This window comes from Macrotis lagotis, chromosome 5 (assembly GCF_037893015.1).
Source record: "Macrotis lagotis isolate mMagLag1 chromosome 5, bilby.v1.9.chrom.fasta, whole genome shotgun sequence".
In the NCBI taxonomy this organism is placed as follows: domain Eukaryota; kingdom Metazoa; phylum Chordata; class Mammalia; order Peramelemorphia; family Peramelidae; genus Macrotis; species Macrotis lagotis.
In genome coordinates, this window is record NC_133662.1 from 8,141,279 (window position 1) to 8,380,400 (window position 239,122).

The window sequence follows — 239,122 nt, forward strand, 5'->3', positions numbered from 1 at the left end:
ATGATACAATATTGGAGCTTAGGGAAGATAGTAGAGCACTATATACATATAGATAAGATGATAGAAATTACATATAAGTACATGTATTATATTGTATATAGAAACATATACTATGTGTATATGTGTGTTAGATTGTATTATCTAGGAGCTATCTTCATAAAGGTGATAATCGAACCCATGGGAACTGATGAAATCATGAGGTATGAAGGTGTAGAAAGATAAGAGAAAAGGACTTAGGAGAGAGCCTGAGGCATAATATGAATGATAAAACTGGAAGAGATTTAAGGAGTGATCAGACAGCTAAGAAGAGAATCAAGAGAACAACATCATAAAGATCCAGAAGGGAGATAGTATTCAGGAGGAGAGATCAAGAAAATTATCTCATATTTAGATATCAATTTATTATTTAAAAGGGACTTTCCTTAGAATTATCCTGAAAGATAAGTAGCATAACTATTATTCTTTTTTTTTATAGATTTGAAAACCCAGATTCTGAGATGAATAATTTGTCCAATTTATCTAGGATAAAAAAAAATGAGTGATAGAGTGAGCAATAGAACTCAGATCTCCTGGCTTTAAAATTCTTTTCCACCACACAACCCACCTCTGCCTCCTAATATTGATCTATACTCTTTTTTTTGTTTGTTTGTTTTTGCAAGGCAATGGGGTTAAGTGATTTGCCTAGGGTCACACAGCTAAATAATTATTAAATGTCTGAGGCTAGATTTCCACTTGCCACCTAGCTGCCCCTTGGTCTGTACTCTTAATCCAACTATGAATGTTAGAGGATAAAGCATTTGTCTCTATACTTGTCACTCCCTTTTATAAGCCAGTGAGTTCATATCACACAAAACATTGAGATCCTTTGTACCCTAGAACCAAATATTTCCTAACTGGTGGCTAGCTTTGATCTCTTGCCTCTAGGTCCCTACCCATAAACACAGATTCCCAAAGTGTTTGTCTTCTCAGCCATTGGATTGATGGAGGAATATTGGGACATGAAGATGGAGGTGAGAAGTCAGTTGTTTGGAGGAAGGTTGAATACCTTGGAATTTGTGGGAAACATCAAAAAAATGCAGGAGTGACATCTGTGTGCCTAAAGACATCCCTCAACCCTTTCCTTTTCTGTCCTTCTTGTTCCAAATTCAATTACTTTAGTGGATAATTGGAGACTGGGAAAGGGAAGCAATACTGAAAAGTCCTTTCTTCCTAGTTCCTTCCTCCTTCTACCCCACCTGCTTCAGTTCTAATCTGTTTCCATGGCAACCTCAGAGGATGAGAAATGGGGACCCAAATTCCTGGGTCCCCAGGGGATCAAGGGAAGAAAGAGACAGGATTAGAGGTATTGCCAAGTGTTTCTGAGTAAGGGTATTTCTGGAGGGTGTTCCCTTCCAGCTTGGTCCCTTTAAGCTCCCCCTCCTCTCTCCCCTCTTCCTCCGCCTCCCTCCCTCCCCCCTTTTCCATCTCTTCCATCTCTCCATCTCTCCTCTGCTTTCTCAGGCTGCGCCATCCGTGCTTCTGGCCTCTGTTGTTTGCTGGGATTCCCAAACTAGCAAGAGACTTCTAACCCCACCATTCCAGGTCCTTACAGTCATGTCATCAGAAAAATCAGGTAAAGAAAAAAAATATTTCTTCTCTGTTCCCCCCCCAGCACATAAATTCTTCTGCTTTCTCTGACCTCTGCGCCTAAATTCCCCTCCCCCTTCCCCATTTTCCTTGGTCTCCAAAACTTGGTTCTAGATTCATCCTTCCTTCCCCTTCCTTTTACTTCCCTGATTCCTCCATATTTCCTTCCTTTCTCCTCATTTCAGGTTCTCTGCTTTAATCCCCATCCTCTTCCCTTTCCTATTGCCCACTTTTGCTTCATCCTTTCTTTTCCCCAGGTTGATGGGGGGAGGGGCAGAGAAAGAATGGAAGAAGGCTGAGGGAAAGACAGTAAGGACCACAGGTGTCCAGATGTAGATGTAAAAGGATCTATAACATATATCAAAACATGAAATGACAGCTATACAAATACCCAATATATGAACAGTAACATTCACTCATGGAGAATCATAAATTTCCTCAGATGAGGAAAAAGAAAAATCTAGAATTCTTCTCCTCCTTTAAAGAAATTTCTGAACTCCCAGTCAGAAAGGTATCTCTCACAAAGAGATAAACATACACAGCCAGTTGAGCACATGCAAATACATTAAATGACATGTACTATCATAGCCTTACATAGACAAATTCCAGCATACCAGCATTAACCTACGAACAGAAGATGGGCAAGGTACATTAAGGTGCATGTGGTAGGACTCTTGGCAACTGATAGGGGGAATGGGGATGTTGTCATAAGGCAACTGATGGGGGAATGGGGATGTTATCATAAGGAGAGCATAGTGACCTAAAAAAAAAAGATTAAAAAAAAAGAGGTTTTGACTGGGGTGGGCTGGGATTTTGTTCAAAGATTGAGACTGGCATAAAAATAACTAACCCCCTACCCCACCCCCAAGCTGAAGGATGGAGACTTACACCTTTTATTTCTCTCTTCCTTTCTTTCCTTTCTCCCTGACCCTGTTTCTATCTGTGTTGGTCTGCTTATCTTTCTCTGTGTCTCTGACTCCTGTGTCGTCTGCATCTGGCTGTATCCCTCTATCTCTATCTCCCTCCACCGTTTTCCACCTGCCCGCATCACCTCAGGACTCCCGGACTCGGTTCCTCATACTTCTCCTCCCCCTTACAATGCCCCCCAACCCCCAGCCGACCCCCCTGCCCCACCTTCTCAGGCAATCTCCACCTCCCATCACCACCATCACCACCACTACCACCAGTCGGGCACCGCCACACTCCCTAGATTAGGGGCTGGTGGGCTGGCTTCTTCAGCGGCCCCAGCCCAGCGGGGTCCCTCGTCCTCCGCTACGTTGCCCCGCCCTCCTCACCACGCCCCTCCAGGACCTGCACCTGGGGCTCCCTCTTCTGGGTGCGCTACCCTGCCCCGCCTGCCCCCAGACCCCTACCTCCAGGAGACCCGCTTTGAAGGTCCCCTTCCTCCACCCCCTCCGGCAGCCGCTGCCCCGCCCCCACCCGCGCCTGCTCCTCCCGCTCCTGCACAGGGCTTTGTGGTGCCCACACACCCAGGTACCGTGGGTACGCTGCCCCTTGGAGGCTACGTGGCCCCTGGGTACCCCCTGCAGCTGCAGCCCTGCACCGCCTATCTGCCCGTCTACCCCGTGGGCGCCGTGAGTGCAGAAGGGTAGATAGGGGGAAAGGGCGAGGGGAAGGGGAAACGGGTTGGTATTATGGAGGGTATAGGAAGCAGAAGAAGAGGTAAGGGTACAGGAGAAGCGGGAAGAAGGGGGGTGGTGGGGAAGGCTTGGAGGTATTTGGAAGAATAAAAAAAGGGAAGGGAATCAAGAAAATTTTTTAAAATGGAAGGAAAAGGGCACTAGGGATAACGGGGATTCAGATCCTTAAGGAACAAAGGATTACATTATTTACAATAGTTTTGATTAGAAAGAGTGATTTTTAAATGATGGCCTGCTAACAGCACAGAGCTGCACACTCTTTAGGCCATGGTAGGTGTACTGGCTATGATAGGTCGGGGTTCTGACTGACTCCCCTTCTCTACCCTTTCTCTCCTCAGCCATACACAGGAGGAGCGCCAGGAGGGACTGCAGTGACCCCCACGCTTTCCCCTCCACCCTTGGGCCCAGGGTTAGCCCTATTAGAGCCCAGGCGCCCGCCCCACGACTACTTGCCAATAGCAGTGCTCACTACAATTTGTTGCTTTTGGCCGACCGGCATCATAGCTATCTTCAAGGCGGTACAGGTGAGGGAATGGAGGTAAAAGGGAGCAGGGGGAGGGGCCAGGAATGAAAGAGTGTGGAATAGGATCCGAAGGGAGCGGAAAGGTAGGTAGAGAGAGCGGGGACGGAGGTAGCGCGGAACACTACCTTGTAGAGGATTGGTACAAGATGATGGATATAGTTGAGATTGTGCAAAGTTCTGTTTCTTTCCACCCAATTCTGGCATGGCTAACAGGGAGAGACCAAATACTGAGCCCTTGGGAAATCGCGAGGATCTTGAGAGTTTCTTCTTTTCTCATCCAGGACCGAACAAAGGTGTGTTAAGAGCTATTTGTGGAATTTCCTTTATCCTGGGCCTTCTCTCCTCCTTTCCATGCAGGTGAGGACTGCTGTGGCCCGTGGAGACATGGTGTCAGCTGAGATCGCATCTCGAGAGGCTCGCAATTTCTCCTTCATCTCTCTGGCCGTGGGCATCGCAGCCATGGTGCTCTGTACCATTCTTACAGTGGTTATCATCATAGCTGCGCAGCACCACGACACCGACTGGGATCCTTAGGCACTTACTTCCTCCGCCAGCCTGGGGACTCCTTAAACCCAATTTCCCGGGAGACCCCGTCTTTTCCCCTAGTGATGATCCAGTCCCCTATTCTCTTCCCAAACTACTTATCAGATCAGTCCATGGAGCCTCTAAAGGTGGAAACATTCCTTAACCTGGTCAGGATTTTTTTCCACCAGAGGAAATTGCACATCCAGATCCCCGGGAGTTTCCTAAATGTGACCTTTGAAAAATCTCCAAAACCTAACTCCCCTGAGTCTCAGAATCTCTGCAGTCAGATAAAGAAATTGCAGCTCCCTTGGTTCAACCTAACAGGAAACCACAATCTCCCCAGGGTCCAGCACATAGATTTCCCTTGTCTCTCTGGGTTAATTTAAGCCTTAGATAGAGGTCAATCCCCTACATGGTCTGCCCCCAGCCCTAGCAAAACTTCTTTGGATTTTGATGTTAGACTCCACTTGCTTTTCAAGCCTCTCCCATCTTCTGGGGGACCTCTGTCAACTCTAGGTATGCCTGTACAGTCCCATGCTTCCATGACAGTCCCTCTTCTTCATGTTCCCACTTTGGGTTACCTTTTATGTGTGGACTGAAAAGTTGGGGTCTCTGACTCCTGAACCTCCTCCAGCCTTACCCCAAGGACTAAGCTCCCTTTATCTCACCTTTCTCAGGCAGAGAAGCTAGAAAAAGAGAGGGAAATCCACAGTCTCTTGGCTAAGAAAATCAAGCATCTAGAGCTAGACCTGGATCCACCCCTTTGTTGTCTGAGAACCACAACTTTGCAGTCTTCTCCCCCACCTGCTCAGGCTGCTCCTCACCCTTCCCTATACAGTATCTGACAAAATTGTACAGTCTCAAAGATGGTGTGATATTCCCAAAGATGAGATTAAAAAGACTTTGTGGTTTCATTGCCCCAAATTCTGAAATCTACTGCTGAACTCAAAAACCTACAACTCCCTCCTTGACAAACTTTCTGGCATATTCCCTAAATCCTCATACATCTTCACCTCCCACCCTGACAGTGCAGAGGGAGATAGAGATTAATGAAGAATAAGGGAAAGAGGCTGAGGCAGAGAGATACAGACTTCACCTGAAGTAGAGAAGACAATAGTGACAGAGGACTGAAGGAGAGTCAATACTGTCATTATGTAACCTTGGTCAAGGCACTTTCCTTCTCTATAGCCCAGTTTCTCTTTTGTAAAATGTAGGTCTTTAGGATCCCTGCTACCTCTGACCATCTATGGTTTTGTGACTCTAAAACAGGAATGAGAGAAGATTGTATTGTCCTCAGAGTTCCAGTGAACTTTTCCTCCTAACCATCAAGGATCCAGCATATAGATTTTGGAGGGTAAGGGTGCAAAGTGAGATTAATGTATAGTGCAGGTCCAGGATCTCCCAGAATGGCTAACAACAACATCTGAAATAATACTGAAGTTGAGAAGAGGATCAGAAATATGTACAGACATTTCCAAGTAGTGAATGAGGGTCAGGATACAATACAGCAAAGAGCTGGAGAAGGACAGGAAAGTGAGAGAATGAACACATACAGAGTACTCAGAGTACAATTTGAGTTTAAGGTGATGTTTGTATGGGCAACTCTTGTTCCAGGCTTGGGGGATGGGCAAAGTTAGGTGGGATTGATGGTTCTTCAATCAAGTTGGACTGTATCAGTTCCTTTCTTCATCCAGAATTCAACAAAGGGAATTTCTCTGGAAAGCCAGGTCTTGGAGACATCAAGGGCAAAAGAGAAAGTGGTACTTCAAATTTGTGTCCATGATCCCATCTCTTCCTATATCCTCTGGGAACTTTTTCCCTTACAACTTTCTCTTCAATATCCTCAATCTCCCCAAACTACTAGATTTTTTCTTGTGGCCTAGAATGCTATTTGGAACCATTTATACAGCACTTCAAAGTTTACAAAGTGTTTTATATACACATTATAAAGGGATTATATATATATATATATATATATATATATATAGGTATATATATAAACATATACTAACTTATATTTATATAATCCCTTTATAGGTGTGTATGAATATATATTTATATAGATATAGATATATTCTCTTTACAAAGAAGTCCTTTGATCAACTATGCCATACTCCTCAAGTTCAATATTTTTTCTCCCTTTAATAACAAAAAATCCAGAAAAAGACAACTCTTTCCTTACCTAATATTTCTCTATCTATTGTAGAGTAAGTTCTGATCCCACAACCCAGCTGAAATTGCTCTCTTTCCAAGGTTACAGATGATCACTTAGATAATCCATTAGCCTCTTTTCTGTCTTCAACTTGACCTCTTTGTAATTCTTCCTTTATCAACCACCACTTCCTCCTGAACACTCTTGCATTGGAATTCATAATACTATCACTCTCAGTTCTCCTGTTTGACTTTTTTTCCCCCTAGTCTCCTTTGCTGTATCATCCTCCATGACCCACACTCAACAAAATAGTGGAGATCTTCCCAGGCTCTGTTCTAGGGGGGTTCTTCTCCTCACTTTGCCCCTTAATGATTTCGTTAATTTCCATTGCTTCAATGTTCATCTCTTGTAGATGACTGTCTAATTTCTCTCCTGAGCTAAAACACCCATACAATTGTCATGTCCAAAGGGGTATTTCTCTGTTCTTGTGTTGTCACTTCCCTACTAGAAGGTTTATAAAAATTCTTTACCATAGATCCTTAGAACACATATCTGGTAATTGCTTTAATCAGAGTACTTAGAACTTTTTTCTTTATAATATTTCTATATTTGTGTAAATTGTTCTCCTGGTTTTACTCATTCAATTCATGCTGCCTAGGATTCCCTTAATTGATCTCTTTGTCATTTCTCTCACTAATGTTACATTATATTTATATGCCAGTTTATTCATACATTCCCCAGTTATCTAGGAGGCAATCTAAGGCAGATCTCTTTACAGTCCACCACCACATCTCTTATTTTTAGTTCTTTTATCCTTTTTTTGTCTATTTAATCCCCACTTGAGGATCCCTGTTGAGGGCAGGAATTGTTTCCTTTTTTGTTTTACTTTTAACTATTCATCCTCAAGTATCACTCTCCTTAACCACCCTTCTAATTTCTTCCCTATTGAATTTAAGTAGTCATTTCTTTTCAAAAACAAGCTTTATAGATATTTTCTATTGTATCACTGTAGTTATCCCAAGTAGCCCTCTGCCTTCTCTTCCCAGAGTTTTGTGTGAGGTGCTAGTCTAAACTTTATTTCTGCCAGACTGATTATCAGTTTTCTCCAGATTTTTTTAATCAAATAAAGAATGTTTTTCTTAAATAGTTTATGTTTTTCACTTTATCACACAATGGGTTGTTGAGTTCCATTGTTTCTGAATCTCTCTTTAGTTTCTTCCATTAATCTCTTTTTTTCTGAATGTTATTTTTTATTTTTTAAATTACACGCAAAGATAGTTTTTAACTTTCAGCTTTTTGTAGGCTTTTGTGTTCCACATTTTCCCACCTCCTTTCCTTCCCTCTTCCCCATGACAGAGAGTACAATCATGGTTATCATATTTTCATATTAATCATATTGTGAAAGAAGAATCAGAACCAAAGGGGGAAAACATGAGGAAAAAAGAAAAATAATTATGAAATAAATTTTATAAAGGGAAAATAGCATGGTTTGGTCTGCATTCAGACTCCTGTCTTTCTATTATTTAAATAAAACCCAATAGCTTTGACTGCCATTTTATAATATAGTTTGAAGTCTGAAAGTACTCTTTGATCCTATCTTTTATAATTTCCTTTGATATTTTAAAGTTTGTTTTTCCCTAATGAATTTTTTATTTTATCAAGATCATAAAGTATCCCTTTGATAATTTGACTGCTGTAGCATTAATCACATAAATTCATTTCAAATAGTATTGTCATTTTTAATCATAGTCTATCCATGACACAATAACTATTTAAACTGTTCTTTAAAAAAAAAAGACTTTGTAATTGATTCAGTCTTTTGTGAACTTTTATGGTAGGTCAATCCTCACATAATTTATGCATTTTGTAGTTATTTGAAAGGAGATTTTTTGCTTTCTGTTATTGTGTCTTTGTTATTATTATGTGGAGATGTTGTTGGTTTTTGAGTATTGATTTTGTAACCTACAACTTAGCTGAAATTAATTAACTCAATTTCCAAGGAAACTATTATATCAGCAGCAAACAGGAATAATTTTCTCTCTTCTTTATCTAACTTTATACCTTTAATTTTTTTCTCTTGTTCTGTCAATGTTGCAATTTCCAAAACTATATTAAATAATAGGAGAATTGGTATCTTTGCTTCACTCCCATATTTACTGGAAAACATTGCTTGCTTTTGGTTTTAGGTAGATTCTTTTTATGATATTTAAAAAAGGTTCCTCTATGTTTATACTTTGTAGCCTTTTTAGCATAAAAGAGTGCTACACTTTGTCAAGGACATTTTCTGCATCTATTGAGATGATCATGTGCTTTTGAATGTTTTAGTTTTTAATGCGATTAAGTATGTTTATTGTTTTCCTTGTGTTGAACCATGCTTACGTCTCTAGTATAAATCCCACTTGGCTATAATGAATGATTTCCTAGATATATAACTGTAATCTGTTTAGATTAGATAGAATTTTGTTTAAAATTGTTGAGTCAAGGTTCATTAATGATATTAGCCTATAATTTTTTTCTGTGTTTTAGCTTTTTTTTGTGTGTTTACATATTATGACCATATTTGTTTCATAAAAGAATTCTAAAATGAAGCTTTCTTTCTCAATTTTTGAGAATAATTTGTGAAGTATAGGTACTAACTGTTTTTTTAAAAGTTGGACTGAATTCTTTGAATCCATCAGAATGAGATGTTTGTTTTTGTTTTCTTGGTAGTTCCTTTATAGTTAGATCTAATTATTTTTTTGAGGTTGGATTATTTAAGATCTATATTTTTGTCTTCTGATAGTTTTATTTCTTTTGTGTTCTAAGTTTTGTTAATATATAACTATGCATGATATGGTCTTGATTTTTTTAATTCTAGTTTTGCTATAATTTTATATTGCTCATTTGCTACCTTATTTGATTTTCTACTTTCTTCTTTTTAATCAAGTTAATTAAGGATTTATCAATTTTATTAGTCTTTTTCAAAGGGCAGCTAGATGATACAGGACTTAGAGTGGCAGACTTGGAATTAGGAAGATTCATTTTCTTCAGTTCAAATCTGACCTTAGACATTTTTATTGTTTGAATGACCCTGAACACTTAACTGGATTTGCTTCAGTGCCTCATCTGTAAAATGAGTTGGAAAAGGAAATGGCAAACCATTCCAGTATCTTTGACAAGAAAACCCCAAATGAGATCATAAAGAATCAGACACAACTGAACAAAAAAATCTTTTCAAAGAATCAAATTTTAGCTTAATTTCCCATTTCTATGAGTTTGGGTTTTTTTTTGGTTTTTTTTGTTTTTTTTTTGGTTTCCAACTTATTTCCCCTCTAATTATTAACATCTCTTCCTTTGTGCTAGTTTGGGTTTATTTTTTTTTTAGGTTTCTAATTTTTAAATGTATGTTCAGTTCACTAATCCTCTCTTTTTTTATATTGTTAATGTATGTTTATAAGGATGTGGTTTTCTGCTTGAAGTCTACTGTAGCTGCTTCCCAATAATCTTCATATACTGTTTCATCATTATCATTTTCTTTTACATAGTTATTTCTGATTTGTCCTTTTACACACTCACTATTTAATATTTCATTGCTAATTCATCTTTTGTTTATTGTCCCTCAACCAAGTACTATTCTTATTGTGTCATTGTCTATAAAGGATATATTAACAATTTCTGACTTTTTACATTTGTTTGCAATTTCTCTGTGTGCTAGAATATGATCCATTTTTGTAAAAGTTCCATTTGCTAAAAAATATGTAAATTTATTTGCTGTCCCACTTAGAAAACATCATAAAAAATTTAATTCTAGTTTTTAGTTTGTACATTTCTATAGTTGCCTTTTGCTTATCCAAGTTAGAGAAGGATATTGAAGTATTCTGCTACTATTATGTCTTCCTGTAGCTCAGATAATGTTTGCTTTATGAATTTGGATGCTTAGGCATTTGGAGCTCATTAGATAATGGTTTTTTTGTCTATGATTCTTTTTAGCATAATATAATTTCCATGTTTATCTCTTTTTTTAAGGTTTTCATATGTCACATAGCATAATTATAACTCCTGCTTTTTTAGATTCATTTGATGTATAGTAAATTTTCCACCCTTCCCCTCAGTTCTATTTTTTTTAGGTTTTTTGCAGGGCATATGGGGTTAAGTGGCTTGCCCAAGGCCACACAGCTAAGTAATTATTAAGTGTCTGAGACCGGATTTGAACCCAAGTACTCCTGACTCCAGGGTCGGTGCTTTATCCACTGCACCACCTAGCCGCCCAGTTATATTTTTATATGTCTTTTTTTTTCAAATATGTCTTACAAGCAACATGTTTTGTTTTCTTATCTAATCTATCACTTTTTTCATTTTACTGAATGGTTTAATCTATTCACATTCAAATTTATGGTAGCAAAAGGAGAGAGAGAATAGAATAAATGGGGGTGGGGAGGAAAAAAGAAAAAGAAAATCAAGTTCTCTATTTAGTTCTGGTCTTTTCATCAGGAATGTTTTTTCCATTTGCCTCTAATTTTTCTAAGTTATGACTTTTTTTCTCCTTTTGTAAACATATTATTACTATGTTCCTTCAGTTACTTTACCTTAATCTTTTTTTTAAGGCAACCCTATTCCCCCTAGCTCTCTTCCCCACTTCTCTGATCCCCTCCTCTTATTTGCTAAGATTTGATTAAGATTTTGATTATTAGATCCTTTTTCTTTACAGCTTTATGTAGTTATAATTGGCCCTTCTCCACTGTCATTTTACTCTCTTTATCCTCTCTTTTTGTCTACTCTAAAGTCTCATTCTTTGATTCATGCCTCCTTTAACCATCTGGTTTCTCTCTTTTTTCCCCCTATACTCTTCACGCAGTCAGAACTTCTAATGTTCTATTTCTAGACTTTCCTCTCTAGGTTTTTGCTATTGCCTTGTAGAGTTTGCCCATGGATCTTTCCTTTCCATTGTTCATCACACCCAGGAAAATACCAATTATAGAAGGCGTTAGAAAGGACACTACTCTATGGTAGGACCCCCTCTTCCATCACATTTCCAATTATGTTAGCCCATCACTGATCTATAAGAGTTATAATCATATAGCTTCTATTATTATTCCTGATTATCTTTTTTTTTCTCCATTTGTCTCAAAACTCCAAAAAAGTGTTCTCCCTATAAGAACTTTCTCTTTTTGCTTACAAGACCATTCAAGAATGGAACCTCCTTCTACCTCCATTGCTTTCAATCCTTCCCTACTTGTCTTCTCATCATTCCTCTATGATTTTTTCTCTTTCTGAGACCATAGAAATCACCTTCTCCATCATTGTTAGACCTAGATTGATGCAAGCATATCACACATTCCTTTCTATCTCCCTACTCCCCTTTCCGACCTTTCATGTACCCTTCCATATTGTAATTTAACCACACACAAAAATCAACTCATCAGTAAACAGGGTATCTTTCTAGGTTCTGTCCACTGTCTGCATTTTCACTGTTACCTCTTCCACATCTGTCTATACATTTAGGAAGAAATCCCTTAGTGGTTTCTTTTTTGACTCTGTTGCTGTCCTTGGCTGTTGTATTTATTCAGTTCCATTACATATCTGAAGATTAGAATATTTAAGAAGCAAATTATCTCTTCAGTTCTGGTTTTCTTTCTTAAAAATGTTTCAAATACCTCCTTATTATTGAACCTTCACCTTTTTTTCATGTAAGGTTAAGTTCACATTTGTAGGGAAGATCATCCTGGGGTATCCTGAGTTCCACAGCTCTTTGGAACACATTATTCCATTCCCTCCCATTTTTTCTAGTAGAATTAGATCAGCCTTGTATTAATTTTATTTGTATTATTTCCTTTGTATTAGAAGATCTTTCTCCTGATTGCAGAACTTGTTTTTTCTGAACTTAATTGTTAAATGTAACCACTTTGTTTCTTGGAATTCACAGCCCTGGGATTTTTTTCTTGAGATGATCTGTAAATTCTTTCAATTAGTATTTTATTTTCTATGTTCAGAAGTTTTGGACAGTTCTCTATTTCCCTCATTATAGTGTTAAGATTTTTTTGATCTGTCATCTTTTAGCAGATCTATGATCCTTAGGTTGTCTCTATGCATCCTTTCTTTGAAATCGATATATTTTACTTGCAGAGTGAATTTATTTTCTTTGAATGTTAAATTTTTTTTTGCTGCTCTTCTAGATTAACCTTTACTCCTGAGTGTATTTAAATTCCTGTCTATTCTTTCTTTTGTTTCTTTGATGAGCCTTGCCATTGCAGATTCCAGTTTTCTATGCCATCCATTATTTTTCATGAGCAGGACATAAATTCTGTTCTTATAATTCTTATGTTTTGTTTGAACCACTCAGGAACAATGTGTTGTGGTTAAATTAATCAACAAATCAATAAATATATAATATCAGCACATCCTCTATGTGGCCACAATGGCAACTAGGTGTCACAGTAGATAGGACTAGGCCTGGAGTCAGGAAGACCTGAGTTGAATTTTGGCCTCAGACACTAACTTAGGCAAGTCATTCAACCTTATTTGCCTCAGTTTCTAAATATGTAAAATCAGCTAAAGAAGGAAATCACAACCTACTCCTGTATTTCTGCCAGGAAAACCCCAAATGGGGTCAGGATGAGTTAGATACACATGAACAACATGAGTCATGCACTAGGCTAAGACCTGAGATTGTAAAAGAAGGTAAAAAATAGCTCCTGCTCCCAAGGAACTTGGAATTTAATGAGGGAGACTACCTGAAAATGCATATAATACAAAGCAACCAATAAACAGGATCAAGAGAAAATAATTAACAGAGGGAGGGATTCGGTAAGGCATTTAGTAAAAGATGGGAATTTAATTGTCACTTGAAGGAAGTCAGGGAGGTCAGTAATCAGAATGTTCCAGGCCTGAGCACTGTCAGAAGGCATGCCTGGAGCCCAGGGATGTTTGTGGAACAGTGTCACTAAATTGAAAAGTATATGTCAGGAACTAAGATACAAGATGACGAAGAAGGTAGGAAGGGGATAGGTTATGGTGCCAAAGAGAGCATTTTGTCATGATCATTGTGCTTTAGGAAAATGGATTAGAATGGGGAGAGACTTGAGGCAGGCAGACCCACCAGCAGGACTTTCCAATAGATGTTTCAAGGCATGAGGGGACAGATAAGGGCCTGCACCATAATGGTAGCAGTATCGGGGGCAAAGGGGGCACGTTCAAGAGATGCAGCAAAAGGTGAAAGGGACAGGCCTTCGCAAGAGCTTGGATATGGGGAGAGAGGGGATGCCCAGTGAGAGAGTGAGATATTCAGGATGATCCCTAGGTTGTGAGTCTGAGGAACTTGGGAGGATGGTGTTTGCCCTTTCCAATGTAAGGAAAACTAGGAGGTAGGGAAAGTTCAGGGGAAAAGATGAGTTCTGTTTTTTACCTACAGTGTATAAAATTCTAACTGGATGTCCAGTTTAGGATGAACTAAACATAACTGAAATACTCTCCTTCTTCAACTCTGACTCCTGATTTGTCTGGCTTCCTTTAAGATTCAGCTTAAATTTTACCTTTCTGTCTCCTCCTTCCTTTCCTCTAAGATGATCTTCTATCTTTTCTATAAATTTTGTAGGTACATGGTTATTTGCATGTTTTTTCCCCCCATTAGAACTTGTTTCTTCATGACAGGGGCTGTGTTTTTGCCTTTATCTTCCAGAAATGGGCCTGGTATGTTATAAACAATAAAAGCATGCTGATTGACTGAAGACACTATTGTATCTTCACTGAACCTACATAGACCTCATCATAACTATCTCCCTTCAGCTTCACCTCTCCTGAATATATCTCTATGCACAGAAAAATGATATTGTGTTTCCATAAAATGTTATCATTTAACTTATCTTCTCCCAGGTAAGGTTCTGGATATGTCTCTGGATTATTTCCTTTCGTACTGAAGAAGCAAAAGGCATGATTTTCCTAACAAGTGCATGGGACTTTATTCCTATGGAGGAAGTTTGAGAAGACAGGCAGAAGACCCTCTCAAAAAGCTGGTGGGAGGGGAAGGTAAAGCCCAGTTTGTACAATTCTGTGAGAAGTGCCTTGAGGAAAGCTAAAATTTACCAGGGAGAAAGCGTTAATAATAGAGTTCTCAAATGTCCAGTGAAATAGAAAAAAAGAATTGGATAGGAAGGCATTCAGAAAACTTTAGACTCTAATTTATTGTGCAACCTTGATCCAGTCACTGCCCTTCTCTAGGTTTCAGTTTAGTTATTTACAGAATGAATGGGTTGAAATAGGTGACATCATGGCCTCTTCCAGACCCTTCTGACACACCCTGATTCAATTATTTCACAGGTTCTGGGTCCAGAGGACCAGCAATTGCATCCATTGTGATGGATACCAGCACAAGAGCCCCATGATGTTTACTAAACTGGAAGCAAGATCTAAGACAAAAAGAAGAGAAATTGGGAGTGGGGTGGGGAACAGGTAGAGCAAACAGAAGTAAGTCTTCATGACTTTCACTGCTATCCTTTTCATAGAATTCACCCCCAACTTCCAACAGTCAGAGCAGTTTGCACTCAGTAACCCTAACCTATTGAAACAATTCACTCTATTACACAAGCATATCAGCAGAGTGAAAAAAAAAATAGGTTAGCTCAAACTCACTGAAGCTCTTTCTTCTTTGAGGATAATTATACAATTCCATTTATTTCCTTCTGACCTTCTCCACACCCTCCCCTCTTTTCTAAATACAGTTTAAGGCTCTTCCCTTCCTCTATCAACTATAGAGATGGTCTAATCATATTTCTCAGTAAATGAAAGCCCCAGTCAATACTTCTATCTATCTTCCTCTACTACATTTTCTTATTCAGACTGTAGGAAACAAACCACAGAAAATACCAAATGTACATAAATGTGGGAAGCAAAACTCCAAGGCTACCCAAAGAGATCTGTCCCCTCTGTTTAGGCTCAGTGTAAAATATGACACATATTTACAGGATGAATACATGAGAAGCACCTAGAATAAGAGTGGTCACTGTTGATAGGGGAAATGGGAAGTGATCTGGGACTAGTAGGAAAAGTCTAGATCGGAAAACCCATGATAAGATATGGCTTATTTCTAGCTTGAGGTTGATGTTGCATGCTTTTTAGTTATATTCACATTAAGAAACAAAAGTAAAACTCAAACATCACTCCTCAAATACAATGCTCACCAGAGGAGGTTTAGGTCCTAAATTCCAAAGTCTGGAAGAATCCTACAAGTCTGGGCCATCTAGGCAGAAGGAAAGGGTGCAATTAGGAATGAAAGCACCTTCCCTACTCATAAAGTGAGACACACAATGAGGGACAAACCCTATTCTTTCTCTCAGCCAGGGTCCTGGATAGCTTATCTAGCTACCCACCTCTTCAAGCATAATATCAATACTCAAATTCCATGAACTTGGGGGGCAATTGCATCAGAAAAGCACCCATAAGCCTTACATGGAATAGAATTCTTCACTTCCCCACCATTTTGCCTTTCTTTTGGATATTCTCATGATTCCCTTTTGCCTAGAGGTCTGTCCCTCCAATGTCATCTTATTTTGAGTTGGCATCACAAATGCAGAGTGGATCTCTTATTCTGGGAATCTCCATTCAATTTCTGGGGGGGAATTAGCAGAACAGATTCTCTAAAATTTGAAGTAAAAAGGAACAAAAGGAGATGGGGATAGAGGAAGAAGAAGGATTCAGATCTCAAATTCACTAGGAAATAGATGCACTGAGAACTCCCCTGTTTAACTCTGCTTTTCTCCTTTTATGTCCCATTATACTTAAGGAAAAAGAGCTGGGGGAAAGGGAAAAAGGAAAAGGAAAAACCTAACCTTCCCCTAAGACTTTTATCTTCTGCTAGGCTAGCATGTATTCTTTCTGTACCCGCTCTTATCACTTCCTCACTCTGCCTTCCTCCTTCCTCTCTGTCTCAGTTCTAAGAAACCTTAGGAACTTTCATGTTGGTTCTGTATCTCTTTTCTCTGACTTCTTGAATTCTTAGTAATTGCCACAGGAAAAAGAAGCCTCCAATAATGGGACTCAAAGGGCAGAAGGAAAGGCAGAGTCAAAGGAAAGAAACACGGAAAAGGTAAAGATTAACTTTTAAATTAAGTTAATTATAAAAAAATTATTTAGTATCTACAGTGTACAAAGCCCTAAATTAAATATCTGGAGGATGAAGGGAATGGAATACACTGAAGGTACAACCTCTATCTTCTGGGAGTTGAAAGCACACAAAATGAAAACAATTACAAAGTGATAGGTTAAGTAGAGAACAGCACCAGGTCATGAAGGTAAAGGGGACACAGACTAAGGCAGAGATTAGGATTGAAAGGTAATGTGATAAAAATCAAGAGAATTCTGGACTTGCACTTTACATCTCAGTTCTATTACATACTTGCTGCATGACCACAGTCACCCAATCTATATGAGCAACAATTTATTCTTGGTAAAATGATACCTATGTCACCTACCTCAAAGTTACTGCTACTTTAAGATTTGGGGTGTTTTAACTAGAGAGTGTAGGGATAAATGGACTGTTCCTTAGAATAATTAGCAGTATCTATCTGAAACCATCAACAAGCATTATATTCAATGGGGAGAGGCTAGAGGCATTCCCAATAAGATCAGGGGTGAAACAAGGGTACCCATTATCACCACTACTATTCAATATCGTATTAGAAATGTTAGCATCAGCAATTAGAGAAGAAAAAGAAATTGAAGGAATTCGAATTGGGAAGGAAGAGACAAAACTCTCACTCTTTGCAGATGACATGATGGTCTACCTAGAGAATCCCAAGAAATCATCCAAAAAAATACTGGAAACAATTAGCAATTTTAGCAAAGTTGCAGGTTATAAAATAAACTCTCATAAATCCTCAACTTTTCTATATATATTTAGCAAGATATAACAGGAAGAGCTAGAAAGAGAAATCCCATTCAACGTAACCTCAGACAATATAAAATACTTGGGAGTCTATTTGCCAAGACAGACTCAGAATCCTTTTGAAAATAATTATAATCCACTTCTCACACAAAATAAATCGGATTTAAATAATTGGGAAAATATCAACTTCTCATGGATAGGTAGATCTAATATAATAAAAATGACAATTCTACCAAAACTAAACTATCTGTTTAGTTCCCTACCAATCAAAAATCCAAAAAATTACTTTAATGAGTTAGAAAAAGTTGTAAGTAAATTCATATGGAGAAATAAAAAGTCAAGAATTTCCAGGAATTTAATGAAAAGTACAAAAGAAGGGGGCTTAGCCCTACCTGATCTAAAATTATATTATAAAACAACAGTCATCAAAACTGTTTGGTATTGGCTAAGAAATAGAGTGGTGGACCAGTGGAAGAGACTAGGTGCAAAAGCAGGAAATGATCATAGTAATCTGCTGTTTGATAAAACCCAAAGAATCTAGCTATTGGGATAAAAACTCTCTCTTTGATAAAGACTGCTGGGAAAATTGGAAATTAGTATGGAAGAAACTTAGATTAGACCAACACCTCACACCCGTTACCAAGATAAGATCCAAATGGTTACAGGATTTAGACATAAAAACCAACACTATAAACAAATTAGAAGATCAAGGACTAGTTTACCTGTCAGATCTATGGAAAGGAGAACAGTTTATGACTAAGGAAGAAATGGAGAATATCACCAAAAATAAACTAGATGATTTCGATTACATTAAATTAAAAAGCTTTTGCATGGAAAAAACTACTGTAACCAAGATCAAAAGAAATGTAGTAAATTGGGAAACAATCTTTACAACTAATGATTCTGACAAAGGACTCCTTTCTAATATACAGAGAATTGTCAAATTTAAAAAAAAAAAGCCATTCCCCAATTGACAAATGGTCAAAGGATATACAAAGGCAATTTACAAATGAGGAGATCAAAGCAATCTATAGCCATATGAAAAATTGCTCTAAATCATTAATTATTAAAGAAATGCAAATTAAAGCTTCTCTGAGGTACCACCTCACACCTCTCAGACTGGTCAATATGACCAGAAAGGATAATGATCATTGTTGGAAGGGTTGTGGGAAATCTGGGACACTATTACACTGTTGGTGGAGCTGTGAACTCATCCAACCTTTCTGGAGAGAAATTTGTAACTACGCCCAAAGGGCAACAAAAATGAGCATACCCTTTGATCCAGCAATACCACTACTGGGTCTGTACCCTTGAAGAGATGATGAAAAAGGGTAAAAACATCACCTGTACAAAAAATATTTATAGCAGCCCTGTTTGTGGTGGCAAAGAATTGGAAATTAAGTGAATGTCCTTCAACTGGGGAATGGCTTAGCAAACTGTGGTATATGTATGTCATGGAACACTATTGTTCTATTGGAAACCAGGAGGGTTGGGAATTCAGGGAAGCCTGGAGAGATTTGCATGAATTGATGCTGAGCGAGATGAGCAGAACCAGAAAAACACTGTACACCCTAACAGTAACATGGGGGTGATGTTCAACCTTGATGGACTTGCTCGTTCCATCGGTGCAACAATCAGGGACAATTTTGGGCTGTCTGTAATGGACCATCTGTATCCAGATAAAGAGCTGTGGAGTTTGAACAAAGTTCAAGGACTTTTCCCTTTAATTTAGAAAAAAAAACAGATAGCTTATTATCTGATCTTGTTATCTCATATACTTTTTGTTTCTTCCTTAAGGATATGATTTCTCTCTTATCACACTCAATTTGGATCGATGTGCAACATGGAAACCAAGTGAGAACTGACAGATTGCTTTCCATAGGGGGGTGGGGAGAGGGAAGTAAGATTAGGGAAAAATTGTAAAACTCAAATAAAATCTTTAATAAAAAAATAAATAAAAAGATTTGGGGTGTTTTGAAGGGATCTTAATCAGAACTATGATTGAAATCTGGAGTTCTAGGTGGTAGAACTACACACACTTGTACCACCAATGAAGATCTGAATTTTTTCTGACTCAACTTCTCTTAGAATTGCCTAGGGGCACTGAAAGCATGCCAGGCTAGGACTAGAAGCCAAGTTTTCCTGGCTTCAAGGCCAGCTTTTCATCTGTTTCCCTAAATTGACTACTATGTAAATCTAAATTGTTCAGGTAGCAGAAGTGTGGGAAGGATTTCCTCATAAATAGGTCCCTAGCAAGCCATCTCAGGTTAGGGGAACTTTGTGAATAAGTCCCTTGTGTGCACATACACACACATACACACACACACACACACACACACACACACACACACACACACACAGTATATTCTCCCACAGATTGTAGATTGATATTTTCTGCTGCTCTTCACTCTGTTGTGCTCTTTTCCTCTGGGTATCTTCCCTTGTTTCCTGTTCTTAGAGGTAGTTAGGTGGTGCAGGGGACAGAGCACTAAGTCTGGAATGAGGATGACTCCAATCTTTAGCCATTTACTTGCAGGAGTCATTCAACCTTTACTTCAGTCTCTTCAAGTACAAAATGGAGTTGATAATAGGACCTACTTCCTCAAGTTATTATTGTGAGAATCATCTGAGATAAAATTTGTAAAGTGCCTGGAGATCTGCTACCTACCAGGGATCTGTTGCTAGTCTTATAAGGTTATGTTTTTGGATTCTCTGCTGCCATCTGATGGACTACATGTGAATAGTCGGTTTCTTTGTTGGGCAATTACTTTGTTTTTTTCACTTGTTTGTAATTGATTTCATTGATTCAATTCATTCTTTGTGAAGCATGAGATTTGTGGTGCTTTCTAGAATGATCTCCTAGGAGAATAATACTAAACTTTGTCAGAATACAAAGAAGTGGGCTTGTTAACTGGGCACTAATTTACATTTTACCTTAACTACCTAACCACTGCTGTAACCAATTGTTTGTTCATCACGTTAGACTAGAGATCTCTGGACTTTTTGAACTGAGAGACAAAAGGAACCCATATAGAAAATATTTGCTCTTAAGTTATGAGAAAGATCAATTAAGTCCTTGTCTTCATTTACTGTGTCAGTTAAAATATGGTTTCTTCTTCTTCTAGAAGAAATTATTTGCTTCATTAGCTTACTCCTTACCTTTATGGCTACAAGGGCCATCCAAGAATCCTGGTTAGCAAGAAAAGCCTTGATGAGGCATTTTAAGTCTATATACTGAATTCTTTTTTTTTCTGATACTGGAGTACCTCAGTCTATATTTTTATCTAAGACACAATCTCAAATTCCATTTAACTCCTTTCATATCCCTCTGTTGCTCACCAAACCACCCCAATCAAATAATCCTAGAAATTTGACTATAATAAAACTGGGATGGTGAAAAGTCTTATACCTCTTTCCCTCTTTTCCTAGACTCCCATAAACCTTTGATTGCTATTTCAGTTAAATTCAGAGAAGGACTGTGAAAGGGGTCAGTGGAAATTTGAGAAGCTTGTAATCCTTGCCCTACTTATTACCAGCTACCCAAATTCCCTGCAGCATTAAGATAAACTTAGGAGTTGTTTTTCACCTGAATGATCTTCCATTTCTACAGTTTTTTTTTAATGTGACTAATGTACACACAAGGGCATTCTTAATGTAGGCATTGGAAGGGAAACAAGTAGACTTTTAAAATAATACTTTTTCTCCAATTACATGTTAAAATCCTTTTAGTATTTTCTTTTAAATTTTTGAGTTACAAATTATATCCCTCTCTTCTCTCCCACCTCCTTGAGGTGGTAAGCAATCTGATAGAGGTTAAACATATACAATTTTATAAAACATTCAAGTAGACTTTCACAAACAAATTTTTACAACAGACCTTATTTTTTATAGTTACACCATTGACTGAGGTGTAGAGAATTCCAGATCTCAATGTAATTACTGTAAATTGACTTAAAAAAAAAAAGCTTGGTAGAGCAAAATGCTGCAGTAAATTTCCCTTAAAAAAATTTTTTTAAAGTTCCCTTTTGACAAAGTATCTTCCACACATGTCAAAATCATTTAACATTTCTTTATTTTTTTTTGCAAGGCAATGGAGTTAAGTGACTTGCCCAAGGCCACACATCTAGGTAATTATTAAGTGTCTGAGATCGGATTTGACCTCAGGTACTCCCAACTCCAGGGCTCTATCTAATGCACCACCTAATTGCCCCCATTTGACATTTATTGAAAAATAAAAAAATAATAACATAACTTTGAACTGCTTGTTAATATCAATCTACTTATTAATAAAAATAAAACAGGGAGACATTTGCTCCCCAGAGATGTCCATTTACCACTATCTTGGAAATAATTATCACAGAGAGTATAAATGGTGAGGTTCTCTAATTTGCAGATAAACCTGTGCTGATAGAATTAAGTCCTGGACTACTATGGGATTCCCTCAGTGAGATACATAATCACTCTAAAAAGTGATCCACAATTAGACATGCAAAGAGCTGAACAAAAATTAAACAGTAGGAAAAGATCTGACTAGAATGCCTTTGGGAAATTGGTCTGATATATTTCTATCAGAAATTTAAACACCTCTTTATGAATGAAAAACATTAAATATTAAGTACCAGGCATTTTATATCAAAGATGTTAATGTGAAGATTTCTTTCCTAAAATAGTTTTTCCAATTCTATTTACACTAATTTTGTTAGGCAAAATCATTTTTTAGTTTCATATATTCAAAGTTAACTAGTCTATCTTTCGTTATCTCTCTTATCCTTTGTTGAATTATAAATTCTTTCCCCAATCATAGGTGTCTCTTTCCATTCTTCTCTAGCAGTTTTTTTTTAATATGTTCATTTTATTAAGGTTACTTATCCACTTAGAGCTCATTTTGGTTTATGGAATATTACTGATCTAAGTGAAATTTCTGCCAATCTGCTTTTCAGTTTTGCCAGCAGTTATTATCAAATAGGGAGTTCTTTCCCCTGTGGTTTATATTTTTGGGTTTATCGTACAGCGGATTGCTCTGGTCACTTTTGGGTCTTGCATATCTTGTCTGTTCCTTTGGCACCATTTTTTTAAACAACACAAAAGAATTTTGATGATCTCTGATGTATGATATAATTTTCTCATATTGCCAAGATTCCCTTCATTCTTATTTTTTTTTCCATTGAGATTCTCAATAACTACTTCAGATAACTTTTGCAATGAGCTTTTTCAAGAATTATAAAGTAACCCCTTGGTAGGTTGATTGGCATAGCATTAAAACTGTCAATTTCCTTTAAGATATACCATCATTCATATTTTATTTGGTCAATCATATCATGTATATATCTATCCAAAAAGGGATTGATCTGTTCATATCCTTAAAATCAGCAAAACTACTATTAGACATATATTTCCAAAGAAATCAAAGAAAGAGGGAAAAGATCCATAGGGTGCCAAAAAAAATTATAGAAGCACTTTTGAGTGTAACAAAGAATTGAAAACAGTAGGTCATCAGTTAAGAAATAACTAAATAAATTATGGTATATGAATGTAACCGAATATTATTGTGCAGGGGGAAAATGACAAAAACGAACAGATTCAGAAAAACTTGGGCTAGTTCATATGAACTGTTATGGAACTGATGCAGGGGAGATGAACTTCATTCCAGTATGGAAGAAGTCTTGGATTTTTCACCTTTTCTACAGCTTCCCCCTTCCCTCAGCTTCCAGTATCCAACTACCTGACCTTGCCCATGCTGGCATGGCAGGAAATGACATGATGAATTTAGTCATGTACCTTGGGACAGGAAGGACCAGTACATAGCTAGGCCCTTGAGGGATACCTGAACCAGGTGCTGGACTAAGCCAATCCTCATGGCTGGCTGTCCTCTCTCTCTCTCTCTCTCTCTCTCTCTCTCTCTCTCTCTCTCTCTCTCCAACTAGACTATTCTCAAAGTGCTTACTGCTTTTATAGGGCTTTTAATCTGTATACTCTGCAGCAATCTATAATAAATCCTGAGCAGTTTTAAATCCCAGGGAGTACATAAATTCATTCACTATTCAAGGCCTCTCAATCTCAATTGCCATCCCTATTCTCATCCACTACAGAGTGAAGGAAATAAAACTATGGGAACATTTTAATGTAATGACCACAGCATCATAAAGGAAAACCACTTTGAAAGACTTATCCAATAACTCAGATCAATGTGTACCCAGTATAAGCTCTTAAGCAACCTGTTCCAATTCCCATTCTCATATTCAAGTCTTGGGTCTCAGAGCAAAGGTACAGTATCATCTAAGGTTGACTCTGAAGGATCAAGAATATCTTTCTCTAATTTGAGCCCCCATTGGTTGTGCTTTCTTTTTTTTTTAATAGATTTTTTTATTTATTTAAGGCAATGGGGTTAATTGACCTGCCCAAGGTCACACAGCTATTAAGTATCTGAGGTCACATTTGAACTCAGGTCCTCCTGACTCAAGGGCTGGTGTTCTATCCACTGTGCCACCTCGCTGCCCCTGGGTGTGCTTTCACAAAGCTCTAGTTGAGAATCATTTTAGTCAGCTAGCTTTAAGTAGCTTTTAGAAAAGTGGTAAAGTAAGAAAGGTTGTTATAAAACACGAAAGTCTAGGATGCAATCTACCATAAGTACATCTAAAGTCCAGGGTAAAGTGGGGTCAAGTTTAGAGAGTGGATGTGGTAAAGGGGTAAGTCACAACTCCCAAGTTACCAGAAGTACTTTTCTCTCATTCAGGAGATATTCAAACAATTCTCCTCAGGTCTAGTGTAGTTTCTTTGCTGGGATCTTTGTGAAGCTGTGAATTCATATCCAGTTTATTTAACTTTCAATACAGACACTGAGATCAGCTAATATTTGCCACTAAGCAAAGATGAAAAAAATATATGTACATACACCCATATATATATCTAAACGCTGATATATATATATTTGTAAAGTAATTTCAAAGAGCAGGATGGGGAAACATAAAGAAATGAGAATGATCAGAAAAAGCCTTTTATAGAATGCTGGTTTTTCAAAAGATACTTGAAGGCAACTAGGAAATTCATGAGGCAGAGGTGAAGAGGAAGAGACTCTTGACCCTAGGAAAAAAATAGGAATACGGTTAACCTATCTGTAATAAAACTTGTGCTGGATTCTATTAGGAATATATAGGAAGTAGATCATTTTTGTGGGCTTATTATATTTGGGTATGCAATTTTATAAGTTAGGAAAAAAAACAAAGATCCTCAATTAAATACCAAATTAAAAATTCTGAAAAATCAATAAAATTGAAAGCAAAAAAACTATTGACCTAATAATTAAACTAAGAATTGCTTTTATGAAAAAAATCAATAAAACCTTTGGATAATCTGATTTTAAAAAAGGAGAAAACCAAATTAGCAATATCAAATATGAGAGAATTTAAATAGCCAAACTTCCTAATTATTATGTTAGTCAATGCAGTCCAGTATCTTGCTTTTCTTTCTAACTACATGAAAGCACTTTCAGCAAAGATTAATTATCTCTGAACACTTCTGAAGAGAAATCACCCATATCATGCAGTGTTGCAGATCACTTGTCGAGTTCCTTCATTCTAGTTCTTCTTTTCATTTTACCCCATGATGTCAGCTTCCATTTGACTTTCTGAGTTGCTAGCAAGTAATGCCTTTGGAGATTGGTATTAGTAAAGGAAATCATTTCTTTTTTTATTGATTTTTTATTTTCCCAAATACATGTTATGAAAGTTTTTCAACATTCATCCATATGAATATATATATATATATATTTATATATTTTAAGTTACAGTCAGGTTAATATTAAACACATTTATAAATTAATCATTTTCAGTATGAAGCATTAGGATTAATGGAAAAAATGCATAAGAAATATTTTTTTAAAAGTGAATGTAGTGTTCATCAGATTCTGAAGGTTTTGTTTGTTTTTTGTTTTGTTTTCTTCCTCTGTATAGGGATAGATAGCATTGTCCATAGCTGGTCTAATAGGTTGTCCTAATTCTCTGAACTGCTGAGAGCAGCTACATCCGTTAGGGTTGATCATCTCACAATGTTGTTGTTAATGTGTACATTGTTCTCTTGGTTCTGCTACTTTTGCTCAGCATCAGATCCTGTAATTTACTCCATGCTTCTATATAGCCTGACTATTTATGATTTCTTATAAAACAATAATATTCCATAGTATGCATGTATCATAATTTGTTTAGCCATTCCCTAATTGATGGACATCCCCTCAATTTCTACTACTTTACCACTATAAAAAGAGCTGCTATGAATATTTTGGAACTTGTGAGACTTTTCCCATTTTTTTTTTATTTTCTATGGGTAAAGGTCTAAATATATTCCTTTTTGTCATCTTAGCTAATCTAATAGGTATGAGGTGATACCTCATAGTTGTTTTAATTCACATTTCTCTAATCAATAATTATTTGGACAAGAGGCACAAAAGACCCAATTCTTCATCTCATCAGACTAGGCTTAAAGTAAACTTAGACATACTTAGTCAAGTTAAGAAACTTTTCTTACCTTTCAAGCATTAAAAGGGGAAAAGGGAAGGGGGGCATGGGGAGGGGGAGAAAAAGGGGAACTAACAGAAGGAAAGGAAGAAGGAGAAAAGGGAAAGGGTAAAAAAAGGGGAGGGATGTTGATATAAGAGAGCAAACACACAGAAGGTGGCGGTATTCAGAAACAAAGCACTGGGGAATATGGATGAAGAGGAAAAAAGGGGAAAATACAAACAGAAGGAAGATAGCATGGAGGGCAATAAAGAGTAATTATAACTTTGAATGTGAATGGGATGAACTCTCCCTTAAAACATAAGGGAATAGCAGAGTGGATTAAAAACCAGAATCCTACAATATACTGCTTACAAAAAACTCATTTGAAACAGAAAGATACCTATAGAGTAAAGGTAAAAGGTTGGAGCAAAATATATTTTGCTTCAGCTGAAGTGAAAAAAGCAGGGGTAGAAATCCCTATCTCAGACAAAGCAGCTGCAAAAATAGACAGCATTAAATAAAATAAGGAAGGAAACTATATCCTCCTAAAAGGTACCATAGACAATTAAGTAATTTCAATACTAAATATGTATGCACCCAATGGGACAGCATCCAAATTCTTAGAGGAGAAGCTGAAAGAGCTACAGGAAGACATAGACAGCAAAACTATACTAGTGGGAGACCTCAACCTCCTACTCTCAGATTTAGATAAATCGAATCATAAAATAAACAAGAAGGAAGTTAAAGAGGTAAATAGATTGTTAGAAAACCTAGATATGAAAGACCTATGGAGGAAATTGAATGGGGATAGAAAAGAATATACTTTTTTTCTCAATACATGGCACTTACACAAAAATCAATCATGTACTAGGACATAAAAACCTAGTAATCAATTGCAGAAAGGCAGAAATAGTGAGTACATCTTTCTCAGATCATAATGCAATAAAAATGATATGCAATACTGGTCCAGGGAGATATCTACCCAGAACTAATTGGAAATTAAATAACCACTGGTGCAGTGGATAGAGCACCAGCCCTGGAGTCAGGAGTACTGAGTTCAAATGTGACCTCAGACACTTAATAATTTCCTAGCTGTGTGGTCTTGAGCAAGCCATTTAACCCCATTGCCTTGCAAAAAAAACCCTTAAAAAATGCCTGCAGAAACTAAATAACCTCATTTTAAAGAATGAGTGGATCAAGCAACAAATTAGAGAAAGAATTAATTATTTTATCCTAGATAATGACCATAGTGATACAACATACCAAAACAAGGCAGCTGTCAGGGAATATATTATATCCTTAAATGCTTACATGAATAAATTAGAGAAAGAAGGAATCAATGAACTAAATATGCAACTAAAAAAAATTAGAGAAAGAATAAATTAAAAACCCCCAGTTAAATAACAAATTAGAAATTCAAAAAATTAAAGGAGAAACTAATAAAATTAAAAGCAAGAAAACCTTTGAACTAATAAATAAAACCAAGAGCTGGTTTTATGAAAAAAAACACAATAAAATTCATAAACCTCTGGTCAATTTGATTAACAAAAGAAAGAAGAAGACCAAATTGCTAGTATCATAAATGATAAAGGTGAACTAACCACCAATGAGGAGGAAATTAAAGTAATAATTCAGAATTATTTTGTCCAATTATATGCCAATAAATTTGACAATCTAAGTGAAATCAATGAATATTTACAAAACTATAATTTGCTCAGATTAAATGAAGAGGAAAGGGGTGGCTAGGTTGCACAGTGGATAGAGCACTGGCCCTGGAGTCTGGAGTACCTGAGTTCAAATTTGGCCTCAGATACTAAATAATTGCCTAGCTGTGTGGCCTTGGGCAAGCCACTTAATCCCATTGCCTTGCAAAAACCTAAAAAAAATCATGTGATCATATCAATAGATCCTGAAAAAGTTTTTGACAAACTACAGCACCCATTCCTAATAAAAACATCAGAGAGTGTAGGAATAAATTGTTTGTTCCTTAGAATAATGAACAGTATCTATTTGAAACCATCAACAAGCATTATGTGCAATGGGGATAGGCTTGAGGCATTCTTAATAAGATCAGGAGTGAAACAAGAATACCCATTATTGCCACTACTGTTTAATATCATATTAGAAATGTTAGCCTCAGCAATATGAGAAGAAAAAGAAATTGAAGGAATTAGAATAGGGAAGAAGGAGACAAAACCCTCACTCTTTGTAGATGACAAGATGGTATACCTAGCGAATCCCAAAAAGTCATCTAAAAAACTACTAGACATAATTAGCAACTTTATCAAAGTAGCAGGTTATAAAATAAACCATCATAAATCCTCAATATTTCTATATATGACTAGCAAGATACAGCTAAAAAGAGAAATCCCATTCAAAGTAAGCTCAGACAAAATAAAATATCTGGGAGTCTGCCTGCCAAGGTAGGTTTTCAAAAATTTTTTGGAAACAGTAACAAACCTCTTCTCATGCAAATAAAATCACATTTTAATACCTGGGCAAACATCAACTGTTCATGGATAGCTCAAGCTAATATAATAAAAATGACAATTCTACCAAAACTAAACTTGTTTAGCACCCTACCAATCAAAATTCCAAAAAAAATTACTTTAATGAGTTAGAAAACATTGTAAGTAAATTGATATGAAGAAATAAAAAGTCAAGAATTTCCAGGGATTCAATGAAAAAAAAGTGCAAAAGAAGGTGGCTTAGCTTTACCAGATCTAAAATTATATTATAAAGCATTGGTCCTCAAAACTGTTTGGTATTGTTTAAGAAATAGAGTCATGGATGAGTGGAATCGATTAGGTGCAATAGCAGGAAATGATTATAGTAATCTGCTGTTTGATAAACCCAAAGAGTGTATTAGTTTAGTTTATTAGAATAAAAACTCTCTTTGATAAAAATTTTTGGGAAAATAGGAAGTTAGTATGGAAGAAACTTAGATTAGACCAACACCTCACACCCGTTACCAAGATAAGATCCAAATGGATGCAGGATTTAGACATAAAAAACAATATTATAAGCAAACTAGAAGATCAAGGAGTAGTTTACCTGTCAGATCTATGGAAAGGGAAACAGTTTATGACCAAGAAAGACATAGAGAACATCATTCAAAACAAACTAGATAATTTTTGACTACATTAAACTGAAAAACTTTTGCATAGACAAAACCACTGTAACCAAGATCAAAAGAAATGTAGTAAATTGGGAAACAATTTTTGCAACTAGTATTTCTGACAAAGGACTCATTTCTAAAATATGCAGAGAACTGAGTCCAATTTTCAAAAAAAAAAACAACAAGCCATTCCCCAATTGACAAATGGTCAAAGGATATGCAAAGGCAATTTACAGTTGAGGAAATCAAAGCAATCCATAATTACATGAAAAATTGCTCTAAATCATTAATTATTAGAGAAATGCAAATTAAAGCTTCTCTGAGGTACCACCTCATGTCTCTCAGATTGGCCAATATGGCCAGAAAGGATAATGATCAACGCTGAAAGTGTTGCAGGGAATCTGGGACACTATTACACTGTTGGTGGGGCTATGAACTCATCCAACCTTTCTGGAGAGAAATTTGGAAATAAGTCCAAAGGACAACAAAAATGTGCATACCCTTTGATCCAGCAATACCACTACTGGGTCTATACCCTGAAGAGATGATGAAAAAGGGTAAAAACATCACTTGGACAAAAATATTTATAGCAGCCCTGTTTGTGGTGGCAAAGAATTGGAAATCAAGTAAATGTCCTTCAATTGGGGAAATGGCTTAGCAAACTGTGGTATATGTATGTCATGGAACACTATTGTTCTATTAGAAACCAGGAGGGATGGGAATTCAGGGAAGCCTGGAAGGATTTGCATGAACTGATGCTGAGTGAGATGAGCAGAACCAGAAAAACACTGTACACCCTAACAGCAACATGGGGATGATGATCAACCTTGATGGACTTTCTTATTCCATCAGTGAAGCAATTAGGGACAATTTTGGGCTGTCTGCAATGGAGAATATCATCTGTATTCAGATAAAGAACTGTGGAGTTTGAACAAAGTTCAAGAAATAATTTAGGAAAAAAACAGATATCTTATTGTCTGATCTTGTTATCTCTTATACTTTTTTGTTTCTTCCTTAAGGTTATGATTTCTCTCTCATCACACTCATTTTGGATCAATGTACAACAAGGAAACAATGTAAAGACTGAAAAATTGGGGAGGGAAGTAAAATTGGGGGAAAACTTGTAAAACTCAAAATAAATAAAATCTTTAATAAGAAAAAAAAGAAAAGCTTTTGCACAGACAAAACCACTGTAACCAAGATCAAAAGAATGTAGTAAATTGGGAAAGAATTTTTGCAACTAGTATTTCTGACAAAGGACTCATTTCTAAAATATATAGAGAACTGAATCAAATTTTCAAAAGAAAACAAGCCATTCCCCAATTGACAAATGGTCAAAGGCAATTTACAGATGAGGAAATCAAAGCAATCCAGTCATGTGAAAAATTGCTCCAAATCATTACTTATTAGGGAAATGCAAATTAAAGCATCTCTGAGATACTACCTCATACCTCTCAGACTGGCCAATATGACCAGAAAGGACAAAGATCAATGTTGGAAGGGATGTGGGAAATCTGGGGACACTAATACCTTGTTTGTGGAGCTGTGAATTCATCCAACCTTTCTGGAGAGAAATGTGGGATTATGCCCAAAGGGCAACAAAAATGTGCATACCCTTTGACCCAGTAATACCACTACTGAGTTTATACCCTGAAGAGATGAAGAAAAGGGGTAAAAACATCACTTTATGAAAATATTTATAACAGCCCTGTCTGTGGTAGCAAAAAATTGAAAATTAAGTGAATGTCCTTCAATTGTGGAAATGGCTTAGCAAACTGTGGTATATGTATGTCATGGAACACTATTGTTCTATTAGAAACCAGGAAGGATGGGATTTCAGGGAAGCCTGGAGGGATTTGCATGAACTGATGCTGAGCAAGATGAGCAGAACCAGAAGAACACTGTAAACACTAACAGCAACATGGGAGTGATGATCAGCCTTAATGGACTTGTTCATACTAACAGGGCAACAATCAGGGACAATTTTGGGACTATAAACAATGGAGAATACCATCTGTATCCAGAGAAAGAAGTATGGACTTTGAACAAAGACCAAAGACTATTACCATCAAATTAGAAAAAAATTATATATTATTATATAATTTTAAAAATGATTTGGAGCATTTTTATATGATTATATATATAATATATACATATAAAATAGAGAGAGAGCTTTAATTTCTTCATTTGAAAACTGTCTATTCATATGCTTTGACCATTTATCAATTAAGGAATGACTTGTAACCTTATAAATTGATGCAATTCTCTATATATTATAGAAATGAGACCTTTATCAGAATTCCAGGTTGTGAAGGTTATTTCTCAACTTTCTGCTCTCCTTCTAATTTGAGCAGCATTGATTTTATTTGTGCAAAAACTTTTTAAATTTAATATAGTCAAAATCATTCATTTTACAGTTTATAATATACTCTCTTTCTTGTTTGGTCATAAATTTGTCCCTTTTTCATAAATCTGATAGAATATTTCTTCTTCTATTAATTTGTCTATGGTGTCACCCTTTATGTCTAAATCCTGTGTCCATTTTTACCTTATTTTGGTATAGGGTGTGAGATGTGAGTCAATGCCTAGTTTTTGCCATATTATTTTCCAGTTTCCCCCCAAATTTTTATCAAATAGTGAGTTCTTATCTCAGAAATTAATGTCTTTGGGTTGTCAAAACAGATTACTGTAGTCATTTCCTCCTGTTTCTTTTGAACCTGTTCCAATCCATTGACCCATTACTCTATTTCATAACCAGTACCAAGTAGTTTTGATGATGACTGTTGCTTAATAATATAGTTTATTTATTTATTTTTAATTTTCATCCATTTGTACATACATATTTCCAAGTTACAAAATTTCCCTCCACCCTTCCTTCCCACCCCCTTCCCCTCAGTGGGGAACAGTCATATTTACAAATTGGTAATTTTTGGCATGAGGCATTAAGATTAAGGGAAAGAGATACAAGATTTTTATAAAGTGTTCATCAGATTCAGTAGGGGTGTTTTTTTTCCTGTGTTTTGTTTTGTTTTTGTTCTTCTTCCTCTGGTTGGGGATTATACAGACCATTACCAGTCTAATAGAGTTGTCCTAGATTGCTGGACTGTCAAGAGAAGTTGCTTCCATCAAGGTTGTTCATCTCATAATGTTGTTGATGTGTACATTATTCTCTTACCTCTACTTCTTTCACTCAGCATCATATCCCTTAAGTCATTCCATGCTTCTCTAGAGTCTGATGATTTTTGGTTTCTTATAGAAAATAATATTCCATGGTATTCATGTACCATATCTTGTTTAGCCATTCCCCAATTGATGGGCATCCCCTCAATTTCTAATTGTGTGTCACTACAAAAACAACTGCTATGAATATTTTGGAACATTGTAGGACTTTTCCCATTTTTTCCAATTTCTTTTGGATATAGTTCTAGAATTGGAATTCCTTGGTCAAAGGGTATGAACAGTTTTATTGTTCTTTGGGCATAGTTCCTATTGCTTTCCAGAAAGGTTGGATCTGTTCACAACTCCACCAGCAATGCATCAATGTCCCAATCCTCCCACAGCCTCTCCAGCATTGATTTTCCCTTTTTCTCTGGGCTAATCTAATGGGTGTGAGATGATACCTCATTTAATTTATATTTCTCTAATCAATAGTGATTTGGAGCATTTTTTCATATGATTATATATAGTTTTAATTTCTTCATTTGAAAACTGTCTGTTCATATCCTTTGACCATTTATCATTTGGGGAATGACTTGTGACCTTATAAATTTGAAGCAATTCTCTATATATTTTAGAAATGAGACCTTTATCAGAACCCCTGCTTGTGAAGATTGTTTCCCAGCTTTCTGCTTTTCTTCTAATTTTGGCATCATTGATTTTATTAGTACAAAACTTTTTTAATTTAGCATAGTCAAAATCATTCATTTTGCAATTTATTATATGCTCTAATCCTTGTTTGGTCATAAATTTATCCTTTTTCTATAGATCAGATAGATATGGTATTTTTTGGTCTATTAATTTATTTATGATATCACTCTTTATATTTAAATCCTGTACCCTTTTAACATTATTTTAATAGAGGGTGTGAGATGTGGATCTATGCCTAGTTTTTGCCATACTATTTTCCAGTTTTCCCAACAATTTTTCTCAGATAGTGAGTTCTTATCCCAGAGGCTGATGTCTTTGGTTTTGTCAAATAGCAGATTGCTGTAGTCATTTACTGTAGTTTCTTTTGAACCTATTCTAATCCACTGATCCATTACTCTATTCCCTAACCAGTACCAGGCAGTTTTAATGACTGATGCTTTATAGTATAGTTTTAGATTTGGTAGAGCTAGGCCACCTTTACATTTTTTTCAAGTTACCTTGCTATTTTTGCCCTTTTGCTGCTCCAGATAAATTTTGTTACTATTTTTTTCTAGCTTGGTAAAGTAGTTATTTGGTAGTTTGATTGGTGTGGCACTGAATAAGTAATTTAATTTGGATGAAATTGTCATTTTGATTATATTAGCTCAACCTAACCATGGGCATTTGACATTTTTCCAATAATTTAGATCTGACTTTATTTGGATGAGGAGACCTTTATAATTGTATTCATACAATTTCTGGGTTTGACTTGGGAAGTACATTCCCAAGTATTTAATGTTTACAGTTATTTTATTTTGTTATTTTATTTTATGTTATTTTAGGTTTTTGCAAGGCAAATGGGGTTAAGTGGCTTGCCCAAGGCCACACAGCTAGGTAATTATTAAGTGTCTGAGACCGGTTTTGAACCCAGGTACTCCTGACTCCAGGGCCAGTGCTTTATCCACTACGCCACCTAGCCACCCCTGTTTACAGCTATTTTAAATGGAATTTCTCTTTCTATCTCTTGTTCTTGGACTTTGTGGTTCCTATATAGAAATGCCAATAACTTATGTGGGTTTGTTTTATATCCTGCTACTTTGCTGAATTTGTTAATTGTTGCAAGGAGTTTTTTAGATGATTTTCTCGAGTACTCTAGGTATAACATTATATCATCTGCAAAAGAGTGAAAGTTTTGATTACTCATTGCCAATTCTGATTCCTTTAATTTCTTTTTCTTCTCTTATTGTGACTGCTAGCATTTCCAATACTATATTAAATAGTAATAGTGATAATGGGCATCCTTGTTTCAGCCCTGAATTTATTGGAAATGCTCTAAGTTTATCCCCATTAAATATAATATTTGTTGATTTTTAGATAGATAATATTTATTATTTTAAGGAAAACTCCATTTATTCCTAAACTTTTTAGTGTTTTTAATAGGAATGGATGTTGTATTTTATCAAAGGCTTTTTCATCATCTAATGAGATTATCATATGTTAAGTGTTTTCCTAATGTTGAACCATTCCTACCTGCCTGGTATAAATCTAACTTGATCATGATGTATTATCCTGGTAATAACTTGCTGTAGTCTCATTACTAAAATTTTATTTATATTTTTGCATCAATATTTATCAGGGAGATGGTCTATAATTTTCTTTGTCCATTTCGATTCTTCCTGGTTTAGTATCAGCACCATGTTGGTGTCATAAAAGGAGTTTGGCATAACTCCTTCCTCTCCTATTTTTTAAAATAGTTTATGTAGGATAGAAATTAATTGTTCCTTAAATGTTTGGTAGAATTCACTTGTAAATAGATCTGACCTGGAGACTTTTTCTTAGGGAGTTTATTGATGGTTTCTTCAATTTCTTTTTTCTGAAATGGGGTTGGTTATTTAAGTAATTTATTTCCTCTTCTGTCAATCTGGGCAGGCTGATTTTTGTAAATATTCATCCATTTCACTCAATTTGTTCAATTTATTGGCATATACTTCAGCAAAGTAATTCTGAATTATCTCTTTAATTTCCTTCTCATTGGTGGTTAGTTCACCCTTTTCATTTTTGATGCTGGTAATTTGGTTATCTTCTTTCTTTTTTTAAATCTGATTAACCAAAGGTTTGTCTATCTTATTAACTTTTTCATAAAATTAACTCTTAGTTTTATTTATGAGATCAATTATTTTCTTGCTTTCTATTTTATTAATCTCTCCCTTAATTTTCAGAATTTCTAATTTGGTATTTAATTGGGATTATTTAATTAGTTTTTTTTATAGTTTTTTTAGTTGCATACCCAATTCATTGATCTCCTCTTTCTCTATTTTATTCATATAGGCATTTAGAGATACAAAGTTTCCCTCAAAACAACTTTTACTGAATAAATTTTGGTATGATGTCTCATTATCAACATTTTCTTGAATATATTTATTGATTATTTCTATTTTTGCTGTTTGATCCACCCATTAGTTAAGATAAAGTTATTCAATTTCCAATTAGTTCTTGGTTTATCATTACCTGATCCTTTATAACATGTAGCTTTTATTGCACCATGGTCTGAGAACTGTGTATTTATCATTTCTGCATTTGATTTTAAGGTTTTTATCCCTTGGTATGGTTAATTTTAGTGAAAGTGTCATGTAGTTCTGAGAAAAAAAATATTCTTTTCTATCCCCATTAAATTTTGTCCAGAGTTCTATAATACCCAGGTTTTCTAAGATTTCATTCACCTTAACTTCCTTCTTGTTTGTTTTGTTAGATTTATCTAGTTCTGACAGAGGGAGATTGAGGGTTCCCATCATTAAAGTTTTACTGTCTCTTTCTCCTTGTAATTCACTCAGCTCTTCCTCTAGGAATTTGGATGTTATACCACCAGGTGCATACATATTTAGTAATGATATAATTTCATTACCAATGGTCCCCTTTAAAAAGATGTAGTTTTGACTGGGAGGGCGGAGCCAAGATGGCTACAAGAAGGGATCGAGTCTTAGGAGCTCTCTGATAAAATTCATCAGCTAAGGACTCTAACTAAACTTTCGAGAGACAGAACCCACAAAGGGACCCAGTGAGGCAGTTCTCCTACTCAAGGTAACCTGGAAAAGAGCAGAAAGGCTCTGCTCCCCGGGATCGGAGAGGTGGCCTGCCAGAGGGGTGGCCCGCCAGAGCCAAAGAACTTCAGCCTCCTGGAGGCAGCCCCAGGGTGCTAGGAGTCTCAGCTCACAGCAGCGAGGGAGTCTCCTGAGCTGCACCCCGAGGAGCACCGGGCACAAAGTGGGGGAACAGCGGGGGACCTCTGCCAGAGCGAGCATGTGGAGCACAGCCAACAGCATGGTCTTTCCCCAGCCCTGATCCAGGAAACAGAAGCAGGTGGAGCTGGTAAGCAGGAGCCCCCAGGGCATGAGCCCATTGAGCTGAGGGAGGGGAGTGAAGAGAGACTGCAGAGCTCTTTCCTCTGCCTCTGAAACAGGACTCTGGGGCTCTGACCACATTCAGATCCTGATAGCAGTCTAGGCCCCCCCATAGAACAGCAGGGCCCCCCCCACCTCAGCCCCATGGCAGAGGGGTGCTTATGGTCATTCACAGACCAGGAGGGAGGACAGAGCCTCACACACTGAGACCCTTGTGGGAGTGTCCCAAAAGTTCAGGAAGCACCCCCAAACCAGGCCCAGGCTGGGAAAATGAGCAAGCAAAGAAACAAAAGGAAGACTATTGAGAAATATTTTGCAAATGAGCCCAAGAAGGATCAAAATACTCAGTCTGAAGATAAGGAAGCACAAGCTCCTGCATCTAAAGACTCCAAGAAAAACAGAAATTGGGCTCAGGCTATGACAGAGCTCAAAAAAGACTTTGAAAATCAAATGAGGGAGTTGGAAGAAAAACTGGGAAAAGAAAGGAGAGAGATGCAGGAAAAACATGAAAATGAAGTCAGCAGCTTAATCAAGGAAATCCAAAAAAATGCTGAAGAAAATAGCATGCTAAAAACCAGCTTAGGTCAAATGGATAAAACAGTTCAAAAAGTTATTGAGGAGAAGAATGCTTTAAAAAGCAAAATTGGCCAGATGGAAAAAGAGATAAGAAAACTCTCTGAGGAGAACAAATCCTTCAGACAAAGAATAGAATTCAGGGAGATTGATGAATTTAACAGAAATCAGGAATCAATACTTCAAAACCAAAAAAATGAAAAATTAGAAGAAAATGTGAAATATCTCATTGAAAAAACAACTGATATGGAAAACAGACTTAGGAAAGATAATTTAAAAATTATTGGAATACCTGAAAGTCATGATCAGGAAAAGAGCCTTGACATCATTTTCAAAGAATTACTACAGGAAAATTGCCCTGATATTCTAGAAGCAGAGGGCAAAATAGAAATGGAGAGGATCCACCGATCCCCCAGAGAAAGAGATCCCCAAAAAAACAATCCCTAGGAATATTATAGCCAAGTTCCAGAACTCCCAAGTCAAAGAGAAAATATTACAAGCAGCCAGAAGGACACAGTTCAAATATCATGGAGCTGCAGTCAGGATCACACAGGACTTAGCAGCAGCTACATTGGAAGCTCGTAGGGCTTGGAATACAATATACCGGAAGGCAAAAGAGCTTAGAATGCAGCCAAGAATGAACTACCCAGCAAGGCTGAATGTCCTCTTCCAGGGAAATAGATGGACTTTCAATGAACCAGGGTAATTTCAAATGTTTCTTTTGGAATGGCCAGAGCTGAACAGAAGGTTTGATCTTCAGATACAAGACTCAGGTGAAGCATAGAGAGTGGAGAAGGGTAAAATATAAAGGGCTTAATGATGATGAACTGCATGTATTCCTGCATAGAAAAATGACACTGATAATACTCATATGAACCTTCTCAGTCAATAGAGCAGGTAGAGAGAGCTTTTATAGTTGAAGCACAGGAGAAAGCTGAATTCGAAGATAAAATATGGTGTAAAAATGGAGTCAATAGAAAAAAAGGGAAATGGAATGGGAGAAAGAAAAAGGAGAGGGGGAATAGTCCAAGACATTTCACATAAGATTTTTTTTATTACAATGAGCTATTGCAATGATATGGAAGTGGGGAGGCAAGGGGGAATGAGGGAACCTTTGCTCTCATCAGAGATGGCTAGGAGAGGAAATGGGGTGGGTATAGACATCTGGAGTAAGAAGGAGCAGGGAGCAGGGGGAAGGGGTGGGGATATGAATAAAGGAGGAGAGGATGGACCATGGGGGGAGAGTGGCCAGATATAACACATTTTCTTTCTTACTTCTTGCAAGGGGCTGGGATTGGAAGGCCTGCCCAGGACCACAGGGCCAGGTGGATTCTGGGCCTAATGGGTGGTATGGGGGCTCAAGGCTTCTTGGCCCCAGTCTGCTGTGCCACTCAGTGACCCTACAGCAGAGTCAGAGTGAAAGGAGAGAGAGAATAGAGTACATGGTAGTGGAGAAATAAGAAAGGAGGGAGTTGCGATCAGCAATGGCAATGGTGGAAAAATATGGAAATAACTTTTGTGATGGACTTATCATAAAGAATGAGATCCACCCACGACAGAGTTGTTGGTGTTGGAACAAAGACTCAAGCACATTTTTTGTTATTATTTGGGGGAGGGTGCAGGGCAAGTGGAGCTGGATGGCCTGTCTGGGGCCACATAGCAGGGTGATCTTTGGGTGTCTGGGGCCGGATTTGGACCCAGGTGCTCCTGGCTCAAGGGCCAATGCTCTGTCACCCAGCCACCCCTACTATCATTACTATTTTACTTTATTTTGGGTCTTTTTTTTTCTTCTTTTTGGTTTTTGCAGGGCAGTGGGGATCGGGTGGCTTGCATGTCACACAGCTGGGTGATTGTTGGGTTTACGAGGCTGGGTATGGACTCGGGTGCTCGTGGCTCCAGGGCTGGTGCTTCATCCATTGCACCACCTGGCCATACCTACAATTATTACTATTATTTTTTTTATTTTAATTTTTTCTCTCCCCTTTACTTTTTTCGCCCAAGCAAGTCTATCTATATTCATGGGGGAGGAGGGATATTTTGTTTACTTGTAAACAATAATATTTTATTAATGTAAAAAAACATTTGTACAAAATGAGAATAAAAAATAAATGAAAAAAAAACAATGAATCTATTGGCATCAAAGAGAAGTGAGTCAAAGTTTATGCAACAATGTGAATTGAACAAGGTCAGGAAGAATGGAATCCAAACGAAGTAAATGAACAAGTTCTCTTTGCATGAAACTGGTCAGTGACAAAGCAAAACCGAGGAACTCATCCAAGAATATATGTGCCTGCCTACCTTCTTACTTTCAATACTTCAGCTTTTTCAGGTCTTCAGGGATCTAAAATAGTGATATTTTTAAAGGCAAGAATTCTGTCTTTTTAATAACTGTTACTGAAAAAAAAACATGATGTGATAGAACTATACATAGACCTGTAAGAAGATATAGAATAAAAGTCTTTTAAAGGTAAAAAACAAAAAGATGTAGTTTCCTTCCTTATCCCTTTTAATGAGATCAATTTTTGCTTTTACTTTGTCTGAGATTAGGATCACTACCCCAGATTTTTTTTTACTTGTGCTAAGGCATAATATATTTTGTCCCAACTTTTACCTTTACTCTGTGTGTATCTCTCTGCTTCATATGTGTTTCTTGTAAACAACATATTGTAGGATTTTGGTTTTTAATTCGTTTCTGCTATCCATTTCTGTTTTATGCAACAGTTCATCCCATTCACATTTATAGTTAAGATTACTAATTCTGTATGTCCTTTCATGTTATCTTTCTCCTTTTATATTTCTTTTTCCTCTTCTCTTATTCATTCTCACCAATATTTTACTACCTTCCCCTTTTGACTTTTCTTTTAGAAATTTAACTTTCAGTTTATTTTCACTTATACCTTCCCTTCCCTTTTATCAGTCCCTTCTTCCCTTATCTTTCCCATTCCCAGTCCCCCCCCATAGATTAAGTTAGATTTTTAAACCCATGTGGAAATGTATCTTATTCCCTCGCTGAGCTAAATGTTTTGAATAGAATTTATTCAGCATTCACATTCTCCCTTCTTTCCCTTTAAAATTATAAATCTTTGTGCCTCTTCCCTTGGTGCTCTAATACTATTAATTGGGTATCATCAATCACAGTTCTATTATTTAATTGCTTGATAAGCTCCTGTTGTTAACAAGATATCATCACAGATTGTTTGCTTGAGTACTTGATAAGCAGCATTGACTCAAATTGCATCAAAATATAATTATAATCATTTTTTACCTTACCCTCTTTAAAAATATCTTTCAAGTACATACAATCCTCCTCATGAGCCAGAGCATCCAAAGCCATAGCATTTCTTGAACTATTTGTGCCCCTCCCCCAGGCCTATTTTCTTTCACATTTTACCCCTCCTCCCCACCAGGGTACTTAACATCTTGTTAAGTGAAGCAAGGCCTATGGTGTCTCCCATTTTACCCTCCATCCCCTGCCCATGGTACTTAACCCCTTGTTAAGTGAAGCAGGGATGCTGGTCTAATTAACTGTAAGAATCTTGAAGATCTCTGAATACTGGGAGGCTCTGAAGGTCTCCCTTGAGAATCTTACAAATGATTGTATATAAGAGACACTGTCTCAGGTCTTTGCAGTTTATGATGTCCTCATCATTATACTATTATAATGAGGCATTTAAATTAAAGTTAATACCCCTGCTTTTTATTTCATGGCTTTTTGTCTCAAACATAGTGATGGAGATGAGTTTGGACCTCTTCAATTGAGTGACAAGATTCAATTATACTCATATCTTTTAGGTTCATTCTCTTTAATTATATTCTATCCTCTAATTTTCCTTAGAGAAGTAAAGTTCTAAAGAATTAGAATTGTTATATTTTCCCTTTTAGAGATCAACATTTGTTTAAAACAATTTGTTTTTTCAGTCCCCTTTTTCATCTACCTTTTTTATGTATCACTTCAGTCATGTACTTGGCAATTGAATTCTCTGTTCAGTTCTGGTTTTTATATACGGAAATTCTAGAAGTCCTGTATTTCATTGAACATCCATCTTTTCCCCGGTATTTCCCTGAATTTTTCAGGACAGTACCTTCTGGGTTGTAATCCCAGGTCCTTAGCTCTCCAAAATATGTTATTCCATTTATTTCACTCCTTCAATGTTGAGACTGATAGGTATTGTGTTAGTCTGATTGTGTTCCCTATGTATTTGAATTGTTTTCTTTTTACTGCTTGCAATATTCTCTCCTTTATTTTAGAGTTCTGGAATTTGGCTATTACAGCCCTTGGAGTTTTTATCCTGGGGTCTCTTTCTGGAGGGGTTCTGTGGATTTTTTCAACTGTTACAATGTTATCTTGTTCTAGTATATTAGGGGCAGTTTTCCCTTATAATTTCCTGCATGATGTTTTCCTGGTCCTTCTGTTAGTCCAGGCTTTCTAGTAGTCCAATGATTTGTAGATTGTCTCTTTTGGATCTGTTTTCCAGGTCATTTGTTTTCCTTAGAAGTTACTTTACATTTTCTTCAATTTTTTTCAGCCTTTTTATTTTGTTTGATGGAAACTTGTAATCTTGTAGATTCATTTCTTTTTAACTGTTCAATTCTAATTGTTAGGATTTTATTTTCTTCAATTATCTTTTGTTTTTCCTTTTCCAGTTGGTTATTTTTACTTTTTTTATTTGCAAGGCAATGGGGTTATGTGGCTTGCCCAAGGCCACACAGCTAGGTAATTATTAAGTGTCGGAGGCTGGATTTGAACTCAGGTACTCCTGACTCCAGGGCCGGTACTATCCACTGCACCACTTAGTTGCCCTATTTTTACTTTTAATGGAGTTGATTTCTTTGGTCAACTTTTCATAATTTTCCTGCATGACCTTCATTTCTTTTTTTCCATTTTTCTTCTTCCTCTGTTCTTTGGTTTTTAAATTATTTTTTAAGCTCTTTGATAAGTTTTTGTATTTGAGTCCTATTTAGAGAATGTTTTGATACTTCTCATGTAACTGATTTTTCACAGCTTTCTTCTTCAGACATGGCATTGCTGTCATCTTTATCTGTTAAGTATTTTTCTCTTTTAATTTTTTTGTTCATTTTTGTTGTTGTAGTTCTGTTCCTGGGGTATATGGAGTATAGATCCAATCTTTTATTTTGCTGGGGCTGGGATCTGATCCTTGGCTTGTTGTTGACCAAGATGTTGTCTGTGCAGTCCAGGCCTTGCCTTTGCAGAGGTTTGTTTCTTCCTTTATGTCCAGGTTCTGATTTAACAGAGGATTTTCCCCAACCCAGTCCTGTTTTTTACCCTGGTGCTCTCAGGGTTCAGACTTTGTTTGGGGTAAGGATCTTCCCTGCTGGTTTGCTATCTAGCTGCCAGGACCTCTGTTATTATTAAGCCAGGACCTGGATTGCACTGTGACTAAAAAAACCTTTTCTGGCTTTCCCCACTCTCTCGCCTCCTAGATTTTACCTCCCCCTTCCCCCCAAAGAGACAAACCTTCACTGAAGAGCCTTCACGATGTCTACAGTTGAAAACTTCTTTGAATCTCCTCTTTTTCTTGGTGGACTCTGTAGCATGAATGTCAGAGTAGAGGCTTCATTCATCTTTAGTAGGGAAAGGCTCTGGGAGCAGGCTAGCTTTCCGCTGCCATCTTAGTTCTGCCCTGGAGGTCCATACCAATAGTATAGTTTTAGATCTGGTAGAGCTAGGCCACTTTCCTTTACATTTTTTTCATCAGTTCCCTTGCTATTCTTGACCTTTTGTTGCTCCACATGAATTTTGTTACTTTTTTCCTAGCTCAGTAAAATATTTATTTGGTAGTTTGATTGGTATGGCACTGAATAAGTAATTCAATTGGGGGTAGAATTGTCATTTTTATTATATTAACTCTACCTAACCAAGAGCAATTGACATTTTTCCAATTATTTAGATCTGACTTTATTTGGGTGAGAAGTGCTTTATAATTGTGTTCATACAGTTTCTGGGTTTGTCTTGGGAGAAGGAAATCATTTCTGTCTAAACAATCGAAACAAGGGCTAATATTCACCATACACTTCAACTTTGTAAGTAAAAGCATTCTTTAAGCTTTTATGGAATTAAGGATGGTCTTTTTACAACACACATAATCAAAGGTTGGCAACTCTTCATGAGATGTAGCCTTTGAATAGCCTATGTAACAATAGATGTAAACATCATCTAAGTTTGAAAGGAATCTGATTGTGTCTGTACATATTCTTTTTTAAATAATGGAGTGAAAAAGCTTTCTTTTGGAGAGTTTATCATCTCAATTTGAAGAAAATCTTAGAGATAGCAGCAAACATTTTTGAATGGAAGAATTTCACAAAGCAATGACAATATTTCTTTATTTCTGCAGATCAAATATGACTTTTCTTAAGAGATTCTGAAGAGCCAAACTTGCTGAATCTGAATCATAATTAATACTTTTCTATCTATCTACATGATAGCTCTTTTAATATAGTTTGTTTCTTTATTTATAATCACATCTATGGGGAAATCTCCAGGGCACTTGTTGAATTCCTTCATCATGGTTCTTCTTTTCACTGGATCCCAATAGGTCAGTTTTCAATTGACTTTTTCAGTTGCCAGCAACTAATACCTCCAAAGATTGGTATTAGTAAAGGAAATCCTTTCTGCCTAAACAATCAAAATGAAGTCTAAAACTCATATTACACTTGAACTTTGAAAGTAAAAGAATTCTTTAATAAGCATTATTCTGCAGTAAGTTCAGATAGAGCTTGATCTAAAAACTAGAGCTCTATTTAAAACAATCAACAAATATTATATGTAACAGGGATAAACTAGGAACATTTCCAATAAGATCAGGGGTGAAACAAGGATACCCATTATCACCATTACTATTCAATATGCTATTAGAAATATTAGTTTTAGTAATAAGAGAAGAAAAAGAAATTGAAGGAATTAGAATTGGCAGTGAGGAAGCAAAACTTTCATTGTTTATAGATGATATACTTAGAGAACCCAAGAAAATCAACTAAAACTACTTGAAACAATTAACAAATTCATCAAAATAGCAGAATATAAAATAAATCCACATAAATCATCAACACTTCTATATATGAACCACAAAGCCCAAGGGCCAGAGATAAAAAGAGAAATTTCATTTAAAGTAATTGCAAGAGGCAGGTAGGTGGTGCAGTGGATAGAGCACCGGCCCTGGAGTCAGGAGTACCTGAGTTTCAAATCCAGCTTCAGACGCTTAATAATTAGCTAGCTGTGTGGCCTTGAACAAGTCACTTAAGCCCATTGCCTTGCAAAAAAAAAACCTAAATAAATAAATAAATAAAGTAATTGCAGACAACATAAAGTACTTGGGATCTACCTCCCAAAACAAACCCAGAAATTGTATGGATACAATTACAAAACACTTTTCACACAAAACCAGATTTAACAGCTAGAAAAACAGCAATTGCTCATGGTTGGGCCAAGTTAATAAAATAAAAATGACAATTCTACCCAAATTAAATCACTTATTATTTGCTTTACCAATCAAACTATCAAATAACTATTTTATAGAACTAGAAAAAACTAACAAAATTTATCTGGAGCAGCAAAAAGTCAAGAATATCAAGGGAACTAATAAAAACAAATATAAAGGAAGGTAGCCTAACTGTACCAAATCTGAAACTATATTATAAATCTGCAGTCATCAAAATTGCCTGATACTGGTTAAGAAATAGTAGATTAGGATAGGTACAAAAGAAAGAATATTAAATGACTATAATAATCTATTGTTTGACATATTACAAAGACATTAATTTCTAGTATAAGTACTCATTATTCAACAAAGACTGAAGGAAAACTGGAAAATAGTATGGCAAAAGCTAGGCATAGACCCACATCTCACATCCTGTACCAAAATACGATCAAATTGGATACAGGATTTAGACATAAAGGACAATACTACAAATGAATTAACAGATCAAGAAATTATCAGTCAGATCTATGGAAAAGGGAGAAATTTATGATCAAACAAGAGAGTACATTATAAAATACAAAATGGATGATTTTGACTATATTAAATTAAAAAGATTTTGCACTAATAAAACCATTGCAGCCAAGATTATAAGGGAAACAGAAAGCTGGGAAACAATTCTGTTAAAGGTCTTATTTCTAAAATAGAATTGAATCAGATTTATAAAGTTATAAGTCATTCCTCAATTGACAAATGGTCAAAGGATATGAACAGGCAGTTTTCAAATGAAGAAATTAAAGATAGATAGATAGATAGATAGATAGATAGATGGATAGATATAGATATATTTCTATATATATAAAATCAATTTTAAAATGCTCCAAATCATTATTGATAAGAGAAATTAAAATTAAAATAACTATGAGGTATCACCTTATATCTATTAGATTGATTAGGATGTCAAAAAGGGGAAATGATCAGTGTTGGAGAGGTTGTGGGAGAATTGGGACATTAATGCATTGTTGGTGGAGTGATGAACTGATCCAACCATTCTAAAACGCATTATGGAACTATGTTCAAAGAGCAATAAAACTGATCATACCCTTTGACCCAATACCAGGTCTAGATCCAGAAGAAATCGTAAAAAAGGGAAAAATTCCACATGTCCAAAAATATTTTTTGTAGCAGCTCTTTTTGTAGTGGCAAAGTATTGGAAATTGAGGGGATGTCCATCAATTGGGGAATGGCCGAAAAAGTTATGGTATATGAATGTTGTGGAGTGCTACTGTTCTAATAATAATGTTTGTGCTTCATTCTCAAAGAAGAACATGACATCAGGGAGATAATGCCATAACAAGCACATGAATTGGATTTGAGTGAGGTGGTGCTGTGCTAAGTCACTGGCCTCATTTTCTTTTCTGGAGCCATCTGGGTCCAGTGGTCAGATATTAATCAGGACAACTGGAGATGGCCCTAGATGCAAGGCAATCAGGGTTAAGTGATTTGCCCAAAGTCACACTGCTAGGAAGAGTCAAGTATCTGAGGCTGGATATGGTTCCATAAGAAACCATGAATGGTTGAACTCTAGACAAGCATGGAATGAATTACAGAAACTGAAGCTGAGTGAAGGGAGCAGAACCAATAGAACATTGTACACATTAACAACAACACTATGAGTTGATCAACTATGTTGGATGCATAGTTCTCAGTAGTTCTCAGTAGTTCAGAGATCTAGGATAACCCCGAGAGACCTGTGATGAACACCATCCACACCCAGATTAAAAAAAACTCAAAAAATTGCACAGAATCTGAATGAACACTATGTTTACTTTTTAAAAATTTCTCTTATATTTTTTCTTCTTATCCCATGATGTTTTCTTTTTCCTCAGTCCAAAATCCTCATACACAAATAACTAATATTTAAAACAAATTGTACTTGCACAACATTCATTAGGCTGTTTCTGAGGGGAGGAGAGAAGAAAATTATATAACTTAAAAATTTGCAAGTGGATGAATGTTGAAAAACTTTCATAATGTAATTGGAAAAATAAAATATCAAATAAAAATTTTTTAAAAATGCATGAAGGGGGCAGGTAGGTGGTACAGTGGATAGAGCACTGGCCCTGGAGTCAGGAGCACCTGAGTGCAAATTTGGCCTCAAACACTTAATAATTACCTAGCTGTGTGGCCTTGGGCAAGCCACTTAACCCCATTTGCCCTGCAAAAACCTAAAAAAATAAAAATGCATGAAGTCAGGAAACGAAGCATCTTGTACAAAGAACTGCAATATTAGTCTCATTGGAACATTGAGTACATGATGAGGAGTGAAGTATATGAAAACTGGAAATGTAAGAAGGGGCAAGGTTAAGTGATAGCTAAGTGAAGGGTTTTCTTTCTTTCCCTTAATCCTAATTCCTCATATCGAAAATGACTAGTTTGTAAACAGGTTAAATATAAATGTGTATGTACAATGTTCACCTGACTGGTTCATTGATGAGGGGAGGGGGGGTAGGTGGGAAGGGAGGGTGAAAGGAAATTATGTAACAAAACTATGCACATGCATGTGGATGAATATTGAAAAACTTTTATAACATGTAATTGAAAAAATAAAATATCAATTGGAAAAAAAATGTATCTGTAATAACCGTTGATCCAGCAATATCATTACTAGGTCTGTAACCCAAGGATATCACAAAAAAGAGTAAAAAAATCCACATATACAAAATTGTTAATAGCTCTTTTCATAAAGAATAAGAATTGGAAATTGAGGGGATACACAACAATTGGGGAATGGCTGAACAAACTGTGATATGTGAAAGTGATGGAATACTATTGTTCTATAAGAAATCATGAGGAATGGGATTTCAGAATAGCATCAACTAATGTTAAGTGAAGTGACCAGAACCAGAATATTATATATACACTCACAGCAACATTGGGTCTTGCTCAACCATGATGGACTTGTTCATTTCAGCAGCACCATAATCAAAGATAACTCTAAAAGACTTGTGATGGAAAATACCATCCAAATCCAGAGAAGAACTATGGAGTATAACTGCTGTCCAACATTTATTATCTTCAATGTTTAAAAGTTGTCTTATGTATTATGTTTTTTCTCTAATTTTTTCCCATTTTGATTTTATTCTTCTTTCACAACATGATTAATAGGGATCTATGTATGGTTATACATGTATAGCCTATATCAGATTATTTTTTGTCAGGAGGAGGGGGGAGGCAAGGAAGGGATGGAGAAAAATGTGAAACTCAAAACCTTGCAAAAATGATTATTAAAAACTACCATTGCCTGTAGTTGGAAAAATAAATATTTTTTTAAAAAGTGTTTCTGGGGGGCACCTAGGTGGCACAGTGGATAGAGCACTGGCCCTGCAGTCAGGAGGACCTGAGTTCATATCCGACCTCAGATATTTAATAATTACCTAGCTGTGTGACCTTGGGCAAGTCACTTGACCCTATTGCCTTAAATAAGAAAAAATTTTAATGAGTCTGCAATGAATGGTTATTAATTAAAAAATGTATCTACAATTAATAAACCAAAGGTTTTTCTTTTTTAAAATTTTGAGTAATGTTCCATATCATACCCTTGAGTTTAAACTGTTCAGAACTACCTTTAAGATATCGATAGATAGCTCCATATATGTGTAGGTATGGAGATATATATGTTATATGTCTAATAAAACAGACCAGGTATTTGTAGACTGAAAATACTGGTGGCCAGAGAAAATACTATAACCTACCATTTTGGCCCAGAGAAACTGAAGTGGCTAATATGATGGAAATTTGAAAGTGTTGCCTGGTAGACAACTCCGATAAGCTCACCATCAGCTTATTAATGCTGATTTGGAGAATTGCCATTGCTGCAGTACCCCAAATATTGCATGCATCTTGTGTCATAATCTCTGAAGAAATAGGTTTTTCTTAGTTTTGTTTTTTCTTCCCCTAGATGTGGACACATTGTCCATAATAGGTTTCCTAGGGTTGTCCTAGCTCTCTGAACTTCTAAGAGGAGTTGCATCCATCAAAGTTGATCAACTCACATTGTTTGGTTTTTGTTTTGTTTTGTTTTTGCAAGGCAATGGGGTTAAGTAACTTTCCCAAGGTCACACAGCTAGGTAATTATAGTATCTAAGGTCAAATTTGAATTCAAGTCCTCCAGATTCCAGGCCTGGTGCTCTATCCATTGTGCCACCTAGCTGCCCCTACACAATATTGTTGTTAATATATTCAATGTTCTCTTGGTTCTGCTCTCTTCACTCAGCATCAGTTCCTATGATTCTTTCCCTGATTCTCTAGAGTCAGACCATTAATGAATTTTTATAGAGCAACAGTACTCTGTAACATGCATATATCATAACTTGTTCAGGCATTTCCCAATTGATGGGCATACCCTCAATTTCCAATTCTTTGCAACTACAAAAAGAGTTGCTATGAATATTCTGGAATATATAAAACTTTTCCCCATTGTCTATGATTTTTTCTGGATATAGACCTAGTATTGGTGTTGTTGGGTCAAAGGGTATGACCAATTTTATTGCTATTTGGGCATAGTTCCATATTGCTCTCTAGAATGGTTGGATTAGTTCACAACTCCACCAACAATGCATTAAGTCCCAATCCTTCCACAACCCTCCAACAATGTTTACCGTTTTTGTTTTCTTAGCTAGTCTCATAGGTATGAGGTGGAACCTCGGAGTAATTTTAATTGCATTCCTCAGTAATGATTTGGAGCATTTTTTCCATATGATTATATATAACTTTAATTTCTTCATTTGAAAACTGCCTGTTCATATTCTTTGACTATTTATCAATTGAGGAATAACTTGCAATCTTGTAAATATAATTTAATTCTCTATACATTTTTGAAATGAGACCTTTATTAGAACCCCTAAGCTGTGAAAATATCTTCCTGACTTTCTGTTTTCCTGATAAATCTTTGCTGCATTAGTGCAAAAACTTTTTATTAGTGCAAAACCTTTTTAATTTAACTACTGCATACCTATCAGATTAGCTAATATAACAGAAAAGGAAAATGACAAATATTGGAGGGATTATGGGAAAATAGGGAATAATTGTTGGTGGAAGTATAACCTGATCTAACTATTCTGGAGAACAATTTGAATCCATGACCAATAGGTCGTGTGAATACCCTTTAATCCAGTTGTAACAGTGCTAGGTCTGTATCCCAAAGATATTTATCAAAAAAAAGGGTCTTGGGGAGGGGTGGAGCCAAGATGGAGAGGACCATCTCTTAGGTACTCTGGATCAAAACTTATAAAATAACGACTCTAACTACATTTTCGAGAGACAGAACCCATAGAGGGATCCAGTGAGGCAGTTCTCCAACCCAAGGTAACCAACCAGGAGAAGAGTGGAAAGACTCCTCTCCACAGGGTTGGAGGGGCAGCCCGCCAGAGCAAAGGAACTTCAACCTCCCAGAGGCAGCCCCAAGGTGCTGGGAGCCTTGGCTCATAGAAGTGAGGGCAGTTTCCTAACCTACACCCCAGAGAGCACCAGACACAACTTGGGGGGATCAGTGGGGGGACCTCTGCCAGAGCAAGCATGTGAAACCCAGCCCTCAGGGTCATGGCAGCCCAGATCCAGGAACTGGAAGCAGGTGGAGCGGGTAAGCAGGAGCCCCCAGGGCCTGAGTACTGAGCCTAGGGAGGGGCGTGGAGAGAGACTGCCAAGCTCTGTCCTCTGTCCCTGGAACAGGACTCTCAGATCTTGATTGCAGTTTAGGCCCCCCCATAGAACAGCAGCCCCCCCCCCACCTCAGCCCTGTGGCAGAGGGGTGCGCTTGCGGTCATTCACTGACCATGAAGGAAAACAGAGCCTCACACACAAAGATCCTTGTAGAGGTGTGCCACTGATACTCAAAAGCTCAGAAGCACCCCAAAACCAGACACAGGATGAAGAAATGAGTAAGCAGAGAAAAAGAGAAACACCATTGAGAAATACTTTGTCTATGATCCCAAGAAGGATCAAAATACTCAATCTGAAGATAAGGAAGTCCAAGTTCCTGCATCTAAAGACTCCAAGAAAAACAGAAATTGGGCTCAGGCTATGACAGAGCTCAAAAAAGACTTTGAAAATCAAGTGAAGGAGATAGAAGAAAAATTGGGAAAAGAAATGAGAGAGATGCAGGAAAAACATGAAAAAGAGGTCAGCAGCTTAGTCAAGGAGATCCAAAGAAATGCTGAAGAAAATAACATGTTAAAAAACAGCATAGGTCAAATGGATAAAACAGTTCAGAAAGTTATTGAAGAGAAGAATGCTTTAAAAAGCAGAATTAGCCAGATAGAAAAAGAGATAAAAAAAGCTCTCTGAGGAGAACAAATCCTTCAGACAAAGAATCGAATGAGGGAGGTTGCTGATTTTACAAGAAATCAGGACATAATACTTCAAAACCAAACGAATGAAAAATTAGAAGAAAATGTTAAACATCTCACTGAAAAAACAACAGATATGAAAAACAGATTTAGCAAAGATAATTTAAAAATTATTGGAATACCTGAAAGTCATGACCAGGAAAAGAGCCTTGACATCATTTTCAAAGAATTACTACAGGAAAATTGCCCTGATATCCTAGAAGCAGGGGGCAAAATAGAAACAGAGAGAATCCACTGATCTCCCTGAGAAAGAGATCCAAAAAACCAAACCTCAGAAATATTCTAGCCCAGTTCCAGAACTCCCAAGTCAAAGAGAAAATATTACAAGCAGCCAGAAGGACACAATTCAAATATTGTGGAGCTGCAGTCAGGATTACACAGGACTTAGCAGCAACTACATTAAAAGTTTGTAGGGCTTGGAATATAATATTCTGGAAGGCAAAAGAGCTTAGAATGCAACCGAGAATCAACTTCCCAGCAAAACTGAACATCTTCCAAGGAAAAAGATGGACTTTCAATGAACCAGGGGAATTTCAAATGTTCCTGTTGGAATGGTCAGAGATGAACAGAAGGTTTGATCTTCAAATACAAGACTCAGGTGAAGCATAGAGAGTGGAGAAGGGTAAAATATAAAGGGCTTAATGATGATGAACTGCATGTATTCCTGTATAGAAAAATGACACTGATAATACTCATATGAACCTTCTCATTTAATAGAGCAGGTAGAAGGAGCTTTTATAGATGAAGCACAGGAGAAAACTGAATTTGAAGATATATTGTGGTGTAAAAATGGAGTAAATAGAAAAAAAGGGGAAATGTAATGGGAGAAAAAAAGGAGAGGAGGAATAGGCTAAGATATTTCATATAATAAGATTTTTTCCTTATTACAATGAGCTATTTCAATGATATGGAAGGGGGGAAGGCAAGGGGGAATGAGGGAATCTTTGCTCTCATCAGAGGTGACTAGGAGAGGAAACAGCATATATACTCAATGAGGTATAGGCATCTGGAATAAGAAGGAGAGAAGAGGAACAGGGGGAAAGGGAGATGTGAATGATGGAGGAGAAGATGGACCATGGAGGGGAGAGTGGTCAGATATAACACATTTTCTTTTTTACTTGTTGCAAGGGGCTGGGATTGAATGGCCTGTCTGAGACCATAGGGCCGGGTGGATGCTGGGCCTAAAGGGTGGTATGTGGGCTTGGGGCCTCTTGGCCCCAGGGTCGGGGATCTGTCTGCTGTGCCACTCAGCTACCCTACAGCAGAGTGAAAGGAGAGAGAAAATATAGTACATGGTAATAGAGGAGTATGAATGGAGGGAGTTGCGATCAGCAATGGCAACAGTGGAAAAATATGGAAATAACTTTTGTGATGGACTTATCATAAGTGGATTGCCCAAGGCCACACAGCTAAGTAATTATTAATTGTATGAGGCTGGATTTGAACTCAGGTACTCCTGACTCCAGGGCCGGTGCTCTATCCACTGCACCACCTAGCCGCCCCTTATGTTTACTCTTAAACAAGAATATTTTAGTAATGTATAAAAAAAACATTTGTACAAAATAAGAACAAATAAATAAAGGATCTTATATGTACAAAAATATTTATAGGAGCTCTTTTTGTGACAGCAAAGAATTGAAGGGATGTCCATCAATTGAGGACTAAACAAGTTATGGTATATGATTATGATGCAATGCTATTTGCATTAATAAATGACAAGCAAGATGCTTTCAGAAAAACCTGGATCAACTTGCATGAAGTGATGTAAAAAAAAAAAAAGAGCAGAATCAGAGAACGGTTTACACAGTAATAACAAATGTGAGTGACTTAGCTATTCTCAGCAATACAATGACCCAAAACAATTCCAATGGATTTGTGATGAAAAATGCTATTTACTTCCAGAAAAAAGAATATACCAAGTCTGAATGCATATTGAAGTGTTTCATTTTCTTTTTAAAGCTTTATTATTGGGGGCAACTAGGTGGCATAGTGACTAGAGCACTGGCCCTGGAGTCAGAAGGACCTGAGTTCAAATCCAGTCTCAGACACCTAATGATTACCTAGCTGTGTGACCATGGGCAAATCACCCAACCTTGCAAAAAAAAAATACTCTATTATTTTTTGGGGGGGTTAGTTTTCATTTTCTTTTGCAATATGGATAATATGTAAATATTTTACAGGACTGCACATGTAAAATAGATATCTTTCTCAAGGAAGGGGAAGAAAGGGAGGAAGAGAATCTGAAACTGAAAATTTTCAAAAATGCATGTTTAAAAATTGTGTTTACAGTAATTAATAAAAATATAAAGTAAAAATAAAAAACATAGAAATAATAGGGAGCCAGTGGAGCTGATTAAATAGGTCAGACTTACACTTTAAGAAGATTAATTTGATAGCTAAGTAAAAGATGGACTAGAGGAGAGACTGAGGCAGGGAAATCAAGCAGGAGGTTATTTCAGTAGTCCAAATATAAGATGGGTGTAGCTGTGTCAGAGGATAAGAAGGTGTCAAATAAAAGATGTTATAAATGGCAGGTTTTGGTAAGTGAATGGATATGGGGGAGGGGAGAGGAGGAGAGAAACAGCAGTTGAGGATGACTCCTACTTTTTGAAAATGGTTAACTGGGAGGATGGTAGTGTGCTGGACAGTAAAAGGAAAATTTGGAAAGGAGAAGTTTGGGGAAAAGATAATGAGATCACTTTGTACTTAAGAAACCTATAGGTTCAAGATATTCAATAGCCAGTTTGAGATGCAAGACTGGAGATAAGAGCTGGAGAAATAGATTTTAGAATTATTAGCATAAAGATGATCTTTAAATCCTTGTTCTTCAAGTGCTATTTTTATCAATTCAGACAAATTCTTTATCCTTTCCAGGCCTGTTTCTTCATCTGTAAAATGAAGTTAAGACTTAATGATTACCTAGCTGTGTGGCCTTGGGCAAGCCACTTTAGCCCCATTGCCTTGAAAAATCTAAAAAAGGGGCGGCTAGGTGGCGTAGTGGATAAAGCACCTGGGTTCAAATCCAACCTCAGACACTTAATAATTACCTGGCTGTGTGGCCTTGGGCAAGCCACTTAACCCCGTTTGCCTTGCAAAAACCTAAAAAAAAAAAAAAAAAAAAAACCTTAGTTAGACTAAGTGGTTTATAACCAATCAATCAGCATTTATTAAATACCTACTATTTGCCAGGCACCATCTACCTCCAGAAGCCTATGATAACATGGCAGGGTGATCTGTAGATGATCGGGATCAGTAGGTTCCCACCAGGGTGAAAGCTAGACCTTGCTGTGCTGGGCAGGACTGGGAACTAGAGCCTGAAGTCTTGCACCCACGCTGCTCCTTCAGGATCCTGGGCAGACACGGAAAAGCATTAGGGGTCGGTCAGTCATCTAATTAAAATTTATTTCAGCGCCTACCATGTGCCAGGCACTGTGATAGATGCTGGGCAGAGTGTGAAGGCCACGTGGGGAAGTGGCACCTGTGAGTCTCTAATGGGGCTGTGGGCGAGGCTGGGGGGCTCAGTACCAGGAACGGAGGGCGCCCAAGGAGCCCGCGATCTCTTCCGGTCTTTTCTCCCCTCAGCCGGCAGCAGCAGCAGCATACGGGACACCTTCTAACTCTCGCGATGGAATCGTCGGCTCCTCCCCCTTCCCAGACTTCCGGGCGAGTGGGCTAGATGGCTCCCCCTAAAGTTGCTCCCGGTTGCCAAGGAAATGACGTCAGGGCACGATGACGTAACTACGCGCAGATTCGCCGGTCCCAGATTGGTTACCAGGAGGCCACTGAGGGAGCAAGCGGGGGAGGAGGAGGGGAGCTGGCGCTCTCCGCAGTTCTCTCCATCCTTGCTAAAGGTGAGACCCAGGGGAAGCCCTTGGCGGAGGCTCAGGTTGCGTGCGCCGACGCTCTCCCGGGCCGAATCGCCTTGGTTTCTTCTCCTCCGACTTTTGATGCTTCCGGCACGCCGTTGCGCGGGTGGGCTCGTGCGATCAGAGCTCATGCTGGGGTGCCGTTCCAGGCTGGCCGAGGCAGCGCCGGGAGGTGGCAGCTTGGCTGTTTCAGAGGAGCGGGAGCTAGCTCAGGTCGGAGAGCGTGAGGAAGAGATGCCCGTGGCCCAGAAGGAGGCATAACGAGAGTGCATTTTGAATTCATTCATGAATTCATTTTCTGATTCTCTTTTTAGGTGCAAATCCGAGACAACCCCTAAAGAATACCCTCAGTCTCTCAGCTTGGAATTCCCACCCGAGATGGAGAGGATGAACCAGGGCTCGCTGAAGTTGTCTTCGGGCAATCTGATAGGAGAGAAAGACACGCTTCAGCAACGGGAAGTTCATCAGGGACTTGACAGCCTCAGAGAAGATAGGCTCGTGGGGCTGGATGCTGAAGTCCTTCCTGCTGTAGCAGACTCACATCCACAGATCCCTGCTGGGATGAGAGGAGATCCTTTGGAACCTTACCGACCCACTAGTGAGATTGCAGAGCCACTGCAGGCTCCTACCCTCTGGCACTGCCCTGATGGGAGCTTTGCCAAGAGGATCATGGTCCAGGGCCAGGGCTTGGACAAACCCAAGGGGGGCTCCCAGTGCCAGGTTCTAGTCTCTGGGCTTCCCTCTGGAGTGGGTCTGCCTGAAGGCTGGACAGAACTAACTGTGGGCTCAGGGTCATGGAGAGACAGTCCCTGGGGAGAGATATTGGAGAAATGCCTGGAAACCATGTGTTCAGGTGAACAGGCAGAGCTCTTACTCCCAGGTAGAGCCGAGCCCCCTGCCTTGATCACCCTGGCCTCCTTCACCCTAGGCAAGGATTCTTGGGAGTTGTCAGTCAAGGAGAAAGAAGAGCTAGCTTCAGAGGAGCGGGCTAGGGGCACAGAACTGTTCAGAGCTGGGAACCCTGAAGCAGCTGCTAGGTGTTATAGCCGAGCTCTGCGGTTGCTGCTAACCCTTCCACCTCCTGGCCCTCCAGACCGAATCGTCCTTCATGCCAATCTAGCTGCCTGCCAGCTGCAGTTAGGACAGCCTACCTTGGCAGCTCAGAGCTGTGATCGAGTACTAGAACATGACCCAAGACATGTGAAGGCACTGTACAGAAGGGGAGTGGCCCGGGCTGCCTTTGGGGAACTGGATGGAGCTGTTGCTGATCTACGGAGGGTGCTGGAAGTGGAACCAGGAAACCGGGCTGCCAGAGAGGAGTTGGGGAGGGTAGTGATAAGGGGGAGAGAACAGGATGCAGGACTGGCCCGGGGTCTTCGAAAAATGTTTGGCTAATTAAAATTCAGAACTTAGAGAACAGAAATGATGTGTTTTGTAGTCTGTGCTGTTAGGGAGAAGGTTTTGGAGATATATAGATTTAGAAGAGAAAAGACTTGTTGGGTTTCACTTCATAGTCCATTATCCTATTTACTGGCCTAGAGAATTACTATTTGTCCCCTTCAACATCCATTCTTTCTCTTTATTTTGTGTTTTGTTCTCATTTTTTCCTCCCTTCTCGATCTTGAGTCTGTGATTGATGAGTTCTTTCTACTTGAATCTTTGTCACGCCTTATTTGCCACTCCTTTAACCCTGAGTTCTTTTCTTCTGTCTTGTCTAATCCTAGCCACATATTCAATATTGAGATTGAATTTATTGAAAATTTGATATCTGATCTCACCTGAATTCTCCCTGCTCTACTGCAATCCTTTACTTTCCCTTGATCATCATATTTTTCTCAAGTTCCCTATTCTAGAACAACACAGGTCTGACCATGCAATAGTCTTCCTTAAAGTATCTTCATTTTAATAGCAGTCCCTAGGAGAAAATACAAACTCCCAACCTCGGTATTAAAAACTGAGGATCTAGCTTGATTAACATTTCTGGACTTATTTTATATTTGTATATTACTCTCCATATTTCAACAAAAGTGATGTTAACTGGTTTGTGAACTAAAACATGTCTTCTCTTGCCTCTGTCCCTTTACACAGGATATTGGATTCTTATAACTGAAATTTGCACCCTCTTTATAACTCTTAGAATAACTAACTGTAAGGATCCATCTTAGGTGCCATCCATGTCTGACACAAAGCCTATCCAGATTCTCATTTTCTTAGACCTTCCTCCCTCAGATTACTTTTTAGGCAGAAAAGCTTCCAGAAAGTGGCTTATGTATTTTATTTTGTTGTCAGTGTATCCACAGAACCTTTTACAATTTCAAAAGAATCTTTTCTCATTGAAATTCTCTCCCTACCCCTTCCCCCAGTGATATAGATCATAGCCATCCACATCTGCCCATTCTGAACCATTTTTTTTTTCATGTTTTCCTTTGTTTACCACAAAGGTCCTACAGAATGGTTTGGGGTCTTATTTGATTTTTCTTAATGTGAGATGCCAGTAGAGTATTCAGACTTTCCATATATATATTATCCCTTGCTCTGGCCACATGATCAGTCTACATATTTTTGCTTACATATTTATCTGGTGACATCCTCTATTCCAGTTCTTTGAAGTTCTTAATTTGTTATAAGCTCTGGCCTTTTTAACACTCAATATGCATCTCTCCATTTTCTCTTTGTATTGAGTTCATTTTGAAGATTTTAGATGATAAACTTGTCCTTGCACATATTAGGCCTCTAATAAGTATTTGTAGAATTTACTGGATCATGACTAGCAATTCAAGCAGGGTCACGATCAGACTGGCTAGGGGTGAAAGAAAGCCTTAAGTGAGTAGAGGTGGGGAGAAAGTCCAGAGTCATAGAGGTGGGGTCAGTAATACATAGAGAAGAAGCAATGTGGGGATAAGAATACTTAGGGGAGATTGAGAGGATGTTAAAGCCATCTTATAGTATCTGAAGAGCAGTCATGAACAAAAATTAGTTACAGGGAGCAGAATTAAGGAGCAATTGTTATTGAGAGATAGATTTTTAGTTCAACATAAGTAAACATTTTCAAAATCGGAGCTGTCCAAAAGCAGCTTTGGGAAACATCATAAAGTTAAGAGAAGGCACCTCAGAGGCCACTGTTCAACCAAACTGAGGATTGGGAAGATTAGGTCAGTCAACAAGCATTTACCATGTGCCAGGCATTTCAATAAGCCGGAACATAAAAGCAAAGACAGTTCCTGTCCTCAAGAAGCTTACATTCTCATGCAGAGATATGCAAACAACCACGTACAAGCAGGGTGAATTAGAAATAATCTCAAAGAGAGACACTCAAGAAAGCTTCTTGCAAAAGGAGGGCTTTTGGTTTTGTCCTTCACTCTGGAAGACCATGACATCAGGGAGGTGATACTATGACAAGCACATGAATTGGATTTGAGTGAGGGGCTGCTAGGTTCAGGCTCACTTTCTCCTCTAAAGTCATCTGCATCCAGTGACCAGATGTGGATCGGGACGACTGAGATGGCCCTGGCTGCCAGAGAATCAGGGTTCGGTGACTTGCCCAGAATCACACCACTAGAATGTGCCGAGTGTCAGAAAGTCCTTGAACCCGGGTCCTCTGGACTCTAGGGCTAGTGTTCTATGTACTTGCGCCCCCCAGCTGCCCCAAGGTGGGACTTTCATCGAGATTTGAAGGATGCCAGGACTCGGAGGGTGGACTTCCCATATTGCTGACCCTAAGCTTGGGGATTCTCATTCGATTCTAAATCTGAATTTTACCGAAGAAGACGAAAAGAACAAGAACAACAAGAAAAGAGAAAGAAAACAGATGGGGGAGAACGAGGAAGAAGAACCAAAGTGCTTTACATATATGTCGGAGGAAGCAAACAGCCTCTGACTGCAGAAAACTACACCCTCAGCAGGCTCGGCTCGCCGAAGGCACGTGTCACACCCTCTAGTCAAGATAGAGCACCCCCAAATCCCTCGCGGTTTCCTCCATCTTCCACGGGATTTGGGGGAACGACGATCACAATTCCCCAGCTGTCATTCAAAATATTTGCTTCAGGGAGATTCTTAGACCTGAGGGATGCCGCACATGGCAGATGTGCCAGTTAGCTTTCCCTTCCTCATCATTTTTTAAATCTCGTATGATTCTTATTACCTCCGAGACGCAGAACCTTCCTACTATTGGTTCGTCTATTAATCATTGCAAAACCGTATTGGTCAGATCGGCTTCCGGGGCGGAAAGGCGCCCAATGGCGTTCTGATTGGTCTCTCTTGCGGAGGGGGCGGGGCTCCAACCCGGCTCCGGGTTGGGGGTGGGTGGGGGGAAGATGGCGGCGGAGCTGCTACTGCTCAGCGACATCGCCGACCCGGCTCGTTTCTTCGCCGACAACCTTCTGAGCGCCGAGGACTGGGGTCCGCGGGGAAGGGGCTTGGGAGGGGGAGGGGGTGTCTTGAGGAGGGGACGGGACTAGGGTGAGCAGCGGCGCCGAGGAACCTCCAGTCTGGGGAAACCTGGGTGGGGCGTTCGGGGCTGAATTTTCCAAGGGCGGGGACGGGAGGGTCCATTTTCCCCCCAGAGGATTGTCCTCCTTGGGGGGTCCCCGTCGGGGGCGCCCCAAAACTGTGCTCCTGTGCTCCTTCCACATGACGGCTGAGGAATCCCTTCCCTCCTCTCTCGGCGGGGAAGGGGCTGGGGACCAGGGAGTCGCGGATTGCCCTATTTTTTATGGGGGGATCCTCCTGGATTCTACCATGGCGGGAATGGGGAGGGGGTGTGACTGGGGGATACCACTGAGGCTAGATGGGGGTAACGGCTGTCACATCCACCCTTGCAGACCGAACTCTCTATAATTGCCTCGATGAAGTGACTGAAGAGCAAGCTCAGCTCTTCAGATGTTTGGAGCAAGATGTCCCGGTAAATTGGAGAACCACAAAATGTCACAAACGGGAAGGGGACCTTGGGGATCTGGTCCAGCCTCCTTCTTTTGTATAGGGGTTACTGAGGCCAAGGGAGGGGAAGTGACTTGCCCAGGATCACACAGATCCCATCACTCGTCCTGGGGCAGCTCCCACCTTGCTTGGAATTCTCCCTTTCTCATGTCTCTTTCTGTCATCTCTCACACAGTTTGATAGCAGCTCCCTGGACATGGGCATGGACATCACCTCCCCTGAGCCCCCATGGGACCCACTGCCCATCTTCCCAGGTGAAGGATACCTTGTGCCTCATCCTCCCTTATCCTTATCCTGTTAAATTAACCGTGTTCCACCCCTTCCCAAATTTCTGAGTCAGCTTTCCAGCTACTTCCATTCCCATTTCTTTCCCAGACATATCTTGCCCCAACCTATTGTCCAGAAGCCCTTATATTTTCCTCCATTTCTTCAGATAACCTCTGTTGCCCTGAGGCTTTCCTCTAAAGGCTCCACCTCCCCTCTCCTTTTCCAGCATCCCAAAGACTTTTAGCTCTCCTTTTAGACTTTTCTATCCTACTCACAACCCTTTCACACACCCCTCACTTCCAGAACTACAGGTGAAGTCAGAACCTTCTTCCCCTTGCTCCTCCTCTTCTCTCAGCTCTGAGTCATCACTTCTCTCCACGGAGCCACTTGGCCAGGTGAGAGTTTCATTTTTCTTCTCCTCTGGATGGCAAACAGTTTCATTCAATGTTATTTGTGAACTATTCATCCTTAGCATGAAAGTCTTCTTTCCTACCTCTTTTTCCATCCAATTTACTCTGTCTTTCCATCCATTTCCTGCAGGCTTCTCTGGGGGAAGAAGTACTTGGTGTGAAAATAGAATCTCCTAGCCCTCCACACTGCCTCCTGGAGAATGTTTTGAAACCTTCATTTGAAGCTGTCCAGATTAGTGTGGGCCTCACCCCAAATGACCTCTCAGGTAGTCATTGGTTTTTCTCTCCCCCCCTCCACCAGGTCCCATTGTGTGATGGCAAGGAAGAAGTAGGAATGACAGACAACTGGGAAAAAAGATCATCAGGGAGGGGAGATTAAGAGTTAGGGCTATGTCTGAGAAAACAAGACCAGAGAGATGTAGATGTTCTATCCCTGTTCTTCCCCAATCCTTATTTCAAACATTCAGCCAGGTAATGAATCTTCATCTTGCATTCCTTCAACCTTTATTGGTTCTATTTGTGTACTGTTTGGCATGAGTTCTTGAGTGATATGCATTGATTGTTCAAAAGTATTCATGAAGGACTCAGTATGTACCATACACTGGATAAATGCAAGATGTCCCTCCCTGCTCTCCCTTAAGGAAAAGTCAAAATAGAACCATTTATTAAGTGTTTCCTAAGTGCCAGAATATTTGCTAGATGCTGGGGATAAGTAAGTAAGACATAGGATCACAGTGATCCTATAGGATTCTATAGGAGCTTATATTCTGGTGGGGAAAGATAAAACAAAAAGGGGATCTGGAAAGTGGTGGAAGTGTGGCATGGTGTAACATTGATATCTAGGCAAAAAACAATGTAGGGGAGCGGCTAGGTGGCATAGTGAATAGAGCACCGGCCCTGGAGTCAGGAGTACCTGAGTTCAAATCCAGACTCAGACACTTAATAATTACCTAGCTGTGTGGCCTTGGGCAAGCCACTTAACCCCATTTGCCTTGGGGGAAAAAAAACAACCTAAAAAAAAATGTAGAAGCTAATAGAAAGGAGGTACAGTGATGACCTAAGTAGTGGCAGGATAATTAGGATAGACAAGAAAGAAAATACACTGAAGTAACCCCTCATAGATTTTATGATTAAATGCTAGATTCCAGTTATAGGGATTAGGAAGGAAGTCCCCTTATTGCAAGTGCTAAGGGAAAATGTCATTGGAGTAGGTAGAATTTAGTCTATATCCTACAAAACAGGGAGAATTTGAAGCAGGTGGAGAGGAAAAGTGTTTATTTGGAAAAAGGATTATCATTTAAGGAGCAGAGGTTTCGATGGATACAGTCTGTTCTTTGAACCATGAGGCATTAATCTGACCTGGAATATAGTGTTTGGATTAGTAAGTAGCAGAAGATAAAGTTGAGTAAGTAGGTTGTGGTCTTAAAATTTGGTGAATTGAACTGAATTATGAAGGGCCTAGACTGATAGGATAAGATAAGGAATGTGAAAATATTAGATTTCTATCTATAGAGTACTATGTAAGTACAAACTGTTATTGTTATTACTTTATCCTGTAGGTAATGGAAAACAGTAAAGATTTTAATCAGAGAAGAATCTGAAAAAAACCATATTTGAGGAAGATTATGGCAGTAGTGGTGGAGTCTTGAGTGGATTTTATTCCAAGAGTTGAGGGTGGGGGGAGGACAAGAGGCTAAAGGTAGGAAGACCAATTAGGTAATTACAGTATTACTGGATTAAAGATGATGAGGACCTGAATTAGAGTAACAGTAATAGGAAAATAGGAAAGCAAAATAATCTTATCTTTTCTATTTCCACAATATATGTGCCCTTTTTTTTTCTATTTTAGTAAAGGTTCTCATCCCCTCATACGTTGACTGTTGAAATGATTGCAGGTCTCAGCCCGCTCCAGGCCATTCTACACATAGCAACCAAAGTAATCCTCCTAAAGAGTAGGTCCAGCCATGCCACCCCTCTCCCCAAACATCTTTTTTCCCGCTTTGCAGATATACAGACCAAGACAGAACCTATCTCCCCTTCTTCCTCTCTTAGCTCAGAGGCCTCATTGCTCTCCACAGAATCCCCCAGTAAGGTAAGTCTCACCTCTTACTTTTCCCTAACCAGTTTATTACCCCCTTAGTTTCCTCCCTCACCCTGGGCGTAAGAAGGTTTTTCCCCTAATCAGAATACCTCCTAATCATTCCTCTCTCTCATACTCCTTTGACTTCCTTTTACAACTCTTCTCTCTTTTCTCCACAGCATCTTGTAGAAGAGGAGGTGCTAGGAGTTAAAACAGAGTCACCAGCCCCTCAACTTTGCCTTCTAGGGGATGTCCTGACTTCCCCATTTGGATCAGTTCAGATTAATGTGCGTCCATCCCCTGATGGTTCCTCAGGTAATGTCCATCCTACTTTCTGAGTTTCCCAGTTTAAAGGACCTGCCTTCCTAATAACTCTTCTTTTTGTCCCTTCCCCAGGAAAGACCCCACTCCACCGGAAGCCACCACTACAACCAAAACCTCTTATGGTGACAAATATTCCACTGCCCACCCGAAATTCACCTCCCAGCACCACAGTCCTATTGCAGCCCCTAGGTCAGCCCCCACCAGGTATGGAAGAAGGGAGTCAAGGCTGAATCCAGAAATGATTTCTTGAACTCCTGAACTAGGAATGTTAGAATAAAGTACAGACTGCCTACCTAACAATACTCTGTATATTCCTTCTCTCCACTCAGTTCCATCTGGGCCTTCCGTAGTCCTTTTCCAGGGCCCTGTTCAAGTACAGCCCTCCATGGGGGAGGGCCCAGCTCCTTCCACCCCTCGGTTGGAGAGGAAAAACATTGTTCCAGCTCCTATGCCTGGGACTCCATGCCCTCCAGAGGTGGATGTAAGTATTAGGGAGAAGGGAGAATGGCAGATTAGGGAGGAACCTATCATAATAAAAAGGAGTTGAAAAAGTTGGAGATGAGATACAGGTAAGGGAACAGATAGGAGGAGATAATAGGAGGGCAGCTGGAGATTAGGGCCAGAAAGAAGGGAGTCCTGGCCTAGGGATTAAAAGTTGGGGGGAAACAGGGCTATCAGAGAATAGAGGGCATATGGGCAATGATTCTGAGGAAGGAGAGAGGCCAAAAAAAAAAAGACCTTCCACTACACAGCAGGATTGAACTTTGTACTTTGAGGAGGGAGTACAGAAGGAAAATTCCCTTGGCTAATCATAGTGAGAAAAAAGCTAGAAGTACAGTGAGAATGTTTCTTACTGGTAGTTATTGTTCAATTGTTTTCAGTCATGATCAACTTTTTGTGTCCCCTTTTGAGGCTTAGTAGTATGGCGTAGTATGCCATTTCCTTCTCCAGCTCATTTTACAGATGAGGAAAGGAAAATGAGGCAAACAGGGTTAAGTGATTTTCCCGGATACCATGTATGAATTCAGAAAGATGAGTCTTCCTGACTCCAGGCCCAGCACTCTATCCACTGTATCAGAACAAAGGGAAGTTATGGGAATAACTCTTTCCCCAGAGAAGTCAGGAGGGGAAAAAGAAGCTACCCTCTGGTTATCAGGGCAGAGAAGTCAAGAAACTTGTCAGTCAGAGGTCCTGGGAGGGTCTGCTTTCTTGAACTTGGTCGCAGGGCTGGAAGTCTCTGAGAACAGAGTATCCCTTGCCTTTTCTACCCTCAATATACACATTCAGGCAAAGTTGCTGAAGCGTCAACAACGGATGATCAAGAACCGGGAGTCAGCCTGTCAGTCTCGGCGGAAGAAGAAGGAATATCTCCAAGGACTGGAGGCTCGGCTCCAAGTGGTCCTTGCAGATAACCAGCAGCTCCGCCGTGAGAATGCTGCTCTTCGACGAAGACTGGAGGGCCTGTTGGCAGAGGTGAGGGCCTAGGGGGGGCCCAAGGGAGCCTGGCAACAGAAAGGAAGGAGCCTCGGGTTGACTTACTTTGCTTCCTTTATTTATCTGCCCTTCTAGAACAGTGAACTAAAATTTGGATCTGGAAACAGGAAGATCATCTGTGTCATGGTCTTTCTCCTCTTCATTGCCTTCAACTTTGGACCTGTCAGGTAAAGGCCTATTTCCCCTTCACTATGTGTTCCCCACACTTAAGCAAGGTGAATTAGGACTGAGGCTACCCATTTCCCTTGCCTTAGGGCAGAGTCCATCCTGTTGGAAGCTTCTTTTGCTTGCCCTTTCACTTTTCACATACTCAGGAAGCTCCAAGGGCTCCATTTTGCCTCTAAAATAGCACACAAACTCCTCAGTTTAACATTCAAAGCCCCACAGCTAGGGTTCCACTGACCTTTCCCATTCCCCTATTTCCCTTTATCTGCCCAGCCTCTCCCTCCTTCAATCAAATGAATTTACTTTCTGATTGCATATGTCATGCTTTATCTCCCACCTTCACATCTTTCTAGTCACCCCTCCTTTATCCCTTCTCATGCCCAGGTCAGTTGTTTCTTCTTATTGCTGAAACAACTACTTTATATTATGTTTTAGATAAATTTTCCCATAGTAACATGTAAACTCTTTGAGGACTACAGGGATTATTTTCCTTTTTGTCTTGTCATCCTTAGCATATAACATAGTGCCTGACATAAAATAAGTGCTTAATGAATGTTTCATTAAATTAATAGTTAAATAAATAGGAGTACCAGACATAGTTGTCCATTCTAATGATGAGTCCATCTTCTGTCCCTTCCAAATTTAATGATATAGGTCATCATGGCTCTCAGATCTTCTCTAGTCTGGGATAAATATAGAAAAGGAGGGATTTAGAGGTCAGTAGGATATTGGATTCTTTTCCTAAATACCCCCCCCATACCAAATTTGGACCTAGGAGGCTTGAATTCTAATGTGAACTATCACTTCTTCATTTTGTGATTATGGCTAATTCATTTGACTTCAGTTTTGTCTCAGTTTTGTCACATATCAGATATAGGTAACAATACTTAGACTCCTTACTCCACAGACTTACTGTAGGGAAAGCACTTGGTTAATATTCAGGTGTTGTAAAAATATGTATCATCATCATCATCATTATTACTTTCTCATCTTCTCTAGCATCAATGAATCTCCTCCAGTTCCAGCCTCATCTCATGTGGGCAGGGAAGAGTCTTGGCCCCAGAGGCACCTCTTGGAATTCTCAGAGCAAGGAGTAATTCCTGGGGAGGACACCCAGGGAACACCACTGGGTCACAAGGAATCACAGCCCAAGTCCCCTGGCCAACCACATTTCAAGTAGGATGAGAGCAAGACACTCCTCACTTGCATGCCTAGAATACACTCCTTCCTCACCTCCACATCTTCAATCCCTACTTCCCCCCCCCCCCACTTGTTTTAAGTACCATCTTCTTTATGACTTTTTCTGACCCTCCTTTCCCTCTCCCTTTAGGACCTGAAAATCTGCCTTGTATTTATTTCATATATTCCTATATAGGTACATTATCACTTCCAAGTGAATGTGAGCTCTTTGAAGGCAAGGACTTTTATTTTTGTCTAGCACAATAGCATATCTAGATACTTTGTCTTTGTTGATTGATTGAAGCCTCATTCACTGAGTGAGGATTAAAACTGTTTTACCCGTAGCTACTCAAATCTTCTTGAGTATTAATCATCTCCTTCTGCCTCTTTCCTTCTGATCCTCAAAGCCTCTGAACCCCCCATTTCTCTTGTTGAAGAACAAGATTGTGGCAGGTTCTAACTGTGTATCCCTTTCCCTACTCTACTCCAGAAACCTAACAACCTTTCCCAAGGGAGCCAAGGAGCTGTTGCTGAGAGACTTAGACCAGTTCTTCCTTTCCTCCGACTGTCGTCACTTCAACCGAACTGAGTCTCTTCGGTAAGGGGGATTCTTTATGGTAGGGCAGAGACCCTCTTGTCGGTGTTTTCTTCATCCCTTTCTTTTTCCCCCTGGCTTAGACTGAAGATACACTCTCCTATACTGAGAAATCATATGCCCATTCTCATCCCAGACCAAAATTCTTCATTGACCTTTTCAAAAGTTGAACCTTGGTTCTAGACTTCTGTACTTGTAGCATTAATTTTGTGGGCAGGGGTGGGTATGTGTGCTTGTGTCGATTTTTTTTTTTATTTTTAGTGGGGGGAATGATGAGGAAGTAGCACATTGGACTGGGATAATCTCTCAAGAACTTATATTCCAAGGGAGAGCCAGGGGATGGTGTTCAATTTGTTTCCTGATTAATTCCTCTAAGGCTTGCAGATGAACTTAGTGGCTGGGTCCAGCGACACCAGAGTGGAAGAAAAAGGAATCCTCAGCCCCGGAAGGTCAGAGAAAAACAGGTAGGAGATGATGGTCACTGAAGATTTTAGTAGCCTGAATAGCAGTAGTTTAGAAAATCAAGTGAAGAGAGCCTAGGAATCCTGAGAGTACAGAAAAGGAACAGGAGAGGTGGGAGTAGTGTTTGAATGGTGAGGGAACTCTAGGTGATTAGGAATATCAAATTTAGTATGAGAAGTCCTAGGAATTTGGAGAGACTCTTGAGTGTGGGCAGGGAGATAATAGATTCCAGGAGTCCTTTAGGGTTGTGGCTGTCTCCACCAATCCCTGTTTGCTGAGATTCTTTTTTTTTGCAGAAGTCTCACCAATGGAAGAAACCACCTTCAGCCTGGTCAGTCCCTCCTCGGCCCTCTGGTCCTCCTGAAAAGTGAGTGGGGCCTGCTGTGTGCCTGCCCTTTCCACTTAAGGGAAGACCTTTCCATGCTCTTGGATGGAATTTGAATATTGTTCTGGAATGTCCTTCTGTCATTCCCAGTACTCTCTCCACCCTCACTAGGGATTCTGTGAGCCAGCTGCAGCTGTATCACCATCCCAGGCGTCCACAGCCAGAGTTCCTAGATGCCATTGACCGCCGGGAAGACACATTCTATGTCGTCTCCTTCAGAAGGGTGAGTCTCTCAGCCCTGTTGTAGTCAGAATTCACAAGTGGAGGAGGGAGCAGACCCAGGGTTAAGAGTACTGAAGGCAGGGTGCTTGTGGTCTCACTCTCTTTCTGCATCATCACATGCAGTCTTTCACATTCCCTCCACTGGTCGGATAGGACCCCTGGGCCTAGGGCAGGGAGGGAAGGAAGGGACAGATAAGACACTACCCCTGGCCTATTTCTTTTTCATTTGCTCTACACATAGTGGATGTTTAATAAATAGCTGTGAATGATTATGGTCCTCTAGGATCACTTGTTGCTCCCAGCAATCAGCCACAACAAGACTTCGCGCCCAAAGATGTCTTTGGTGATGCCAGCCATGACTCCCAATGGTAATTCAGAGAACAGGGTGGGAATAGACTTCAAAATCAGAGGGCCTGGGAAGCAGACAAGTTTGAGGGAGGAAATGGGCAATAGATGTATTGAGCAGACAAGAGATTCTAAGAGAAAAACAAGAAATATTTGGGATGACTTTGGGGAACAGGAGGAACCTGAGTCTGAGTGTATGAGAGGCATCACTCACCTCTTTTTTCTCTTCTTTTCTTCCTCATATTAACCTTCATGGTTCAATATATGTACCTTTTCTTGCTATGTTCCTTTTCTTGATCCATATATGTGTGTGTCTTGTTACCTGCTTTTTTCCTTCTTTCTCACTCTTGTCTGTTTCTTTCATAATTCTCATTCTGCTCACTGCCTGCCTAACTTTTCCTCCTTTCTCCTCTCACAGAGACCCTATCAGGCCGGGGCAATACAGGGGACTATGAGGTGATGATGCAGATCGAATGTGAGGTCATGGACACCAGAGTCATCCACATCAAGAGCTCCACAGTGCCCCCTTCCCTTCGAAAGCAGCCCCCTCCTCCTCCTGGCAATGCTTCAAGCAACCCCTTGCCTCCTCCAGCACCCAGCTCTTCTAGGCAAGCTCCTCATCATCCCTTCTACCTCAGTCATCCCTAACAACTCTGACTTGCACTGACTTTAAACTGAGAATGTAGTGGGGTGTGTGTCCTCTCTTTGTCTAATCCAGGGTTTGGCATGAATAAGGCACTTATTTGGGGGCGGGACTATTCCCTCTACCTTTTGTACAGAAGACTCTGCTCTTCCCTGATCCCCAGTCTCTGCTTGTTTTTTGGAGGGAGAGATGGGTAAGCTCCATTTTTTTGAGGGCTCCTGCACATACCCCTTATTCTGTTATTTCTCTAATATTAGAGGGTAAGGGGTAGGTGGGAAGCTAGTCCCCAGGTGGGACCAAGTTTTTTTACGTTTTGTGGGGAGCTTATTGAGGGGAAAAGGGAGAGAGGGAATAATTGGGAGGTGATTGAAGTTTGTGTGTTGTGTTTTTTTATATTGAATAAATGGCTGAGAGGGAATGGAGATATAGTGCTTTCCTTCTTGGGTTTTCATTCAGACTTTGGAGAAAAGTGTACTCAGTGCTCCAAGAGATGTGTCAAACCAGAGAGAAAACAAAAAGACAGCTGGGTCTGGGGTGGGGTGGGTGTATCATCACAGACCTAATGTCATCACCTACCCCCTTCTGTCTAGCTCTGTCACTGGGTGTTAGGAAAAGGAAGAAAGGGTGTCCTCAGAACTAACTGATGGATAAACAGCCCTGGACTTTTTGTATAAATAGGATAGAATAGGCACATGCCCACCCCTTGGGACCAGCAATCATTGGGCCCCGACACTGTGACAAGTCCTGCCTACCCTATTCCACTAACTTCTCACAGTCACCAGGCATTTAGACAAATAAAAAAGGATCTATGCCTGGGAAGGAGGGGCCACAATAAAATAGTGAGAAAGATTTGGAATAGGGTGGGGTAGGCTTGTACTTCAACTCTGGAAGATTTGGAAGGGGGGAGGGGACCTGAAATGGATGGTACAAAATTCATTGTCACTTCTGATTTGAGGGGGGAGAAAGGAGAAGTTTGATTGAATGGGGGAGAGGGTCTTAACACATTTATTCTTATGAACCACCCTTGGGACATGACCCTGCTGAATTATCCTAGGTCAGAAAGAGCCTGTAGGCTGGGCTGGGCTGGGCTGGAAGCCCATAGGACTGGACATGGGCCACCCTGGGACTGGAGCCCAGGTCTACAGGGGAGGGACAGGACCTCACTTGTCCAACCAGTCCCTGCCTCTGCATCACCCCCCCCCCCCAAAAAAATACATGTTTGGGGTGAAAACAGATTGGGTAACCATGGCAACCTGGAACAGGGGCTCCCAGGAACTAGACCTCTTTTCCCTCAGAAAGGCCTCATTGGCTTCTCACCCCTTTTCCCATAGTCCCCTTGCCCTTTTCCTTCCAAATACTTTCTCCCTTAATATTCCTTTCCCTTTTCCATTTATTTTCCCTTTCTCCTTTTATTCCCCCCCCCCCCCCTTTAGAGCCTTCATTCTTTCCTCAACCAATTGTCTTTCTTCCTGTTCTCTCGCCCAGACATTAGTACCACAGACTGGTGATGACCCTAGAAAGGAGTAGTCAGGGTTGGGGTCTTTTAGGGAAAAAAAACTCTGTGAGGGAAGGAGAGGGGCAGTTTGGGGGTGAATGAAAGTATGGAGAGTATTAATGGTAACCTATGAGAACACAAAACATCTTTATTAATTTTTCTCCCATTCCCATCACTTTCTGGGGTGGGACCCTACCAAGTCTTTCCCTCTCAGTCTGGGTGAAAGAGTAATGCACATACCCTCATCTCCTTTCCCTCATTCCATCCAATCCTCTCCTTGGTTTGGTTCCCTCACCCCACAGTTATTGCCTGTTTTGGTGCTTGTTTCTCTTTTCAGTCCTGCCTTTTTCTTTTTTTTTTAGTCCCTGATCACTTTATAAATTCACACCTTTCCTGCTTTTTCTTGATATTCTGTTTTCCTTCTCCCTTCCATCCTACGTTTTCCTTACTATTGTTTCTTTTTCTCCCTCTATTCCTTTCATATCTGTTTCTTCTGCTCTTCCTACTGATTTTCCTTTCTCTGCCTTTCCCCCTTTTGCCCCTTAAATTTTTTTTCTTCAGTGAATCCTTTTTCATCCTGGCCATTTCTTGGTCCTCTCTCCTGTTCTTTTCCTTCACTTTTACTCCCTCCCACTCCCCAACCCACCCTTTCCCACTCCAGTCTTCTGTCCCCCTCCCAGCTGTGGGGGCCCAGGACTAAGGCGCTCAATGTTGTCTCATCGCTCTGCTATGGCTTCTGGATACACCACATCTGGATTCCGGGGCCCAGATGTGTGGTTGCCACAGCGACCCTGGTCCTCTGGTAAATATGAGTGCTCACCCTCCTCACAGCAAAGAAGAAAACAATTGTATGACTCTTATTTGTCACGAAATTTAGATTCTCCCCTACACCCATTTCCAGATTAAGGGAATACTAAGGGTCCAAAATTCCCTCTCCTTGTCACTTTCTTCTCTTTTCCAACCTTTTAACTTTGTTCCCCTTTCTTCTGTTAATTTTTCTTTTTCTATTCCTTGCAGTTCTTTTAATTTATCTTACTAAGTATCTTCAACTGCTTATTTAAAATGTGAAATAAGGGTCAGATTCCCTACCCCTAGCCAGGCCCCTTTCTAGGATGAGTCAGAAAAGAAATCATTCTATTTATGCTCATTTTAAATTTCTCTCATTGTTAATCAGGCTCATCTCAGTCCTTAAGTCTTTCACTTTCAATTTTGGCCCTTTTATCTCTTAACAGCCATCCTCTGGGAGATCTTATGTCATCTCTTCCTTTTGGAGGACTTTTTCCCTTTTGACCTTTTCCCTCTTCATTCTTCCTATTGTACTTATTCCTCTCTTCTTTTCCTTCTGTCCCTGTGTGCTTTTTTCCTAACATCTCTTTCCTCATTGCTGTTTTTCCCTCTTCAGATTCTCTTGCTCCTCTCACGGTCAGGGCAGAAGCCTGGGAGAGGGAACAAATAAGTAGTAATGGGATCCCAGAAGTGGAGTCTCAGATCAAGATCCCCAAAGACATGCAACTCAGAGAGGATTTGAACTTGATATTAAGGAAAGACTTCTTAACACAATCACAGCTGTCCAAAAGTGGAATGGACTCTCAGGAAATAGTGGATTCTCTTTGCAAGCAAAGACTAGATGACCATTTCATTGAGGTTACTGTAGAGTATTCCTGAGATCCTTTGTAAAAATGAAATTTCTCAGCTATACCCTCAATTTCCAGTTACTATGGAGACCAACTAGGAAGCTTCACTGCCTAGATTCCACTAGACCACTCTTCTCTGGAAATACCCAGCATTCAACTTTAGAGGCACTGCCTCTTGCTCTCCAGCCTGCCACTCCTTTCCTATCCCAAACCCTGCTCTTCATTAGTAACTCAGTCATTCTTTCCTTACCTCTCCATCTTTAATTTCTCTCCCCCAATAAAAACCTCCCTTCCTCCAAATTTATGATGTCCTCCTGAATCCTTTCCTAATCTCTAATATCTTTGATTTCATGTCTTGGCTGCTGTTTTCTAATAGTATATTCAAATCTCACATCAATTGCTTCTATCACTTTCCTCCTTATTCCTACTCCTGTCCGACAAGATTATGGTATTCCTGGCCTGGTCTTTACTCTATATTACTTCCAATCCTCAATCCACCTTCTTGACTGCTGTCACCTTGCCCCCTGCCCCCCCCCCCCCCCCCCCCGGCTCTGATAACTCAAGCCAGGCAGGAGAGAAGAAGCTGGGGCTGGGGCTGGCCAAAAGACTGACTTCGTCCTTCCTATCTTAGCCAGGAAAAAATGATCCACATACATCCACACCCAAACAGTAAGGCATCCACACGGGGACACCCACGAGAGGACTGGCATATGCACATGTCCTTGTATATGGGAAGCTGGGTACGGGACGACAGCCACATATGTAGAGGTACTCATGAATGTTTTGACAGGAACACGAGGTCAAACACGTTTGTATGTGTGATTTGACCATGTGGTCAGGCCCTACACCCAGCTACACGTGCACCAGAAACATGAACATAGAAACTGCACACTCATTGAAATGAACTCTTGTTAAGCACAAACTGATATTCACATGTGTCAAGTACTGTGTGATATTTACCGAGTTGGAGAAAATGGCAGGACATGGGGCCAGATCCCCATCCCACTCCAGTCTGATGAAAAAAGAGCTCCATTCAACCCCTGATACTCCCTTTGAAGCTATAGAAACCTCAGGGCATCATCTAGAACTAGCTTTGAGCAACTAGGAAAATTGTGCCAGAGAAAAACCACATGGTCTGGAGAGACAAGTTCTGACTCCTGACAGATTTCTCATTACCAGTTTTCCTAAAATTTTCCTAAGATGTTCTTTCCCTAGCCCCTTGACTTTCCCCACAATTCCTTTGTTGGGACCTGAAATCAGAAGACCCGAGTTCAAATCTTGTTTCAAAGTTTTACTAACTGTGTGACCCTGGATTTAACCTTTCTGTGTCTTGATTTCCCCCACTGTAAAATGGTGATGACACCTACATCTCAGGGTTATGAGAATGATATGAATCAACATCTGTAAATCATTTGCAAACCTTATAGCATATATATGTATATATATATATATATATATATATGTGCTAGCTTTTATTATTTTCCTCAGGTACCTAGGTATTGTGTCCCCCAAGCTCATTGTTATCCATTCTCCCTCCGTAATTCATGCTGCTCCTATTTGCCCCTAAGTTTTTGGCTCCATCTCTAAACTTTCAAGACCTAGTCCTTCTGCCATTCCTTAATTTCAGCTTCTTTCCTAGGGCTAGACTTTTGACCAACAACTTACTCCATGCATATGTACCAGCTGCCATTTCCCTAGAAGAAAGAAAAGTAAAGTAGCATAGGTTTCAATATAAGAGTTGGAAAAGGATAGGCAAAGGGGGAAGACAGCTTAGAAAAAAATGGGCATCATAAGTGAGAGGAGTAGGGACAGAGGAAGGAAAAGAGGGATCTCAAGGAAGAAAGATAAAAATATAGAGATATATGGGAATGGAATTATTGTATGGGGGAAATATGTGTTTATGTTTATGTATGTATTTAGGGGAGTAATTTGCCAAATTGAGCAAATCTTGAACAGGTATAGAATGATGAATGAGGGGCGGCTAGTGGCGCAGTGGATAAAGCACCGGCCCTGGAGTCAGGAGTACCTGGGTTCAAATCCAGTCTCAGACACTTAATAATTACCTAGCTGTGTGGCCTTGGGCAAGCCACTTAACCCCATTGCCTAGCAAAAACCTAAAAAAAAAAAAAGTGATGAATGAGAAGAAAAGTGAAGGAGAAAGGTACATTTGAAGTAAGAAGTGAGTGGAGAGAAGTTAGGGTGAAAGGGAAAGAAAGGGGAAACAAGGAAGGAAAGACTATAAGGAAGAAAAAGAAAAGATAAAAATGGAATGTGATGACAAGTCTCCATTTGGAAAGAAAGGACAATATAGACGTTGCCAAAAAAAAAAAAAGAAAGGAGTAGAGGATGGAAAGTGAGACACTGAGATTGAGAAAAGTGGGGAATAATAATACATGTTTGTGTAATTGAATTGAATGACAGTGGGAAGAGGAAGAGTGAAAAAAATAGTCTGACAATATAAGTATTGGAGAATAAATTTGGGACCAGGAAAGACTGAGGAGAGGGGAAGCACTCATGGAGGATCACAATGTGGAGGGTGAAAAATAAAGGGGTTCGCCAGAGGAGAGGGGAGACAAAAAAGAAGAGGCAAGGGAGAGACCAGCTGAGGGAGGGGATACGGAGAAAGGGGAAGGGAAGACCTGCCCTATCTCTTTTCCCTTCCCTGACCTAATGCTATTCATCCTCTTCTCCTCCCCTTTCTTGTTGCCAGGCTCCCTCCTTCTTTCTGTCGCTGCCGAGACAGACGGACGCAGATTAGGGAGCCTCTCCTCCAGGGGAAGAGTGACGTATTTGTAGAGGAACCCTAAACTCCTGCTGCTCTTACTTCAGCCTTCTTCAGGACGGAGAGCAGGGCAGGTGCAAAGGCTCCAAAAACCAGCCTCAAGTCACCCTCCCTGCTCCCCCAGGTAAGGGAGGGACTTCTTTCCTTAGAGGTGCTACTGGGGAAGGAAAAAGAAAGGAGAATTGAGATGCTCCCTTTATCATTGTACCAAGACTAGTTATTTAAGAGAATCTCTTGGAACAATCACTTTCGGTTAGAAGTTGGGGAATAGAGGCAAAAAGTAATGAATAGGATACTGGGATTCTTGATAGAAGCGTGGGCTTCTGGAGGACAGGGAAAATCTAGGGGGGGGGGCGGGATGGAGGAAGAATAATACTTGGGAACTGAGAAGAAATCAGAGGAGAGAACACGGATCTGGATTCTGGGAGAGAAGTGGGAGTATGGGAGGTAAGGAGGGAATTAAAGATTGAGGGCTCCCTGAGACTAGTAAAATTGGAAGTAGTGATGAGCCAGAGGTTGGATTACCTGGATAGCTGGATTATTCGAAGTAGCAAGAGCTGAGGGATGGAGAGGGTGGATGCCTGAGTTCTAAGCAGGTAACTAACTGGTGGTACCTGAGGCTACTGAGTTTGGGGAGAGATGAAAGAATTGAGTCTTTGGAAGTTGGGAACAGGGTAGGGGGAGAAGGTCCGATTTCTTATGGGAAAGCTGAGTTGGGAAAGAGCCAGGGAAGGAGGAGGGGGAGCAGGCTGGATCCCCGGGTTCTTTGGGAAAAGAGTGGAAACTGGGTAAGAGGGGATGCTAAAATCTTGCTCTTGATCCAGAACTCCAAACTCACGCTTTAGTGCGGCTGGGACCAAATTTGAATGAGATGCCCTCGGGGTGAAGGGGATCCTCGTCTTCCCTTCATCCCCTTCCAGACTTCTCCCCAGTTCCTGGCTGTCTCAGGCTCTCCTTTCCTTGCTCTGCCTCACTCCCTCACCAACTCCCTCCCTCCATCCCTTCCCTCCCCCCTCCCCCCATGGCCAACTCTGGGTGGGGCGGGCGGGCCCCCTTATCTTGCCTGGAAAGAATTTAATGGCTAGAAAACAGCTGGAAGTGGAACCAAGAGGAACTGGGAAGCAACTCGGAAATGCTGCAGCTGCTTTGACCAAAGTGTCCAGCACTCCGCAACCCCCCTTCCTCTCTTGACTCCACCCCTTGCTTCCCGGATCCTTTAGCCTCACCCTAGCTTCCCCAGGCCTGATTTCCCTTCATTGCCCTTCCCTTCCCACTTCTGGTCCCATTTTCTTTGGTAAATCAAGAACCTAGTCTAGGTAATTTCATTCACTTGCTATTCTCAGATTCTGCTTCCATTGAGAATCTTCCTTTTATCACCCCATTTCTCTTCTGGAAGTCTTGATCCCCCAGCTTTCTTCTCCAATAAACCTCACTCTAACTCCTGACTTGATCCCCAACAGAAGCACTGGTTATTCTGGGATAGCATTCTAGTTCTCATGAATTTCTTGCCTTATCTTGCTTCTGCTATTGGAAACCAGATTGTCTTTCCTAGTCCTAAATGGGGAGAGAGAGAGAGAGAGAGAGAGAGAGAGAGAGAGAGAGAGAGAGAGAATTTTTTGTGGATTTGGATTAGAAATGGCCCTGATTTGAGGTTCTCTTCACCCCCTCTTGGGAGCTTGTTGTCCCTGATGAGCAAAGTGTCAGAATTGGCCACAAACTGTAAATACCAGGAAGGTTATGTCACTGCTTGGGTAGATGGAATTCTTTTGTTGGACCCCTTCAACAAAGGAAAGGAGGCAAAGAGAAAAAATTTACACAAGGAAGGGTCGAAATGAGTGATGCAGAAATACTTCTAATTCGTGTTCTGGGAATATTCCTAATTTGAGTTCTACCCAAGTATTGAAAGAGGACAAGACTCTCCCAATAATTTGGGATTATTCTGGATCTCTGGTAAGCAGGTAGGGAGTGAGGGGGAATTGCTCTCCAACACTCAAAGTTTTGGCAATAGGATCCCACAAGGTCAATAACATTATTTTTAAGCCCCCCCCTCTTTAATATTGCCTCTCCTTCCAGTGAAGTCATTTGTCAATAGAATCAATTGAGATCGAGAGTATGTGCCAAATCCCAAAGGCCTTTTTGAATATGTGGAAAGACAGCACCAGACTAGGTTGAAGAGGAAATTCTCTTTTTGATCTTGGGGTAGGGTACTTGGAAGAAGGAACAGAAGAAGTGGTCAAAGGGTTAGATACTAAGACACAAATGTTAATTCAGTCTTAGACTGTACTGTCCTACTGTACTTTGCCCTGAAGATCTATGTTAAATCTTCTCAATTCTGTCAACTCAAAGCCTTTTGGTTGTTCTCCTCTGGATCCTGAGTTCATACAGTGAGGATTAATTGAAAGAACTGAGGATATTTAACCTAGGGGAAAAGAAGACTCAGGGGAAACATAATACCTGGTTTTAAGTATTGAAAGCATTCAAATATTTGACAGCCTCATTGGCTGTCATCACCAACAACTTTAGTACCCTTTAAAGTTCCATGATTCTGTATGTCTGGATCCACCTCCTCCTATAGGTCTAGGAGGAAGGGCTCCAGGGGGCCTGGGATTCGTTTTTGCTAAAATAATCTCTTCTATTGCTTAGCACCATATTATACTTTAGTAGCTGTTTGACCATGTTTTTGAAATCACTAGAGGAAAGTAATATTTTTGAATTCTAAATTTTCTTTCTTGGATACCTCTCTTTAGAGAAAGTGATGAGGAGACTCTCTCTGCCTTCCTATTTCTGTTGTCAACCTCAAGGGAGATCTTGTGTGCAAGCCTGGGTACCACATTCACTTTCTCTTACAGAACTGTTAGAAAATGTAAATGATCCTTTGCTGCTGCTTACATGTTATCTCAGACCTTTCCTCCCTTAAACTACTCTCTCTAGTCCTCCTCTCCCTTCAATTGCTTGTATCTGAGGTCACAAGGTACTCTGACTTTTATCTCTGTATGACCTTTCTCCATTGCTCCCCAACTTTTCTTTAGGTCAAGCTAGAGGAAAAAAGTCTGGTTCTGAATCTGGTCCTGTTTCTTCCTCTGACCCCCATTTACCTTGGATTTTGACATTACTCTTAGTTCCTTTTCCCCCATAGAGTATTCTTGTTTTCAGCCCCTTAGCAAGCTCCCTCCCTTTCTCCCATCCTTAGTGAGAAATAATAGCCCTATTATTCCTCTTCCTTGGCCTCACACCTGCTTTCTGTCCTTTTCCCAGTCCCATCTTATTCCTGGTCATCAATATTGATCTTATATTTGCTTAGCTTCTTGACCCATTATGTTAAAGTTTTATTTCTAGTCTTGTCTTATTCATTTCTCCCCAGTCCTCTAATCCTGGTCTGATTTTATTTTTAACTCTAACTCTAACCAGCTTTATAGCATTCACTCTGGCCCCTAGCTTCTTATTTGTTCCACCCCAAGCTGTGCCCCAACCCAAACCTGATCTTGTCCTCCTTCCTAACTCTAGTTAACTCTGCTTCTCTACCTACCCTTGTCTTGCCCTGTCCGAGGTCCTAACCAGTATGTTGACCCTGAGAGTATAATCTTAGCTCCCTTTTTAACCTTGACATTTTCCTGACCTTACTTTCATCATTCACCCTGGCTCTTTAATAAACCCAGGTTTTATATCTCCTTTCTTATCCTTAACCTGGACTTCGACATTGATCATGGCCCTAATCATCCTAAGTGTCCTTCCCCACCTTTCTACATAAAACAGTGACTCTGGCCCTGGAAAAAAGGGAAGGAAATAATCACTTATTAAGCACCTACTCTGGGTGCTATGTTAAGCACCAATCTTATTCCTTCCTCTATCCTTAGCTTACTTTGTTTTTGACTCTACCTAGCCCTAGCCCTGGCCATGTCCCTAATGCTGATGTTGGTTTGTTCCTAATTCTGATTCTGGTTGTAACTCACTCCAAACCAACTTTGTAGATTTGTCATTTGCCTGGCCACTCAGTATATTTAGCCTTTGTATAGGCTAAATTTTATTCATTTGGCTCAGGTGTTTGGTTTGTTTGTTTGCTTGCTTCTGATGGGGAAAGGTGGTAATCAAGTCCATTTTAGTTCTTTTGCAAAGCCACCCTAATAACTTGCCTTCTTTCTCCATAGCCCCTGAATGATATCCACCAGAGACTCCTTGGTCCCCAGCCTTGCCCTCTTGGTGCTGCTGGGGGTGGCAGGGGCTGGGCCCTTCCCTCCACGTTCCAATGGGACAGCCTCAGCCTCACGTCTCCCTCCCCGTCAAGGCGGACGGACAGCAGGGCCTGGAGGTGGAGGATCAACCCCTAAGCTCTATGAACATACAGTGGAAGGAGGTGAAAAGCAGGTGGTATTCACCCACAGAATCAACCTGCCTTCTTCAGGCAACTGTGGCTGCCCCCCAGGTGCTGAACCTCCTGCCCCTGCCTCTGAAGTACAAGCCTTAAGAATGAAGCTTGAAGCTCTAGAAGAGCTGGTGAAGAGCCTTAAAGAACAGTGCCATGGGGGATGCTGCCCCAGTGCTGCCCAGGCTGGAACAGGTAAGTGGCCCCAGTGGTTGTCAAGAGATGATAGCATGCCAATGAGAGGAGGGACCTTTGGAGAAGAGGTAGAAAGGAGAAGAAACTGGTCAGGTGGGAGGAATCTCAGAGGGGCCAATCTGGAGAAGAAGGGCCACAAATGTTAATTTTCTTCTCTGACTCCCCATCTTTCCAGGACAGACAGATGTGCGGAGCCTATGTAGCCGCCATGGTGTGTTTGACCTGGGCCGCTGTGCTTGTTCTTGTGAGCCAGGCTGGGCTGGTCCTACCTGCTCAGAGCCCACAAAACCTGCAGATCTCTCATCTTGCCCTGATGATTGCAATGACCAGGGTCGCTGTATTGAGGGTCGCTGTGTCTGCTTCTCGGGCTATACTGGACCCTCTTGCAGTCGACCTGCCTGCCCAGGAGATTGCCGAGGTCGAGGCCGATGTGTCAAAGGTGTATGTGTGTGCAGGGTTGGCTTCACTGGTGAAGATTGTGGGACCCGGGCCTGCCCCAAGGACTGTAGCCAAAGGGGCCAATGTAAGGATGGGAAGTGTGTGTGTGACTTGGGGTACAGTGGAGAGGATTGTGGGGTGAAAAGCTGCCCCCAAAACTGCAACCAGAGGGGCAGATGTGAGGATGGAAAGTGTATGTGTGACCCAGGGTACAGTGGAGAAGGCTGTGGAGTTCAGAACTGCCCCTGGGACTGTGGTGATGGTGGGCGCTGTGTGGGTGGGCGTTGTATATGTTGGCCAGGGTACTCTGGGGAAGACTGTAGTATCCGGACTTGTCCTCGGGACTGCCATGGCCGGGGTCGTTGTGAGGATGGGGAATGCCTTTGTGAACCTGGGTACAGTGGAGATGACTGTGGGGTACGGAGCTGTCCTCAGAACTGCAACCAACGTGGGTACTGTGAAGATGGACGCTGTGTGTGTTGGCCAGGCTACACTGGAGATGACTGTGGGAGCCGAGCCTGCCCTAGGGACTGCAGAGGCCGAGGTCTCTGTGAGAACGGGGCATGTGTCTGCAATACTGGATTCAGTGGTATAGATTGTGGGATTCGAAGTTGCCCTGGGGACTGTCTAGGTCGGGGCCGCTGTGAGAATGGTCGCTGTGTGTGCTGGCCTGGCTATACAGGCAAGGACTGTGGAACCCGAACCTGCCCAGGGGATTGTCGGGGCAGGGGCAGGTGCCAAGATGGGCGCTGCGTCTGTGAGCCTGGCTACACAGGTGATGACTGCGGGATCCTTAGGTGTCCTGGTGACTGCAGAGGCCATGGGCGGTGTGAGGATGGTGTGTGTATATGTGACAGGGCTTATACAGGAGCAGACTGCAGCCAAAGGAGCTGCCCTGGAGACTGCCAGGGTCGGGGGCAGTGTCAGGACGGGCTCTGTGCTTGTGATTCTGGCTACACAGGAGAGGACTGTGGGGTAAGAAGCTGCCCCCGGGACTGCAGCCACCAAGGGGTCTGCCATGATGGGGTGTGTGCCTGTTGGGAAGGCTACACAGGAGAGGACTGTAGGCTGCGGACCTGCCCAGAAAATTGCAACCATCGGGGACAATGTGAAGATGGCCGTTGCGTGTGTGCCACTGGCTATACAGGCCCTACCTGTGGGACGCGCACCTGTCCTGGGGACTGCCAGGGCCGAGGCCGGTGTATCCAGGGGGTGTGCTTGTGTCAGGAAGGCTACAGTGGTTCAGACTGTGGGCAGGAAGAACTACCTGCTGGAAGCTGCCTAGGGGGCTGTGGACCCCGGGAGCTCTGCCGAGCTGGCCAGTGTGTCTGCGTCGAGGGTTTTGAAGGACCAAACTGTGCCACCCGGACTTGTCCTGGGGACTGCTGGGGGCGTGGATTGTGCCAGGAAGGCAGCTGCATTTGCCATGATGGCTTTGCAGGAGATGACTGTGGAGAGGGTGAGTAAGAACCTACCTTCTTGCCTCTCCTCTTCAGGGGCCTCATAGGCTAGGGGCTGGAGGGGAGAAGGATTATATATCTAGGTCCCCAGAGAAGAAAAGGGGGCTAATGGAGGAAAGCCAGGGTTGTAGAACACTGGTTAAGAGAACCTGGAGAGGACGGCTAGGTGGTAGAGTGGATAGAGCACCAGCCCTGGAGTCAGGAGTACCTGGGTTCAAATCCGGTCTCAGACACTTAATAATTAGCTGTGTGGCCTTGGGCAAGCCACTTAACCCCATTTGCCTTGCAAAAACTTTAAAAAAAAAAAAAGAAGAGAAAAGAAAGTAGGAAACCAAGGAACAATAGGGGCTAGAAATTTGAAGCTGGTGGATTCTGTTCTCCTGAGAGCCTACATTATAGAATCTAGACTCCTTTTTTTTTAAATTTCTCATCTTACATTCAATAGTGTTATCATCATCATTATAATTATAACTGATATTCATATATCACTTTAAATTGTGCAAGGTGCTTTTCATACATTATCTCACTGGAGTCTCTCTCACAACAACCCTGTGAAGTACCTCAGGTATTGTTCCCATTTTAAAGATGAGAAACTGGGACAGCTAGGTGGTGCAGTGGATAGAGCACTGGCCCTGGAGTCAGGAGAACCTGAGTTCACTCTGATCTCAGACACTTAATAATTACCTAGCTGTGTGGCCTTGGGCAAGCCACTTAACCCCATTGTCTTGCAAAAAAAAAAAAAAACCTCAAAAAAAGTAATTAAAGATGAGAAAACTGAGGTTCAGACAAGCTGAACAACTTGCTCAATGCCACATTGCTATTAGGGTTAGAAACAAGATTCAATCCCAGGTCTTTGTGGACTCCATGCTCAATGAGGCAGAAAAATGTAGTACAGTGAGGAGTGAGAGCCCCAGATCTGGAGTCAGGAAAACCTCAAGGCTACCTACCTGTGTGACCCAGAGCAAGTAAGTTGTTTAACCTCTATCTGCCTCAGTTTCCATCATTGTAAAAAGAAGATAATCTTACCTCCTACTTCTCAAGGTTGTTGTATTATGTGGCTAAAATGAAATCTGTAAAGTGTTTTAAAACCCTTGAAGTGGTCTATAAGTACTAGTTTTTATTATTGTTATTCTCCCTGCACTAATGCTTCAAAATCATTTGGAATCACTTCAGAAGAATTAAGGAGATGGAAAAGGGTCACAGAACTGTGAAGGACTTCAGATTGAGTGGGATCTCAGTTCCTAAGCAAGGGACCTATCAGCAAGGATCTCATCTTCATTCAGTCACTGGAATCAGGACACTTGGATCCCTGGAAAAAAGTAGTGACTGAACCTGGAACAGCTGCAAGCTAGAGAGCATGTCCCTTCACTCCTATTCTGAAATGAGCCACTTGTCCATGCCCTAAAAGCAAGGATAGGCATTTTTTCTGTTCCTCACCTCACCACCACACCACTCTACCACCCTTCTCTCCAGATTGGGGATTCCAAAGGGGTAGGTAATTTTCTAAGGGGAGGGGACATAGGGGGAATAATGGTTCTTCTCTCCTATTCTTCCAAGCAGAGATACCTCCAATAGCAGGAATGAGGATGCATTTGTTGGAAGAAACAACAGTTCGGACTGAGTGGTCTAGGGCTTCAGGACCTGTGGATGCCTATGAAATCCAATTCATTCCTACAGTAAGAGAAACATAAGATCTATAGGTTTGGGATAGATGGAAGAGGGAGGGAAGCTACATTCAAAGAAGATATGAGGAGCAATTAGGTGGTGAGTGGATAGTGCACTGATTCTAGAGTAAGGAGGATGAGCTTGGACAAGTCACTAAATCCCATTTCCTTCCCCCTCCCAAAAAAAGAAGAATCTTCTATTACCATTATTTGGTCCCATGCCCTTAGAACTTTTTCTAATAAGTATGACAACCAAGAGACAAACAAATCCTATTCTTTCCCACCTGGAATTTATTTCTGGTAGTCAGAGAATGCTAGAGAATATATTTGGAAGGGTTCTTGCTAATCATCTCCCTTAGAGTAAAATAATTCCCTTAACAGAAACCTGGCATTTTTATCATCTGATTGAATACTGCAAGTAACAGGGAGCTCTGCTCATTCTATTATTAGCCAGACTCACTTGTTAGAATAGGAAAGAGGAAAAAATAAAAATTTATATTGAACTAAGTGTCAGGGATTGTGTTAAACACTATTGAAATATTCCCCCTGGGAGGTAGGGACTCTTAACTATCCACATTTTACAATTGAGGATACAGGCAGATGTTATGACATCCTGATGGTCACACATCTCATCTCTGAAGATCAATCTGAACTTCAGTCTCCTGACTTTATCCTCTGCTCCACCTGGCTGCCTCAGAATGCTCTTTTATTTTTCATCTGAGATAAACATTTGTCTTTTTAATATCTGCCCACTATTCATAACTATACCCCTGTTCCATCTTATACCTTGATTCTGTCATCTTTAACATCAGCTATCCCATCAAGCTTTGTATCTTTAGTACAGCAGATAGGCTTGCCATATTTTAGTCCAAGTCATTGACAAAAAGACTGAAGATCCTTGAGACCCTCCACTAGAGATGTCCTTGTACACTGACATTTCTTGGAAATGGATGTTCTACCAGTTATGGATACTGCATATTTTAATCACTTGGCCTGCATGTTACTATCTTATTTGCTGGGATGTCAGGGGTGACTTTGGCAAGTGTTTTCCTGATGTTGGACATCAAATTCTTTTTGAGTATCTACTATATGTAAGGCACTGAAAATGTAAGAGGAATCGAATATGCTTCCTGTCCCTGAGGATCTTACATCTCTAGATAAAGAAATAAGTATACAATAATATATAATACATAAATAATACAAATTAAATGTTAGTGGGTCATTCTATATAGTATATGAGAAAGGCTATAATAATTCAGAGGAGACAGATCTGTTTCCTTCTTTGAAAGATGCCAGCTCCAAAATTCTATACATTTCAGAGTGTGACCACTGAGGGCTGAGGCAGCTGGGCTCATGGACAGAGTAGCACTTGAATAAGGCCTTGAAAGTAGGACACCTTAATCTAAAGATGTGGAATTAATAATAATAGTAACCTTTATATGGCTATACATTTCCTTAATCCTCACAACAACCTCATGAGGCAGATGGTATCCCTACTTTGCAGGTGGGGAAACTTCTGAGTAGTTAAGTAACTTTCCCAGAATCACATAATTAGTAAGTGTCAGAAGCAGAACTCAAACCCAAGCCTTCTTGACTTTCAAGTTCAATCCATTTTGCCATGCTGCCTCCGTACCCACTATTTCTTGAGTCTATCAGAGTGGCAGACATTTTTGGAGGTTTCCATAAGAATCTTCTCCTCCCACCAGTCATTTTTCTCTTTTGATTTCTTTAAAAAATAAAACCAAAATCCCCAACTCCATTTACCAGTGAATATCATGCCAAATTTTGCCCAGTTCACTTCTGTAGTTAAGAGGAATTGAGATTTGAGCCAACAGGAAAAGCAGGGATAACTTAGGAGAGATAAGATAAAGGCGCTCCCTACTTTGACCTATGCTGGCCCTCTCTTTCCCACAGACAGAGGGAATGGGCCGCCCATTCTCTGCTCGGGTCCCCAGCTCAGCTTTAGCCTATGACCAGAGGGGGCTGTCCCCAGGACAGGAGTACCAGGTCACCGTCCGTGTCCTACGAGGTTCAAGCTGGGGACCTCCTACCTCCCAGACCATCACCACCAGTGAGAGCTGGGGGCTTGGGGTGGGGGAGATGGAGATGAAATGGGGAAAGAACAATTGGGAAGCATGCCAGCCAGAAAGGAAGTGGGAATGGTGGAGTGGAGGGAAGGTGCAAGAATGACTAAATTCTTTAAAGTTGGGGCTGTGGGAACTTACTACCCCTCTGCTTCCAAATTCCTGATCCCCCTTCCTTCCTTCTCTCCTGGGGCTTTCTAGTGATTGATGGCCCCCAGGATCTTCGGATCACAGCTGTAACTCCCACTACTATGGAGCTAAACTGGCTACGTCCACAGGCTGAAGTGGACCGCTTTGTGGTATCCTATGTCAGTGCTGGAAACAAGCGAGTACGACTGGATGTGCCACCAGAAGAAGACAGAACCCTACTGACTGGGCTAATGCCTGGTGTGGAGTATGTGGTGACCGTTACTGCTGAGAGGGGCCGAGCTGTCAGCTATCCAGCCTCTGTCAGGGCCAACACAGGTACCATCTGGCCAAGTGAAAGCAAGAGGGTCAAGGGAGAGAGGCAATCATGTTATTTAGGTCATAGTATCATAGTATCATAACTTTAGAGACCAGAAGTCCAGTTTGATCTTATAGATGAGTAAACTATGACCCAAAGAAGGAATGACTTGTCTAGGGGTCACACATGATTAAGTGTCTGAAGAAGGATTTGAACCTGACTCTAATTTCCGCACAACTAAGCCACATTATCTCTCTCTTTTTTTTTTTTTTTAGGTTTTTTTCCCCCCTAAGGCAAATAGGGTTAAGTACCTTGCCCAAGGCCACACAGCTAGGTAATTATTAAGTGTCTGAGACCGGATTTGAACCCAGGTACTCCTGACTCCAGGGCCGGTGCTTTATCCACTATGCCACCTAGCCTCCCCTACATTATCCCTTTCATGTCCTTTACTGCCTAATTGCTTTCAGACCCCATCTAACAATCAATCATCTTGTATTTATTAAGCTCTCATTATGTGTTTGTCCCCATGCTAAGCACTGAAACTACAAATCATTTACAAAATAGCTCCCTCTCAAAAAGTTTACATTCTATCCAGGCCCAGGCCCATGGGCTTATGAGAGGAAGAGAAGAGGCAACAAGACTTTAAGGGGGCAGCTAGGTGGCGCAGTGGATAAAGCACCGGCGCTGGAGTCAGGAGGACCTGGGTTCAAATCCAATCTCAGACACTTAATAATTACCTAGCTGTGTGGCCTTGGGCAAGCTACTTAACTCCATTTGCCTTGCAAAAAACCTAAAAAAAAAAAAAACCCATAAAACAAGACTTTAGGAAAAACAAACTATTGATGAAATCACTTAGGGAGCAGAATTGAGAATGTCTATCACGTAGTTTTGAAAGATGGGGAAAGGTCTAGCAAAACTCAGGTTTTGTGGAAAATGAATTTGTTAAAGAGGTTAAAATTCAGATTGGATAAGGGTTGGCATTAGGTCAGTCAATGATAAGTTAGTTTAGGAGAGGGGGAGAGCTCTGCTCACAGGTTAGAGAGCAGATTGTTGGGGAAAGTAATATGACCAGGGTTGGGAACATGGTCTCTTAACAGATCTCTGGATCTTCTTTCTTCTTCTTCTTCCCCTTTGGCAGATGGGAAACCCATTCAATTTGTTCTTCCTTTGGTATTCTCCCTAATCTATTTTCACTCCCTTTCGTCCTCCAAACTTAAGGATCTATACACTAACTTCTTTTCTTTCTAGGGGGTCGTCAGATTGTGGGGCATGGTGGGTGGGAAATAAAAAGGGCTCTCAGGACAATAACATTTCTTTTTCTCCTTTATCATTCCAGGTGGGATTCAGGCTGAGGGAGGACAGGTCTCTCAACTTTAAAAACAAGGGTTAAGAAGGGAGGAACTTGAGAGATTAATCATTGGGAGATTGGGGGGGAGGGCAATCCATTGATTCATTCTTTCCCCCCTCCTTTTTTGCCCCCTGGCAGCACCAGCCCACTACAATTACCAGGACACCCGTCCCCCAGCCCCATCCCCTCAAATCCCATCCCGACCCCGACCAGGTCCCCGACCGGACCTGGGACCTGGACCCAGGCTACCTCGGCCTTTGGAAAAGGAAGATCCAAAGCCCAAGGAGGTGCCCTTGGGGCTTCCCCCACCACGGTTCTTGCGGAACCTCACATCAAAGCTAGGCCCTTCCTGGGGTTCCGTGCAGGATGTGGAGAGATACCTACGGGCCTCTGGCTACCCCCTCCGTGGCAACCAGACCTACACCACAGTGGCCCGCTCTATCTATGCCTATCTGCAACGCCGAGTAAAGGGGTTCCCTGCACCCCCATCATCACTGTCCCATAAGCCCCAACCTATTGCCAATCTGGACCCAGGTACCAGGAAACTGAACTCTGCCAAAGACATCCATGACCATAACCCTGAAGGTGTGGACCAGGTGGAAGAGAGGCCCTCCCCACTCCTACCCTCATTACATCCTGGCCCTTCCCTTCGCCACCCCAAACCTGAAGTGCTGGGCAGCTCAGCTGATGGGGCCTTGCTGGTCTCCCTGGATGGTCTCCGTGGCCAGTTTGAGCAGGTGGTTCTGCGCTGGCAGCCCCTCTCTCCTATGGAAGGGCCCAATGGGGAACTCGCAGTACCAGGGGCAACACGCACCGCCCGCTTGCCTGGCCTGAGGCCTAGTACTACCTACCATGTGGAGGTCCATGGGGTCCAGGATGGGCAGGCCTCCAAGTCCTACGCCTTCATCACCACTACAGGTAGTATGTGTCGTCTACCTTGGGGACTTCCCCCTCCATCCACAAATCTTGCCTTTTCAACCCAGAAAGTTGCTTACCCAGCAGTGCAGATCTTTCTCCTCTTAACTGTAAAATGCCTACACACCCATGAAATGTGCACTGACCTTGTCCAACTTAGCCAGTTGCCCCTCAGTTCACTCCCCATTCCCTTCTCTTCTTCCTGCATCATACTAGATTCATCATCTCTGTACAACAAAAATACCCTCCCCATAAATCCCCCTCTCCATAACCAAAGGCTCTACAGGCCTGAGGTAAAGTAAAGTCAAGGCAATTTCATGTGCTTGAGGTGGCTGCCAATTTTCATTCAAGTCCTGGAGCACCCTGGTCTGATATTTTAGGATAGTATTGAAGGCAGGTGAGTGGGACTGGGGTGAGGGAGGGCTGCCTTTGTGACTGGCAGACTTTGAGAACAGGGATATTGTTGTAAAGACACCTTAATGGAGACTCCAAGGGAGGGGGAGTCTTTCAGATCCATTGCTGATTGTTACTTGTTTGCAAGATTGGAATAGACCAAAAGAGGGGAAAATCGAGGCCACTGGAAGAGACTAATCTTATTTGGGGTGGCTTTGAAACTCCTGTTTTTTCTTCATCTGCCTATCCCAGGCTGGCTGGTTGGCCCTCCTCTCACCTTTCTCTCCCACAGGCAATACCTTGGGCCTGGAGAAAGGAGCTGTGGCAGTTATAAGGAATAGGGTGGAAATCTTCTTTTCTCACAGGGCACAGATGTCACCTAATCTTGGATGGAACCTTTCCCACCACCCCTTTCTTGCTCTCCTCTCCTGCATCCTCTGCTAACATCACCATCTCCTCCTTTCTTCCAGACTTCTCACTGCAGCACTAATGGAGGCCAGCAACCCCCCTTCGCACAATTGGGAGGGGTCTGAGGGGATATGGGAGTCTTTAAAGAGCCAGATTCCACAGGGCAATGGGGGTGGTATGGGAAAAGTGACTTCTGGATCTTCTGAGAAGACAGAAGGGAAATGGGATCTTTTGTGGGGATGCACAAGATCCTCTTAGGAGAATGGAGGAGACCATTTATACTATAAATATGTATTAAAAACCTACTATAGTATTTTCATCTCTTGGGACTCTGAAGGACCTGAACATCTCAGTGGGAACAAAGGGAAAGTAGAGGAATCTGGGTTGAAATATAAGGAAAGCAGGGAGAAAGCAGAAGTCTTTGGGTAAATAAGGGGTTTTTCAAAGGCAGGGAACTTAGAAGGGTCAGGGTACTTAGGAAAATTTACTCTCATTATTTCTTTCTCTCTCTCCTTCTCTTCATTAACCCTCCCCAGGCCCTTTTGGTGCCACAGATGAGCCTCCTTTTGTGCTGACCCCACCACCAACAACCCAGGGAGCTCAGGCACCTATCCTTCAACACCCAGGTGAGTTAGTACAGTTCAAGGTTATGGGCACAGATGGAGCAAGTGAGCTCCCTGTGTTCTAGAGAGCCTGGTCTAACATTTTTGCCCAGTCCATGCTTTATCTGCTGATGCTTGTAAGTCCAGACCCCACAAGAAGTAACTGCTTGGGAAGGTTCAGCAGGGCCAATTAGCAGTTCTATCTCAGTGAGGTCCTCCCTGAAGGACATTCCATTGCTCCCTTCACTCACCAAGATATTCTAGATTATACTTGCCTAGATAGCCGAGGAATAGGACTGCAGTTCAGTCTCAGAGAAGTGGAAATGTTGGCACAAGGAGACTCATGAAAGAGAGGTCATACATGAAAAGTGAGAACTGGGTGATGAACTAAAAGACAAAAAGAAGATGGTAATGGGTATGTAGGGAAAAACCTTGAAGAGTCAGTAGACTCGAGTTCAAATTCTGATTCTCTTACTTCCTTGAGCAAATGACTCATCCTCAGTGTTCTCTTCTATTTAAATGGTGGTGTTGGGCTAGAAGATCTCAAAAGACCCATCCAAGTTCTACTTGGGATTGGAGAGACTGAAAAAATAGATTGAAAAAAACAGACAAGAAGGGATGGGAAGAGCAGAAATGAAAGAAGACAGGAAGGGCTGGGTGATTCTTTCCACAGGACAGAGAAGAGAATGGTGAAAAGAGGATAAGAAAGATGTGTCAGGGAAGCTGGGTGACAGAAAAGAAATGGAAACACAGAGAATAGGAAAGAACAAGATGAAGATGAATAAACCCCATAGAGAGTGGTGAAATACCAAACACTGAGGAGACAGGAAAGGAAGACTGAGTGATAAAGAGATTGATGAATTGAGGCCTTAAGAGGAGGAGAAGAGATGAAAATTTGGAGATTCATAACTCCAGGTTGGAGACCTCATGCTAAAAGTTCCTTCTTCTTTTGCCTTTCTTATGTTTTCCCCCTAGTCTGATCTAGCCACCAAGAAACTCTTGCAAGGAATAGGAAAGGAAAGGTCTCTATGGGGCCCAGGTCTCAATGAAGCCCTTCACTTCATTCCCTCCAACCCTTCCCCACATCCCCCACTACCCCTACACTAGGGCTTTCAGGCCTGGACAGGGTTCAGGAAGGGGAACTAGCCCCAGGAAAGCTGGGCCCGAAGTGGACAGCACCGTGTGGTCATTTTCAACAAGTTCCTGCTGAGGGTAAAACCTTTTTATGAATGGGGAGGGACTCCCCCCCCGAGGGACCCCCCCCAAGAGGTGACAGTGCCAGGGGACTTGCAAATAGCCAGGCTATCAGGACTTTGGCCCCACACCCCTTACACAGTCATTCTCTATGAGGTGTGGGGGTGGTCTGCTCTCCCCACCCCTCCAGGCCGATCTCCACAGATACTCTGGGGAATTGGGTAGGGAAAGAATTATAAGAGAGGGACTTTAAACCCATCAGTGATGAAAATATCCAAAAGAAATACTGGAGAGATGTATTGAAAATAAGAGAAGTAAGGAGTCAGGGGGAGAAATGGAGAACAGTATTAAAATCTCAAGGAAATAAAGTACCAATCTCTTCCCTTAATATCTGAGTAGGATGGATCATGGGAGCCCCAAAGGAGAGAAAGTCAAAAGCTTCCCAGGAAAACTGGAATTAAGAAACTGGGGAAAGAAAGAAATGGGAGAATATGAAGAAGGGGTCATTGCTAGAGAAGAGGGGACTTTGTAGGTTCTGTCAGAAGGCCAGGACAAGAGGGAGCTGTCCAGGAAAGAGGAGGGAGACAAGGGACAAAAGAAAGGGAAACTCTTGTTATTGCTATTGTAATCTATTTCTACAGCTAATATACCACCTCGACTTGGAAAACTGAAAGTTCTAGATGTGTCTCCAAACTTTGTCAACCTCTCCTGGACTGTTGCTGATGGCCAGTTTGATTCCTTCTTGGTCCAGTATAAAGACAAGAATGGAAAGCCCCAAGGGGTGCCAGTAGAAGGTCTCCAGCATTCTGTCACCATCTCCTCTCTAGAACCTGACCACAAGTACAAATTCACCCTTTATGGGCTTGTGGGCAAAAAACGCCATGTCCCCCTTACTACTGAGGCTAAGACACGTGAGTGTGAATGTCAGGGCTTCTTTCTTCTAGCTACCCTCAAACACCTTTCCATTCTACCTTTTTTCCTTATTCTTCCTTCTCCCAGCTATCTCTGAGACTCCAGTTGTTTAACATCTACTAAGCATATATCCCCTGCAATGCCATAGAGTCTCGTGAGAGGGGTAGCTCCCTGAAAAGGGGGCAGCTTGAAAATAGACAGCAGTCCAAGGGCCAAAGAACTTGAAGTTGCAGAGTTCTTTCCCTATTCTCTATTCTGGTAGGAGTGAGAAAATGAGAGTTTTGGAGGGAAGGGATGGGAAGAGTTGCCACAAGGACACTTTCCTATAAAGAAAGGGTCCCAGATTGGAAGGGGATTGGTTATCTAGAAGGAAGGACAAAATACCCATTACCTTCTTTTCTTGATTTCCTTGGTCTGGGATATGTTTGGAGTAGGGAGAAAGAAGACTTTTCCCTTTTCCCCTATGACCTATACCTTATTCTTTCTTTGTCTCCCTTTCTCAGCTTCTTTTCCTAACTCAGGAATTCTACCTCGTCTTGGGAAGTTGTGGGTAACAGATCCTACTTCTAATTCCCTGCACCTCTCTTGGACTGTCCCTGAGGGCCAATTTGATTCCTTCCTGGTCCAATATAAGAACAGGGATGGGCAGATCCAGGTCATTCCTGTGGAGGGACCTGAGCGTTCCATCACTGTCTCCCCACTGGACCCAAGACGGAGGTACAAATTCATCTTGTATGGACTCATTGGCAAGAAGCGCCATGGTCCCCTCTCTGCTGAGGGAACTACAGGTAAGCAGAAGCAAGGATGGCACATGAAGCTCCCCATAGATCCCCAGTTCTCATACCCTTCTTGCCCAACTCCATGGTCATCATGAAAGTCTTTCTGATGAATCTCCTCAAATTTCTGACCTCACTCTCCAGATTTCAGGCTACCTATGTTTCTATCTGTTGTGCTACAGGTATCTGTCTTTTCAGCTGCTCACCCTTCCAATCTAGGTGAAATACAGTGAGTTAATCATAATAGAGGAAACAAATGGGATTTTTCTGGAAATGTTCCTCCTCAGTTCTTGGAACCTCACACTCAGTCTCACTGTCTTTGTTCCAGCTGCAGGAGGGACCAAGAACCCCTGCCTTCCTCATCTCCAGGCACTAAAAAAGGCCCTTGAGTCCCCCACCCCCACCCCCCAGGGAACCCTGCCTTGGAGAACAGACAATGACAGATGAGACTTTAGGCTCCCTGAGCCTCTTTTGGACATTCTTCCAGGAATGAGGAAATGAGAGTTTATGGGGGAACTTCTTTGTGATTCAGTATAAAGACAGGGATAGGAAACTCCAGGCAATGCCTTTTGGGGGAGACCAGAATGAAGTCACTATCTCTGACTTAGAGCCCAACAGGAAATAAAACATAAATATCTATAGGCTCCAAGGCAAACATTGTTGTAGGGTCTTTTTCTGTGAGTGCCAACCCAGGTAAGTAAGATGTAAGGTTTTCTCTCTCCACCGGCCCTTTACCTCTTGATTCTAGCTCCTTTTCTTCTACTTTGTCCTTGCTCCTTGTTCAAGCAGGAGATTCTTTAGTCTTACTCTGTTTCTATACTTTTTCTTACTTGTGCTTTCTCAGTTCTGACATCATCAAACTCTTTGTCCCTTCCTGGCCTCTTCTCCTCTTCCTCCTATAATATTTCAGGATTCCTTAACCAAGTCACTCCCTTTGGAATTCTAGTTTTAATCTCTGATCTTTACTTCTCAGTATAGAAAACTACTCACTTCCCCTATCTTCATGGGAGTTGACTCCCCAGATCTACCCATCATTCTTCCCTAGCTTTCCCCCAATATATCCTCATCTTTCTTCTATTTTCTTCTGTGTCCAGTTGTACTCCTAATTGATCCTTTGACTCCTCTGTTTCTCTTGCATTTATTGCTTCTTTATCCTCCTGCCCTCAGATGGCTCCTAGAAGAGAAAGTGAGCACTCTCTCACTCAAACCCAATTCACGTACATATCATGGAATCACCTCCCTGATGTCATGAATGAAGGACAAAAGGCAGCTAAGTGGCATAGTGGATAGAACACTGACCCTGGAGTAAGGAGGATCTGAGTTCAAATTTGGCCTTAGTGATTTGTTATTTATTAACTGTGTGACCATGGGCAAGTCACTTAACTTCATTGCCCCACAAAAACAAAAGGAAAAACAAAAAGAATGAAGGACAAACAACAACAATCCCCCCACCATAATTAAAACTCTGGTTCAGGTCCTAGTTGCCTCCTTATGTTGGTTCCTGTTGTTTTGTTTCTAGGTCTCAATTCCTCCTTCCCTTTTTTCATATTCCCTTCTTTCTACCCCATCTTCTCACATACTCTTGTTAGTTTGTCCAAAGAATCCAAGAAAGCTCATGAAATTGCATTTCCCAGATTGTTTTTCCAGGGAAGTTTCAATCTATCTAGCCAGTCTGGGTTGAACTTAAGGTGCTATGGATAGACTGGACAGAGAAGAATATGTTATCTTTAGAAAGCCCTATCAGACTCTGAACTTTCTTGTTATTTTAATTCCAAGATTCTTTCCAAATTCCTCAATCTTATCTTTCTCTCAGAATGTTTTGTCTACTTAACTTATGGAATCTTTTTGTTCATGTCCTTCCTTCCTCATCTCTCCTTGCTCTTTCAATTACCTTTCCTCCTTTTTTTAAAGCTTTCCTTCTCTCCTTATCCTTCTTGTCTTCTAAAACATCTCTTTTTCACTGACCTCTCTTCTCTTGTTCTGGCTCAGTTTTTCCACATTCACTATAGCATCTCCTCCCTTATCCTCAGATAGAAACTTATTACAACTTCTCTGGGGGAACACAAAGGCAGAGATTCTACTATATGGATTATTTGGAAGGAACAGGGACAACTTTAGCAGTAAATAGGTAAATACTTGAGGGGCCAGAAAAGGTCCTGTGTTCCACATAACTGGACTGAGGACTGAAATTCTAATTTTAGTCAATAATTGCTTTGAGTCTTCTTTTATCATTAAAATACCTATGTAGAGCACTGTAAATCCCATAGAAAGAATGATTTTTTTTTATACTTTTTCTCTTGACTGGAGAGAAACAACTTAAAAGCCACTAGGGATCAAAAGGGGGAAGACAGCTTTTAAAGAAGAATAAGTATGAAGGTATATACCTTCATATACCTCTGGTTTTAATTGCCTAGAGCAGTTTAACCTTAAAGTTCACTTTTTTTTTTGAGCTTAAGGTTATCCTTCCAGCCATTTCTACCTCTAGATTTAACTTCTAGGGTTGTCCTGAATTTCTTGAGATTCAGTGAAACACCACTCATATTTGGAGTCAGAAGACTTGGGTTTGGAGTTTAGATCTCTTACTTGTACCTGTGTGACTTTGAACAAGTCATTTGAGTTGGATATAGAACCTTAGACTCATCTAGTCTCTCCTCTTCATTTTACAGAATACACCACTCAAGCAGAGAAAGGTGAAAAGTCTTGTCTAGTTACATAGGTAGTAAGTGAAAAGGTCTTAATTTTTACCTTGGTTTCAAGTCAACCTATACTTACGTTACTATTATTCCCTTCAATGTTTCCTAGACCCTTGGAAGTCTTATCCTTGACCCAGTTCTCTTTTAAAAAATTTTTATTACCTGAAAGTATATTCTCTAGCTGGTCCTAATTGATTTATTGTTTTAAACTAGCATATGAGCCTTAGTCTCACTAGCAGTCAAGTGGGTTGTTTCATTGTGGACAACATCTTTCCATCATTCCTCTCACAAGTCTGTCTGAATTGTTCCTTCTAGTGGTAAGAAATTAACTTTTTAGATTCTTTGTTTCAGAACTCAACCTTTCTTTGGATGACACTCAATTTCTGTTTTCTTAGCTCCAAAGTCACAAAACAGAGATGACTGATCCTGAGCTCAATGACTGATCAAATAGAGCTACTAGCTCTATCTAGTCCTCCAGCTTTTTTTTTTTTTGATGACTTATCATTCAGATGTCCTGCCCATGGGGTAGATTTTATATTTTTATAATATAATTATTTCAAAGATCTGGTGAAACAAATCAACATAATTTCCACTAAAGGAATAGAAAGATCCAATAGCTTCTAACTCTATTTCAGCTCCAAAATGGAAAGAGGAGACTCCACTAGCCACTGAGGGTCCCAAGCCTCACCTGGGAAAGTTGACAGTGACAGATGTGACTCAGAATTCCCTGCATCTTCTCTGGTCTATCCTTGAGAAATTTGACTCTTTCGTGATCCAATACAAAGACAAGGATGGACAACTCCAAACGGTGCCAGTTGAGGCTGACCAGAATGAAGTTATCATCTCTGACTTGCAGCCCTCTTGGAAATACAAGATTAATCTCTATGGACTTCGAGGCAAACAAAGAGTTGGCCCCATTTCTGTGACTGCCACAACAAGTAAGTGAAAGTGATTCAGATCTTATCCCCACTTCCATTCATTTCCATTCTTATTTCCTAATCCTCACCATCTCCCCCTCTCAGAATTGTCTTTTTTTAGTCTCCTTTAGCAATTTAGTCCTCTGCCCACCCTATTTCCTCCCAGGGTCTAGATTAAAGCAGAGAATCCCTTGTCCTTCAGAAAAATTGAATCCATCCTTCCTAAGGTCTTCTCATTCTGCCAGCTAACTCCAGGCAAAATGGCTCCTTCTTCAGAGTAGACAGAGAGGAACCTCCCTTTTCTCAAATCAAAAGTTCCTTTTTCCATCTAACCTAATATCCTGCTAAAGCCAACTTGGTATATTTCTTGGTGATTTAATGCATCTGGTTCTTGCATTCATCCATATGATCTTCTGAGGCATGAAAGTATTTAAGACACCCCCTGTTTTTGCCCTTTCTTTTGGGGTCAAATAATCCATATTCTCTTAATCTCTTTATTCAGCCTCTGGCCCTCTTCCAGGCCCTTTCTGTCTTCCAAACTGGCCTTAATTCCTGCTCCATGACTTCCTCTTGGCTTTCCTGTTTCTGATGGCTACTTCTTTCTCTCACTTAAGCTGATTCATCCTTCCCACCTCTCATCCCATCTTAGAAAAATTTAATTTGTTCTTCAATGAGAAACAGTAGTGACTTTTTTTAACCTTCTATTCATAGTGTGATCATTTTTTTTCTTTTTTTCCTTTTCCAGGCCCATTACCTATAGAGCCTCATCTGGGAGAGGTGACAGTAAGAGATGTGACTCCAGATTCTCTGAATCTTTTCTGGACTGTCACTGAGGGCGAGTTTGACTCCTTTGAAGTTCAGTACAGGGACAGGAATGGACAACTACAATTGGTGTCCGTGGAGGGCATTCAGGATGAGGTTACTATATCTGATCTAGAGCACAGCCAGAAATACAACTTTCTTCTTTTTGGCATCAAAGATGGCAAACGCCATGGGCCCATCTCTGTTGAAGCAAAAACTGGTGAGTGAGAGAAATTGGCCATCCTCAGTGCTGCTTCCCTACTTCTTCCCTTTCTGTATTTGCTCTCTTTTCATTTTCTGTGGTCCTTTCCTCTTCCTTTCCTCTCCTTTTTCTTTCTTCTAAGGCAATGGTTTTCAAACTTTTTCGTCTTAGGACCACTTTAAACTTAAAAATTATTGATGTCTTCAAAGAGCTTTTGCTTATGTGGGTTATATCTATAAATATTTACTTGATTTATTTATTTAAAATTAAATTTGATAAAATTTTGAATATTAATTCATTAAAAATAAAAACAAACCAATTTCATGTTAACATAAATAACATTTTTATAGGATAGGATAACATACTAATATAATATAGTAAATGAAATAAATTATAGTAAATATAATATACTATAACAGTATAGTTTATAATATTGTTTAATTCTTATTTTGTCACTTTTATTTGTATCCAACTCTTCATGACCTCATTTGGGGTTCTCTCAGCAAAGATACTGGAATGATTTGTCATTTCCTTCTCCAGCTCCTTTTACAGATGAAGAAACTGAGACAAACAGAGTTAAGTGATTTATCTAAGTTAAGACAGCTAGTAAGTGTCTGAGGTCAGATTTAAACACAGGAAAATGAGTCTTCCTAACTCCAGGCCCAGCATGCCATTGCTGATGCCACCTCACTACCTCCTATAATATAGCATAGTATTGTACAATTAGTATAGTTTAGTAAATATAGTATAATTATAATTTATAATATATAGTATAATATAATTATATTTTATTATAATATAGTGCATATAGTATAGACCAGAAGAGTATTAAACAGTATACTCCATAATACTGTTCATGGAGAAGAGGGTTACACTTCTCTGGCATGGGAATTGCCTCCCCATCACTTTTTTGGAAGGTTGATCTCGCTGTATGCTCTTGGAGTGAGGGCAACCCTGGAGCAGTGGAGGGAGGCTTTGGCTCTGCTGAAGCTGGGGGGACTTTGGTGGAGCTGTCATATTCTTCTCCCCTTTCTTTGCTCTCTGCCTTTCTCTTTTAACTGTCCATCAGTCCCATCTCTAACTACTCAGAGGCCAACTCCCCTTCACTCCCCCCAACCCTCACATCTCCCTGCTTCCCTCCTCCTCCCTCCCACAGGACTTTGGAAACTAGGAACCAGAAGAAATAGAAGGCTTGTTGCCCAGGCCAGCCCAGGCCAGATGTCTCCCCTTTCCCGGGGCTCTGGCTAGTCCCTCCCCTGCCCCTGGGGGCTCTCAATTGCCAGACAAAACTCAACAACAACAATGCCGTCAGCGCCCTTGGTATCCAGGAAGGCAGTCTGCCAGCTTTTTCCCAGGCCCCAAGAATCTTCTTACAGACACCTGATCAGTTCCCTTATTTGCCCCTTCCACCTCTTTTCCTCCCTTGGGTCTCTCTCCACTCACCAACGAATTAATTCCCTACACATCATAGATAGATGCAACTGTGCCCCCAGCTGGTCTGCATGGGACTTAAGTCCCAGGGTCCAAGTGTACAAGGAATGGTGCTACCATCAGTTCTAAGAGCAACTCTTTTCTCCTTTACATAGTGTCTGCTCCCTTTCAAGGACTCCTCATCCTCTTTTTCATCCTTTATCAGTATCCTAGGTATTCAGAAGGGGAGAGCTGTGACAAAGAAAAATCAGAAGAGAAGAGGTTCTGGGGGAGGGAAGAAAGGAACCATAAATACAGAATCTAAGACAGGGCATGGAAAAGAAGGAGCTATGTCCCTGGCTTCTCCCACTCCCTCCTCCCTGCCCCTCACTGACCTACACAAAGTTCTACTAAGGAACTAAGCTCTCACAGGTGATATAAAGGTTTGGCTACAAGAACCTACTGACTAAGAGAAATAAGATACCAGAGGGAAACTGGAGAATCTCTGTCTAGCTAATAACTTTCAGAGCAGGTAGCACTTGTCTGCATTGGGGAGGGCCTTTTTAGGCCTTTGAGTAGTTCAATGGTTAGACTACCAAGCCTGAAATCAAAGCCTGACTCAGACACTAACTCTGTGACCTTAAGCAAGTAATTCTGTTTGCCTTAGTTTCCTCATCTCTAAAATGGGCATAATAATAGTACCTGTTTTTCAGGGTTATTGTGAGGAAAAAATGAGAAAATATTAGGAAAGCACTGTTTAATGTTAAATACTAATATTACTATTGTTTCAAGGTAAAATGAAGGTATAATATGATACTTAGTTAATCTATGCATTTCTAACTCAGGTCAGGAAACGAAGGGGGATGGAATATGGAGCTCTGCATTAGCTGTCAAAAACTATTCCTGTCTAGGTGACAGGATTGCCATGAACTGCCTACTTTTCTTTAAGGGCCAGTCTTTCTTCTTTATGGTCCGATATAAAGATAGGGATAGACAATTACTCCCAGTGTCTGGTATGGTATGGTATAGTAAAATAAAGTAGAGTAGAATATTGTATCAATACAAATATGGACATTTAGTCACTACTCTCAGTCTAGGACCTAGATACAAGTATAGGGCTTTAGGCTGTTTGGCAAAGAAGGCTATCGCCTCTTTCTTTCTGCTGGTGCCACTTTTCAGTGGGAGCATGTGGATTTCTTCCGTTTCATCTACCTATATGGTTTGGGAAAACCTAGTGCTTTCACCAAACTTCCCCCAAAGCTCTTTGTCCTAACCCAGGCAATGAGTTGACCTCCAGCCCCTACCTTATCTGTTCTTTGAAGTCATCTAACTTGCTGGAGACAACTTTCTCATTCTCAAAGAGCTTGAGCTCTTTGAGCTTCAGGCATCATAGGAACTTACCACTCTCCGAAGCCTCACTTTGGGGAGAAATTGACAGCAGTGACTGTGGCTGAGGGCACTTATCATGGACTGTCCAAAGGGGATTCTTTGATTCCTTTGTGGTCCAAAACAAAGACAAAGAGGGGCAGTCTCAGGTTATGCCTGTGGAAGGGAAATGGAATGAAGTCGCAGTTTTTGGCCTGGAACCGTCTCTTAAGGTGCTCCTCTATGAGCTCTACTTGGGGAAGCAGCTGGGCCCCATCTCAACTATTGTTATGACAGGTGACTGGGAGTCGTTAAGCCTGCTAGTATTTTTTTTTCATTTTTCATTTTTTTTATGTTTTTGCAAGGCAAATGAGATTAAGTGGTTTGCCCAAGACCATACAGCTAGTGTCTGAGGCCAGATTTGAACTCAGGTACTCCTGACTTCAGGGCCAGTGCTCTAATCCACTGTGCCACCTAACCGCCCCCTGCTAGTATTTTCTATCCCCTTTCTTCTGGCACAAGAGCCTAAGAACCCTCCTGTCACTCCTTGCTAGTTTCCTCAACTTAGTGAAAACTGGCTTCTGTATCTCTAACTTCAACAAATTGGAGGGGAACAAAGATAAATAAGGCATTGTCCCTAGCTTCATTATGAGGCTTAAAGCAAAATAGGCAATATCAGACATGCATACCAATAACCAAGCATAAAATAAGATGCCTGCAGTTCAAAAGAAGTGTAGTTGGGGCAGGTAGGTGGCACAGTGGATAGAGCACTGGCCCTGGAGGCAGGAGGACCTGATTTCAGATATGACCTCAAACACTTAATTAGCTAGCTGTGTGGCCTTGGGCAAGTCACTTATCCCCACTGCCTTGCAAAAAAAAAAAAGGAACTTCAATTTTAAAAAAAAGAAGTGTACTTAATAAAGTGTTGATCCACTTCTGGTCTCAAGGGATGGAGCATTGATGAATGGGGAAACATTTGAACAGGATTTTGAAAGATGAACAGAATTTCAATGAGTAGAAACAGGGAAAGGCATTTTGAGCATTGAGAATTGTGTGAGCAAAGACTCAGAATGACATAGAGTCCTATTTGGCCTGAGAGTGGGTTGAGGACATGCATGTGTAAGGGTAGGCATGATCAAGATTTCAGAGGACCTTGAATGCCAATTCTCTCATATTGAATTCTGTGACTTCCCTACTTCCATCTAGAGATGCAGTGAGGCTTTAAGGGAAAAATACCCTTGACCAGGGCTCCAGAGGAATCTCTCTAAGATTGTCAGATTTAGGCAACTAGGTGATGCAGTAGATAGAGCACAGGTCCTGGAGTCAGGAGGACCTGAGTTCAAATTTGACCTCAGACACTTAATAATTACCTAAGCAGTGTGATCTTGGGCAAGTCACTTAACCCCACTACCTTTCAAAAACAAAAAAATTGTAGATTTAGAGCTGTAAGGGCCCTTATCTTATATACCTAATCCAGTCTATCCCCTTCGCTTCTTCACATTTTCCCAAGAAAGAAACTGAGACCTAGAGTTCATACACATTAAAAAATGACTGAGGCAAGATTTGAATTCAAGTCCTCTGACTTTAAAGTTACCCCTCTTATGGAGTCCCAGTTCTACCTTTAGCTGTATATCCTAAATTCCGTTTTGTCCTCTAGAAATGTCAGATAACTTCTTTTTTTTAGTTTTTTGCAAGGCCATGGGGTTAAGTGGCTTGCCCAAGGCCACACAGCTAGGTAATTATTAAGTGTGTAAGGCCAGATTTGAACTCAGATACTCCTGACTCCGGGGTCAGTGCTCTATCCATTATACCACCTAGCCGCCCCATCAGATAATATTTTGTTTTATAACTCTCTAATGCCCTATCTTGGTCTTGTATTCCTTAAATCTCTATTTATATTCTTGTATCCCTAGATGATTAATTCCTTTACTTTATATCTCCTCAATCCTCAACAGGGTGCTTTGAAAAAGTAGGCCCAAAACAAATATTTGTTACATTGTGCTGTAATGTCCTACTGTGGATACTTGATAAATAAATCCCTAGAGTTTTTCTACTAAATAGTGAATCTCTTATTTGTCTTCCAAGTGAGCGAGGAGAGTTATCACAGGGCTAGACTGTTTCTTTGCAAATGGCAACCAAATTCAGAAAAGGAATAGACCCATCTTTTCTGTCCGAAATCCTCTCCTTCCTGATCTGTTCTAGGACCAAAAAAGGAACAAATTCTAGTTCCCCTATCCCCAGCCACTGATACTCTTCAGTTACCAACTCCCTACCTAGGAGAACTAAAGGTGACAAATGCCACCTCAGATTCTCTACACCTCTCTTGGACTACTCCAGAAGCTCAATTTGAATCCTTTATGATCCAGTACAAGAATGGGGATGGGCATTCTAAGATTGTACATTGAGGGGGACAAGAACACAGCCATCATCTCTGATCTGGAGCCAGATCACAAATACAAGGTGAATCTCTATGGTTTCCATGATGGACAACACACAGGCCCCTTCTCCATCATTGGTGTTACTGGTGAGTAAAAAGCAAAAGCAAACAGATTCTGAGAAGTGATTCTGAGCTAGAGTAGGTCTTCCTTTCTTTGTCATTGACTTCATGCCTTATTTGGTTTAGACCCTTAAGATCTAGTTTCTAGTTTTCTTTACTTGCATTTGAGACTCCAAGTTCTACCTATCTCCTATGACTCAAACAGATCTTTGGGGAGTAGGGGCTTTTAGGCTTATCTGTTCACTTTAAAGGCCCTAGATATTGCCAGTTGATAAAAATGTTTGTCAGGCACTGAATAAATAGGATAGAGTATAAAACAGTTTTCTTAAATTGCATTCTATGATTGATTCTAGAAGCTACAGTCTAGTGATAGGTTGGAAAAATTCAATTTTGGTAGGTTTTTTTACAGCAGCCTTTGATCTCCATGGGAGCCAAGGAATTCCTAAAATTTTCACTAAAAAAAAAAAAACAGAATTGTGGGGCATCAAAGATGTAATAATATCTGTGTATGAACACAGGAGTAAAAAGTTCCTTATTTTTTTCTTCCTTTGCCCTTGAGAGATACTACGCCTCATACTATTCAGGGTTCATGAAACAGTCACAGAGGTGAAACTGAGTCTCCCAGTATGTGGCAGATACCAGGTCAAGATGAAGGCACAATTTTCTGATGCTTGAAGTTGCCTGATATGATGGTGTGGGAGATATTCACACAGGCACCATAAAACTGTGAACAACTGGGCAAATTAGAACCTTTACTGACTAGATTCAGAAATTATACTGAGATGATGGGAAACATTGCTCAGAACTGTTTGGAAAATCCTTATAGCAGATTACTTGCTATCATGGGGAGGGGGGAAGGAAGGAAGGGAGGTAGAAAAATCTGAAACTCAAAAGTTTTCAAAAAGATGAATATCTTTGCATGTAATTGAAAAAATAAAATAAAACATTAAAAATTATTTAGAAACCAGAATTATATGCCTTCATCTTCATCCTGAGCTAGAATTTTCTGCAAATGACCCTTTTTTATTTATCAGACACAAGTAATCAAGGTTTTGTGACCACAGACTTTATGAAGTGTACTCTGAATGAAAGGGAAATTTGTTGAACTCTTCCTTGGAGAATCCTTTGTCAAACCATTTCCCAAAACTCCTTTCAAGTACTCTTTTGCTTTCTGATTTCAGGCTTAGGGAGGGTTGTTCTAAACTACAATTAACCATAGATCATGCAAAGAGAATAAAAGATAAGAGGTGTGTATTGTGTTTTGTGTGTGGTATATATGGTTGTGCATGTATGTATGTATGGGGTGTGTGTGTGTGTGTGTGTGTGTGTGTGTGTGTGTGTGTGTTTGGGTCCCAGTTCTGGACCTCAAAGTATGAACAAGCAAGTTTGGGAAGCACTGGAAAAGGAGTCAATTTCTCTCTCTGGCCCATTACGCTTTGAGAGAGCTGATGGTCCAATATTAGGGGATTTCTCTTATTCCCACAACCAAATTCTGCTCTTGTTCTGTTTGTTTTCACAGCTAGTCCCAGAGAAAAGGGCTTGAACCACATAGTGACTGACAGTCAAAGAGACCAACTCCTATAATTATACTGCATTCCCCCATGTGACAGGTAGAAGAGAGATTTAATTTGATCACTGTAACTGTGGTCTCTGCTTCTTGAATAGTCAATAGGAAGTCTCTTTCAAAGGTAAAGGAAGAGGAAATGTGGAATAAATCAATTCTTTTTTTCCCCCTATGAGAACTTGGGAGTCCCTTGACTCTCACAGAAATGAAATGCTATTGAAGAACTACTTTACTTTTAGTTCCTAGAGAGATAAATATACTATTCTGATATGAGGAACACAAAAATATCCTAGAGGTATGCTATCCTTAAACTTGTTTTTATGTGTCTCATCATCTATATGAGAAAGTGGAGATTCCAACTCCCAAAGCACCTGCCACTGAGGCCCCTGAGCCCACAGAGATAGATACCTCTCCTAGGAGAGTTGACAGTGAAAGGAACCACCACAGGCTCCCTGAAGCTCTCCTGGACCATTCCCCAGAGAAGGTTTGATGCCTTCTTGATCCAGTATAAGGACAGGGATGGGCAACCCTAATTCATGCATATTGGGGGAGACCAGAATGAGGTCACTGTCTCTGGCCTAGAGCCTCACCACAGATACAACATGAATCTCTATGATTTTCATGATGGACAGCATGTGAGCCCAATCTCTGTCATTGGTGTTACACATGAGTTAAGGACAATATAATAGACTTAGAATAATATTTATCCTCTTTTCCTATTTTTGTTTAGGTTCTAGGCTCTCAGTTGCTGTTTTCAGTGTGTGCTGTGTCCATATTACCTGTACCCCCAGAAAACAAGTCAATCAATCTGTCAGTAAACATTTTTGAGCATTTACTATGTGCCAGGCACTTTTTCCTTTAGGGCTGAACTCAGAGCACACTGGATTTTAGATTGTCCCAAGAATAGAGAGCAATGCTAGGGGAAAAAAATTTCTGACTTGAAATGTTCACTTCTGAACTGCAAATAAACATGTAGTAGAGCTGCTTATGCCAGGAATTATCTGGCCTCCTTGGCCAGAATATGACAGAGACCAACTAAGCAACATGTTTGAAGAGTAACCTAAAGACTTCTAATCATCAACCCTGATTTTAAAAGTCAATGATATCTTTCCCTATTTCTGGGTTCTTAGTATTTCTTTCCAACAGCTATACCAGTCTACTAAAGAAAACAGGGAGTGAGCAGGGTAAGCCAACCACTTTTCTCTCTCTCTCTCTCTTTTTTTTTAACTTTTTGCAAGGCAATGGGGTTAAGTGGCTTGCCCAAGGTCACACAGCTAGTTAATTATTAAGTGTCTGAGGCCGTATTTGAACTCAGGTACTCCTGACTCCAGGGTTGGTGCTCTATCCACTGTACCACCTAGCCGCCCCAAACCACTTTTCTCAAAGTCAATTTTAGTTTCTCTCTGGATTTCTTTATCAATCCCTAAGGAAGAGATCCCAACTCACATAACCTCAACCACTGAGTCCCCAGAATCCTGTTTAATACCTCACCTAGGGAAATCAATAGTGACACATTTGATTCTATATACCTTTCACCTTTCTTGGAGTGTCTCAGAGTTTCAGTTTTACTCCTTCATGATCTGGTATAAAAATGGGGATGGACAACCTGAATTGAAGAGTGTCAGAGGTGACCAGAATGAGATCACTATCTCTGGCTTGGAACCTGATCACAAATACAAGATAAATTTCTAGGGTTTCCATGATTGGCCTTTTCTCTGTTATTGTAGTAACAGGTAGGTAAGGAGTAAGGAGGATAGGTACTTGGGAGTGATTTTGGACCAAAATTTGCATATTAGGGGGCATTCTCCATAGAGGTCATTGTTCCTGTGTCTCAGAGGCTCCTCCTTCCTCTAAGCTTTCCATGCTTTGAGACCACAAATCCAGTTGTTGCTGCTCTCTGAGGACTGAGATTCCTCAAATTTCTTGGATTTGGAGGAAATAGGATATTCTGATTGAGGCAAGAAGAAAATAAAGAAAGGCTATTTCTCAAAGAGGTTATCAAGGGCTTCAGAGCTATAGAATTTTGTATACCTGGGGTTAAGTATCACCTTCCACAGTTCATATCATATTTGTAGTACATCGGGGCCTCAGACAACAACCAGGGATCCCTGGAGCCTCAATAGGCATAATTTGTTATTAGTTCTTCAAGAATTGAGTCCATAAGATAAAAGAAAACTAGTCCATGCATTAGAGACATATATATATATATATATATATATATATCTTTAAATGTAAAAAAATTGTAAATATATTACTTACAATATTTATTGTAAATAAAATACTTTGTTATAAAAAATCTACCCAATAAAGTTTTCTCCTTTAAAAAAGAAAAGCAAAAAATTCTAATATATTAACACATCTGACAGCCCATATCTCATTCCTTATTGTAATCTGCTGCCTGATAGTAAGAAGAGGAATGTATTAGGGCAGGTAGAGTACTGGAAATGGAGTCAGGAAGTTTTTTTCTTATTGTTAAGCTGTTTTTCAGTCATGTCTGACTCTTCATGATCCCATTTGGGATTTTCTTGACAAAATACTGGAGTAGTTGCCATTTCCTTCTCCAGCCCATTTTACAGATGAAGAATTGAGGCAAACAGGGTTAAGTGAATTTGCCCAGCATCACACAGTGTCTGGGGTTGGATTAGAAGACAGGAAAAAGAAGATGAATCTTCCTGACTTCAGATGCCCAGCACCCTAGCCATTGTACCACCTTTCTGAGTTCAAATACTGTTTCAGACACTTATTAGCTGTGTGACCTTGGACAAAGCACTACATCTCTGTTTGCCCCAGTTTCCTCATCTGTAAAAAGGGATAAAAATATTTTCCCCAGGCTTGCTGTGAGGATAAAATGAAATAATATTTATAAAGGGCTTTACAAGTGTTAGAGCACTATATAAATGTTTGCTAGCTATTATTATTAGTACTCTGGAGTCAATATTATTGTTATTATGGCAGAGGATTTATATTTTCAGCATATTTTCTTTTACATTTTTGTGGTCATTACATGTATTGTTTTCTTGATTCTGATGACTTTACTCATTTCATGCAATCTTTCCAAATTCCTCTCTTATTTTCTATTGTGCAGCAGTATTTCCATTAACTTAAATCTAACAATTTTTTCAGTATGTTATATTTGTGTTTGTGTTTGTGTTTGTGTGTGTGTCTCTTCTTATATATATATATATATATATTTATATATATATATATATATATATATATATATATATATATTTAAGAGTCATCCACAAAGGGATGATAATTAAAGTCATGGGAGTTATTGAGGTCCCCAAGTAAAAACTAATAGAAGGGGGTCTAGAACAGAGCCTTCTGTAAATGCATTGTTAGTGAGGATGATATGAAAAATGAATCAGTTAATGGAGACCAAGAAGGAGCAGATGATGCATGTTGGGGGAGACCAGAATGAGATCACTATAACTGAGCTGGAGCCTGACCACAGATACAAGATAAATATCTATGGTTTTCATGATGGAGAGTGTGTGGGCCTAGTCTTTGTCATTGCTGTTAACAGGTAAGTGAATGGAAATGAATCACTTTCAGACTGAGGATTTACTTCACATTGGTGATTGGCCTCATATCTATGTGTTTCTTAAAATTGCAATGCCCAGTATACTTATCATCTTTTCCCATGACCCCCCTCTGTGACCACAGTGTGCATCTTACCTATATGACAAACAATACAAATTGTCTGGAACTAAGTGGAAAAAGAATCAGATTACTAGAGAACTGAAGTCTTCACTGCTATGTTGTCTACTTTCCTCTCTACTCTCTATCTTACTAAACTCTTCAACCTGGGAGAGCTAAGCTTGCTAAATTATTCAGATTGATGAGATCCTGGACAACCATGACTTCTTACAATCCAATGTAAAGACTTCCCTAGATTATAACCAATGACTAATTAGCATCCATACATGTAGAGTGATTAGAGCTTTTTACAACAAATCAGGAAGGCCTGGGTTCAAATCTGACATCAGATATTGGCATCAGCTGCATGACCCTGGACATATTTCTTAACCTCTGTCTGCCTTAGTTTCCACATCTGTAAAATGGAGATAAACATAGCTTCTTCCTGACAGAATCATTGTAAGGCTGAACTGATAGAGTATTTGTAAAGCATTTTGCAAACCTTAAAACACTGTATAAACATATGATTTATATAATAACAATTTATATAATATAATAACTATTCTATTCTCAAATCTCATGGCAGTCATCCAATCTAACTCATCCCTGAAACATCTGTATCAAACCTACCAAGTCAACAATTCACTCTCCCATAAAAACCTCTAGGGATTCTCAAGGCCATTCCTTTTCATTTTAGACCCTCTGGTTGTTTCCTTTTTCACAATTTCCATGTATTTCTCTCATTTTTGCCTTCTGGGTCTAAGTGTGTGAAAACCCTTCAGGCACTTGAGACGGCAATTCTGTCCCTCCTACATCTTTTCTTCTTCAAGATAAATATTCTTAGTTCTTTGAACTAAGCTCATATAACCTCCTTTCCACTTCTCTCACCATCCCAGTCAAACAACCCAGGATACCTCTAGTTTAGTCACTCATTTTGCTTAACTGTGGTGCATAGAATCGAACACTATTATCTAGATATGGTCTGACCAGGGCAGAATATAAATGGACCTGGACCTTACCCTTCTTCTAATGTAATTGTAGGAATAAATTAGCTTTTTTAGTCAATCAAATTCCATTGTTGATTCATGAAGTTGCTGATCAAGTTTGTGGTTCATGAAAATATCCAAATCTTTTCCCCATGCAATGTTGTTTCCTGGCCATTCCCCATCCCTTCTTTGGGCAATTTATCTTTTAAATAAAAGCATATAACTTTGTCTTTGTTAAATTTCATCCTGGTAGCTTATCATCCTAGCCCACTAAATTCCTTGGATTCTGAATCTGTCAATTGCAACACCTATAAATGTGATGATCATGTCAACAATTTCATCATCCAAGTTACTGATGAAAACAGTGCGAAACAGTGAACCCAAAAGGACCAAGGACAAGTCTAAATCATTCTCCTGGAGACCTCACCTAGATTGACCTTACTATTCTTTGGGCTTGGTCATTCATAAAGTTCTGAATCCTCCATTATCTAGACTTCATCTTTCTACCATACCCTCATTGATACCAAGAAATATCTTATTCAAATGCCTTGCTAAAGTTCAGGCATGACTGCCTATAAATTAACAGTCTAAAAACTTTATGAAAAATCAAAGAGTTAGTTTTGTTCTTTGCTTTCCTTTCTCAATATTCATAAACCATTCCTTTAAGACTACAATCTGTAATTTTTTCAGGAATCAGCCAATTTCACTGACCTTTTACTTGTTCAAAATCAGGACAGTGCTTCAGACTTCTTGGGTTTCCTTGTAACTATTCACATATCACTGACAAGAGTTTCTTCTCTTCTCTCTTCTCCTCTTCCATCACATCTACCCAATTCTTTTGGTTCAAAAGGATATATAATTCTTTAGGATCTGATGACACTGTCAGAAGTCAGATGTTCTCTTAACATTTCTATACTTTTCCTGGGTTTCAGTTAACTTGAAATCATTATTGGTCTGTTCTCAGTTTAGAGATTGTTTTCCTTGACAAATAAACAGAAGCAAATAGATCTAATATTTCTATTCTCATCCTTTATTTTCATTATTCTATCTATTTCTAGCAGGAACTATCACATGCAGATTTCCCTTTGGCCTCCAATACACCTAATCATAAGGATGAAAATCTTCCATTGGCCTCCAATAATCATAAGGATGAGGCTCAGAATGAGAACCTGTTTGTGTCCCATTGTAGTTGATTGGTCTCCTGAGTCTCCACGTTCTGCGTCCTTGAAACTACTGTGACCAGTTTGAATCCTCACATAAGCTGTTAAACTTTATAGATTCTCAAGCATTGAGTGAAAAATAAAAACAGATCATGGGAGAGTCAGAGCTAGACTCTACTGTTCTCTCTTTTGCTCAAGCCTATCTTCTTCTGACTATTCTCACTTCTGTCTTGGAAGTTCTGGGATATTCATGTTTCTTAGACACTGCTTTTGATCATGAAGGATTCCTCAGGGTTCAAAATAAAAAATTTAAGACTATTCTGTGACTTTCTAAAGACATGAGATGGGGCAATCTAGACATAGATGGAGAAATTCTTTTAGACATCTGCAGAAATTAAATCCTTGAAAGATGAATGGGGTAGGGGTCACTATCAATGAAATTCCCAATTCTTTTTCTGTGTTTTTTGTCACAGCTCCACATGAGGAAGAGACCCCTGTTCCCAAAGTACCAGCTACTGAGGCTCCTGAGCCCACAGAGAAGCCTGAAATTGGGGAGCTAACAGTGACAGAGGCCACCCCAGACTCCCTGAAGCTCTCTTGGACCATCTCTCAGGGAGAATTTGATTCCTTCACAATCCAGTACAAGGATAGGGATGGGAGACCCCAGATTGTGCATGTTGGGGGAGACCAGAATGAGGTCACTATCTCTGAACTGGAGCCTGATCACAGATACAAGATGAATCTCTACGGTTTCCATGATGGAGAGCGTGTGGGCCCAGTCTCTGTCATTGGCAAAACTGGTAAGTGAGAGATGATAGAATCATCAAGGATGAGGCTCAGAATGAGGGCCTGTTTGTGTCCCACTGGAGTTGGTCTCCTAATCTCCATGTCCTGGACCTTTGTAACTGCTATGATCAGTTTGATTTCTCACCTGAGATGTCACAATTCACAGATTCTCTAGTACTCTGGAAAAGGAAAATAGAACATGAGAGAGCCAGAATGTCCATTGTTTTCTTTGATCAGGCCTATCTTCTTCTGACTACTGTCACCTTCATCCTGGGAGCCTGAATATTCATGTATCTCCCTTTGCTTTTGATCACATAGGACTCCTCAGAGTGCAGTGCAGAAACTTTAAGACAATTCTGTGACTGACTAGAGGCCATAAAATTTAGACATGAGATGGAGAAATTCCTTTCAATTATTGCAGAGATTAAAACTTGAAAGAAGAACTGGGTGGGGGTCACTATTAATGAAATCCCCAAGGCCAATTTATCCTTTCTGTGTTTCTCCTCATAGTCCTACATGAGGAAGAGACCCCTGCTCCCACAGTACCAGCCACTGAGGCTCCTGAGCCCACAGAGAAGCCTGAACTTGGGGAGCTGACAGTGATAGAAGCTACCCCAGACTCCCTGAAGCTCTTCTGGACCATCTCCCAAAGAGAATTTGATTCCTTCACAATCCAGTACAAGGACAGGGATGGGAGACCCCAGATTATACGAGTTGGGGGAGACCAGAATGAGATCACTATCTCTGAATTGGAGTCTGACCACAGATACAAGATGAATCTCTATGGTTTCCATAATGGAGAGCGTGTGGGCCCAGTCTCTGTCATTGGTAAAACTGGTAAGTGAGAAGCAACAGAATCATCAAGGATGAGGCTCAGAATGAAGGCCTGTTTCTGTCCCATTGGAACTGACTTCCTGTCTCCATGACCTGAGCCCTTGAAACTACTAAGAGCAGTTTGCTTCCTCAGCTGAGATGTCACACTCCACAGATTCAGTAGCAGTCAGTGGAAAATGTAAAAAAAGATCTTGGAGAGCCAAAAGCTCCACCGCTCAGGGCTATCTTTTTTTTTTTTAGAAATATTTTATTTTGAGTTTTACAATTTTTTTCCCCTATTCTTGCTTCCCTCCCCCACCCCCCACAGAAGGCAGTCTGTTAGTTTTTACAATTGTTTCTATGGTATACATTGATCTAAGTTGAATGTGATGAGAGAGAAATAATATCCTTAAGGAAGAAAAATAAAGTATAAGAGATAGCAAAATTACATAAGGTAAATTTTTTTTTCTAAATTGAATAGTCTTTTATCTTTGTTCAAACTCCACAATTCTTTCTTTGAATGCAGAGTGTATTCTCCATCACAGATAGCCCCAAATTGTCACTGATTGTTGCTGTTCGGGTGTACAATGTTTTTCTGCTTCTGCTCATCTCGCTCAGCATCAGATCATGCAAACCCTTCCATGCTTCCCTGAATTCCCATCCCTCCTGGTTTCTAATGGAACAGTAGTGTCCCACGATATACATATACCACAGTTGGTTAAGACATTTCCCCAATTGAAGGACATTTACTTAATTCCCAATTCTTTGCCACCACAAATAGGGCTGCTATGAATATATTTGTACAAGTGACGTTTTTACCCTTTTTTTCATAATCTCTTCTGGGTACAGACCCAGTAGTGATATTGCTGGATCAAAGAATATGCACATTTTTGTTGTGCTTTGGGCATAATCCCAAATTGCAATCCAGAAAGGCTGGATAAATTCACAGCTGCACCAACAATGTTTTAGTTTCAGGGCTACTTTTTTGTAACTACTCTCACCTCCATCCTGGGAGCACTGGATGTTCACATGACTCAGACACTGCCTTTAGTCATATAGGACTCTTACTATTCTGTGACTGGCTGTAGACCACAAAAATCTAGACCTGAGATGGAGAAATTCCTTTTCATTTCTGTAGAGATTAAATCCTTGAAAGAAGAGTAGAATAGGGGTCACTATTAATGAAATTCCCAAGTCTAATTTATCCTCTTTTTGCATTTCTTCTCACAGCTCCTCATGTGGAAGAGATCCCTGCTCCCACAGTACCAGCCACTGAGGCACCTGAGCCCACAAAGAAGCCTGAACTTGGAGAACTGACAGTGACAGAGGCCACCCCAGACTCCCTAAAGCTCTCCTGGACAATCTTCCAGGGAGAGTTTGATTCGTTCACAATTCAGTACAAGAACAGGGATGGAAGACCCCAGATTGTGCGAGTTGAGGGAAACCAGAATGAGATCACTATCTCAGAGCTGCAACCTGACTGCAAATACAAGATGAATCTCTACGGTTTCCATGATGGAGAGCGTGTAGGCCCAGTCTCTGTCATTGGCAAAACTGGTAAGTAAGGAACAAAAAAATTGTCAAGAATGAGACTCCAGTAAGAATTAATGTCCTTCCCATTGCTTTTGCCTTTCTAAATCCTTTGAAATATGGTCAATATGTCTATCACCCCTTCTCACATCCCTTGACTGTTGCCATAGTTCCAATTTTGCTCTTCCTACCTATTAAATGAGCATAACAAATGCACTGAAGATGAATAGGATAAAGGATCAAACCACTGGAGAGATAGTGCCATACTGGGATTATATCTCTTCTCCTGACTTCTCTGGCCCATTATTCTACATCTTCTGGAAGTCTGAGCTTGCTCAGTTATTCAGAATACTGATACATGTTGATGAATGTTGATACACTGACCAGGCATGACTTCCCATAGTCCAATGAAAAGACTTCCCTGGAGTACATCCTATAAATTAAATGAAGGAAATTCCTTAAAATCCCTGAACACATTTGAGGAATGAATTTACCCTGCCCACATGAGGGACATAGGAAATCACTTTTGATGAAGCCCTTCCTAAGGCTGATTTACCCTTTCTCCATGTTTCCCTTTCACAGTCCCACATGAGGAAGAGATACCTGCTCCTACAGTTCCAGATACTGAGGATCCTGATCCCACAGAGAAGCCTGAACTTGGGGATCTGACAGTGACAGAGGCCACCCCAGACTCCCTGAAGCTCTCCTGGACCATCTCCGAGGGAGAGTTTGATTCCTTCACAATCCAGTACAAAGACAGGGATGGGAGACCCCAGATTGTGCGTGTTGGGGGAGACCAGAATGAGATCAATATCTTTGAGTTGGAGCCTGACCACAGATACAAGATGAATCTCTACGGTTTCCATGATGGAGAGCGTGTGGGCCCAGTCTCTGTCATTGGCAAAACTGGTAAGTGAGAGATGATAGAATCATCAAGAATGAGGCTCAGAATGAAGGTCTGTTTGTGTCCCATTGGAGCTGTCTTCTTGTCTCCATGTCCTGGGCTCTTGAAACTACTAAGAGCAATTTGCTTCCTCACCTGAGATGTCACAGTCCACAGATTCTCCAGCAGTCAGTGAAAACTGAAAACAGTTCTTGGGAATTTCCACTATTTTCTCTTTTGCTTAGACCTATCTTCTTCTTTCTACTCTCACCTCCATCCTGGGAGCACTGGATGTTCATGTGACTCACATACTGCCCTTGATGGTGTAGGACTCTTCAGGGTTCAATGTACAGACTTTAATTAAGACTATTCTGTGACTGATAGTAAACCACAACATCTAGACATATGATGAAGACATTATTTCCTTTCAGTTTCTGCAGACATTAAATCCTTGACAAAAGAATTGGGTGGAGGTCACCATTAATGAAATCCTCAAATCCAATTAATCCTCTTTCTGTGTTTCTCCTCACAGCCTCACAAGAGGAAAAGACCCCTGCTCCCACAGTACCAGCTACTGAGGTTCCTGAACCCACAGAGAAGCCTGAAATTGGGGAACTAACAGTGACAGAGGCCACCCCAGACTCCCTGAAGCTCTCCTGGACCATCTCCCAGGGAGAGTTTGATTCCTTCACAATCCAGTACAAGGATAGGGATGGGAGACCCCAGATTGTGCATGTTGGGGGAGACCAGAATGAGGTCACTATCTCTGAACTGGAGCCTGATCACAGATACAAGATGAATCTCTATGGTTTCCATGATGGAGAGCGTGTGGGCCCAGTCTCTGTCATTGGCAAAACTGGTAAGTGAGGAACAACAAAATTGTCAAGGATGAGACTCCAGTAAGAAACAAATTCCTTCCCATTGATCTGCCCCTCTAAGTCCTTTGAAATATGGCCAGTATAGCTATCACCCCTTCCCATATGCTTTCTTTGTGGCCACAGTTCCAATTTTGCTCTTCCTACCTATTTATTGAGCATAACAAACGTTCTGGATATCAGTAGGAAAAGGATCACACTACTGGAGAGATAGTGCCACACTAGGATGATGTCTCTTGTCCTGACTTCTCTGGTCCATTATTCTACATCTTCTGGAAGTCTGAGCTTGCTCAGTTATTCAGAATGCATGTTGATACACTGTCCAGGCATGACTTGAATTAAATGAAGGAAATTCCTTAAAGCCCCTGAACACACTTGAGGAATGAATTTGCCCTGCCCACATGAAGTATTGAGGAATCCACAGTTGATGAAGCCCTTCCTAAGGCTGACGTGCCCTTTCTCCATGTTTCCATTTCACAGTCCCACATGAGGAAGAGATACCTATTCCCACTATTCCAGCTACTGAGGATCCTGATCCCACAGAGAAGCCTGAACTTGGGGATCTGACAGTGACAGGAACCACCTCAGATTCCCTGAAGCTCTCCTGGATAATCTCCCAGGGAGAGTTTGATTCCTTCACAATCCAGTACAAAGACAGGGATGGGAGACCCCAGATTGTGCGAGTTGGGGGAGACCAGAATGAGATTACTATCTTTGAGTTGGAGCCTGACCACAGATACAAGATGAATCTCTATGGTTTCCATAGTGGAAAGCGTGTGGGCCCAGTCTCTGTCATTGGTAAAACTGGTGAGAGATGATAGAATCACCAAGGATGAGGCTCAGAATGAAGGCCTGTTTGTGTCCCACTGGAGCTGGCTTCCTGTCTCCATGTCCTGGGCCCTTGAAACTACTGTGATCAATTTGATTCCTCACTTGAGATGTCACAGTCCACAGATTCTCTAGTACTCGGTGAAAAATGTAAACAGATCTTGGGAGAGCCAGAATCTACATTCTTTTCTCCTTAGCTCAGGCTTGTGTTCTGACTATTCTCACTTCCATCCTATGAGCACTAGATGTTCATGTAATTCAGACACTGCCCTTGATCATATAGTCTTCTGAGTCCAATGCAAAGCATTTAATTAAGATTATTCTGTGACTGACTGTAAACCACAAAACCTAGATGTGACATGGAGAAATTTCTTTCAGTTTCTGCACATTAAATCCTTGGCAAAAGAATTGGGTGGAGGTCACTATTAATGAAATCCTTAAGTTCAATTAATCCTCTTTCTGTGTTTCTCCTCACAGCCCCACAAGAGGAAAAGACCCCTGCTCCCACAGTACCAGCTACTGAGGCTCCTGAGCCCACAGAGAAGCCTGAACTTGGGGAGCTAACAGTGACAGAGGCCACCCCAGACACCCTGAAGCTCTCCTGGACCATCTCTCAGGGAGAGTTTGATTCCTTCACAATCCAGTACAAGGACAGGGATGGGAGACCCCAGATTGTGCGTGTTGGGGGAGACCAGAATGAGGTCACTATCTCTGAACTGGAGCCTGATCACAGATACAAGATGAATCTCTACGGGTTCCATGATGGAGAGCGTGTGGGCCCAGTCTCTGTCACTGGCAAAACTGGTAAGTGAGAGATGATAGAATCATCAAGGATGAGGCTCAGAATGAAGGCCTGTTTGTGTCCCATTGGAGCTGGCTTCCTGTCTCCATGTCCTGGGCTCTTGAAACTGCTAAGAGCAATTTGCTTCCTCACCTGGGATGTCATAGTCCACAGACTCTCTACTAGTCAGTGAAAAATGAAAACAGTTCTTGGGAGAGCCAGAAGCTCCACTGTTCAGGGCTATCTTCTGAACTACTCTCACCTCCATTCTGGGAACACTGGATGTTCATGTGACTCAGACATTGCCTTTGATATTGTAGGAATTCTCAGTTCCAATATAAAAACTTAATTAATTAAGACTATTCTTTGACTGATCTAAAACTGAGATGGAGAAATTCCTTTGGACTTCTGCAGACATTTAATCTTTGAAAGAAAAGTGGAGTGGGGGTCATTATTAATGAAACCCCAAGTACACTTTATCCTCTTTTTATGTTTCTCCTCACAGCCTCTCATGAGGAAGAGACCCCTGCTCCCACAGTACCAGCTACTGAGGCTCCTGAGCCCACAGAGAAGCCTGAACTTGGGGAGCTAACAGTGACAGAGGCCACCCCAGACTCCCTGAAGCTCTCCTGGACCATCTCCCAGGGAGAGTTTGATTCCTTCACAATCCAGTACAAAGACAGGGATGGGAGGCCCCAGATTGTGCGTGTTGGGGGAGACCAGAATGAGGTCACTATCTCTGAACTGGAGCCTGATCACAGATACAAGATGAATCTCTATGGTTTCCATGATGGAGAGCGTGTGGGCCCAGTCTCTGTCATTGGCAAAACTGGTAAGTGAGAGATGATAGAATAATCAAGGATGAGGCTCAGAATGAAGGTCTGTTTGTGTCCCATTGGAGCTGGCTTCCTGTCTCCATGTCCTGGGCTCTTGAAACTGCTAAGAGCAATTTGGTTCCTTACCTGGGATGTCATAGTCCACTGACTCTCTACTAGTCAGTGAAAAATTAAAACAGTTCTTGGGAGAGCCAGAAGCTCCACTGTTCAGGGCTATCTTCTGACTACTCTCACCTCCATCCTGGGAACACTGGATGTTCATGTGACTCAGACATTGCCTTTGATATTGTAGGAATTCTCAGTTCCAATGTAAAAACTTAATTAAGACTATTCTTTGACTGAATATAAATCACCAGATCTAAAACTGAGAAGGAGAAATTCCTTTGGACTTCTGCAGACATTTAATCTTTGAAAGAAAAGTGGAGTGGGGGTCATTATTAATGAAACCCCAAGAATACTTTATCCTCTTTTTATGTTTCTCCTCACAGCCTCTCATGAGGAAGAGACCCCTGCTCCCACAGTACCAGCTACTGAGGCTCCTGAGCCCACAGAGAAGCCTGAACTTGGGGAGCTAACAGTGACAGAGGCCACCCCAGACTCCCTGAAGCTCTCCTGGACCATCTCTCAGGGAGAGTTTGATTCCTTCACAATCCAGTACAAAGACAGGGATGGAAGACCCCAGATTGTGCGTGTTGGGGGAGACCAGAATGAGGTCACTATCTCTGAACTGGAGCCTGATCACAGATACAAGATGAATCTCTACGGTTTCCATGATGGAGAGCGTGTGGGCCCAGTCTCTGTCATTGGCAAAACTGGTAAGTGAGAGATGGTAGAATCATCAAGGATGAGGCTCAGAATGAAGGTCTGTTTGTGTCCCATTGGAGCTGGCTTCCTGTCTCCATGTCCTGGGCTCTTGAAACTGCTAAGAGCAATTTGCTTCCTCACCTGGGATGTCATAGTCCACTGACTCTCTACTAGCCAGTGAAAAATGAAAACAGTTCTTGGGAGAGCCAGAAGCTTCACTGTTCAGGACTATCTTCTGACTACTCTCACCTCCATCCTGGGAACACTGGATGTTCCTGTGACTCAGATATTGCCTTTGATATTGTAGGAATTCTCAGTTCCAATGTAAAAACTTAATTAATTAAGACTATTCTTTGACTGAATATAAATCACCAGATCTAAAACTGAGATGGAGAAATTCCTTTGGACTTCTGCAGACATTTAATCTTTGAAAGAAAAGTGGAGTGGGGGTCAATATTAATGAAACCCCAAGTATACTTTATCCTCATTTTATGTTTCTCCTCACAGCCTCTCATGAGGAAGAGACCCCTGCTCCCACAGTACCAGCTACTGAGGCTCCTGAGCCCACAGAGAAGCCTGAACTTGGGGAGCTAACAGTGACAGAGGCCACCCCAGACTCCCTGAAGCTCTCCTGGACCATCTCCCAGGGAGAGTTTGATTTCTTCACAATCCAGTACAAAGACAGGGATGGGAGACCCCAGATTGTGCGTGTTGGGGGAGACCAGAATGAGGTCACTATCTCTGAACTGGAGCCTGACCGCAGATACAAGATGAATCTCTACGGTTTCCATGATGGAGAGCGTGTGGGCCCAGTCTCTGTCACTGGCAAAACTGGTAAGTGAGAGATGATAGAATCAAGGCCTGTTTGTGTCCCATTGGAGCTGGCTTCCTGTCTCGATGTCCTGGGCTCTTGAAACTGCTAAGAGCAATTTGCTTCCTCATCTGAGATGTCATAGTCCATAGACTCTCTACTAGTCAGTGAAAAATGAAAACCGTTCTTGGGAGAGCCAGAAGCTCGACTGTTCAGTGCTATCTTCTGACTACTCTCACCTCCATCCTGGGAACACTGGATGTTCCTGTGACTCAGATATTGCCTTTGATATTGTAGGAATTCTCAGTTCCAATGTAAAAACTTAATTAATTAAGACTATTCTTTGACTGAATATAAATCACCAGATCTAAAACTGAGATGGAGAAATTCCTTTGGTCTTCTGCAGACATTTAATCTTTGAAAGAAAAGTGGAGTGGGGGTCATTATTAATGAAACCCCAAGTATACTTTATCCTCTTTTTATGTTTCTCCTCACAGCCTCTCATGAGGAAGAGACCCCTGCTCCCACAGTACCAGCTACTGAGGCTCCTGAGCCCACAGAGAAGCCTGAACTTGGGGAGCTAACAGTGACAGAGGCCACCCCAGACTCCCTGAAGCTCTCCTGGACCATCTCCCAGGGAGAGTTTGATTCCTTCACAATCCAGTACAAAGACAGGGATGGGAGACCCCAGATTGTGCGTGTTGGGGGAGACCAGAATGAGATCACTATCTCTGAACTGGAGCCTGACCACAGATATAAGATGAATCTCTACGGTTTCCATGATGGAGAGCGTGTGGGCCCAGTCTCTGTCACTGGCAAAACTGGTAAGTGAGAGATGATAGAATCATCAAGGATGAGGCTCAGAATGAAGGCCTGTTTGTGTCCCATTGGAGCTGGCTTCCTGTCTCCATGTCCTGGGCTCTTGAAACTGCTAAGAGCAATTTGCTTCCTCATCTGAGATGTCATGGTCCACAGACTCTACTAGTCAGTGAAAAATGAAAACAGTTCTTGGGAGAGCCAGTAGCTCCACTGTTCAGGGCTATCTTCTGACTACTCTCACCTCTATCCTGAGAACACTGGATGTTCATGTGACTCAGACATTGCCTTTGATATTGTAGGAATTCTCAGTTCCAATGTAAAAACTTAATTAATTAAGACTATTCTTTGACTGATCTAAAACTGAGATGGAGAAATTCCTTTGGACTTCTGCAGACATTTAATCTTTGAAAGAAAAGTGAAGTGGGGGGGTCACTATTAATGAATCCCCAAGTACACTTTATCCTTTTTTTATGTTTCTCCTCACAGCCTCTCATGAGGAAGAGACCCCTGCTCCCACAGTACCAGCTACTGAGGCTCCTGAGCCCACAGAGAAGCCTGAACTTGGGGAACTAACAGTGACAGAGGCCACCCCAGACTCCCTGAAGCTCTCCTGGACCATCTCCCAGGGAGAGTTTGATTCCTTCACAATCCAGTACAAAGACAGGGATGGGAGACCCCAGATTGTGCGTGTTGGGGGAGACCAGAATGAGATCACTATCTCTGAACTGGAGGCTGACCACAGATATAAGATGAATCTCTACGGTTTCCATGATGGAGAGCGTGTGGGCCCAGTCTCTGTCACTGGCAAAACTGGTAAGTGAGAGATGATAGAATCATCAAGGAAGGATGAGGCTCAGAATGAAGGTCTGTTTGTGTCCCATTGGAGCTGGCTTCCTGTCTCCACGTCCTGGGCTCTTGAAACTGCTAAGAGCAATTTGCTTCCTCACCTGGGATGTCATAGTCCACTGACTCTCTACTAGTCAGTGAAAAATGAAAACAGTTTTTTGGAGAGCCAGAAGCTCCACTGTTCAGGACTATCTTCTGACTACTCTCACCTCCATCCTGGGAACATTGGATGTTCCTGTGACTCAGATATTGCCTTTGATATTGTAGGAATTCTCAGTTCCAATGTAAAAACTTAATTAATTAAGACTATTCTTTGACTGAATATAAATCACCAGATCTAGAATTGAGATGAAGAAACTCCTTTTGACTTCTGCAGACATTTAATTTTTGAAAGAAAAGTGGAGTGGGGGTCACTATTAATGAATCCCCAAGTATACTTTATCCTCTTTATGTTTCTCCTCACAGCCTCTCATGAGGAAGAGACCCCTGCTCCCACAGTACCAGCTACTGAGACTCCTGAGCCCACAGAGAAGCCTGAACTTGGAGAGCTAACAGTGACAGAGGCCACCCCAGACTCCCTGAAGCTCTCCTGGACCATCTCTCAGGGAGAGTTTGATTCCTTTACAATCCAGTACAAGGATAGGGATGGGAGACCCCAGACTGTGCATGTTGGGGGAGCCCAGAATGAGGTCACTATCTCTGAACTGGAGCCTGACCGCAGATACAAGATGAATCTCTACGGTTTCCATGATGGAGAGCGTGTGGGCCCAGTCTCTGTCATTGGCAAAACTGGTAAGTAAGGAACTACACAATTGTCAAGGATGAGACTCCAGTAAGAATCCATGTCCTTCCCATTGGTCTGTAATATGCCTATCACCGCTTCCCATATGCCTTGTCTGTGGTCACATTTCTTGTTTTACTTTTTCTATCTATTAAATGAGCATAGCAAATGCACTGAAGATGAATAGGATACGAATCAAACCACTGGAGAGATAGTGCCATACTGGGATTATATCTCTTGTCCTGAATTCTCTGGCCCATTATTCTACATCTTCTGGAAGTCTGAGCTTGCTCAGTTATTCAGAATTCATATTGATACACTGACCAGGCATGACTTCCCCGCAATACAATGTAAAGGCTTCCCTGGAATATGAATTAAATGAAGAAATTACTTATAGTCCCCAAACAGAATTGAAAAATGAATGTGCCCTGCTCATATGAGGGATAGAGGAAGCCACTGTTGATGAAGCCCTTCCCAAGGCTGATTTACCCTTTCTCTATGTCTCCCTTTCATAGTTCCACATAAGGAAGAGATACCTGCTCCCACAGTTCCAGCTACTAAGGATCCTGATTCCACAGAGAAGCCTGAACTTGGGGATCTGACAGTGACAGAGGCTACCTCAGACTCCCTGAAGCTCTCCTGGACCATCTCCCAGGGAGAGTTTGATTCCTTCACAATCCAATACAAAGACAGGGATGGGAGACCCCAGATTGTGCAAGTTGAGGGAGACCAGAATGAGATCACTATCTTTGAGTTGGAGCCTGACCACAGATACAAGATGAGCCTCTATGGTTTCCATGATGGAGAGCGTGTGGGCCCAATCTCTGTCACTGGTAAAACTGGTAAGTGAGAGATGATAGAATCATCAGGGATGAGACTCAGAATGAAGGCCTGTTTATGTCCCATTGGAATTGACCTCCAGTTCTGTGATTCTTCTTTCTAAAATGTCAAGCTCTCCAGATTCTCTGGCACTTAGTATAAAAGGAAAGCAGATTATGGGAGAACTAGAGCCTCCGTTGTTCTCTTCTCTACTCAGACCTGTGTTTTGGGACTGCTCTCAGTTTCATTCTGGGAGTTCAGGTGGTCAGTCAATCAATCAGTAAGCATTTATCAAGCCTTCACTACATACTCAGCACTGTTCTATAAGTGATGAAGATACTAAAAAAGACAAAAACTAATTCCTCTTCTGAAGAAGTTCACAATCTAATGGGGATGACATACAAACAACTAAATACAAATTTAGTCATGTATGACAGATAAATAGGAGATAATTAATAGAGAAAACACATTAGATTTAAGGGAGATTGAGAAAGCCTTCCTATATTAGATGGGGTTTAACCTGGGGCTTGAGGGAAACCAGAAGGAAAGGATGAGAAGGAAGAAAATTCCATGCATGAGGCAAAACCAGTGAAAATGCCCAATGTTGGGAGATGAAGTATCTTATAGGAGGAACAGCAAGAATGCAGGAAGGCAGGGGGAGGAGGAGGATGTGGTAATTAATTATTAATTGAGAGAATATGATTTTTTAGCACAACAAGTATGATAAATGGGTCACTGGACTGACTCCCTAGTCATTTTTTATCATTTTTTTTATTATTAATTCACCAGAGACCTACAATCAGACTTTAAGAAGGTCCTTTAGGAATGTGACTTTGCTAGCTGAGTAGATAGTGGATTATATGGATAAAGACTTGAATCAGAGAAATCAAACAGCAGGTTATTATTAATAATGTAGAAAGAATGATAAATGCCTGTATAAGAATAGTTGAAGTGTCAACAGGAGAGAAGGGGTTATATAGCAAAGATAAAAGGTAAAAATCAACAGGCCTTGGCAACTGATTGGATATGGGAAGTAGGAGAGAATAGTTAAGAATAGTTTCTCAGTTTTGGGTCTAGATGACTGAGAGGATAATGATTTCCTCAACAGTAATATGGAAGTTAGGAAAACAGAAGAGTTTTAGGACAAAAATATTTCAACTTTGTATCTGCTTTTGGGACTGCTCTCCCAGATGTCTATGGGTTTCTTATATCTAATAGGCAATTGGAGGTGCAAAATTGGAGGTGAGGAGAAAGTTTAGGGTTGGAAAGTAGATCTTAGAGTCATCTATATAGAAAGAATATTGAATCCAGAGGGTCTGATGAGATCATCAAGTGAAATAGTATACAGGGAGAAGAAAAGAGGACTCAAGACAGATTCTTGGGGGGATATCCATTGTCAGTGGTTGTGACTCCTTCCTATAGAAGGAGGGTTAAGAAAGATACACCAGATGATTAGAAAGAAAACAAGTACATGAAAATCTAGAGAGAAGAGAGTATCAAAGAGACAAGGGTGATCAACAGTGTCAGAGACTTCAGAGAGGTAAAGAGGGATGAGGATTGAGAAAAGGCCATTAGATTCAGCAATTAAGAAGTAAGTAATTTTGGGAGAGTAGTTTTAGTTGAATAAGGAAGTAGGAAGCCAGAGGGTAAAGAGTTAAACACAGAGGGAGAGAAAAGGAAGTTGTAGATGGCCTTCTCAACAGTTGAGCCACAAAGGTGAGAAAAAAATATGTAATGATAACAAAGATGGATGAATCAAGTGAAAGAGTTGTGAAGATGGGAAAACCCAAACAGACATGTTTGTAGACCGTAGGGAAGCAGTAGTAGTCAAGGAGAGATGTGAAGTTTTGTAAGAGAGTGGGGATGATAGAGAAGCTAGTCTCCTGGAGAAGCTGGGATGGAATATGATCACCTGTATAGGTAAAATGGTTCTCTTTGGTGAGAAAAAGAACTACCTCTTCATGAAAGGTAGGATGAAGATGCATATGGACGATGTGTATTGAGGAGGAAGGAAGAAGAAGAAGGTTTTGGTGAATAATCTCTATTTTTCCAATAAAATAAGAAGCAAAAGTCCTCAGATGAGAAAGTGGGGGAGGGAGCAGAAAATCCACGTGGTTGGGGTAGCTAGCTGGCACAGTGGACAGAGCACCTGGCCCTGGTGTCAGGAGGACCTGAGTTCAAATTCAGCCTCAGGCACTTAATAATTACCTAGCTATGTGAGGTTGGTCAAATCCTTTAACCCCATTGCCTTGAAAAAAAAAAGAGGAAAAAAAAAAGAAAATCCATGTAGTAAATGGGACTTCTCAGGTACCAATGCAGGAGATTCTAATTAAAGCCTTGCTGAGACTGATGTTAAACCATTTTAAGGTTTGTAAAGTTCTTCACAGCAATCATGGGAGATAGGTGCTATTTGTCATCCCCATTTTACAGAGGGGAAAACAAATTTAAGAGATATTAGGTGATTTGCTCAAGTTTGAAATGTCTAGGCAAGATTTGACTTTAGGTCTTTGCAATTTCAAGTCCAACATTTTATCTGTTGCAAAACCAAACTGATTTATAAAGACTAGAGCAATTCATTTTCACTTCTGTAGAGATTCTAACCCTGGATGAGGAACAGAAGGTCATTGACAGTGAAATCCCCAAGTCTAATTTATCCTCTTTTTGCATTTCTCCTCACAGCTCCACATGAAGAAGAGACCCCTGCTCCCATAGTACTAGCCACTGAGGCTCCTGAGCCCACAAAGAAGCCTGAACTTGGGGAGCTGACAGTGACAGAGGCCACCCCAGACTCCTTGAAGCTCTCCTGGACCATCAACCAAGAAGAGTTTGATTCCTTTGCAATACAGTACAAAGATAGGGATGGGAGACCCCAGATTGTGCGAGTTGGGAGAGACCAAAATGAAGTCACTATCTCTAAACTGGAACCTAACCACAAATACAAGATGAATCTCTATGGCTTCCATGATGGAGAACGTGTGGGCCCAGTCTCTGTCGTTGGCAAAACTGGTAAGTGAGGGACAGTAAGGAAGAGACTCAGAATGAGAATTTATTTGTGTCCTGTTGGAGTTGGCCTCCGGTTTCCATTTTCTGAGTCCTTGAAACCTACTAAGTTTGATTCCTCACCTGAGGTTTCACACTACTATTCTCTTGCCCTCAGTGAAAAATGAAAACATTTTGGGAGAAAAGAATCTCCACTGTTCTCTCCTTTACTCAGGCTTATCTTCTGACTACTCTCACCTCCATCTTGGGAGCTCTGAATGTTCTTTTGTCTCAGATACTGCCTTTGATCATGCAGTACTCCTCAGGATCCAATGTAAAGACTTTAAGCCCATTCTGTGACTGATTGTAGACTATCAAATCTACACATGAGTTGTAGAAATTCTTTTCAACTTCTGCAGAGAGAACAGCAAGATGGCAATTACTTAATGAAATCCCCAAGTCCACTTTATCCTCTTTTTTTGTGTTTCTCTTCACAGCCCCACATGAGGAAAAGACCCCTGCTCCCACAGCACCAGCTACTGAGGCTCCTGAGCCCACAGAGAAGCCTGAACTTGGGGAGCTGACAGTGACAGAGGCCACCCCAGACTCCCTGAAGCTCTCCTGGACCATCTCTCAGGGAGAGTTTGATTCCTTCACAATCCAGTACAAGGACAGGGATGGGAGACCCCAGACGGTGCATGTTGGGAGAGCCCAGAATGAGGTCACAATCTCCGAGCTGCAGCCTGATCACAGATACAAGCTGAATCTCTATGGTTTCCATGATGGAGAGCGTATGGGCCCAGTCTCCGTCACTGGCAAAACTGGTGAGGGTCAATAGAATTGTCAAGAGTGGGACTCCAGTAAGAATCTATTTCCTTCCTATTGGTCTGCCCCCTCAGTCCTTTGAAATATGACCAATATCTTCTCACATCCCTTGTCTGTTGTCACAATTTCCATTTTGCTTCTTCCTACCAATCTTATGAGAATACCAAATGATCTGGAGCTGAATGGGAAAAGGACTAGGTCATTGAATAGAATTGTTAAAGATTAAACTTAGCATGGGGCTCTGCTTCTGTCCTGTCCCTTTGTTCATTCTACTTCTACCCCATATGCATTGCCTTTGTGCATCTTCTAGTCAGTTCCCCAGATTCAGTGGTTCTTTGGGTTGTTATGTAGAAATAGTTTGCGTTCTACTCTGCTATATTAACTGTCTCAATCATTCACTTTCTCAGCCTGATAATTCTGGGCTTATTTGGTTGGTTGAAATTCTTCTTGGGGGCACCTAGGTTGCACAGTGGATAGAGTACTGGCCCTGGAGTCAGGAGGACCTGAGTTCAAATTTGACTTCAGACATTTAATAATTACATAGCTGTGTAACCTTGGGCAAGTCACCTAACCCCATTGCCTTGCAAAAACTAAAAAAAAAAAATGCTTCTTGCACTTATCAGATTGAAATTGTCATATAACTCTTGTTTTTCCCCCTGTATAATCTAAGAATTTGCCTTTCTAAAAGGGAATAGGGAAAGTTATTTCTCCCTACTGATATATATACTCCATTTCCACATGCACTATAGAACAAATGATCAGGAATTAATTAATCCCTGAATTTACCCCACCTTTCTTTGTGTCTTCCCTCTCAGATAAAGTAGTAGATGAGACTAATTCACACAATTTCAGCTACAGAGCCTCCAGAACCCACCAAAGAGCTACTTCTTTGGCAACCCATATTCTCTTCAACTCTGCTGGACTGTTACCCAGGGAGATTTTGACTCCTTTTTAATTCAGTACAAGGCCAGGGGTGATTGACCCCAGATAGTTCACATTGAAGGGGACAAGAACAAAGTCACAATTTCTGGCTTGGAACCCAACTACAAATATAAAATGAGTCTCTATGAGTTCCATGACAGACATCATGTGGGCCCTGTTCCCACCATCAATATGATAGATAAGTGATGAAGGTTGGCCCCTTCAGATGATTCATAGTCAGATTATTTTCCATTTGCAATGACCCCCATTCTATTAAAAATCTCTCTGAGATTTTTAGCTATATATAACTAATATCTCTATATCAAAAGTAGTCCATTCTGATTGCATTAAGAAAGGGCTCTTTAGGGGTGGCTAGGTGGCGCAGTGAATAGAGCACCAGGCTTGGAGTCAGGAGTACCTGGGTTCAAATCCAACCTCAGACACTTAATAATTACCTAGCCATATGGCCTTGGGCAAGTCATTTAACCCCATTGCCTTGAAAAATCTAAAAAAAAAAGGTGGGAGGGGGTTCTTTGGTATTCATTGATTTGGAATTTGATCTGTCTTCCTTTAGTATCTTGCCACAAGGCTCTGCAGAGTTAGAGCATGTATGTTTTTTTGTGACTTGGATGATTTCAAGGTTGCAGCTTTAGAACCCAAAGCTTGAGTTTGACTGGACCAGAGCTCTGGCCCTGCTGCTGATTCATTCTTTAACTATTCTAATACATGTCTCCTCATATGCTTTTACTACCTACTTTTACAGTATGGTTGTGAAGCTCCAGGGGTTTTATCTGTAAAGGGCTTTGTAAACCATAAAGCACTGTATAATTATTAGTAACAGTTTGTGGGTAAGAAGCAAAGGATGTCCCCAATTTCTGGTTAACCAGAATACACTATTTCCTAGCCAGTCATTGTGTTGCATTGCCTGGAGTTATGTAAAGTATTTTAACCACAGTCTATAATTTATAGAATCACAGATTTAGAGCTAGAAGAGACTATAGAAAATCTAGTCCAACCTCTTCATTTTCCAGTTGAGGGCCTAAGGCCTAGAGAGGGCAAGTGATCTGCCTAAGATAAACCAGGTAATAAGTGACAGAGGTGAGATGTGAACCCAGGTTTTCTACTCCAAATCCAGCACATTTTCCACTATACTAGAGAGAGTTTTGTCATTCTATGTGGCCAATACCTCCTTATACCCCTTGAAGAGGAGCAATTCATTTAGGAGACCCATATTTACCCTTCTAAACCTAGTTCATCTTTGCCTTCTTATTTCTCTGTCCCATTCTGGAAGAAGAGACTCCATTCCCCCACAGTCTTAGCCACTGAGGTCTCCAAAAAACCTTGGTTAAGCCCCAGCTAGGGGGTTACTTAAAGGTTCACTTAAGTTTCTGCTTCCAAAATCTAGTCCCATCTCCCACACCAACTCCCAGGTACTTTCCTCTCCTGTCTGGTCAAGTTGGTCTCTTTTTTTTTTTCTGGTTTAGCTCCTGAAGCCACCCAGCCCCCAGCAGAGCCCTACCTAGGAGAGCTGACTGTGACTGATGTAAAGCAGGACTCCCTGCATCTCACCTGGAGTGTCCTTCAGGGTTCTTTCGACTCCTTTGTGATACAATACAAAGCTAAGGATGGACAGTCTCAGGTGATTCCGGTAGCAAGTGATAAGAGTGGGATCACTGTCTCAGGCCTGGAGCCCTCCCGGAAATACAAGTTCCTGCTCTTTGGACTTCACAATGGGAAGCGCAGTGCCCCCATCTCCACAGATGCCAGGACCCGTGAGTGCACAATGGAAATTTGTCTTTTCAAGGTTATTTTTCCATGCCCTTCTTTGCCATTATTAGAAGCTTGGAATTTTGGAATGTTTTTCATTCTTGTCTTCTTTCACCCTCTACTGGATGTGATTAATATATTCTTTTTTCCATTATCAGAACAGAGAAACCCATGATGCCCTTGTTACTCCAGGACCCTGAATCCCACCTTTACAATGCCCAGACCTTTCTTCCCAGTAGTGTGAAGGTTCAATCAAGGACTCTCAGGAGAGAAATATTTTCAAATTCCAGTACTATTACTTAATAACTTTTGTGACTTTGTGTCATTTAAATCTCTCTGAAACCTTAGTTTCCCCTGTGCTTAAAAATTGGAATAATAATAATAATACTATCTACTTCACAAGAGTTATGAGGAAAGTATTTAGTAAACTTTGAAATTCTGTAGAATGTGGGCTACTGCTACTTATCTAGTTCTTTTCCCTTCTCTTCCAATTCTCACTTCTACTATTGAATCCTACCTCCCTTTCTCTGGACTGTATTTTTTCTATCCCTATAGACTTCTATAACAATAGCAAGTGTAGTCTTTACACTTTGGGACTTTGTTCTCCTAGAGCTCATAGCCTCCTCCTTCAGATAGCCAGCTAGGCTACCCTTAAGGGAACTGCTTAGAATAAGAGTTGCCTTCTCTCTACCTCTTCTTCTATTTCCCTCTGCTTTTGCATTCGTCTCTTACTAATTTATTTGTCTTCTCTCTTTCTTTTCCTTTTTTCTTCTCTTCATTTCTCTCTCTTTTCTCATTTCTGTCTCTCTCTTGCAGTACCAGCAGTGAAGCAGCCATCTCCCCTCTTAGGAGAGATGAAAGTGACAGACCCAACCCCAGATTCTTTGCACCTCTCCTGGACAGTCCTTCAAGATCCCTTTGACTCCTTTGTGGTCCAGTATAAGGACAAAGATGGGCAACTCCAGGTGGTGTCTGTAGGAAAAGACCAGAAAGAGATCACCATCTCCAACTTAGAACCTAACCAGAAGTACAAGTTCCTGCTCTATGGACTTTTTGGCAAGAAACGACTTGGCCCTTTGTCTGCAGATGGTACCACAAGTGAGTAAGACCCTCAAGAGAAACTGTTTTTTCTTTCCTTTTCCAAATCATATTGTCTCCAAACCTTTCCTTTAAAAAATTCCTTTTTTCTAAACCTTCCCCTCAAAAAGACCCCATAACCTCCCTCTTATAATTAATTGTACTTCCTAGGTATCCCTATAGTCAGAAAGTTCTAACTTTGTCTGACTGAAATCTTTTTTTTGTACTTAAAGATTTTATTTTGAGTTTTACAATTTTTCCCCCTAATCTTACTTCCCTCCCCCCATCCCCCACAGAAGGCAATTTGCCCATCTTTACATTGTGAAATCTTTTTTTTTTCTGCTCTATAATAACTCGAGGGCCATCCCTGGGTGACCATCTCTCCTCTAGGCTCATGGTGTTGGCAGTTTTATAAATTCTCAAGCTACATTGGTCACAGTTTCCTCCCATTTGTGGCTTCTGCTCCTTTCTTAGTCCTCATCCCCTCAGTTTTAATTCAGTTTTCTTTCCTTCCTAAGTCATTTAAAAATGAGAGGAACTACTAAGAGGCAGCATAGTCTAGTAGGTAGAGTGACAAAGTAGTTGGAGTAACAAGGACATGGATTCAAACCTTACCCTTTTCATGTTTATTAGCTCTGTGATCCTGAGAAAGTCATTAAACTTCTCTGAGCCTTAATTTCTCATTTGTAAAATGGGAATAATATCTATGGTATCTGCTTCATAGGGTTCTTATGGGGCTTAAATGTTATATTATGTGAAAAACTCTTTGCAAACTTAAAAATGCCATATAAATGTCATCTACCAGCATAATTTTTAATTAAAGATAGCATAGCTTCAGGGCGGCAGGGGTAGTGGATAGAGCACCAGCCCTGGAGTCAGGAGTATCTGAGTTCAAATCAGGCCTCAGTCACTTAATAATTACCTAGCTGTGTGGCCTTGGGCAAGCTGCTTAACCCCATTGCCTTGCAAAATAAAAAATAAAAAAAGAAAGAAAGCATAGTTTCCTAGTGCCCCCCCAATAAGCTTCATCCCTCAAATAAGTGGGATGCACCAAGTACTGAATTCATTTGTTACTTATTCCTTTATTTTTTTTACTTAATGTTTATTGAATTGCATGATTTTGTTTCCTAGAGAACAGAAATGTCATGGTCACATAGATAGCAACTTGCAAAGCTGAGATTTGAACCCCAATCCAATGCTCTTTCCATTATGTAATTCTAACAGCATTTGTAAACCTTTAGTGCTATAGAAATAGCAAAACTCATCACCTAATTTATTTACCAACAACTGTCCTGCAAATGACAGCAAGTATTTAACTAAAGGTCAAGTATACAAAGGCTAGTATTAAGAGGTTTACTTACAACCCTATAATAAAGTGTAGATTATAAAGAAGTTGCTGAGTTTTCCTCTAAGTTCATAAGAGGTAAAGCTCCTTAATCATGTTGAGAGAATATATAACCTTGGTCAATGGATAGTGGCAGCTAACACCACATAGCAAAACTAATGACTTGCTGCATATATATACATATTTATATGTGCTTATATACATATGTGCATGGGGCAGCTAGATGGTACAGTGGATAGAGCACCAGCCCTGGAGTCAGGAGGACCTGAGTTCAAATCTGACCTCAGATACTTAATAATTACCTAGTCGTGTGACCTTAGGCAAGTTACTTAACCCCACTGCTTTGCAAAAATAAAAAAAATCATTCATAATCTTTGGTCAGGTTTGTGTGTATATATGTTATATCTGTGACTGTATAAACGCATATGTGTATATGTGTATATACATGTGTGCATTGGGCAGCTAGGTGGCACAGTGGATGGAGCACTGGCCTTGGAGTCAGGAGGAAAGGAGTTCAAATCTGTCAAATATCACTAACTGGCCACTGGATCCAGATGGCTCTGGAGGAGTAAGTGAGGTTGGTAAATTATTAAATTAAATTAGCATAGCACCCCTTTACTCAAATCCAATTCGTATGTTTGTCATGACATCACCTCCCTGATGTCATGGGGCTTTTTGAGAATGAAGGACAAAAAAGAAACATACTTATGTGCATATGCGGCATGTATATATGTATATACACATATGTATGCATGTATACAAATCATATAGAAATTTAAGAGTGAGAGATGTAGTAGTAGATGTGGGGGTGGGATAGTGACTTAGGTTATTAACCATTCATTACCTACATGAAACACTCTTTCTATGCTCTGGGAAGCTGTCTCAAATGATTTGGAATTTCTCTCTCTCTCTCTCTTCCCCCCATCTCTTCCAAACCTCTCTTCCTCCCTCTCCTCTTCCCTCCCTCTCTCCTCTCTTTTTGTTCTGAACTCCCAGCCAGAGATAGCATTTTGATAAAGCACCTCCATGTTAGATCTCACTATTCTAGGAATATTTGCCCTTCAGTTACCTCCTCCCAACTGCACTTCCAATAAGTACACACAAACTAGGAAAGGTTAGCACTGATTATAGGAACAAAGTAAATGTTAAATAAAAAGAAAAGTATATAAACTTTCCCAAAAGGAACAGCTTCCATGAAGAATTCCCAGATATAGTCTGAAGGTTTTTCATTAACAAAATCCTATCCTGATATCCCTCATATAAAATCTGCTCAAGCAACCTCATTTCCAGAGCACTTGCTTCTTCTTTTGTGGAAGCTTCTTCCGTGTTTCTCATGGCTTCCCCTTCAAGCTCAAGTGCCATCAGAAACTGAGTTTCTCTTTGAGTCTCTTCCAGATTCATTGACCTGACTTTTACATATTACCTGAAGTCATGGTCTATAATTCATCAGCCTATAGAGTTGTTGCCATTCCAGTTTATTCAGGGACTTATTCACAGCCTATATATAATGATTTCACCTAATGTGGATCTATTTTACAGTTTAATATCTTATTAGTTACCTGGTCCCTTTTTAATAATTAAATCTGTGAAAGACTAATTAACTTAAGTAGGAACTACCAGATGTTGGGCCAGTATGATCTTGTTCTCTCTCCTGCCCTGCTCCCCACTCCCCAGCTCCATCCTGCTGGCAACCCCAGCAGTCCTCAAATCCAGCCACCACACAAAGTAAGTCCTCTATATCTTAACCCTACAAGTAAACATCTAGCTTGAAGACTTCCAAAGAAGGGAAATTCTTCCTCAAGCCAGTCCATTTAGTTTTTGGAGAGCTCTAATTAATTGTTAACAATTGATAATTAATTAATTGTTAAGAAGTTTTTCCTGACATCAGGCCTAAATTTGCCTCCTGAAACTTTGGCCCACTGCTGCTAGTTTTGTCCTAGTGAGCCTCTTCTATGACAGCCTTTCAAATGTTTAAACACAACCACCATCTCCTCCTTTCTACTTTCCCAACCTTAGTCTTCTCTTCTTCAGGCTAAACATATCCAATTCCTTTAAGTGGACTAAGGGCTCTTCACTATCCTGGTAGTCCTTTACTGATCACTCCCTAAATTATCAATGTTCTTCTTAAATAGAGGTATATATAAACATAGTACTCCAGGAGAAGCCAGTCCCTTCCTCTTTCATTTTGCTCCAAAATTCCATTTGCTTTTTTGGCTGCCATACCACACTACTGACTCATATTGAGCTCCTGGTTCACCAAAATACACAGACAATTGCTGTCTGATCATGCTTCCCATCAACTTATACTTAATTGATTTTTAGATCCAAGTGCCAGACTTTATGTTTATCTCTGTTGAATTTTATCTTGTTGATTTAAGTCCAATGTCCTATGCTATGAAAATCTTTTTAGATACTTTGTTTTAGAGGAAAATCTGTCGTTATTATCTGTGAGGGAAAATTCCAATCAGAGAATTGTGTGTCTCTCACAGGAAAAACTCCTAAGTTTTCACTTTTCTCTGTCCCAGTTCTACTGGATTTTTCCATTATCCTGAACTAAGATGATTATTTTCACTATTATGCCTGACCATTTAGAACATTTCAGTCCCTAGGGATATCCTAACCTAGTTAAGAACAAATTCCTTTTCTGTTCATTCAATAAGCACCAACCTCTATGCTAGGTACTTAGGATACAAAGAAACAAAACAATCCCTTCCACAAGGAGTTTACAATTCAAATTGGGGGGTGAGGTAGATGGGGATGCAACATTTACCTATAAGTCAGTTCAAATATATGTAAAGTACACAGAAAGTAATCTCTGGGGTTGGAGAAAGATATCAACCTAGGGAGAATCAAGAAATAGCTCCTGGTAGAGCTTGAACTGAGTCTTGAGTAGAATTTGGAGTAAGAGATGAGGTGAAAAAGAAGGGCATTTAGAATATGAGCAACTGTTTGTCCTTTTAGTTTAGCTGAAAACAGTCTTAGAGTTTTGTTTTTTTAAGGAACTCTTTCTAGAAGAAGGGGGAAAGAAACAAATCGAGAAAACAGAACAAAAAACCTTTAAATGATGAATTTTCAGAACAGACATCTTAACTTTACCTAAGTCTGACCATTAATTGACTTGGCTGGCATAAGTTATGGTCTACAGGTCATTTCACAATCTATTTCCTAGTCTTCTTTCCAAATGTTGGTCCCCAGGTGCCTCCTCTGGGCTGTACTTTGGGTTACCAACGGGTTGATATTTGATTGTTTGAGTTTAAGTCTTATTACAGCAGTGAGTTGCTTTTTTCTGATTGATGATACTGACGTGGACATCTCTCACACATATCACATACCCTGCCCTACTCTGCAGCTGCCTTGACTCCTGTTAGGATTCTCTGATCTATTCCCAGTTGCCTTCGCCACTGCCCCTACCTTGGATGTTTCTACATCCCCAGGAAGTTTGACTTCTCTTTGTTTAGTTCAGTCTGCTTGAAGCTAGTTCTACCCTTTGGTGAAACTGGGATTCTTCATCTAAGTTCTAAGCTACCATCTGGGCCTAGATAATTTAACAGCTATGTGACCTTGATGTGGCCCATCATTTCCTCTTGGAACCTATCACTTGCATGTCATTCTCTGGGATGTCCAACTCTTAACTCCTATATTAAATATGCTTCCTGTTTTGCTTTCTGTGTTCCCATTTCCTGGGTGAGGTATACCTTGGCTCCCAGAACATTTGCAGAGGAGAGACTCTCCATAGATCCCGAGGCCAGTGAGTGAGCAAGCCTTCCCTGGCACAGATCACCAGCAGCTCTGTTTCTCTCCCTAGGCTCTCTCTGATGATTCATTTCATTGCCTTTCTTCATATGGCAACAGTTTTTCTATGATTTAGTCACTCTAGTACTACAATATCAAAATGACTTTACACATGTATTAACAAAAACAAATAATTTACAACAATAAAAGGAGAGATGTCACCTCAATCCAATCTGATCCAACAGATCTTTCTCAAGAGCCCAGTCTCAAGTGTTCTTTCATTTGCTTTCCAAGTATGTCCCTTCTCCATGAAGGAGGTGTCTCCAACCTGCTGCCCATGGCTTGCATACAGCTTCAAAATCCATTCATGCAGTATTAATTACATTTTTATTATTATACTCATTGGTAATTTGTTATAGTGTAATAATAAATAAATATTAAATTCTATATGACACCCTTGATAAGGTTTTATTGAGTGATGTGACCATAAAGGAAGGTTATCTTATGTGTTTCCATGCATACACCAGGTAACTCAGGCTTTGTGACCATAAATTTCTCCCTCTGGGTCACTCTCCTAATATTTCTCTGGCACTATGAGGCCACTGGATCCAATAGAGTTATTTCTCTAATTGTCTCATTTTTTTCTCTCCCTTTCTCCTTCCTTCCCACTCTAACCCCACCTGTTTCCTGCTCTCTCCACTTCACTTGACTTCCTAACCCCTGGGACAGTTGGGGGAGGGGGAGGGAGAAGGATAAAGGAAGACTTGACCTCTGAAGAAAAATATGGAAGGGGCAGCTAGATGGAGCAGTGAATAGAGCACCGATCCTGGAGTCAGAAGGTCCTGAGTTCAAATCCGACCTCAGACACTTAATAATTACCTAGCTGTGTGGCCTTGGGCAAGCCACTTAACCCCACTGCCTTGCAAAAATCTTAAAAAAATATATGGAAAAAAATTGATGCTATTTTTCCAATGATTCAGTCATACCAGAGGCAAAAGGGCTAGGAGGTAAGGGGTGTGGGCAAAAATGTGGAACACTGACCTTCACCCTACTCCCAGGACCATGAGTCATACTAGGCAGAGAAGGGCAGGGATAGGGAGCCAAACTAGGAGCTAATTGGTCATAAAATTGGACTTAGGATATCAGAATTTTCTAAGTCCCTTATTACTTTTCTAAAGATCTCAGAGACTTATCTGCCCCATCCTATCCCATCCCAACTCTAGCCTGTTTCCTACCACTCCATTATCAAACTCCATCCTCAAACCTATCCTATATTCCCACCATGTCTGACCCTTTGACTCCTTCCCATAACCATTGTGGCTATGAGGCCTCCCTTGCTGCCCTGGGAAAGCAGGTATAGACAATACTATATACCACACAGAACAGGGCAAGAGAACGGAAAGGGCACAGGAGTAAGGATTTAAGGATGGGAGCAATTGTTACTATGAATCATAAAAAGACATTAGCTCAACTGCTGCTTTGTGCCTTAAAACCTGCTATTTGGGAGCATCTCCAGGGCAACTAATATATATCTTAGTCATTGTGTTCTTTTTCCCTTCATAATTCTGGCCCTTTCTTACTCTTAAGATTTGCCAAGAACAGGCTTCAGGAACAAACTGAGATGAAGGAGAGAACCTCCTCACATTTCCCTCCCTCTTTTCCTAATAAATGACTAATATATTTATTCAACAGTTGGCCTGAATGATCTGTGACTTATTCATTTTTTAAACAGTTATCCAAAAATAAGTGGGACAGTAGCAGTAAAAAGAGCCAGGGAAAGAAACATGGAAAACTCTTTCTACCTTGGGACAGAGAGGGAATAAGAGTCTATCTAGACTGAGACCTTGAAGAGGGAAAGCTCTGAAGTAGACTTCACTGATGTCCCATACTCCTGGAGGCCAGGATCAAAATTAACCCATTAGTGTCCTCCCCCCCCCCACGCCTAACCTTTATTCATCTTGTCATCAATCCAAAAGAAGACTTTGGATTTCTTTAGGGTAGCTGGGGCTGAGAATAGTTCTTTAATTTTATTATTCCTGTACTTTCAGTTTATAGATTGTTTTTAAAAATGTCTTCATTGTATTTCTGCCATAGTCATTTCCCCAATATTCTGCTTCTCCCTGATCTCCCATATACTAATAGTGTATAATAATAATAATATGGTAAAATAGGATATATAGATAGATAAGAGGGACAGACAAATAGACAGACAGCTGGGTGGTTCAGTGGATAGGGAGTTGGATGGAGAATAAGAATAACCTGAGTTCAAATCCAGACTCAGTCACATATATAAGCCTGGGCAATTCTCTTAACCGCTGCCTGCCTCAGTTTCCTCATCTATAAAACAGAGATATTAATAGCACCTACCTCCCAGGTTTGTTGTGAAGGATCAAATGAGATAATATTTGCAAAGCAAACTACATCTATCTGTATATGCTATCTGGCACTCACAGTTTCTCCTCTACCTAGAAGAAGGAAAAGCATTTTGTTATCAACTAGTGTTTTATAATCTGATCTCTGGAACCAAAATTGACCATATTTGTATGAGACTTGACTTCAACTGCCTTTGAGTTTTGTTTTGATTTACAATATTATAGAATATTGTACTCCCAATTCTGCTCTTTTTGCTTTAGGTCAGTCATAGCAGTCTCCCCATATTTCTCTGAATTCCTAATGTTTATTATATTTTATTGCACAATCATATTCCAATACTTTCATATACTACAGCCTGTTTAGCCACTGTCCAATCAATAGGCAATTACTTTGTTTTCAATGTTTTTGCTTCCACTTAAAAAAATAGTACTATGAAGCCACTGATAGATATGGGACTTTTTCTGTTTTGACTACTTTGAGGTATATGTTCATTAATGGAATCTATAGGTCAAAGAGTATAACTAACTTAAAAAGTGAACAAGGTATGCTTTACTGTGAATACAGACCCCACAGGTTTTTGGTTTTCTTTTTCTGAATGTGGATGTCATTTTCCATAACAGATTTCTTAGGTTGTCTTTGATCATTGAACTGTTGAGAGAAGTTGCATCCATCATAGTTGATTCATCTCATGCAGTTGCCATTAAAGTGTACAATGTTCTCCTGGATCTATTCACTTCACTCAGCATCAGTTCATGCAAGTCTTTCCAGACTTTTCTAGGATAGCTAGGAGACTCAGGAGGACAGGAGTTTGTATCTAGCCTCAAACACTAGCTGTAAGACCTTGGGCAAGTCACTTAATCTTGCATCCAGGGCCTCCTCCAGTCATCCTGATTCATATCTGGTCACTGGATCCAGCTGGTTCTGGAGGGGAAAGTGAAGCTGGTGATTTAGCACAGCACTCCCTCACTCAAATCTAATTCATGTACTTTTCATGGCATCACCTCCCTGATGTCATGGTCTTCTTCAAGAACAAAGGACAAACATCATCATCTAGGCTTTTCTAAAGTCTAATCACTCATGATTTCTTACAGAACAATAGTACTCCATAACATTCATATACCATAACCTGTTGAGAATTCCCAATTGATGGGATTCAAAAATATTAAATTCTTTGCCATAAAACAAGTATTTTTGTACATGTGGTCTTTTTTTTTTTGAATCTCTTTGGGATATAGACCTAGTAATAGTATTGCTGGATCAAAAGGTATACACAATTTTAAGTATTTTTTTTTAGGTTTTTGCAAGGCAAATGGGGTTAGGTTAAGTGGCTTACCCAAGGCCACACAGCTAGGTAATTATTAAGTGTCAGAGGCTGGATTTGAACTCATGTACTCCTGACTCCAGGGCTGGTGCTCTATCCACTGCACCACCTAGCTGCCCCTGGTATACACAATTTTATTGTCCCTTGAGCATAAATACAAGTTGCTCTGGAACAGTTCATAACTCCACCAACAGTTTATTAGTGCCCAAGTTTTCCCACATCCTCTCCAACACTGATCATTTGCTTTTTGCAAACACCTCTCCCTTGTTTGGTTATGAAACTTTGGTTTATGAAACTTTCCCCATCTCTCTTTAAATTTTTGAATAAGATTTTATCTCTTTCCCCTCAGAACCCATAGAGGAACTCCGTTTAGGAGAAATGAAGGTGACAGATGCAACTTCCAACTCCTTGCACCTCTTATGGACAGTCTCACAAGGTCCCTTTGACTCTTTTGTGGTCCAGTACAAGGATACAAGTGGGCAGCTTCAGGTATTGCCTATAGTTGGAAATGAGAATGAGGTCACTGTGCTTGACCTAGAACCCAACAGAAAGTACAAGTTCCTCCTATATGGTCTCCATGATGGAAAACGTGTTGGCCCCATCTCTGCCCAGGGTGTGACAGGTAAGCAGGGATAGATGAGAATTGTGCTTTACCCACCACTCCAGATGTCAATTTAATATCCCTGAGATGTCCCTGAGTGGCTACATAATTCTTTTCTCCTTTCTTCTCTCCTGGGAGACATCAAGATCTCTTTGATGCTGAGGAAGTGAAGAAGTAGTATAGGTTGGGGGAAAGAGGAAAACCTGGCTAGCATTTCAGCCAGACAATAGACATTTACTAAACATTTGCTGTTGTGTGCAGAGCTCTGGTCTAAGAAATGAGACATGACTGAGTGATGAGGGAATCCTTGAACCCTTAGGGACTTTTCAGGAGTTGGATAGATAAAACAATCATCCATGAGACAATTTCACAAGCAATTGTATGCAACATTGTAAAATAACCTATGTTAATAGGCCAAGGGTCTATATGTTATGCAAGAGAATATGCAGAACTTTGAAGTTCTAAAAGGTTCCAGTTCCTCAAAGAATTCTACGGTATTTCCAGAGTGGCTGTGAAAAATGTACTTTGTAAAACTTAAAACAATCTCTAAATGACAGTTATGACTAAGCATGGATCTCAGGTAGTCTGAGAACACTCACTTTCATTGTTACTAGCTTACTCTCCCTATATTCTGATTTTTCCAACTATCCCAATTCCACCAATTCTTCTCCAAGTCCTGAGCCACCAGATTTCTTGGTTTAGGTATTGAAATAGCCCTTTTCTCCTTATTTCAGCTGAGATGTTGGAGTTTTCAGGAAGAAAAAAAAGAGATAGTCCTTTCTCTCCAGAAGCTTACATTCTAATCTGGGAATGGGACACCACATATACATATGAGCATTTACAGAATGTCTAAAATAATACAAAATAATTTGGGAAGGAAGTGATGTCCTAGAGGATGGGGTGGGGGTGGGGGAGAATTACTTCCTATAGGAAAGAGGACCAGGGAAAGCTTTTATTAGATGGGCCTTTGAACTGATTCTTCAAGGAAACCTGGTATTCCAAGAGTCAAAGGTTTTATCAGTTAACTATTTCCCTTTTACTGCTAATTGCATTGATTTTGTTCAATCAAAAATTTTTCAACTTTATGTAATCAAAATTGTCCAGTTTTTCTCCTGCAATCCTTTATTCCCCTTTTGTGATCATAGATTCGTTCCCAATTCACAATTTTAAAGAGTATTTCTGCCTTTTACTGCTCCTCTAATTCATTTAGGATGTGACCTTTTATATCTATTTATATAAACATATAATTTATATCCAAATTATATATTAATTTTGGAATTTGTCTTAGTACGTGGCTTGAGATATTTGTCTAAGTCATTTTCTGCCAAACTTCTTCCCAGTTTTCCCAGCAGTTCTTATTGAATAGTGAACACTTATCCCAATAGCTGGAGTCTTTAAGTTTATCAATCTCTATGCTACTAGCTTATTTCATTCTATATGTTATGTATAAAGTCTATTCCACTGATCAATTGACTTCTCACTAGGACTAAATCATTTTAATGATTATTACCATGTTGCACAGTTTGAAATCTGACAGTACTATGCCCCCTCCCCACCCTTTTTCATTATTTCCCTTTATCATTATTCTTGACCATTTGTTTCTCTAGATGAATTTTTGTTTTTTTCTAGCTCCATAAAGTAAGCTTTTGGTAATTTGTCATTTTCATTATATTGGCACAGTCATATACCATAAACAATTAATGTTTCTCCAATTATTTAGGACTGTTTTTGCATAGAATGTTCTGTTATTTAGCTCAATCTCTTTCTAAATCTCTTAATTTGATATAGACCAAGAGGAAGAGACTGCAATTTCTTTGGTACCAGTTACTGAAGCTCCTGAACCCCTTTTGGGACCCCACCTAGGAATATTGAAAGTGACCGATGTTGCCCCAGATTCCTTGGGTCTCTCCTGGACAGTTCTACAAGATTCTTTTAACTCTTTTGTGATCCAGTATAAAGATAAAGATGGAAAGTCCCAGGCAGTTCTCGTGAGGGGAGACCAGAAAAAGATCTCTATCTCTGATCTGGAGCCCAACTGGAAGTACACATTCCTCCTCTACGGACTCTATGATGGAAAGCGTCTGGGCCCCATCTCTACAGAAGGCACTACAGGTGACAGCTCTTACTCACAACAGAGCTATAGGCCAGAGAATCCTTTTTCCATCTTGTAGTATTCCACTACTCCACTCATTCTTTGGCTCTAGGAAAGAGAAGATTGGAAAATATTTGCATAAAAGTTATGTGTGTGGAGAGAGAGCATTACCAAAAAAGGAGGGCAATTCCTCATGAGAATTGAATAAGGGCTAAAAGCACAGGTCTAATACCAAATTTAAGTCTGATGACCTCTTTTCCTCCCTTTGACCCACACTTTAGGGCTGGCTCCAGCTGGGCAGTCCCATGGGGACCCTGGGGGCCGCCTGTCCCAGCTTTCTGTGTCAGATGTGACAACAAGTTCCTTCCGGTTGAACTGGGAGGCCCCACCTGGTGCCTTTGACTCATTTCTACTGCGCTATGGGATCCCGGAAATGAAACCTTTGGAGCCATTGTACCCACCTCTGCTACAAAGACAGCTAACTGTGCCTGGCATCCAACGTTCAGCAGTTCTTCGAGACTTAAGGCCTGGAACCCTCTACACAGTAACACTTTATGGCCTTCGTGGCCCCCAAAAGGCTGATAGCCTCCAGGGCACTGCCAGAACACTCAGTCCAGGTACCACCTGTCGTGGCCCACAGGTTCTGGGCACTACCCCTAACTTTAGCTCAGGATTGATGAATTCCATGTTAATAGTAAGGCAGATCAGCACCCTGAGACCCCTGCTGCAAGAGGAAGAGGGCTTAGTCAGGAAGACTGATAACTGGTGAATGAATAACAAGGTATTCTGTCAGGGATGAGAGCCCAGTTTCTTTCCCCTTCAAAAAATAAGGTGGGGATAGTAATTATGAGTAGCAAAAAACACATGTGATGGTGTGAGTTTGTCTTGAGCTTTTGGAGTGGGCTGTTTATTTCCACTGCCTTGAGGTAAAAAAAAGAAGAGTGAATAAATCTTATAGAAAAAAAATAACCAATAAGAGAGAGAGGACAATATAAAAATTGCCCTTTCTGGAACTGAGGAGTCCCAATCCAATCCAATAAATATAACATGCTCATTATGTGACAGACATTGGGCCTTAACTGCTTTCTCTACTGATTTAGCACTAGAGAGTCCCCGAGATCTCAAATTCAGTGAGCTCCAAGAGAACTCTGCCAAGGTCAGCTGGACTCCACCCCCAAACCGAGTGGATAGTTTCAAAGTCTCCTACCAACTAGCAGATGGAGGTAACCTGCCAGTTTATCCATCTTGATTCTATCTTGGCTTCACCTCATTTCTTCATCCTCTTCCTGAACTCTTCTCACCCTCCCCTATTTTCCCTCATTTTCTGTGTCTTCCTTCCCTATATCCCTAATCCTTTTGCAACTCCAAATGAGCTTCTCTTATTCCCTTCCCTTCTATTTCTAGGGGAGCCACAAAGTATACAAGTGGGCAGTCACACATGGCACCAGCACCTGGTGGGTCTGATCCCTGGAGCCCGATATGAAGTGACTGTAGTATCTGTTCGTGGCTTTGAGGAAAGTGAACCCCTCACTGGCTTCCTCACAACTGGTGAGAGAGACCCAGGCAGAGAGAAGAGGGAAGGGTAGATAGGAAAGAGTAAGAAATATGGAGGGAAAAGAAGGAAATAGCAGAGCTGTAGGTGAATGGGAGATGAGGGAATTGTGAAATGGGTAAACAAGAGACTAAAGGATGAGAAAGATAATATGTTCAAATTAGTGAATATGGGAAATGGGCAGAGACTGGGGGGGGGGCAGGAGATGAGAGGAGCAAGCTATGAGGGGAAGAAAAAGAAGGGACTAGACAGATAGACTCAATGAGGATGGAGGGGAGACAGCATTGGTTGCAGCTCTTGGGTTCTGTCCATTTTCCTCCACTGCAGTTCCTGATGGCCCTACCCAGCTTCGAGCATTGAATGTTACAGATGATTCAGCCATGCTGCACTGGAGTGCCCCTCAGGCTCCTGTGGACAGATATGCTCTTCGGATCATAGGCCCAGAGGGTGAGTTGAAGAGAAATAGTGAGAAAGTTGAGATTTTGAAAGCCTGGATCTCTGAGGCAGAAAGAAAGGATTGGAAAGTCTGGGCAGGACAGATGGGATCAAAGGGAAGTAGCAGCTAATCCCTTCTTTTCAATTCTAGTCCCACCCGTGATGGCCTCAGTTCCCGGAGGTGCTGTAGTCTTCCCCCTGCATAATCTTCAATCCCGGACAAACTACACTGCAACCCTTAGAGGCTTCAGGGGTCCTAACATCACATCTCCTGCCAGCATCACCTTCACTACTGGTATCCTGGGAGCCAGGAAGGGGATGATGATGATGAATGGGCTCTAATGCGATGTCTCACAGTGAAATGTAGAGGGAGGGACCACAAGAAAGACACTGTTTTATCTAAAGAGAAAAATGATCTTTGCCTTTCGCAGGACTGGATGCCCCACGTGACCTGAAGGCCAAAGAGGTTACCCCCCGTTCTGCTTTACTCACCTGGACTGAACCTGAGTCTCCACCAAGTGGCTACTTGCTTAGTTATAATACTCCTGGAGAACAGACTCAGGTATGCCCCAAGTAACCTCTGCCCAGCCCAGAAACATTTATTTTTGTCTGTCTTTGTCTCTACTACTTCTGACTTTCTTCTTCTATAAATATGCATTTCATTCCCTGTTCACTGTTTCTCTTTCTCTCTCTGCTGTAGGAGATTCTGCTTCCAGGAGGGGTCATATCTCATCAACTGTCTGGGCTTTTTCCTTCCACTCTGTATAATGCTCGGATCCAGGCTGTCAGGGGGGAAAGTCTCACACCCCCTGTGCCAACCACCTTTACCACTGGTACCTAGGGCTAGACACTGAGAGGAACCAAAGGAACAAAATGGTGGGGTGGTTGACAATAGTCCCTAAGGGAAAATAGAGGGGCAGGGGTGAAAGTAATCCTGGGGGATGGAGTAGCCTATGATTTGTCCTGACTTCTGAGTCTCAGATAGGTCACCAATACTTCCCTCAGTTTTCAGTCTCATATTTAATCCCTGCCCCCTTCCATGCTAGGTGGACTGAAGATCCCATTCCCGCGGGATTGTGGAGAAGAGATGCACAATGGGCTAAGTCACTCCCGTAAGACCACCATCTTCCTCAATGGAAACCGTGAACGACCACTAGAAGTTTACTGTGACGTGGAGACAGATGGGGGTGGCTGGTTGGTGAGTTGAGGGCAACAGGCAAGGGTGGACTTTGGAAACAATATTCCCCTTACCTAGAGAGTAGAGGGTCCTCCTGAGATCTATGTACCTCAGTTCCTCATACAAATGTTAGCTATTATCACTGTTATATCTTTACATTAGGTATTCCAGCGCAGGATGGATGGACGCACAGACTTCTGGAGAGACTGGGCAGAATATGCCCATGGTTTTGGGAACATCTCTGGGGAGTTTTGGCTGGGTCAGTATCATTACCCTTGGCTCTGGTCTGAAGGAAGGAGTTAAGGTTTAAGGCTGGGAAAATGGAAGTCTGGTCTCTAAAAATGGATTAATATGTTTTTGGTAATATTCTTGGATTTTTCTGGGCTGAATTTTCCTTTGCATTGTGGCTAATATGGAAATGTTTTGCATGACTGCATACATATAATCTCTATCAAATTGTTTGCCTTCTCAAGGAGGAGGGAAAGGAAGGAAAGGAGAGAATTTGAAACTCAAAATTTTAAAAGATGAAAATAAAAATTTTGTTTACATATAATTGAGAAAAAATAAATAAAAATTAAATGTTAAAAAAAGAGAGAAGGATGAGGAGAGACAAGATGAGGAGGGATAGAACCAGGAATGGAATCCTGGGGCTAAAAGACTGAATGTCTTACTGGATATCCCTTCCCCTCAGGGAATGAGGCCCTACATAGCCTGACCCAAGCAGGTGACTACTCCATGAGAGTGGATCTCCATGCTGGGAATGAGTCTGTCTTTGCTGAATATGACTTCTTCACTGTGGACTCAGGGGCAAAGTACTACCGTCTCCACTTAGAAGGCTATCATGGTACCGCAGGTAAGATATGGTGACATCCAGTCATCATCACATAGAGATTACAAAGCAGAAGACTCTATCCTCCCCCTATAATATGTCCCGTTTCTCATGCCCCTCTCCCTTTCAGGAGACTCCATGAGTTATCACAGTGGCAGTTTCTTCTCCACAAGGGACAGAGACCCCAACAATCTGCATATTCCTTGTGCTGTTTCCTATCGAGGTGGCTGGTGGTATCGCAACTGCCACTATGCCAACCTCAATGGACTCTATGGAAGCATTATTGACCATCAGGTAAGATTGTATAGTATGAGGAGACTGCCTCTCATATAAGCTGTGAGAAAAGGCCTTTAAGAGTTAAGTTTGGGATAAAACTGAAGGTAGGGAAGGGAGAGTACCATTGAGTCATAAGTCAAAGTTTTCTTGTGAAGTGGGGAATAGCATTGAGGGAAAAGTCTAGGGTCTTGGGAATAATTTCCAGGGATCCATGACATTCCTTTGAGCACAAGAGATACCTTGAGCCTTCAGAGCTAGAGTCAGAACCAAGGTGAAATAGGGAAGGTGATAACTGAGGAGAACTGATGATCATGTTGTGATTTCCCTCTCCTAGGGTGTGAGCTGGCATTCCTGGAAGGGCTTTGAATTCTCCATCCCCTTCACTGAGATGAAGCTGAGGCCACGAAGTTATAACCCATCTTCCCAGAGGGCTTGATTCCCCATCTCCTCCTCTTTAATTCTGATATACACAAAGGAAAGCTTCCTGCCCCAGGGGTATCCCAGACTGTCCAGCTGCTGCCCCTTATAGCTTATTTCAGAGAAGAGCCCAGATCCTTATTTTCATACTTTTCCCCCAAAGAGCCAGAGTTATTCTTTGAATTTGTAGAAAATAATTGAATGGGAGTTGATGTGATCCTTCTATTCACATTACTTTCTAAACTTAGTAATAGTTACCCCAAGTGATTAATGATTTAAAAACAAAGAAAAATCCCCAAACTGTCATACCCTGGCACAAAGAAACAGGACACTTTCATAAAATTTTCAAATCTAAGTGATTTTTGAAGGATATTCTTTTTTGGTCAGTGAAGGTCTATGGTCAAATAGAAATGATGTCTTGAGGCCTCATGGTATTCTCAAATTGGCAAGTGGGTGAGGGAAAGAGCTTGTAAAGTGCTAGTGGAAAAAAGGGTGGAAGAGTATCCCCCAGAAGTCTCAAGGAGATGGAAGACCAAATGTTCTTACCACTAGTTATCCTGGCAATACAGAGAGATTTGCTATCTCATCTCAACTATTGGGAATGGGGAGACAGCTCAAAACACCATCTTAGATCATAGATATTAGAAATGCTTCCAGGATTGTGGTTTTTGTTGTTGTTTTTTGGGGTTTTTTTGATAAATAAGAAGCGATTGACTGAATGTTAGGGTGAAGGCTTTGTATGGAGATGAAGAAATGGGTCAGCCTATTCAGATTATGATGTGGAATCTATTATACACAAGAGCTGGAGTTATACAAAAACTGGGTTGAGCTGAACCTTCTCTTAATTTTGAAAACCGAGAAACATCTTCCTGAGAGTTTTTCTTGACTGTAATTGCCTAAGAAATTTTTTCTTGCATGTAAATAGCTTAAGTCAGGGATTACTTCCAAGAGAAAGAAGGGAAGAGAGAGATCTTTACCTCAGTTTTAAGGAATTATAGTTTTCCTCTTTGTATTCTACATAAGAATGCTGATAAAGACTGTATTAGAATTCTAATAGGTTAATACCAGCTCTTTGGTACAGGGGCAAAGGTTGGCACTTGCATTTATAAAAATCCTCAATAGCAAATACATCCTTAACATTCCCATTCCCTATCCCCAAAACAAAACAAATTGCTTCCAAATCTCAGGGAAAAAAAATAATTCCAGTCAATTGCAAAGCACTTTTTTTTTAACAAGGGGCAGGAGGGGAAAGAGAGGGGGGGCCGTGTACAAAGGCAATAAAGGAGAAATAGTGGTTCAAGGCCTGAATTTAGACACTTTATGGGTGTACTTTATAGTGGAGAGCCAGAGGTTATTACTCCAACCCTGGCTTCCCTGGGCAGCAGTCGCACCTGAAAGTCTTGGGCCTTTGAAACTATCCCAAAGGTAGGTTTCAGAGAAGGCAGGGCATCACTGCTCTCATTCATAGGCAGCAGTGTGAAAGCATGGAGCAGGTGGGCCAGGATCAGGAAGAGCTCTAAGCGAGCAAGGGCTTCCCCCAGGCATACCCTGGCCCCACAGCTGAATGGGATCCCAGGTGAGCTCAGTTCTGGCTCCAAGAAACGATCTAGGAAGGAAAATAGAACTTTGAGATGGAGGCAGACCTGGTTCACAGGCACCAAACCTCTGGCTCCTCAGTCTTGACCTTGCAGACCCCATCCCATTCCTTATCCCACTCTCTGAAGACAACTCCACTGAAGGACCAAGACATTGGGCAGCAACTTAGAACCACTCTTAGGATCTAGCATTGCCCTCCACCCTCATTCAGATCCTAGCTCTCTACCCACACAGTCCCACTCCCTTCCTTGGGCCCCTGTACCAGGCCGGAATTCACAAGACTGCTCCCAGACACTGTCATCATGATGAGCACCATAGATGTTGGGGATAACAATAGTGTTCTTAGGGATGTCAAAGCCACATATGCTGAGGAAAGACAAAAGAATTATGAACAGGGAAACCTATGACACAGATAACTCTTCCCACACACTCCTTCCCACCCCTCCCAAGAAGCTCAGCATATGCATTAATTACTTGCTGGATTGTTTGGTGGTGTGTGGAAGGGCCAAAGGGGCTACAGGTCTCAGCCGGAGCACCTCAGTAATAGTAGCATTGAGCAAGGGGAACCGAGCTCTGTCTCGATACTTGGGAGAGCTTCCTGAAAAACCTGGCCCTAGTTCTTGATCCAATTCTTCTTGCAACCTCTTCTGTATCTAAGGGAGGAGAGTTCTGGAGTTCTTTTCTTGCTTAGTCCTAACCTACATCTTCCCCAGGTCCTCCCCAGTTGGTGTCTTTTATTCCCCTCCCTAAGCCTTGACAGTCCAGTCCCCTGGGTCCACACCTCTGGGTGATGAAGCAGGAAGGCCACAGCCCAGGTGAGGGTGGATGCTATGGTCTCCATGCCCCCAATGAAGACGTCCACCAAGGTCATGTGCACATGTCCCTCAGAAAGTTGACTTGGCCCCTCTCCTTGCTCCCTTAGCTTTTGTAGCATGTAATCAGTCAAATCCCGAATCTGTCCTTCTACCATTGTCTCCTGGGGGGAAGGCAAAGAGTAAGAAAGTCATTTTGGGGAGAGTGACTTCTGGTGAAGCAAAATCTCCCCTGGTGAAGGTGGACGAATAAGGCACATTATAAGCACCACTCTCTACAAAAGAGTTTTAGTTTCTTTCTTGTTTTCTGGGATCCTAATGATTCTTAACTTAAATTTTCTCTTCTCATGGGGTTGAATCCCAGCTCTACAACTAACTTGCTGACTAGCTTAATGACACTGAGGGAGCAGCTTTTCTGCCCACTCATTTAGCTGTCATCACCAAAAGTTATCTCACCTTTTGTTCTGGCCCCCATCACACGCTTTTTTTTACTCACTCAGGTATGGAAGAGTATTAGCCGTTTAGGGAAAAGAGAGACAATGTGGTACAGTAGGGGAAAAAATGGCTCTAGAAATGACCTATGTGACTTTGGACAAGCCATTTAACTTCCAAAGGCCCCTAGAGGTTTCCCCAACTATAAAATGAAATAATTGAAATAACTAGCCTCTAAAGTCCTAGCTCTATGATATAACAGGTATATAAAAATATATACCCTAAAAGATTTTACTTCAAGATTGAATTACAGAGCCCAGGGATACTATTCTAAGATCCCTACCTTAAAATGACCATGTTGGGAGCCTTATGTCTTGGCTTTCTGTGGTATCAGTAATTTTTATTTCTGGGAGTATTATAATATTATTTAAGGTAGAAAGGGATCATAACCTTATCTAACTCCTACATATGAGAAAATTGTATGTAGTCCAGGGAAGTGGTGACTTCCCAAGGGTAGATGGTCTACAGCAGATCAGGCCTATTATCCCATGTTGCACCAGTGCTCCCCTCTTTATTCCCCCAAACCAAGCTCCTCTAACTCCTCCTTCCAATTTTATGGGAAGAATTTCCTGGGACCACAATGCCTCTGTATTCTTGACAACATCAGTATATCTCCTGCTCTCCTAGTCACATCCTAGGACTTCATTAAATAAATATATTATGACTACATACAGTTCTCAAAAAATGTTAAGGAAGGGTCATTTTTTTTTTATTTTTGCAAGACAATGGGGTTAAGTGATTTGCCCATGGACACATAGCCAGATTTGAATTCAGGTCCTCTGTCCACTTTGCCACCTAGCTACCCCAGAAGGACTATTTCTTCATAAGCTCAACTCAAGAAGAAAGATGGGAAGAAGAGAGGATAGAAACCTGTTTGGCAATCAGTAAGGGGAGGAATTCATGCCAAGGTAGCAACTGCATAGAATATAATTCCTTTACCTTGTGCCATCTCAACTGCTTCTGCACAATCCTGTCCCGTTTCTTTATCATCTGTCTCAGCTTCCTGAGACCAGGGTTGGGGAAAAACTGGAGAAAAGAAGTAGTTGTGAGCTCCTCCTGCTCCCTTCTCACCCCTGAGAAGGAATTTAGTGCAACCTTCTAAGACCCATATATTGTATCCTTCTGCTCAAGACATCCCTCTCAGCCCCTATCCATCCCATCCCCAGATCCCTGGGTTCTGTGTTCCAACTACCTTACCCTGAGAAAGGGTATGATGTTCAAGAACTGGACTTGCCAAGAGTCCCAGGTTTTCATCAATTCCTTGATTAAGCTGTTAATTTCCTGAACTGAAGATTCTCTCTGTCAAAAAGGAGGGGAAATCCTTTGCCCAGACTCTCTCTGATCCCTCTGGTAGGATCAGGAGGATGGCAAAGAGAAGTGGAAAGGAGAATGATTTGGAGAAGGGACAGAAGTAGGAAGATAGGATTAATAGGAAATGATCATAGGATGGTTGAGGAAGGGTACAGGACTGAGTAACTAACCTTTTCCCCAAAACTGAGGAAGCAGATGATGCTACAAGTGAACATGGAAAACTCCTCAGATATGCTCACAGGAGAGCCAGCCTGATCAAGGAGCCCCTGGGGAATGAAGGGGAATTAAGAAAGTTAGAGGAAACCCCCTTACTATTGCAACAAGCAAAGGATTGACATGGGAGAAATACAATCTGTATATAAAGATAGAGATTTAGATGGAGGACAGCATGATGGCCTGGAGGACAGCATGATGGCCTGGAGCTCAGCCTAAGCAGCTACCAGTTTTCTTACCTTACATAAGTCCTGTACCATCTGCCCCATGAGAGGCTCCATGTTATTCTGGACATACACAAGAGCAGAACGGGCCAGCTTCCTTTGGGCCTTCCAAAGTGGTGTGTAATCCCCCAGAGACAGGTCCTGATCATTCTCACTTACCAGTTGGCCTGGAGAGACAGAGAGGATTGAACTTATAAACTGAATCCAGGAGTCTAGAACCTAGTCTCAAGTTTTTTTCCTGCCTCAAGCAGGCTACTGCTTCCTTGAGAGTAAATATACAAATGCTAATCATCAGCTCTACCACTTTTTCCCAAACTGGAATTTCCTTAGCAATTTTACCCCATTCCCCCAATCCTTACTACACAATAAGGAATACAATAGTCTTTTCCCTCACTAGTGAATGTTTGGGGTCTCCCTGGAAAATCCATCCATTTCTTGATGAAGGCCTCCTCAATTGCCTTCTTGGAGTTCAGCACCACTACCTCTAAAGGAGAGGAAAGAAGGATAGTTTCAAAGAAAAGTTTCTTGGGTTCTGGGGAAACAGACCTGGGGGACTGTCCAAACAGAAGACTCTCTTCTTACCTTGTATCCCAAGATGTAGACGATAGAGTGGCCCATATTTTTGTGCAAGACTCAGCAAATGAATTGGGAGATCAGCTTGAATGAGATGGAGAAAGCCAGGGACTAGAGGTGGGAAATGATGGGGTGAGACACTCACCTGCATCCATAGCCACCCTAAGGCAGCTAGCAGGACCAGCAGCAGGATCACAGAAAGCAGCATAGCACAGGAAGGCAAAGAAGAGAGGGAGGCAAGAGGCAAATATAACCTCCACCAGACTTCCTTCCTTCCTCCTATTAGGTATCATCCATCCACCTGACCTTGAAGTGTCTTTGAAACTGAGTTTGTATTCCCTCCCTTCCCAACCAAAGCCCTCAATATCATTCCCCATTTTGCACTTCAATGTCAAACAATTCCCAGCAATGTAACCAGTCTCAAGTCTTTAGCCTTGGAAGGCCATCAATCAAGAATAGAACACAGGGTCCTTGAACCCAGCCTTCTAGTTTGCATTGTCAGTTCAACTTGCATAATCTCAAACAGGTTTACAGAGAGAAATAAGTACCCCTAACATCTCCAGAATTTCCCTCTTTTACTTTCTCTGCCTACTTCCAGACCCCTCAAACATGGCAGAGATGTTCTTATATATAATTATCCCCAAGTGGCATAGTCAATACAAAGAAATATAATTTGCTAATATTTCAAATAGGGGAAAATTAAAGGGATCCTATCTAACTCCTAAGGTTGACTTGGGAAATAATAGACATGAAAGGAAATTAAAATGCAGAAATAACAATTCAAAGAAACTGAACACTAAATAATTATAGTGACCTAGCTTGGCCCTATGAAAGGATTAAGAAATGTCACTTCCCTCCTTTCTCTCAGTTTTCTATTCCCATTTTGTCCTTTATTCTAAGGGAGGTTCCAAACATGAAGGAAAGAGAAAGGGGGAAAGAAATAAAAAAAAAGATAGGAAGAAAGAAGGAAAAAAAGAAGGAAAGAAAGAAAGAAAGAAAGAAAGAGAAGAGAAGAAAGGAGAAAAAGGAGAGAGAAAAGGAAGGAAAGAAAAAAGAGAGAGAAGAAAAGGAAGAAGAGAGAGAGAAAGAAGGAAGAAAGAAAATGAAGAAGAATTAAAGAAAAAGAAAGAAAGAGAAAAAAGAAAGAGAGGGAGGAAGGTTAAATCACAGAATACTTATTCACACTCAGGATGTCAGCACTACAAGATTATCTAGTCCAACCCCTCACTTAACTGAATATCAACTTCTTTTTTGTTCAGACATTTTCTAGAATTCACCCTTCTCCCCACTACACATCACAGTTTTTGTTTCATACATTCCTAACACAAACTAATAATTACATATAATCCCTACCCAAAATATGGAGGTCACCTGGTCACTCCCCAAACTTGGATAAGGGCAGGAATAAAAATAAAACAGCTATTCAGAGATTTACAGCTTTCTCTAAGTAATCTTGTAAAATAAGCTGGTCAAATATTATTACCCTTAGTTTTCTAGATGAGGGACCTCAGACTCAGTGAGATTAAGTAGGGTCATTTAGTGATTAAATCTAAGAATAGAATTCAGACTTTCCACTGTCATGTCCAAAATCAATCTTCCATCAGAGCTCTCCTCCTGAATATTTAGGAGAATTCTGGATTCTTTGGCTTATAGAAACCCCCCCCCCAAAATAGTCATAAAGCTTCCTATATGACAGAACCCCAAGTACTGCCACTAATTCTCAAGGCTTAAAGAATGGACTATCTTATTTATAGGTTAATGAAAACAAATAGAATTCTTCTTAGAACCCGCAGGTTAGGAGCAGCTAGGTGGTGCAGTGGATAGAGCACTGGCCCTGCAGTCAGAAGTACCTGAGTTCAAATCCAGCCTCAGACACTCAATAATTATCTAGCTGTGTGGCCTTGGGCAAGCCACAAAAATCCTAAAAACAAAACCAAAAAAAGAACCTGCAGGTTATTCTTTTTTTCCTTCCTGGAAAAAAAAAAGACATTAGCAGGAAAAGCATGTATTGTAGCATCTTGCCTCTCCATCTTTTAGGCATTTTAGGAAGTAGCCTTTGATATTGTACACCTGAAATAATAGAGAATAAAAGGATTATCGGGGAGACTGTGACAGTACACCTTTATGTCCTATAGAATTGGAGATGGAGTTATATGCTAGAAAGTCTGTTTCCTATAGACCCCTAGTAGACTTCTTAAATTTGAGGCTTGCAACTGTGGAGCTAGCTATACAAAAGAAAACCTGGGGAAAACAAAAACACCCTAGCTGGTAGTTTTAAGCGACAAATGAGTGCTCTTCCCTAAAGGCTAGTATTAAGAGACTTATTTCCCTGAGAAATCCCAGCCAATGTCTGGACACACACACACACACACACACAAATATGGCAAATGTAAGGAAAAGACTAACAATTGAAAAATGAGAATAAAAGTAAAATCTTAAAAATAACTCCAGTGATCATATCCTTGATCTTGCCATCACCTACAAATATGCCACTCCATGACTCCATGTTCAAGAATACTGAAATCCCTTTTTCTAACCATAATCTAATGACTTTTTAACCTCTTCAGCTGCTTTCCCTTACAAAACCATCCTCTGTATCCATGCTACAACTTCCAATCCCTTGACCCCTCAATTCTCTCAGAGAAAATCAGCCACTCCCCTATCTTTTTCCCATCTTGAACCTTTGGTGAAATAACTTAATTCTACATTATTCTCCTCTCTTGAATCCCTAGCTTCTTTATAATTTTGCTAATTATGCCCTCCCTGTCCCAGTCTTGGCTCACTCCTCCCTTTGGGGGAGGGCCACCTTTTCTTTGGCACACATGCTGCTGATTGAAATAAGAGAAAATAAAACACCATTTCTGAATGGGTCTACTATAAATGGGTCTACTCAAAGCTGCTAGGCTTTTCCTGTGCCTCTTCCAAACCTTTTCATCTCTCTTCAAACTTCCTATGCCTTCTCTTCCCCACTGTCTCAGCTGAGACTCTTGACTTATTTTTTTACAGAAAAAAAATGAGGTTCACCAGGAGCTCCCTCTTACTCATTTCTTATCACTCAGATGTCTTCTGCCACTCTCTACTCCTTTACCTCTGTTGCACATGATGGGTGTCTTTCCTCCTTACCAAGGCTAACCCCTCTACCTGATCAAACAATCCCTTTCCAAACTCTTTCCTCTAATAAAATGTCCCCTCTGTCATTCCTACCCTATCACTTATTTTCAGACACTCCCTATCTACTGGCTCATTCTCCATTGCCTATAAATGTAGCATGTCCATCCAAACCTGAAAAAGCATTCCAGTCCTGTAAATAATAATTCTATATTTTTTCTGCCCTAAGTTGTTGAACTCCTTAAAAAGGTCTCTTTCTTTCCTCACTCCTCCTTATCTTATCATTTCACCTATTCTTTTATTAATAAACTTAGTTGCCAAATCCAGTCTTCTCTCAATTCTTTCTCCTTGACCTCTCTCTGAATACCTCTCCTTGATACTCTTTTCTTTCTGGGTACTCTGTTAGTTCTCTTCCCACAAATTTCTTTTTCAGTCTCCTTTTTTGGATTTTTATTCAGATCATGTCCTCTAAGATGGCCCTTGGGATTCTGTCCTGAGCTCTCTTCTCTTTTCTTTCTTTATTACTTCAATTGGTGAGCTCATCAGATCCTGTAGATTTAATTACCATTTCTATGCTGATAATTCTCAAATCATCACCAGTGACTTTCCTAAAGCTTCAGTCTGATCATGTCCCCCTCCCTACTCAATAAGCTCTAGTGGCTCTCTATGACAACATTCAAAGCCCTTCATAACCTAGTCTCCTCCTATTTTTCCAGTCTTCTTGCACCTTACTTCCCAACATATATTCTGTGATCCAGTGATACTGGCTTTCTAGCTGTTCCATAAACAAGAAACTCCATTTCTTGACTTCTGGACATTTTCTCTGGCTGTCCCCCATGTCTAGAATGTTCTCCCTCCTCAATTCCACCCATTGATCTCCCTAGCTTCCTTCAAGTCTCAACTAAAATCCATCTTTACAGGAAGCCTTTCCCAACTCCTCTTAATTCTAGTATCATCTCTCTGTTAGTTACTTCCTTGTCTTTCTGTATATAGCTTGTTTGTACATATATGTTTGCTTGTTATCTTTCCCATTAGATTGTGAGCTACTTGAAGGCAGGGATTGACTTTTACTTCTTTTTTTATTCCCAGTACAATATCTGGCACATGTGAGTGCCTAATCAATATTAATTGATTGATGAATGGATTAAAAAAGAAGAAGAAATGTAATGGTCTGCACCATCAGTACCCCAAACTGTTTACCTTTTTTCTCCCATGCAAGCTTTGCAGAGAGTTTTGGACTTTGAGTATCTGCAATCAGCTTGAAGCTTCCAGGAACCATCTCAAGCCACCACCCTGAGAGGCTTCTAAGTGACAATGGCTCCAACAGCTGAAGAGTCAAGAAAAATTTTGAACTAATAACATGAGAGGAGGAACTTTATCAGCCACCTTTAGTGGGGTTGCCTCTCAACAATGATTTAACTAGATTCCCCTCTCTTTTTTTATTAAATATATTAAAATTCACATTAATAATATTACTAAAGTAACAAGATATTAAATAATCATAAAAATGAGAAGCTTTTCTATATACAGTCAACAAAACTCAGCAGGAGGAGACATAAAAAGAAATTTCATTCAAAACAATATCTGCTCTCAATAATACAACAAAAAAAATAGGACAATTAGTGAGATGGTACACTCACTTTCACTTAATCAGGAAAGGTATCATGTAAAAAGTTATTACTTAGACTGAATCTTGAAGGAAGAGAAGGATTCTACTAAAGAAAATAAATGAAATAATTGTACATAGAAATACATAGCAAAACTACATGTTTGGGGACTTTAGTGTACATTGAGAAAGATGATTCTATAAAGTTTTAGAAAGACAAATCTAACCTAAAAAAGGTAAAAGAGAAATAAATTAAGGACTTGCCTAGAATTATACAATTGTTAGGTATGATACAAGACTGACAATTATTGAGTGAAAATATATACATCATCTTACTTGTATACAGCATAAACTGACTATATACTTGGGCATTAAAACCTCACAAACAAATGTAGAAAAGCAGAAGAATTAAACACATGTTTTATTGACTACAATAAAATTATAGTCAATAAAGGGCATGTGAAAATTAAATTTATACTTAAAAGATTAAATAATTTAATCTGAATGAATATGTGAATCAAAAAATAAATCATTGATATGAGATAATTTCATCAAAAATTAGAGAATACACCAAAACTTTTAAGATGAAACCAAAAAAATGCTAAAGGGAAATTTTATCTAACACATTTCCATCAACAAAGGAAAGAAAATTACTTAAATTGGACATTCAACTGAAAAAAACTGAAAAGCAACAATCAAAAACCTCAAACTAAACATCAGTATAGAAATGCTGAACACCAAACAAGATTAATGAAATTAAAAGAAAAATATTAAATTGATAATTAAAACTAAAATTTAATTTTTAAAAATAATAAAATTTAAATATTAGTTCATTTATTAAAAAAGAGGAAAACCAAATTTTCTGTATCAGAAATTTAAAAGGACATTCTAGGGCAGTGATTGGTTAAATGGGATAATGAATGTAAAACCAGAATTTTTTGATCTTCCTTTCAGGATTCATTCAGGATATAGTATCAATGGATGACAGTTAGGTAACAAGTAGACAGACACATCAGGTCCAAATAGCCTGAGTCTAAAACTTGTCTTGGAAATTAATTCTGTGATCCTGGGCAATTCAGTTTCCTCACCTGTACAACAGAGAAAACAAAAAGTCCCTACCTCGCAGTGCTATTGTGAAGATCAGTAAGATAACATATGTAAAGTGTTTTGCAAACCTTAGTTATGTTAAACCTACCTATAAGTGCTGCTGTTTTTCCTTCAGCGTTCCTAGAGGAGAGTTAAATTCTTGCAGGTAGGTTGTGAGAACCCCTTCTGGTATCTCTTCTCAAAATCATGTTAGTAAAGCCCAAGGTGCTTCTGGACTTTAACATTCTCCTCTGCCAAATACCTTCATCACCTTCTTTGAGGCATGACCCACCTCTACAGTCTAATTTCAGATCAACAAGCTCAGTCAGGAACTGGTGCCAATCAAGTCCTAATTTGAAGGGAAAATGGAAAATGAATCTCTATGCCTTTTCCTATGTCCTATACATTCTTTATGTCTTTCTTGACATAAAAGTATTTTTTTGGATCAAGTGAGATAATATTTGTAAAGCATTTAGCACCTGGTACATGGTAGGATCTTAATAAATATCTGTTCCCTTTCCTTTCCCAGAAACCCTGAGATATTGGTTTTTTTTGTTTTTTTTTTAGGTTTTTGCAAGGCAATGAGGTTAAGTGGCTTGCCCAAGGCCACACAGCTAGGCAATTATTAAGTGTCTGAGGTCAGATTTGAACTCAGGTACTCCTGACTCCAGGGCCGGTGCTCTATCCATTGTGCCACCTAGCTGCCTCTGAGATTTTTTTTTTTGATGAAAAAAGAGATAATGACTTTTTCTCTGGTTAGAACTTTCACAATACAGTCATGAGAAAAGGAAATGTGACAAGTGTTTTTCTGATTCCTATTAGTAGATAGATCAACATAATTGTCAGGACTTCTTGAATTTAAAACCATGTGACAACAGGAACTAAATTGCTCACTTTGGACACGTGCTTCTGGACCTTGAAGCATTTTTCCACTGATTCTAGACCAAGATAGGATTGTTGAGTTAACTTTGATCCACAATGGATCAAAAGGCAAGAGTGGCTACAGCCAGGCCCCAGATACCAAAAAAAGCTTTTAAGAGAGTCAGAAGCTTTGGAGTTAACTAGTGAGCAGGGGTCACTAGAAGATGTCAAGGAAAAGCTCATGGCCAAAGCTCAGAGCCTTTTGAAGGCACATTCAGAGAAAAAGTACTGACATCGGTTTTCTGAAGGCTAAGCTGGTTAAATTAACCTTTGACATTTTTGCAATGCTAGTGAGTGTTTAATGTCCTCGTGTGTGTTTGTGTGTGTGTGTGTGTGTGTGTGTGTGTGTGTGTGTGTGTGTGTGTGTGTGTTTGAAAAGTTCAGAATAAACAGGATCATGAGTTAAGGGGAGAAGACAATAGATGGGAAAAAAGAAAATAGGAAGTTACCAAGAGGAAAACAATACTTTATTTGGACTAAGAAGAACGTTACCATAATTTTGGAAACAGAAAGATCTCAGCAATTTACAGGTATAAGGAAAAAAAGGGACAGCCAGAAAATTGGCTATGAAGACAAAGTAATAATAGTAATAATTCTGTTGGGAAGCAACAGAAAATTTTTTATTTCTAAATTTATTTTTACCTGAGGGAAATAACTTTAAGTTGTGTTTTGGAAAGTTGATAGAGCTTTTACTTTAAGAGGTGTCAGCTTTCCCTGGAATTTATGCATATATATTAGCCTAGGTTCTGGGAGGAAACTAGTATAAATATGTATATATACATTCTCTAGCAAGCCATATGTTTACCTTCATAGTGAAAGGATGGCATGTTCAGTTACAAATAACCTAAATTGCAAGTTTGTCCCTACATACATTGTGAAAAACAATACATAAACCAGATCAGACTTTACTGGAATGTAACACAGAATTATCATTTACCTGGTATAAAAAGCTAAACTCTCTCTCTCTCTCTCTCTCTCTCTCTCTCTCTCTCCCTAGTATATCATTTTAAGGAAGGTGATAGGAGAAGTAACAATGTATTTAACTTTATATGTAATGCTTGAAGTCATTAGGATTATGAAGGGACCCTTGTCCCTTCTCCCATTTAAGTGACAGCTAGTGGGCCTAAGGGATAGAACTCTGAGCCTAGAGGCAGCTAGGTGGCACAGTGCATAGAGCACTGGCCCTGGAGTCAAAAGTACCTGGGTTCTAATCCAGCTCAGACACTTAATAATTACTTAGCTGTGTGGCCTTGGGCAAGCCACTTAACCCCATTTGCCTTGCAAAAACCTAAAAAAAAAATTAAAAAAAACCTAAAAAAAAAAGAACTCTGAGCCTAAAGTCAAAAAGATCTGAGTTGAAATATGATCTCAGATTCTTAGTAGTTATGAGACCCTGGACAAGTTACTTCTGTCCACTTCTATTTCCTCAAATATAAAATAAAAATAATAGTATCTACCTCTCCAGGTTGTTGTGAGAAATCAAATGAGATAATAATTATAAAGCACAGCACATACTACATATTCAGTAAATGTTTATTCCCTTGCTTTATTAGAATGTAAATACTTCATCCTTCTTTAACCCCTGTCCAATTGTTCTAAGTTTCTCTTGATCCTTATTAAATTTCAAAATTTCTACTCAGGTCTGATGGTTTCATTATGAATGCTTGAAAGACTGTTAATGCATGAGTAGCAATTGAGATCTGGTTTCAGAACCAGGAAGACCTAGGTTCTGTCTCTGACCATATTGTGAGACTCAGGATGTCATTTAATCTCAGTGCTCTACATAAACTCTCTAAGACTGTAAATTACAATGAAAGTGCTAGCATTCCTGTCCCTATGCTTAGGATCACCCTTAGTCCTATAGGGTAAGTTGTAAACTTTTACCTTTTGTCTTTTGGAATATCATGTATTAAGATTTTTTTCATTATAGTATAGATGCCAGGTCTTGTATGATCCTGATTATGGTTCCTTGACTTGAATTCTTCTAAATGCTTATAGTGTTTTTTTTCTTCTAACTGAAAGTTCTACATTTTGACATTTTTTTGGTTTTCTTTCAGGAGGTGACTGGTTAGTTCTATTTTCACTTTTGTCTCTGCTTAGAACAAATTAGAATATTATTCATTTAAGAACACCATAATATCCAGGTACTTTTCTGGTCATGGTTTTCAGGGAGTTTGATAATTCAATTGTCTCTTTTTAATATATTTTTTCATAGCTGATAATTTATATTTTCTTCTGTTTTTTCAATATTTTTATTTTGATTTAATATTTCTCATCTCATGGAATAACTGAGTTCTATTAAGTTCATTCTAATTTTTAAGGAGTCCCCAGTACTTGGATAATGTTGTGGAGATTTTTTTAACCATCTCTCCTAGACTATTTATTTTCCTTCCAATTTTTTCCTTCAAAGAAATTAATTTTTTTTCAAAAAAACTTTGTACTACTTTTAGTCAAACTGTTTTTTTTTTTTCTGCAGAGGCTTTGCTTGTAGTTGTTACAGTGTTATGTTCTTCTTCTAATAGGTTAATACCTATTCTAGGTTTTCCTCCTAGGATACTTCTGACCCACAATATATCTTTATAAAAGTTCAATGTTTTCTTCCCTTTTCTAAGACATTTCTTGTCTCAAGTTCCTGATTTGGAATTTGTGTCAAGGCCAGGTTTCTTCCTCCCTCCTCTTCTGCATTCTTAAATGGGATCATCAGTCCTGTTTGATATTAAACTAGATTTTCTGGGTTCCTGCTACTGGCTTCACTTCTCCACATGGGTCTGGATTTAAGAGTTTTGGTAGGATTTAGTGTCTCAGTTGTCTGTGACTAGCTTGTCCCCAGTCCAGGCACTGTCATGACTACTGACCCCAAGAGTTTTCCCATTCAGGGTACCATCTCTTTTATACATCTATGTATTTAAAAGAAATGTGAAATAGATAACAGAAAGAATTAGACAGATAAATAATGCTTATTGGGGATTTGAATGTGCTTTTTTTAGTTTTAGATAAATACATCAGAAAAACAAATTAGAAATTTGAATATATAAAAATTAGATATGACAATCTGATAGTTACAGATTTTTAATGAGTATATCAATTTTTCAGCACTGCACAGTAACTTTACAAAAATTGGTCAAGGGCTTATGACATAAAGAAAACAAATGACAAAAGGCAAGTTATTTTTTAAATTGTTTTTCAGTTTTGTCTGACTCTTTGAGATTTCCTTTGGGATTTTCTTTCAAAGATACTGGAGTGGTTTGCTATTTCCTTCTCAAGTTCATTTTACAGATGAGGAACTAAGGCAAACAAGTTAAGTTGATCTGCCCAGGGTCACACAGCTAGTTAATATGTGAATCCAGATTTGAACTCAGGTTTTCCTGTCTCCAGGCTTTATCCACTATACCACCTAGCTGCCCAGATATTCTTTATAGATTATGATAAAATAAAATTGCAATAGGGAACTATGAAAAAAAATTTCAAGACTTGGATAATACTAAATAAAGCTGTCCTAAAGAATGAAGGGATGAGGGAGCAACTAGGTGGCACAGTGGATAGAGCACCGGCCCTGGAGTCAGGAATACCTGAGTTCAAATCTGCCCTCAGACACTTAATAATTACCTAGCTGTGTGGCTTTGGGCAAGCCACTTAACCCCATTTGCCTTGCAAAAATCTAAAAAAAAAAAAAATGAAGGGATGAAATAATAACAAAATTCATTTGGAAGAAGAAAAAATCAAGAAAATTAAAGGAATTAATGGGAAAAAATCTAAAAGGGGGGTAAATAGGTGGCACAGTGGATAGAGCACCAGCCTGAATTCAAGAGGACCTGAATTCAAATTCAGCCTCAAACACTTAATAATTGCCTAGTTATGTGACTTTGGGCAAGTCACTTAACCCCATTGCCTTAAAATAAAGTTAATAATTAAGAAAAATATGTAAAGGAAGGAGGTTTAGCCATACCAGATTTAAATTGTTTTACAAGGTATAGTAATTATCAAAACTATCTGCTACTGGTTAAGAAATAGAAAGGTAGGGACAGCTAGGTGGCACAGTGGATAAAGCACCGGCCCTGGAGTCAGGAGTACCTGAGTTCAAATTCAACCTCAGACACTTAATAATTGCCTAGCTGTGTGGCCTTGGGCAAGCCACTTAACCCCATTTGCCTTGCAAAAACCTAAAAAAAAAAAAATAGAAAGGTAAAACTACATAACATACAATATATAGTAGTAAATGATTGTAGAAACTTTGTGTTTGACAAATGTAAAAATGTAAGCTTTTGAGACTGAAAAGCAAACTGGTAGAAACTAGGTATAGCATACAAGTAATAAAGCATGCAAGATAAGAGTTAAAATGGATACATAAAGGGAGATATGATAAGTCAGTTAGAAGACTATGGAACATATTGCCTATCAGACTTAGGAGAAGTGAAACAGAACATTGTGACTTTGAAGTGGATAATTTTGATTACATTAAATTTAAAAGGTTTTAGACAAATACGACCAAGATTAGATGGATAGTAATAAATTGGGGGGGGGGGATTTTATACAGTTTCTCTGATAAAGGTCTCATATTTCAAATTTATAGAGAAGTTTGTCAAATTTTTCTTAGCTACCCACACTATTATTTGCCAGGAACTAGACTGAGGATATAAGACAAAAAACAGTTCTAAGGAGCTTATTATCTAATGAGAGAGAAAATATACAAACAAATATATATATACATATATATGTGTATATATATATATATATATATATATATATATATATATATATCTCAAGCTATATACAGGATAAATAGGAAATAATTAAGAGAGGAGGAACTAGAATGAAAAGGGATTGAGAAAGGTTTCCAGTAAAAGATGGGATTTTTCTGGGATTGAAGGAAGTGAGGGAAGTCAGTAGGCAGAAATGAGAAGGAAGAACATTCCAAGCAAAGGATACAACCAGAGAAAATGCCCAGAGCCAATAGACACTGAATAAACACACACAAGTTTTCTATAGAGATACATTAAAAATTCTATGATGACAACCAAAAAAGCTACTGCAAGGGGTAGCTAGGTGGTGCAGTGGATAGAGCACCAGCCCTGGAGTCAGGAGTACCTGAGTTCAAATCCAGCCTCAGACACTTAATAATTACTTAGCTGTGGAACCTTGGGCAAGTCACTTAACCCCATTGCCTTGCAGAAAAAAAAAAAAAGCTAATGCAGTCTTAGAATACATTAAGAGGGGTACAATTTCCAGGAATAGAGATGTGATAGATAGTGCCACTGAACTGTGACCTTGTCAAGTTTCACTTGATATACTATGTTCACTTCTGGACACAACAATTTAAGGAAATTGATGAGTTCGGGTGTACAAAGCAGGAGGCCTTGAATCCAATGACATATGAGAATCAGTTGAAAAAAAAACTCGTCTAGTTAGCACAGAGAAAAGAAGGTTAAGGAGATAACTGTATTCAAGTATTTTAAGGGAATAGAGTTTAGACTGGTTCTGTTTGATTCTGGAGGGTAGAACTAGAAGCAACTTTCTTGCCAACTCCCAAATTCTGTGGACTGACACATGAAGATGAAAGGGTCTTCAGGAATACTGTAAGCATTCATTTTACTAAATTCTCCTTTTCCTCATCTTCATTATCATCACCAGGGGTAGAAATAATAAGAGGCAGTGGGGCATAGTGTACAGAGTGCTGGATATGAAATAAGGAAAACCTGAACTTAAATATTGCCTCAGATACTTAAAGCTATGGGACCCTGGATAGAACATTTAATCTCTTTGAGTTCCTGTTTCCTCATCTCTAAAATAAGGTACTTAGAACTAATGAATCTAAGGTCATTTATGCCTATAAAATATGATTTCATAAAAAAAATCATTCAAATAGGCAAGAGAATATTAATGGGCCCAGAAGACAATGAATAAGTATGTGTTACACTAAGAAAGTGGTTCCTGAGACCAACTTTTCTAGTTATAAACGGAGACCTTCCTGTATGGCACAATCCCTAAATCTAGCCTTTTAAACTATAAAAGTGTTATTTCTTGGTTAAGTCTAGTCTTAGGGGAAATGATGTCATGTTAAGAACTAGAGGAGACCAAATTCTTCACAAACACCTCAAAAAAGCTGGAAAATGTGCCAGTTAAAAAAGGAATAAAGAATCATCTATAGATTCTTAGACATAGCTCAGGATGCCCAGAATGATCAAATCCTTCAGAAATCCCAAAGTGTAAAAGCTGGAGTAGATAGAAGGCATGACATAAAGCTGTCCCAATGCAACAGAAAAGGGACCCTCTTGTCAGGGTGGCCCAAGAGTCCTTGAAGGAACAGGAGGAAAAGGATTCAGTGCAAATGCTGCCAGGTACCCTGGCCACACTGGAGGACAGACCCTGAGTGATATTCAGGCAGGCTGGAACTGAATTACAACAGGAGACAAAGGTCAACAATTCCTACAGAAGGAGGGAGTCTAATTTTGGATACTACCTTTGAGCCAGTCCACTCCATTAAGAACTTAACCCTCCCTTTGATGATGTGCAGTCATTCATTCAGCCATTGGGGATCTGACAAGCTAGTAGAGCTTACTTGAAAATGTTGATAGGGAAGTTTTCACAGGATTGCCATGAGATGTGTTCCACCAGCCCCAAGTACAATGAATCCAAACCACTAAAATCAGCTGGTGGTCAGTTTCCTCTCCCAGATGCATATTTTGAAACCTGGAAGATCAACTTCATTCAACTGCCACCTGCCCTTGGTTATAAATATACTTTGATTATGGTCTGCATGTTTTCCTGGTGGGTGTGTCATATTGCCACAAACCTCTGGGGTAGCAAAAATTCTCTTAGGAAAAAAATCATTCCATTATGGGGAATTTCTAAAAAAACAACATCATGACAGAGGGTACCCATTTCACAGGAGCTTTATTTACTAATCTGCTTTCATCTCAGCACCTGCGTTGTCCCTATCACTCCCAGTCATCAGAAATAGTTTAAAAAGCTAATGGGATGCTTAAGACTTCCCTTGCTAAATTATCTAAGAAGCTAGGTATCTCCCAGTTCAAAGCTCTTCTTTTAGTTCTGTTAGACCTTAGATCATTCAAGACCATTTAATTCTCAAGTTCAATCCCTTCCCTCTCCCTTAAGATCTATGCTTCTGGGGTGGCTAGGTGGTGCAGTGGATAGAGCACTGGCCTTGGAGTCAGGAGTTCAAATCCGACCTCAGACACTTAATAATTACCTAGCTGTATGGCCTTGGGCAAGCCACTTACCCCATTGCCTTGCAAAAACTAAAAAAAGAAAAAAGAAAAAAAAAGAACATTATACACATCAACAACAACAGTGAGTTGATCAACTATGATGGATGCAGCTTCTCTCAGCAATTCAGAGATCAAGGACAACTTTGGGAGATGTGTGGACAATGCCATCTATATCAAGAGGAAAAAAACTTTTAAGAAATACCACAGAACTGGAATATATATTTGTTCACTTTTTTTAAAAATTCTTTTTCCCCCTTAATCCTAATTCCTTTTAAACAAAATGATTAATATGTAAATAGGCTAAACAGAAATGTACATATATATATATTATATATATATATATATATTTTAGGTTTTTGCAAGGCAAATGGGGTTAAGTGGCTTGCCCAAGGCCACACAGCTAGGTAATTATTAAGTGTCTAAGACTGGATTTGAACCCAGGTACTCCTGACTCCAAGGCCAGTGCTTTATCCACTGCACCACCTAGCCAACCCCAGAAATGTACATATATAACTTTTACCAGACTGTTCACCACCAAGGGTTATGGAGAGGGAAGGGATGGTAGAAAAATGTGTAACTTGTAAATTTACAAATGGATGAATGTTGAAAAACTCCCAATGCATATAACTGGAAAAATAAAATAAAATATCTATTAAATTTTTTTTTAATTGGCCTATGCTTCCCCTAGCCCTGGGTGAAGGTTCTGGTTCTCTCTTTCTCTCTAGCATCCCATGTCTTGCTTTGTCCTTTCTCACATCTCCCATTGGTACATATAATATAATTCAATTCACTGTTGAGTCATAAGTTCTAAATATTGAGGAAATAATTGATTAAAAATTTAAAAATTGATTAAAAATTTAAATTTGTTGGGGGCGGCTAGGTGGTGCAGTGGATAGAGCACCGGCCCTAGAGTCAGGAGTACCTGGGTTCAAATCCGGCCTCAGATACTAAAAAAAAAAAATTTTAATTTGTCAATTAAAAATTGACATAAATGGTCTCACCTGAACTTTATAATAATATGAAATAGATAGAGAAACTGAGGCTCAGAGAGGTTGTGAGTTGTTTATAGCTACTAAGTGTCAAGGTAGGCATTTATATATCCTTGTAATTCCTAAGTCCAGAACTCTGCCCACTTTGCTACATTGCCTCTGTGATAGAAACTAAGGATGGATAAGGAGGCATGTAGTTAGGGTTATACAGACTTTGTTTTTGCCATTGAAGTAGTATGGTATAATGAAAAGATCATTCATTTTGCAGACAGGACAAAGCAAGAGGTGGGATGCCAGAGAGAAAGAGAGAGCCAGAGGAAAAATGAGAGCCAGGGTCAGGGGAAGTATAGATTATAAGGGAGAGGAAAGGGAAGGAATAAAGAATAATAGGAGAGTAGATCAAAGTGGGAAGAAGACAGGATAGGGAGCAATTCAAGCAAAATGGGGCAGAGAGGGGCAGCTAGGTGGAGCAGTAGATAGAGCACAAGCCCTGGAGTCAGGAGCACCTGAGTTCAAATCTGGCCTCAGACACTTAATAATTACCTAGCTGTGTGGCCTTGGGGCAGAGAAAGTAGAGAAAGAGCCAAGAGTTCAGAAACTTGTTGCCATGAGACAGGTAACATGATCTGATACAAACAGTTTCCAATGAGATTTATTACAAAGTTATAATCACTGGAGGTAAGAGATGGGTAGCTAGATGAGTAATAAAATAGAGAGAAGAGGAGACATGGTTGAGAGGCTATGGCAGGAGAACTAGGTGTCAGAATTTGCTAAAACATTGTAAGAATGAAGAATGAGAGGATCAAGGAGAAGCTAGAAAGGGTCACAGCAATAAGAAAGAGAAACAGCTAGGAATGGTGGGAGTGTGTCCAAGAATAGTGGTCCAGAGAAAGTTGTAAGGCTGAAACATAAAACAAACATCACTGACTTGGTCATCAAACAATTTTTATTGATTTCCAGTTTGAGAGATGAGATTAGGAGGGAAAGAGGAAGTCAAGAGTGTGGTCCTAAAGCAATTAGATCTCCCTTCCTTTCAGGAAGGAGAAATGAGAAGGTGTAGGGCGGTGTTGAAGGACAAGATTCAGGGTACCTTGAGTGAGGAAATTCCATGGAGATAGTGGAGAGGAGGCAGAGGATATCGCCTTCTAAACCTGACATCCCTGTGTTTCATATTTCTGGAGGAATTCACTGAGGTTAGCACAAGCAGAGCGGAATCGCAAGGCCTGGCAGTTCTTTTCAGAAGGTATCTCCTCAATCCAAGTCATGGAGTCCAGCAAATACTGGGGACTGTGTAAGGAAAGAGGTAGGAAGGGATAAAAGTCTAAGAAAGATGGAAGGCCTAGGTCCTTGAATCCCTAAGGGATTGAGGAGCTCAGATCTTCAGAGGGAAGGAGAAAGAAAAAGGGGTCCTCTGGAATATAGATAACTCACCGTTCCTTAATGTCAAATGTGACTCCATCAAGCCCCATGATCAAATATTTCTTCCCAGGTTCCAACTGCAGGCGACACGAGACCCGTACCAGGAAGTTTCGAATCTGGCCAACACCAGCTTTCACATCTTGAGCTAGGGGAATGATAAGGAAAGAGAAGATATTAGAATGCCCCTGACATCCATCTCCTCATTCTCCAGCTAGCCCCACCCAGCTATTGTAACCCCGTCAGTACTATAATGCAGAACACGGGTGATCCTGGTTTCGAAGAGTCGGAAGGCAACTTTGTCCTCTGCTCGAAGAACCTCAACCTGGAAACCTGTTAATGGGAAGAAGGGAGCAGAGGTCACCCCAGGGCTGAGAGAATTAGAGATGATATGTTGGGATGTGAAGTAAAACGTTTGAAGGATGGGTAATGTCTAGAAAAAGTTGAAGAACTGAAGAAATGAGGATTCCTGGAACCCTAAAGGAAAAGGCGAGTACCTGAGGTTATTAACTTACCATAATGTACACGTGGATCATAGCAGGCATAATTCATCCTGACCTCTTCTTCCATTTTCTCTACTTCTGTGATTCTGTATTTTTTTGGACATTTTCCTAAGAAAGGGAAAAATGAAGAGTGTGGGGGGAGAGAATGAAAGAAAAATGTTATGTATGACCAATCACAATTTCAAAGGACTCATGATGAAACATGCTACCCACCTTCCTGATAGAGGAAGCATTCAGAACACAGAGACTTTTTTCTTTGTTTTGGGGGGTTTTTTGGGATATGGATAGTGCAGAACTTTGTTTTGCTTAATTTTACATGTTTGTAACCAGGAGTTTTATTTTTCTTACTTTCTTCCTTTATGGGGGAAGAGGAGGGAATAGGGACAAATGATGTGTGTTAGGTCTCCATTTATGTCTCAGTCACTCTCCCATTCTCTCTGGTTCCCCCACTCCCCAGGAGCCATCCCTTCCCCATCCACAAGTGCTTATGACTCACCTTCTGCACACTGACAAACATCCCCAGAGCACAGTGTGGACAGAAGTTTACTTTTACTCGGGGCGCCATAGAACACAACACATTTCTGCCCTGTGAGGATGAAAAAGTCACAATAACAAACTTGTCTCTCCATTTCCCCTCCTACTGCTCCATGGAGGAGAGGAGAAAGGTCCATGGCACAACAAGAAGGAAGAAGAGGGGGACTCTCAGGTTCAGTACTCTCTTTCCATCTCCAAACCAGTCAAGAATTCCAAACAATCTTATGATTTCCCAGAATGCCCAAGGTCCTTGTGGGTCCCATGCTATCCCATCACTTCCCATTCTCCAGAAGCTCAGGCTTTCCCATACTCCCTCTCTCACTCACCAGGCTCATAGTAGTCATAAAGAACTGCACTCGCTGGCTGCACCAACCCCACAGGTACCTCCTGCACAGCCTCAAAACCCACACAATCCCGGGATGCCGAAACCTGGGGTCAAAATGCAAGAATGTGCAAGTGACTATAGAGGCCATCCCTGTACCCCAATCTCTCTCACTCCTCTCTCTTTCCCTTATTTCTTTTCTTTCTCCTCTCTCTTCTTCCTCTCTTTTCCTGCTCTCTCTCCTCTTTCTCTTCTGTCTCTCTCTCTTTCTTCATTATTTCCTTTGCTCTCTGTTCCCTCTTCATTTTGGTCTGTTCTATTCCAGAGAACACATAGTAGAAAAACATTTGATTTGGCATCAGAGGACCCAGGATCACATCTGGATTCTGTTAATTATTACCTATATAAACCTGGGCCAGTCATTTAATTTCTCTTGGTTTCAAGCTCATCTATAAAGTAAAAGAGTGGAGGGTACCTTGGAGGTTCTTTCCATCTATAAATCTATGATGTTGAGTAGATGGAAGATGAGAGGAAGATACAGGCAGCTGAGAGGCCAAGAAAAGGCAACAGTCAGTTGATAAGGTCTGGTAGTGGGAAATGCAACATGTTGTGGAAGCAACACCAATGTAGGCTAGTATGGCTGGATGATAAAGAGTGTGGAGAAGATGAATGTATAAGAAAGTTATTAGAAAGCCAAGAGTAGTCCAAGTAATGAAGAGCTTTGAATGCCAAACAGAGGAATTTTATTTGATCCCAGAAGTAATAGGAAAGAAGCCAACATGTCTAAACTGAATTTATCTTTCCTTCTAAATTAACTCTCTTTTCTGATTTCTCTGTCTCTATCAGTGGTACCACCATTTTTCAAACAAACAGTAAAGTCAAAACTTAAGAGGGAAAGAAAATAAGCATTTCTACAGCCCCTACTATGTGCCTAGATAAACAGAAGTTTTTTCAAATATCTCATTTGAACCTCATAACAATCTTGCAAGGTAGGTGAAAAGTTATTATATCCACTGAGGAAACTAGGGCAGACAGAGGTTATGTGCCTTGCCAGGATCAAACAACTAGTGTCTGAGACTAGGTTTGAACTTGAGTCTTCTAAATTCCAGGCCAGGGCTGTATACACTGTGCCACATAGTTGCCTATGTAGGAGATAACTGCTATTACTTTCCATCCCCTATAATAAATATCCATTAATTTTTTTTTCAAAACATCTCTCTTATCTTTTTTCTTCCCTCCTACCCTACCATTTTCACTGCTATTCAGTTAGTTCAAGTTCTCATTTTTTCAGGCAGAGTTTCTTAAAAACTTCTTTAAAAGTATCCTCATCCCTCTTGTTACTTCCAGGCTTCCTCCTTTCTAGTCCTGCTAACAGATTCATCTGCTTTCATTACAGCATTTGATGCAGTGATTCTTCCCTTATTATTATTATTGTCATTTTAAAAAATTTTGCAATGCAAAAAACTGCAGAGGATTTCTCTTTCAGAGAAGATGGCAGTAATCAGTTTAGGGGAGGTCTGTACACTGACTGAGTTCAGACTGCTAAAAGTGTCTAGAAACAGAAAAGGCAAAGAGCCCCTATTATGCCTGCTCTTCAGGAATTCCTACCCTTATTGTCTATGCTGCAACTTTACTAAAATTTTTAATTATTTCTCATAAGTTTTTAGTTGATTCTCTAAGTATACCATCATTTCATCTGCAAAGAATGAGTTTTGTTTCCTCATTGCCTATTCTAATCTCCTCAATTTCTTTTCTTCTTATTGCTAAAGTTTATATTTCAAGTACATTGCTGAATAATAGTGGTGACAGTGGGCATCTTTGTTTTATCCCTAATCTTATAGGAAATGCGCCCAGCTTATTCCCATTACAGATAATGTTTGCTAATAGTTTTAAATAGCTACATCATTTTAAGGAAAGTGTTATAATTAATCCTAAGCTATCCAGTGTTTTTAAAAGGAATGGGTGTTGTATGTTGTCAAAATCTTTTTCTGCATCTATTGAGATAATCGGGGGTGAAGCCAAGATGGCAACAGGAGATGATCCTCTCTTAGGTGCTCTCTCTTTCTAATATTTCAAAACTTAAAAAATAAGGACTCTAACTAAATTTTCAAGAGACAGAACCCATAGATCCCTCTGAGATAATGATTCCTGTTGCTTTTGTTATTGATATGGTCAATTGTGCTAATAGTTTTCCTAATAATGAACTAGCCCTGCATTCCTGGTATAAATCCTACCTAATTACAGTGTATTATGCTGGTGATATATTGCTTTAATCTCCTTAAAATATTTTATTTAAATTTTTTGCATCAATATTCATTAGAAAAATTGGTCTATAGTTTTTCCTTCTGTTTTGACTCTTCCTCGTTTAGGTATCAGCCCTCCTTAATATTTTCAAACATTTCTCTCTACCTCAGTCTCCTTGAAATTTACTAATATGATCTAATGAGCAACTGGCTACTAACCTACTATCATAAGCAATGTATCTTCTTAGTGTCACAACATCCCAGGATCTAATCAGAAAAAAGAACTTCATGGTATGTCAGAGAAGGGCTAGGGGAAAACAGCAGCAAGGCATGACATAAAGTAAAAAATCAATCTGTTTAGAAGAGTGGTAGCAGGTAGTCTGGGAGATGATAATGGAAGCAATTAACACTGTCCATGAAATGATGCTGGACCTTGATGCCTGTTGGAACTGTGGTGAAGGAGCCCAGTTTCACTAACAGGCAGAGCCAACTTTAACAGTGGCTCATGTTAGTAGATTTCAAGCAAACTGACCAAGAAAGAGAAAAATGGTTGGAAATGAGGGTTTCCAGAAGAGCAGTCACAAAGGGGCTCTTCACTTTTTCTGCATCCCAAACTTCTTTGGCAGTCAGGTGAATTCTAAAGACCCATTCCCAGAATAGCACTTTTAAAAGATCAGAGAAAAAATTAAGTCATAAGTTAGTTTTTTAAAAAAAAAGAAGAAATGAGTTTTTCCATCCAAAGCCCACAGATCCCTTGATTTTGTCAAATTAAGACTCCCTGATCCATAGGGACCTCAAGGAGAAGAGCAAGAGAAGCATCTGCAAGGTCTGTGAAAGATATCGTTCAGGTCCAAGGGAAGAATCTGAGACAAGACAGGAAAGGTAAGGCAGATTCAACCAAAGTATAGAAGATAGGATTCAGGGGAGAAATGGAAGTGAATAAGGTATCCACCGATTTCACCCATGCTTTTCTGGTGTCTTTAAACTTTGTAAGCTCAGAGAAAGATAGCAGGGTCTCATGCAAAATGTGCTATACATGAAGGAAGAAAACTGGGCAAGTCACTTTCCTCTCTACACCTCAGTTTCCCCCTCTATAAAAACAGGAATAATCCATTTTCTCCTACCTACCTCACAGTCCTGTTTGGGGAAAAGTGCTTATAAATCTTAAAGCATTCTATGAGCGTGAGTTGTTTATTTTTTTAAATCCAAACTTTCTAACTCTCTCAACAACAAATATTCAAAGTACTCTGCATATAATGGAGATAATATTAATATTCAATAAATAAATGAATGAACAAATGAACATTTTCAATATAGCTAGATTGGACTTACCAAAGTTTTAGACCTCGGCACTTTATAAACTCATCATTTCTTTGTTTTATGTGATTTGATCTGTTTTGTTTTTGCTTCTGGTTAACTTTTCATTGAAACAAAGGGTTTTATAACAATTGTAGAAAGTGCTTATAACAATTGTAACTACAAAACTTTTCTTTCCAAAACTAGGTCATTCAATCTGGCAATTAAGAGATCATTAGTAATTTTGGAAAGAAAAGTTTCAGTTGAATAATGAAATCAGAGTAATGTGAAATGAGGAATGGGGAGAAAAGAGAGGTCCATCGAATGGTCTCAGTTTTTTTCAGTGAAATAAGCATAAATGGTTCTCACTGACAGGGTGTGGGGGAAGGGAAACTTTGGGTAGTCTGAGGAAAGAGGAAAAGATTTGGAAAAGTTGCTGAGATAAGTATAATGGTCAATTGACTCAGGAGGTATAGAAGAATTGCCTTGCCACAGTGAGAACTCAGTTATAAATAATTATATAATGAGTTTTCTCTCTCCTCAGATGCTTAAAACAACACTGGTATGTATAGAGCTGATGTTTTGTACCTCCCAAATCCTCCCCCCCCATGGACACACACACACACACACACACACACACACACACACACACACACACAGACAGACATACACTCACCGAATCAAAGTACAGCAGGACATGAGGTCCCTGGGTCTCAAAGTGACTCACATAACGATCTGAAAGTGAGATCAACTAGGAAGAGAAAAAGTGAGATTAAGGAAATACCAAAAGCTTCCCACTGAAAAGACCAAAGCTACTGAAGAAGAACAACAGACTAATTATGGGAACTAAGATGGCTGAGTCTGGATAGATAGGAGGGAGCCTGAACTCTTAGGAAGGTCGAAGAATATAGGACCATAGATTTTAGAGCTGAAAGGCTATTAAGGCATAAGCGAATTTAAATGAATAGGTCAAGGTCACATAAGTAACTGTAGGAAATAGAAACTGAACCTAGAACCTATGATTCCAAAGATAAGATAATTGTGACCTAAATGGGAGGAAGAAGTTCAATCATACCTTTTCTAGGTCGGTCTGTAGGGCATGGAATCCACTCAGCAGGGTGATGTCTACAATAGCCATTCCAGGGAAGTTGACCCCATCATTTCGCCTTTGGGGAAGATACTTTAGGTGACCTTACCTTCTACTGACCTTCAAATACTCTTCTACCCACTATTCAATCCCAATCCCCAGGAGCTCAACTTTGGCTCAGCATCCACCCAGACTTTGCCTATTCCCCTGTTTACCACACTGGGATGTGCACATCTGATCACCCCAGTCCCTGACTTCACTCCTTACCTACCCCAATGTCAAGCTCTCACCTCCCTCAGGTACCTACCCTCACTCCAACCTGAAAGCACTCACCAGATGCATACTTCATAATGCACCCTTGGCTCCTTTTCATCTCCTGCCTTAGGTGCTTCCCTCTTCCTGCGGTTCCGACGTCTCTCAAATAGCTGCAGGGGTGTCACAGGGGATGCCAAAGGACTTGGATCATCCCTAAGTTGGGGTTCCTCCTCATAGTATTCATAGTCATCATTTGATGCCTCTAGCATAGGAATAAGGACATGAGAAAGGATAGGAATAAGGACATGAGAAAGGATCCAGGTATCTTTCTCCCTGGTCCTTACTTTCCTCAGGGACCCAAATGTATAGATTCCCCCTCCCATCCTGCATTTACCTGAATATTGGACAGACCCTGTGACTATCACTTCCAGCTTGAAGTCCTTACAAGTTGTATTTTTCTCTTCTAGGATGTTGAATTTTCGTAGAATCTTGGGGAGGAAGAAAAGTTTTGGTTTTGATTTGATAGGGAGGGGGTTTGAGGGGGAATCAGTGTCATTTTGTCCCTATTCTGAATTCTATTTATATCCACACTCACCAGCCTCTCCCACTCAGCCCACACCAAAGGGCTTCTCCATAACATAACTGATGTCAACTCTAAGAGAGGTCTCTAATGTCCTTGTCTTTCCTGAATAATTAGGAATTCTCTCCCTGCCTTCCAGACAGTCAGTAGGTGGATCAATAAATAAACTGTGCCAGGCATTGTGCTAAGTGTAGGGTTTAGAAAGACAAGAATAAGTTTCTGACTCTCCTGGCCACAGCTCACCTCTATGGCCCACCTGCCACCTCCTGCCAGGCCACCTTTTCTCCCACCTCTTGAGGGCCCAAGAGTTTCTCCAATTCTCACCTTTAAAGTCCCTTTGCCGTTTCCTCCCACCTTGACAGTGATCTTGCTGCCCAAGGGAAACTTTTGGAGAGCAGAAAGAGAGAAATATGTCAAAGGAGAGAAGAGAAGCTGTCTGCCACTCCCCAACTCATTGCTTCTTTAATAATAGAGAAATTAGCTAAGAGTCAGGGAAATGATAAGAGGAAAAGAAAACAGGGACATCTAGAAAATGGGGGAGAGCGAGAAGAGAATAGGAGCATCAGAAGTGTCCCACTTCCCACCCACACTTCCCTCAGCTCTGAGCTTGTGCAAGTGGAAAGGACACAGGACATCAAGAGCTAAGACTGGGTGGAGCCAAGTGGGAGTCTCACTTTTGAGGGCCTAGTCCCCAATAGCCTCAACTGCCAAATCCAAGGGCTTGTTTGGTCACCTGTAGATCCTCCTCTAACCCCGACATTTGATGGCTGTTTAACTGGATGCTGTGGGCTTTGGTTCCTTGGCGAACCTGACCACTCAGGGTAACATTGAGCGTGGTCTCTGTAGTTGTATGGCTGGCAATCCAGTACTCAGAGAGGGCATCCAGGGCAACTACTGTGTCCTGGAAAAACAAGCATTCTTCTCCAGCCTAGAATTTAGGAGGATCTGCTTCCTCCCTGCCTTTCTCCCTTAGTTCCCTCTACCTGGGTACTGCGGAATCCCCCTTGGAAACTGGCCTGGTGGGTTAGCCAGTTTGCAGTCTGATCAGCCAGCTCAGCCTTCCCCTCTCGCAACAGGAGGTGGAGGAGTACATAGGCAGTTGTTTCCACCCACTGGGCTGGAGCCAGGGGAGTGGGCTCTGAGGAGCCACCACTGGTGCTTGGAGTTGGTGCAATAGCATTATTTTGAGACCCAGCAACTGGACCCCAGTATAAGTCATCTGGGAAATGGAGACAAGATAAAAGCAGAGAAGGGAAGAGAGACAGAAAGAGAGATAGGCATAGAGTCAGAAATATAATTATAATATACACCTCCTTATCCCTGAATTCTTTTTTTTCAGTTTTTTACTTCTATTATTTTAAGTCAATAATTTTTAAGGTCTATTAATTCATCTGAATTTAATCTGAGGCCTAAAGTCTGGTCCTTTACTTTGTTATTTCTAAAGTTTGATCCCTCAGGAATTATTTCATCCTCCCCTACATTCTGATTCCTCCCCAGCCTGAGTTTCTCCCACCACAAACCTTTAAATCCTTTCAATTTTCTGGATTCAATTTTCTAAATAGCTAGGTGGTACTGGGTCTAGAGTCAGGAAAATCTGAGTTCAAATTTGGCCCCAGACACTACTATAACCCTGAGCCAGTCTCTTAACCTCTACCTGCTTCAATTTCCTCATCATTTGAGATGGAAAGAACAGGACTCACTTCAAAGGTTATTGTGAGGACCAAATGAGATATTTGTAAAACATTTAGCACAATGCCTACACACAGTAGGTAGCCCCCAAGGTCATGTCTGGGTCCTTGGGTACATACCTCCTTTTCCTTGGGCCATGGCCATAATATTGTTATGGGCAAGATTTTGGTGAGCTTTGGGGGCCTTAGTCAGAGTCAGAGCATATGCTGTGATGGCAGCTGCATGAGACCCCAGGAGCCCAGCAGTTACTTTTCCGACCAGGAATGAATCTGCACGCAAGATGGAGGCCTCCTGGAAGGGGGTTGAAAAGGGTTCCTTGAATTCCTGGGTCCCTGAGGGAAGTAGGACTTTCAGGGAAGATTTTGGGGACTGGAAGTTTGGGGGGGGGGCAGGGAAAATAAGTATTGCATTTACCACTCTCTGCAGCAGCTCATTGATTTTCTCCTTGTTGGGATCATCCTCAGAAGTCTGGAAGGCAGCCAAGCTATGCTGGAGAGCCACAGCCACAAAAGCAGTTAGGGCCACAGCCTCATCAGGTCCCACCAGACCACCCTGGAAGATAAAAACAAAGGAAGCATTAAGACCATCACCACATTGGAGCAGAGCAAGAGCCTTTAGGAATCCCAGACATTCTCAGCTCCCTCTCACCCTCCCCCCAGGGAGCAAGCCTCTCCTCCCTTTTTAACTCCTCACTCCTGACCCAAGTACCTGCATATCCCTGTGGATGACTGGACAGGGGTCCTGAAAAGAACCATCCCCAAACTGCTTGGTCAGAAGCCACTGGGCCGTCTCCCTTAGACCTTCCATAGAGCCACCCACCTGCTCCTGGGCTATGCTGAGCACTTTGAGGACAAAGGCTGTGAGCCTGGGAGGAGGGGAAGGAGGAGTCAGAAATGGTCCCCAACTTCAGCTTTCACTGGGAAACCCTGATGTTCTTCCCAGATTTTTCCCCACCCTTTAGTCAGACTCCTTGGGTGATTCATCTCACCAAGTGCTGCTCTCCCGGTGCAACCAAGCCCCATAGGAGCCATCTTTTTTCCTGAACTGCAGGATGCGAGCATAGCCTTGGGGGAGAGAACAGAGCTGCTAGTTTCCATTCCTGCCAAACCTCCAACAATTTTTTTGGTTCTCTACTTTTCTCCAACTGTCCCCCTCCAAGGTGGTTCTTCCCACCTTCTCGCCTTATTCTATGCCAAATCCCCTGACCTTCACCCACCTCTTTCCCATTCCCTACTTCTACTTCACACCTTTCTGGATGAGATCCATTGCATGGTCTTTCATTTCAGGAGGCAGTTTTCCCCATTGCTCAGTCTTGTCCAGATAACGGGAGGCGGCAAGTGTGGGGGACAGGTAGATCATGGTTTGCTCTCCACAACCTTGGGGCACCCTCAGCAAAGACCCTAGCCCTTCTGGGGACAGGGCTCCCCCAGAGCCCAAGGTCTCCATGGGCTCAGAAGCTGCATGGGATAAAAGAGAACCTAAGACCTCTCATCTTTGAGATGAAAGACTGGAAGACTAGAAGGGTCATGAGATTGCTGTGGGATTCAGAGGCCCATAGGACTGACAAGAGGGAAACATCAACAGGGACCAGAGTAGAATCATTGAGGGCACAAGATGGACTAGAGGTTACTGGAGAAAAATTAAAAATCAAGCAACAGGGGGATCTGGAGTCAGCAGAACTGACTACCTGTAACACGAACAATGCTACTGAAGTCTCCATCGGGGATAACATTGGATGGGTTCTCTCCAGGAATATCAAAGGTCCGGTCACGGGAGTCTAAAGAGAAATATGGAATCAGGGATCTAGAAAGAGTCATATCACATTCCCCCATCCTTAGGGATTCTAAAATATTCCCCCCCTCAAATCTTATTCCTCATACATATGAACTCTAAAGTGAGATGCACATTAGTAGAGGATTAAGAAGTAAGGCATGAACCTTAGAGAGTTAGAGTTTGGGGGATCACTCACTTAGGGGATTCAGCTTGTAGGCATACTCCTTTATCTGGACTGCTCCTTCTCTCTGTCCAGGTGAAGGGAAAGCAGAAGTGATCACTCAAAAGCCAAGGATTCAAGGCTTCATCCATCTCTATGTCTCAGTCAACCCTCAACCCCTATTTCTAGGGTTTGGACTACAGACCCTTTTGGGGAATGGAGGTAGGATGCTTGCAGCAAAGAAGAAAAGGAGTTGCTAGCCTAGGATTTGCAAGGAAGTAGTAAGACCGGGCAGAAAGTTTTAGGGACTAGTCCCATGAGACAGGAAAACAGGGAGCATGATCTAAATGGAAACTAGTTCAAATGGGAACTAGGGTCTCAGATTCAGAGACTTGGGAATGTGTTTGAGGAAGGACTTTTATAGGTAGGTAAAATTGGAGGACTGGTCAGAGGTCCCATCTCTCACCTCAATGTGCAAGACCTTGGCTACAGCATCTCCAACTCCAAAAGGTCCTTGGGCCATGACCTTCAGGGACACAGCAGTAGCATCTGTGGGCACCACAGGGAAGGAGACAGGTCGTGCTGATGTAGCAGGGACCTCTAGCCTTAGCACTCTGCCACCACCACCAGCCAGGCACAGCCCTTCCACAGGGGACACCTGAACATTCACCTAGACAGGGAAGGTAGAGACAAGAGGGAGGAATGAAGAGAATCATGGGAACCAAGTAGCCCTCTCCTTTTAGTTCCCCATTTGCTTCTTTTCCATTCTCTATGTGATCTCACAGATAGGTTCCTATTCAGGTAGTTGTAGATGACAGGTCGAAGCTCTAGCTGCTCAAATCTTCGGACGGAGTAGGGAAGGCGAAAATGTAAGTGGAATTCTTGGAAAACTCTAACCTGGACAGGTTGAGCCACACAAAAACCTGGTTAAGGAACAGTTATAGGGATCAGTGAGAGTAGAGGAACAGAGAGGTGTGATATATCACAGGATGTTTAGGGAAGTAGAAAAACTAAGAAGGAAAGAGCAAAGAAATAATTATGAGGTAAGGTACAGCACAGGAGAGTCTGGAAGAAGCACAGGAAGAATCATAAACAGTCCCAGTACAATTCTAAGTGAGATGCCCAGGAGGCTCCTAGGGCACTCATTCTAGCCCCAGCGCTTCCAAGATCAATTGACAGAATTTCCCCTCCCTTCTTTCCCAACTTTCTTTGTATAGGAAGAGTGAAGGATCCCTGGAAGCTAGCTACCCCCTTGGGGAACCACAAGCTAACTAGGATTTCCTAAGGGACAGAAGGCTCCACATTAAGGTAACATTAAGATAAGAGGGGAGAAGGCAGAGAGGAAAGAATGGGTAGTGATATTAATGTCACCTTTTGTCTGGGAAAGGCTCACAGCATGGATTTCCCATGTAGTCAGGGAATCAGGGACAAAGTCATATACCCTATGTTGGAGGGAGCATAAAGAACATATATCAAATCTGGGGGTTGGATGCTGGGGTCCCTAAGGTGAGTGCAGTTTTGAGGATAGCAAGTGGAATGTCCCCTTGGTCTCCTTACTTTTTAACTTTGTCTACTGTCAACAGGATCCAGAGCCAGTTCTCAGGGAAATAACTCCGGATGAGGATATCATCTTCAACAAGCAGTTCCTCTTCCTCTTCCCACATGTCCTGAGCTGGGATGAGTGAGAAAGGCATAAAAATGGTTCTTCATCTTCAAGGGCCTGGGCATCCAACCAGCATTCCCACCTCTCCTTGACCTTGGAGGCCCAAGCCATAACCATTGATAACTGTTACCTCTGGCAAGCCCTATGCTGCCCCAGGTGCGCATCTTTTTACGAAGCTCTTCAGCAAACTGGCAGCAGGACAGGAAGGACTCACGGCAGGTGGGATCTGGTACTCTGGACACTCGTTCTTTGCAAGACCGGCGCATGGGCAATGGTGTCATCCCATCCTTGCAGCAACGCTTGGCTTGACCAACATACTGACTCACTGTGGGCCACATAAGAGTGTTCACTAGAAAGGCCCCACACCACCAAAAGCAATTAAGGTTCTATCTCTAATCTCATCACTCACTCTTCTGAAGAATGGCCTTCTGGAAATTCACATTTCTTTTTCTCCGGCCTTTATTCTCCTTAGGACACCTCAAACCTACAGTGGCAGATGATAAAAAGATGGGGGGCTTAGTTACACAAATCCCATGTCCTGTTCCTCCCTTCCTTATATAAAATTGTTTCCATTCTTTCCCTACCCTTCCCTTTCTCCTTATTCTTTCTCCTCATTCTTTCTGCTTAATTCCAGAATATCAAACCTTGAATTTGATCTTAAAAATAATCCATTACTTCCTAACTTTATAGTTAAAGACACTGAGGACCAGAAAGAAATCCAAAGTTGCACAGCTAATTAACGGAAGGTATCCTGACTCCTAGGCCAGTGCTAATTTATACTCTTCTACTCCCAACCCTTCTGTTCTCTCTCTCTGTTCTGTCTTCATCCTCTCACTCTAACCCTCCTCAACCCCAAACTCTTTTTTCTTACTGTCACTGGGCTGGGTCCACTTGCGTCCATCTGAAAACATTAAACCAGCCGACTCAAAAACCTGAAGAGCATTGATCCCACCCCCAGGGCCACAGCCCAAGTCATAGGCATTCATAGCACTGAAGACCTGAAGAGAAGAAAGACAAGAGGTGCTATGGAAGCTGGGGACTTGGAGGAGAGGAATAAAGGAAACTGAAAGTAAAAGGTTGCTAAAAGAGAAAAGGCATTGAGTTGGGGAGGGGGCGGGGGTCAGGGTAGGTCCACAGAAAAGGGTGAAGTCTGCAGGAGAATTAAAATAGGACTCCCAAAAAGAGAGAGGTTTGGTGGAGCTGGAGGGAGGGAAAGTGGCTAAGGAGTCAGGGGAAAGTAGCAAAGGGATGAGGAAAAGGAGACTCTGGGGACTACTATCTCAACCTTGCTCATATGGAGAGGTCTGTGCCTCTGGCCACCTGCTGCATATACTGCAGTATCCACAGCCCCCAAAGCTACATTTGCCAAGGAATCTGTATATAAATTTAGCTTCAGATGGTTTCCAGGTCGAAGTTCTGCCTCATCCACTTTCAGTTCCAGCTAGGGACAGAGGAGTAAAAACAAAGCAGGGCAACATTATTGGGAGGAAGAAATTCCTTACCTATTTTTTGAGCTTGAGTTCATTCCTCTTCTCTCCTTCTCTCTATCTCCCTCTGTCTTATCATATTTCTCCTTCTCTTTCCCAATTACCTTCCCTTCACAATCTTCTGCCTGGACATCCACTTTTAAGGAATTGGCAACTGGGAAACCGTTGTGGTAATAGAAGGTGACAAGACGGAAGGAAGGCACAAGTTGGGAGATTATAGGTATAGAGATGGAGGTCACAGCCTGCTTTGCCACTCGATGCATGGATATGATCTGTCCACGTGACAGGACCTGAGAGTACCATAGTAGTTCGTTAGAGAAGGATCTAAAAGGAGCTTTTTCTCTATTCTCCTGTCTTCCTCACTGTCTCCACCTCCAGAGAAGGATTCTGCTTTAATCTTTGCTCCAACAATCCTGCCCTTATTGGCCTATCCTTACCATGTAGTAGTAATGAGAGAAAGTAGTCCCATCAACTCCCACAGCACGAAGGTTTAGAGTGAATGTCTGTCCCACACGGGGAGGTCTGAAATCCAACCATTCCATGGACAAGAACCCAGGGCCTCCAGGAGGTGGAGCATGGGCAGTAAGGGTGGCCTCTGCTGGGAAAGGGGATCCTGCAGATACCTGGGAGGAGGGAACAAAGAGAAAGGTCAGAAGGGCTCAGGAGTCTGGATCTTCAATTCCCAGATCCCCACCTTGCTCCTGAGCAACACAAGCATCCAGTTCTTAGCTCATCTTCCTCCTATCTTGCCTCCCATCTCACCGTGAACTGCAACTCTTGGGTAGCTTGGGGGATATTGATGAGCATGCTGAGCCGACCCCTCTCATCTGTGTGGAGATTATGATCCTGAATATTAGAATCAACTCCTGAGGTGATAAATTTGGTGGAAACTTTGATGGGGATCCCAGGAGCTGGAGAGCCAGATATATCCTGAACCAAGCTCTGAGAGATGATAAAAGAGAAATTAGAGAAGAAATAGAGAAAAGTGCTGTCCCATTTCCCCCTTACCTACATTGCCTTTCCCAACCTATTCCCACCCCCCATTCTCTTTCCCAACACCCTACAGGAATAACCTGTAGTAGAAAAGGGGTTCCCGGTACAAAATATCGCTGGGTGCTGCTCAGATCCACCGAAAATGGAGATGAGACAAAGCGCAAGGAGGTAAGCTCAGCTTCCTCTAGCTCTCCCCCTAGGTTCATGGAAATAAGATAGATATGAAAAGTCAGGGACAGGGGCAGCTAGGTGATGCAGTGGTTAGAGCACTGTCCCTGGAGTCAGGAGGACCTGAATTCAAATCCAGACTCAGACACTTAATAATTACCTAGTTGTGTGACCTTGGGCAAGTCACTTAACCCCGCTGCCTTGCAAACAACCCCCCCCAAAAAAAGCAGGGGCAAAAAAGTGAGACAAAGAGATAAGGGTGAGAGGTGAAGAGAGAAAGACACAGGAATCACTGTCTCCCGTCATCCTTTCCTATCTAGAGTTGAAAGAAGGAAGGAGCTCATGAGTGACTATATGCTCAGACAGGAAGGTTGGGGGAGAAAGGGACACTAAGTGTGGATCAAGAGAAGATGAAGTAGGGAACAGAATGGAAAGGTAAGGAGTCAGAGGTCTAGGATCACCTACCAGGGGATTCAATGACAGCTGCTGCTACATAGAGACGAAGCCCCTCAAGACTGTCCATCACAGAGATGTTCAATGCCTTCTGGATCTCTGTACCTGAGAGGGAAATGCTACAGAGGCCATCTGACAACTAGGGAGGGGAGATCAAAAGAGAAAACAGACATCTGTGATGAAAATTCCACTTATTACCCCATCACCCTTCCCTCTCTAAGTGCCTTCCAGGACCTCCAAGTCTCACCTTGGACTGCTTCTCCAGACCTCGAAGGAATTTCTTCTCACCACTTTCATCCAGGACACCAAATCGAATATAAGCTACTCCCTTCACTGACTTTCCATATACATACCTGAAAAGGGAAAATAGGGCAGAATCCTAGGGAAGGGGGCAGAGGAGGTACGAAAAGATCCAAGGGTTATTTTGTATTGGGAGCAACACATAGACATGGCAATAAGGGAAAGGATTACTTGGCCTGGACATTCAATCGGATATGCACATCAACACCGGGAGCTACCAGCACATAAGGCTCTTCAGGTATGATCTTCACCTCAAAGTTGGGGAGAACTAAGAGAGAGTAGTGAGGAGGAGAAAATGTCAAATAGTAATGAAAGCACCTCTTCTCTCGGATTCAGTATCCATCCCCAACTTTCTTCCCTTAAGATACTCTCTCTTTAGTCTCCAGCTCACCATATTTCTTCACCTCAAACTCAGTACTGCTGTTGGAGTCTAAACTGTCAGAGAATCGAGCTGAGATCTTCCAGATTCCAGGCCTGAGAAGAAATACAAATATAGCTCATCCTAAGTGGGTAGAGAAGAACCTAATGAAAAAAAAGAATGTTCTTATATATGATGGGGAATTTGGGAGACAATATGAGGAGGCTGTGAAGGTCAGGTCCTGGGGTTTGGAGTGAGGTGTCTGTGAAAGGTATTTAAGGGAGATATATATTCCAGGATGGGAGATTCCAGAAAAAGCTCACTCTGAGATGTCAGGTATCACAAAATCATCTTGGAAAATGGATCTTTTAGAAAACACTTCATTCTTCCGGACTTGAAGACCATGAGAGTTCTGGAAGGAGAAGAGGGATTCGATGAACAAACCTAGAGCAGAAGTTTGGAAATCGGGAGACAAGGCTAGAGATTCACCTGAACAGTAATAGTCAGGGTATCCGTGGATGGCCTCATGTTCTGATCCAGAGCAAAGACTCGGAATCGGACTAGAGGAAATGATATAGAAGTGTTAGTGGGTTAAAAGTGGAAATTCCAAGAGCTAGTTTTCTCTTTCCTCCCTGTCATCCTTTTCCTTTATAAGGAAATGCTATTCTGTATATGGTATGCCTGTGCAATTAACTTGTCTTGTTGAATAAAAAGAAATTGAAGTTATGGGCTTCTCACCACGTTGGCCAGGGTTGTAAATGGGCTGATCTGTTTGTAGAAAAAGGTGACCCCGACGGGAGGAAAAGAACAGGTTGACACCCTGAGTGTCTATTTGTCGAGATAAAGTTGATTTTAGCCATGGTGTCTTGGCCAGAAGTTGTACGACACGGGACTCATAAAGTTTATTGAGACCACAACGCTGTACATGGATCAGTGGGACCTGAGGGTACATGAGGATAGTGTCAGAGGCAGAGACAGAGATATGGAAAAACCAACTGAGATCAAGGAAGGGACCAAGACAGAGAAACATATGTAGGGTGAGAATCAAAGGCAAGGAGGTAAATGACATGTAAAAAAAAAAACAAAATGGAGAGAACTAGGTGACAGGCACAAAAAGGCAGTAGAAGCCATTCAGGATAGGCCAATGGATTTGGGGAGTTAGGAATGCAATTACCGGAAGGCTAAGTAGCTGAAAGTCATGGTCAGAGTCCAGGGTAAAGGGCACATCCTCAGAGCAATGAACTGGGGGCCCTGATGGATTTCTCAGGAAGATAATACCCCTGACTTTCTCCCCTTTTGGAGCTCCCTGGAGTTGCAGTCCCACTGTAAGTGGTATACCCAGACGAACTACAGAAGGTGAAAAAATCAGCAACCTAAGAGAAATGAGAGTGGGGTAGGGGTGGGGTTAGGACCTGTGAACACTGAGCTTTATTCTTCCTTCTTCCCTAACACAAACCTCTCATCCACCCATCCAGCCTTCAATCAAGACTTCATTTCCCATCAGAAACCCAGGTGTTTTGTTCCATAGCTGCTAAGTCTCCCATCCCCAGTCTCCATAACCTTCAGGGACACAAGGGTTTCCCCCAAGACCTGGCTTCCTGTACAGTCAAGGTGAAGAGGCTGGTAACCCAAAGTAGCATCCATAAGAACTTCATGGTTGGGAGTACTGCAAGGATGGTCAATCCCAGCTGTCCATCGAGCCCCTTCTGGCTGTCCTGGAGTCCAGATAAGATAACTTTGGACTTTGCTCCGCCCCTGTTCTGGTTTAGCCAGGAAAACATGTGACAATTAAGAAATGCAACTGGCCCAAAGCCCAGTACTGAAAGTACTAGAAACCTGGGCCCCAGGGAGGAAATTTTGGCTTCCTTTAATTCAGGTCTTTCTGAAACAGATGGATTTTCTTTGTGTATATCCCCAAATCTGAAATTTATACAGGTGAAGTGAGGGTTATGTAAAGTACCACCTAACCCTAGTGACATTTGGGTGTTATCTTGTATAAGACCTACCAAAAATTCTGAGATTTTCACTGAAATCACAGAAATATCCATAATGTTCCTAAAGACCATTTTCAGTGTTTACCTCTCTCCTATCTGATTTCTGTTATGGAGGCACCCAGATAGGTAAGTTATCTTTACCCATCCCAACAACTGAATAGACCAAATAGACATGTCACATTTAAATGAGACCTTAAAGAAAACATCACAGAAAGATATTGTTTATTTGGCAATTCCAAAAGCAAAAAAAAAAGACAAAGAACCCCATCATCTCTATTCCATCTATGAATCCCCACTGTTCCAGAATAAAATGACATTACATCCAATGTGAAAAGCAACATTGATACAGTTTCTGATCTTCATCCTTGGCAGAGGCAGGACAAGCATGGTTCACATCCCAAAATTATAAACAGCAGTGATCATATCTGTCCCATCTACCTAGAGAATCAAACAGTAGTCTCAACTCCAGACCCTTCAAGGGAAGACTCTTCTGAAGACACAACTTCCATCTGTGTTAAGACAATGGTGACATCTTGTGGGCTGCAGACTATATCTATACCTTACTTCATATTCTCCAGTCCAACAGATGAAATAGCAAAATGTAACCAGAATTGTCATATCTCTGGAAAGCGAAGGAGAGTCCCAGATGTGGTGGGGACACTGTAGGGAGAAGGAGAAGGGGAAAGCAAATAAGCACTTACATAGTGTCTACTATGCAACTGGCACTATGTTAAAAACTTTACAAAAAATATCTGGTTTGATCCTTGAAATAACCTGTAGTGCAGATGTTATATTTACCCATTCTACAGTTAAGGAATCCAAGAAAGACAGAGGTTAAATGATATGCCCATTGTTGCACAGCCAGCTAAGTGTCTAGAAATAAGGTCTCCAATGTTTTCAGAAAACTGGGGTGAACAATCAAAGAGCAATGCCCAATGCCCACAGATCATCAAGATAAGTAAGGAAGAGCTCCTGTCTTGGATGACTTAGGCGAAACACTTGGCAGAAAGGAAGAAAGGGAACAGGTAAAGATAAGATACTTACATGTCAAGCAATTGCCCTCCAATTAGATCATGTACATGGTAGGGTAGGCCAAGCCGCACAGACAGAGGAGCTTGTCTGCCTAGGAGCTCAGAAAGGGATAGCTCCCGATATTTGGACTTTCGAACCATCCCAAGTACTGCCTCTCGACCTAGAAGACAAAGATCAGAGAAGGATAAGTCACAGAAGCAGGTTTCTGTGGCACACATAAGAAACAAAAGACAATAGGTGGTTTCATTAGGCTATCTTCCTGGTGGATGATCTGTCTCCTAAGTATCCTTGGTTAGGGTAGGAAGTGGGGAGGTTTTTGTAGTAATTAGAGAAGGGCAAGAAAAATCAGCATCTTTGTATTATATTTGTTTTTATTTTTTGTACAAATTTTTTTTAATACATTACTAAAATATTCTTGTTTAAGGGTAAACATAATACCCCCTCCCCCCCAAAAAAATAGACCCCCATGAGCAATAAAGAGAAAAAACTTAAAATTAAAATAAAAAAATAATAATAGGGGCAGCTAGGTGGCGCAGTGGACAGAGCCCCGGCCCTGGAATCAGGAGCACCAAAGTTCAAATCCAGCCCCACACACCTAACAATCACCCAGCTGTGTGACCTTGGGCAAGTCACCCCAACCCTATTGCCCTGCAAAAACCACAAATAAAATAAAATAATAATAATAATAAGTAAATTAAAAAAATGTGCTTCAGTCTGTGTTCCAACACCACCAGCTCTGTCACAGGTGGATCACATTCTTTAAGTCCATCACAAAAGCTGCTTCCATATTTTTCCACTGTTGCCATTGATGATCAAAACTCCCTCCATTCATATTTCCCCACTACCATACAATATGTTTTCTCTCTCCTTTCACTCTATCCCTCTTTTTAAATGTGCTGTAGGATAGCTGAGTGGCACAACAGACTAATCACCAGCCCTGGGGCCAAGAGGCCCCGAGCCCACACATCACCCCTAAGGCCCAGCAACCACCCAGCCCTGTGGTCCCGGACAGGCCATCCAATCCCAGCCCCTTGCAAGAAGCAAAAAAAGAAAATGTGTTATATCTGACACTCTCCCCCACAGTCCGCCTTCTCCTCCATCACTCACATCCCTACCTTGCCCCTGTCCCTCTTCTCTCCTTCTTACTCTAGATGTCTATACCCATTGAGTATATATGCTGTTTCCTCTCTGAGCCATCTCTGATAAGAGCAAAGGTTCCCTCATTCCCCCCCTCGTCTTCCCCCCTCCATATCATTACAATAGCTCACTGTAATAAAAAAAAACTTATTATGTGAAATATCTTAGCCTATTCCATCTCTCCTTTCTCTTATTCCCATTACATTTCCCTTTTAACCATTGACTCCATTTTTACAATATATTATATCTTCAAATTCAGCTCTCTCCTGTGCTTCATCTATAAAAACTCTTTCTACCTGCTCTATTAAATGAAAAGTTCCTGATGAGTATTATCATTATCATTTTTCTATGCAGGAATACATATAGTTCATCATCATTAAGTCCCTCATAAAAAATCAGCACCTTTAATAAAATATTTTACAAATCTCCCAGCTCCTGGCACTGACAGCCACCAGCTCCCAGCATCTCGGACAGTGAGGACTCCAGCATTTACTAGTTGGCTACGGTGAGAGGGAAAGGAAGGGAAAATGTGATCTCCAGAAATCATTCTCCCCTACCCCTTAATTCCTACCTTAAGGAAGAAGGGAATGACTGTTGCCTGGATCCCTTTGAAGTGGGAGAAATAAAAAAAACTCTTGTCAATTTCATAGGGAGATATGAGCAGCACACTTTTTCACTGACTGTTTAACTCCTCTTTCAAGAAAAACAAAAGTTGGTGTCTCTCCCTATTGATTCATAAGGAAAAGAGTAAACCCAACTTTGCAATGTCCAGTACCAGTATAATATAAGGAGGGTGGGAATCACTGTTGCAAAAACTTGGGGTTTTTTTAAGTGATAAAATTCCAGATGGAGAAATCTCATACTTTTTTGAGACAGTTACAAAACTCTTAACCCTCACAGACAGTCCAGATGATTTAAGGACATAGATAGCAAGGATAAGAGAAAAAGTATCAGGACCAGGGAAAGAATGTTGTTGAGAGTTTAAAAAAAGGATAAATAATGGAAAATATAAGATTAAGATGATAGATGCAATTGACAGTTATCTGGATCTTTTGCTACCCCAAGTCTCACGTGATCTCACAGTCCCGAAAGCCAAAGGTCTGGATCATCTGATCCTGCTGAAAGCTGAGGTCTCCATTGGCTGAAAGCACCACAGTCAGAAACCTCTGTACTGTTCCTTCAAATGGCTGACCCCTGCAGGATTCCAGGGTCTGAAGGAGAACAAGAGGTAAAGGACAACTAAATTTCAATCTGAACTTCCTCTAATATCCCCCACATTTCTTTTCATGATTTTGTCCCCTCACCACAAACACACACATACACACACACACCCCTAATTATTTCCTATTTCATCCTATATAGAGCTTAAAATTATTAAGGACTAATACAGCCTGTATAGAATCTTTACAAATTGGTTTACTTTTGTCTCTCCCATTAATTTATAAGCTCTTTGAGGGCAGGGACTATCTTTTTAAATCCACAGTGCTTGGCACATAGTAGGCACTTGATGTTTCCTGACTGACCTACAAACAAAATATGTGATTCTCCTTTCACAATAATTTTTGTCTCCTTCCTTGACATCCTTTTCATTAGTCTTACTAGGCCTCAACATACTCCACAATCACTAGGTTCCATAACCCTATACATAACACATAAAAACATACTTTGGTCCTGAAGTCCTCAGTGAAGACAATCCCTTGAGCATCAGAGTCAAAGCCAAGCTGAATGATTCGAATCTCCCCTTGTTCTTGAAGTTCTCTCTGTCCCAGGAAAGATGGAAAATGAGTGATATCAAAATAATATCTATCTCCATTATGCTTGGAGAGCAGTAAGAATAAGTTAATAAGGGAGAATAATAAATTCCGGGAATGATAAAATGTGAGTGGAAGGAAAGGACAGCTCTTTTCTAATACATCTCATCTCTCAGAAAGATCATTCCATCTGTATAGACTGGTAGAAACCAGGTGGTGGTTAACAGCAGGTTTGACAGTCAAATCAGCTCTCTTCAACTATCCATACTTCTCTCAACATTAGTGCACTGAACACTTTCTAACTGGCTTGGCAGCTTATATGACATCCTCCTATAGCAATTTCCACCTTCTCATACATATACTGCCTTTCTGCTACTTCTCTCATCAGCTGCCTTTCTATTTGCCAACTGTTTCTATGCCCCACCCAAACCCCAATTCAATTTTTTTATTTAATCAGGTTCCCCTTCATGAGCCGTCTGTGCCTGTGTCCCAGAATTCCTCTCACCAGCTACTCACCCATTCATTGGTCCTCCTCACCAGCGGCCTGGTCCCTGATCCCTTAGCCCCCCTCACTGGCTATGCTTGGTTCCCTTGACCAGTCCCTTGATCCTTCAGCCCCCTTTACAAGCTGCCCATCCATCCTCTGATCCCCTTCACCAGTTGCTGTCTTCTTGTCCCCTGGTACCCCCGACCAGCTGTCAGACCCTCGTTCCTCCCTTCCTGCCCAGTCCCTAGCCATTCACCATCTGCCCGTCCCTCGGCTCCTTGGTGTCCCTCGGTTTTCCTTATCAACTGCTCAGTCCCTGGTTTCTTGGTGCCCTCTGACCAGCTGTCTGGCCCCGGTACCTCCGATCCTGGGCCCCGACGCCCCTCACCGGCTGCCTGACCCCGCCCCCCTAGGTCCGTCTCACCCGATGCCAGCCCCCGACGCCCCTCACCCGCTGCCTGACCCCGCCCCCTAGGTCCGTCTCACCCGATGCCAGCCCCTGGCACCCCTCACCAGCTGCCTGTCGGCCGTGGTTCGATCGGGCACGAAGCTGTACACCTGGCTCTTGAGGGCAATGGGAGGCAGCGCATCCTGGAAGAGGCGCCGGGGAAACAGCTCGCCCAGCTCCCGCAGGGCCCTGCGCACCGACCCTGGGGAAGGAGCCTCGTCAAGGCTTCGGCCTTTTCTCTGTCTCCGGGCAGCGGCTTCGAGGGCCGCCCCGTTTCTCTCGTTCCCCGCCCGCGAGACCCGACTCACCGCCCGCGGGCTGCTCCCGGGCTCCTGCGGGGCCTCGTCGCCCCCTAGGCCCGAAGGTTTCCGGCACCAGCCGCGGCCGCTTCCGGCTCATGGTCCGGGAGGACGGAAAGAGGGGAGAGGCGGGCCGAGCCGGGAGGGGGAGGGGAGGTGCGGAGGCGGGCGCCGGGAGATGACGTCAGCGCCCAGCGGCCCCGCCGGGAGACCGGCCCCGCCGGGAGACCGACCCCGAGACGGCGCCAGGCCCGAGCCGGGCGGCCCCGGCCCGCCTCCACCGGGCTCCCGGGCGGCATCGAGCCCGGCGGAAGCCCGGGCACACTCCCCACTTTCGGCGCTTCCGGCACCACCGTGACGTCACACATGACGGGGAAGAGGAAATAGACACCACCCCCCCCCCCCCCGCGCTCCGGCCCAGATCAGAAATGTGGCCTCGCCAGGACCCTCAAACCTAGAGAGGAGCTCGGGGAGGCGGCGGGAGAGCGCAGGTCAGGACAGGACGGGGCAGAATCGGACGTGGGGGGCGGCTAGGGGGCGCAGGGTCCGGAGGACCCGGGCTCCAGTCCGACCCCACACACTGCATAATGACCCGGCCGTGTGGCCTCGGGCAAGCCGCTGCACCCCACTGCCTTGCAAAAACCCAAAAAAACAAAAAATCGGACGCGGGACCCCAGAAATCCTGGCCAACAGTTGCGCCCGGCTCCCGGACATGAGGAAGCGGGGGCGAGGCTGAGGGCGGGGGGGGGGGGGGCGGCCCCCTCCCCGCCAGGCCCGGCTGCCCTCTCACCCAAGCTTGGGCGGGGGGCCCATCTTTGCCCACGCAGGAGCCTATGGAAGCCCAGGGTACCAAGCGAGGAACCGGGGAGACGAGAGACGGGGCCACAGGGGGCGCCCCCAAGCGGGCCCGCCCGGCCCCTTCGCTGCCCACCGACGCCTCCCTCTACGCCGGCCCCTTCCCCTTCTACCGCCGCCCCTCCGAGCTGGGCTGCTTCTCCCTGGACGCCGAGCGCCGCTACCATGGGGACTCCCGGGCGCTGCGCTACTTTGCCCCTCCCCCAGCCCGCGGCTCTGCCCCCGACTTCGACCTCCGAGAAGGCTACCCCGAGCGCTACCGGCCCCGGGACGAGGACACCCGGGAGGGGCTGGACCACCTGCTTCGCTGGCTCCTGGAGCACCGAGGCCGGCTAGAGGGGTGAGTGCCCGGGAACCAGAAACCGGGTGCCAGGCTCGCTTTGCCAACCCCAGGCTGGTTCTTTGGCATTCCTACAAGTTGCCGTTAGTCGCACCTCGCCTGTAAAAACGAGCGGCTTGAAACCAGATGCTGCCCAGGTTCCCATAAAGTCAAATTTGAGACTGAAAGGGATTTCCTTCCTTCCTTTGGGGGCGGCTAGGTGGTGCAGTGGATAGAGCACCGGCCCTGGAGTCAGGAGGACCTGAGTTCAAATTCGGCCTCAGACACTTATGACCTACTTGTGTGGCCTTGGGCAAGCCGCTTCACCCCGTTTGCCTTGCAAAAACTAAAAAAAAAAAAAAAAATTTCCTTCCTTTAGCCCTATTTTTTGGATATCTAAATCTTGACTCTTTTAGCATGGATTCAACTTCTCCCAAGACCAAGTATCCCCCTAAACTGACTGCCCACAACTTATGTTTCTCCTCCCTCATAGGGGTCCAGGCTGGTTGGCAGGAGCTGTGGTGACATGGCGAGGGCATTTAACAAAGCTTTTGACAACACCTTACGAGCTTCGGGAAGGTTGGCAGCTTGCAGCATCAAGGCTACAGGGTACTCTTTACCTGAGTGAAGTGGAAACACCTGCTGCTAGGGCACAAAGACTTGCTCGTCCTCCACTCCTCCGGGAACTCATGTACATGGGGTACAAGTTTGAACAGTACATGTGTGCAGGTGAGAGCCTTGATATGAATCTTAAAAATGTCAGCATAGCATTTTATACTTTACAAAATATTTTTCATCTCTTAAAAGCATTTTCTCCAAATGGCCATTCCTCTCTTACAACTCCCTCTTTTTTTCCTTCCTACAGACACACCTGGGAGCTCTCCTGACCCTTCTGGAGAGATCAACACTAATGTGGCATTCTGCTCAGTGTTACGAAGTCGATTAGGAACCCAAACTCTGCTCTTTTCTGGGGAGGTGGACTGCACAGACCCTAAAGCCCCGTCCACACAACCACCTGCTTGCTATGTAGAACTCAAGACTTCAAAAGAAATGCATAACCCTGGACAGTGGAAAAGTTTTTACAGGTAACATCAACACAACTGAACTGAAGATATAAAAACAACAAAGCTAGGAAACCAAACACTTGAATCCCTGTTTGCTTGGATCTACAGTGATATTTTATTTCATACTTCACAGACACAAGCTTTTGAAGTGGTGGGCTCAGTCATTCCTGCCTGGGGTTCCACGCGTGGTTGCTGGCTTCCGAGACCATGAAGGTTCAGTCCGATCACTCAGAACCTTTCCCACCATGGAGATGTTTGAGCTCATCAGGGTAATAATAGATAACTTCATACTGTCCCTCAACCTTTTTCTACTTTCCTCAATTCCCTGCTTAAACTTTCACTTTTATCTTCCCTTCCTTGGAAATACTATGTTCTCTAGTCTCAAACCATGCTCTCATTCACTTATCTTTGTCTTCAGGCTGACCGAGAAGGCTGGAATCCATCTGTGTGTATGAACTTCTGTGCTGCTTTCCTCAGCTTTGCCCAAAGTACAGTCACTCAAGATGACCCAAGGTGAGCAACTCAGACATGTCTAAGTTTTACTTCCCTTGAGAACCAAGTTTGTGAATGCCCAGTTCTTACTTGTCTCTCCTGTTCTGCCAGACTTGTTCACCTCTTCTCCTGGGAGCCAGGTGGTCCTGTTACTGTGTCTGTTCATTACGATGCTCCCTATGCCTTTCTGCCTACCTGGTACGTGGAAGCTATGACCCAGGACTTCCCTTCACCTCCTAAGACATCCTGCCCAGGGGACTAATTTCTCCATGGGACTGCTCAAAAGGGGGCTGGTCCCTCCTTCCTATACACACAATAAAGGCATTTTTCACCATCTTGTCTTCATTTTTATTTCCCAACTCTGAAAGCCAATACTCTACCCCCATGCTCACACTTAATAGCATGCTTTGTTGCTTTATTAATTTTTTAAAAGTAATTGGTTCTTCCATGGTCTGTTCTTTGGCAGAAAGCCATGGAGAAACCAGTAGAATAGGAACTACAGATGGATCATTGGGTATAAAGACTAGCAGCAAAAACTATGTCACGACGGAGCATTGTGGCAGCTGTCTCCATCTTAGCACCCAGGACAGGTTCTCCCACCAGCCGAGCAGCCCCTCTCAATGAACGACACATCTCTGCCAAGCGCTGGATACATCTGACAATCAGGCCCTCTGGGGTCCCTGATAGCCCTGCCAGCTCAGAGAAAGGCTACAAAGAAAGGAAAGGAGATAAGCTTCTGGCTCTCCTGGAAATTCAGATATTCAAATCTATATCTGTTTTGTTCTCCTACCCCTAAGGAACTCACCATGCCTCGTGCCCACTCGTAGACAACTTCTACCAGCCCAAAGTGTAGCTCTCCCACAAACTCTTCCACAGTCTGGTTCAGGCCACAGGATACCTGAACTTCACCAATCCGCCGGGCCACATCCTTGACACGCTCTATGCCCTGGAAGGGTTGAAGAAAGTGTAAGGTCCACATACTGGGCAAAGCCCTCAGTCTAGATGCTGAGGGAAAATGGAAAAAGCATCAATGGCTTAAGGAAGAAAGAACCTAGGCTGACAAGGAAACCATGTAAGAACAATGAAGATTCTGATTTCATCAGAAGTCTTCCTGGAGATGGGTGAAACTTTCTGAGAAGAGGGGAAATGATAAACCAGGATTCCCAGGGGAAATTCAGATGCCCATATGAATGAAAGAGGGAAAACGGGGTCAAAGGGAGGCCCTGTCCCACACCTGTTTAAGAGTGCCCGGCAACTGGTCTGCAGGATCTCCAGGACTTTGACAGACCAAGCCAGAGAGCAAAGCAGCGATCTCCTCTGGCCGAAGAGTACTCAGTGCATTGTCAAACATGAGCTCTGTCAGGAGCAGCTCATGGCTACTCATGGCACAGGCCACCCTCCCTGCCAGCTTTACAGTCCCAGCACCATCCACGTAGCCCAATGTCCGCAGAATCTAAACAAGGAAGGGGAACATTAGACTCAGTTATCTGGTTCTTCCAGCCTTCCCCCTGAGCTCCCTAGTCTCAGAGCACCAGGCATCCAGGTCCTTCCCACCTCCACACGCTGATGATATTCTGGCAGCAGGAGGAGTGATTGGTCCGAAAGCAGAAATCGTAATCTCTCCATCTCCTTCTGGATCTGAGCACGTTCCCGAAGCCTCAGGTACTAAAGAAAGAAGATGCAAGGGGGAAAAAGAATAACATTGATCCCCTCTACCCTTTCCAAACTTAGGGAGAAGAGTTGAAGAAAAGATTGTGTCCCCCTCTCCTATCACTCCATCACTGCATATTGTAAAAAGACCAGGGGGAAAAAAAACACCTCCTTTGGGAAGTCAGGTACTGGGTAGTCTCACCTGAGCTGAAAACCTAGGACTGTGGACACACTGGGCACCTCGGATCAACTCCTCTAGTTTCCGTGCACGAAGCCCACCCTCTACCACAGACACCTCCTTCAGCTGCAGATCATTTACTGGATCCAGGGCTGGGGGCCCTGCTGGGTGAGCCTGAGCCAAGCGGAGCATCTCCTGAACAGCAGAAGTCACAGCTGGAGAGGGAGAATCTTTCCTGAGAAAAGAAAATGAGAAGCTCTTTTTCTCTGAAACCTCTGATGCCCAAAGTGGATGAACTTCCACACACCATCAACCACCCTATAATCATTTCTTCCCTGGGTGGTGAAGTTTTTTCCCCAAATTTGTCAAACTGTCTCTTTTCCCCCAAAACTACTAACTTGAATCTTGGCTGTTGCCTCTTGCTAAAATCCTCCAAGATTCGCTCCCCATTCACCCGTAGCATCTTTGTTGTGATGGCAGTGATATCACCTGGCTGAAGTTTGGCCACAGTATGATCACAAGGCCCTACAGGACAGAACAGAAGAATCAAGTTCCTGCCCTAGGATCAGGCATCATGTCCCTCCTCCTCCATTCCTGACCCCATTTCCCACTCAGCTCTTACCTTCAGGCAGGAACAGTTTGTGACCCACCAGATCATCAGGATAGGGGACATCAAGAGAGCTAGAACTGCCAGGCAGGGGCCCCTCAAGGGGCTGCTTCTCACACAGAATCAAGGTAGTGAAGACTCGGTTTGTGGTATCTGAGGAGACCTGGGAGAGAGATAAGCAACATAACTCAGGACATATTCATCTTCCCCTAGACTGGCCTGACCTGGACAAAAGATATGGCTCCAATCCATAAGGAATTTCCTGTCTAAGGGTGATGAAGGAGAGAGGGTTTTTAGAATACAAAACCCAAGACACAGTAAACAATGCAAATGATTATAACTGCATACATTAAATCAGGATAGTGAAGGAAGGGAAGCATGGAATAGTACTGGAAATGGAAGAAGGACATAGATGAGGACTTGGAAGGATATGAAGGTAGAAGTTATCTTTCCCACCCCCACCTCCCAAATATCAATGTTAGAGGAAAAAACCAAAGGAACAAATTTACCAATCCCTTAATCCAGGGGTCCCCAACCCACTTCCCCTCACCTGCAAGATCACTCCTAGTGCATTACAATGCTCCTGATTCTTAACAACCACCACTCTTCCCACTGACAGAGATTTCAGCCCATTCACTGATTCCATGATTCGTTGCTGAGAAGAAATATTCAAAAGATATTCAGAGGATCGAGGAATAAACTCAAGAATGTTTTCTTATTAGTTGTATTGGTCACTCTCCTCATACGCTGGTAAACAGCACTTAGTCTGTCCCCACCCCTGCCCTCATCCATATCCCCATTTCCCTGATTCCCCCCATCACCTGGATCAGACCCCGAATTTCTGTCAGCTCCTCCCCCCAGCTGTAATACTCAGGAAGATCAACCAGCTGACCCGACGTGTCTGGCTCCTCCAAATCCCCTAGTCGTTTTGTCAGTTCTGCCAAAGTTTGCTCGTGAGCCTGTAGGGGTGGAGAGAGGCTTCAGGATGTGTAAGGGCCAAACCTGTGATCACCAGGCTCTGGATCCCTCCCAACACCCATTGTGTGTTCCTTGGTGATCTAGTCATCCAATGCTTAAGTTCTTCCAAGGACTCAGATATGTCCCCCAACACCAGCTAATACACACAAATGTTTACACACATGCATGCATATACACCTTGCTGTCCTTTCTTGAAGGAAATTCAGAAAAACTTCTCTTCATCATATCTTCCACTCTGAGTGCATCAACCCGAAGAAGGTTAAGGATCATTGTATAAGTGAGACGGAATTGGGACTGTAGCTGGGAAGGCTTCCCCTGGGGATCAAGGGTAGGGATTAGAGTGCTGGAAGAAGGAAATTGGGAAGGATTCTTTCATTCCCCTGAAATCTGCTTTCTAATTCCAGCCCTACTAACAGTTGAATGAATTTAGGTATATCACTTCCTTGTCTAGACCTGTTTCTTCAGGTAGAGAACATGAAAGTTGGATTGGATGATTTAAAATCTCTTCCAGTTCTGACCTTCTAAATGAAAAAAACTCAAAATTTTATAAGAAATGGGACTGAAATGGGGGAGAGGTCCCTGAGATGTTCCTTACAAAAGATGACAGAAAACAAAAAACATTAGAAGAAACATAAGTTATATGGGGAAAGAAAGATAACAAAGAATTACATGGAAATCACAGCATCAAAGTCACTAGGAGTCAAGGGAACTTGGTCTAATTACCTTCCTAAACTGATAGGCAGCTACCTCCCCATTCTAGAACAACTCACCAGCATCATTCGGTGCAGATCAGCCATTTCAGGCACACGTCCCTTACAAAGCAAGATGACCGTGCCTGTAGGATCCAGGCCACGACGCCCTGCCCGTCCTGCCATCTGTACATATTCTCCAGGGAGTAAATCACGGAAAGTTGCACCATCATGCTTGCGCATAGAATCAAACACCACAGTCCGTGCTGGCATGTTCACACCCATAGCAAAGGTTTCTGTAGCAAAGAGGACCTAAGAGAAATGGGTTCAGCAACTAGAAGTTCTCTTCTGGCTTTCAAAGATATCAAATCTGAATTTTCTAAGTCTGGGCACTTTCTCAGGGCTAAACATATCCCCTTCTACTCAAGAAGCTTCAACCATCCTACCTTGACCAAACCACGACTGAAGAGCATTTCCACAATTTCCTTGAGAATGGGCAAAATACCGCTGTGGTGGACACCTAGACCCCGGCGAAGGAGCTCTGACATGTGCAATACCTTTGAGATAATTTTGAGGGAGCAAAACTTGGGTGTCACCATAGGATCACAAGGCACCCAAAGCTTAATTTAGTTTTTATCTCCTATAAACCTCCAGCCTTCCCTCCCTGCAGGACCAACCACCTGAGGTAGCTGGCGATCTGAACCACGAAGTCTGGCAAGGCATCGTTGAAGGAAAAGGTGGATCTCACTCTTCTCAGAGCCAGTGGTAAGGTCAAGGGAGCTGAGACCCGATGCCTGCTCATCACAGCGGCCCCGGGAGAAGGTGAACACAACCACAGGAAGCTGGGAACGGCTCCGTAGGGAGGCCAGGAGGGACAGGTATATTCCTCGGTCCTGGAAGGCAAAGGAGGGTCAGGGTTAAAGGACCAGAGGGAACTGGGCTCAGATTCTGAGGCTGTGACAAGGTATGTGGGGGACTTGAAAAGGGGAAGAATTGGAAACTAGATCAATAGGGTTCTTGGGAAAGAAAAATTTGGTAAGAAGAATGAAGAAAGGTCTAGTTTTGTGAAGTTGGGTTAAGCAATAAATCCATTCCTACAGATCCCTCCTTTCCATCTCAGAACTCACCTGTCCAGGCCCTCCTTGGTGCATCGGCTGCTTTGCCCCAAAGGTCTGGGCATGTTTGCTAGTTCTCTCTTTCTTGGCCTCCACAGCTGCATAGTATCTAAGACAAATGAATAAAGGTTTATAAAGCACCAGGTGTTCAGGCCTTCCTAGCCATGGCTTGCTCCTTGCTCCCTCCCCCAACTTACCCCTTAGTGTGGAAGACTCCTCGTGAATCCAGAAGCAGAAATAGCTCTCCTTGGGTTTTTGGACTATTCCCAGTGAACAGAAAATGCTCCAAGGGAACTGGTCGGGCAGCTGTGCTGATCACATAAAGATGACGACGCTTTAGCCTCCTGAGGGAGAGGAGCAAAAGGCAGCGGTCATGACATAGTGGAATCACCCTTTCTCCCCACAATTTTGAATCCCATCTCTGGCTCTGTGAATATTTCTATGCTTCTAAGAAATGCTTCCTGAAGGAGAGAAAGTGATATGTGACCTTGTAGCTGGTAAGATTAGGGGACTTGAGCTAGTTAGCCTCTGTGGTTGCTTCTAGCTCTGAATTTATTATTCTATGACCTTTCCACCATTATCCTATCACTCACTCTCCTTACCCCCAAAAGTCACATCCTTCTTCCATTCTTTTCCCCAAAGAATCTACATTAGACAAAGGGTCAGGAATCAAGGGGTGTTGAGTATGTGAAAATCCCACATGCCTAAATAAGTTTATCGACAAACTTTGATCAAAAGGAAAAGTTGAAGGAAACTGTAAGTATTGCTATCACCACCCACCCCTAGAATCTGACTGCCCTCCTGGCTGTTAATATTCTCAGCTTTTCCTCTCCAAAGATATGGAATAATAGGACATGTCTCTTCCCCACTGAATACTAATCAAAAACTCAAATCTTTCAATAATTCTCTGATCCTTACCCAATCCAGTCTGCAAATTCTAAAGCATTGGGAACAGTAGCACTGAGGAGAATGATGGAAACATGATCAGGGAGCATGATGAGTACTTCTTCCCATACTACTCCTCGCTAGTCACAAAAAGATCAAGGACAACAAAACATCACAAACAAGTACAAAGATAGACACATAAAAGCCACCATTCACCTCACCCCCATCTGGCACAGGGTGGCATAATTCCTATTCCCCCTGTGACCTTCCTTTTTATCTTCAAAGGAAAGTTATGTGATAGGGACTTCCTGGGGATAAAACTGGGAGTGGAGGTGCAGGGGTGGTAGAAGCAGTTTTCAGAGGACTGAAAGTTCCAAATGTCAGTTCCTAGAGGTAATGTCAGCTTTACCCTTCTCACCTCAGCATCATTGATGTAATGAACCTCATCAAATATCACCCACTCAAGGTCTCGAATCACATCTGAGCCACTATATAGCATGGAGCTAGGTAGAAGGCATGAGCAGGAATTGAAACAAGATTAAAATATACTTGATTCTCGCAACTTCCTTCTCTCAACTAATAACCTGACTCCCTTGTGACTCATACTTTTATTTTTCTAAACAAATTTTAAATCCTTCCCCCTACATCCTAGATATGTATACAATTCTAACCACAATGCTGATGGACTTCAGGTCCATCTCACACATCCATCCCACACCCCCATCCCAGGATCTTAATGTCCACTCACCGAAGTATCTCTGTGGTCATAATGAGGCAGGAAGCTTCAGGATGTAGCTGGACATCCCCTGTGAGGAGTCCGACATCCCCAAATGTGTTTCGGAAATCTCTGAACTTCTGATTACTCAGGGCTTTGATGGGTGATGTATAGATGGTACTGCAGAAGAAGAAGAAGGAATCCTGAACTTTCACTCTCATGAGTTGTTCCTAAACTCAGATCTCCTTCCCTCTTCCTCTCCCAGGTTCATTTCACACATCCTACCAAACCTAATTCTATGTTCACCCCTTCAGAAAATCCTTCTAAAGTAACTCTGGTCACTTCTACCATTTCACTTTAGACTCATTGTCTCTCTTCTCTTGTCTTTTTCTCTCCTGTTCCTCTCCATGTCATCATTGTCTCCCACAGGCTCCCCTCAACTCCTCCTTGTTTCCCAGGAATTGAGATAGAAGTAGGCTAGACTGGTAAGGACAAGTTATGGATAAGATCAGGATTACCCTCTCCCCATGCCCATACCGGGTCATATGTTTCTGGGCAAGGGCAATGGCATATTCAGCCACAACTGTCTTTCCTGCAGATGTGTGAGCGGCAACAAAAACAGAATCATGTCTCTCCAGGTGCAGAATAGCCTGTTTCTGAAATACATCTGGTTCAAATGGCCACTGTGAGAGGGACAGATAGAGAGAAGAGATGGTGTGAGAAGGATCCAATGGGTGAAGGAGGGAAGGGGTAAAAATATTCTTTAATAAAACGATCCATAATCCTGTGCTAGAGTGGAGCAGTTAGAGAAAAGAAGAGGAAAAGTAGCTAGGAATATTGAGATATATCCGGAGGTAGGGATCCTTATGCCAATTTTATACCTAATGTGACACCTATCACACATGTTTCCTTTGAGGGTAAAGGGAATGTCAGAGAGGGGTACACAAGGATTATGACATCCTATGCAAAGACAGGGTGAGGTAAGTGGTAGTTTTTATATTGTCTATATACTCTTAAGAATCTGAAATAGGACAAGTCCTGAATCTTACCTATCAGGTAGGGGCTGGAATGAGATAAACAGGAGAATATGAATCATGGTACTGGAGATAAAGGAGTGGAAAAGGTGAGATTCATAACCTGAAAAGCAGGTTGGGGGATGAGCCTGTAGAAATCTCCCACAGGTGAAGTAATATCTACAGGAATGGCCCACTGTTCCAAGACTGGGGGCTTTGGAGGTTCTGCAGGAGACATGGGGGCCGATGCTTCCTATGAAGTAAAGGAAAAAGTAACAAACTATTACATTCTTCCATCCTACTCATCAGACCAAGTTATCCATCTATATATATAAAATCTACCTTTAGGACTAAATCCTCCAGGCTACTAGCACGGACCAATGGTGGTTGAGAGGTAGAGGTTGTAACACTGTCCCGTCCAAGCCCCCCCAATCTTCCTGAAGTCTCTTCTTCCTCCTCCTCCCCTCCACCCAATTCTAGGGGCTCCAGGAGATGGCTGAGACTGAGGAGGCCAGAAGCAGAGGTTGAATGATCTGGCAAGAGAGGCAGAAGTCAAGAAAAATATACAGTCACCCTCTCTAACATCTTGCATTGCTTCTTGTATCCTACTAGAGAAAACTCTTACTCTTTGGGGTAAAGTCTATGCCTTTTTTGAAGCCTGGAGGAATGGTAAGGAGATCTGGAAAAGAACAACAGAAAGAGGCAATTGTGAAAGGCCACATCCCCCTTCCATTTCCAATCTTCAGTCAATTCAATCTGCCCTTTTAGTAGCCTCCTTCACCTTTCTCAAAGTCAATCTCTTCCTCACAGTCCCCACGAGTGCTCAGATCTGCTATGGTGGGTTCATCCATCCCACCTGGGAGGAAGGGAAACAAAGCAAGAAAAATGAGTTAGTATATGGGGGAGAACAACTCATGTCTGCTTCCTCAGAACACAGGAACATTCTCCTTACTCTGCTCCCCACTGGCTCTCTTCAAATATCACCTGGTGGGCAGCTAGGTGGCACAGCAAGGGGAGGTAGGTGGTGCAGTGGATAGAGCACTGGCCCTGGAGTCAGGAGATCCTGAGTTCAAATCCAGCCTTAGACACTTACTAATTACCTAGCTGTGTGACCTTGGGCAAGTCACTTAACCCCATTGCCTTACAAAAAAACTAAAAAACAAAACAAAAACCAATTATCACCTGGCCAGAATGGGTAGTGTGTTGGGTTGCCCCATAAGGCCTGGGATGGGGGTCCTGGGGGCCGGCGTAGTGACAGAGAAGTTGTGGCTGAGAGGTTTGTGTCCTCCAACAAGACCTGGGAGAGAACACAGGGGCACAATGAAGCTAAATCCAATTCCTGTTCTTTTCCTATCTGTCTTACATCCCTGAAGACACCCTTCACCTCTCTATAGCCCAGGACTCTGCCAGTGGTTGGGTGTCTCTGAGCCTGAAGATCTGATGGAACTGGAGCTCCCGGAAGTCCCAGGAGAGACCAGGGGTCTGTCTTCCTCTGCCATTTCCTTGGGAGACCAGAAGAAAAAAATCAGTCTCCTACCATCATCCCTCATTTCCATCTTAGTCTTTCCTTTTCTCAGAACAAAGGTTCCCAGAACCCTTCTCACCAGGCCACACGATCCACACTGTGCAGAGGCAGCCATTCAGGGGATGACAGAAACAGTTGCTCAGTCTCTCCCTGCAATTCTGGAGCACAAGGTGGTAGCCCATGGGAGAGCTGGAAAAATGAAAGGAAGATGTCACGGAATGGGAAATAAGGGGGGGGGGGGGAGCAGACTGCCCAGGAAAAAAAAGTAGATGAAAAGTTCCTTGTTAAATGAAGGGGGAAGGTCAAGAAGATACAGGAGTCAGTGTCCAGAATAGCAGCATCAGATATACATTGATGAGAACTTCTTCAGTGTGCATCTAGCATGGGACAAGCCCTGAAGTCTCAGGTGTAGGCTACCTTTCGAATGAATTATGACAAAAATTACCACAGTGCCCAGCACAAAGCTGGTGCACCCAAAAAGGTTATCCCCTTTGCCTTTCCAGCTTTCCTTTCAGATAACTAGCTAGCTCCCTGATGAAGGACCATATTAATGACAAAAGAGTGGTAGTGTCAATGTTAGGAATGTTGAGAGGAAAGAAATCAGAGGTAAGGGAGAAGATTCAAGAACAAAGGTAGAAACCTTAGGGAAAGAAAATTATGTGAGGACAAGGAGAACAGAAGTAGGAGAAAGGAGGTTAATCCCAGATTTCAGACATGAAGTCAGAAATTCATTCTATCTTTTCAATTCTTAAGTATATTAGCTACACACCAGAGTGATAGAGAAAAATGAAAGGATAAGGGCCCTTGTTCAGTCCTCTGCCTTCAAGAAATTTTCAATCTACTAGGCTTGGATCTTCAAACCCACTTCCAATATAAAGTGTCTAGGGGCAGCTAGGTGACGCAGTGGATAGAGCACCGGCCCTGGAGTCAGGAGTACCTGAGTTCAAATCCGACCTCAGACATTTAATAATTACCTAGCTGTGTGGCCTTGGGCAAGCCACTTAACTCCATTTGCCTTGCAAATAAAAAAACAATATAAAGTGTCTAGACTATAAATGACATTCAATGTTTTACTAAATTGAGTTAAATTTTTCCAAACCTCATCATCATCCTGCCCTCCTAGGTCTCTACTCCCTCTGCAGATCCAGAGTTCTCACAGTACATCCTCCTGGCAAAGAGCATTTAGACATTTATGTTGCTACTTATCTTCTTCCTTAGAAGCTTCCCTAAACCAAATGCGGATTCCCTAGCTGGTCCTCACTTTCTCTTACACCTTTTTGAATTGCATGCTGCTCTCCTCCAGGAGAAGCATAGGGATGGGCATAAATACTGGCATTCGAAGAATTCCTGTCATTGTTCATATTTATTAATAATGACAATGAACCATTTTCATATTTATTTTCTTCCTTTAACCTTACAACATTCCTCCTTCCCCCACGAATTCAGGAAAGCAGGAAAAGGATGAACAGCCTCATTTTGCAGAAGAGGAAACTGAGATCCAATAAGAGCCTGGGCCAAGCCCATTGCCAAACCCACCCAGGCTGCCCCAGGGAGTGAGTAGCAGCAGCATCGGAAGAATGACTCCATGTCTGCTGACTACAAGCTCGGCGATCGTGCCCTACAATGAATCACAATGATTGCGGGGAATGAAGGAGGAAACTGGGTTCATTCAGGTCAAAGCTAAATGGAAGCCCTGGGGAGGCCAGGGCTTACTTACGGTGCCGGCCGGCAGGTCCGAGGCCAGGGGCGGGCTCACAAGTTCCCAACGCCCGGTGCACCCGAGCTCCAGGGCACAGAGGGGCAAGTCCAGGGGCCCCCGAGGGGGCAGCACTGAGAAGCAAGGAGACGGATCAGGCTCCGGCAAAGGTCAGAGGTTACACTCGCTCCTTCCCCCCCATCCTGTCCCGCTTTTTACCCAGCCTCTCGGTCTCCAGCATGGCGCAGCCTCCCAAGACCGCCGCAAAGCCGGAAGTGTCTCGAGGGCCGCAATTCTGCGAGTCCCACCCCCGGCATGGCGGAAGTTGCCGCCGTTCGGCGCGCATGTGGCTTCAGGGCAAAGCCACGTCATAAGAGAGAAGGGCGGAAGTGGCCTCAGGTCGAGGAACAAGACAGACAGCGGGGAAAGGGTGAAAGGCAAACCGCGCCGGAAATGGCGCAGAGGTCTAAGCGGAAGTGCCTTCCCCTCAAGTTACAGCGCCTACCTGTTCCAGCGCCCGCCCCCTAAACGTCATCAACCTGCGCCCGTCTAATACTCCCGGGAGGGCGAAGGAAGCTTCCACTGGGGACTGTGTGAAGGAGCTAACATCTCCCTTTTCAGGTGAGGGCCTTCCCTCTTTCCTTCTCCTTGGCCCGGGGTTCTTTAGATTTCCCTGCCCGGGGTGACATGGCAGGAGTTCCGACGCGAACCCCAGGCGTTCGGGAACCCCTGTAGTTGCTATCGGGCGACCTGGGTTCGATCCTTGTTGCCATAGTAACGATGTATGTGAGAGTTGAGGATATTCCAGGAGAGCTTTTGCATGTTGTTTCACCTATTAAACTGTGATCTCCTTGAGCGCGGGAACAATTTTTGCCGTTATTTTGTTCTTCCCATTTAGTAAGGCGTTACTAAGTGCTGATTGATTTGATTTGAGAGTGGCCTGCCAACTAGGGAATGGGGGTAGAGAGGGGTGAAGAAGAAAGGGAACGTTCTTGGCAATGCCATACCTTTTACTTTGTGACTGGAGAGCAACCTCTTTCAAAATGATTTTGTATTAGTATTTAGACAGAACTTGTGTACTAGTCCTGGCTTTGCTACAGACAAGCTTTACGACTTCAAGTCACATCTCTTTTGAGAACCTGTTTCCTTACCCGTAGAACAGATGAGAGTTAGACTAGATGACCTTCATAGTACTGGTGTTCTTTGTTCTAGGAGTCTGTGACCTGGCTGTCCCAGGTTCTGGATTCTGCTGTGTTCTCCCCTTTGATGTCCAGGGAAGTCACTCATGAAAGACCCTGGGAGAACAAGGCAGGGCCTTGTGGAGTAGGCCATAATGAATGGTGTTAGTCAGACAGAACAAACCTCTAACTTGTGGGTGGCCAAAGCCAAACAAAGGAGGCTAGACACAGTAGAATCTCAAACTGAGGGAACCTACTTGCAAGCAAGGGAACCGTGAACTTGGACCCTCCCTCTAGTCACAGAACCCAAGGCAGTGTAGAGAAATCTCAGTACTTATACCAATGGCTGCACACTGAACTGTAGTCCTGACAATGAGGGGTAATAGCAACAAAAACATTTGGTTTCTTGACCAGAACATTGATACTTGTCCAAGCTCAGAGGACACCTGGTGCTAATCAAAACAATACAATAATTAATTGATTTTTGCCAGAGAATAAGATCATCCAGAGGGTGAGCACAAAGAACTGTTATGGCAAACTCAGGGCACAGCTTACTTCTGGACCTTAGCTCTGGAAAACAGAGTAACAATGAATATTTCTTAGATACCCTGGGCAATTAGGGTATGAAATGGATGGGCAAAAGATACCTCCTTTGGACAGATTGTTTTGCTATACAGTTGCATCTCTGGAGAGCCAGACCTGGCTCAGAACTGGGAGCTGATATGTTAGTGCTGCCCCCAGGACTGAGTGAAGAAGAAGAAGCATTGCAGAAGAAATTCAGCAAACTCAAGAAAAAGGTAAGCAAACAAGCATAGTGAACAGAAGTTATCTCAAACCCTTTTCTTGGACCCTTTACTATAAGAATAACCACTTTCCCATATATATATATATAGCACTACCAGTAAGTTTGGTATAAAGTCTTTTTTTTTTTTTAGGTTTTTGCTAGGCAGTGGGGTTAAGTGGCTTGCCCAAGGCCACATAACTAGGTAATTAAGTGTCTGAGATCATATTTGAACTCGGGTACTCGACTCCAGGGCCGATGCCCTATCCACTACGCCACCTAGCCGCCCCAGTATAAAGTCTTGACAGACAATACCCTAGGTCTATAATTTATGAACCCAATGTCACCAGTTTTGGCACCCTGCCGAGCCATAGGACACTATGGTTTCAGTAGTAATAATAATAATAATAATAATACCAGTAATAATCATAGGGGAAATTTTCCAAACTCAGAGGCCATAGGATCCTAGGGTGGGAAAAGGTCCTCATTAATTCTTTTTTTTTCCTTTTCCTTTTATTTCCCTTTCCTCTCTAGAAAAAAGCATTATTGGCTCTTAAGAAGCAGAGTAATAGTAGCACAGCCAGCCAGGGGGGCGTCAAACGATGTGAGTAATGGGTTAAATGTTGTAATTACATGATTAAATGTTGTTATTAAAGAGAAGTGGGGGTGAATTTTGATAGGAATTCCAACAGTGGACTGAAAAAAAGGAATTTGGACCTAAAAAGACTTTTTTCCCACAGGTTAGGCAAGATTAACAACCTCCCCCCCCACTTTATGATTTTTCCATTCTTCCTTGCTTAGCTTTATCAGAACAACCTGTGGTGGATACAGCCACAGCAACAGAGCAGGCTAAACAGCTGGTAAAATCAGGAGCCATTAGTGCCATTAAAGCTGAGACCAAGAATTCTGGCTTCAAGCGGTCACGGACTCTGGAGGGGAAACTGAAGGTAAGTGGGAGTCAAGGAAAGGGTAGGTGAGCTCAATCCTAGTTTGCCACTTTAAGGGACATTAGAATGGGAATGGTATCTCATTAATTTTTAAATGCACAGTCCTACCTACCTAGTATATACCCAATAAGCATTTGAGTTAAAATGAGGAAAGAAGGACTTTGCTGAGGATGGGAAAAAAAGCAATTTTAGGACAGAAAGAAGTGGTAGCAGTTTAACCTTGAATCAACTTACTTTCCATGGGCCTCCTTCATAAGGAGTCAGACCAGAAGATTTTTTAAGGTCCCTTCTGATTTTAAAAGGTAATACAAGCCAAAGACAAAATAAGCTCAAGAAAAGTTTAGATAATCTCATCAGTCGATCAACCAACAAAGCATTGTTATAAAAACCCAGAACATATTACTGAATGATTAGTCAATTATAGGTTATTTGAAGAAGTTAGAGATGTATTTGAACATTTCTATTGAGCACATGCCATGTTTAGGGAGAAGCTAAAAGAAAAAGGGATCATCAAAAATTCTTTAAAGGGAAAAGAAACAAAAAAAAAGGAGGAAGGGAGGCTTTGGACAGTTGGCTGGGGTATCCTAACTCCACTGTGTTCTTCTTAGGACCCAGAAAAGGGCCCAGCTCCTACTTTTCAGCCATTTCAGCGAAGCATCTCAGCTGATGATGACTTGCAGGAGGTAATGGGGGAAAGCCTTAGGTAAAAGGGGAGGAGGGGAGGTTGGTGTGGAAAGAGACTGGGTAAAGTGGGGGGGGGGGGGAAGTGAGTTAGACAGCTAAGTGTACCTGATTCTTGGTATTAACTTAGCTATTCATGCTTCCCTTTGTTTTCTTCCATCTAGTCATCCAGACGTCCCCAGAGGAAATCTCTATATGAGAGGTTAGAGATGGGACAGGGTTCCTGGAACCATGGGACCTGGGTTGGAAGGAGTCAGGGCCTGAAAGGGAAGAATGCATATACTCCCAAAGAAGAGGATGGAGTAGGGAACTTAGAACTTTATTGTATGCTTTTACAGCTTTGTGTCATCCAGTGATCGACTTCGGGAACTAGGACCAGATGGGGAGGAATCAGAAGGTCCAGGGGGTGGTGATGGCACTCCTCGAAGCTTTGACTGGGTCTATGAAGAACGAAGTGGTCCTCCTTCTTCAGTTTCCCCACCCCGAAGCCGAAGTCGAGATTGCAGCCATGAAAGAAACCGAGATCGGGAAAGGGACCGGGATAGGGACAGGGACCGAGATCGAGACAGAGACCGGGATCGGGATAAGGATCGGGATCGAGAGAGGGACCGGGACAGAGAACGTGATCGGGACAGGGAGCGGGACCGAGACCGGGACCGGGAGCGGGACCGAGACCGGGACCGGGAGAGGGACCGAGACCGGGATAGAGAGGGCCCTTTCCGGAGTAAGTGACATGAGCTTAGGGGTAGAGAAGTTTCAGAGCATATTTTAAATGGAGTCCCCAGTGACCTTTTCAGTAAGGAATTGATTGAATTGTGATCCCTGATCCTAATCATGATCTCTGGACTCACAGGGTCTGATTCATTCCCTGAATACCGAGGTCCACGTAAGGGGAACACACTGTATGTATCTGGAACAGATATGACACCCACCCTCCTTCGTGGAGCCTTTTCACCCTTTGGGAACATCATTGACCTCTCCATGGACCCACCTCGAAAGTAAGGAGGGTTTGGAATAGGAAGTGAGAAGAGTGAGGTGCAATAAGGTCTTTGAGTTCCAAGGAAAATATGCAAGGGAGTGAAAGAAAGTTCTCATGGGCCAGACAGAAGAAAAGACAGGATGCTGGGAAGGAGTGGAAAAGGGAAATTTTATGTTGGGCCTGATAGAAGAAATTGGGGGAGGGAGTAGTCAAAAGAGATATGGACCCCTGTATGATGCTATTTTTCGTCCTTACCTAGCTGTGCCTTTGTCACCTATGAGAAGATGGAATCAGCAGATCAGGCAATAGCCGAGGTGAGAATTCCTAAATCTATTCCCTTTATCCCTTTCTCCTGATTCCTTTATTTCTCCCATAAAATAGAAAATGGGAGAGGTAGTGCCTTCCCAACATCAAAATCTCCTCATTCTCAGTCTATAGGATCTCTTATGTTTTTAATTCCCTACTCATTTTGTCCATAGGATTTATCTGAAATGAGTAGATCTTCTTTAATTTGTTCTTAATCCTTCCTACTACCACTGGTCTTTTCCCTCACAGCTCAACGGGACCAAGGTAGAATCTGTGCAACTCAAGGTTAGCATCGCTCGTAAGCAGCCTATGCTAGATGCTGCCACTGGCAATTCTGTCTGGGGCTCCCTTGGTAAGAATACACTTCCTAGCTCAACCCTATAATAACCCATCTTGCTCTTTTTTATAACTTTAGACTCACTAAGAGATGTAAATGAACTCTAGATATTTGGAAAGAATTAACAAAATCAAATTGGACACAGAATGATGAAAAAAGAGGAAGGGGGAAGAGGCAAAGAAGGTTTCTTTCCAATAGGGAAGTTTCTAGCCAAAATAACTAGGAGAAATAGGAAAGCTGGATTTAGGAAATTATTTTGTTAGAAAAGAAGATGAGTTAAGTTTTAGAAATGTTGAATTTTGAGGTGATAGTAAGACCCTCAGATATAAATGCCACACACACATACACATATATGTATATACAAACATAAACATCTGGAATTCATATGTTAAGGTTGTGGGTGAAAGTGTACATTTGTTAGCACAGAAAATAATTGAAGTTATGAGAGATGAGTTCATCAGTAAGGATGTAGGGAAGAACAGAAAACCAAGAACTGAAGCTTGAGAATTATCTATCATTCTTCCTTCCATTTCCTCCCAAAATGTAGAAGGAAAGGGACAGGAATAGAAAAGAAAGATAAGAATATAGCCAGGGTAATGCTGTGTCATAAAAGCCAAGAGGAAAGTGTTTCAGGAAGTTGGAAAGGGGGAGTGGTAATCCAGAGTGTCACTTGCCTTTAGACCTGGAAAGGAATTTAGGGTTCGTCTAGGCCAACAGAGGAAAATGATGGCTAAATGACTTGCCCCAAATTACATTGTAGAATCCATATTATCTGACTTCAAATCTAATGCTCTTCCCACTACCTAAATTTGTGGATGAACTTTGGGGGGATAAATTTTCTTGAACAGATAGGGTAGATGTCAGTTGTCATAGATTTATTGTTTATCCATTTTTCAAAGAAGACTGACATCAGGAAGGTGATGCCATGACATGTACATGAATTCAGTTTTTAAAGCAGGGGGTGTTGTGCTAAGTCACTTACTGGCCAGATATGGATCAGGATGATTGGAGATGGCTCTAGATATGAGGCAACCATGGTTAGGTAACTTGCCTAGGGTCACAGCTAGTAAGTGTCAAGTGTCTGAGGCTGGATTTGAACTCAGGTTGTCCTGATTCCAGGCTGGTACTCTATCCACTTTGCCACCTAACTGCCCCTCTGTTATAAATTTAGGGGAGAGCATGAATAGTAAGGAAGTGTCAGCAGTAGTTGGAAATCAGTCAGTTGAAAAATTTAGCAGTGAAAAAGAGAGAATAAGATGTTAGCTGAGAAGTTAATCCAACATCAAACAGAAGAGTTTGGGGTTTGTTTTTTGGGTATTTTTTTTCAAAAGGTAGGAGAATTATGCAAATTTGAAGAAGGAAGAATTAAAGAGATTGGCAGGAGAAAATAAAAGATTTCTCAGCAGTTGGGAAGGACTGATTATCTTAGGGCAGAGGAGTTAACTTTAGGAAGAGGAATATTTCCTTCTCTGCATTCTAAAGAAATTGGTTTCAGAATGTTTGGAAAGGATTAAGAACTTGAATACCAATACTTGCTAATACCTTGGAACCAAGATGTTTATATTGCTGCATTATCTTTCCCTTTAATATTAATAAATGGATCCATTTCCCAACACTATAGCTATATAATAGGAAGTTTTCATAGTGAGGGAAAGAGGAAAGAAAAGAAGGGGGGGGGCGGAAATGGTATGTCAAGAACCAGATTTATCAAAGGTAAGAACCCAAATTCACCAGTGTTGTTGACAAAAGGAATACAACTACCTTTCAGAATTTTAAAAATCCTATTTGTTGTACTGATAGAAACTAAATGAATTTATTTGTGTTTTTATTTTCTAAAATCATTATAGACCTTTCAAAGGATACAAATTGATTTTATTGATCAATACAATTCAAAATAGCAGGTTTTTTTCCACTTTGAGTATGCCAGGAAGGCTGTTCAGATTAGATGAGGAAAAGAGGGACTTAAAACCAAACTTTGCTTCATAGCTGAACCTAAGGGTGGGCATGGACTGTGGGTCTGACTAGGTTTTGACATATTCTCCCCTTTCTCTCTAGCTGTACAAAGCAGTCCTAAGGGCTGCCATCGGGACAAGAGGACCCAGATTGTCTACAATGATGATGTCTATAAAGAAAACCTTGTGGATGGGTTCTAGGCAGCTGAAAGAATGGGGGAGGGAATTTCTCCTCTCCTATTCAGGTCTTAGTAAAACCCACTGAGGTGGATATTCAGTTAACCTCCTTAGCCTCTGAATTTTTTTTATTTGATATGGACTACTCTACTGTGGCTGCCAGAATTCATCAGTCCCCACACATATGGAACTCACACATAGGAATGATTGCAATTCTTTGTTTTAATTTTCCCAGACAATAAGTATTTCCCATACCTTTGTTCCACCCCCATAGAAAATCTCTCACAAAAAATCTAGATCTTCATCCTTCAGTTTCTCCCGAAGCCAAGGCAATATTTTGAAGAGGTTGATGTGGAAGTCACGGGCATGGGGAGGAATGACTATGTTGGGTTGCTTGCAGACATCCACTACACCCCAACTAATCACACCCACCTAAGGGAAAATTAGGGGGAAGAATATGTTGATCATTTGAGTGGGACCCATAGGTTTTTCAAAAGCTTTTCCAGACTGAGAACAATTCACCCACTAGAACTGAACCTCAAGAGGATATTTTAAAAAGAAAAACTTACTTGAATAAAGCGACTTTTCTTGTGAATAATAAGTGGTCCACCAGAATCCCCTGTAGGAGAAGGGAAAAGACATAAACTTATAGAAGATCACATATTGGAGAAAAAGCACTGAAGAGAAAATTTTCTTGCCTTTACAGGTGTTGGGATCAGAATAAGGTAGTGTCCCCCCAGTGCAAAGGAATCGGGGTGTTACCACATCAGAGAAATGCTTTATCTTCTCATAACCTTGGGCTTTGAGAGCATCTCCCTCACAACTGGCTTTCTGTGGGTCACAAGAAGAGATGGGTTTGTGGGAGGGGGAACTTAAAGAGAAATGGTTTTTCTGCAGGGTCTTGCCACCCCTGTCTCACCAGCTCCCCATTCTTTATGTGTACTTCCTTCTGTATCAAGGCCTTCTTGTCATCAAACACAAACAGGGCTTTGACATTCTTCTCAGGGAGCAGCTCCTTTTCTGACAGGAAAAAAGAAACAGATGGGCTCATGTCTTCCCAACTATATACATCCATCTGTTGGTGACTTAAATCTTGATGTCATCTTTATCTCACCATGTTGTTGACATGTAGTTGATTTTGATGGGAGCCTCAAAGCTCGAGTTGTTGCCTCTGTGCATGGAAGACAGATGGGTCTGGAGGAGAGAGAGAGCCTGAGTGAATTGAGTACCATGTTCTTCTGGACCACTTTAGGCCCCGGCCCTCAGTGCCCATTATTTTTCCAGACCCAGGGATTCTGACCGGAGATCTTTGGAGAAAGTGAACTTCTTCTTGAGTTTGATTAGGGCAATGTCGTAGTCATAAAATTCAGGAATCCCTTCAGCTTTTTTCCTGTTGATGTCATAATCAGGGTGGATATAGACAGTGTCCACTTGCCTGTTTTGTATACCTCCTGAAATAAAGTAGGAGAAAATAGGAATCAGGAAGTTACCTCAGAACCACTGCTCTGGTCCTAATCTCTAATTCTTATTCTTCCTGCTGCTGTTCAAGAGATTAAAGGAAGTAGGGTCAGAAGTGGGAGGAGGTGTCCAGGTGGGTATACTGGAATGAGAGAAATCAAAAATGAACCAGGCCTGCCTTACCTGCATCAACCTTGATGGAATGGGCCTGATCATCCACATTGAAGCAGTGAGCAGCTGTCAGCACAAAATATTCAGACACAATAGACCCTTTACAGGTCTCCTTTCCTGCAGAAGGCCTCTGAATAAAAATTGGGGTAAAAAAGAGTTGCATCCCTTAAGCTATGAGCACTCCTTGATACATATCTTCTCAGCCTGTTCCATGTTACCCTCCCTTCTCCAGCCCACTCTCAAGCACTCACAATGACATTGATGGTGACATGCCAGGGTTGCCTTTCATAGCGTCCACTTTTCTGATGTCCCCATGCTATCCCACACAGACCCAGAGCTTTGCTTTCATCTAGGGGAGAGAGAAAACTAGGGAGTTGTTGCCTCCTAGCTCCCAGGGAGTGAACTCATATTGGTGAGGGTATTAAAGCTGGAGAAGGGACACCTGGCTTGGACAGCTTAGCCTTTAGTATTCCATTATTCTGCTAGTAGGGAAATGGGAATAAAAATTAGAATAGAAGGAAACTTAAGGTTTGATCAGGCTAGAGAGAGATTAAACATCAGAAAGTATTTCTGAATTTCCAGAGAGAGAAGACAGGGGCAAGGAGTTAAAATGATCAGGGGTTCTGGAAGTGGTAGTAGTGATTCTGAGATTCTTATATAAATGGGTAGTAGCCCCACCCCCTCTAGGTTCCTACCAATCATTAAGGAGAAGACACGCTCCAGGTCTTCCATGTCCTTAACCTTGAACACATGCCTTTCTCCATCCTTCTTTGAAGCCAAAGCATTGATCTTTTCCTGGTCCACCAAGGGCCCAATCCCAAATACATAGACATCTAAGGATGAGAGCAAAGGTTGAGCTCTTCCTGAATCCCTGAAAGGAGCTGTATCTGCTCCAGATATCACAGTCTTTGTTTTAACTGTTCAAAGGAACTTAGCCGCTCACCCAGATAATTTTCCCTTGGGTTTTTACGGTTCTTTCCAATATCCAGAAACTCTCGAATCTGCTCAATAGCAGCCACAGGATCACCTCCCATATTGTAATTTCCTGCATATTTTGAAGAAAATGGAGAGTATGTTCCCAGAAGAATGGAAAGGCAGATTGATACATGTCAGCTAAGTTGTGAAGATGTGACATTATTGGTCACATGAATGGAAAGTTAAAAATCATGGCAGCATCGGGAGATTGGGGTCCCTTTTTGACTTCTCTGACTGGTACAGAGGTAATGAAGCTAAAAGATTAAACAAGGAATCATTCACAGAAGGAACTGGGGGAGGGGTGGCCAGGGAGTTGGAGAATTACCCAGGAGGTCTGGAGGGTCATATGGACTAAGGGGGCTCACAACAGAGTCTAAGGTTAGGGGAAAATGGAAGGGTAGGAGATTTCCATGGAAAAAATTCCTCTAACCATCAGTCATAAGCACGATCACATGACGTGTTTTATTCCAGTTAATGTCATTTTGGGACTCCTGTAGGATCATCATCTCGTAGAGCATCATCAGTGCCCGTTTTGTGTTTGTCCCTGACTTGAACTGGTGGTCTGCAGAGAGGAACAAAATCATCCCCTTCCCTCAGGCCTCTGGATCCCAACCTCCTGACCCATTTTTCAATACCCTCTCCTTCCACTCTGCCTAATGGACCTGCCTCTCCCCCATGCCCCCTATCTAAACACCAACACATCATTTGAAACTTCCTCATCCCACTGTATCACTGCTAATTTCCTCTAATCCCTTTAGGAACATCCTTTAAGCCCCAAGGCACTGGTGAGTAGACCTGAGTATTGGATCTTTTCCAGCTGCTGGGTGACCCAGTCTGCATCACTGCTTTGCTCATCTGACAGTTTGACCACAGCTTTGGCCTCCGTGGCATAGGTCACCACTGCATACCGTGGTTTCACCCCATAACTTGCCACCTGGAAAAAGAAGGAAGATGCTGGGGTGGTTTAGGAAGTGACAGGAAGAAGAATCCACTAGGTTAGACATTTAGCCAGGATGTAAAGGACCCATGGTTGATAAGTGGTTCAGAGTGTGGGGGGAGGGTCCTGAAACCATCAGAATTTGAGAGAATCTAGGGATTAGGAAGTTATGGGAGAGAAGAATTAGAGGAATGGGCAGGTTAGGGAGGGAGCACTTCTTCAGTTCTTTAAAAGCTCAACTCCGATGCCACTTCTATGAACCCTTTCCCAAGTCAAGAAGGACATTCCCTATCTGAACACACACAACATTTTATTTTGGTCTCTTTGATGTACTTATTATCTCACAGGGTTACTATAATTATCTGCATCATCTCTTCCAGAACTAGACTAAGCTCCATGGTGCCAGGAACTGAGACTTAGCCAAAATTACTCTCCCTGTAACACAAAGATTTCTTAATGCTTAATAAATTTTGTTGATTTGGAGAAGAGGCAGTGGGATCAGTCTTGGACTGCCTAAGTTGGGGGAAGGCTGCTAGTCACCACCTTTTCAATGAGGCTGGCAAAACACTTTTTGGCCCCTGTGAAGTTATTCTTGCCAATGCTATCTGATGCATCTAGTACTAGGTACATATTCATGGATCCTGAGGGGTCCAAGACAATCTTCCGCTTCTGATGTTCCCCTGGATGGGAAACAAGGTATAGAAGACTTAGAAACCACTCCCCCAGTGTGCCCACTTCCCCCTTTCCCTAGATTCACTTGCATTCTGCCCTCCTTCCTAGTACTTTGTCCCAAAAACCTTCCTCTACCCACCACATACCTGGGATATATCCATCTTCTGCATCAGCCCCTTCAATAGTCTCTGTCAGGGAGGAGATGAAGGCAGCAAACACCTCGTCTGGGGTATCATACATGAAGGAGTCTTTGTGGACAAGAATAAAGAATGACTGAGGGAGTAACTATGTATTAGGAATATAGGGAGCAAGGGAAATTGTGCAAGTAAAATAAATTGTCCTTAAAGGGGTTTGGAGGGGGAAGAACAAGTCAGGATAGGGAATTAAGAATAGAGTCAAGTGTATTTTGGATTAAGAACACAAGTGGGCATAGATGGTTTAGGACTATAAATAAAATGGTCTATTGGATGAGGCAGGGTATAGGAGGCACCTAGGCAAGAAGGTTCTGTGCCACTCCAGGATCCATCTTCCATGCAGGTACGTCTCTGGGAGCCCTGTAAAGTGAGCCCTTGGCCACAGTGGTAAATGACACTATCCTCCAGTCGGTATTGTCTGCCTGACTTTCTTGTACCAATGGGAATGCCAGGGTCCTTGCAGTGCCATGCTGTAGAAATTCAATGAGATAAGATCTCAAACCTGTGATCACTGGAAATAAAGTTGAGTCGATATGATGCTTGGATAGATAACTGAGGAACCAGGTAACAGAAGAACTAGAAGGAGTGATTTTGTGGAGGGGTAAACTTACCACCATCATCGCAGATAGCTGTATATCCATCCCAACGGCCAGTGGGTTGGCAGATACGATTGGCAGAGCCTTGTAAGGTATATCCATCATAGCACTGGAAAAAAATCTGTTCGCTTATATTGTAGAAGCGTTTTCGTGGCTGGAAGTCACCATTCTCAAAGTCTTCAGGGCCTGGACATTGGATTGCTTCAGAAAGAAAGGGAAAGAAAGAAGATAGGGAATAGGAGAGGAGAGAGAAATCCTCAGAGTCCCTTTGATTTTGCAGTCCATGTTTTAAGAATAAATCTTCCTCTTACATGTCTTCAACCTTCTTCAACCTCAATTCAATCCTGATCCTCAATTTATAATAATTATAGTGGCTCAAAAAGATAAACAAGTCATGATAATTCCTATCTACATAGGAATCTAAAGTTTGCAAATTTTTTTTCACAAAAACTATGATTTAGCTAATGCCAAGTATCCTATTTATGGTTGAAGAAACTGACTTTGCCCAGGTTCACACAGCTAGTTTTAGAGACAGGATTTAAACAAGTTCTGTTGACTTTAAAATTTTGTGCTCTGAGGTTTAAATCAGGGTTACTCTTTGGGGTGAGATTAGAACTTTTATTAAGATTCCAAAGCATATTCCCACCAGTTTCCTCACCCAGTAACTTCCTGTGCTCTGTTAATCAAAGAATGTGACCCAGCCTTTCATAACCTGGCACTCAAATGGAAACCAGACCCAATTCCAAATAACACATCTTAAGCAATAATGACAAACTTCATCTTAAATCTAAGACTACTAAACTTAACCCAAACTTTAAACCTGACTAAAACTACAGACCCCAATCTAACCTCAGTTCTAACCTTAAACCCCAGCCCTCCCATCCATCACTCAAACTCTCCTCACCCTTGCACTCAGCTTTTTTAATTATCTTCTTAGTACGAGTTTGCAAGACACTCCAGGACCCTGACGGTTTGCAAGAGCGCATCTTCACAGGATATGGATAGTAGCCAGATGGGCACAAGTACTCTAGAAACTGGCCATCCTTGAGGAGTCGAAAAGAGCCACCTGAGATCTCTATTCCTTCCAGAGGACATGGTTGGGTAGTAGAAGGCTCAGATGGTGCTGAGCTCAAACCTAGAGAGAAAAAAATCATGGAGATTTCAAATTCCATTTGCCAACTTAGAAAACTGATTCACAGGTAAAAAATAATACACACACACACACACACACACACACATATATATATATATCTATATATATATACATACTTATAGATAGATATCTATAGATATAGATATAGATAGATAGATAATCTCTGTATGTGAACACAGTGACAGAGCTAGTAAATAGAAGAGGTAGGATTTTAATTAAGGTACTCTGATTCCAAAACCTCAGTTCAGTGTCAATGCCAGAGAAGACAATAGCAAGAGACAAGGAAAAGGTATTCTGAGAGCAAGGTGCTTCGATTTGCTCCAAGTGTGACTCAATGAAAAATAGGGCAAATAACTTACCAGTAGATACAAATCCTAGGAACAAGAGAAAAACACAGAACCAGGAACACAATTTCTTCTTCATAGTGATGGAAGTAGAGGTCATAAGTATGTATATATATACATATATAGCATGTGTGTGTGTGTGTGTTATCTAGGCAAGAAAAATTGAAAGTTGATGAACAGGATAACTGAGGGAAAAGGGTCCTGCAAATAAGGAGGCAGTTGTTTGTCTCTGAATCTATCAGGGACTGAAGCTCTGTGTCCAAGTCCAAACTCTGATTCTAAACTAGATTATTCCTGCTCTGGTGACTCTCCCCTCACCACCACCCCCCACTTCCCTTTATGCAATCTCTTCTGGCACCTGTAGCCTATCCCTGACCCCACCTCCAGCATCACTTTCGGTAATGCCCAAGGAAAATGTGTTTGTGTGTGTGTGTGTGTGTGTGTTTGTGTTGAGGCCCTATTCAAAGGCAGTCAAGGAAACCGAAACTACATATACCACACCCCTTACTGCCCAGAAGTCAGGGCTTCAAATTCCCTAGTGCTCAACTCTTACCAAAATCCAGGCTCTCCTTTCTAGAAGTAAATTGAGATCCAGGATTAAAGCTACATACTCTGCCCTAACAAATCTTATCTCTCCCTCCCTGGTCTGGATAAAGGGAACAGAGTCCATAGACTATTTATCTATCAAGGTCTCTGACCTCCTACCCTCTCCAAATTCCTGGAATCTTTTCAGTGGTTTCTCCCACTACCACCCACTTTTTCTAGCCAGAACCTAATCCTGACCCACAGGCAGATAAAGAAAGGATGACAGTATGGTGAAATATTAAAAATTTATTAATTTCATAACAGAGAAAATCCAGTCATGCCTAGAAGTGGTAAGAAATAGAAAAGAATAGGGAGTAAAATTAGAGAAAGGGGGAAAATGTAAGTGTGATAAAATATAGAGAAGGGTTATGTAAAGAACCCAAAACATTAGGACAGTTAGGGCTAGGGGACAGGAAGATCCCTGCTATAAAGGACAGGCTGAGATCAGAGAATTGAGACTTGAAGGTCAGTAAGTGGACCCTAGGACGGTGTGTCCTTCAGGAGGTTGGCCCAAGGGGTAGAAAGTGCAAGACATTTTTCAGATGTTGCCTCAACCAGGGCTGCAGTTGAAAAACATTGATGTGAAAATCTCGGGCTTGATTGCCAGCAGGGGGTGGGTTTCGTTTCACTTTATTTTGATCTGTTGTCTTTGAGGAACATGGATTATATAGACCCCAGCTCACCACCCCCACCTAAATAAGGAAGAAAAGAAAATTTGGTGAGAAAGAAAACCCAGGCTTGGTTTATTTCTTAATGCTTTTCATGTATCCTAGTGTCCCTATCCCTCTTTTTAACTAGAGATTCTATGATGTCCAGTCTAGAGTTAAATTCAGTTAGCTCCTTTTCCCTAATCTCCTCACCTGAAAATACCTGTATCTCTTCTGAAGGAAAACTGCTCCTCCAGATTCTCCTGTCAAGAATAGGAAGAAAGAAAGGAAGTATCATCAACCCAGCTTCCATGCAACTTTCCCCTCTCTTCCCAGTCACCTCCATTCCATATCCTTGGACAAGACATGAGCATCAGCATAATTAACCCTGATCAAAAAAAGTACCAGTCTTCTGTCTCCACCAACATCAACTTGCTCATTCTCCAGGTACCTTATTGTACTCCACACTCACCCTTGCAAGGAGATGCATCATTTCCAGTGCCACTACACAGAAATTGGTCAGTCACCACTTCTTTCACATCGGTGAGGTTAGGGAAAAGATTTTTGGCCTGGGAGACAGCTTGGAGACAGCTTGTCCTCTATGATAGGGACCAGGGAAGGGGAAAGGAAGGGAATGTTAGGAAGACAGACTTCAAAGGCTCATAGAATCAAAAGATTTTAAACTGGGAGGGAGCTTAGAGCCCAACCCCACCTCCCACAACATTTTAACAAATGAGAAGACCAGAGAATTTTAAGTGCCTTTTCCAAGTTTGCCTAGTAGTAGAACTAGGATTCTAATCTACATCGTAAATAACGGAGTTGAATCTTCAAATTCAGTGATCTCTTTTCATTGTTCTACAGTATCTCTCCAATGAACCTAGAGGAAAAGGTTAAAGCTGGGAGACCACACACAGGAAGATGGGCCAAATTTTGAGGGTATACCCCTAGGTCTACCATGGTAAGGAGCTTAATCTGAAGGATAGCTTTGCCCCCTCCTGCCCATTTCCCTTCACCCTTCACTTCCCACCTTACCAGTCCTCCTGGGTCCTCACCTCATTTTCTTCCTTGAGAACAATGCCCATTATCTGGTCATCCAATGAGACAAAATGAGCAGGGATTTTATTTTTCTTCAAAAGTTCATTCTCTGTGAGCCAGAGAGAAAGGCACCATCTCCATACTGCACCTCACACAGATCATAGATCTGTATGTATCCTCCAATCCCAATTCTTCCCCAGCCCCTTTTCTTTGTGCTCTTCCATAGCCCCCTGCTCTCCTCTGAAACTTGGGCATCTTTCTCCCTGCCTCCCACATTACCATGGTCAGAACAGGTACTGGCTGGGGAACGCCGCAGGGCCAGATTGGCTCCCATGGTACAGGGAAGGCAGATGGGTCTGGGGAAAAAGAGAGGCATCAGGATAGGCCTGCCCAAAGGTTTTGTCCTTTCCTTCCACTACTTGAGACAACCCCTGGCTCATGTACCTGGCATGGCTGGACATCTTGACCTTCTCAGTCAGCTTAAGCAGGGCAATATCACTCCCATAGAACTCATTAATTCCTTGCTTCTTCTTAGCATAAACATTGTACTCTTTTGGAATGAACTGCTGATCAATCTGCATCTCTCTACCCCTCTTTAATTTAGGATCTCCTAGGAATATTAAGGAAACAGGTTGGCAATCCAGCTCCTATATCCCTGAAGGGCAAAAAGAGCTCTGGGAAAGAAAAGGAATGTTGAACCAAGAGTCTGTGTCCTCTGTAGTTAGGGGCTCCTTTTCCTCCTTTCCTTACCCACAATGACTCTCCACAGTTTGGTGTTATTATGTTCATGGAAGCAGTGGGCTGCAGTCAGTACCCATTGATCAGAGATAAGTGTCCCACGGCATGTTTCTTTGCTGCTGGGCTACAGGAGAGGACCATGTCAGCTTTAGGGAACTTGCTATCTAGCCCTTCACTCTCTCTACCCCTATATGCACATCCAAATCTGTATCCTCAGAGATACAGAATCTGGTCATTACCTTAATTGTGACATGCCAGGGTGTCCTCTCTTGGGATGAAGCATTGGTTGACATATTTCCCACACCACAGATGGTGTCCACAAACTTGGAGACATCTGTGAACGAGATGAAAGAACTGAAGAGTGTGCTTGGAAGAATAAAGGTGGGAAAGGAGATAATTGAAAAGGGTGTTGTGCTTTTCTCAACTTAGTGGTGAACATTTTTTTTTCAAATAGTAAGGCACATAATCAGAAATTTCAATATGTGCATACTCCATAGCTCTTTTTTTTTAAATAATTATAATCACTAACTAATCTGGGTCTGCTAGCATGACATCTGGGTAGAAAGGGGAGGAAATCAGTCACTAGTTGTATCAGTGTTATTCAAGTTGTTAGGTTCCACTGACAGTTAATTCATCAGAGCTATGTAGGTTTAAAAAAAAACCATCAAACTTTTTATAAGCAATTTCAAACATCTGAAGGAGGAAGGGGGGGTAGCAATTTGAGATGGCATGGGAGGATTGGGACACATTTGGCTTTGGTTCCTGGGAAGGGATAGCTCACTCACCTAACATATTCTCAAAGACCTGGAGGAGGGCTTTGGAGTCTGGAAGAATGAAGGCATGCCTCTCCCCATCTTTCTTTGATCCCAGCTCATTTAGCTCTTTCCAATCTACATCCAGTTTCCCCACACCAATGGCATAGATGTCTGATGGGGAGCAGAAAAGATGACTCAAAATTTTTGGATCATATAGCTGCCAAGTAAAGGGAATAAGGAGACTGCCTATAGCAGGCTACTTGTATGCTGGAAGTAACAAGCTCCAAGATACAGTTTGAGGTACTAGAAAGCCACAAGTCCAATGTGTAATGTGCTATTTTTTTGTGAAATTGAGGAATAACAATTGTAAAGAGGGAAAGAGAAAGACTAATTAGAAGGGCTTTTCAAGCCCTACTCCAACTCCATTCAGGAGAAGGGAAGAAATACTTCATTATCCAAGTGACTAGGAATGTGAGTAGAACACCAAAAACTTACACTCAACCAATGAGTTTCCTAGTGATAGACAAACAAACTCAGGACAGGGCATAAGTATGAAATACCAAATCAATTTGTGATATTCTGGGATATAAATCAACATTTAGTTGGTATCCTTGAGGGAGCTGACTACCATGACATATGATCCTAGACTAGGGAGTATCATGAAGGTTCAAGTAGGCTTGGAGGAATTTAAGATAAAACTTTAGTTAGAAAACGGGTACAACTCAAGTTGACCCTACATAATTTATGTGTGTGTGTGTTTGTGTATACAAAAATCTAAGGACTTTTTCTTAATGTTTTATTTCTGTACTTCTATATTTGTTGTTGTTGTTGAGTCATTCCAGTTATGTCCAACTCTTCATGATCTCATTCTGGGGTTTTCTGGCAAAAGATAATGGGATGGTTTGTCATTTCCTTCTCCAGTTCATTTTATAGATGAAGAAACTGAGGCAAACAAGATTAAGTGACTTGCTCAGAGTAACACAGCTAGTCAATGTCTGAGGTCATATCTGAACTCAGAAACACCAGAAAATGCACTCTTATGGTCTAGAACATGAAGAAGTAAGGGAGCACAAAGAGAAAAAGGGAGGAAATACTAAAATCAGGCATCTAATAAAGGTGGTTCTTTGAAAAAGAGAAAGAGAAAGATATAGAGATATGACAGAACTTATCTAAGGAAACTGAGATCTAGGAACTTATTGCACCAAATTGGGGTTGTTGTCAATTCATTTCAGTCATTTCTAATTCTTTGTGGCTTCATTTGGGGTTTTCTTGATAGTGATACTAGAGTGGTTCTGCCATTTTCTTCTCTAGTTCATTTTACAGACGAGGAAACTTTAAGGTAACCAATTAAGTGACTTGCCCAGGATCATCAACTAGTAAGTGTCTGAGGCCAGGTTTGAACTGGAGAGGATGAGTCTTCCTGACTTCAGAATCAGCACTCTATCCACTGTACGATCTAATTGACCAAATAGGGTTATAGATCAGGGAAGGTTGGAAAATAGTTAAAGAAGACTCTGGGATTGAAGACAAGGTATTCTGAACATCTCTCAAGGAAGAGCTGCAATCCCTAGAAAGCTAGCCCTGTTCAATGAGAGGTAATATCTGCTTAATATCTCTAACTGATCTCTAGGGTGAGTATAATCACATTTTGCCATTGGGCTTTCAGGAATGTGCTGGAACTAATTGTTAAATTTTCAAGGGGAGCATTTACACCTCAGAAATAGGAAACAAACAGGGCTTGGTTTCTTGTTCTATTGATTATCTAGATTTAAGAAAATGACAGAAGAATATTAATAATGCACATTAAACTAAAAGGTGTCTATTATACATTCCCACTTACTACCTCTCTGCTCCTCCTCACTAAAACCAGATGTTCAGCATTTACCAGCACCCTCCTGACTTTAGAGGACCCCACATCCCCACCCTGCCATTGAGATGTCTGTAACTATGAAGATTTAGAAACTACAGTTGCATTAGATGCTGCCCCTTATCTCTATTCATTCCAGCTTGAAATCCAGGAATGCATGATTATAGTCTCGAAAAGTTTACTCCTCCTGAACCACAAATCCCACAGCCTTCCCAACTCACCTAGAATGAACAAAATGAAAACATTAAAGACTAACACTAAAATATTCTTTCCTTCCTAGGTGGCTCCTAAAACCACTTTGCCTCATGATTGCAGGAGAGCACAGCAGATAATGAGATTACAAGTTCTGTAAAGCATGAATTATCTTTTATCTCTCTCTCTCTCTGTGTGTGTCCCCAGTTCTTAGAATAGTACTTGACATATAGGAGACACTTAATAAATGTCTGATTGACAGTGATGGACTTGTGAGATCAGGAAGATGAGGGTTCAAATCTTCTTACCACAGACAACCACAAATTAACCTCTTAACCTTGGTTTCCTCATCTGCAAAATGGGACTGTTAGCTGTACTTCTTTCTCAGAATTGTAAGGATTGTTGTAAAGACCCAATGAGATAGTATGTAAAATACATTGCAAACTTTAAAACCCTACACAGATACCAGATTTATTGTCATTCTTGTGTCTGTCCTAGAGTCCCTAGCACAGTTCTTTAATTCAAATTCCAAATTTATTGTATTTTTATAAAGTGCAAGATGCTTTAAAGTGTAGGAGGGTGAATTCAAAAATGAAGACTAACAGGACATATGAAAGGAGATATGTCATAGGGGGGAGGCAAGGAAAATATCCAAACAAAGTAGTCTAGGAATATCTGAGGAGCAAAAACTTTATACTGGAGTGATCAAAGAAGAAATAGAATATGAGTTAAGCCCTGAAGGAAGGGTAACTCCCACTGAAAAATAAACAGAATCTTTATCTTAAACACAGTAGGTCTCCAATTAAAAAAAAGAATTGAATTGACCCATCAAGGTATTCAGAATTATTTGACCTATTGCCACCCCTGGCTATAAAACACAATCAAAAACACAGTTGTAAAGTGATAGAAATAACCTTGCAAAAGTGGTGGAAAGATGCATTGATTAGAGGCAGAAATGGAACACTCACCCAGATAATCCTTTCTCCCTGACCTGATGTTCAACACTTCTTCAATCTGTTCTACAGCTACTTTTGGAGAACCACCCATATTGGATTTTCCTATAATAGGGACAAAAAACAACACAGCAGAATGAGGTCTGAATTTAAACACTTGTGATCATATCTCCACTCCTGAAAATGCCTAATAGTATGACTTCTCAATTCCTTCAGCCAGAAAATGGCCCAGTACTTAACACTATTCAGTTCACAAAGTTGTGAAGAAAAGCATTGGCTAGGTCTAACTGTCTAAGTATTATAGAATTTAAAGCTATTATCAATAATTCTCTGCTCACACTGCTTCAGATTGTCATTACCTCTTACCTAGATTGTTCCAATAGTCTTTTCATTGGTCTCCTGGTCTCAGACCTCCACCCTCTCCACTCCATCCCCCACATAGTTGCCAAATCCCAAAAAGTCTTCCACCCAGTTGGTGCCTAATAAATACTTATTGGTGAATTGATTATTAGAAAGGGAGTTAGAAAAGTTATTTTGTATGGAGTTCATGGATCTCCTAAAAGTGGCCAAAATAGAGGGAGAATTCCTAAGTGTGTTTGGGAACCCTGAAGATACCTTCATATCTCTTTAGTCATTGGGACCTTTGAATTCTTCTCTTTTAAACACATCCTTACCCCTCCTTGCTTCTCACCTCCAACTATGTTCTAAATTCTAAGGTCCATCAATAACCAGGTACTACTCACCATCTGTTAAAAGAATGATGGCATGTCGGATTTCTTCCCATTCTTTGTGCCTTGTACCATAAGTAGCCATTTCATTATTCATCATTACATAGATTTGCATCAGGGCTCCATAGATGTTGGTTCCAGTTCCAATGTCTGGATCTGGAATCAGTAAAAGGGAGAAAATCCTTCAGATAATTCCTATCTGACATACCTGGGGAGGAAGTAATTAAGCAGTAAGAAATGCCATTCTAGGGCCCTGCTTTGTGACCTAGAACCTTGTGGTCTTGGCAGGGCTCCACTTCTATCTCCCACTCATAAAGCCTTTCCATAGTTGAACACTGAACTAACTACTCAACACATAAACAGAGTCATGATAAAAAGTCAGAGATTCCAATATGATGTCCTATAGTCTCATGGAGTACTGGACTTGGAGTCAGAAGATTTGAATTTAAGTACCTCTTGAGACTTTTATTAATTGGATGACCTTGAACAAGGCACTTAACAGTTTGTTTATCTGTAAATGATATTAATAGATTCATGACCTCCCCAACAAGGGAAAAACCAAATGGAAAAAATGCATATAAAATGCTTTATATACCTGTAAAGTCCTATATAAATGTGAGTTATTAATTCCTGATCCTGATCAACGCTCTACATAATCTAGCTTCAATTGGTAGAAACCTAGTCTTAAGGCATACTATCCACTCAGACAATCCCTTCCTGCCACATTCAGGGTATTTAAAGATCCACAATCAACCTGGACCATTTTTTTGCAAAGGCACCCAGTACTTTTGCTAACCTGAAATGGATTTTCCCCATCTCCAACTATTGAATTCCCTCTTTTTTTCCCAAGTCAAATTCAATGGATCCCTACTCCTGAAGTTTTCTCTGATTCTCTTTTGCTCTCCCCGGTAGAAGTGATCTATCCTTCTTAGGTGATGCAGTGGATAGAGCACTGGTCAGTCAAGAGGACCTGAGTTCAAATCTGAATCATTTGGGGCAAGTCACTTAACCCTGATTTCCTGGCATCTCCAGTTGTCCTGATTTATATTTGGCCACTGAATACAGGTAACTCTGGAGGAGAAAGTGAGACTTGTGATTCAGCCCAGTCCCCCTTCCCACTCAAATCCAGTTCATGTGCTTGTCAAGGCATCATCTCTCCTAGTGTCATGGTCTTCTTCAAGAATGAATGACAAATATCATCATCATCATCATCACTTCACATATTAGACCTATCCTTTTCCTTTTTTCCTTCCTTTTTTCTTTCCTTATCTTTCTCCTTTCCTTCCTCCATCCCTTCCTTCATTCATTCTATTTAGGTTTAACATGAAGGAGGTAAAAGCAGGAATACATAGAATCACAAAATGTCAGAGTAGTCAGGGACCTCAGTTGTCATCTGGTCTTTAATGTTTGTGAGAAGAAACTCTTCTATAAAAGCCCTAACAAATAGATTCTGGATTTGGAAGCTAAGACCATACTATCCCCAATGGTCACAGAGGAACTGCAGCACCTGGAATCTCATGACATGCTCCTGAGAGATAATGTTTTTTCTTTGTTAGTCCAAAAACCTTTAAAACAGACAGGGAGAAATAGAACCAGAATCATCTTCAATTGTGCTCTCAATCCTCCCAATCTAAAAGCAGCATCTCCCCCTTTTCTCTTCCTTTCTCCCCAACCATTTTTCTCCTCCACTCCCTCTTCCCCCTTTCTACACCCGCACCTCCATACTTGATCTCGTCCAGTTTTTTGGCTATTTCAGTCTCTTCTCTGGAATCCTTGTGAGTGACAGACAAGATGACTTTGGGATTCTTAGCAAAAATGACAATGCCAACACTGACATTGACATCAAAACTGAAGATCTGTAGGAAGATGAGCCAGAGGGGAAGACAACATAATGAGAACCAACAAAATAGGGAGGAAATGGATGGACTGGGGAAAAGAGAGGAGAAGGGAGGGAAAAAGAGGGGAGGGAAGAGAGAAAAGAAGGGAGAGAGAGGCACAAGGAATTGAGACCCAAACAAAAAGTTGGACAGAGAATCAGAGTCATATCAAAATATCAGGACTGGAAGGGACTTAGTCCAACATGCTCATTTCATCAATATTAGTGAGTTAACAGATGTTTACTGAGCCCACCTGGGGAAAACATTGAATTAGATACTCTGAATTATCTAGCTAAAACACACACACACACACACACACACACACACACACACACACACACACGCAGAGGGAAGAGATAACTTGAGACCACAAACAAAACAATGTGCCAATGAACATTCAAAGGAAAAATTCATTAAGAGGGTTTCATAAGGGCTGTGGAAAGGATCACTTGAAGGGAACACGAGCACTATGAGAGGCTTCCTAGAGGAGGTGGGTTTTAAGTTATATTTCAAAAGAAGAGAGAAAATATGAGGTCCCATCTTGACCCCAGGTCCTGACCCTGTCCACCATAAGTTGAGCACTCTCTTTGAAAATGTCAAAGTCTTCTCTACTGACACTCTGGGAAGAATCAAGAAGCAAGTAGAGATTCAGGTGGCCTGACCTCTGGATCTGGATACGCCTGCCCAAATTGCCTAGGAGAAAAGTAGAATAGGGGGTCATGTGTAACGTAGAAGAGTCAGAATTCTATCTCCCACCTGTTCTTGCCATAAGAGAGCTGAAAAACTCTTCTTGTTTTATCTAGACTATAAATATAAATATCATTTCATAGTTTTATATCCTACAGTCCCTCCAGTTATATATACCACCTCTCCCTGGACTTTTCTGAGAAAGTAGTTCTCTTCTCCAAGACTACCCTTTTAACTTCTGCTCATGCCCTCTGGCTGTGCCTTCTGCCACTAGATTCTGGGCCAGCACCACTCCCCTTCCCTCAGGCTCACCTGCTCTCCATCCCCTTCAACCCACCCTACTCCCTCTCTCTCTCCAACTCTTACCTAATTTTTGCATTAGGGGGTTGGTGGCACCAAGGAGTTGAGAAAAGGAGGTGTCCAGGACTGGGGCCACATCTTCAGGGAAATCATAGGAGTAGGAAGCTGCAGGGAAAGAGAGATTTTTATTGTTCAGTTATGTCCAATTCTTTGTGACCCCCCCCATTTAGGACTTTTGGTAAAGATATTAGAGTGGTTGGTCATTTTCTCTCCAGGAAATTTTACAGTGAGGAAACTGAGACAAACAGGGTTAAGTGACTCATCCAGGGTTGCACAGCTACTAAGTGTCTGAGCTGGATTTGAACACAGGAAGATGAGTCTTCTTAACTCCAGGCCTGGTTCTCTATCCATTGTGCCATTTAGCTACTCCTAGAAAGAAGAATGCTTGGATTCAACTTGTGATTATGAGAAGGATTTGTTGATGGGAGGTGGGATTTATGGTTTTGTGGCCAAGAACCAGTATGATACAGTGAACAGAACCTGAAATCAGAAGAACTGAGTTTGAGTCTTGGTTTTGCCATTCTGATAAGTACCATCCTCTCTAAATCTTAAAAACAGACATGAATGAAATGTGAAAATGTTTTGTAAACTCTAAATTGCTATGCATAGGTGAGGGTTTCTTATTGGTCTGAAGAGTAAAGAGAGAGGAGAGATGGTAGAGATCTGCTACTCACATCTGCAAATAGGTTCAGTCCCACTCCAGACCCCATTTGCCTGGCATTCTCGTTCTTCAGATCCTATCATGATCAGCTTCTCTGAACAATGATACTTCACACGGTCACCAACATTAAACCGGTACCCTGTCCTCACAGTCCCAATTGGGATTCCAGGATCTGGGCAGTGTCCAGCTGTAAATAAATAGAGGAGAAGGAAAAATGAAGGTGATACTCTAAATTCCATATCTCTCTCATTTTCTTTTTTTCCTTTCCCTCCTTAAATCTCATAATTTTATGCATGTCCATATGTTACATAGCCATCTTTTGAGACAAATAGGTAATATATACCTACACAGGGCTATCAAAAGGATCACAGGATCACAGCTTTAGAGTATGACAAGACCTTAGAAAAGATCATCTAGTCCCTCATTTACACATAAGAAAATTATGAAACATAGGGAAGTTAAATGACTTGCCCAAAGTCACACAAGTACTAAAGATCAGGAAGGCTGGATCTGAGCTCTAGAGTCAGTTCTTTTTCTTCCATGCCATATTACCTAATTTACATCAAATATTTTTATAACCTTAGAAATACATGTGAAATTGTGTGTAAAACAAAGCAAGACAAGCTGGCAATCCTAAGCAAAACCAAGAGAGAGAGGAAGTTTCTATCTAATGCCCTCTCAGCAACTCCACCAAATATTTTCCTCTCTCCTAGATGGTTCACTCTCTTATACTAGTTACTGTTCTGTGTCCCCTCATTTCTTTAGGTCCTTACTTTCACATGGCCAAACACTAAGACAGTTGTGGACAGTTAGTGTCCACACCAATTCTCTTTTTGTACTAATCAGAGGTCTTCCAAACAAAAATCTTCAAGACCTAAAGCAATTACATTATAATGGTGGAAAGACTTGTGGAGATTGATGTTTTGGGACAGAAAAGCTGGTACTTCTCCACTCACGTCACATGGATGACCACCTGCTTCACCTACATTTAAGGCCAATGTCTCCATGAAACAGGCTGATACCTTCTACCGGACTTAAAGAGAGCCATAGTTCCTTGGGAAGCCTAGAACCCAACTATTTTCCCTAGAGATACTTTACTTTGTAAAACCTTCAAACACACATAAATGTGAATTGTTATTGTTATACCCAGAACTCCACATCTGATTCTTTGATATCCAGAAGCAAATAGACTCTTCCAAAGTCTATTTGGTATCCAAAGAAAAGCAGAGCTAAGAACTTACAAACCCTCAACGGGGGTTTGTAAACCCCATTGAAAATTGCAATGCTACCAATCATTGAAATAGACCCCCCCCTCCCTCTAGGTTCCTCTGTGGAATCACCCAACCACAAGGCCTTTCCTCTCTGCCACTCCCAAATCCCAGGTGTCCCCAGAGAGTCACCTCCACTGTCACAGATAGCTGTCTCTCCATCCCACATCCCATTGGCTCTGCAGTGTCTCATGGGAGAACCACGCAAAATGTATCCATCCTCACACTCAAAGCTCACATTGCCACCCACAGGGTGAGAGTTCAACCGGGGATTGTAGACCCCATTCTCAAAGGTAACAGGAGCTGGACAGCGCACAGCTGGGAAGACAAAAGAATGGTAAATGCTGAGATAAAAGGGAGGATGGTCGACCCACCGGGACAGCGCTGAATACGGATTGAAATTTAATCATCATTGAACTAAGTTACAAGAGAGCAGAGCATGCTTGGGAGGAGGGTTGGAAAACTTCAGGTAAACAGTGTGCCTAGGCCCTGGTAAGTAAATCAGAGCTGTCAAGAGCAGGGCAGAATAAGAGTCAAGGGGCAGGAATGGGTCCTTGTAAGAGAACCAGGCAATAGAACTAGGTGGTGGTTGACTCTTAAGGAAGAGGTCTGCACTACAGATGATCAAAACATTTGTCCTCTCACATTTGCATATTGCCTTGGTGCCCCCAGAAGCTCCTGGGGACTTCCACTGTCCATTGCTGTTGCACAACCGACTCGACACAGGGTGCGGGTAGCGCCCTAACGGGCAAGTATAAGTGAGGAGGCTTCCTGGGGCCCAACCATTGCTGAGAGTGAAGTTGCCACCCCCAATCTTTACATTCCTGGAACAGGAGGGAGCAGTGAAAGACAAGCCTGTGGGGAGAGACACATTAAAAGAAAGATAAAAGAAGAAAAAAGGATGCCCACTCAAATACCCCAGCCTGAGCAGCATTAACCTTCCCCTTCCTCTTTTCCTATAAGATCTTTATGATCCTTACTTCCCTCTCCCCACCCTCCTTACCTGCATACAAGGATAGAAGCAAAAGAGCAAGCAGGAGACCCATGGTCTCAATCTTAGGGGCACGGACAGGCTAAGAGTTACAAGGAAGTGGGGGAACAGGGTCATCTGACTTCCCTGAAAACAGAACTGGCTAAGAAACCATGTAGTTTGCTGCCAGAGGAATAGGGAGTGGCAAGGGGGAAAAGTCCTCTGTGCTTTTTTTGAGGTGGGGGGAAGGGAGGAGAGAGAACACATGCCCATGAAATCAATAATCTCTGGTTCCCTTTTCTGCCTTACACTTAACAAATTTTTATCAGTGGACAACTATATAAACAAAACAGTCTGACAAGCTGTCAAACCATTTTTGTACATTGAGCTCAGGGGTTTGTTGGGTTCTGGTTTTGCATTATACAAAGTACTTCTTACCTTCTATGAGATATCTGTGCTATTATTTTCCTAAATATATGTCTTGGCTAGAATCTTTCATGGATTTTAAGTTTCACTGACCTCCCCCAAAAGATCCCCAAGGAGTAAAATAAACTGGATTCATTTATTTGATTTTGAAAAGTGACTGGAAATCTATGTATAGCTTGTTTTTAGAAAATTCACAACACAGAGAAATAAGATTAAGGATACATATCAGTGGAGTAGAAAAATTTAGAGTCAGAAGATGCTGTTTATTACTATGTCATAGCCATTGGACCAAAACAAATAAAGTCTAAGTGTCAGTTTCCTCATCAATAAATTGGGAGTAATAATACCAGCACTATTTACCATATGTCTGATATAAAGATCATAGAATCACAGTTTTAAAGAATGAAAGGACCTCAGAGACCATTCAGTCCAAAACCTTCATTTATGCATGAGGAAAGTATGAGACACAGGAAAGGAAAGTGACTTGTCCAAAGTCAAAGAGGCAGGAAAGATCAGAGAGGCTGGATCTGAACTCTAGAGTCAGTGCTCTTTCCTCTATAGCACATTGCCTAATGTATATAAAACAGTTCTCTAATTATAAAGCATAAAAATTCTAACATTAAGGATTAGCAATTTATAATCCTAGATTCCAGGATCACTGACTTAACTAGAGTTACACAGCCAGGATGCTGCTTATTACTATTTCATAGCAATTTGACCAGAAAATATAAAGTCTAAGTTTCAGTTACTTCATCAATAAATTGGGGGTGATAATACCAGCACTATCTACCATATCTCTAACATAAGGATCATAGAATCACAGTTTTAAACCCAGGTCTTCCTAACTGTAGGGTCACTTTGTTATTTACCATATAACCTTGCCTCTCTTGGAAGGACTATATAAATGTCAGCTATTCTTATTGTTAGCAAGTCAATAGTTCCCCAAAATGGGAATAAAAGGATATATGTGGCACAGGCAGACACCCTCTCAAGATCCTTTCCATCTTTTTTCACATAACCAGACTCAAAGCCTATTGTTTACAGAAGACAACCCCTGAACCATGGGATTCTCCTCTTTTATGGTGTCCTAGGCCCACAATGTCAGGTCATAGAGATAAGGAAATGAATGAGTGCTTCTTTTCAGAATTATTAGCTCTCGAGGGGCGGAGCCAAGATGGCAACAAGAGAGGAACATCTCTTAGGCACTCTCTCATAAAACTCATAAGCTAAGGAATCTAAATTTTCGAGAGACAGAACCCACAGAGGGACCCAAAGAGGCAGTTCTCCTACTCAAGGTAACCTGGAAAAGAGCAGAAAGGCTCTGCTCCCCGGGGCTGGAGGGGTGGCCTGCCAGAGGGGTAGCCCGGCAGAGCAAAAGAACTTCAGCCTCTCAGAGGCTGCCACAGGGTGCTGGGAACCCCAGCTCACAGCAGCAGGGGAGTCTCCTGAGCTACGCCCTGGGGAGCACCTGGCACAAATTGGGGGAACAGCGGGGAGCGGGGGGACCTCTGCCAGAGCAAGCACATGAAGCCCAGCCCTCAGGGCACACAGTGAGCAGCATGGCCACCTGCCAGAAGCAGGCAGAGCTGATAAGCAGGAGCCCCCAGGGTATGAGCCCATTGAGCTGAGGGAGAGGAGTGAAGAGAGAGAGACTGCAGAGCTCTGTCCTCTGCCCCTGGAACAGGACTCTGGGGCTCTGACCACATTCAGATCCTGATTGCAGTCTAGGCCCCCCCATAGAACAGCGGAACCCCCCCCACCTCAGCCCTGTGGCAGAGGGGGGCACATATGGTCACACAGACCAGGAGAGAGGACAGAGCCTCACACACTGAGACCCTTGTGGGAGTGTGTCAAAAGCTCAAGAAGCACCCCAAAACCAGGCTCAGGCTGGGAAAATGAGCAAGCAGAGAAACAAGAGAAACACCACTGAGAAATATTTTGCATATGAGCCCAAGAAGGATGAAAATACTCACTCTGAAGATGAGGAAGCACAAGCTCCTACATCTAAAGACTCCAAGAAAAACAGAAATTGGGCTCAGGCTATGACAGAGATCAAAAAAGACTTTGAAAATCAAATGAGGGAGTTAGAAGAAAAACTAGGAAAAGAAAGGACAGAGATGCAGGAAAAACATGAAAATGAAGTCAGCAGCCTAGTCAAGGAAATCCAAAAAAATGCTGAAGAAAATAGCATGCTAAAAACTAGCTTAGGTCAAATGGATAAAACAGTTCAAAAAGTTATTGAGGAGAAGAATGCTTTAAAAAAGCAAAATTGGCCAGATGGAAAAAGAGATAAGAAAACTCTCTGAGGAGAACAAATCCTTCAGACAAAGAATAGAACTCAGGGAGATTGATGAATTTATGAGAAACCAGGACTCAATACTTCAAAACCAAAAAAATGAAAAATTAGAAGAAAATGTGAAACATCTTATTGAAAAAACAACTGATATGGAAAACAAACTTAGGAAAGATAATTTAAAAATTATTGGAATACCTGAAAGTCATGATCAGGAAAAGAGCCTTGACATCATTTTCAAAGAATTACTACAGGAAAATTGCCCTGATATTCTAGAAGCAGAGGGCAAAATAGAAATGGAGAGGATCCACTGATCCCCCCGAGAAAGAGATCCCAAAAAACCAACCCCTAGGAATATTATAGCCAAGTTCCAGAACTCCCAAGTCAAAGAGAAAATTTTACAAGCAGCCAGGAGGACACAGTTGAAATATCATGGAGCTGCAGTCAGGATCACACAGGACTTAGCAGCAACTACATTGGAAGCTTGTAGGGCTTGGAATATAATATACTGGAAGGCAAAAGAGCTTAGAATGCAGCCAAGAATCAACTACCCAGCAAAACTGAATGTCCTCTTCCAGGGAAAAAGATGGACTTTCAATGAACCAGGGGAATTTCAAATGTTCCTGTTGGAATGGCCAGAGCTGAACAGAAGGTTTGATCTTCAGATACAGGACTCTGGTGAAGCATGGAGATTGGAGGAGAGGGGGAAAATATGAGGGACTTAATGATGATGAACTGCATGTATTCCTGCATAGAAAAATGACACTGATAATACTTATATGAACCATCTCAGTTAATAGAGCAGGTAGAGGGAGCTTTTATAGTTGAAGCACAGGAGAAAGCTGAATTCGAAGATAAAATATAGTGTAAAATTGGAGTCAAGAGAAAAAAGGGAAATGTAATGGGAGAAAAAAAAAGGAGAGGGGGAATAGGCCAAGATATTTCATATAATAAGATTTTTCTTTATTACAATGAGCTATTGCAATGATATGGAAGGGGGAAGGCAAGGGGGAATGAGGGAATCTTCGCTCTCATCAGAGGTGGTTAGGAGAGGAAACAGCATATATACTCAATGGGGTACAGACATCTGGAGTAAGAAGGAGGGGGGAGCAGGGGGAAGGGGTGGGGATGTGAATAAAGGAGGAGAGGATGGACCATGGGGGGAGAGTGGTCAGATATAACACATTTTCTTTTTTACTTCTTGCAAGGGGCTGGGATTGGATGGCCTGCCCAGGACCATGGGGCCAGGTGGATTCTGGGCCTAAGGGGTGGTATGGGGGCTCAGGGTCTCTTGGCCCCAGAGCCAGGGATCTGTCTGCTGCACCACTCAGCTACCCTACACCAGAGTCAGAATGAAAGGAAAGAGAAAATATAGTACATGGTAGTGGAGAAATTACAAAAGGAGGGAGTTGCAATCAGCAATGGCAATGGTGGAAAAATATGGAAGTAACTTTTGTGATGGACTTATCATAAAGAATGTGATCCACCTGCAACAGAGTTGTTGGTATTGGAACAAAGACTCAAGCACATTTTTTATTATTATTATTTTGGGGGGTGCAGGGCAAATGGGGCTGGGTGGCCTGCCTGGGGCCGCATAGCAGGGTGATCATTGGTTGTCTGAAGCCGGATTTGGACCAGGGGTGCTCCTGGCTCCAGGGCCAATGCTCTGTCCACCACCCAGCCACCCCTACTATTTTTACTATTTTATTTTATTTTGGGTCTTTTTTTTTCTTTTTTTTTTGTTTTTTGCAGGGCAGTGGGGTTCGGGTGGCTTACATGTCACATGGCTGGGTGATTGTTGGGTGTACAGGCAGGATGTGGACTTGGGTGCTCATGGCTCCAGGGCTGGTGCTCCATCCATTGCACCACCTGGCCATGCCTACAATTATTACTATTATGTTTTTTTTATTTTAAGTTTTTCTCTCCCCTTTACTTTATCACTCAAGTGAGTCTGTATATATGGGGGGGAGGGGGTATGTCATTTACTCTTAAACAAGAATATTTTATTAATGTATAAAAACATTATTTGTACAAAATGAGAATAAATATTAAATTTAAAAAAAGAATTATTAGCTCTCTGATATGAAGAATAAAACCCAAGTAGGTGTTGATCCCAAGGGACTCTACCTAAGAGTTGTAGGATCATTTCCTGGAGAAAATCTGTCTCTTCCAGGTCCTGGAGGTCCTGTACTGTGTCCTACTTAAGGGCTCAACTTGTTATCTCCCTTGCAACCACATTCAAATCTTCACCATAACATGCCTGATATGTGGTAGTTCAACCTCTGCTTAGAGTCTTGTAAGGAAGGGGAAATACACCACCCTCCCTGTCCCTCCATTCCATTTTGGGACAGCTCTAACTTAGAAATTTCTTTCTCCTGACATCAAGCCTAAAGATACTTCAAAACAACATCCCATTGTATAAGTTCTGTCTTCTGAGGTCAATTTGATCTAGACTAATCCCTCTTGAAGACATTTATTATGTGTCTTCCTTCTCTGAATTAAAAACATCCAACTCTTTCAATCAATCTTCATATTACATAAACTCAGTCCTTCACCATTCTGGTTGCTCTAATCTGTATCCTCTCCAGCTTTTGAAACTACTGGAGCCACACCTGAACATAATACTCCTGACGTGTCCCGACAAGAATAGATGGAGACTACTGCCTCCTATATCTTGGATTTGTCAAGTTGATTATTTAAATTTCAACCTAATTCTATATGTCAAAATTCTTTTACCTTCTGATTCTAAGATCCATTGTGTTTACATCTTCTCAGTTTTGTATCATCTGAGCTTTGATGAACTACCACCTATGACTTCATCTAAGTATAATTTACTATCTCTTTATGTTGTGGACATTTTGATTGCCATAAAGTGGAGAAAAAATGTACATAGAATATTCATAAAAATATAGCACTTCACATGAAAGCGCTTGTGTAGAGAGATATACTGAAGCTGCTGCAGTTAAAAAGCTTGTAGTTGGGTGGCTAGGTGGCGTAGTGGATAAAGCACCGGCCTTGGAGTCATGAGTACCTGGGCTCAGACACTTAATAATTACCTAGCTCTGTGGCCCTGGGCAAGCCACTTAACCCCATTTGCCTTGCAAAAAAAACTAAAAAAAAAAAAGTTTGTAGGGGTATGGAGCTGGCAATCTGCTACTAGGTGAGTCACTGCCTCACCCAGGTCCTGCCTCTTGGAGCCCCCAAATTGTTCTGAGCTAAGTGTCCAGAATGGCCAAAGCATTTACTTGAAAAAAAAAATTAGTGTTCAAAGAAGGCTCAGAAATCAGACTCTAGATCTATTTTGTTGGCTTTTGGTACTGGGGCATGAATGCTATTTTATTTTAGCTGCTGGATGTGAAATTCTTGGACCTTGGCAAATCAGTCCAGAGCATTTGCCAAGAATGTTTTCATTAATCAAGAACCAAAGTCAGATGTTGAAAGATGATCAGATACCATCACAATTCTAAACATAAGCAATGCCAACTAGCTATTTGCTGGAATTATTCCCATATCCTACTAGGCAGCTTCCAGGAAACCAAAGTCTTTGGGTTCTGGGGAGAGTATGGAATAAAGAGACAATTAGATCATCAAGGGACAGATTTAGAATTGCCTTTCTCTTATCAATTTGTCACCAGAAAATCATATACTGGTACTTTACCTGGCATCACTGGAGCACTGTGGTGGCTTGCTGATTTGGGAGAGACTCACATTTATAACACCAAGGATTCCCACAGCACCCAGGCCATCATCAGAAGTCCTATTTCCTATTAAATCAACATGGGGTAAAAATGGTTCTGGAAGACAGTGAGAAGGATTTTTTGCACAACATTCCCCTCATCATAATCAACATAATATTCATGCTATGCCATCATTCATTTGACGTCATGGTCTTCTTCAATTACAAAGTACAAAAATCAGATTGTGGGGATGTATGGGATCAGAAGCCTGTGTTACAGCATTGGTTCTCCTTAAACAGAATAATCAGAAGACCCAGATCAGAGAACAAAAAGGAGTTTACTTACTCTTCAAGAAGAGGGCACAACCCCCATAACATAACCTAAAAGTATGGAGGCATGTAAGCCCTCTTTTATCCCCCAGCCTATTGGCTAGATAGCTGGTCTCACAATCTTTCCATGATTATCTAGCTGTTCCAAGTAAAACATTTCAAGCCCTCTTTGCATAATTATTCAGATCCAATTTTACCCTATCAGAGAGATACTTCTGTATCTTTCCCATATATGGGTCAATCAGTACAGTGCTGTATAATCTTTGTTACCATCTGACCTTGGAGAAGTGGAAAGCAATTCCTGCTGACATAGCTTGGGGAAAAGGAAAGGTCATCAAATCCATAAAGGAGGCTTTACTCAATTATACTCAGAGAGCTAAAGCCAAAGAAGAAAGGAGAGAGATAGAGAAACAGAGAGTCAGAGGAAGAGAAGGATGTGTTAAGGAGAAAATGGGGGAGCAATCCATGTCATACCCAAGCTATAAAATAAAATTGTTAGTACCAAGCATAGATCCCTGAGGCATTCCATTAGAAACCTCCTGTTACAAGGATATCTAACTAGTTCTGAATCAATTTAATTGTAATATTATCCACTTCAGAGATGTCAAATACATAGACTACAGGCCACATATGGCCCACAACATTTCTGAGTATGGCCCGAATCAGATTAAAATGCAGTTCCTATCTGATTATAATGTGCTGAGGTCTTAAGAAAAAGAAGAAATACATAAAGAAGCCTGATTTTCTAAGTCAAAATGCAGCCAGCAAGTATCCCTTATGTATGGCTCTAATTCTCTTTCAACTCTACAATTGATATCTCTTTTGGAAAAGGTATCTTGTCCTGGGTGATTAACTTTAGTTCACAAGTCTAATCACAAGTTTCACCAGATCAAATTATAGAAACAATATTTAAGTGCACTTACTTCTAGCTAATGGTGGGCATACAAAGGCAAGTAAAAAGAAAGACAATCCCTTCCCTCAAGGAGTTTATATTACCTTACAGAAGGGGAAAGTTAGTAGGTGAATAGGAAGAAGAAATCAAAATCAGTCTTAAGAAAGAGAATTTAGGAATTGGGAATTAGGTTAATATGCATGCTTTATTCTCCTTAAGCTTGCTGTTGTCAAAAATATAAGATTCTAAAAACAATAATCTGGTAAAAAAAAGAAAAAGATTGATTTCTTTAGCAAGTACTCAGCCTTCATAACAGTCTCCTCACCAAATTTAGTAAGAAATTAAGATTCTTAGGTATCTCTCCCTATATTAATAACAAATTCAGGAGGACAATGATCAGAAACAGGATGACTTGTTCTGCCAAGAAGAAACAACAGATCACATAGTGTGTAAGGATGATATGCATTGAGGAGCAATTTGAGCAACTTAATATTGTGCAACTTTCATGGTCAGGTCACAAGGGAGGTTAATGATTTCCCCTATTCTCTATTTTTGCATAAAAGTCCATTTCTTTCCCAGGTCAATATGGTCATTTTCTTTTTTTTGTTGTTCATTGTTAAATTTCTTTTTTTATTCTCATTTTGTACAAATGTTTTTTTACATTAATAAAATATTCTTGTTTACAAGTAAACAAAATACCCCTCCCCCCATGAATATAGATAGACTTGCTTGGGCAAAAAAAGGAAAGGGGAGAGAAAAATAAATTAAAATTAAAAAAAAATAATAGTAATAATTGTAGGTATGACCAGGTGGCGCAATGGATGGAGCACCAGCCCTGGAGCCACGAGCACCTGAGTCTATATCCAGCCTCATAAACCCAATAATCACCCAGCCATGTGACATGCAAGCCACCCGATCCCACTACCCTGCAAAAACCAAGAAGAAGGGGGAAAAAAAAGACCCAAAATAAAATAAAATAGTAATAATAGTAGGGGTGGCTGGGTAGCAGACAGAGCATTGGCCCTTGAGCCAGGAGCACCGGGGTCCAAATCCGGCCCCAGACACCCAAAGATCAACCTGCTATGTGGCCCCAGGCAGGCCACCCAGCCCCACTTGCCCTGCACCCCCCCCAAATAATAATAACAAAAAATGTGCTTCAGTCTTTGTTCCAACACCAACAACTCTGTCACGGGTGGATCACATTCTTTATGATAAGTCCATCACAAAAGTTACTTCCATATTTTTCCACCATTGCCATTGCTGATCGCAACTCCCTCCTTTCTTATTTCTCCACTACCATGTACTATATTTTCTCTCTCCTTTCACTCTGACTCTGCTGTAGGGTCGCTGAGTGGCACAGCAGACAGATCCCTGGTCCTGGGGCCAAGAAGCCCTGAGCCCCCATACCACCCCTTAGGCCCAGAATCCACCTGGCCCTATGGTCCTGGGCAGGCCTTCCAATCCCAGCCCCTTGCAAGAAGTAAAAAAGAAAATGTGTTATATCTGACCACTCTCCCCCATGGTCCATCCTCTCCTCCTTTATTTACATCCCCACCCCTTCCCCCTGCTCCCCCCTCCTTCGTACTCCAGATGTCTATACCCCATTGAGTATATCTGCTGTTTCCTCTCCTAACCACCTATGATGAGAGCAAAGGTTCCCTCATTCCCCCTTGCCTCCCCCCTTCCATATCATTGCAATAGCTCATTGTAATAAAAAAAAAATC

General features: G+C 41.5%; 12 protein-coding genes and 1 long non-coding RNA gene across 25 annotated transcripts; 6 read left to right on the forward strand and 7 right to left on the reverse strand.

Moving 5' to 3' along the window:
- The first annotated feature begins 1,503 nt into the window (after positions 1 to 1,503).
- On the forward strand, positions 1,504 to 6,280 carry PRRT1 (proline rich transmembrane protein 1). The gene is made up of 4 exons (XM_074236625.1): positions 1,504 to 1,612; positions 2,683 to 3,221; positions 3,626 to 3,811; positions 4,168 to 6,280. The coding sequence occupies exons 1-4, from the start codon at positions 1,594 to 1,596 to the stop codon at positions 4,342 to 4,344; spliced, it is 921 nt and encodes a 306-aa protein (XP_074092726.1). The 5' UTR covers positions 1,504 to 1,593; the 3' UTR covers positions 4,345 to 6,280.
- Positions 6,281 to 43,084: 36,804 nt separating this feature from the next.
- Positions 43,085 to 54,227, reverse strand: LOC141523459 (uncharacterized). Its single transcript, XR_012478493.1, has 3 exons — positions 54,135 to 54,227; positions 53,810 to 53,958; positions 43,085 to 53,708 (listed from the first exon to the last, which is right to left on the reverse strand). It is a non-coding gene; the product is annotated as an uncharacterized LOC141523459 (long non-coding RNA).
- A 144-nt stretch (positions 54,228 to 54,371) lies between these two features.
- Positions 54,372 to 58,654, forward strand: FKBPL (FKBP prolyl isomerase like). Of its 2 annotated transcripts, none has more exons than XM_074236638.1 (2): positions 54,372 to 54,460; positions 54,790 to 58,654. In XM_074236638.1, the coding sequence occupies exon 2, from the start codon at positions 54,854 to 54,856 to the stop codon at positions 55,868 to 55,870; it is 1,017 nt and encodes a 338-aa protein (XP_074092739.1). In that variant the 5' UTR covers positions 54,372 to 54,460; positions 54,790 to 54,853; the 3' UTR covers positions 55,871 to 58,654. The 2 variants fall into 2 exon arrangements, with proteins under 2 accessions (XP_074092739.1, XP_074092740.1); XM_074236639.1 differs by lacking the exon at positions 54,372 to 54,460 and adding an exon at positions 54,467 to 54,688.
- Positions 58,655 to 58,776: 122 nt separating this feature from the next.
- On the forward strand, positions 58,777 to 68,419 carry ATF6B (activating transcription factor 6 beta). Of its 2 annotated transcripts, none has more exons than XM_074236626.1 (18): positions 58,777 to 58,873; positions 59,296 to 59,375; positions 59,586 to 59,664; positions 59,981 to 60,072; positions 60,218 to 60,353; positions 62,094 to 62,179; positions 62,347 to 62,482; positions 62,564 to 62,695; positions 62,821 to 62,972; positions 63,779 to 63,964; positions 64,061 to 64,152; positions 65,150 to 65,326; positions 65,820 to 65,927; positions 66,301 to 66,388; positions 66,683 to 66,753; positions 66,883 to 66,994; positions 67,277 to 67,361; positions 67,757 to 68,419. In XM_074236626.1, the coding sequence occupies exons 1-18, from the start codon at positions 58,789 to 58,791 to the stop codon at positions 67,984 to 67,986; spliced, it is 2,127 nt and encodes a 708-aa protein (XP_074092727.1). In that variant the 5' UTR covers positions 58,777 to 58,788; the 3' UTR covers positions 67,987 to 68,419. The 2 variants fall into 2 exon arrangements, with proteins under 2 accessions (XP_074092727.1, XP_074092728.1); XM_074236627.1 differs by having other exon boundaries at positions 66,683 to 66,717.
- Positions 68,420 to 73,817: 5,398 nt separating this feature from the next.
- On the forward strand, positions 73,818 to 144,609 carry TNXB (tenascin XB). Of its 3 annotated transcripts, XM_074236647.1 has the most exons (44): positions 73,818 to 74,016; positions 78,038 to 78,447; positions 78,623 to 80,344; positions 81,906 to 82,021; positions 83,924 to 84,080; positions 84,295 to 84,558; positions 86,025 to 86,804; positions 88,139 to 88,228; positions 90,040 to 90,309; positions 90,814 to 91,098; positions 94,415 to 94,717; positions 95,442 to 95,717; positions 108,797 to 109,123; positions 109,620 to 109,946; positions 111,153 to 111,479; positions 112,035 to 112,361; positions 112,868 to 113,194; positions 113,691 to 114,017; positions 114,516 to 114,842; positions 115,325 to 115,651; positions 116,144 to 116,470; positions 116,967 to 117,293; positions 117,768 to 118,094; positions 118,576 to 118,902; positions 119,401 to 119,727; positions 120,232 to 120,558; positions 123,215 to 123,541; positions 124,012 to 124,338; positions 126,745 to 127,032; positions 127,844 to 128,125; positions 137,225 to 137,497; positions 139,265 to 139,588; positions 139,850 to 140,185; positions 140,669 to 140,791; positions 140,973 to 141,116; positions 141,448 to 141,567; positions 141,707 to 141,850; positions 141,987 to 142,117; positions 142,256 to 142,388; positions 142,602 to 142,753; positions 142,895 to 142,991; positions 143,424 to 143,585; positions 143,692 to 143,855; positions 144,172 to 144,609. In XM_074236647.1, the coding sequence occupies exons 2-44, from the start codon at positions 78,045 to 78,047 to the stop codon at positions 144,271 to 144,273; spliced, it is 12,873 nt and encodes a 4,290-aa protein (XP_074092748.1). In that variant the 5' UTR covers positions 73,818 to 74,016; positions 78,038 to 78,044; the 3' UTR covers positions 144,274 to 144,609. The 3 variants fall into 3 exon arrangements, with proteins under 3 accessions (XP_074092748.1, XP_074092749.1, XP_074092750.1); XM_074236648.1 differs by lacking the exon at positions 113,691 to 114,017; XM_074236649.1 differs by lacking the exon at positions 86,025 to 86,804 and having other exon boundaries at positions 73,819 to 74,016.
- Positions 144,610 to 145,558: 949 nt separating this feature from the next.
- Positions 145,559 to 156,777, reverse strand: CYP21A2 (cytochrome P450 family 21 subfamily A member 2). 6 transcript variants are annotated; one of them, XM_074236651.1, is made up of 12 exons: positions 155,385 to 156,777; positions 153,784 to 153,910; positions 149,485 to 149,586; positions 149,297 to 149,386; positions 148,918 to 149,069; positions 148,636 to 148,731; positions 148,352 to 148,453; positions 148,094 to 148,180; positions 146,632 to 146,826; positions 146,325 to 146,503; positions 146,113 to 146,216; positions 145,559 to 145,860 (listed from the first exon to the last, which is right to left on the reverse strand). In XM_074236651.1, the coding sequence occupies exons 2-12, from the start codon at positions 153,860 to 153,862 to the stop codon at positions 145,586 to 145,588; spliced, it is 1,461 nt and encodes a 486-aa protein (XP_074092752.1). In that variant the 5' UTR covers positions 153,863 to 153,910; positions 155,385 to 156,777; the 3' UTR covers positions 145,559 to 145,585. The 6 variants fall into 6 exon arrangements, with proteins under 6 accessions (XP_074092752.1, XP_074092754.1, XP_074092753.1 ...); XM_074236653.1 differs by lacking the exon at positions 149,485 to 149,586; XM_074236652.1 differs by lacking the exon at positions 155,385 to 156,777 and having other exon boundaries at positions 153,784 to 154,625.
- An 8,561-nt stretch (positions 156,778 to 165,338) lies between these two features.
- C4A (complement C4A (Chido/Rodgers blood group)) lies at positions 165,339 to 183,425 on the reverse strand. The gene is made up of 41 exons (XM_074236656.1): positions 183,282 to 183,425; positions 182,866 to 183,064; positions 182,430 to 182,631; positions 182,181 to 182,251; positions 182,015 to 182,103; positions 181,725 to 181,807; positions 181,505 to 181,601; positions 181,281 to 181,386; positions 181,046 to 181,172; positions 180,493 to 180,608; positions 180,182 to 180,361; positions 179,857 to 180,042; positions 179,524 to 179,709; positions 179,218 to 179,373; positions 178,804 to 178,930; positions 178,342 to 178,416; positions 178,063 to 178,257; positions 177,827 to 177,941; positions 177,641 to 177,711; positions 177,053 to 177,192; positions 176,736 to 176,939; positions 176,306 to 176,357; positions 176,024 to 176,113; positions 175,584 to 175,793; positions 175,325 to 175,400; positions 175,045 to 175,201; positions 174,751 to 174,888; positions 174,456 to 174,627; positions 173,631 to 173,866; positions 173,381 to 173,548; positions 172,972 to 173,031; positions 172,462 to 172,555; positions 172,146 to 172,329; positions 171,801 to 171,891; positions 171,402 to 171,476; positions 167,191 to 167,293; positions 166,827 to 166,916; positions 166,343 to 166,438; positions 166,077 to 166,160; positions 165,843 to 165,975; positions 165,339 to 165,698 (listed from the first exon to the last, which is right to left on the reverse strand). The coding sequence occupies exons 1-41, from the start codon at positions 183,344 to 183,346 to the stop codon at positions 165,557 to 165,559; spliced, it is 5,241 nt and encodes a 1,746-aa protein (XP_074092757.1). The 5' UTR covers positions 183,347 to 183,425; the 3' UTR covers positions 165,339 to 165,556.
- A 465-nt stretch (positions 183,426 to 183,890) lies between these two features.
- On the reverse strand, positions 183,891 to 189,177 carry WHR1 (winged helix repair factor 1). The gene is made up of 7 exons (XM_074236675.1): positions 188,849 to 189,177; positions 188,606 to 188,742; positions 187,519 to 187,614; positions 186,926 to 187,065; positions 186,257 to 186,354; positions 184,730 to 184,877; positions 183,891 to 184,345 (listed from the first exon to the last, which is right to left on the reverse strand). The coding sequence occupies exons 1-7, from the start codon at positions 188,937 to 188,939 to the stop codon at positions 184,300 to 184,302; spliced, it is 756 nt and encodes a 251-aa protein (XP_074092776.1). The 5' UTR covers positions 188,940 to 189,177; the 3' UTR covers positions 183,891 to 184,299.
- DXO (decapping exoribonuclease) lies at positions 189,019 to 191,923 on the forward strand. The gene is made up of 7 exons (XM_074236671.1): positions 189,019 to 189,330; positions 189,667 to 190,034; positions 190,507 to 190,742; positions 190,879 to 191,098; positions 191,211 to 191,346; positions 191,496 to 191,590; positions 191,681 to 191,923. Exons 2-7 carry the CDS (start codon positions 189,673 to 189,675, stop codon positions 191,829 to 191,831), a joined length of 1,200 nt encoding a protein of 399 aa, XP_074092772.1. The 5' UTR covers positions 189,019 to 189,330; positions 189,667 to 189,672; the 3' UTR covers positions 191,832 to 191,923.
- SKIC2 (SKI2 subunit of superkiller complex) lies at positions 191,150 to 202,950 on the reverse strand. The gene is made up of 28 exons (XM_074236663.1): positions 202,840 to 202,950; positions 202,642 to 202,754; positions 201,004 to 201,113; positions 200,784 to 200,901; positions 200,582 to 200,696; positions 200,181 to 200,255; positions 200,025 to 200,078; positions 199,742 to 199,932; positions 199,524 to 199,652; positions 198,924 to 199,069; positions 198,420 to 198,566; positions 198,090 to 198,174; positions 197,705 to 197,811; positions 196,984 to 197,130; positions 196,799 to 196,895; positions 196,352 to 196,564; positions 196,118 to 196,228; positions 195,753 to 195,983; positions 195,160 to 195,297; positions 194,826 to 194,963; positions 194,555 to 194,659; positions 194,020 to 194,167; positions 193,796 to 193,922; positions 193,422 to 193,632; positions 193,124 to 193,234; positions 192,804 to 193,022; positions 192,375 to 192,515; positions 191,150 to 192,277 (listed from the first exon to the last, which is right to left on the reverse strand). The coding sequence occupies exons 1-28, from the start codon at positions 202,859 to 202,861 to the stop codon at positions 192,077 to 192,079; spliced, it is 3,750 nt and encodes a 1,249-aa protein (XP_074092764.1). The 5' UTR covers positions 202,862 to 202,950; the 3' UTR covers positions 191,150 to 192,076.
- Positions 202,951 to 203,117: 167 nt separating this feature from the next.
- Positions 203,118 to 211,717, forward strand: NELFE (negative elongation factor complex member E). 3 transcript variants are annotated; one of them, XM_074236673.1, is made up of 11 exons: positions 203,118 to 203,241; positions 204,476 to 204,595; positions 205,114 to 205,183; positions 205,381 to 205,526; positions 206,135 to 206,209; positions 206,372 to 206,409; positions 206,546 to 206,931; positions 207,061 to 207,205; positions 207,446 to 207,500; positions 207,742 to 207,777; positions 209,885 to 211,717. In XM_074236673.1, the coding sequence occupies exons 2-11, from the start codon at positions 204,521 to 204,523 to the stop codon at positions 210,044 to 210,046; spliced, it is 1,188 nt and encodes a 395-aa protein (XP_074092774.1). In that variant the 5' UTR covers positions 203,118 to 203,241; positions 204,476 to 204,520; the 3' UTR covers positions 210,047 to 211,717. The 3 variants fall into 3 exon arrangements, with proteins under 3 accessions (XP_074092774.1, XP_074092773.1, XP_074092775.1); XM_074236672.1 differs by having other exon boundaries at positions 203,119 to 203,241; positions 207,742 to 207,844; XM_074236674.1 differs by having other exon boundaries at positions 203,127 to 203,241; positions 204,459 to 204,595; positions 207,742 to 207,844.
- CFB (complement factor B) lies at positions 210,163 to 216,745 on the reverse strand. The gene is made up of 18 exons (XM_074236665.1): positions 216,474 to 216,745; positions 215,866 to 216,096; positions 214,977 to 215,162; positions 214,662 to 214,835; positions 214,318 to 214,419; positions 214,043 to 214,179; positions 213,358 to 213,496; positions 212,993 to 213,124; positions 212,531 to 212,632; positions 212,283 to 212,420; positions 211,839 to 211,936; positions 211,600 to 211,717; positions 211,259 to 211,409; positions 211,073 to 211,152; positions 210,878 to 210,978; positions 210,657 to 210,789; positions 210,528 to 210,577; positions 210,163 to 210,390 (listed from the first exon to the last, which is right to left on the reverse strand). The coding sequence occupies exons 1-18, from the start codon at positions 216,556 to 216,558 to the stop codon at positions 210,241 to 210,243; spliced, it is 2,307 nt and encodes a 768-aa protein (XP_074092766.1). The 5' UTR covers positions 216,559 to 216,745; the 3' UTR covers positions 210,163 to 210,240.
- C2 (complement C2) lies at positions 216,548 to 229,966 on the reverse strand. Of its 2 annotated transcripts, XM_074236666.1 has the most exons (18): positions 229,815 to 229,966; positions 229,457 to 229,666; positions 228,944 to 229,129; positions 227,557 to 227,730; positions 226,889 to 226,987; positions 226,395 to 226,528; positions 225,676 to 225,814; positions 223,974 to 224,114; positions 223,246 to 223,335; positions 220,249 to 220,389; positions 219,703 to 219,797; positions 219,476 to 219,587; positions 219,170 to 219,335; positions 219,005 to 219,081; positions 218,743 to 218,834; positions 218,163 to 218,289; positions 217,904 to 217,953; positions 216,548 to 217,735 (listed from the first exon to the last, which is right to left on the reverse strand). In XM_074236666.1, exons 1-18 carry the CDS (start codon positions 229,855 to 229,857, stop codon positions 217,541 to 217,543), a joined length of 2,271 nt encoding a protein of 756 aa, XP_074092767.1. In that variant the 5' UTR covers positions 229,858 to 229,966; the 3' UTR covers positions 216,548 to 217,540. The 2 variants fall into 2 exon arrangements, with proteins under 2 accessions (XP_074092767.1, XP_074092768.1); XM_074236667.1 differs by lacking the exon at positions 228,944 to 229,129.
- Between the last annotated feature and the right edge of the window lie 9,156 nt (positions 229,967 to 239,122).

Bases quoted from the DNA above. Each gene is read 5' to 3' on its own strand.
- NELFE (XM_074236672.1), top strand. From the start codon at position 204,521: ATGTTAGTGCTGCCCCCAGGACTGAGTGAAGAAGAAGAAGCATTGCAG. The intron at 205,184-205,380 runs GTGAGTAATGGG...TTCCTTGCTTAG, and splicing joins CCAGGGGGGCGTCAAACGAT to CTTTATCAGAACAACCTGTG. The intron at 206,410-206,545 runs GTTAGAGATGGG...ATGCTTTTACAG, and splicing joins AGGAAATCTCTATATGAGAG to CTTTGTGTCATCCAGTGATC.
- FKBPL (XM_074236638.1), top strand. From the start codon at position 54,854: ATGGAGAGGATGAACCAGGGCTCGCTGAAGTTGTCTTCGGGCAATCTG.
- WHR1 (XM_074236675.1), bottom strand. From the start codon at position 188,939: ATGAGCCGGAAGCGGCCGCGGCTGGTGCCGGAAACCTTCGGGCCTAGG. The intron at 188,743-188,848 runs GTGAGTCGGGTC...CTCCTTCCCCAG, and splicing joins CCGGGAGCAGCCCGCGGGCG to GGTCGGTGCGCAGGGCCCTG. The intron at 186,355-186,925 runs GTGAGACTTGGG...CTCTCACCGTAG, and splicing joins TTTCGGGACTGTGAGATCAC to CCAACTAGTAAATGCTGGAG.
- CFB (XM_074236665.1), bottom strand. From the start codon at position 216,558: ATGACCTCTACTTCCATCACTATGAAGAAGAAATTGTGTTCCTGGTTC. The intron at 214,180-214,317 runs GTATGTGGTGGG...TTTCCCATCCAG, and splicing joins AGAAGATGGATATATCCCAG to GGGAACATCAGAAGCGGAAG. The intron at 212,421-212,530 runs GTGAGCGGCTAA...TCTCATCCTTAG, and splicing joins CCCAAGGGAAAATTATCTGG to ATGTCTATGTATTTGGGATT.
- CYP21A2 (XM_074236650.1), bottom strand. From the start codon at position 149,683: ATGCTGCTTTCTGTGATCCTGCTGCTGGTCCTGCTAGCTGCCTTAGGG. The intron at 149,387-149,484 runs GTAAGAAGAGAG...CCTCTCCTTTAG, and splicing joins TCTACATCTTGGGATACAAG to AGGTAGTGGTGCTGAACTCC. The intron at 146,827-148,093 runs GTAAAGGAATTA...CCTTCCCCCCAG, and splicing joins AGCAGTTGAGATGGCACAAG to GAGACAATGGTAGAAGGACA.
- PRRT1 (XM_074236625.1), top strand. The intron at 3,222-3,625 runs GTGAGTGCAGAA...TTCTCTCCTCAG, and splicing joins CCGTCTACCCCGTGGGCGCC to CCATACACAGGAGGAGCGCC. The intron at 3,812-4,167 runs GTGAGGGAATGG...CTTTCCATGCAG, and splicing joins CTATCTTCAAGGCGGTACAG to GTGAGGACTGCTGTGGCCCG.
- C2 (XM_074236666.1), bottom strand. From the start codon at position 229,857: ATGGGTCTCCTGCTTGCTCTTTTGCTTCTATCCTTGTATGCAG. The intron at 229,130-229,456 runs GTGAGAGGACAA...TTGTCTTCCCAG, and splicing joins CACCAAGGCAATATGCAAAT to CTGTGCGCTGTCCAGCTCCT. The intron at 220,390-223,245 runs GTGAGTGTTCCA...GCTCCCCATCAG, and splicing joins AGGGAGAAAGGATTATCTGG to ACATCTATGCCATTGGTGTG.
- ATF6B (XM_074236626.1), top strand. From the start codon at position 58,789: ATGGCGGCGGAGCTGCTACTGCTCAGCGACATCGCCGACCCGGCTCGT. The intron at 58,874-59,295 runs GTCCGCGGGGAA...CCACCCTTGCAG, and splicing joins TCTGAGCGCCGAGGACTGGG to ACCGAACTCTCTATAATTGC. The intron at 67,362-67,756 runs GTAATTCAGAGA...CTCCTCTCACAG, and splicing joins GCCAGCCATGACTCCCAATG to AGACCCTATCAGGCCGGGGC.
- SKIC2 (XM_074236663.1), bottom strand. From the start codon at position 202,861: ATGCTGGAGACCGAGAGGCTGG. The intron at 199,933-200,024 runs GTAAGAGTTTTC...CTCTCTTGCCAG, and splicing joins CATAGACTTTACCCCAAAGA to ATCATTCAACCTCTGCTTCT. The intron at 196,565-196,798 runs GTGAGTTCTGAG...TTTGCCTTCCAG, and splicing joins ACCAAGGAGGGCCTGGACAG to GACCGAGGAATATACCTGTC.
- C4A (XM_074236656.1), bottom strand. From the start codon at position 183,346: ATGAAGTTCTTATGGATGCTACTTTGGGTTACCAGCCTCTTCACCTTG. The intron at 183,065-183,281 runs GTCTTGGGGGAA...CATTTCTCTTAG, and splicing joins TTGACTGTACAGGAAGCCAG to GTTGCTGATTTTTTCACCTT. The intron at 179,710-179,856 runs GTAAGGATAGGC...TGGTACTCTCAG, and splicing joins TCTCTCATTACTACTACATG to GTCCTGTCACGTGGACAGAT.
- DXO (XM_074236671.1), top strand. From the start codon at position 189,673: ATGGAAGCCCAGGGTACCAAGCGAGGAACCGGGGAGACGAGAGACGGG. The intron at 190,743-190,878 runs GTGAGAGCCTTG...TCCTTCCTACAG, and splicing joins TGAACAGTACATGTGTGCAG to ACACACCTGGGAGCTCTCCT. The intron at 191,347-191,495 runs GTAATAATAGAT...CTTTGTCTTCAG, and splicing joins AGATGTTTGAGCTCATCAGG to GCTGACCGAGAAGGCTGGAA.
- TNXB (XM_074236647.1), top strand. From the start codon at position 78,045: ATGATATCCACCAGAGACTCCTTGGTCCCCAGCCTTGCCCTCTTGGTG. The intron at 84,081-84,294 runs GTGAGAGCTGGG...GGGGCTTTCTAG, and splicing joins CTCCCAGACCATCACCACCA to TGATTGATGGCCCCCAGGAT. The intron at 142,992-143,423 runs GTCAGTATCATT...CCTTCCCCTCAG, and splicing joins CTCTGGGGAGTTTTGGCTGG to GGAATGAGGCCCTACATAGC.